Source organism: Oryzias latipes, chromosome 15 (assembly GCF_002234675.1).
Source record: "Oryzias latipes chromosome 15, ASM223467v1".
Lineage (NCBI taxonomy): Eukaryota > Metazoa > Chordata > Actinopteri > Beloniformes > Adrianichthyidae > Oryzias > Oryzias latipes.
This window is the reverse complement of record NC_019873.2, coordinates 5011256-5299613: the sequence shown is the minus strand read 5'-3', so window position 1 is coordinate 5299613 and position 288358 is coordinate 5011256. Positions and strand designations below refer to the sequence as shown.

The following is a 288358-nucleotide window of genomic DNA, read 5'->3' as shown; positions in this document are numbered from 1 at the left end:
GATTTTAGTGTTTTTTCCAAGGTTGACCACAAATTGCAAGTTAATTGATTTCTTGTATATTTAAATATAAAAGAAAAAAAATTGGGAAAATATAAAGGTGGCTCAGAACACTTACAGAGTTTCATAGTCTACAACATAAGGCAAATCTATTGTATAGAAAGCTGCTGTGATGTTGTAACTCTCACCTGTTAAGCTGAGACAGCTCACCCCACTGCGCACTGACCCTCTGTGGCGTCTGACTGTTCATGGTCAGAGATTTTAAGACATCAAGTGTGATGACGTAAAAGTTTAGTTTTAACTGAACCCACCCCGCTCCAAAAAGGGAAAACAATTGGTTGTCAAAACTACAGCATGCTCATGGAGAAAGAAACAGGATCTGGTGCATGACTCCTGGAAAGACATAGTTGCCAGCACAGACCTCCGTCTCCTCACGTATCAAACAATATTTTTACAGGCATTTTCTCCATTTACTAACACATACCAGGACTAAAATGAAAACCATTTTCCCAAAGCCATCCATCCTTCTTCCAGTTCTGCTTATCCCTGTGTAGGGTTGTAGTTAAAGCTACTTGAGGGCAAAGGCATGGTACACCTTGTACAAACAACCAGTCCACCATGGAGCCACACACTCATATTCACTCCTAAGCAATAAAATACAATCACCAATCAACCTCTACGGTTGGGCTGTGACAGGAAGTTGGAGTACTCAATAACAGAAAAACAATGGTTAAAAAAACAACAACTTCTTATTGCATGGGGAGAACAAAGAAAATCCACACAGACCAGGATTTGAACCTAGGCCTTCTCACTGTGAGATGTGTCAACCACCCCACATGTTTTGTGCCTTTAAATTAATACCTGGTGCACAAGGTAATAAAAACAACAGGATGTTGAAATTCAACACAAAATTGTCCCAATATAACATTCTCACAGTGGTTATTGAAGCAAATGTGAACATCTACTGGGGACTGTAAGCGCTCTTAGAGGACTCTGTATGGATATCAGCATGACCTAAAGCACATGTGTCTGCTAACTGGTAGGGCAGCTTGTTTGTTGGTAAATCTATTCAATTTCAATTTTATTTGTAGAGCCCAAATTCACAACAACAGTGGGCTGTCAGTGGGCTTCGTACCGGTAATTATAAAGTAAACATGCAATCAAAAGGATCATAAATGCATAGAATTCAATAGGAGAATCCTAAAATGTAACTAAACAGACTAAACTGAACTGGGCATCAAAACAATAAACAAAATAATAAATTACTCACAAATCCTTCTTAGATTTAGCACAAGACATATTTTACACTTTCAATGTAAACGTACTGGTACCGGGTGGGGATGCAATGATCCACTTATGCCATGGTTCAGTTCAATGGTACAACACATGGTTTGGTTGAGAGTAAAAATAGAAAATGTTCTCAAAGTTACGTTTAAAAATATTGCATGAGACCAATAATGTATTTCATATGTAATCCATGTGTTGTTGGAAAACAATTTAACGCAGCAAAACTACAAGGAGTGTGGTGATGAAGGCAGTGAAGTGAGATTTCAAAGACCCACGGGGTGCTTGAGAGTCGAGATGGAGGTCAATTTCACCCAGCCGTATCCAATTGGCACGCTCAGTCAGATTAAATCTATTCCTTTAACAGCTGCTTCAAAATATTTCAGACATTGGTGTATGCACGCATGCAAACTTTATTCCTTCAGGAAACATTGTCAGGAGTTTGAAGAAGTATTTGCAGACAACGCTACATGTACCTGCTTTGTTGTCAGCGAGGGAAATGAGAATTTTCATCATGCTGTTGTCCTATCCTGCTTTAAAATGATATCAGGATGTCATTAAGAGCCCACCAGATATATTCTGTTCTATTCTAATGCTCCCAGTCCCCCAAACGTTGGAGAGATTGATGGGGCAAGCATTTCATCGCCTCTCTTCCAAATTCAAATTACACTTGAGTTAAAGCAAAGGCAATGGGGTCAGCTTGTAATCTGCTGAGGCATAATCACTGTCATGCATAACATAACCGTCCTGCCAAGTAATAATAATGCAGATAGGTCGTTGCTTGGGCAATCGGTTATTTGGAAGAGGCATTTCCATTGAATGTTTCCACTTTTTCACAGGTGATTTTATGCAGAACTTTAAACTTTAAGAGTTCAGGTAAAAATGAAAAAAGAAGTAGTTTTTTCTGGTCTTACTTTAACAACTACCTAACAACTACAACCAGCTGGTTGATTAATTTTCTAAATTTAAGAAAATTTTAGCTATAAAAACAAAGCAAAAGGACAATTAGAATAAAAAATACAGAGACATATCAAAGTATTTAAGCAATCTCATAAATTCATTAGAAAACAGGTTAAAGAAAATTTTGCAATCTTGACATTGTAATTGCTCCTAATAAAAAAAAGGCATATTTGCCCTTATACATACAGCACACACACACAGACAATGGGGTTTTAATGGAAATTTTGGATCGCGCTAATGAGATAGAAGTCTCAGAAATGTGTCTTTCAAATATGACATGAATAGTTTTTGGGGTAAATATGCTGCTTGTAAAAACAGAGTTTGGTTAATTCCTGGTAGTTAATGAATTTCTATAATCCCAACAGCTAATACCAAGGGGTGCAAAGTGGCGCAGTGCCTGTACTGGTAACGTGTCCGAACTCGTTACGTGTCCAGGGTGTACCCTACCTGTGCACGACAGTAGCCAGGTTACACTCACACCCTTTTAGCCTTGTGACCCATGTAAGGGATATAGCAGGTTGAGAAAATGGATGGGTGGTGTTGGTGTTGGTCCTGCTATCATGCCTTCAACTAATAATGATACAAAAGTCCTACACCCTGGTTGTTGTGTAGAAGTACAGCAGTCAACCTCTGATCTGAAAATTGCAGGTTTAGTTCCTGTTATGCCCGCCCATGTGTTAGAGTGCCAAGAAACCCACTTTGCTCCTGGTGGTTACAGGTTGGCGCCAGTGTAAGGCAGCAGAGCCACCATCAGTGTGTGAATGTGTGTGTAACTGTAAAGCGCTTTGGGCCTTAGAGCAAGGTAGAAATCGAATTTTTTCACTTTTTTGAATAAATGTCTTGTTCAGATAACTCGATTATTTTCTGTCAGTATTGCCAAGACATTATTTGCCCTTCAAATCTCAGAAAAACTCCCATTTCTAATCCTTCAACAGCTGCTTGTAACGTCAAGGATGGATGAGATATTGATTTAAAGCATCTTCTATGGTTTCCTGGTAAATCCAGAATCAAATGCTGTTTAAAGTCAATGCAGGGATTTATCCAAGTTTTATGTTTGAAAAGGAAGATTTCAAAAAACGGATGCATATAGAGCTATGTGATTACACTATTAACTGAGGTTCTTGACGGTCCGATTACATTTCGACAGTGTTAAACACTTTACACCGGCAACGTTTTTAATATTTGTAATAATTTTTATCACATTTAAAGATCTTAACAGCTTAGCCTTTTCCTTTTTTTCTACATAAAAGATTATGCAAATTATATGTAAAAAAGAGACAAAAATAGATGACATCAGACCTCTTCCGTCTTTTCTAAAGAAATCTTTAAAAGCATGCTTGATATACCGTTTGCATAAAAATGAAAGCTTTATTTTTCATGTGACCTGTTTGTTTTGTTTCTCTGATCTCTCATTTGCTTTCCTCAGGATTCTGTCACAAATATTAGTCTTTTATCATTTCTTCTTTGTCACTTCAAAATCCTTTAAAATACTTTCAGTTTCAATAATCTCTCTAGACAGGAGTGTATATTCGCAGACCCACACTCACTTTCTCCCTAGCCAAGGTTAGGATCAAAAGGCCAGTTTCTACCTGTCTTTTTTGTGTCTCTTTCATGTAGAAAGGCCAGAAAAAAAAAATCCACACTCATACTTTTACTTAGAAACACACACTTGTGCACACAAGTGGCAGTCAGATCAAACGTCTGATGTGCAGGTCCTTCTTTTTGTCAGATCTGGCTTCAAACAGTCCCGTGTTGACAGAACAAGGCTGGGTTAGCATGTTAATCTGGTATTAGAGAGTGGTAACATTTTTAAAAATTATAAAAAGGTTGGATGTATTTTCAATGTTTTTAATGCAAAATACATGAGCTGTCTGGGCAACTACTTCCAGATGTCAAAAAAATATGTCATGCTTTTATGGTTTTGATTGATTTTTTAGACAATAATAATAATATATTTATATATATATTTATATGTGTATTACTTGTTTTAGTGTTTATTTTTTTGAAAGGCAACACATGATAACATATGATTTGTTTGGTCATACCACATAGGTGTAGAAAAATACGTGAAATTATGCCATTTGGTCATGTAGGCAATAATAAGATTTATAAACTAATGTTTTGTTGTAGTAGTTGAAGTTAAAAAAGGTGATTGAAAAATCATGAATTAAAGCCACAAGTAGTGTATTATGGTGTAGGTACCATGACCATTCAGCCTGCAACAACCGTTCGGGGTCCTTCGACTAGTGCTGACTTCACTCTATGTGATTGGCTGTCCATTGGGCCGATGACATGTCAGATAGTGATTGGTCTGGGCAAATTACGACACTACCATAGAAAAAGATATTATGCAGTCCATTGTAAACAAACAGAGCTCCGACATGGAGCGAGATTATCTTCTGAATGTGCTTTTATTATTGTTATGATTATTATTAAGTGCATTTGCAGCCGAATGGACTGCAGTCCGAACCCTTCTCCGGACCGCACACTATAACAAAGCACCTTCCCTGCCTCTAAACACGAAGCTACGAGACTCCAGCTGCTCTGATCAGAGACACGGTTCGCTTATGCGGAGCAGCAGGTTCATTAAAACAGCCACAGATCTTTTTACAAAGTGGGTTGTGGCAAAATCTCTTTATAAACACTACAAAGAATAATGTCCGACACAACTTGTTTTAGCTTACAATTACCGTTACGAAGCCCATTGAGACATTGTGAATTTGGGCAACATGAAAAAAATTGAATTAAACTTAGGAGGGAAAAAAACTTTAACTAGCTTACAAAAGGAACCGCCCGAGCAGCCCGACGTTATCCTCAGTCGAAAGGATCCCGAACGGTTATTGCAGGCCGAATGGTTATCGTACCTACACAGGCACGCAGGCGCTACCCACCACTGCCCTTCTTTACACTCACCGTCACTGTCAGAGCAGCTGCTAATTGAATCTTTGTCAAAGTCCACGTGTAAGCCTCACTGACTGCCCCCCTTCTGCCTCTGCCTGCCTGCTCAGAGCTGCATGTGACTAATTTGCCCAAAAAAATAAATAAATTGCACTTTTTCCTAAACGGCGGCTTGTCTGTTGGTTTTATCTCCATAGCAACCATTTGATGTTTTGGTCATCTGAGGCTGACAAACAGGTCTATGTACATATTTAAGGAGATAAAAAAAAGGATGAAATAGGCAATAGTGGGTGTGGTTTTTGCTAAAGACATTTACATTTTGTCTTTGTAAGTGGCAATGGTTTGAGGTTTGTTTCTCCGGTTTTTTGACTTTTTAAGTGTAAAACTAGACAAGAAGATGCCTGAACAATGAGGCTCTGATTTGACTTTTTTTTTAGATAACCAACTTCACCATTACATGATTGGTCTTATAAACATAGCCAGTAATCTTTGTATTCTGCATCTCGTTTTTTTAAGGCTTTTATGCAACTTTTAGATTACACTGTGATCAGTGTGTTTGGATCGCCCACATGATGGACAGTCAGCGAGGCTCTGGGGAAACTATTCAGTCCTAGGTTACTGTGAAACATTTGCTTTTTTCAAGCGCTGACAGCTGACCGTGTAAAAGTAATACGTTTAACAGCAATTAAGCCGCAAAACATCCCCAATAACTGTTCGTGTGTGACAGGGTGGATAGATTCCCCGCTGTCAGGATGGCTCTGTCCACCAGAGCCTGGTGTCCCCATTCTCCAGTCTCATTTTAGGGACAGCTTGATAATTTGGCAGGTAATAGAAGAGCAGCCCTTTGCTAATGGATTGCTGCCCAGAAAATGTGACTTTGGAACCACAATGACAAAATGATTGACAACTAGATTAGAGTTCAGACAGCGGGAAGATAGCGGGGAGACAGAGATGGGTATGCAAATGAAGAGCAAAGGGAAGGAAAACAACGACAAAGTTGACCAAAGAGGATGGAGATATAGAATAGATATATATAATGTAAAAATAGATTAAAGATAAGAAAATACCTGATAAAAATATGACATTTGGCCCTATAAATGCAATTTCTGCAAGAATAGTCAGACATTGACATTTTTTTATTAAAAGGCTATAATTTATGTTTTTACCTTTCCTTTGATAGTAAGGAGAACTAGGTAAGATGCTAATAACACATACAGAATACTCTTAAGGTATGGGGTCCCATTTTTAAGACCCTGGACCTTGAGGGCAAGACCTTTTTACAGATGAGAGGAGCTGAAACAGTTCAAGCATGCTCCATGGGATATACCATATTTTTTGGAGTTGCAACAAAAAAAAAAGGTTGACAAACTATACTGTGTGTATATATATATATATATATATATATATATATATATATATATATATATATATATATATATATATATATATATATATATATATATATATATATATATATATATATATATATACTTATCATACACATATATGTCAAAATTTTGAGAGAAATTTATTTAACAAAACATGGGAGAAAGAATGGACATTTGATCTTGAAAGGCAAATCATAATAACAGAATAGAAAACATTAAAAGACTTAATATTTACATGCTACACTACTGTAACTCATTGATGATTATTTAGATTCATGAAAAAAAGAAGGAATCTAGTATATTTGTCATGACTAGCAGGCTTAGCAGACCCAAGTGCTGGAACCCGGAAGGAGACTCGATAGGCACTGAGGTAGGTAGAAAATAGATTTAATTTGGCAGCAGGAATAGTATTGAGTCCCAGGTTCTTCTGTGAAGGCCAGTGGTGGAGGTTGGAGGGTCTTGACGGCGACAACCGTGTGATCCGTGATGGGAGCCAGAGGAGCAATGGAGCGAGACGAGCGAGAAGTGGACAGCAACCAGAGGAGTTCCTCGTGAAGGCGAGATCCTGGAGTGGCACAAAGACAAGGTAATTAGTCGAGGGGCAAAAGGCATGAACGAGAATCAAGGTGAGGCCAGGAGATGCACCGTAGGAGTACAATGAACTAGCGTCGATTACAGGTCCGTGGTCTCCTTAAAAGTCTGCAGGCTGACGAGGATGAGGAGGCGCAGCTGGTGGTACCAGGTGTAGCTGATGAGGGGGACGAGTCTGCCAGAGGCACCGTAACAGTATCCCCCCCCCCCCCCCCCCCCCCACAACGACCACCTCCAGGCGGTCCAGGGTGACGATCAGGATGGGCGAGAAAAAAGTCATCAATGAGATGGCGCTCCAGTATCAGGGAGCGGGAGATCCACGTCCGCTCCTCCGGGCCGTAACCCTCCCAATCAACCAGATACTGGAAACCGCGGCCCCTGCGCCGCACGTCCAAAACCCGACTGACCGTAAAGGCCAGGGCCCCGTCGATGAGCCGGGCGGGTGGTGGGGAAGCAGATGGTGGGCAAAGGGAGCTTTGGCGGACAGGCTTGATTTGGGAAACATGAAAGGAAGGATGCACTTTGAGGGCGGCCAGCAACTTGAGGCGGACACAGGTGGGGTTAATAACTCGCTCAATGATATAGGGTCCAATGTAGCGAGGAGCCAACTTACGGGAAGTGGCCTGTAAGGAAATGTTCCTAGAGGAAAGCCACACCTGTTGACCAGATTGATAGGAGGGTCTCACCACCCTGTGACGGTTGGCGATCTGGCAGTTGCTCTCCTTGGTGCGGAGGAGAGCCGCCCTTGCCTGGTGCCATACGTCCTGGCACCGCTGAAGATGGAGTTGGACAGAGGGCACTGCCAGATCGAGCTCCTGAAAAGGAAACAAGGGTGGTGAGTATCCTAATGAGGCTTCAAAAGGTGACATACCCGTAGCAGCAGATGGGTGATTGTTATGGGCGTATTTAATCCAGATGAGGTAGTCCGACCAGTCACCCTGGTTTTGGGCCACCAAACAGCGCAGAGCGGCTTCGAGCTCCTGATTGGCCCTTTCGGCCTGGCCGTTAGATTGGGGGTGATGACAGGTCCGTGGTCTCCTTAAGAGTCTGAAGGCTGACGAGGATGAGGAGGCGCAGCTAGTGGTACCAGGTGTAGCTGATGAGGGGGAGGAGTCTGCCAGAGGCACCAAAACAATATTTACATGACATATGAATGTTGGGTTTAAACAATCTGCAACATCATAACAATTCAAAAAACACAAGCTGCAAATTCAGCGATTTTCTAAAGACAACAACAACAAAACACAGCAACAAGAAACAAACAGCAAATACGGCGATTTGCACACAAAATCACATTAACATTCACACACTCTTTACTTTACTTATTTATAAATGCCGGCTTTTTAATTATCTTTAATTCCTACATCTGAAAGTTATGGTACTGGGATTTTTTATATCATATCTATTCATACATATATGTATTCTTTTCATTATTTTATTTAACACGGAATTTCACGGACTCCGCCGTCCAACCAAATGGTTCGGGATTTCCAGGACCCCGGCGTCCTTGCCTGATAGTGTCTAGAATTCTCAGGGCTTTACTTCTTTTTAAACACGGAATCTCACAGACTCCGCCATCCAACCAAATAGTGCGTCGTCCGTACTTACGGAATTTTACAGGACTCTGCCGTTTTTTCAGTTGTCTTTCTCCTTTGGTATACTGTCAACCTTTTGGACTCTAGCCAACGGGATGGGCACCAGCTCCAACAAAGGGTTGACTCACCTAGGAGTCAGCTGTGGCCACAGTCTCCTGGGGCCCACCACGCTTGCTGAAATTCTCGGGTATGTTGGTATCCGGCTCGAAGGACCAAATTAATGTTGGATTAAAACAACCTGCAACATCATAACAATTCAAAAAGGAAGGAAAGACCAACATACAAAGGTGCCTTTACGAGGAGAGCAGACAGAGATCTACCCAGTAAACAATCTCTCTCCACTCTGGCGCAAATTCTGCTGCAGTCCTCTTTTAATAAGTTGTTTTGGGTTGACCCTCAGTTACACATGCGCTGAGCTTTAAGGAGGGGAAACAGATAAAAACACAGCTGCAGCGCTATCAGAAAGCATTTATTACAACATGTCCATCCTTCCACAGTCTTCTCAAATCATCTCTGGACCTGCAAAGCCGTTTCTCACAGATAAACTAACACAGAGTGTCCTTCAATTCATTTTAGACACAGGTTCTCAGGAGAATGCTAAAAAGACGCAAAGATAAATATTTTCTCCCAAGGGTGTCACCTCCACCTTCCTGTGAAACAGATTTGGACACACACAAACACTTCTGCAAACATGATTAAATCACCTATATATATAGCTAGGTGATGCATAAAATAAGCAAATATGAGATAACCTATATACATTATTCCAACAATGAACAATTATTCAGATAACCATAGATAAAAATAAGAGATGAGGTTAGCATTGCAGATGGAAATAATAAATCAGGAAAAATATGTACTGTTCAAAAAGAAGAAAAAAAATGCAATGGAGACAGAAAAAAAGCATAAAATACTTTTAAAGTAACTACAGCATAGAGTAGGGTGACTGAAACAACAAATTAACAAGTTTTCATTGGGTCCACTGGAAACTGCTCTGATTATAAAGTCTCATGGCAGCAGGTAGAAACGATCTACGATGCCGCTCCTTCAGACACATAGGGTGTAACAGTCTGTCCCTGAAAGAGCTGCTTAGAGCCAACACTGTGTCACACAGGTGGTAGTCGTCGTTCTCCATCAAGAATTATGGGAAAAAGGAGGCTACCATCCTCCTTTTTCCCACCCCCTGCAGTGAGTCAAGAGGCAGCCCCAGAAGAGCGCTGGCCTTCCCGACTAGCTATTTCTTCCTGTCTGCTGCTGAGATGCTGCTGCACCAGCAGAACACTCCATAAATAACAGCTGATGCAGCCACAGAGTCATAAAAGGTCTTAAGGGTTGATCCCCGGACTCCAAAAGACCTCATTCTTCTCAACAAAAAGAGTCTGCTCTCTCCTTTTTTTTATACAGTGCGTCTGTTTAACAGGACGAATCCAGGTTATTGTTGAGATGAACACCAAAGTACTTGTAGGAGTCCACTTTCTCAATGTCCCCTCCATGAATGTTCACTTGTGTTAATGCAGAGTGTGAGAGTCTGTGAAAGTCCACCACCAGCTCTTTTGCTTTTCCTTCCATAAATCTGCTGGCACCAAGCTTCAAAGTTCTGGATCAGTTCTCTGTAATCTCTGTCATTGTCATCTGTGATCAAGAAGATGATGGCAGAATCATCAGAGAACGTCTGTGGTGACACGATCCTGTGTTAAACATGACATCTACGGTGTAAACAGTGAACATAAACTTAGCAAAAACTGTTCCCCGTATTGCAGACAACCATTTCAGACTCACAGTAGCAAGCCCTTACCTACTGGAGTCGGTGTGAGAGGTAGTCCAGTATCCATGTGCACAGATGTTGGTCCGCCACCCATTTTCACCAGCTATACCCCAGGAGTGACGGTTTCAATGGTGTTGAAAGCACTGGCAAAGTCAAAAAGCATGAATCTCACAGTGCTCCCAGCCTTGTCCAGGTCTGACTGAGGACCCGCTTCACGGAGCACCGCTGGAGAACTTCCACCACGCCAACCGCGTTCGTACCTCCAGCCACGCCACCAACCACAGACGCTGGTCACCCTCGGACCAGCGGACCTCCTTGGAGAAAATAATAAATAACCTTCTTACCTGTCACTTACCTGTCTCGTTCTCTGGGTTCCAGCACTTGGGTCCGCCACGCTAAGGAAATCATGACAGAAACTGAGAATAAGTGGAACCCCAGCCATAGTATACAAAAAACTGGATCATTTAGGAGACGTTGAACTGCTATACATTACTTGACCCAACTTGCACATGTTATGCGTGTGGAAAGCATGCTAACATGAGAAATGAAAAACAAATGGTAGTTGGTACTGTAAACATTAAGCAAAGGAATGCCGGAATATCAGCGTCGGGTTACTTCCCACCCACAACCTATAGGTGAATTTCTAATATGTCCTAAAATACAAAATAGGCTTTTTGATTTTTGCTAAAATCATGATTAAAAGATCACTAGGAAGGATTTTACAGTAGATTACAATATAGTTGGAGTGAGTCTTTAACTGGTTCTTTTCCTCACCATGGATTGGACTGAAAATCCTTCAGTTTAATCTGCTGATAACACTGAAGTCTTAGGTCATCAGTACACAAAACAATCTGGCTATAATGGAATTATCTAGAATGAACTGGATTATGATAAAGCTTGATGTTTGTGTTTTTTGCTTTTTGTGTAGCATCTTTACATAACTTTGCTTGTGAGCTGATGGATATAAATAAACTGGATATTATTAATCTTTTGTACGGATAAAAAATTATGTCAGAGGGTAGAGCAGTCGTTTGTTCTTACATACGTTATTGGTTTGAATTTGTACCTTAGTGTTGGTGTGCCCTTGAGAAAGCCTCTAAATCCTATGTTTCCTTAGTTAATCAAGGGTAAAAGCAGTTTAAAGCCTCAAACATGCTACAAGTCTGTTACGTTGATAAATGCTTTATAACAGCAGGCATAGACACACTGCAATACTATTAGTTCACCTCATAGGTTGGCAAATCTGCGATCTATTTGTCATTTTTTTTGTTTGAATGATTTCGATGTCACTCCTCATGTAATGCCTGGATAGTCCTTGTTTCCACCCTGAAGGAATTATCCAAATATTATAACAAAAGGAGATTTTCTTGAGATTGCATCAGCAAGCCGACATTATTACTGCTGGACCATCATTTTAGACAGCAGCAGAGGGAACATGTATTACTGTAAGACGGGACAACTAGGGCTGACTGATGTAGGTGGGTTGTAACAATGATTGAGGTTTGATTGCTTTTATTCCAGGGCAATGGAGGAAATGACAGCTAAAAGCAGTGGCGCATCTCACAGAGAGCCCAAAGATGGTTGCCTTTGAGATGAAATCCGCCATGCACACCCGATTCTTTCCTTCAGAATTCTAAAGGCGAACATTATAATGCTCAGACTAACCGTCACCTAATTTGTAACCTGAATCGCTTTGCCAAATAAGCAACCTTCAGTGTAAAAACTGAAAAGAAAATAATCCTTCTTTAACCTTTCCCTTGTCTTCTTTAAACAGACATGTGACCTGGATGTCCCCTTTCGCCCACAAGTGGCCAGGATAGGCTCCGGCAGCCCCATGAACCCGAAAGGGAAAAACAGGTTAGAAGATGAATGAATGAATGAATGAATGAATGAATGAATGAATGAATGAATGAATGAATGAATGAATGAATGAATGAATGACCATTCCCTTGATTGTTTTGTTTTCACTTTTTTCACCTTATCTTGCTTTTCCTCTCTCTGTCATACACCTACTTGGAATACCATGAGAAAATATTAAAACATTGATTATAACCTGAACCCTGAAGCTACGTTCAAACTGCCCTCGGCAAAATACGTTCAAGACACTTCCTTTTCATTTTCTTTTTTCTTTTTTAACTTGTTCTGTCCAACAGCTGAGCAAACAGATTAGAGCTGAAGGCCATTTGTGTTGGACAGGTTTTACCATCACAAAAAGAGGTTATAGAACTTCAAGAAACCAGAGTGTAGATTTGTATAAACCCCTTTTTTGTTGTATTATTCTTTTATTTATTAGTTACATTTAGTGTGCGTGGGGAGGGAGAGAGGAAGAATGTGTGTGTGTGTGTGGGGGGGGGGGGGTGGAAGAGAGTAAAGGGAAGAGAGGTGAAAAAGTGGGGGATACAAGTACTGATTTGAATAAGTTATTATTTTAAGCTGTAACAATTATACCAGATCTGCTGGAAAGACAAATATTACATCAAAGATGAAATTCTGACACGAAGATGAGTGGAAAATGTCTGTCCATTAATACACTGTGGGTTAGGAGGAGGGATGAAGCAGACAGGGAGCAGTGTGGCAGTGTGCACGTGGGGTTGGAGTTACATGCATGCTGCCGAAGTTAACCGTGTGTTCATAAGGGGAACCAGATCCTCGCCAGCCCGACCAGCCAGACCAGGAGGGGGGGGGAGACCTCCAGGCCAGGAGCGCCCCCGGCATCGGGACCCAAGCAGCCCGGGAGGGGGGAGGAGGGAACCGCCCACCCACCCAGCCAGGCGCAGAGAAGGCCCCCCCGGTGCCCAGAGGCATAGGCGAACACGGCATCCGGGCCCCCAGGCCACAGGACAGGAGCGCTTAGCTCTGCGGCAGCCATGGGGGCTACCAGGTGCCGGACACCGAGACAAAGGCCAAGGACGAGGCCAGGGCCCCGAGAACCCATGAGCCGTCCACCACCCAACCGACGCCCCGTCTCCGCAAGCCAGCCCCGGCACCCGACCCAAGCAACCCAGTGATCTCCGCGCACCCACAGCTCCACCCCCCCCCCCATAACCCTGCCCTCTACAACCCTCCCAACCCGCTATATTATCTGACCTCCCAAACCCCCCCAATGCCCTCCCCACTCTGTGATGGTGAGGGGGAGCCCCAGAGGATCCCAGCAAGCCAGCCCCCAGGTCCGTCCCACCCATGCACTCTCGCACACATACTTGCAATCTTGTGGTTGCCCCCCGTCACCACGCAGTAACCCCCTCCGGCCGACGACCCACCAGCACCGCACGCCCGACCACCACCGCAGCCGACAGGATACCCACAAGCCCCGAGAGGACCAGGCGGGAGAAGACCGGCCGCCCATCCCCGACCCCATCAATGCATGATGGTGTGGGTGTGATGTGTGTGTGCTGCAGGTAAAATAGGAGGTCTCCAGTGTGGCAGGCACCCCGCTGCCAAGCCACAGAGCCCCCCCACTCCGGGGTGTTTAAGACACTTTCAATGAAGAGTCTATAAACACATGCAAAGACGTGAATAAAAAAAATTAAACTTAAAATTGCATTTCAAAGTACTCTATTTTTCAGAGTGTGTTGCAGGTTTTTTTAAAATTATTCTTTACTTCAGGAGTGGGCAAACTGTGACAGAAGGGTCAGACCAGGAGCAACCTGGAGTGTTCTGGTAATTTACCTCAAAAAGAAATGACAGAATCTGCACAAAACATGCTTTCGTTTTGATTGAAAATTAATATGAGTATTTCGATGCAGAACATTTTGAAGTTTTCATTTCAAATCTGTGACTTCTCTTCTCATTTCAGTGCCAATTGCACCATCGGGTTGATGTCCCTCAGGGAAAAGCACAAACTTAAAGAATTATTGCGTTCATGTGGCATTGGAAAAATCTGAAAAATGACTGTCCAACTCGGAAAACACACATGAACACCAGAAGAACCACAAAATCTTCTGCACCTAAACAAGACTCAATGTAATTTGTAGTGCGCCAACCATTGGGAGACACTACAAATTACAGGGAAATCAAACATTAATAGGGGTTATTAAAATCATTTATTCCAGTTTGGTGGGCCAGATTAAATAGTTTATGACCCCCAGGCTTTAGTTTGCCCACCCCTGCTCTAGTGCAACCACATGTGATTTTTAAAAAGTAAACAGCAAAAACTACCACTAGAGGGCACTGTAGATGTGTGCATGAATGTTTTTCTTCTGACAGCAATGCAGAAGAAGAAGCACCACTCAGTCTTAGGCTGTGTCCGAATTACCGCCCTAACCACTATATAGTGCACTATATAGTGCGGTCGCCATTTTGTAGTGCTGTCCGAATCTACACTTCAAAAATCATGTGCACTAGAAATTTCCCAGAATTCTCTACGAAAAACCAGTGTGGATCGATGCTCACTCGATCGGCGAATATTGCCCAGAATGCACTGCGTTCATACCAGAATGCATTGCGTGTGACCCACAATACACTGCGCTTGAATTATTCGAAGATGGCGGACGGTTGCGCGAGAAAGAGGACTTAAAAATGTAAGTATATTTAAAAGTATCAAGTATCTGTTGTAAAATATATTTGTAAATACGTAAGATGATGTGTTTAATGTGTTATATTCCTCAATCGACTATCTACATTGTTTGGAAGCTCATCAATTTCGGTAATGCTAAAGCTAACGCTAGCGCGAATTAGCGCCGAATGCTAAAAACAAACGCTGTTGATATTACATAAAAAAACGAGTGAGTTCTAACCGTAGTCATAAGTTATTAACACATTTTTTAAATGTGTTTATATATGTAGGAACTGACGAGGATAAAGAAAATCTGATCCATCTGTGGATTGAGAAAGATAGCCTGTTTGTTATCAGTCAAGCTCGTGCCGGATGGGAGTAGAGACACTTGATCAGATTTGTATTTATTTATCATTAAACTGTAATCGTTGTCATGTTGGGGAAAAGGTTGTTGAAAGAGGAGAGAGCACGAAGGGACAAAGAGTGACAGGAGAGTCTGTTAAGCTTACCTGAGTTTAAAATATTGTTCACAAAATGTAACATCGTCGTTGTTTTTGCAATTTGTTTAATAAATGCAGTAACAAAAATGAATTATTTACATGCATTATTTAAATCTGAGCCATTTTTAACAATCTCAAAAGAATTTTCATATAAATATCAAATGTACATATTTACATTTTCGTTTTATGTTAACATTTATTTTTATACATCTTAACAATAATCCTGGTCTTCTAGAGTCATGTGTGTCACAGTTGGAGCTAAAAGGAAAGCAGAGATTTGTCCTCGCAGACGGACGCCACTTTACCCGTCCTACTGGTTCCTGGTGTGGCTCAACATCTGTGGCTCCAAGCAGTCCCCTTCCCTGATGCACAGATTGTGCAGAACTGAAATGCAGGCAATGATTTTCATTGCAAAGGTTGGTTTTACTTCCAGTGACGCCAGAAGTATTGCTCTCCTCCTCATCTTCATAATGCCAAATCCTCTCTCCACCACAGAGCGTGCCTTGGCGTGGTGCTGGTTGTAACGGGCCTGAAACGCATTCCTCGTGTGTTCCCTGTAGGGTGTCAGCAGCGTGATGGGATGTGCAATGAGGGATACCCACCATCACCAAAAAGGATCCTTCAGGTGGGTAATGTTTGATTTACATAAATTGGGCTTTTTACGTAGAACCTGTGAACTGAGGACTGATCCTTGATTCCCAACAAAAATATCTCTAAATTTGGCATTAGTCACGTACAGCCTGCAGTTGAATGGAATAAAAAAGCTTCCTGTTAAAATAACAAGCTGCATTTTCTTTTAGGGCCTTTATTCTTATGTGGCAGCCATCAATGCTCCCTACGACCTTTTGGAAGGTGGAAGACCAAGCGAGCTGCTAAAAAACCAGAGGTGACTTATGGTAGTTCATTCCCACTGGATGCTGGGTGACCCTGCTCATCAGCTGGAGGATGCGGTCTGCCGTCCTGTGGACAACGTCGCTCACAGTGGACCGTGGCATGTCAAAGGCCCTGGTTACCACACCGTAAGATGTGCCACACGCCAGCCAGAAAAGAAACACCAGGACCTCAGTCTCCTGTACACCCCCCAGAGTGTGAGGAACCCAAAGCTGCTCCACCAGATGCTCAATGGTCCTGCGGGTCAACCGATCTGCGGGTCTGCCGGTCTGGTCTTGTGTCGGACTGAGCGTCAGCGTGAAGGGCCACGACAGACACCTTTATGTTGGCAAAGCAGTAGAGAAATGGAAGACCCTGTAAAATAGAAAAATAATTATTTCATTGAGAAAATTAAATCTGATTTTTTTGAATGTTACATTTTATTCTAATGTCTTACATTTTAGTTTATGACGTATTTATAAATGCTGGAAAATCTCGTGGGTTTTTTTTTGGCTGGGTTTTTGGATTTTTATATAAATATTTAAAAATTAAGTATTTTTGTTTTAAACAAGTGATATGGATTGACTCTGAATAAAAAATACTAAACTTTGATCTCACAAGTGTTTCATGTAGTTAGACTATACAGTTCATAGTCCAGTGTTGAAAAAGAATGTTAAACTCTTACCCAGCAGACTGTGTAACCTTGAGCACAATTAGTAACAAATGCTTAAATTGAACTAATAAAAAAACTTTAAGTTTAACTCACAGGTTGTTCATGTCTGGTCAGGGGCATCCAGAGGAAATCTTCTGAGACGTCTGCTTCTCCTCCTTGCTGTCCTGTGATGCTGCATATCTGCTCGTTTCTGGTTTGATCTCACAAAAACGGTTGAGTCATTGCCAGGAACACGGACAGATTCATATATAAAGCTATTTTCAGTAACGTAGAAGATAAAACTACAGAAAAAAAATGCTTCCTCGCAAGAGCCCGTAAATCGTTCAGCGGCACAAAAATAAATATTGCCATGGACTAATGACTTGAGGGTTTATTTATCAACTAATACATAAAAGCTACACCAATGTGTTTGTAATTTTATTATTTATAAATCAGCCACGTTTTCTATGATCAGAACACGGCAGATTCATAAATAGTCATCATAAAATGTTTATATTTATTATATTTTTACTTTGACAAATGGGTGGCATTCTCGGCGTTAAATAGAAGTAGTTCCCCTCCAGACCAGGTGGTGGCGGTAATGCGCCACTTTGTTTTCGTGCGGAGCGCCATTTGAAAACACCCGAAAGAGAAAACTAGTGAGCACGGGTGTCCGAATTGCTTTGAAAATTCAGAGAACTATATAGAGAACTATATAGTGCCGTACTATATAGGGTTTTAGTAGTTAGGGGTTAGGGCGGTAATTCGGACACAGCCTAACTAACTTCACACCACACTCTGCAAAGGATGTTCAAGTGACCGCTTTCAATGAAGTCTATGTAAACATTTATGTGGGTTTAGATTTATGTACATTTATGCACGTTTAGGGCTTCCATATTTAAAAGTCTACCGATGAAAGTTCCTATGTATTTGGGCACTATGTACAAAATATGCAGGTGTTGAACGCGCAGTGAAAGTTAAGCTAGTAGAACTTTGACCAATCAAAACCTCTAATTCAGTAGTGACATATTAGTAGTGTTCTTTTTAATTCATGAGAGTGGCAGCTTTTGAAAAGGGACCATGGATTCATAACTGCAGTTAATGTCCGACTGGAATTCTATGATGCCAAGTCTTCAATTTATCGAAGTAGATGTGTGGGGAAAAAAAGCCTAAAGGAAGATTTATGAGATGGTGGAGACACGCCAGTAAAAAGTAGAAAAAGAACATGCCCCACCCTGCTTGTCTAGTGTGAACACCATGGGCTAGGGCTGCATGATATGAGGAAAACCCGTGATATGCGATATTAGAGATTAATATCGCGATAACGATATAATTTGTGGTATATAAACAAATTGTAAAATAACCAAAATTACCATTCCAATTTCAATGCAACAGTTTAAAAAAATATACTCCAAATGACCCTCGTTGACATAGGTGACAAACATCTAACATTAAAGGGTTCCATCCGATTGGTCAACAACGTGAAGCCATCCATCCGATTGGTCAACAACCTGAAGCCGTCCATCCAATTGGTCAAATGCATAAAAGGATTTATCTGATTTATTAAATACCTCAAGCTGCCAAAATATTGTTTTAAAGCATTTAAGGTTTACGATTTACTGCGATTCTCGCCATCTTTTGGGATATGTATATTGCAGAGCTGGATATTGCGATAACGATACATTTGCGGTATATTGTGCAGGCCTACCATGGGCTAAATATGCATTCAAGAATCACGTTCTTGAACATGCGACATTTGCCTGATGTGTCGGTAGCTTCACACTTAAATATAAAACTTATAATATTTCTGTAGTATCCATTAAACTGTTTTCCTTTTTTTCTGAAAAATAAATAAAATAACAGTCTGAAATTGTACAACTAAATTAAGTCAACCAAATTAAGGAGGCGCTTTTAATTTAGGATGTGTTACAGTACCAAAACGTACTCAATTCATTCAACAGTTTTGCGATGACAAAAGTTAATATTTTACTATGCTATTAGTTCATATGCTTAACAAATCTAGACACTCCAAAATCATTATTATCTTTTTCAATCTTAGAAGTCACCATTTTAATTTGTCACCAAACTGTTTTCCTTGGTCTTACAATACCCCTTTTCAAATTTCACATTTGCAGCAAGCCCCATCTAAAAGCATTAATCACTATCCTTCATTTTTGCATTATTTTAAAAGTTTTCCATAAAATCGGTGCTCTAAAGGGAAGAAAAGACACACAAATGCTTTCAGACATAAATGTGACTTCAACAGACGTAAACCTGTCTAAAGCTGAGTGCTAAAATACATCAATTTCCATGACTGTGTAAACAATATGGACATGATAACAGCAGCTGCTGGGCCAGTGTGAAAATACCACTGGAACACAAAAAACCTTCCCCCATATTTTTTGACCATAAGATAATAACAGATATATAATTGTTTTGGACTTTTACCCTCATAGCAGTGGTCAGAAAAATCAAATTACCATTTTGTCTGGTTTGGGCCATGGAGTGCCTCGGAGGATCAGTTTAATTTTGAGGCTTCGATATTTCTATCAATTGAACACATTTTCATTCATCAGACAGGAAACAATAAAGCTATTTACATAAAAGTAGTGAACTATAAGCAAACCTCAAGGGTGCAGTCCCATTTTTGCAATACTTTTGTTTTGAAATCCTTATTCTGCTAATATATCACCTGAGCCATGAACTATTGCCCCCTGCATATTGAGTAGAAAGGAACTATCCCAGTTTCTCTCATGAAAACTCTAATCTGTTTTACATTTGAAATGTTTACCATTATAAATGATGAGGAACCGTGGATCTGAACCAATGATGCAGAACAGTGCTGCACCTTTTTCCCCACAGCCCTATGACATCTTCCATTTCCCTCCAGAAGAAAATGAGGAAGAGTAATACAAGTGCCCTCCATTCACTCTCACTGGATTAACTGATCATTTATTGTGTATAAACACTTGGTTGTTGCTGTTTTCTTTGGGGCTGCATGGTTGTTTAGCGGTTAGCAATTTCGCATCGTAGTGAAAAGTGCTTGGTTCAAATCCTGGCTGGGTCCTTTCTTCGTGGAGCATGCATGTTCTTTTTGTGCATGTGTGGGTTTTCTACACTCCAGTTTCCTCCCACAGTCCAAAACGATGCTTCATAGGTTTGTCCCGAGATGTAAAAGTATGATTATGTGGCCCTTCAACAGACTGGCGACCTGTCAAGGTGTACGCTGCCTTCACTCAACAGTAGCTAGGATAGGCTCCAGCAACCCTGTGATCCCAAAATGAATTCAGTGGATTAGGAAAATGGATGGGATGGATGTTTTTCTTTAGTACCCTTGTCCTGACATCTGTTTGTTTTGTCCAAAACTGACCTCCAAAGGATGTCTACTTGGGTGCACACAAAGACCTGGGGCTTACTTTTTTTTTCTGATTGCAACATCATAAAAGGTTTTTCTGTCATTTTGCCTTCAACGGCTTTTTGGATCAGATCCATGCCTTCCTAGATTAGATTAGATTAGATTAGATTAGATTAGATTAGATTAGATTAGATTAGATTAGATTAGATTAGATTAGATAGGCTTCTTTGAGACGAGCATAGACTATTGGCAGGATTAGGCAAGTATCCCCAAAACGGCGGTGGATCCCTGCTGCCCACTTGAGCTTTCTAATGGGTTATGTAAGTGGTGGGTGAGCGGTGGCTGTGGCGGCGGTGCTTCTGGACAACACTGCCGCCTGAATGAGCTCGGATCCCCCAGGCAGGACAGCGACGTTGCAGCAGTGGCCTACGGCGACACAGCTGGCTCAGTGTCCCTGTCTCACTTCCCATCGAGGAGGCATATGGGCCGGCCCCGTGCCTAATAATAATAATTGCTCCAGCGGACCGGACTGGTCCTCAAAAGCTGTCCAATGGAAGACAGACTGCGCTTGGTGTAGTCAAGCAGGCATTTGCAGTGACGGATGGATCAGAGGTTCTTCGATTGGCCGTTCTGCATGTCAATCAAGTGACGTAGTTCACAACGAGGATGATGGTTGGCTGAGGGCATTTTTTTAAAGGTATTCTTAGTTATTGTTTATTTATTTTTGATGGCCCAGGATCTAGGCCGATTGCAATCAACGTAATGAGTACCGCTGGACTAAACAACTGGCCTGGGGAACTAACTTTGATAGCTTGTTCTATATGACTTATTTTTACAGTAACTTATCTGTTGTTGTTTTTTTCATTGAAACAATGGTCATGGAAAAGCTGAAAAATCACGTGGTCCTAAGTATTCAGAGCCTTTAGTCAGTATTGATTAGAAGCACCTGGCGAAAGCAGCCATGTCATTGATTTATAGACTCTGAGGCGGAACATGAGACAGCAGAGATGAAGATGTTAACGTTCCCTTTGGGAGTGACCAGGATGGAAAGGATCAGGACTGCATGCATCAGAGGAACAGATCATGGGAGATGTTCTGGAGATGAATGCATGGAAGCAGATGGAGATGGTTTGGACACGTTGAGAGGAGGATGCTGAGAAACAGGTCTACAGGAAGACCCAAGAGGAGGATAATGAATGTAGAGAGGTAAGACATGAGGGTGGTTGGTGTGAAGGAGGACATTGTGGAGGATGGGCAAATAATTTGTAGTGAAACCCCCTAAAAGGAGCAGCCAAAAGGTTGAAAGGTCAATAGAGAATTGTCCCCCACTGCCTACGATGGTTTCAAAACTACAACAATCTCCTTAGATAACTTCTAAGTAAATAAAAGCACAGGTTGAATTTAAGGTGAGATTTTAGTCCAAGGCTTTTTGTTTGAAAAATATTGGAGCCGTCTTTGTTATAACAGATATTTTTGTGCTCTTTCTTCATCTATCACAAATACATCTTTCTAGTCAGTTTTTCCCTGTCCCTAGTCTCTCTCTTTTGTTAAGATGAAAAGATCACTCTTGTCAGCTATTTGTTGTTTTTCCTCTGGATTTTTCCTCTGATTCCCTGCCACATGCTGTTAGTCTGACGGCTTGGGTCAAACATGCTGGCCTGCAATGCATTGGTAATGTGCTTCAGGGGAATCAGTTAAATTATACCCGCTGCAGGGGTGCAGACATACATAACTCCAACTTCAAACTCCTCAAGGTTACACAGTATTTAGCCCTACAGCTTCCAGCTGTTCGCAAAAGATGCTGTGCTAAACTGGCAGTCAGACACAGACGAACCACAGGAGGTGTAGATGAGGTCAGGTTTCACGCTTGATGGCCTTCTCTGGCCTCCAGAAGTCTGAGGAATAATAGGATGAAGGGTTTGCTACTAAAAGAAGACATAAAATATTTCTCTTGTAACACATAGCTGTGTTATACACCTATTTTTAACAGTTTGTATAGTATACTTCAGCTGGAAACACAGCTCAGTCATTAGAATTTTGAAGTCTACACATTTAAAGAAAAGTTGTATTTGATTATAAGTTTTAAATTAATATAAGAACTTTCTTTGCTTTAGCATTAGCAGAAATTGAGACACTCAGACTTTGTATAGACTTTTTTTACAAAACAGCTGAAAGTGTAGTTATGTTAACTCTGAGTGCGATTTCTGTATCAGTGGTATCCAGAAAGAGACTGATACAAAGGTGTGTTAAAAAGATGGGGCTTGAGGCTGCTGTTAAAAGTTTTTAAGGTTTCCCCAGCCTTGATACTTTCCAGCAGGCTGACATGAGGCATTCTCCTTCGTCTTTGCCAAATTTAGATCTAAAAAGCAAATCTGACAGACATAAAAGAAAGCAAAGAGCAATTGACAATGATTGAAATCTTTCTTAAAACTCCCAGAGAGTACACATTTTTACGGAACTGACCCAAAGGTCTCCGAACCGGAGGGTACCAAAAGGTGTCACAAGACAGACTGGTTTTCATTTTCTGCATTATCGTTCAACCTCAAAACAATCACATCAACTGCAAAAAAAAAAAGATCATAATTTCTGCACAATTTATGAAGCTCAAATTTTGTCTATATAGCTAAAGTTGTTGTGCGTGAAATTTAAGAACAAAATGAGAAACAAAGGGCAGTGCTGTTCATCAAGCAGCCTGTTGAAATGAACCTGACAGCTCTTCACACCTGCAACAATGCTGGAGGGTCCTATGGAGTTAGCAGAACTTGGTTTTTCTTTTTGGACTTGGGGAAGTTTACTTCCCTTGGGGAGGTTCTCCCCAAGTTTGCGGTATCAGGAAAATTCCACTAAACGTTACCTATAATGTCAAATCCTGCATCAAAATATGACAGAAAGTCATTCATACTCAAATAACATAAATGTGTAAACCTGGTCGAATAAAACTTGACCAGTAAAGTAAACCTGACCAACACCAGTGGCAGATTTATTCTGTCCTATGGCAGAAAACAGCCAATGCCTTGACTCCTGTTTGGAATTCCAACTTTTCACCTTCCAGATGCTATAAACACACAAACATGAGGACACAAGGTGGAACAGAAATGAATCAACAACCTAACAGAAGAGAGGAGACATGTGAAGCTCCAGGGAGATGTGTCCAGGTGAGGTTTTACAATGTGGAACATCACAACACATACATATCAAACATCAAAAGCATCTCTGCAACATCTCTCCTGTGATTTCTCTCACTTTTCCATTTTCCAGTGACTCTTCAGAAATCTTTCTCTGTAGCCCTTTCCTGTCCGCCACCTTCAGCTTCTTTTTCACAACTGTTCCCTTTGATTACTGAGAGGCAGGTAAGTGCTTTTCTGTGTATTTTGATGGTGAAGTGTTGTTTTCCTGGGAGCTTAAACATCCACTTTTCAGTGAAAGTTTAGGTATCTTGTAAAATTTAAATAGGACAGACTTCAGCTGGAAACACTAGACCATACTTCCTTCAAAAGACTTGAAACCACGAAACACACGTTAATTGAAAAAAAAAATAAGACTAAGCTCTAAATGTTAAACTAAATTGTTTTAAAATTAGATTGTGACTGTTGACGGTTACTCCAAGTCATTACATAAATGGAAATTAGAGATTTGCATTGCTCTAAATAGAAAAAATCCTTAAATTCCCACTCCAATAATCTTTTCATCTACTGTCAAAGCGTTATCAGTGGTCTTATAACTATACAGTTTCAGCCAAAATTTTAGAAAAACAAATGTCATTTTATAAGACATAGTTTCTGCAGAGCAGCAGTAGCTCATTACAAATGTATTTCTGAGTTGTGGGTAAGACTGTTGGCGCAAAGTAAGCCCATACTCCCTACTCTTACAGCCCCTCTCACACCCAACCAAACATTAACATTAACATTGAACAAAAATGGTGAGCAATATTGGAGCTAAAGCCACACATTTTGAGTCAAACGAGGAAAACAAAGATGTTTATGGATCTATTTGTCTGCAAGTGGATGTATTAGAGTAGAGCAGAGCAGGGAGACTGTGACCCAGCATAATTTCTGTGTAACAAATACAGTATTTTTCCAAAAGCAATTTTTTCATCCTGATTTGAATAAAGAATTCCTCAGAAATGCTAAGAAAAACCTCAGTGTGCTGTGCTGACTGGCACACTGAGGTTTGTGTTCCTCTTTCAAACAGCAGAAAAAAAGGCAAAAGGGTGTTGGGGGGTTCTGGCTGCCGCTACTGCTGTGGCGGGGGTCTTGGTGTGGGGATGGCTGGGCACTCTCCCTCCCTATTTTTACATTCCATCATCCATTTTAGAAGAACCTATACCATGGTCCGGTTGAATACTCGATTCTGATTGGCTGCTGGGTGGATTAAAACCTGATAACTGCACGGTGAAAAAAGAAGTTCCAGTCAATTAGCTTAAATGTTTTGTATCACTGCGCCCACTTCTTTAAAACAACCTTTTGCTTCATCATCTGGACAAAAACAAGAAGTTAGAGGTGAACTTTCTCTCTGAACTGATGCTTTTTTCAACCCATCGGAAAGATCAGCATATATATATCGCCAAATCTTGACTGCAGCAGTGGTCCATTGCGCCGCATCATGTTAATATATAGTCCGCTTTTTGTGAGAAGAGTGATCCAAATCAAAAAAAAACAAGAATTAAGGACTAAAACTGGTTAATATGTATTGCTTTTGTAAGTGAACCAAGACAAGCAACACAATCGGCCATTGACCCTTACATAAACACTCACTTGAGCGCAGGTGTACGCTCACCTTTGCACAAATATTTTGGGTGATTGAATGAAATATTTCACACTACTTGGTTTGAATGTATAAGTATGCGTGTGTGAACATTATTTTTATTGTGTACATGTTGACATCTGAACATTTTTGGAGCCAACAGATATGTTTATAACATTTGAGTGTGTGTGTGGACAGACCCCGCCCTTATAGACTTGTATTACATCTGAACCTCACTGCAATGATTATAAATATCCAGAAATTTGTTGCTTTATGCTGCTTCATGGTTTTAACCCCCCCCCCCCATAATCACCCTCCTATCCCCCACTCTCTAATATCTCTCTCTCTTCTTCCCTCCTACCATCCGGTCCAACACAAAAGATTTTCAAATATGATTAAATTAAATAAAGTTTGGCCTCGATTACAAAGGTGGTTTATTCATACATACCTCTGGTTTGTCAGAAGATCCATAACCCCTGTTGTTAAAGTAAAATATGTCCAACACAAGAGGCCCTCAGTTCTCATCCGTTTGCCCAGCTGTTGGACAGGACAAGTTAAAAAAAAAAGAAAATGGAAAAAGGTAAATATGCACACAAACAAGCACACACAGGTGTCACCAATATCACATGTCACGTTGTGTCTTCTTGTGTTATTTGACAAGTTTCTTTCTAAATGTTCTCCATCATTAGAAAATGCCACAAGAACATGTTAAAACACTGAAAACACTTTTCATTGAAGTGAGTCTTTACTATAAGGAGCAGAAAATAAAAATTTTAATTGGCAAAAGTAAATGACACTTTATTTAAATAACATGATGTCTTTTTGGCATGATGTTCAAATATTAAGACATACAAATTTGCTTTTAAAAATTTCATCCAGGAAACAAAATTTATAACGTCTACTAAAATTAAATGACCTTAAATGCTATATAAAATTATTTTTCTTAATACTTTTACATGTTTGTAACACTTTAATGGCCCACATCATCAACCAAATGCCATGTAGGTGAGCAAGTAAATACAGCAGTTTTACATTTTAAATCTAAATCTGCTTTTCACTGCCTGGATATCATTTTTAACCCTTTAGAACATTTGATGAAAATATTTGTTGGACTCATCCTGATCTGACTCCTAACCGACCAAATGAACAGAAAAATCCTTTTAGCAAGAGTTTGTCTGACAAGGTGAAAAAACTGAAAAAACATTAAAGGTTTTCAAGAAGAGAGGAGAAAACAAAATCACTGACATGTTTCAATCTGAAAGAGCTATAAAGACACAGTTGGAAATCATAATCCAAAGGAATGGAATAGCAGAAAAAGAATGTGATCGGCTATCTAAAACGATTTCAAGAACACAAAAAGAGCTCATCTATGAGGTCATAAAAGAAGCACATCTTAAAAGGTCAAAGTTCATGAATTAACAAGAAGAAAGAGAGCGAACAAAATGAATACATTGAACACGTTAAGGAGAACAAATTACAGCCGTAAAAGAACACCTCACACATTTGACAAAAACATCCGGATTACCATTTAAACTTTTGGATAAATATTCTACGGACTGTTTGCGCCCCATTATCGGTGGCCCTGAAGAGCAAATCACATCAACAAATCACTCGACACAAAACATTTCAAAGGTCCCAACGACAATTTAAAAACAGACAAAAAAACGTCAGAAAACCTAAATGTAAAAAGGAAAAAGAATTTTGGAAGACAAAATTAATTTCCAGAAAGCTAAACAAATTGTTGAAAAAACGAAACACACTGAGAAACCGGAAAAGGAAGGTACTGAAGGGACATTGCTGATTGGATGATGTGTCGCTTCAAGCTAAATAACTTTCAGTTTAAATGATGGACAAACGTCATCATCCAAGGCAAGTTTATTTGTATAGCACAAGTCGTACACAAAGTAATTTAAAGTGCTTCACAAAACAGGAAAATGCCTTAAAATCACAATACATAACAGTGCAAAGATTAAAAACATAAACATTCATCTTAAAATTTACTTTAAAAGAAAGGAAAAGATTCGACGTGCTGAACATGGTGGTGGTAGTGTGATGGTCTGAGGCTGCTCTGTTGCTTCAGGACGTAGAAAACACAGATAGTTCCATTGATTCTGTCTTCAATGTAAACCCACTTAAAGAGGATCTTCTCCATCAGGTCTGACTCCATGAGTACTTGGAGAAGAAAACCGACTGACGAAGACGAAGATGTGGGGGCTCAGGCTATTTATGTTGGTAAAATCGAATTCAAATAATTCTGATAAGCAAAGTAAAACTAAATGTGATCAAAGCTGATATTTGCTCTAATGGAGTCTGGATCTGAAGGATGTTTCTTCCTGGCCCTCTCTTCAGAGGGAGTTTAGGTCTCTACTGTCATCTTTGCTCGCTCAGTACAGGGATTACACCTAAACCCTTCAATGTGATCTGATGGTTACTCTAACAGGCAACTGTTAGAGGTTTTTTTTTTTTTTGGAATGAGCTGGACTAAATTGGATCACAACATCCGTAGCTAAACCGGAGCTTTTAAAAATGAAAGGATTTTTTTAAAGTAATTTTATTTTAAAACAGGCTATTTTAGAGTTATTATAAAATGAGTTTGATCATCTAAATGATCAAAGTGACTTATTTGCAGAAGAAAGAGAAAAGGGGAAAGGTTTTTTTCCCTGCACTGTATATTCTACTGTACAAAGATTGTGTTGCTTGTCTTGCTTCAATCACAGAGCACTTTACCAATGGATTGAATGTAATTTTAAGGAAGAAATTGAAATTTTACAAATTAAACCAAAAGCTGTGATCTGTGAAACTATTTTATTTTTTACCTAAAGAATATCTGCTGAATTTTTATAGAAATCGAGCAGTTTAGAGCAGGATCTTAGACAAAATGAAGGGGCTAATGAGCAGAGTGGGAAAGAAAACCAGGAAGTGTGTGTGTTGTGTTGACTGAAAGAGAAACACAAACCTCAGTGTGCCAAACAGCAGGAAAAAGGCAAATACTGACACACACACACACACAAACAAGCACACACAGTTGTCAGCCATGTCAAATGGCTTCTTATGTTATACTGCCCTCTAGTGATAAAATTAATTCTCCAGTCTAGATATTCTGTTGAAGATCGCTTGTATTCTGCCTCTCTGTTCTGGTGAAGCTTTTTTTATGTCATACAGATGCTTCTTTCATTTTGACTTTGAATACATTGATCAATATTTCAACACTGGTCTTGTTTTCAGTTTTTTTAGGCTAAATACCACTGTTTCCATGGACTGTGGAACCCAGTTTCATCCCACACCTTGAAACATTTTGGTTTACTTTTATTGACTGCACTCTCATGAAGAAACCGAGAGCTGAAGTGGACTGAACCATCTGGAAAAATCAACAGCTGCTTGTCTGTAAAGCCTGAAACAAGACTTGATCAGGAAATAAAAGGGACAAAAGAAGGAAAGCAACTGCTGGACAATCCATATATAGATCTGAGTCATTTTTGGGGTCATGGGTTGCTGGAGCCTATCCCAGCTACTGTTGGGCAAAGGCAGGGTACACCCATAACAGGTAACCAGTTTGTAGCAGGACCAAACACTCACATTCACATCTAGGGACAATTTAAAGACACCCATGAAGCTAAAAAGAATGTTTTTGGAGAAAAACCCACACATACATGAGGAGAACATGCAAAGTACACACAGAAAAGTCCCAAGGGTGTGATTTGAACCAGGACCTTCTGGCTGTGAGCCATCGTACTGTATATTAATGAGCATGTCACCTCTTTCTGTACCCCATCCTGCTATCTCCTGGTGCTTTTATGGGCCACAAGTCTAACCTGACGGAAAAGAAACCCGTTAAAAAGTAGTTTGAGAGGAGGAACGGGCTCTTTGATACCTGCATGGGGTATCATGCATTTTTTTACAATAACATATTTTTCAGTTTGACAAGATTTTAAAAACGCGAAATCATTCCATCCTTTCCCAGAGGTTGGTGGATGGTCAATTGTTCGGTCTGAATGAGCTTGGTGGGGTTCCAGTCATGCTGAGCATGCCAGTTTGTGTGTGTTTTGGTGTCAGCAGCATGTGTGGGCATGCCTCTCATTTCATCAATTCCAGCTCTCAGCTGTCCCCGGTCTTCTCCTTTTCCCTTTGTGCGTCATTTTGCTTCACTGATAGACGACAAAAGCCTCGCTGGAGCCTCTCTCTTAAAAAAAAAAAAAATGCTTTCCATCAATACAAGCAACTTGACTGTGTCAAACTGGGTATCTTCAACACACACACACACACTCTTACCAGCTGTCTTTTTGGCTTGAAGTGAGTTGGGAGGTAGGGATGCTGTTGGGTGGGGGAGGAAGTGACTCATTTGTCATGAGAAACCAGAGCTCTTATGCTTGTTGAGCCTCTGTCCCACCACCAGCCTCCACTCTGAAGTGGCCACTCCAGCTTCAAATCAAAGTGTATTTCTGGGTAAACTCAGCTAAACAAGTACGCTCTGACCCCTGGAGAAGTTTTAAACAGATGCTGTGGATTTCCGAGCGGAAGAGATGAAGCTTCCCATAGTGCAGGTCCTGCTGGCATGGATCTTCTGTCTGTTCACTGGTAAGTGCTCCTTTGTTTGTGTGAGGGTCGCGCTCACTCAACCTCTTCATGTTTTTTTTCCTTGAAAGCTCATTTTCCTGGTAATTGAAACTTTCAAGTTAAGATTTTTCTAGAGAGTCATGTTAGTGGCATGTTCAGAAAGAGGAGCCAGCTTCCGGATACATGACCTGGTAACAGAAACTGAGCATCAGTACACTGTTACTTACTGTTCAACTTGCAACTGTATTTTCTGCACTGTAGGAAGCACCAGATTTTAAGGCGCACCGTCAATGAATGGTCTATTCTTAAACTTATGCCATACATAAACACAGAAACACCGAACTATAAGTACCTGTAAGTGAGACAAAAGAGTCACAGATAATTCTGTCAGTCAGTCTGACTTGAACTGCATTCACAACATTGGAACTTGTTTATAACACACGACACATTTGTCACGTTAGCGTATTCACAATATCTGTATCTCCCAACACGTAAAAAAACAGACTGATAGGCTAAAAGAAATACTACTGTGACCTTGGCAACTCCCAAACTTGTTAGTAATACAAAACAACACAGTCCGACACTGCGGTTTATTTCAAACAATCAAAACTAAATAAAACTAAAAAACACAAACAACAGAATAAGTCTATACAAATATATATCAAACTCAAGAGAATTAGTGATGAATTGATTGGAAAATATACTTAGCCATACATCCAAATACATGTAAATAATTCAATTCAACACTTGATTTTCTTTTCCGTTCCAAATCTTTGGCTTGTTTTTTGTTTGTTTTTTGGTAAAATGTATCTCATTGGGGTAAAAAGGCTAGAGCCATCTAACCTTTTACACAATTTATGGAGGGTTAATCACTCTGATGCAAAATTGGATCAACTGCATTCACTTTTTATCACCTCCTCCCCAGAAAATTGGAAATAATTCTTGCACCACACATTACAAATTAGGTTAGCAGGACATGAAAACAGGAAGTCTGTCAGTTAGGGATGAGTCTGCTTAGAAATACATTTCTGCTTTTGAGATTCAGAAAAAAAAATTTATGGTAAAACTTGACTTTATCAATCCATTAGTGACATTTAATATTGTTTATAGCTTTTTTCTTAGTCTGATTATTTTTACAGCCTTTAGTGTGTCTTTGTAAACAAAAAACACTTTAAGTACATTTTTCTTTGATACAAGAACTTTTAGAGTTTGGACAAATGTCTTTTCTTGGGATATTTTAATTCAAATGGGAAAATATTGTTACAACCCAGAGTTGGGATGGAGCTGCGGGGGCCGGCGCCCCCCTCTTTCTGCCAGTTGCTGGACCATGCTAGCAGTGGGCTGGTGTCTGGTGGGATAGAGGGGGCAGGGTCTACCTGTGTGTGCGTTGGGTGAGCATTCTCCCCCAGCAGAATGTAAGAGCTAGCTGCGTCATTTTGTTCATGCTGTAACCGTTCTGACGTACAAGGTTAATAAAGAGATGCTGAGCACCGCCCGCCTAAGGAGCTTCTTTGCGGCCATTACACTGGTGTCAGAAGTGATTTCGGAGTGTCAGACTGGTTCACCGCGGCTCTCGGATTAGCCGTGCTAGCTGGAGCTAGCTTGGAAGCATGGCGGTGCGGCGGAAGACTAAAGTAAAAGACGAGGTGAGCGGAGAAGCGGGGTAAGACGGCGCATGTAGCTGGTTGGATGACGCAGTCAGGGAGTTCACTAAAGCTACATGTGAAACGAGAGACCGTGTGAGAGAGGCCGCAATAAGAATGGCTGACGCAGTGGGACTGACTCCATCGGCGCGCACCACTTCTACCTGCCCCGGAATCGACGGCCATGATGTAGCCTTGAGCAGGAACATCGGCTCTGGAACGCCAGTGGTTGTCTCGACCACCAAGATCCCCAAGTACACCGGTAGGTCGGATTGGGAAGCGTTTCTGGCGCAATTTGTTGGCGGAAGCTGAAGGATGGACTGTCGAAAAGAAGGCTCTAAACCTGGCACTTTCCCTCACCGATGAGGCATTGACCTGTCTTTTGCTGCTGAATCCTGCTGACAGACGTGATTATGGAGCACTAATGGGTGTTCTACAGAGACAATTTGGACAATGCTAGCAACCTGAACTCCTGTGCAATGAACTAAGTAACCGGGTCAGGAAGTCTGGTGAGCCACTACGGTTGTTGGCCAACAATGTGGAAAATCGGACCCGGTGGGCCTATGCACACATGTCCCCTGGCGTACAGAGCGAGTTGGCGCGGGAGCAGTTCATTAGAGCTCTTACACCCTTAGAGCTTTGCATTCAGGTACAGCTGCTGCACCCTCAGACCCTGCAGGCAGCCCTGGAGATGGCAGTGGAGAGGGAGAATGTGTGGGGTGTGTCGGTGACTGGTGGGCCCTGTTCTTATTGAGACTGTCCTGTCAGGGGAGCTGCAGTAGAGAGTCATGCAGTGGAGAATCTGGCCTGGGTGAGTGAAATGACTGAACTGTTGAGAGCCATATCATTACAGACAGACAACCTCACCCAGGTCCCAAAGCCTGCTGGGGATGTGGCCAGCCTGGACATTCGGTCAGACAGTGTCCCAACTCAAACAGACGGCAAGAAAACGACTCGGGGTCTGCATAACTGGGGATATGCAGACCCAGACTTCAGCTTCGCCTGTGCCACCCCAGCTAATTCTCTCGCTACCACCAGGAGGCGCCCAACAACACAGCCGAGGAGGCATGGCGCAGCCTTCCCCAGAAGCAGGTGACACTGGGAGCCAATCGTCGCGGTGGGACGTGCTGGCACTGGAGACTCTTGCTATGTTCCTGTTACAGTTGAAGGGGTACCCTGTTCAGAGGTAGTTGATACAGGGTCAACAGTGACTGTAGTGAGACCTGACGTGGTTCCAGAGGGGACAGTGCTGGAGCCCACTTTGGTACGTCTACGCACTGTCACAGGTGTGCTGGCTCCAATGAATGGAAAAGGTGTACTCTCTTTGACTGTTGGGGGGAGAACACTTCGCCACACCGCTTGGACAGGGGCAGTGCAGGACCCGTGTATTCTGGGCACTGTGAGCTGTGAGCTTCTTCATGGGGCCGGTTGTCACCTTGTGTCCCAGGTGTAGTTAAGAGGGGCACCCGGACCGGCTAACAACTAAGCAGTTGCCAACAACTAAGCTCCAAGCAGACATCTCTGCACATCAACCTCTCCAGCTGGAGCTCAAAGGGAGAGAGATGGAGTGGTGGATATGATAAGAGATATGGTAAAAATACATGAGAGCCTTGAGAGGTCTTGAACCACAACAACGGGACCGGTTGTGGGAGCTGCTGGTGGAGTTTCAGGACTGTTTTGCCATGAATAATGAAGACGTGGGGAGGACTGAGCTTGTGCAACATGAGATTGACACGGGTGATGCACAGCCTATTAAGTGCCGCCCACGTCCACTCCCACTGGCTCGCCAACAGGCATGTGATGAGGCTGTGAAAAAAATGCTGCTCTGACTGCAGGCCACTGAACTCTGTGACAAAGAAGAAATCGTACCTGCGTCCGCGCATTAATGAGTTGCTAGATCTGGTTTCAGGGTCCTCCTGGTTTTCTTCCTTAGACCTCTGCAGTGGGTATTACCCGGTGCCTCTTGCCCCCGAGGCTAGACCTCAAACAGCGTTCTGAACTGGGCGAGGCTTGTGGCAGTTCAAGGTCCTTTGTTTTGGACTCTGTAATGCTCCGGCCACTTTTGCCAGACTGATGGACAAGGTTCTGGCCGGTGTACCCCACCAACAATGTCTAGTCTATCTGGAGGACATACTTGTGCATGGCAGCTCCTTGGGGCAGCCTTGGGTTCCTTGCGGCTGGTGCTGTCAAGAATCAGGACGGCTGGCCTGAAGTTACATCAAGACAAATGCCACATCATGTAGCGAGAGTTGTTCTTTCTGGGACATAAGGTGGGAGGAGCAGGGATTGGCACCATGAAGGAAAAGGTGCAGGCTGTTATTGACTGGCCCACTCCAACTACTCAGAAACAACTCAAGAGTTTTTTAGGCTTGGCGTCATACTACCGTAGGTTCGTACAGGGTTTTGCATGCCTTTGTTTCAGCTCATGCAAAAGGACAGAGACTATGTATGGACTGAGGCATGCCAGGAAGTTTTCAGTTGTCTACAGCGTGCCCTGAGTAATGCTCCGGTGTTGGCTCTGGCTGATCCCTCTTTACCCTTCATCTTAGACACAGATGCTAGCAGTATTGGGGTGAGCGGTGTCCCAGGTGGGGCCAGAAGGTGAGTGGGTGGTCGCTTATTTCAGCCAGGCGTTTAACAAGTACGAAAAGCGGTATTGTGTCACCCGCAGAGAACTGCTAGTAGTGGTGCTGTCAATCAGACATTTCAAACCCGTGTAAATTGAAATTCGAATTGAGGACTGATCACTCTGCCCTGCAGTGGGTCATGACATTCAAAGAGCCCGAACGGCAGGTAGCCAGGTGGATTGAAGAGCTCCAAGCTTTAGACTTTAAGGTGGAGCATAGGGCTGGGGCACGCCACGCTAATGCAGATGCTCTCTCTCGCCGCCCATGTGCAGCAGATGATTGTCGGTTTTGTAAGAAGATGGTGCTAATAGCATGTCCATCAGCTGTGCAGGAATCCACATCCTGTACACCTGCTCTTCTCATGTTGGGAAGAGAGCTCCGTACACTGGCCATGATGGCCAGTGGCCATGACGGCCACCCGATTCTGAAGACACGAGTCTGGGGCCTGAGTATGCCCGGAAACTACAGGAGCGTCTGGACTCTGCACATACTTTTGCTCGGGAACAGCAGCGAAGTGCCGGACAGAGACAAAAGCGTCATTATGATGTGAAAACTAAAGGGAGACAGCTGGAGAGCCAGTGTGGGTTTACAGCCCCCAACGCAAGAAGGGACGATGTCCACAGCTTGACAACCAGTGGATTGGGTCTTGCAGGGTCCCAGAGAGGCTAAGAGAAGTCGTTTACAGGGTGCGGTTTCCACACAGGGGGAGAAAGGTGATTCTCCACAGAGACAGACTGCTCCCTATCGGGGTACCTCTGCGGCGCCAGCTATCCCATCCTCGCCGGTTTCTACACCACATCCCCTCTCTGCCCCTCCTCCTTCTCCAGATCCATCTCCAGCGACAACAACACCAACCCTCTTAACCCCATTGCCTCCGCGGCGTAGGCCACAGCGACAGAGGAAAGTTCCAAGCTGATTCAGAGACTTTGTTGCTCCCTTTTAGCAGGGAAAGTTGTTAATGGTGGGACAGTCTGTTTTAGAGGGCAAGAATGCGCCCTGGTCCCACCGGAAGGTTTGGTGGTCTACACAAACCTTCCTCAAAAAAAAAGTGAAGTTAATTGATGATCAATCAATCAATCAAAATTTATTTATAAAGCACTTTTCATATAAAAATATAACACAAAGTGCTTTACATTAAAACACAACAAAATATAAAAACAAGTATTGACGAATTAAAAATAAAATAAAAATAAATAAATAAATAAATAAATAGGGCCCCCCTCCCCGTACCTAGCCCCCCACTCCTTTCACACCTCCCACCCCTTAAGTGATGGCAAGGACAATGAGAAATAGGCTGAGCACAAAAACAGGATGCTGGAAACGCTAATAATTGGAACCTCCCCCTCCGTGAACAGCCGCATAGACAGCCAAATGCAGCATCACAGGCGGGGACCGCTCCACCACAGCTAAGCGGTGATGCAGGTCCCCATCCAGAGCTGCAGTGGCTGAACAGCAGCCGACCCAGAGGGAGAGGATCCAACTGAGGAAGCACCGGAAATAAAATTGAATAAAAATGAGAATAAACAAGTAAACATATTGATAAAAACAATAAAACATTAAAATAAAGTTAATGATGATTATGGTTCTGTCTGAAGATGTTTTCCAGTACGTTTTCCTGGTGTGTAATGTTGTGGGTCAGGTAATATGTGTCCCTCTTGGGCGAGGGACTTGGCGTGGGGGGGGGGGGGGGGTGTAGTGTAACGACACAGAGTGAGGACAGAGCTGTAGGCGGCCGGCGCCCCCCTCTTTCTGCCAATTGCTGGACCACAGCATATGTCAATCAGCAGTGGGCTGGTGTCTGGTGGGATAGAGGGGGCGGGGTTTACCTGTGTGTGTGTTGGGTGAGCGTTCTCCCCCAGCAGAATGTAAGAGCTGGCTGCGCCATTTTGTTCATGCTGTAACCGTTCTGACGTTCAAGGTTAATAAAGAGCTGTTGACCACCACCCGCCTAAGGAGCTTCTTTGCGGCCATTACAATATTTATTTTTGTAATATAATTATTAAAGCATTTAAAGATAAAACCTGCACAAACATTTAGTCTGCTTTTTAAGACTTTTCTACAAATCTTGTATTTAAACGTTATATATTCTTGGCTTTGTTTAACTGTTCTCTTCAGGGGCCGTTTCTATTCACCTACTGCAGTTATGGACATGACTGTTTTGTCTGAGAACACATATATGTTGATGCACATCAGGTCTCTTTAAGGAAAACTAAACGATGACCTTTAAATTCAGGGACAATCTGCAGTTTGGCTTTATATAATATGGCAGCAATAATGAGCTGTAGATAAGGAAGAACAGCTCAATCTGTTCCATAAAACAGCTGATGGATTCTAAAGTTCATTTTTTTCGTTTGGAGAGAATCTGTTTCAAATTTAGTTGCCCAATGGTTCAACCGCTTCATTATTCAGTCTGCTTTTCTGTTCAGATCTGAATTGAGCCACATTATTTCCTCATTATTTAATTAGCCAGTATTAATCGCTGGCTTAATGAATGCACTGATTGAAATGATGATCTAGAAATAATATGGCTTCAATTGCTTGAAAATGAGGAAATAATAGTTTAAAGTCCCACTCAGATCATCTTTTGATATATTTTCAGATGATTTCCAGTGGTCTTTTTAATATTATTATGTCGTTTTTAGCCAAAATGAAAAAATCTGTGTTGTTTTCTAGGACATAGTTCCTGCAGAGCTGCAAGGGTCCATCAGAAATTCACCTATGAGTTGTGGTGTTGTTGTGGAACTACTCACCCCTCCTTTCCCTCTCCATTGCTGTTTAAGCAGAGTAGGGAGCGTGTGGCCAGCCCAGCGCATTTTCTATCGTAGACAATCTTTTTCAAACAAAATATTTTCGTCTGTTCTAGATTCATAACAATTTTAATGAAAAAGTACTCAGAAATATAATTTGGAGCTCAATTTATTTTATATATGAATCGGTTAGTTCAAAAGGGGCCCAAGTCCACAGTTTTTCAAAATAGAGATATTACAATATATGTTCTATGGTCTTCAAGGGAAAAGCTATCTGATTATGTGCAAAAAAAGTCCCAATTCCGTTGTAATGTATTGACTATGCTTGACATTTAAAATGCATTAAGTGCAAAATTCCTGGACTTGGGCCTCTCTTGCATGGGTTTAGCTTTATCCCTTAGATGGCAGCACTAGTTATCCAATATGGCAGCACCCCTGTTTAATTCAATAAGGGCCCAAGTCCAGAGACTTTAGTTTGCAAGTCCTCTGAAATGATAAAAGTGAGGTGCTTCATACTATAGCATTTGTAAGCTATGAACTGGTGCTAAATCTAGGTTTATTAGATTAGAGCAAGAACGAAGCATGGGATAAAGTTACTGAGCATAACTTGGACCAGGGTTAGTCACCATAAGGGGTAACGAACTGGCGTTGAACTGATGAGTGAGGTCTCCTTTAGGCAGCATGGCAGATGAGGTGAGTGAAGTCAGCTGGTGGCAATCAGGAAGCTGAGCAGGCAGAGCTGGAGGGGGAGGAGTCTGACAGGAACCGTGACACAATACACTTTATAAAAAAATATTAAGGGACATTTTTTTAAAAGTGGAAAAAATAGAAAAGTTAAAGTAGTGGAAATTTGATCTGCTTTCTATCACTGTCACTGATCTTCCTCCATCCTTCATCCTTTTCATTCATACCAACCACCCTGCATCCAAAAACCTTTTCTTTGCTCTTCCAGGTAGCTCCTGCCTCAGTGCGCTTTTACCGTTATTTGTATCAATCTTCTGTTTCATAAATGGTTCCTTCCTGCATTCACACAGAAGACGTTTAAATGACAGAAAGACAGAGACCGCTTTAACCAATGAAGCTGCTTTTCTGCTTAAAAATAAAGAAATGTGTCAATGACACAAGTGGGCTGTGGATCGTCAAAGTCTGTTCCAAACTTTTTGTTAACACCCGTTTATCTTTTGCCTTATCGGTGTGCAGATGGACACTTTGTCAGCTGCTCAAATGTTTTTTTATGAGAGTATTGATTCAGATGTGATGAAAGACTAAAGGTCAGACTGTTTTATTTATTTGTAAAATCAGCTCATTAAACACAGCACATGAAATTCAATGTTTAGAATTTTGAATCTTAATTCAAACCATTAACCATTGAATATATATGAAAACTGGAATGAGTGACTCCTTCCCCCTGGCAGTCCAAACAGGAAGTATCTGCTGGCCCCATATGAAGCCAAAATCCCATAGACGTCTATACAGAAATAAACAGCTATTACTCCGTCATTCTATTGGTCAAAAGAACCATTCTTGATCTGGTAACTTTTTTAATGTGTTAATGCTAATCCAATTTTTTTCCATATTTATTTTCTTGATTTTCTTTATTGCAAGTTTAAGTTATAAACGGAACAATCAGATGCATAAATAAAGGTATGTGGTATCACGTTGAACGTTCAAAACTTTTGATTGACAGATTCTCCCAAGCCTGCTTTCAATTGGAAGGGGTGTGACCATCTGACAAGCTCCCTCCTCATATGCCAGAGTGGTTGCCATAGAGACATTGACTCAGAGCAATCGCTGTCTACTGACGTTGTAAGGTTCCAACATCGCAGAGTCCATATTGCGAAAAAATGGCGACTTCATTTAATTTATGTGGTTGGAAGAAAGCCATTTTCTCTAGGTGACGTCACACTCACTGAGTCGAGTTCTCATACAATGATAAACAAAGGGCTTTCATTTATTAAATCAAATATTGTTTTGATCAGTCCTTAAGGTTTCAAGTTATTGTAGCCTGAATCTTCCTAATAGGAGGTTTCAGAAAATCTTTTCCATTTTGCAAATGTAGATCTTTCAGTGTGATCAGAGTAAATATATATGCTCTAGTGCTGAAATGTAAGCCCTAGAGCATACAAGTATTCCATACTTGTGGACATTTTGAGTGTTTTAACGTAGTTTAAAAGATTTTGCCAGGGCGGCTCAAATCTGGCGTAACCCTTGTGCTATCCTTAGCACTTTAACATTTGGAGTTGGGTCATCTAGACCCACTAGACAGTACTCTGAACCTTTTTCTTTAATGATTTGTGATCTTCACTGGTGTCCATGGATTACATGAAATCTTTCCACCTTTATCCACCTTTGTCATGGTAGGGAGAACACCTCAATGGAAGGGGGGGTCATCTAAGATAGCACAAGGGTTAAAAGTGCTTAATGACTGACAACACCAAGTGTGTCTGCTGCCCTCACCCTATTTTTGTACATGTAGAGATCAAAGCATTCTAGCAGGACAACAGACAAGTAGACTGCAAAGAAGGCAGCCAGAGTAATACACGTCAGCACTGCACACAACAGAATCACATTCTATGAGATCCCAGAAAAATACCCAATCAGACAGCTGCCACGTGTTTGTGTGCATCCAAATGAAACCAGATCCTCAGATCAGACCAGGAAGCTCGCCAGTATGTTCCCAGAATAACATGCAAAGGAAGTAACAGCTTGCTTCACATCATGCAACATTATCCAGTTCATGACTGGATAATGTGATAGAAGAGTGATGACTATGCAGTGGGGAAGCAAAGTTAAACACATTACAGTACCTAAATTTGAGTTTCTTTAAAATTGTCACATCTACATTTACTTTCCTTTTTTGGCAAAAAAATGTTAAGACTTAATTTTTTCAGTTTGTGTTTCACCACACGGAAGTCATCGATTATCAGATGACATAAAGACTAGAAAGAAATTATGTAATATCAACATAGGTACTAATAAAAACAGACTTTTGTTTGGAAGAATATTTCTTTCCTGTAAATGAAATGAAAATATGCAATATAAAGCATGTTTTCCTTTAAAACGGTGCAGCTTTCGTAGAGATTGAACACCTGTAGGATATAAATTGTTCAGAAAAAAAAATCAAATGCCCAAAAGAGGTTTTTGCACTTGATTTTGGACAAAATGTCCAGGAACAGTTAAGTCAATTTTGACTGGCTCTTACTGAAATATTGGTCGTATAAGTTTAGTGAAAATCTTAGGGTGGCACACTGAACTGGTCTTCTCAGAGGTGAATCTGATTCAGTTCAGACCATTATATGTATATGAGAAACTGGACAGAGCGAGTGTGATGTCACCCTCAGAAAACGACTTGCAAGACTCCAATCAAATAAGGTCAATTCAGCCACAATTGTTTGTGGTGTGAACGCCACCATGATGGAGCCAGATGACATCAGTAAGCAGTGATTGGTCCGAGTTGGACTGAGACAACATTTCTTTGGCAACCAATCACCAGTCAAGGGTGAGCATGTTGGAATTCCACTCCCCTATACGTGAAAGAGGACTACACAAAATCTGCAAATCAAACGTTTTGAATATTTGACGTGAGACCAATCTGATTGGTCTATTTACAGGCTGAAAAACTTGCAATAAAGTAAAAAAAAGAGGATTAGAAAGAACATGTTAAAAAACATATCAGATCAAGAATGGTTATTCTGACAAATAGAATGACTGAGAAACAGCTGTTTATTTCTCTATAGATTTCTATGGAATTTTGGCTTCTTAAAGCCAGCAGATCACTCAGTCCAGTTTTCATTTAGGTTGTTAGTAGTTTACCAAGGACAAACCAAGTAGGGCACATGCAGGATGGGGTCAGTGTTTGTGAGTTTGGGAGGAGGCTAATTTGCCACCAGATGCGCAAGTCAGACAAGCAAAGACTCAATATTAATCTTGATTTTAGATCCAAGGTGCAAGATGATAGCTTACGCAGGGAGCTCCCTGGCACAGAGGCTGGAGAATAATCCGGCACGATGCAGCACAGGATGGCAGACGTCACAGAGTCAGCAGAGGATTCCTCTGAGGTGGGGCTGGAATACTCCTGACAGGTGATGGACGGCACTTCTCAGCAGAATAGCAAGACAAAGAACCCAAACACGCCGCAATTTCCTAGTTCGGAGCAGAGGAGGAAAACAGCAAGAACTTCCAAAAGGGGCAGGCAAAACTCTTAACCTGAACCAGAAATAGGGTCATAAACATGAAAGGCTTGATAAATTAGGAAGTGCGAGAAAGTGAACAGAGTCAACATAGTGGTAGTGAAGGAGTGAACCTGAGTCTCTTAAATATTATGGGACACTGCTGGAGCGACTGGTTAATCACCCAGCACACGTGAGTGAAATCAGTGTAGAGGGAAAAAGGAGGGTGACAGAGAAGGGGCAGGACAAAATGACAGTGCTTCCCCCATCCCCTGTATCGAGACCGAGACTGGAGAAGGGCTTTAACTGTGTAGGCAGGGCAACCATCAATAAACCGGGCAGGTAGAATGGGTGTAGTAGGCGGAACCAGGTCAGAGTCCAAGGCAGGCTTGAGTTTGGACACACAGAAAGGTGGGTGAACACACAGGGGCCTGGGCAACCAATGTCACACAGTAAAAGGATTGACAAGTCTTGTGACAGGGAAAGACCCAACAATTCGTGGTGCTAGTTTGTTATTATCCACACTGAGGGGGATGTTGGAGGTGGATAGCCATACTTTATGACCAGGCCCATAAGTGGGAGCAGGTCTGCGGCTTTTGTTGGCATGGCACTTATAACTCTCCACAGTCTTGAGCACAACTCGACGAGCCCTTCTCCAAGTCCAATGGATCCTGCTCACTGATGCACGAGCAGAAGGAACAGATTAAGTACTCTCCAGACAAGTAAACACAGGAGTAGGGATGGGTACCGAGCCCATGTATTGATCTATTCCCGGGGCAACATTCTTCAAGACCGCAGTATCTTTAAGGATCTGACCTCAACGATTCTGCTATCGGTACTGGAGAAGTCGCATTTTTTTCTCATATAAACTAGAGCTGTGACAGTGTGGGATTTTTGATCACTGCGGTGATGAAGCAGCAGGAGTCGTGGTGCATTTAACGCTCAGGCCCATAACCTCCTGAACTTTCAGAAACAGAATCCCAAATGACAGCAACATTTTACATTACCACTAATGAGTATTTATTTTACAAGTGAAAAACTCAAGGATGCAGCTGGATGTCCAGCTCCACAAAATGATTAATGAAAACAACTTCATCTGTTAAATGAGAGAACTTTTTTAGAGGAGGTGTTAAACAGGCGTTAAGTGTTTTGGCTTTCCCAAACAGCTGTTTAGCTCCAGGATTAGTTTGACATGTGACGAGTTGGAAACAGATTTGCACGGCGTGCTTGGAAGCTTGCGGTTGATCAAGTCTGGAGGCTTTTCACTGATGTGGAATGTGGATCACTCCTGAAGAAGATTCCAGTTCTGGTTTGGGGTTAGGAAAATGTTTGCTGCTCGAATCAAATTAAAAACTCTGATCACTCAGGCAATGACTCTAGTTGAGGTGTGAAATATTTCTCGTGCAACAGATTTTACTTCAGTCAAAGTTCATAGTTTTCTTGTAGCTGGAAACAAGGATTGTGTCATCTGTGTCTGCCTCATACTCTTTGTGGGTTAAATTTAAAATTTAAATTTTAAAAAAGTCTTAAATAAAATAAAAAAACACACTGAATTTGATTAACTTTATATATTTCAAGCAATTACAAAAATTAAGGGGAAAAGACAATAAAATATGTAGACATTGTATATCAAATCTAACGGTATTTAAGATTTTAATTCATAAATTAATTAGAAAATAAATAAAAGTAAATGATGTAATCTTCTTGACATTATAATTGATCCTGATCACAAGTAGACATTTATGCATTTATACATACAGGTCATACACAGCACATTATATCCTTTAATTGCTTAAAAGAGAGAAGAAACAAATTTATATACTTCCACCCATTAGGTTTTACTATGTATAAATATATATTGAAGGTATTAATACTTTTTTCCGATTGCTGCTCAAATAAAACAGATAAAGTTCTTCTTGATTTTCATAAAATGGTAATATTACTGTCTTGCAGAAATAATTATATTTTTATCATGTAATAGCAACATATCACGTATCTATTTCACTTTTCCAGAAATACTTATCACACATCATGTAACAAAAAATTAATTGCTTATTGATTATGATCAGAAGGCTTTTTTTTTTATCATCGAGGCCTCTCATCTCCATACTGTGAAACAAATGTTTCTTGAAGTTATGGATATTTAAACATTGTTTGAACTCATTACTTAACCTGTTCCAGAGCTTAGTGAATCACACAGACACATAGAAACTTTTCTTTCTATTTTGAAGACTGCATGGTCGTGTTTTCCTACTGGCTGTGTATAGAAGTTGCACAGTGTAAAAATCAAAAAGGTCACACAGTTTCATAAAATAAAGTGTTTGTATGATCAAGATAAGAGGCTTTCTGTATGATTCTGACGGCTTGCTTTTTTTGAAGTGAAAAGAAAGAATGTAGTGAACTCTAATAATAATTAGCCCAAATTTTTATACAGTAGGTAAAGTCTGGTAATATCTGATGGTATTACTTGTGTTTTTGACTGTGTGCTGCAGGGTCAGTCTTGGGCTCAGAGTATGAGACTCGGCTGGTGAAAACTCTTTTCACTGGTTACAACAAGGTCGTTCGTCCCGTTACCCACTTCAGTCAAGCTGTCGAGGTCACAGTGGGCCTGCAGCTGATCCAGCTGATCAGCGTGGTAAGACAACAATACCCAGACCCCACATGAGTGACATTCATTCAGTGTTGTACACCAGTAATTGATGCGACACTAAGAAGATTTGATGAACAATTCCCAGCTTCAGCAAATACTTAAAATATAGCTGGTTAAATTAGTTTAAGAACGTGATAAATATTTTCCAACTTTTACTTTTCATATTCTGATTAAAAATGTTAAGCCAGCACAGAAAACATTTAGAATAATATAAATGAAAATACTCCTGTTTTGTTACACTATAAGTAATGCAGTGAAAGCAGCAGAGGATAAAATATGTGATGAAAATAAAAGATGAAAAGAATATGACCAGAACATTTGCCTCAGAAAAAGGTCTAGTCTACCAAACCAGATTATAATCAAGTATCAAGTGACAATATTTGAGACCTACAACTGCTAGTGTGCATTCAACCATTTCATGTTTGCATGTATCATATTTAAATGGCCTGCTGTGTTTTGATATTATAGAAATCTACCTTTTTTTAGAACAGACCAATAAAAAAAATTATTGTCTTTATCTTTTTCCTGTGTTTTTTCCAGGATGAAGTTAATCAAATTGTGACAAGTAATGTCCGTGTAAAACAGGTAAGAACAGAAAACTGATATAAGACATTTTAATTTTGATTAAATTGCTATTGAATTCGGATGAATTCTTTTTTATGTACAGTACTAGTCCAATAGTAGTTCAACTTCTCAGAAGGTACGCTGACAGGTGTTTATGACATATAGATTGTTGGAAAAAACAGTGAGTGTGAATTCGCACCACGTTTCAATGAGTTGATGTGTCTCCTCTTGTGGTGTTAAAGCATTGTTTTAAAGAGAATTCTGTTAAGCAACCACAAGGTAGCTTTTAAAGTGACGTCACAGCAGTGCCTGTCGTCTTCAGCTGTGCTAAAATAAACGTTCTAACAAGTAAACAGTTGGACCTTTTTTCTGTTTGATAGCACAACAATAGTTGCTTTACATTTGTCTGAGGTTTATCAGTTGCTTTATTCCTACTCTGTTTACGTCGACTATGTTGGCCGTTTTTGGTTCAGTTGCTCTGCTCCGGGAACGGAGCCTATTCAAACTGAGGAATCTCAGAGCGCCACGAAGCTTCGTCCGATAAAAAACAAACCGAGACCACCTCCAAAGATGGGTCCGAGAGCGGTTTCTGGTCCCATACCAGGGTCCACTTGGGTGTATTCAGACTGGAAACATTTGGTTAGCTTAAAGTGAACCAGAGTTAGTTTTCCCTGATAATCCGGACCAAAGTTTCAGTCTGAGTACACTTAAGTGGACTCTGGTCCAGGACCAGAAACCACTCTGTGACTCCTCAGTCTGAATACAATGCATCCTCGGAGCGGAACAACTGGACCGAAACGGCCACAGTAGGCGACATAAACAGAGTAGGAATGAAGGAACCGATGAGCCTCAGACAAATATAAAGCAACGATTGTCGTGTTGTCAAACAGAAAAAGTGTCCAACTTTGTATTTGTCAGAGCTTTTATTGTAACACAGCTGAAAACGCTTCTTACATGTTTTTCTGTCTCATGAGGCAAATGTGCTGCAGTGACGTCATCCTAAAAGCTACCTTGTAGTTCCTTAACAGAATTCTCTCAAAATAACACCACAACGATGAGACACAGCAATTCATTGAATGCAGCCTTATGAAAACAATTTTTAACGTGACACACATTTGCTTCTCACTGTTTTCCCGATGATCTATATGTCATAAACACTTATCAGCGTGCCTTTATACCAGACGCGTCCCCATCTCTGCAGCTGTTAGCATCCTCTGAGTTAAAGCACACACGGCACGTCTCCTTGACAGTAACCGCACCACTCCAGCGTACCAAAGTAACAAGTAAATAGTGTTGTTCTCAACGTTTAAAACTATCGACAAATAAAGTTTGAATTAGTCAACTGTCCTGATAAGGATTTTAAATCACAGCACGTTTGTCTTTTTCTTATTGTTTTGAACTGCGCTTGTGGTTCCTGACCAATGACTGAGGGACATTTATTCACATGGTTTTGTTTACAAGCTTTGGTCCCTAACAGAATGGACTGCTCAATCCCAGTCTGACTACAGACCAAATGCATGGTTAAGGACTCTCTCCGGACCAAATTAAGCAGACTCAATCCAGAACAAAGGATTTTTCCAGTCTGAACACATCCTAAAACTAAAACATGTGTTACGAATTATCAAGAAAAACAAACTCTGGTTCACTTTAACCCTTGTACTATCTTAGATGACCCCACCCTTACATTGACGTGTTCTCCCTACCATGACAAAGGTGGATAAAGGTGGAAAGATTTCATGTAATCCATGGACACCAGTGAAGATCACAAATCATTGAAGAAAAAAAGTTCAGAGCGCTGTCTAGTGGGTCTAGATCAGTGGTCCCCAACCTTTTTGTTGGACACATTAACCGCGGACCGGTGGGGGGGGGGGGGGTTGAGGTGCAACGCAAGGCACGTTTAGCGCTGCCTATTAAAGGCAGATTTCCCTTTTTTAGCGGCTCCAGGTTCCTCTTCTGTCCCTTCATTGGACCGTTTCCCCTTGTCAAAGCAACTTTCTAAAGATGTTTGTTTTTCGTTTATCATGTATCACGTGATGTTTGGTGTCGCGACTTTGACGTGCGTTAAGTGTGACAGATGTAACAGAGATTCCGGTCACTTTTCAAAATAAAACGTTTTTTTCGAAAAAAAATAATAACATGGAAATTATTTTTCTTTCTGTGCGTCCCGGTGCCAAAATTTCCCACGGACCGGTACCAAGTGTCCCGCGGCCCGACCCGGTGCCAGTCCGCGGCCCGGTGGTTGGGGACCACTGGACTAGATGACCCAAATCCCAATGTTAAAGCACCTAGGATAGCACAAGGGTTACGTCAACCAAATATGTCCAGCATGAATACACCCTTAGACTTAACTGAAGTTTTAAGACATTTTGATATTTTCTGGCAGCAATGGACAGATGTGAACCTGAAGTGGAATCCGGATGACTACGGAGGCATAAAAAAAATCCGGGTTCCCTCCACCGACATCTGGAAACCCGACTTGGTTTTATACAACAAGTAAACTGTGTGACATTGACTTATCATCTAAATTTTGAGAAGCTTTTCTAAAATGTATTTCTCACCTGTAGTGCTGACGGAGACTTTGCTATCATCCATGAAACTAAAGTGCTATTGGAGTACTCTGGCAAGATTACGTGGAACCCTCCAGCCATCTTCAAGAGTTACTGTGAAATCATTGTCCTCCACTTCCCGTTTGACCTCCAGAACTGCAGCATGAAACTTGGGATCTGGTCGTACGACGGCCTGCTTGTCGTCATCAACCCAGTTAGTGTAACCCTGTATTTCTACTCAGGGATTTTTCCATAAGGTTAATGAGATAAGCTGGACATAATGTGTGGCAATCTTTCTCCATGTTAGGAGAGTGATAAGCCAGACCTGAGTAACTTCATGGAGTCGGGTGAATGGGTGTTAAAGGACTCCCGGTGCTGGAAACACTGGGTTCAATACACCTGTTGTCAGGACACCCCTTACTTGGATATTACCTACCACTTCCTGATGTTGCGGCTGCCACTCTACTTCATTGTTAACGTCATCATTCCCTGCCTGCTGTTCTCCTTTCTCACTGCACTGGTCTTCTATCTGCCCACAGATTCAGGTACATTGATACTGTTGGGCCCCTCTTCTCAGAAAGTTTTGACAAAAGGCAACTCTCCCTGCCTGCCTGCCTGTCTGTCTGTCGGTCAGTCTGTTGGTCTGTTTGTCAGTTGGTTGATTGGTCGGTCCGTCCATCCATCCATCCACCCATCCATCCATCCATCCATCCATTCAATTATATTCAATTCAATTTTATTTGTATAGCCCAAATCACAGCAACAGTCGTCTCAATGGGCTTCGTACCAGTAATTGTACGGTAAAAATAAACTCAAAAGGATCATGAATACCCAGAATTCAACAGGAGGATACTAAACTTAACTAACTAAACAGACCTAAACTAAACTGGGCATCCATCCATCCATCTCTCTGTTTGTTTATCTGGCAAGTAAAATTCAACAAAGTAGTAAAGTCCAGTGATCAGTTTGAAATGAGATAATTGTAAGTTGTTTACACTTATTCGTCAGTTGTTTTATTTTTGAGGCCGTGTTCCTCAAACCCAAAGAAATTCTGCTCATGTGAAACAACACTTTATTAAACAGTTATCTGAAATATACTATTCAAAACCAGTTTGAATTCATTGTGCTTGTCTACATCCTCATATGACAGTCGGCAAGGTGTGGATGGCTGACAGGAAAGACATGAAAATAGAGCTCAGAAAAAAAAATCAAATAAAAAAAAGAAGATGTGAAAAAGAGAAAGATGAAAGCAGATCAGAACAAACAGTGGCTAGACGATGATGTCATGGTGTAACAGTCAAATACCTGCAAAAGCATCATTTGTTTGTTTTTAAAGCAAACAAACATGAACAGATATCACCATACCACGTCCCATCCTGATTAAATGTTTATTTTGAATGTAATGAAAGAAACAGCCGTGTGCAGTATCAGTACCTGGATGGCTCAGTTGGCTGCGTGTAGGATTGGTGCATGGGGAAACCAGCATTCGATTCCCAGGGAGCGCGATGAGCTTCATCCAGTGTGGGTACTTGGGCTTCCTTGTGGCTACATGGTTAGGCAGTAGACTTGCCCAAGTCTGGGTCCCCCTGTGCCGGTCCCCAGCCCATGTAAAATACAGGAAGAGCATCATATGATTACCGGTATATCCAAAATGTCTGCCAAACCACCTGTGTGGATCAGTGAAAGCTGATTCATTGTGGTGACTCTTGAGGATATTTGCTGAAAAGTGAAGAGACTGTTGTGTGCAGTTTTGTTTGCCCATTCACATAAACAACTGTGCATTTGGGACGTCTTTTCTTACCCTAGAACACTTTCGCTATTAAAAGTTACACCATCTCTTTTGCTGGCTAATTTTTACCCGATACAGTATACCCAACAAAAAGTACCCGTCATAAAAAAAGTCGATCAAAAAATGACAACACATGATAAATTAGAGGGATTTTCTCTTATTTTTAACTGTGGTATGTGTAAAAAAAGTGATAAAGAAAAACATAGGAAGTCCGTAAAAACATGCTCAAAAATCACTGAAAAATTAGGAATTTGAGAACAAAGAATTCCTAAAAATATATTAAAATGATACTAGAAACTTGGTCTTTGGTCCACCTATTCCTGGGACATGTGAGACTTCCCTGATGAAGGCACAGACTCCACGACATGCGACTTGTTGAAATTCATGTAAATAGTTTTGCTCGGGTGAAAATCACCCGGCGTTAGTCCTCTGGGGTTAAATGTGGATTTTTCAACTTTGTGCATTTTCTATTTTTTTGTTATGTCATCCAAAATACTTTTGATCTTTGTTTTGTTTTTTCTATAGTTTTCTTGAGGTACATTTTACTCACGTATTATTATCATTATATTTATTTATTTTTTACATTTTTCTTTCATTTTCGAATATACTGTGTTTCCCACACATTTGTTGTTGTTGTTGCAGATTTTAAGTTTCAAACATGTTGATTCTATGCCTGTGTTATGTGTTTTATTACATTTCCGTGGTTTTTTTTCCATCACCAAATTTTCCTGAAAGCTGCATCTCTTGCCTGACGTGTTTTGTTTTCGGTCTTCTCTGGTCTGAAGGGGAGAAGATGACTCTCTCCATCTCTGTCCTGCTGTCCCTGACCGTCTTCCTGCTGGTCATTGTGGAGCTGATCCCCTCCACCTCCAGTGCCGTTCCGCTCATAGGAAAATACATGCTTTTCACCATGGTGTTTGTCATCGCCTCCATCATCATCACAGTCATCGTCATCAACGTCCATCACCGCTCACCCAGCACGCACACCATGCCCCAGTGGATCCGCAAGGTTTGGTTTTTACTCTAGAAACTCAAATTCGTGCTCAAAGAACTGGAGGTGAACATGTAGGTTAAGGTAAGGAATCTCTTTAGGTCTTTATCGAAACCATTCCCAACATGATGGTCTTCTCAACGATGAAGCGTCCAGGCCAGGAGATTCGCCAAAGGAGATTCTTCCCCACCGACATGGACATCTCTGACATCTCAGGTGAGAGCAGCCATGACAATCCAAAGCAGGCATTCCAAATACGCCGGGAAGCAGGTTTGTCCTCAGACTGCGCTCTTCTCCACAGGCAACCTCCCCCCCACCAGCATTACCTACCAGTCCCCCATCATCAAAAACCCTGATGTTCGCAGTGCAATAGAAGGCGTGAAGCACATCGCTGAAACCATGAAGTTAGACGAGGAGTCCAACAATGTGAGGTCACAGCTGCAGTCCAGAAAACTGTTCAGAAACAAACGTCTGCTTATCAGTTTACGATGATGGCAGCCAGGTTTGCTGCATTGTTAAAAACCGTTTGTCTGCAGACTTGAAGCTGATTTAAAGACCCACTCCGATCTATTGTAAAAGTGTTTCCAGTGGTCTTTTCATTATGATTATCACTGTTTTAGTCCTGACTAGCCCTTGTGCTATCCTATGACCCCCCCTTACTTTGACGTGTTCTCCCTACCATGACAAAGGTGGATAAAGGTGGAAAGATTTCATGTAATCCATGGACACCAGTGAAGATCACAAATCATTGAAGAAAAAAGGTTCAGAGCACTGTCTAGTGGGTCTAGATGACCCAACTCCAAATGTGAAAGTGCCTAGGATATCACAAGGGTTAAGTTGTGGGCGGGACTGTTGGCAGTGAGCAACCCCCCCCCCCCCCCTGCTTCCCATTGCTAAGACCTCTAAGAGCTGTTTGCATTATCTCCTAAAACCCCCAACCTAACACCAATGGCAATAAATTCATAAATTCTCTTAATGTTTTTTTCAAAATCACAATCTTTTTCAAACTGCCTTTTTTTTACCTGCTCCTGTACTCAGAAAAGCAATTTTAAGCTTAATTTTCTTTATCAATGTGCTCCCTCGTGAGAAAAATGCAGGAAGGACACGTTAAACACATTAAAAACACAATTTTCGTAGGAGTGGGTCTTTACGGTTCAAATATTCATCTGATTTCTTCTAATGTCCAAAACAGCTTACAGATCTGACTTCTACATTTGACTTCAGGCTGCAGAGGAGTGGAAGTTCGTTGCCATGGTTTTGGACCACATCCTGCTGTGCGTGTTCATGGGCGTTTGCATCATCGGGACGGTGGCCGTCTTTGCTGGACGACTCATTGAACTCAACATGTTGTAGAAGATCCTCGACACGACGCTTCAGTATCACCAGCTCTGCATGGAAGCAGCCTTTCTAGCAAAGACCTTTTCCTCATGGAACATATTTTTTACAAGTTGTCGAATAACATTTTGAAAAAGGACAGGTTGACGTCCTTAAGTGCAGACAAGTTTTCCTACTGGAAGTTTGACTTCTTTCTGCCCGACACATTGGAGAAAAAACCTTTATTGATTTGTGTAAATGATGTATTCTGTCAGATAATCAAGAGTTGTTTTGTTTCAGAAAACTCAGTGAGAACTAAGCTTAACTTGAGACAATTATTTAAATTACTAAAAAGTTCATTTTGTAGGAAAAAACATCCAAATTGCAAAAAAATAAATCTGACTGTTTCTGCAGCTGGGATGTGTTCAAGTGAAAACGCACTTTTGTGGATTTTTTCTATCTGAAACTTTTTACCTTGAGGTGGAGTTGATGGAAAATAAAAGTTGTTACAAGTTGTATTGATTTTTTTTTTTAAAGCATCAATAATACACAACATGGGCCTGCTCATGAGTGAAACCTTTATTAAACATGCGACTCTTTACGACAAAATGTGGCAGAAAGGCAAAGAACAAATTTGACTTAAAGGAAATAAACACGTTGAAAATCAGACGTTTTAATACATTTAAAAGCTCACATTTTGTAGTTTGTGTGAGCCAAGGAAAACATTAGGAGTTACATGTTTGGAGGTGAACACTTGATCAAAAACGTACGTTTTCCTTTGTTTTTTATACAAATGTTTCACTAAAACTAAGTGGCATAAAAAAATCGGACTCGACTGTCCGCTTTTGCATAGACACTAAAGACTAAATAAAGCTATTCTTTAGCAGACAAACATCTTAAACTGTAAACAGATGAGCGTACCAGCAGTAAACAAGGCACGTGTAACCATGGCAACACATTAAATACATTTAAAAAAAGGGTTCTAAATGCTAGTGGGCCTAATGAACGCCTCCGTCTGTGTTTAAGAGCAATTCCTGAAGTGAACTTCACCCAAAATGGCCAAATAAATAAATAAATAAGAGAAATGGCAGAAAAAGCAGCAAAACGTTTGTTAAAGGACCGGCAGTTTTCAGCTGAAGTTTGTGCCGTTCTTCAGTTCAACCTGCTTCCAAAAGACAAAAGATTCTGCCGTTTTCTCTTTCAGAGCTTCAGTGTGTTCGCGTCATGAAAAGCAGACAGAAAAACAAACCGTCTGCAGTTTCAGAGGAAAAATAAAAGCAGCTCTCCACTCATATTTTAGACAGGAGCTTTGTAGCTGCACAACCTTCAGAATGACGAAATGCTCACATGCATCAGGGAAAAACTCTCCTCCGAAAGGAAGGGAGACAAAAGCTGCAGTACCAACTGTCTGCTCAAATCCTTAAAAGCTCCAGACCTGAAGGTTTTCCTGCTGCAGAGGACTAAGCAGCTATTCTGCCTAAACCTAAAGCAACAAAACCTTCAAGCTTCTTTAAACTAAAAGGAGCTAAACAGGAAACTGTCAGCATCAAGAAAAAGCCTTAAGATGCGACGGACATATTCCAAGTCACGCTCTCCTCCTCATCATCAGCACACTGCAGCAGATCAAGCACTAATGTGAACATTTATTATCAAACCTTTATTGTCAGAGATGCTTTTCTCTGACACCCCCCATCAAAGCACTAGCAGAACGCTGACACCTTCATCTTCATCCAGACTCTGACACTACAACTCTCCACTTTCCGTCTCTGGTGCTTCATAGCGACGTTCTTCCTCTTCCTGACCCCGACCCTCATCTTCCTCCTCCTCGTCATGCGGCTGCTGCTGCTCCGGTTGACCCTCGGATTGGCTCTCAGTCTCTGTGGGCGTTTTCTGTCCTTCCTCTTCTTCCATTTCCTTCTCATCTGGAGACAAAAGGTAACATCTCTGAACACTGATGCATCATTTCAGTCCAGACACATGATGTCATTGCTAGATCAAGAGAAGCAACATTAGTGTTTGATAATGATTTTCCTAAAGAACAGAGAAACACCAGCAGGGCCCGATCCCGGTTCAGGTTCAGGTGTCGGACCGAGCCAGGCAGCGACCAGAGCAAACGTAAAGCTGCTGTGATCTCTGGGAGCTGAAGTTCTTCATTTGATCTGAAGGACATCCAAATGTCGTGAATTCAGTTTATTTGAGTTTAAAACTTCAATGTGGGACAAAAACGGGCTTGATGGCATTTGAAGCCTGTAGTGACTGAAGACGGCAGATATTTGGATGTTCAAACAGACCCCAGTGTTTGAGGTAACCATGACGACTTCCATGGATGGCAGTCATTTTCTTCTTACGGTCATGAAGTTTGTGCCAAACCGGATGATTATATTTGGCGTTTAGACAATTTCTGGCTGTGTTTACAGTAAGAAAAACAACGCTAATTGGAAAAATAACAAATAGTTTTGACAATTAAGAACTTTAGAAATAAAAATGCATTATAATATAATGTAATAAAGTGTTAACATTGAACCTTATTTTTGTTTTTTTAACACTAGAGAGGATAAAATTTAAGTAAAAAACGAAGACGTATTACGGCAAACAAATCTTAATATAATAAGAAAACGGTCGCTGACGACAGCAGAGGGGAGATGAATGCATCCATGTGGTTCATCATAAATCCAACTAGAGTTCAGTCTGCCTGATCTGGTTCTGACCCGAGGCCTGCTGGTGTCTCAGACAGGTATGATTACAGACACACACACAAAAATGATAGGAGTTTGGTTTGTGTTGGGCAGCCACCAGAATCGACCCAAATCAGCAGAAATTAACCCAAAACAGGCCGTGCAGTGGGAGAGGGGAACCTGGACTCTGCAGGACTCTGCAGGACTCTGCTCTGAGAATTCTTTGCCCTCTGCTGGATCTGGAAACTGTGGACCAGACTCCATGGAGCCGGAGCTTTGGCTAGAGGCAAAACCAAACGGTTAAAGCTAATGCAACGCTCAGGCGGTGTGCAGCAGGACTGCTTTCTAGAGAACACGGTTGTGAAACACGTTTAGTAATATTCTGACGAGGCATTCAATGTTCATGACAGAGAGCTCACTGGAACAGACTCAGGTGGGAGAGATAAACAAAGAACTCCTTAGGTTTAAAAGCAGAAAAGGTTGAAACAGAATGACAAAAACACAAATGTCCTGCCTCTGACAGTTTATTTTAACATCCTGTGATGAAGGAAAATGTCTCTCTACCTCCAGAAGGGGGCGCGCTATCCTCCGGTTCTGTCCCAGGGCGCTGAACAGGTCCTGGAGAGCGCAGCTCTGCTCTGAGCTTCCTCTCATAACTGAACTCTGGGAGTCTGGGAGCCTGAGGCCGAGTCTTCCTCGCCGGGTTCATGAAGTAGCAATACGCACAACGGAAAGCTGCAAGGAGGAAGAACGAGAGGAGAAGCTCGGGTTCTGATCCATTGGTCTGCACTGAAGCCGCTTCGTAAGAAAACCCGAGTAGCGTTCTTACCAACATACTCAAACTCTTCCTTTAGAGCCATGCCGTTGTGAGAAAAACACTGCTGACAGATCAGAGCGTATCTGCAGGAAACACAGGAAGGGTTGGGGGGTCAGGGGACGCCGTCACTGATTTCTCTGGATTCAGCTCGTCTGATCTGAAGGATGTTTACAAACCTTTTTGGACACTTTGTTTCATTTGTTTTGCATGAAAAAACAGAGTAAAATAGCAAACAAGCTACTTGCTGATCTGTGGATCTTAAGACCGTCACCTGTTCTGTGGTCCATCTCCTACCAAGAACTCCAGAACTCTATCCAGAGTTCCTCTGTCTTTGGGAAGGATGGGTCTGGCTAAGGGAGGACCTGGGGGGTGCATGCCTACAAACAGAGTCCACACATGAAGTTCAATTCAGATGGTTTGGTTGTTTCCATTCTCTGATCCGAGAACCTTTTCAACTTGGATTTGGATTTGCTGAAGTGCAAGGCTTTGATACCGACCTACTCCTGGAACGGGGGAGCAGGCGGTCCTCAGCACCGCTCCGTGGTGGATGGAGGTGGAGGGGGTGCATTTCTCCGGCGGTCCTCCTGGAGCTGAGAGAGGAAGACGTTCTGTTTGACGAGCAACACCAAGTGAAGAAGCAGCCGGATTTCTGAAGTCAGAGGCATCCTGACCTGCAGCTTCCCTGAACTCTGCCCTTCACCAGAGAAACGCAGATTCTTCCTCATTTTGCTGATTAGTACAGAGATGATCTCCCATCTTTACATAAAGTGGCAGCTAAAGGCCGTTTGGACCAGGAGTCTGTGTGCTGGACTTGGTTTAATGAGGTGGTGGACAGGTGACTTCACTCTACAGAGCATTTCTGAGGAGCAAACTAAGCCGCCTAGAAATGTCATGCAGTTTCTAACTTCTGCCCATTTGGGGGCGCTGTTGCAGAAAAAGCTCTGACCAAAGACCTCTACTGAAAACTGAATGAAACAGAGAAGCTGTTAGTCCTTCTCATCCTCTGACTGCAGCCCAAGAAGAGTATCCACCAACCGCAGGTTCAATTCCTTCTAGCAGGTAGATAGGACTGTGTTTTGTTCCGTGTTATCTTTAGCTTTATCAAGCAACCACTACATTTCCCATGAACACTAGCTGACAAGAGCCGACTTTCTCGTAGTGTAGACCAAAGCTCATGCCGTTGTTCCCTCGCTATTTTGCGGTTGACCTTTTGTGGTCTCTGCTGTTTTGTGGATGTTCTTTTAGCACAGTGCTTTTTTTTAAAATATATTTCATACAGCGCACTGTGTACTGCATGATGATTGGCCGCTGGTGTTGTCAATCAGTCTCTTCTGTGCAGAGATTCCCCGCGATAAACAAAGGAACACTGTACGTCATTTCAAAATGCGAAAAATGAGAAGTGAAGGAATCCAGTAACAATAAGGACAGACATTAATGGTGTAAAACAAGGAGGAAAAAGGAGGTGAGAGGAGTAAAAAAAGACCTTTTCTTCATGAAGCTGGTTATGAGTGGCTGCCGTTTGATTTACTGCACAATAAAAAAAAACTGGAAAAAGAGGCCCAGAGGCTCTGATTAAAGATCCAGACAAATATGAATGTTTGTCATTCTACTTTAACTCAGTTTAAATCTTTGAAATGTTTCAAGTTCAGCTTTTAAAATGTAAGTGGCGAGGCTGTGAAAAGCCTCATAAATCAAATGTCTTAAAAGAATCATTTCTAATTTGTGTAGTAAGTAAAAAGGAGTCTGTCCTTCAATAGAACAGACACCACTGAGTTGTTGTTTTGGTTGTCTGGGTGCAATAAGATCAACTATAGAAAGTAGTGCATGAAGAACAGAAATGTTTTGAAATGATGAAATCAGATTTTGTCAGTTCTAAGTTAAGTTTCAGCAGAGCAGCAGCTCCAGGAAATGTTGAACCCTCTCAGCTCCTCCCAGCACAAACGTTATGCCTGAGAGGTTTTCAGCAACTCAGCTGATTTCTGCTTTTTCACTTTGCTAGTCCACCTTTGCTAAGCAGCCGCCTCCTTTTTCATCAGGGTTCAGTTGATCAGTTTGAACTCTAGACCAAATTGGTTCTATCACTTCAAGTGTAAAATGAACTGTTCAAGAAGCAAGGAAACCAGCTGTGGTCCAGCACAGTGAAAGCGCTCCAAGTTACCCTGAAGCCGCTGGGGCTGGCTGAGAAATCTCATCTGGTGGAGCTTTAAACAAGCGCAGAAACACTGGTGAGGATCCTGACAACTATGATGAGAACAACACCAACCTCTCTGGCATCAGCATTGGGTTTGGAGGATGAAACACGTCTTCTTTAGGGGAGTTTAATTCAACTAAAGGGACAGGAAAACTAACCAGCTTTAAAGAACTGCTGGGCGTGACTTTGGACCATCAAATCTCTGGCTTTAATCTCTTCTGTGATAATGACGGATGTCAACGGATGGCAGGAATGATTCCTTAAAGAAGTGGGAGGGGCTAAAGAGTAGCTTGAGAAGAAGCACATCAAGCTCCTGGAGAGGTTAAGACAGCTTCCAGACAAAAATCCTACAAACGTGTAGAGGTAGGAGACATGAACAATGTCAGCCCAAAAGACTGAAGCAAAATCCTTTTCCAACCTGGCAACTATCTCCATCTAACACCTGATCTCCATTTTATTGCCAATAAGGGATTTTCCCCCCAAAACTAGGCTGTGCTTTGAATAAACACTGTTCAAATCCTTATTTACTCTTTAAAAAAGAGGGGGGGGTATTTTCACTGTTCTAGTAAATCAGAGGCCGACAAACTTTTTCCCACTAAAGGTCCAGATGAAGCTTTGATGTCAAAGCTGTGACAGAAGCAGCAAAAGCCCCCACCCATAATCCTTCAGTGTGGAGCCGTTCTGTCTGCTTACCCACAGGTGTTCCTCCTGGTCCCAGTGGGGGCCGTGCTCCAGGTGGGGGGGTCATGGCCATTGAAACGGGGGTGCCCATCGGTGTTGGTCTCATTGGAACCCCCCTCTGTCGGATCTCTGCTCGAAACATCTGATCTTTTAGAAAAGTCGTCAGGCCTTCGCTTGGGGTTAGAACATTGGGGGGGGGGTTACCTTGACCGGGTCTGGGAGTCATTTGAGGACGCACCGGAGTCGACTCCAGTTCCTGCAACACAACAGGAAGTGAGTCCAAACAGGACTGAAGGACCACGGGTCAGAGGAAGCGCGGACTCACAGCTTTCTTCTTAGCGTCAGGGTCAAAGCGCTCCAGGATCAGTTTGGCGTTTTTGTACGTCTCCGTTTCCATCACGTCCTCCAGCTGGAAACACACCAAAAGAATATTAAATCAGAGCATGGCTCCTCTCCATGCGCCGCGGCCTGAACGTTTGAGGAATAAAAACAGCTTCTACGGGGAACAGCAGGAGATGAGAAACTTACGATCTTCTTCCTAGCAGCTTTCAAGTCTTCCAGTTTATCATCTGAAAGAGGAGCAACAGTGGCGTCAGCCATTTCTCATTCCAGCTGGAGCGTGGCTGACCCTTAGAGGGTCTTAGACGTGATGAATCTACGCTCAACAGAGGATAAAAGTTTCACTTCAAACTTCTCTTGGACCTCATCCTCCTGGTTAAAAAAGACTAGGGCTAGCTAGATCCAGACAAACCTGAAATACAGGTATAATGATGTTTCAAAGTCAATGAAGAACAAATAAAGGCTTACTGTTCCTCTCTGTGCGTTTGGAGAAGAGGAAAATCAAAAACTTCCTTATCGCCCAGACTCTGAGAAAGAAAGAGGATGATAGGAGAGAAGCAAATGCTTAAAGTCTCACTGCAATCATCTGTTGAAATATTATCAAAGTGTTCCTGGAGGTCTTTTAGTTATGATTCTGCAGTTTATAGAAAACATTTTTAAAAGCAATGGCTCTGTCTGAATTCCCACCCTACTCCCTAAGCACTTCGGGGAACTATGTAGTGCCCTGAATTAAAAAAAAAATTTGGACGCCACGCTCCCTCGTTTTTTCGTTGTTTTTTTTAACGGCGGATGTGTCGTCATCAATTTCACGAAGTGAAAATCTCATTGGCTAAGTTTGAATTCCTTCACTGCTCACAACATAGTGCACTATATGGGGCATTCCCCATTTTGTTGAGCTGTCTGAATCTACAATTCCAAAATCCAGTGCCCTAGAAATTTCCCAGAAGTCTCTGCGAAAGATCAGTGTGCATCGATGCTCACTAGCTTGGCGAATATAGACCACAATGCATTGCGTTTGAACCATTTTTGAAAAGACAATGTATTTAAATGTCATTTTGAATAAACCATCAACATTGTCATCTTCAGAACAGAGAGGACTCATAAATAGTTGATGCTAAGTCTCATAAGGGAGTAGAGTGGGAATTGGGACACAGCCTGTGAGATGAGCTTTTTGCGACAATCATTTATGAATCCACTGAGTTCTGAAGAGGAAAATGATGATGGTTTACCAAAAATTACATTTAAATACATCTCTGCTAAAATTGTTCAGACGCAACGCATTGTGGTTATACTCACGATCTAGTGAGCATCGATGCAGAGACTTCTGGGAGATTTCTAGGGCACTGCATTTTGGAACTGTAGATTCGGACAGCCCTACAAATTGCGAACGCACAGAATAGTGCACTATGCAGCCTGTGTCGTTTTCTAGGACATCGTCTCTGCAGACCAGCAGGAGTTCATTAGAAATTCCCCTCTGAGTTTTGGGTGGGACCACTGGCACAGAGCAACCCCGCCCCCCCTTCCCGTTGCGGAGTGCTCCTTGTTTGAGCGGAGAGCGAATTTTTTATGACATAAATCCGCTTTTAGTCGTCTGTTCCTGATTCACAACAACTTGAATTAATAAAAACTCAGAAATGCAATTTGAGGCTTAATTTTCTCAATAGATGTCCTCCATCATCAGGAAAATGCCAAAAGAAAATGTAAAAACACGATTTTCATGAACAAATGAAAACTAAAAGGCAGATATTTTTGGAATAAAGTTGTAACAGTGACTCACAGCACAGGATAAACAAAGAAGGGCAGGGTCATGGCTACTCTCTGTGACCATTCTTCAGGAAAGTAGAGGAAATAGACGAGCAGAGAGGTGAGGAGGTAGAGGACGGACGAGTACAGAAGCAGCCGTCCGACCCACAGCTGCAGACAAAGAAGGATGAGGACGACTGAGGAGCTCAAATATCTGTGGGGATTTCATTTTCTTCCACCTTTTGCAAACGCTGGTTTTTGGCTCTGAACTCTTCCAGCTCTTTGATCTCCTGCAGAAAAAAAGAAAGGAAGCTAAACACTGAACAAAAACACAAAAAAACACCACTGACATTGACGTCAAATGATACAAATGAGGTTTGCGCTAAATTAGATTTGTTTCCAAACTTCCATCCTCTTTCAAACAAACAGGGTTCATTAAATCATGTTTTCCCTGATGTTCAGCCCAGGTCAAACCAATAAAGGGGCTGTGGGGGCACATGTTCTAATGTTGTGTGGAAAAAGCCAAATGCGTTGGAAATCTTTACCTTGTCCAGATTCTCCAGTTGCTCAACTGTGGTTGGTTTAGTCTGCATTCAAGAGAAAGATCAGAAAATAAAAATCAGCTTCAGGGTCGACTTTGTGCTTCTCATTTGTGACGTAAAGATCTGCCTTCATGTTCCTGGAAGTCAAAGCTACTGAGAAAAACAACAGAGAGGACGATTCTTCCTCATTTTCATGAGTCTGTCAGCTCCTCCATCCCGCTGGAGTCTCCTCTGGGTTTCAAAATAAAATACAAACGTCATCAGAACAGAAGATCAGAGCTTAGAAAAAAAATCAGCACTGAGAGGAAATACAACATAAAACAAACAAAAGGATGAAGTGAAATAAGAGCCGAGTCTAAAAAGCTGTGGAAAAAGATAATCCAAATGATCCAAACAAAGTTTAATTTCAAACTAAGTGCGGTTGAATCAATACATCACCTTAAGAGTCTGTCTGACAGAAGAAAGTAGATGAAAGATTCACAAACTACAGCAACAAAGTCGCGTTTTAGGTTGTAAATCAATTTTTGATATGTTGGGATTCCCAAAGAACTTCCCTTTGATTCAGAGTTTGTGCTTTAACAAGAAGAGAGAGATGGACAACAGGAGGGATGTTTGGTTCTGTGACAGGAGTCCTTTTCTAAATGCTTTAGAATCTAAATGGAGGTTCTGGACTGTTTTAGACAAATGTTTTCCAACCCTGGTCCTCAGGACACACCTGATGATGAGCTGAATCAGGTGTGCAAAGGTAGGGTAACATTGAAATCTCTGTCTGACTAGGATTTTGTTTGATCTCCTTTCAGTGGTGGTGAAACGAGTGGTGTTGGCAAAACCAGACATTAGGGGTGTGTCCGAATTCCTACCCTTACCCCTACATAGTGCGCTATATAGAGCGTTCGCCATTTTGTAGGGCTGTCCGAATCTACAATTCCAAAATTGAGTGCCCTGGAAATTTCCCAGAAGTCTCTGTGAAAAACCAGTGTGCATCGATGCTCACTGAATCAGCGAATATAGACCACAATGCATTGCGTCGGAACATTTATTACCAAAAATAATGTATTTAAATGCATTTTTTTGATAAACCATCAACGTTTTTATCTTCATAAGACAGTGGAATCATAAATAAGTATCCCAATAATTGAATCAATAATTGTATCAATTAGATTTTAACTTCGTGAAATCGATGACGTCATATCCGCCGTTAAAAAAAAAAAAGTAGCGTAGAGTCCGAATTGCTTTTAAAATTCCACTATATAGTTTTTTTAGTAGTTAGGGGTCAGGGTGGGAATTCAGACACAACTAAGGTTTAGAAGACAGACGCCGCCATGTTGGAGCCAGATGATGTTAGTAAGCACTGATTTGTCCGAATCGTTCTGAGTTGGCGTTTCTACGGCAACTTCGCGCTCCAATCAGGGGTGAGCTTGTTGGAGGTCCACAGCCCTACCACTGAAAGTGGGCTAATCGAAATCTGTCAAACACTTTGCACGCTGTCAAACACACGTGTTCTGTCAAACACATGAAACCACATATTTTTATCGAGGTATTTGATTGGTCAGTTTAAACCTTAAAAAATATCACGAAGAATTTAACATTCGCAAGAAGACGTAAAAAAAAAAGTTTTTACATCCAGAATGGTTCCTCTGATCAATAGATTGCCTGACAGCTGTTTATTTCCCTATAGAAGTCTATGGGATTTTAGCTTCTAGAAACCAGCGGGTACTTCCTGTTTGGAACGCCAAGGAGGCGGAGGCACTCAGTCCAGTTCTCATATAGCTCAACAGACATGCATGACTGAACTGTAGCAAACAGGAATTGGAAATAGTAGAAACAGAAAAGGGGTAAACATCAAATTCTTTTTCGTTTAGTTTCACATTTCCAGATGCAGTTTAGAAGTCATTTGTTCACTCGTTTTTTCTGCATACAGCAGGATGGTATTTGTGGTGTAGATCTAGTGAAAAGCCTGGTTTACTAACCTTCCATCGGGATAGCAAAGCCCCCATGTCTGACCTGTTGGGTTTCCTGTCAAACAGAAGGCTTGTCAACAAAAAACACTGTCAATAAAGTTACACTGAACACATTTGAAATGTCATTTAGAATCTGTATTAATTCACCGAGGAGCTCTAAACACATACACACAGTCACACGTTTATTCTTATCTTTTTAAGTATTTTGAATAGGTCCCGGTTCTTCACAGTGAGAACAGTATCAGCTCTCTGTTTATAACGAGGAATTATCGGCTTGCGGTTTGCATGAACGAAGGCAAAGAACGAAGGAAGGCTCTAGTTTGTTAAGCTTCGCTAAAGTTTCGTCTGAGTTTATCCATAGCAAAACTCTCAAAATATTCAAGTTTTAAGTTTCAGTAAACGTCTCTTTGGTCATTTCCCGAAGGAAAACTGCACATTCATTACCTCTATTAATAGAATTAGAAACGATGCCAGATGTGGCTAATGTTAGCTGGTTGACCAAACCGTTTCCAGTTCCCGCCGCTTCTACAAAACAACGGCGCTGCAGTTTCTTTACAGGACTCAGGAGTTACCACTCCGTGAATGTTTACGTTTAAACGTAGCAACTGAAGGACAGAAGTCAAAACCTAAAGTGTGTCGGCAACTCCCGGAGCAACTAAGCTAACGCGACCTCTGCTCCACTCCTTCGCGGGCGTCCACGGATCGAGCAGAGCTCCGTGGTTCGTCCCCCTAGCAACAGTAGGTAACCGTACTCACGTCCGGTCGCGGTGTGGAGCTCTTTTTCGTGTTCGGAATAGATAACAACACAAAGACGTCAAGAAAACACTGGCAGAAATTCACGCGCACCAGAAAGCAGATTGGCGCGGCGCGGCGCAACGAAACGTAACCAACGTCACCCGTGACGTAACCCGAGGGTAAAGCTGCATTTTTCCCAGAAGTCTTTGCGATGTAGTTCAAATCTAATCATTTGTGGCAGAATAGGCCCAAAACCTTTAAAAACTGAAAATAAAATCCGTAAAATATATAAAAACACATATGTGGGAAATATTACATATAACAGACATTTGAATACAATTTAGATCTATTTTATCCTGACAGCACCACACAAGTTCATTTCAAAATAAAATACAACCTGTATCAAAAAAGATCCTCCTGATGCAGCAGATTTACTTCCAGTTACCATTATAATGCATTTCTACACTTTAAGAACTTTGCTTCTGACCATAGACTAGGTTCTGCTTAGCAGCAGATGATATTTATTTGTGCTATATACTTTTTCTGTTAGTGAACGGTTCTGCCAGTTAACCATTATTTTTACTTACTCATCTGACATGTGTATATTTTGGAGGATTTGTAAAGCACACAACGCCTCCTAATTTACTGTAAAGTGTAATATCATGAGTGGTTAAAAAGGTGTATTTAACTGTTATAAGGCTGGATTACTTTTTGTTTACAGTATGTCCTAAAAGTTCCTTAAAAAAGTCTCCAGCTTGTTCAGAATGCAGAAGCAAGATTGTTAAAAGGAACTAGCAGAAGAGATCACATCACTCCTGTGTTAGTTTCACTTCACTGGTTCCCAGTTGATCTTATATCAAAGACCTCATAGTGCCTTACCACCCAAACAGAACACTTCGCTCCCTAAATGCAGGACTTCAGAGTTTCATCTGTAAAATAAGGAGCTCAGAGACACGTTTGGGTGTAGAGGACCTCTGCAGTCTTTATTCTCCTTTTCATTCACACCCTGAAGTACATTTGTCACCTTATGTCATGAACCCCTCCTCCAGATGAAACGTCCCGTTTCAACATAAAACAAAGAGGAATGAAAATAGTCTGTTATATTAGTATTACAACGTTGAAAATGCCAAAAGGTGCTTCTTCTCAGACGGAAGCGCCACGCATGCAGACGTAGAGATCTTGTCTTTGGTGGAGGAAGAAAGGAAGGAAGTGGACAGCTGCAGGGTTACGCGGAACTTCATCAACGGTTGCAGAGATCCTGCAAACCAACCATCAATAATTAAAACATTAATAAATCGTAAATCAAACAAATGAGCTTCCAAACATTTGGAACGTTATCAATAAACATTTAGCTTACCTGTTCCATTGTGTTTTGTCAGTCTGCTCTGCTGTTGCGTGGCGTTCACTTGCTGCTGCAGTGTATGCTCACTTCATTGTTAATCTTGTAAAATTACGAGTTTTTTTTGCATAAATTTACGACTTAAAATCTCGCAATTTTACTTTTTTTTGTTGTTGGTGGCCCTAAAACTCCGTCGTATTTCCTTACCGAGAAGGAGGGTCAGAAATAATAATAATGTGTAATAATAGGCTATAAATAAAATATAACTGAACTGAATTAATGAAAAAATGTAAACTTAAATTACAAATCTTGCCTAACAATCTCAAATCATTAGCATTTTTTCTTCAAAGCCAAAGAGCCAAAATAGAGGGCTAAAAGAGTGTGGTTCTGGAGCCTCAGGTTGCAGACCACTTTAGTAGCAACACTATGATGTTTCTTTCATTTGCACTAAATCTCTTTTAACAATTAATCCATTGATTATTAATCATATTTTGCAAGGACTAGGGTCCATAAAAATATGAAAACATTTCTACAGATCTTTCATCTGTTGTTTGAGCAGATGAGCATTACCATTTCTTTCATGACTGTCCTCCATTGTTCCAGATAGCCAGTTATTTTTGCATAAACCTGTGTGCACGGAGAAAGTTTTGTGTTAAATAATAATACAACTAGGAATATGATGCAGATAAAACACATCGGCTCCAATCGTTACCATACATCATTTTAAAAAATTATATGTAAGCAAAAGTTCAGGTTCTTGCATTAGAATAATTCTCTACAGTAATTCCATTTTTGTCCACTAGATGTCAGCATTGTTTCAGCTACTGTTAAACGGGCTTCCGCTGCGGTGTGTGTAGAGGACAACGTCGGAGCTGTGCTCTGCACATAATATACAAAATCATATTTGTATTAGAATTGAAATGCAAAGTCCACTCCTCAAAACTGCTTTAGCGACCTCCGTGCGCGTGCGATGCTAGATCCCTCGTGCTGAGATTAGACTGCAGCAGAGGAAAGTTGGCCTTCAGTCTGAAGTGTGAGGAGTTATGGGCCCAATAAAGCCCGTCTGCCTCCAACAGGCCTTGGCTGTTGATAAATATATTAAGGATGAAGGTTCACTCCGATGATAATGCTGTCCCCGTTTCATTAAGCCAAAATAAATTATACAACCGAGAGAAGGAGAACGGCACGGATCGATTTCCCCCGCATCTTTAGGGGTTGTTTGTGTCAAAATAAAACCAAAAGAGTCAAATACATAAATTTGCCATTCAAAAATGTTGTTTGTTGCCAAAGAAAGATGTCAGCTTCAACGACATCCATCAATAATTAAATCTCGTGAAGAAGGCCGGCCTGTCGCTTTTTGCGCGTGAATATGGAGGATGAGAGAAGCTTTAAGGCCTCTTGACTAGTGATATTTGCTCTCTTGCATTTCCTCTCGGACATTTTGTGGGAAGCGCGTCAGTAACGGTTTTTTAACAGCAAACAGTAACAAAAACATAGAGAGAAAATGAGATTCAACGAAAGGAGAGAAGGACCGAGGCTGACTGCCTGCGCTCCGTTCCTGCGCAGCTCTTCGTTCAAGCATCCTTTAAAACCAGGACTAGAATCCGACCACGAATTACACAAAACTCTGAAATACAGCCTCATTATTTACAGAACTCATTCCATTTTTTTAGGTTTTTCCGCAGGTTTGTGGATGCTTTCACTGACAGCCGCAGTTCCTTTGTGCGTTTCAGCCATTTCTGTTGTTCTTGGATGGTTCAATGTTGAGGCGCTTAACGAAAACGCTGCGTTCTACAGTCAGACTGATATGTTATAAGGGAAAAAGATAATTATCCATTTGATTAAACAAAAAAATCTATCTATCTATCTATCTATCTATCTATCTATCTATCTATCTATCTATCTATCTATCTATCTATCTATCTATCTATCTATCTATCTATCTATCTATCTATCTATCTATCTATCTATCTATCTATCTATCTATCTATCTATCTATCTATCTATTTTAATTCTCATGTTTCAATCAGCCTATCAAATCCCTTAAATCCTAATTCAGTTTCGTTTTTTTTTTTCTAGTTTATATGTTTATACTCTCATTCATGATGGTAGATTCCATAGTAGTAGGTTTAAAGGTTATCACCTGGACTTGGTTTTTAAAGTTTCACGTTTCACCTCTTATCCAAAAGGCTTTGTCAATTCAATTTTCTAGTTTATGTTTCAAACCAACAAATTGTCAAGTCGTCCAGCGGCTGTCACCGAAGAAAAATAATAAATAAATTAAAATTCCCAAGAAGAGATGAAAAAAATACACAAAATGTACAAATAAATAAATAAAAAACTAAAAGAAATCGCAACAAAAGTAAATCTTCGTCTGTGTTTTTCTTCATGTTTGCCCACATGCGTCGCGCGCTTTAACAGAATAATTTGTTTAATCCGCTCTTAAACACTGGGATTATATTTTTCTGCCTTTTTTTTTTATTCCATTTGCTTCCTTTCGTGCGCAATGCAGTGCGTGCACAAACAGAATTGAAGAACATCATTTTCTCCATCTGATCCTGAACGGAGCGCTTTGGGCAGCAAAGCGCATGAAAACATCCAGACTGTTTTTACGAAGCAGACGCAGTCTGTTAGTGTGCTTTATTTTATGATCTGTAAAGGAAAACCAAACTATTTTTGTGTTCTCCATGGGTTCTGCTTGTCCTTTTTTTTTACTTTTGTTTTGTCACGTGAACATTTTTAAATTACGAAGAAATTGATCTGATTAAGTCACTTAAACACATTTCTTTGTCTGATGCCAATTAAAGTTATTTTTTAAAATAGCATAACTATCAAATCTTTTTTTTTTTTGGACTCATGTGATTGATCTGAAATTTGAAACACATTTTAGAAACGACAGTTCCTTTTCTGTGGTAAATAAAGACGCAGAGGCGTAGCTGCAGGGTGGACCTGCAGGGCACCAACCTCCACTTTACAATCAGACCCCCTTACTAACATAGGTTGCTACCATTTATTCATTGTAATAACCAATAATACACTGCAAGCAGAATTGATTTAATCAGAAATGTTAAAATAACCAGTGGAAGACATCCCCCTCATATTTTAATGTTATTTTACTTCATTTACTATAATGATTTTTAAGATGAATTTTTAATAAATGGGTTCATTTGTCAATAAAGCTCACGTTTACAGGTTGTATTTTTTTTCTGCAGCTTGAGCTGGAGACAGAAACGTTTATTACAGCTCTGCCTTTCAGGATTTATTTATTTATTTCCTTTTTGCTTCAAGTGTTTATTACCTGGAAGCATCCGATGACACACAAAAGTCTGTTAGAAGATGAGCACCATTCTATGGAGTGTAATTAGTTCCTGTAAGGTGGCAAAAGGTGGAAAAAGTGAAATGTATCTTTTCTGATAGGAATTTTAAAAGGATGGCTGTGGTCTCTGCCTGTTATAGGGACCTTCCATTAGGACAGCTTCTGCATGATGTCTTGTCTGATATTGATTTTGTACATATATCTAAAGGCAATAAATGTAAAACCCTCCCTACACCACCAGGTCCTCCTTTTACACGGCCCTTTATGTGGGTTACGGCGGCAGTTACTGCCAAACACATTATTCAGGTGGAACTGGTAATGACCAATTACAACATTTCATAGTTACTGTTACAGTCTCAGGTCATTTGTTGACAAAATCTGAAAGAGGACAGGCAGTTTTCAGCAGAAAAGGTATAGAATTTATCACTGAGCCAACGTAAAAGCAGACTTAAAATTCTCCATTGTATTCCAGGGTTTCATTTAAGCGAATAGAGAGCAGAAATAGAGCAGTAAAAAGAGAAGGAAAGTGATCTTACAAGTTAAAGTACTTGATTTATTTTAAAACATATTTTAAGGACATATTTAAGGACTGTTGTTTTGCAAGTTATGGTCGGATTCAAGGAATAAACAACAAAAAAAAGTGAGAAAAGATGTTTAAGCACTTGTGCTCTGATCCTAAACCTGTTAATTATTGAATTCCTGAAATGTTTATCTCATTTTTAACTCATCATGTTGGTGCTTTTATGTTTTAATTTTTTTATTCCTGGTCTGTTTTTCATCTAGCTGCTTTAATCCCATACTTAAATCTTTCGTGGTTCATTTAATATTCAAATCTCTTTATTTTGTTGTCTCTGCCTTGTTTCCTGGTTTTGAACTTTAAATGTTCTTGTGGCATTTTCCTGATTATGGATGACATCTATGAAGAAAATTAGGCTCAAAATTGTATTTCTGACAATTTCAGTACTGAAATTGTTGTGATTCAGGAGCCGACGACAAATTGCCTTTTGAAAAATATTGTATTTTTGATGTAGAAAATACCTCAGGCGGGCTCGGTGAGGGGAAGGGGGGCGGGGCAGCCCTGCAGCAGCAGTCCCGCCCACAAGTCAAAGGTAAATTTATGGTGAACTACTGCCGCTCTCCTAGAAAACGACACACGTTTTTGATTTTGGCTGAAAAAAATGTCATAATCAGAATTAAAAGACTCTGGGAACACTTTTTCAGTAGATCAGAAGAGGATCGGGGTGGAACTTCAATGTTTCACCTCTGACACTCAGCCTGATGTCTTGGATTTTGGATCTACCTGCACCTTTCCCTGACAAAAGACCATCTTTTCACCCAAACTGCTCCGTCTGCTGCTAAGCAAGATTACAAGATTTGATGATTGAATTTTTTCAGATTTTTTTCAGTTTCCGGATCCTCCAGATGCTGACTGCCCCTCATGGGGGGAGGGGGTTCTGGTGACTGCAGGGTTCAGTCACATGCTGTGGACATCCGTGGCCTGCAGCTCCAGACAGTGTGCCATCACGTCTCAGTGAGATTTCTTCAAACACCGACAAACTTCATTTGTTTCATACGTCCACCTATCTTAAGTTTGATACATCTTTGTATACATCCATGACTGTTGATTGTTTTGTGCATTATTCTTATTTAATTGCTTGAAATAAACCATTTCAAATCAAAAAATCAAAACCTAAAGATGGTCTTCTCTGCATTTTCTCTAACCAGCTCTACTTTAGCAGTAAACATTCCCAAAGCAGACAGCTAACGAGCCAAAAGCAGGGCCCGCCTCACAGCTGGATGCCCTTCATGAAGGATCACTTTGAAACATTTTAGTGCAGACTGTTTGTCCACATCGAAAGCCCCACTCTGATCATTTTTTTGATCTATTTTCAAAGTGTTCCCAGTGGTCTTTTTAAATATAATTATGCCGTTATTATGCAAAATAAATGAAAAACGTGTCATTTTCTAGGACATAGTTTCTGCAGAGCAGCAGAAATTCCCCTCTGATTTGTGGGCGGACCGTTTGAATGAAGCAACCCCGCCCCCTTTTCCTCTCCCCGTTGGTGAAATGAGGAGCCTGTTGCCTGCCCAGCGTATTTTCTTCGTCTTTTTCAACAACATTTTTTCATCTTCTCCCGATTCACAACAATTTGAATAAAGAAGTACTCAGAATTGCAATTTTTAAGTTTAGTTTTCTTCATATATGTCCTCCATCATCAAAAAGATGCCACAAGAACATGTTAAAAACTCCACTTTCACCCTTTGGACTGAATTACGTAAGGCTGTATCATGTCGACTTTTTAATTTCATTGTTTATGTTTGTTTTCTCTGTGGTTCATGAGAAAACCTATTGGACTTTTTAAAACAAAAACTCTATCTTTCTCCACAAGGAAAATCCAGAATGTTAAGAAAGTAAAAAAGATGCTTGTTTCAAGTAAATTGTCTTGTTAGAATAATAATCTCATCAAGAAAGTTTTTCAAAAACAAAAGAATCTTATTTTAAGAAAATGTATTTTATTAGGCCGGGACTGTTGGCACGTGGAGCATGATGGGATTTTTTTTCCGTCTGCTCCTGATTCACAACAATTTGAATAAAGAAATATTCAGAAATGCCATTATGAGCTTAATTTTATTCATTTATATCCTCCATCATCAGCAAAAGGCCACAAGAACATGTAAAAACTCCAAAAAGCACTATTTTCATCAGAGTGGGTCTTTAACAGTTGATATTTACTCAAATGGAGCCCTTGCTAAAATGTCTTCAAGGTCTTTAAATTGCCAGAAAAAAAGTTTAAATAGTTGCTCAAACTATTTTAACAATTAGTGTATTTGCAAATAAAGGGCAGCATGAATTTGTCCCTGATATGACACAAACTTTAAAAGAAACCTTAAAATTCAGAGTTCAGTATGTTCAAAATGTACCTCATTTGGGTTTAAAATTTAGAAGCTTTCAGGTTTTTAACATAAACACACAACAGGTTGAAGAACGCTTCTATTTGAATGATTTCTCCTATTTGAAGGATTTAGATGTTAGACTGCAGATAGAGTATCAGAGGAGAGTCGATGTCATGCAAAGTTGCTCTTGCAGAAAACTGAGTGCACCCAGAGGCGGCGTTAAAGAGGCTGTAAAGTAAAAAGCGTGTTATCCAGCAGCTCTTTATGACCTCAGAGTCGGCATTCCAAAGCAGAGAGCAGAGCCGCCACACCGCTGTATAGCACGGAAGGTGAAAAGCTGCAGAGGAGCATCTCTGGTCCGGATTGTCTTCCCTTTTTCTGCTTTTTGGTGTTCTGACTTTGAACAACAGGGGTCCAGACAGCAGAAACACACAATGAGTCCAAGGCTGCTAATAAACCTTGAACCGCAAACAAATCACAACACACCCCGCAGTCACAACCACCATTTCCTCCACTTGATGACTTTTATTGGGGCAATCCTGAGAGTCTGCCGTCTCTCTCTTTGTCTCGCACATTTAGCCAGCCTGCGTCAAAGGGAGAATGTGCTTGCCTGTGTGTGTGTGTGCACGCTTGAGTGTGTCTGTACACTTGTTTGTGTTGTAGTGTGTAGGTGTGTGAAGGTGTGTAACGTTAAGGAGATGAAAGGAAAGGTTGTGTGTCCGTGTGTGTGTGTCTGTGTGAGTATGTGGGGGGTGTCTGGTGCATGTTTGTGCATGGAGGTGTGTGTGTGTGCATGTACCTAAAGACCCGTTCCAATGAAAACTGTATTTTTTGTTTTTTAACGTGTTCTTGTGATATTTTTCTCATGATGGAGGACATCTATAAAGACAATTAAGCTTAGAGTTGAATTTTTGAGTATTTCACTGTCAGACAAACGGATCCATGAACGTCTTTGTTTTCCTGGTCTGAGCTGGACTCTGGATCAGAACTGTACGGCTGGATAGATCTGATGTTGCTCCCCGTTTTTGTTGCTTTGTTTTGGGTTGGGGTAGTGAGGGGCTGTAAGCTAGCGGGAGAGAATGTAAACAAAGGGACCATCAGATATCAGCAGAGGGTTACTTCCAAGCAATCAGTCTCGCCCACAACTCAGTGGCAAATTTCTGATGAACTCCTGCTGCTCTGCAGGAAATGTCTTTAAAAAATGACACACGTGTGTGTGTGTGTGTGCATGCTTGTTTGTGTAGTAGTGTGTGTGATGTTAGGGGGATGAAAGGAGAGATTGTGTCTGTCTAAATGTGAAGGAATTCAACCTCATGACAAACAAGAAACAAACAACTGTGTAAAGATCCGATTTCTTGATCTTTTTATAGACTGTATGTGTTCTTTGGTCAGTTTGTGTTTTATTTTTCACACTTTTTCTTATTTGTTTTTGGGGAATTGTAATGTCTGGTGAATTTTAGACCAGAATATTTCATCAGAACAGCTGAAAAGAGCTAAAGGAGATAAAGAATATTTAGTAACCTCTGATGAAGATATGAAGTCAAACACAAAAACGCACTTTATTTACGATAGAAGAGATAATAACTGTGTAACTCAGGAACAGTTTGATGCAAAAGCAGCAACATGAGTGAATGAGTACAGAAAGGTTCTCCTGAGACTTAAAAAATGTGTTGCTTTTAGACTGGATTTAGCATGAAATGCATTTTAAAGTTAAGGAAGGAAGGAAGAAAAAAAATTTCCTAAAGCAAACAAAGAAGGTCCCAAACAGAGGCAATAAGCAAAAAAGATACATGGGTGATAAATTCTTTACATTGAGAAAAAATGTATGTTTAGAATGCCGGGCTGCTTTTTTTATGTTGAGATTTTTCTTTGACCTTTCCGTGCTTTCTAATGTTCAATTAGACCTATTTATAAAAATAAGTCAAATAAAATTCTGATCTTTATTTTATCTTAATTTAAAAAAAAAGGAACATAGATTGCTATTGATAAATTAAGAAATGTCTTTTGTTTGCAGTTTGTATTTTGTTTAACAGAGGAATAAATACAATTATAACACTAACAGCGCAACATGCGCACGCGCTTGAGTTTGTTACCTGCAGACCATCCTGCTTCTTCTCCCTAATCTCGTTGCTGTTCTGCGGGTTTTGTTTAAGGTTTCCCGCTCCAAGAGTGTAAAATAAATCCACACCGCCGACCCGGTCACTTTTACTCAAGAAAGCTCCTCACGTTTCCCACCGCAGCCCCGGCGTCACCCACGTCTCCACGCAGCACACTTTGTTGTACTGCTGCCCCCTACAGGCGGATGCGGAGCATTTCAGCCCTCAAACCCCCCATAACATCGCTGGGCTCTGGCCTGAGCCAGAGGGGTGCAGCCAAATTAAATAGTAAACGCCGATTCGTGGGTTGGTTCTAGTTATTACTAAAAGCTGCTGTCAGCCGTGGCAATTATGGGCCAAATAAAAAGGCAATAAAGATCCTTGAATGCTGATATAGAACAGTAGCTTTCAGAGTTGACAGCTCAGTATGAATTCATTTATGTGGAAGCTGCTCATGGAACAAGTTGGTGGGGAGTAATAAAATATAGAGGGGTAAAAACTACACTGCAAAAAAAAAAAATTCTGTAACACTGTTCTAGAATTATTTATCACCTGTTCTTGAACTCTGCATCTGGTGCCGCTTGAAACTTTTGCGTAAAACTTTCCCTGCATTCCGCTCTGGTGCAGTACCTCATACCACCAACAGGTGGTACACAACAGTTCTGTATTGATGGCACGAGGCCTGCAACAAAGCAGGGATTTTATTTTGTTACACAAGCATTAAAACAAACAACTTTAAAGAAGTAGACACATTTATTTATTTTACAGTAGTTTTTAAAGTTACAAAAATAAACCAATTTTTCTTGTTTAATATCAAGTAAATGCAGAAGAGAAGGTGATTTTTGCATGACGTGTTTTTGTTTTATTTATAAGGAATATAAAAGGATTATTGTCAGTTTTATGTTTTAAATATGTTTAAATAATTATGAATTAGCAAAATTATTGTTTTTATTGATTAAGTTAAACATTTTATTATAAAAGATTTTCGATTTTTTACAGGTCAAAGTCAAATTTCCACATTTAATTGACTGTTTTCAGTCAATTTTGCGTGTTTTTATATTTATATAAAAAGATGCAACCAGGAAAGATTGTATTTCTATTTAATGTTGTCAAAACTGTATATTTTTCCTAAAAAATAAAAAAGTCAAATAAAAGCAAAAGATTAGCAGAAAAAAAATCGTCAAAGTTGCGAAAAACTTCAGAGTTGCCAAAAACAAATAAATTAGTTTAAATTTCCAGGAAAAGGCTGGTTGAATGGGGTTTCTTTCCTTATTTAAGCTTGTAAAATGACTCCAGAGTTATACATGTGTGCATTCAGGCCCATCTGCAGCATTTTTCCACACAAAAGAACGATGTGATTTATTCCCGGCACGGGCTGAGTCCAGTCCAGTCACGTGACCCGGTCTGTAACCAATCGGCAGCCGGGAAGGAGGTGAAGGCAGGAAAAAAATTACTACCATTTTAGGGGAGGATGGAGCCACTATACCAGCCCATCTAACGTTTTACAGTCCTTCCTAACTTCCTTTTTATTGAAATAATAAAATAAGCATGTCGCTAACGAATTATTATTCCATGATGGGTCTCGGGGCCGAGGAGCCGTACGGCGCGCACTTCATCCCGGGAGGCTTGCAGAGTTCGACGGGCGCCTGCTCAAAGCCAGCCCGGGGAGCGGAGGAGGAAGAGGAGGGGAGCTCCCACATCCCGGATTTTTCCCATTTTTCCAACAAAGTCAGCCTGAACGGCTTCTCTCCGTGGACGGGCACCTCCGCGTCCTCCTCGCCGTCCTCCCCGCAGCTGCAGTCCGCCCACGGGGGCTCCCTCCCGGGCCTCTTCCATCCACATCACCTCCTCGGCCATCACCACGCCTACTACGGTCCGCAGGCTCCGGGCCACGCCGAGCATCACCACCTCTCCGCCTCCGACGGCAGGTTCGTCCGCGGCTGGGAGGGGGTGACGACCCCCGCCTCGGAGACGACGGCGCTGCCGCCGCCGCCGGGTCCAGCCTCCTTCCCCGCGTGCGTGCCGGAGCCGAGCCCGACGTACGACGCAATAAAACCCGAAACAAGTTCGCCGCCGCCGTCGCTCGGCGCTAGCGACGGTCCGAGCTTCACAAGCCGGACCGAGGTGGTCCTGGAGCGGCTGGGCACCGCGGAGGAGCTGGGGAGGACGGCCGAGCCCAAGAAGGAGGACGAGGACAGGGAGAGCCAGCAGCAGCAGCAGCAGCAGCAGCAGGCGCCGCCGCCAGACCCGGGTAAAGACTGCTCACCCGCCTACGGAGGCCGGGCGGTGCTGGAGAGTGTGTGCGACTTTTATTGCCCTATAAATGTCTTGTAAACGGTAAAATATAAAACTTTATTGTCCATTAAAATAATTAAGGCGCTATTGTTATTTAGTAATTTGTCAGTAAAGAGGAGCAGCAGACGGGCGCAGTTTTCCTTAGTTCAGCCTAATCAGAGAGGGAAGACTTAAAACACGTTTAAAATAAGAGAAAATACTATTTTTTTTTAGCAATTAAGACTTTTTATAATTTAAGCTTCTGTGCCACGCAAAGATTTATTAGTATTATTAGAACAGCACACATTTCCTCATAAACCCCTTAAAGAAAAGGGAAAAAACCATTTAAATGAAAATAATGAAACCATCCAACTAATATATAATTTGTCTTTCATCGTTTTTCCCGTTTTCTGGCGTTAATGTTCTTTTTCAATTAATAAAGTCAGAATATAAACAAGTTTTTGCACGAAAACTAGACTGTAAAAATGCCTATTTTCAATAATAATAAGATCGAGGGGCTTTTCATAGTATGTTATTAATTTCAGACATATAAAAGGGGGAAAATTAGCAGCTTTTTTACATTGTTCTAAGTGATGGACTGGTTTTCAAACACAAAATAAAACACTCCAGTAAATATGATAAACAGAAAAGTGCTTGAAAAGGAGTGAATAGAAGACAAATCCTATTAATTCCCACCCAAAGCGTATTATAGTTTATTCATGCATTTTTACACATTAAACAAAGTAATTAAAGATTAAAGCATCAAGGTGTCAAAGCAACGCCATGGTTGTCCAGACATTGTCCCATTGGGTTTCTCATTTTGTAATTTCAGTTAGTATTTTTTTTTTTAATTGTGTAACATTTTTCATCATTTCCTCCACATTATTCTTCACCACACAGACGGAAATGCTCAGACTTTGTCTTTGATGACGGACGGTATTCAGGAGACGTTAACTCAGTTTGGGATGGTTTAAATTCAGATTCCATCAACAAAAGACGTCTAGCTTGTTCTCTCACATTCACTCGTCTCTTTTGAATGTTGTTAGAAGTAGCAGCATACTTTATTCTTGACAAATAGACTGGCTTTTTGCAAGTTCAGTCTGCATGCTTTTATTTTGAAAATTCCTCAGCGTTTACTTTTGTTCTTCTTTAATGCTATGATGCGTGATACTATTAAGCAATTGATAATAGGCAGTTTATATCCTCTCTTAATGTCTCACTCTGCTGCTTTCAAAGAACAAACGAGAAACAAAGACATGACTCACAGGTTTCCGTCTGAAGGCCCCTATAAGAGATTTCTGCAGCTTTGGGTCTCCAGAACCACAGTGAGAGCCAAATGTGGAAGTCTTGGAAAAGGGAAAAACCTTCCCAAGTGACCGACCAACCAACCTGACTCTATGAACACAACGAGAACGACTCATCCAGCAGGTCATAAAAGAAGCACAGCAACACGTGAAGAACTGCAGGCCTCTTTTCACTCAGTTCAGGTCAGAGTTCATGCTCCAACAAGAAGAAGGAGACAAAATGGATCCATGGGAGAGTTCAAGGAGAAAGACGCCGCTGGGCAACAAGAACACGAAGAAACATTTTACCCAGAAAGCGTTTGGATGAATATTTTATGGACTAATGGCACAAAAAAGGAACTTTCTGGAGGCTTTGCGTCCCATTATGTCCAGAGTCAAACTGATACTCTAGAAACGTAACCTCAACCAGAAAAAGCTTCTTTTAAAGTCACTCTGCTTATCTTTAGATTTATTCCCAAAGTGTTCCCAGTGGTTCTTTTAGTTTTATACCATGGTCCGTTTGAATACTCGATTCTGATTGGCTGCTGGGTGTGCATTAAAACCTGATAACCGCACAGTGAAAAAAGAAGTTCCGGTCAGCTAGCTTAAATGTTTGGTATCACTGCGCTGGCTTCTTTTAAACAACCTTTTGCTTCATCATCTGGACAAAAACAAACGGTAACTTTCTCTCTGAACTGATGCTTTATTCAACCCATCGGAAAGATCAGCATATATATATCGCAGAATCTTGACTGCAGCGGTAGTGCTGCACGACACGGACTATTTGTTATGCAACAAATAGTCTGCTTTATGTGAGAAAAGCAATTTAAATTGGAAAAAAACAAGAATTAAGGACTAAAACCTGTTTAATATGTATTGCTTTTGTAAGTGACCATGGTATGAGCGGGTTAATGGCCTTCGAAGTGTGCGTTATTACTTTTTAACGCACTTCGCGTCAGACGGTTCAGGCTTCCACGGCGTGCGTTAAAAAGTAATAACGCACACTTTGTCAGCCATTAACCCTTACATAATTATGCCGTTTTTATGCAAAATCTGAAAATTAGTGTTGTTTTTCTAGGACATAGTTTCTGCAGAGCATAGAAGGCAACGGCAGGAGTTCATTAGAAATTCACTTCTCAGTTGTGGGCGGGACCTTTGGCACAGAGTAAGCCCGCCTCCTTCCCATCATTCAGTTGTTTCCACTCTCTCCCGCTAGCTTACAGCCCCTCACACCCCTGATCTAACATAACGGCTGTAACAAAAAGGCTGAGCAGTATCAGAGCTATTCAATCAAACAGTTTGGATCCAGATTCCAGCTCAGACGAGGAAAATGGAAGACGTACATGGATTTATTTGTCAGGAAGTGGATGCATCAGAATGGAGAGAGACTGTGGCTTAGAGCCCTGTGCGGGACTATTTTCTTCATTCGCTCCCGCCCACGCCAGCTGAATTTCTGACCAATCCCGCCCACTCTAGCAACGTATGCGTTACACTCCCGCCCGCACCCGCAATATGTATGTCCAATCCCGCCCGCACCCGCAAAACTCATAGAATTTAGTCCCGCTAAGTAATAGAGATGCATTGATTTTGTATCGTCTCCCGTCCCGCAGAAAAAAAACACATATTTTTATTGATATTATTAAAGAGATTCATATCCCTCCTCCAGCCTCATCTTTTCATGCATTCCTCTTTTGTGTAATTTGCAACTTAAGTATTAAATATATTTTCCCAAATCCTGTTTGGTTAAAAGTGTGCGTGTGTTCGCGCGCAGACAGACGGCCTGAAGCACGCTCTTAGTAAGAGGAGGGGCGGGGCGTTGCACACCCCCAACAACAGGTTAGATGAGAGAGGCCATTGGGCGTCTCTACCTGGTGCCTTCACGGAGCTTCAGTACATAAGAATCCAACAGCCGCACAGCCTAATGTAGTCCGCTAATATATATTCATGAGATATTCATGGCAGCACTGATCCCGCAGGGTTTTCTTTTGCCGCCCGCTCCCGCCCGCAGCACAATTCAAACCACCCAATCCCGCGAGATTTGGGTTGGGTCCCGCAGGACCCAATCCCAATGCAGCCCTCTACTGTGGTTCACCGTAGCTGTTACGTCACACATACAAGCTTTATTTCATCTGCTCCTCATTTGTAACAATTTGAATAAAGAAATACTCAGAACTGAAGCATTAATCTGACATTTCTCTATATATGTCCTCCATTATCAGAAATATGCCACAAAACATGTTAAAAACACCCGGGATGCCCGGAACTCCTGGGTGGTGGTGGGGTGCTCCTCTGGGGCTGTGGGCGTCCTTCTTCGGTGGGGCCCTGCGTTGGGCTCTTCCGGCGCGGCGGGGGGCTGCTTTCCTGGCTGGGCTGGGGCGGAGCTCTCTTTCCCTCCGTGCCTCCCTGCTCTCTGGCTCTGGGGGCCTCGCGGCGGTCCTGCTGGCCCTGGCCTGGGTGGCGGTCTTGGTCGCCCGGGGGGCAGTTGTTCCCTGCCTGTTCCCGTGTGGCGTTGGGGGAATTCCGGCTGCCGCTGCCGCTGCTGCTGGGGCGGGGATCTGGGTGTGGGGGTGGCTGGGCGCTCCTCCTCCTTGAAGAACATAAACACTCACCTGAGCACAGGTGTTAGCTCACCTTTGCACTAATAGTTTGCATGATTGAATGAAAGATTTCACACTAGTTGGTTTAAAGGCATAGGTATGCGTGTGAACACTATCTGTTTTGTGTACATGTTGACATGTGGACATTTTTGCGGCTAGCAGGTGTGTTGATAACATTTGAGTGTGTGTGTGGACAGGCCCCGCCCTTTTTGTACTACATTTGAACCTTACTGTAATGATAAACAACCAGTAAACCTGTCTGCTCTATGCTGCTTCATGGTCTTACCCCCCCCTCTCACTATCACCCCCCCCCCCCCCTCTGACATCCCTCCCTCTTCTTCCCTTCTTTCCTTTTCCGTCCGGTCCAACAACAAAGATTTTCAATCATGGTTGAAATGAATAAAGTTTGGCCTCAATTACAAAAGGGGTTTATTCAGACATACCTTTGGTTTGTCTGAAGATTAATAACCCCTCTTGTTAAAGTAAAATATGTCCAACACAAGAGGCCATCAGCTCTCATCTGTCTGCCCAGCTGTTGGACAGGACAAGTTTAAAAAAAAAGAAAAAAAACACCCAAAACACTGATGTACGATCAGCAGAAAGTCCACTTTTGAATGGATCAAAGAAGCTAAATGAAGGTTTTCTTCACATTTGGTTTTATATCTCAGAGTCTGTTTCATGCCATTTAACAGACCTTTAACAAGCACCTTTTCACAGCTTTTACGCCTAATAATTGCAATTAATATCCAAAAATGTCTTTACTTGGGTCATCTCTTTGTAGTTTTGGGTTTTATGAACTAAAAAATAAAAATTAGACTAAATGTTTTTTATCAGCACAGCAGTAGTAAACCCATCTAAGTAAATAAAAGCTTCAAAGGGAAACTTTGTAACCTTTGAATTTATGAAGAGTTCTGTTGTGCTGTTGGAGCCGGACGCTGCAGGCTCATAAAGTTTTTACAGCACAGACTCACTGCAGCTTCAGCAAACTGTGAACAGTAAGAATCTCTTCCTTCACAGAAAACCCGTCCGCCAGTTGGATCCACGCCAAGTCCACGCGGAAAAAGAGATGTCCGTACACCAAGCACCAAACCCTGGAGCTGGAGAAGGAGTTCCTCTACAACATGTACTTGACCCGGGATCGGCGCCTGGAGGTGGCAGGACTTCTGAACCTGACGGAGCGACAGGTGAAGATCTGGTTCCAGAACCGGAGGATGAAGATGAAGAAGCTGATGATCCGAGAAAGGAGGAGTATGAACGAATGAGTCGCGCTGCTTTGTAGGTGAGGTGATTAGTGCAGCTCTGCAAGACCGACTGCCATGATCAGCTGAGCCACGGAGGTGGAGCTGGACCACTCGTCCACCTGCATGTTTCAAAGCAGGAAGGGTCTGGAGTTTTTTGTTTTTTTTTGTAAATAGTAAAAGGCTGAGAGCAGCAGGAATCGTCGACATGCTCATCTCTTTTCCGTGGGGTTCGGTAATATCCAAATGCTTGAGGCATTCTAAATGTCAAAGGAAGCAGAGAACTTTTCTTTAGAAATGTACAAAGTATGAAGGTGCAGCTGCTCACTCGGTTTTTAAAACTTATGTTGAAATGTCACATTTTCCTGACAGCTTTTTCAATGAGTACATGTTTTTATTTGGTTCACATAAATCCCTCAGCAGTCCCATGGAGCAGATACATAGGCTGGGTCCAAACTTCTTCTACATCTTCTAGTCTGTTTGTTCTCTTTCGGGGTCACGGGGCGGCTGGAGCCTATCCCGTCCCTTGTGGGTGAAGCCTGGACAGGTCGCCAGTCTGTCGCAGGGCCCCAATCACACACCCAGACTAACATTCACACCTATGTACAATTTAGAGTAACCTATGAATCTATGAAGCACGTTTTTGGACGGTGGGAGGAAGGCGGAGTTCCTGGAGAAAACCTACGCATGCACGGCGAGAACATGCAACCTCCACACAGAAAGGTCCCCCATTGGTGTTCTGGTTCAGGTCCCCCAACCAGGACTTCTTATTGTGAGGCGAGAGCGCTAACCACTGCCCAGCCATGTAGTGCGTTTGCCATGTTGTCGGGGGCTCCGAATCTACAATTCCAAAATCCTGTGCCATGGAAATGTCCCCTGGTGTGCATCAATGCTCACTAGATTGCTGAATATAGACTACAATGCATTGTATCTGAACATTTTGAGACGTGTAAAAAAATGACTTTAATTTATTTTTTACAAATCATCCAAGTTTTCATCATTAGGATTCATAAATAGTCTTTAAAATGTTGATATTTGATTTTTACTGCAGCATTGAAAGACGTCACAACGAGAATTTTTTTTTTAAAGTAGTGACCATATGTTGGAACTGCATTACAATCCAGCCTGTTAAGGGTCATGGACTAGTGAGGGAATTTAAACACAGCCTTAAGGCCCGTACACACCGGGACGAATATTCGCCAGGCGTTATTCGCCAGCGTTTTTCGCCACGTTTTTTGTGTTCACACCCAGACGATTTTCGCTGACGATGAGCCGAGCGAACATGCAATTTCCTTCCCTGACATTAGATGGTGCTTAATGTAAACAGAAATACTCCTGTACACAAGGTGGCGCTGCGCAACTTTACGCTTCTTGAAGTCGCTTTTCACTCAGAAGAAGAGAGCAAGTATTTACACGCTTGTCAGAATCAAACAGAGAAAACATGAATATTTCAAGCACCAGTAGCTCCAACTGGTGCTTGGTTCGGGGATATTTTAGAATGTCCGTCATTATTTCTTCGCGGCAGTGTAGACGCTACTTGGCGTCTATCTTCTTCGCTGGTATGTGTGCAAGGCAGTTCTGTGTTTGAGCGCCCCCAAGTTGTGTTTTACTGTAACTTCAGAAGCTCCAGACACGTGTGCAAAAGCGCCGTTCTCATTGGTCGAATAGATTTCGACGCGAGGCGTCAAAAAAAAAAACGAACCCGAGGCGTTTTGTTTTTTTTTGACGCTTTGACGCGTGGCATTTTTTCGCGTCGGTGTGCACACTCTCATTGGGGCCCTTTGTTTAGTCACGAGGCGTTAAACGTCGGCGAAAATCGCCGGCGAAATTCGTCCCGGTGTGAACGGGCCTTTATGCTACGTTCACACCGGTCATTCAAAACGATGCTGTACGCGGGGTCGTGAACGCGCTTTACCGTACGCTGTTCTTACTGGACTGTCGCTACCCAACACTAGCACAGCTGGAAGAGACTTGCAGGGAAAAAGTTAAGTGGTGCAAATCTCATGAATGTTGCTCCAGGCTTTAGTTTCACAGCTCTGTTCCAAACATATGAAAGACTTGATGTCATAGAAAACCAGCCGGGAAAACTGCAGTTAGTGATTTCTCCTTCACGATCAACATTTTAACCCTTGTGCTATCTTAGATGAACCCACCCTTACTTTGACGTGTTCTCCCTACCATGACAAAGGTGGATAAAGGTGGAAAGATTTCATGTAATCCATGGACACCAGTGAAGATCACAAATCATTGAAGAAAAAAGGTTCAGAGCACTGTCTAGTGGGTCTAGATCAGTGTTTGTCAACACTGGTGTGCCGTGGGAGATGGTCAGGTGTGCCGTGGGAAATTGCCCTCATTAACTGATCTAAAAACATTTTTCATCTCTAGGATTTCAGCTCTGTGTTCATCCAAACAGGCCATGATAAAACACTGAGTAGTTAGGAATATGAAAGATCATAAAATACTTTTTTCTTTGTGTTTATTTGATTCTATTAAAGACATTTTGATAAGAATGACGGTACCACGATTTAGCCGTAGCTTCAGCTGTTTTAGGAAAAGTCCCGCCCCTTTAACTGTCTCCACCAATCATTCTTGAAGGCTCAATCACACGTCATCAGTCTGACCAATCAGAAGTGGTTAAAGTCTTCACTTCCTTGTTCTGATTTAGCTCAAACATTCACTCAGTTCTAACAAAAATACCAGCTAAAGCTCGTCTTTAGCGGTGTAGCTTTCCACAGAATCTGGGATCAGACCTTGGAACAAGTGAACAAAACAATGCAGCTCTGAAAAGCGATCTCCGGCCGTTTTATGCACTACATCTCCCATGATGCAATGGGTTAAAGTGACAGCACTTAAGCGTTCAATGAGCCATCCTTGTTAAACGTCTTGAAATAGCAAGGAACACAGTTTGTAAATTTTCGAACTTAACTCTTATTACATCTTTTAGAAAAAAAACAGCTGCAACTTCCAGCTTTTTCTGACACAATTATCACAAAGATTCACATGAGATTGCGGCCGGGGGGGGGGGGCTGTAGATCAATACAGACTATGAGTTTCTGCTTTCTTTTTGGATGCTGGTGTGCCGCGGGATTTTTGTCAAGGTTAAAGTGTGCCGTGGCTCAGAAAAGGTTGAAAAACACTGATCTAGATGACCCAACTCCCAATGTTAAAGTGCCTAGGATAGCACAAGGGTTACACAGTTGGTACTTTTTGTTTTGAAAAGGACGTTACTCATACATCACTACAAAACCGAAGCCTCTGATTGGCCAAGTTCAATCGTCCAATGGATGCATGTTTTGTACGTAGAGCCTGCAGGGAGACGTAAAAATGTGCGCAGCAAAGTGCGATCACAAGAATTCTGAACGTGGAAGTCCGAAATGCGAAGATACGCATGTTTATCAAGACTTTTCCTTGAAAACTGTCACTTGAGTGCGCGGGGCTGAGGCCGGTGTGTACACAGCATTAGATGTGAAAACATGCACAAACATTCACAGATTTGAACGCTGAATTTGTAAGAAGTCCTAGATTCTTTATAAAAGTTTCTCATATGAAAACAAAAGAACACGGCTGGAGGACATCATTTTGCTTAGGAGAATATCTTAATTGCAACAATGCCTTTTTACGTTTTCTACCTCCTCTGAACTCCTGCATCGAAGGCTGGGAAACCCCAAAAGTCAGTCGAAAGGTTCATTTTTGGATCACATTCTGCTTTTACCCCTAAAGACCCACCCCGATCATCTTTTGATCTATTTTCAAAGCCTTCCTAGGGGTCTGCCTGTGGGCCTCCTTGTCATCACCCAGAACTGAGAGCTGTCTGTTTACACACTCTCTCCCGTTAACGTACAGCCACTCCCACCTTGAGCCTAACATTAGCGGTGCAACAAAAATGGCGAGCAATATCAGAGCTATCCATCTTTACAGTTTAGATCCAGATTCCAGCTCGGACGAGGAAAACAAAGACGTACGTGGATCTATTTGTCTGACAGTGGATGATCAGAATGGAGCGGAGCAGAGAGACTGCAGTATTTTCTATGTCACAAATATGATATTTTTCAAACAGCCTTTTCTTTAAGTGAATGTGGACCTTAGTCCTATAGTGTGATAACAAATGTCTTCTATCATGTCTTGCTAAAAAGTACAATGAGAGAAATACCCACCGCTGGATCCTCTTTCTTTCTAAATTCACTTAAAATAAATGTAAAAAATCTTCTGGAAAACAAACAAGAAAGGCAAACATGTTTAGTTTTTTGTTTTATTTTGAAATCTGATGTTTTCAGTGATTTGAAACCTTCAGGGATCAAAGTACAAAAAGATGCTGGTGGGAAGTTCTCCATGCCAAAGTATGCAGGACATCTGAGTTGAGCATGTGAAACATTTGCACAAACATGCGGGAAGACAGTTTTTCTGAAAACTCCTTTCTAGAATTGAATTTAAAAGCAGAGACAATAGGAAAAAGCATCCCATCAATTTGTTACCAGCCTTTGAAAGAGCCAGACTAGTGAGGAAAATTCATCTGGGAAAGATTTTAGTGAAGAAGAGCAAACTCTTCATCAGCTTCATTTAGTCTTTTTTGTTTCATCTTAATTCTCTTTACTGAAGAAGACAACCAGCATCAAATTCTATTTCACTGATGTCTCCAAACAGTTCAGGAGCAGAAGTTAATCATCTCAGCTTCTTGCAGCTGAAGCTTCTACAGGTTTTGGTTTTCCTGCGAGCTGGGACACTTTCAGCCTGCGAGGATCTGGACTCAAAGAGTTTCTAAACCCTTGCAATTTTCCTGAAAACCTTCTTGAAGGTTTCTAAAGTTGAAGTTTCTGCATGGAGCTTCCTCCTGACGGCTGATGTGGAACCTCAAAGAGCAGAACGTCTGGCGAACATCTCAGTGAGGCGATCAGCCGACCCAACAAGGTTCTGTGTATAAACTTGTAAATGTGGGTTTCAGGCGTCTTAAAGACGACTTTGCCTTCTGTTCCTGCACCTGCAGAGAAAAGGACCTCCTGTTTTTGTAAAGTTTGCATGTTCTCTTAATATTTGTTGTCGTAGTTGTTGTTGTTACTCTGTATATATGGTAGATATGCATATATATTTGTTGTGTTCATGCAGATGCTTCATCACACACACCAGTCATGTCTAAGCTGCAGTGACATCCGTCTGCTGCTCGTTCTTCTCTATACCTCATGTCCAAACCGACGCCGGCGCCCCAGCGGCGGGGAACTCACCAAACAACGCACAAAGCTGCTGTCATTGTAAACGTACAGCTCATCACAAACATGAAACCGTTGTGTGCTTATGTGTGTTTTATGTTTTTTTAAATCCAGAAGATTGGATGGATTCAAACTCTGGAGGAGAAAGGGAATGAAATCCTGAGCTTTCATTCAACTTCCATTCAAATGCTGCTCATGGTGGCTCATTATGAAGAAAATAAAAAATGAGGACCACAATATTGCTCATCATCCACCACCTGGGCTGTTTTTTTATCTTTTGCATTGTTCATTTTTCAGACACATTAGACCCAAGCTTTTAAGATTTTAAAAGATTTCTCTCCCTCAATAAATTAGAAGTGTGAGTAAAAATGGTTCAAAAGATAGTTTCTAGTACAAACAATCAGGAAAACTTTTCTTTTTTACTTTACAGTATTTTTCTATGACATCTGAAAGCTGCAGGATCTTGAGATACTTAAAATAATTTTCTCCTGCCAAGTTGAATAAATAAATAACATGTCACAATTTACAATAAACTATGCATTGTTAAAACATAAAATACAGGTGTGTAAGTTAAGTAAAAGGACTTCTAACCCCCCAAACATCAGAAATGGATCATTCCAGAATTGGAGAACATTTAGGCCTCCAAATTCATGAAAAGTAAATCTTCACTTTTCAAATGATCTACTGCATATTCATCAAACAATAAACTGTCAAAAGCTTGATTAGCTTACAGATCAATTGTACATTTTTTTTATTACATTATATTACATTAGGGGATTATAAACCTTGGTGCAACCCTTCTGCAAGTTGAAATCTGCACTAATTTTAGCATCTGACATTATTTCTCTCATTGTTTAGCTGTTACTGATGACAAAGAGGACAAACTTACTTGTGCTTAGTAAAAAATAAATAATACTAAAAATAATCTTAGTCTGATTGTACGCATAACAGTGATGCATGTAAAGAACATTCAATCCAGGACAACTATGTTGTAAAAAAGACAAATAGCAGAGCGGAGATCAATTGGTTTTGGGAAACTGATGATGTTAAGTCCAGCAGATCATATGATTCTAGAGTCTTCTATGCCGTGATAAAAAGATTATGGTTGCGTGCATGTTGTGTGACAAGTAGATAATTATTATTGGAAATATTTAGCTCGTTAAAACCATTGTTACTGTAGTTACAAGAGACACAATTGAAACAAATGGTAAAAAAAAAAAATTCTAATTTATTTTATTTTTATGGTTTTAATTTGGACATAAGGCACAAAGGGAAAATGGCATTTTAAGGAGTACTCCAGTTATTTAGTATTTTAAAAACAAATTTCAAGCTGTCTTTTTTTCTTAGTTTTTTTAGATTTGGTCTCAAAACGAGTGCATTTAATCAGAAATTACATATTTTAGAGTTTTAGATATTTGTAGAATATTTTAAATAGAAAGGGGGGGATGTAAAGTGATTTTGGAAAGACCCAGAACACGGAAACTAGCATTTTATACTATTTAAAAAAATAAAATGAACTATTTATGCATTACTAGTTACACAAAAACAAAAAATCTATGTGTAAGCTATTGTTTCCAGATCATAAATTCAATGGAGAGGTTTTAGATTTTATTTTCAAAATAAAATGATCCACTAACCGGCCGCAAAAATGAGAAATAACAATTACATTCCAACATATAATTTGCTGACAATTGTTTTTAGGACTTTCTTGTTTCTTCTTGGATGTTCAGGTCTGCGCGCGCGGCTTGCACATGCGCGCTGTTTTCAAAGTTAGTTTCATTGCAAATAAAGCCCGCGCGCATCCTCCTGCAGGGTCATTAAGCAACTCCGTGCAGTTGAAGAATAACCCTGACTTTCCACCTAACTCTCAACGTACGCGCACGCGCGCGCGGACACGTGAGGTCTGTAAAGTCATTTAGCGCAGACAGTCATCGCGGCTGAATGGATTTATTGCAGTCTAAACTGGACACAAAACGCAGGAAATCCAACTGGGCTGGCATTGTCTCCGCAGCTTCAGACTCTGCTTTAAACTCTGCGGAGAGGTGATCATAGATTTCAGTAAGTCTGCACTTTTCTAAATCTGAGAGAATCGGACCGAAATACCGCGTGGAGGCCTCAGTTTGATTCAATGACATCAACTGAATCCATTTGAGTGTCTCAAAATATGACATTAAGGACAAAAATGTTTTCACGGGAACATTTTCTGGATTCAAACAATCATAAGCAGTGAGGTAACTGGCCTATATTTAGTTAGAGTAAATGGATTTTGATGGGTAAAGCTAGAGAGGAGAGTTTTTTTAAAAAATATTTGTGTTTTCTGTCACTCTTTTTATTTCTTTTTCTCCAAAGGTGTTTCCTTTTTGCAGGCCAATATGATTTTGTTTCTTTATCTGTCTTTTGTCTTGCTGGATAAATAAACCTCTAATAAATACACAAAATGCTAAATTTTGCTGTTAAACGTTTGAAATTTGGCTCAATTTTACTGCAGGCCCACGTGCTTTCCTCAGAGAGAGTTTTAAAATCTAGCAATTAGGATGAACATAAAACTGTTGTTAAATGATCAGTGATAATGCGTGAGAAGAAATGCAAAACCTTATGCAGATTCTGTTCACTTACAGCCCTGAAACATTTGGAAAAGGCACCGCAAATAACGCTCTGTCTTTGCATTCTTGTGCCCACTGGGTGGCGCTGTTGTCCGTCATTGTTTGTTCAGCGGTTTGGTTCTGACAGGAGAAATAGTTTGATCCAATAATGCATTACCCTGCATGTAATGCATAAACAGACTTTTTTTATTCAAATTTTCATTTATATTATGTAGTTTGACAGTTGTGTGGATTTCCGAAGGTCACTTTTGTATTTCATTTTGTTCTTTAATGAAAGAAAGTGTTTTATGAATTTAACAGTTTGTTTTCTCTTTGACAGACAAACAGACAGATTCTTTGGTTTGTTCCTTTGTTTTTAATTCTCCTATCATTTGTAATTTTTTTTGTTGCTTATATTCTATTCATCACTTTGGTTAGAATTATTACCATGCCAAGGAACTGTGATTAAATTAAATTATAAAAATATTCTATGGCTGTAAAATAGTTATTAATGAACAGTTTAATATACTATGGGGGGGGGGGGGGGTGTCAAGTCAGGCCTTCTATTTGCAGAAACATCAACCTGACTGAAACCAGTCAACACACAGAAAGGGCAGCCATGCTTATTCTAGTGTCTGTTTAAACATTTTTCTGATTTCCATAAATGCAGAAACAGAAGTGACTTTGCTGTGACGGTCAGAGGTCATGTGAAGCACACCTTCCAGAAACAAATGAGCCTTTTTTAATGTTTTGTCAAACTTGGGACATGTCTTTGTGTTTTTTTTTATTGCTCAGAAATACCTTCATGGACCAGTTTCTCCTTCTGTGGTGATTTCTTTCAGAATCATGATCTCTGTTGTCTCCATCCCCTTCTGGATGAGTTCCTGTTGTGTTCTTGGAGTCCGTCGTTTGAAGGCTGCACGCTTTCACAAGTCTTTGTCACGCGCGGCGGATCATGAGTCTTTCTGCAGATTTCTGGAGTCAGCTGCAGAAATGTCTTAAAAGCTGTCGGTGACTTTGTTTCTGATCTGTTCTTTGAGGCCTTTGGATGTAGAAGAAACGTTTGAAATATTTCACCTTCAGTTTATCACACAGTTATGTCTACTCAGTAGCTCTGGCTAATATTGTACTCTATAATTATTATTATTGTTTACATCATTTTAAGGAAGCTTTGGACAAGGTTTTAAAAAATGCCAAATTTTCCTTCATGCTGTGAAACACTGGAGAGAAAGGATTTGGGACACATTTGAAAGACAGACTTCCTTTCTTTATTCTAATGTATTTGAATGGATTGAATATTATTTTTCACATTATTTGGGCTGTCCAGACAAAAAAAGCGTCACTTCTGCAGGTTGTTGGTCCCTAAATATGTTCTGAAAAATGGTTAGAAGAGGAGTGAAGATGATGTGAAATTTGAGAAGAGGAGCCTGTCTGTCAGAAATAAAGACAGGGAGGGAATTCTGGTTTGAAAGCCTGAGTCTGCAGAGTCTGCTTCTGGTTTTGAAACGGCTTCAGGCTTCAGGGCGAGACCGTCGTGTATCCATGACATAATCATGTTAAAAAAGATACCGTCCTTAAAAATCAAGGAAGCACAACAACCATCGGACAGACAAGACTTTGATTGTGCTGAAAGTTCATCTTGTTTGTGACTGTAACAGGTGCAAGGACACTTCCGCTTTACAGTGCCTCTTCAAAATAAAGGTCAGTTTGATCTCAGATCAGAATGCCTTTTAACAACTTTAGGTCAAAAGTATCAGACAAAGAAAATGAAGTATACATTATAATTTATAAATGTAAGTATTTATGTATAAATTTGGAAGAGATCTTTTTAAATTATGGAATCAAAGAATTCTCCAAATGTGTCTAACAAAAAATAATAAAATATTAAAAAGAAAAGAAAAAGATTTCAGAATGGATTCTTTTATTTCTCACGTTTCTCCTCTACAGGAAATAAGAAAAAAACATTTTTTTGCACAGAAAAAATTGTCTATATATTTGCATATGTGTACGTCTGGATATATGGTTCACAGGCGACAACAAACAAAAGAACTCAACATTTAAAAAAAGTACTTTCAAAACCTGCTAGCAAACAAATAAGAAAAACGTTTAGATTGAACTGTCTAACCATAATATGCAGAGATGCAATTATATATATAAATATATATCTATATCTATCTCTCTCTCTCTCTCTCTCTCTCTCTCTCTCTCTCTCTCTCTCTCTCTCTCTCTCTCTCTCTCTCTCTCTATATATATATATATATATACACACATATATATATATATACACACATATATCTATATCTATCTTTTTATCTATCTATCTATATATATATATATATATATATATATATATATATATATATATATAAGTATGTATATATATGCATGTATATTTATCATTGCACTTTTCTTTTAATGTGAAGTTATTTTATTTGTTGTGGCCTTCGAGCCAAAACACAACCATGAGTCAGGCGTTTGAACCGAATCCAGTAGAAACGGTATCGTTGCATATTAAATATATCTTGAAGGTTAATTGAAAGCAGCCTAATCAGTTTTTTAAATAATAAAGGACCATATTGCGTTTCTTACACGCTCATTCTTGGCCTTTATTTTTATTTTTTTAGCCTTTATTTTACTCAAATAGTTTTGATTTTTTGTATCCGTTTTTTATTTGGTCATCGTAAACCGTTCAGTCCAAACGGAATCTCATCGATGAGCAAAGTAACGTCATTTGGTCAGAAACGTGGAGGAGACATGTATGTTCTGAGCAGCATGCTAAACATGTGAAGCTCACAGAGAGGGGAGTTGTGTGAGTGTGTGCTGCAGCTTTCTCTTAGATGTCTTCTCACAAACACACAAGCAAGCCCATAAAATGTTTTTACGAGCCAACACTCCGCGCAATTGGCCGCGAGCGGTCATGTGTGCGCGCGGGCTGCGTATCCTGCAGCTTCAGCCGCGCGCGCTCACAGAACTGCGACTCGGCAGCTGCGCGCCTCCATGTTCGGTAAACAAGCAAAAAAAAAAAAAGTATAAGCTTTTTTTCGCTTCTTAATTTTTAATTTTATTCGAAATTTATTATTTTCGATTTTGCATTAAAAATATTTTAAGATGTTTCGTTTTTTTAAATTATAATTATTAAAAATAATTCCCGTGATGCTGCAGATGAAGACGAAATCAGATCAGCCTCTCAGGTAAAGCATCCTCACACAAAGTCCGATCAAATATTGCCGTTTTGTTTGTTCTTATGATGCATTTTCCATTATCTGTTTCCTCGTAGCAGAATTGTTTGCGTCATCCCGATGAAACTCTGTGCATGTGTGCGGTAAACAGGCCTACAGCAGTACTTTTGCTCACATTTGTGCAGTGAACAGATCTCAGAGTTGGTTCCAGTGCTCTTTTTCCTGGTTCAGCCTCTGTAAATGCATGAAAATGTGTTTCTGCAGGCAGGTACGCGTTTGTTGGACTCTGAAAAAAGACGAGTTTGAGCAGAATTGAACAGAATCTTGCATTTGCAAAGGTGGTCAAAGATGCAACAGCAGGATGTTTTTCTGATTCTTCCTCGAGAAACAGAAATCGTTTTTTGAAAACAAAAACTTTGAAACAAAACAGGAGCAGGAATCTTTCTACTTTTTTAATGCCAAGTCTTTTCTCTTCCCTTCTTTCTTCTTCTTTTCCCATGTTGGGTTTCTTTCTGTTTTTCATCAGGGCGGGTGTGAGAGATGCAGAGAGACAAAGACAGTATTTCACTGGTGCTCCTCAGCCAGCCTCAGCTGGCACCCAGTATTTACAACCTACTGCAATGCGGCAGAGGATCCGTGCGTGAGCGTGTGCGTGAGCGCGTGAGATGGAAACAAAGAGACAAAAGGGGGGTCTGGTCTGGACACACCGAGGCAAACGCTGAAGTCTGACGCCAAAGATGCGCACGCATGCATGGTTTTGTCCAACAGGCCTGACCCGCAGGAGAATGAGCTCAGAGCCGCAGCTGGACATCAGGGACGCTGCTGACTCAATGCCACAGGTATGTCTTCTGAACAATCACAAGTCTCCTGTCCACGGCGCGTGAGTAATGACACTTTCATTATGTGAAACGTGTTCTGCAGACGTCACACCTCTGTAGGCAGCTGGATGGCATCACCTGCAGGTAAAACTCACCATGCAATATATAACAGTGTCGTATCTGAAAGAGGATTTTTTTTCTTAAAGGTGAAACAGAACTTTGATTTAAAATTTAAATTAAGAAACCGTTTTTTTTAAACTTTTCTTATTTAAAGTGGCTCTAAAATATAGGGAATGTAGTTTTACATATTTACCGCTAGAGGGCGGCAGTGCACAGAGAATGAAGGGAGAGGCGCCAGCTTTTTTTCTGAATTAAAAAAAACAAAACCTCTTTTTTTTACTAATAATGAGGGTGGGGCTTTGAGTTTGTGTAATTTATACATTTTAAACAGATAGTTTTATTTATTCGTTATTTATTGACAAATACATTTATTTTACAATTCAAAAAATCCTCACATTTACATGTAGTGCAGAAGCTTAAAATTGTAATAAAAACTGTAAAAATATGATGGTTTTATTCCTCAGACACACAGTATTTTTAATGGAATTATTTAGAACTAAAATCTAAGCACCAAAGTGCAAAAAAAATATTTTAAGAAAACCAACAGCACTACATTGTGAAAAACACAGAAAAACAATTATAAAAAGGTAAATATAAATAACAACTACTCTGGATTTGATTTCAAGCACTAAAAACAACAAATAATAAAGAAGACAAGGAGATACACATCTATACATGTCTGATCAATTGTGACGTGATTGGAAAATTAAACATTTAAAAGTAAGAGATACATATAAAAAATGATACAGATCCATATGTCAGTGATGTCATTAGGATTACTCGTGATGATTAATAGATATGCTGTACATACACATAAAATAAATGACAATGATTTTATTATTATTTTCTTACAAAGGAAAAAAGTAGTAACATCATAGTATGTGGTATGATATGGTATATTACAATGGTATAGTGTAGTATAAATGAGTTATCTACTTTTGAATCAACTAATATATTAGAAACATCGGTTTAGAACTTCAGCCAGTAACAGCTCAGAATTTGTCTTAGACATTTAAAAGAGCATCGACCAATAGAAATTCAGGTATTATCTGTTGTTTTTATTGTCTGTTTTATTTAATTATTTAATTACCTATTTGTTTGTTTGTTTGTTTGAGCTACAAACAATTCAAATTCCACGTCGTGAGATCAAATCAAGTCATACTTTTCCTAGAAGTTGTTTGGACTGCGCTTGCAGTTCGTTTTACGACCACTAGGTGGCGATAAAAACTCACCAATGATCAGAATCTCTGGGCCTTTCTTTTTTTCTTTCATTATTTTTAAGTGACCAAAAGCTTCCACCTCCATCCTCCTTTGCCTGGATGCGTTTTTAAAACTCTAACAACTCACTATCTAAAAATTAAAAAACTGTAAATCAAAAGGCGTCAGAAGCTGAGATGAAATTTGTGAAGACAAACAATATTTGGTCATATTTGTTATCTAAAATGAATTACTTTTAATTGTTTTAATTGACAGGAAACATCTGGAGTACATGAATTATTGTCTTACACAGATCGTCCATACTGATCTAAATGACACATTATTTAAAATAGCTTCAGGTCAATGAACAGTAGTTGGTGAAAACTCCTGGCGGGACTTTAAAGTCTTGTTTGGACTCAAAGCGTTCCCTCTGTAGCCTGTGAGCTGCTTAAACACGCACGCCTTGACACGGTGACACGCACAGACGCGCAGCGTGTTTTCACAGGGTCGCTTTATGGCTTTATTGCTCCCCATGTACGGAAATCAAAGCAGGAAACAAATGCTCCAAACAGCATTCCAGACACATCCGGAAAAATGCAAACAGCGCTTGGCCTCAGCTCCGTTTTCAGGAAAAACCCCGCAGTGCAAAAACACACGAGCGGAGTGCGCATTCTCTGCGCGTCCTGTGCAATATTCTCTAAACGATGCCAAACGGCGCAAAGAAACGGCGATCGGTGTAGTGTCCTCCAGCTCAGCCCTCCTGTGATTAAAGGCCCTTTTTTTCCTTTGGCGCCATCATCAAGCAAAGCGGCTCTCTGAACACGGCCTAATAATTTATGAACCCTTGTGGGAGTGGGGGGGGGGGGGGGTCAGAACACGTGACAGTAATAAAGCGTATTTTATTGCCGCCGTTTGACAAGCCCCAAAATATAACTCAGACAGAAAAGCCGACAGGCAGCCAGATGGGATCCGCGCTGGATATTTGTCCCGAATCAGGAGGAGCGGGAGCGGAGGAGCCGCTCAGGAGGAGCCGCAGCCGGAGCCCCCAGACCGAGAACAGCCCCGGCTAACGCGAGATCACAGCAGCCAGGGCCCACGCGCGCGTGAGTTTTGGTTTCATATTTGACGCAGATTTGACAGTAAATGGTGGTGGTGGTGGGGGGTGTATGATGAAGACAGTGCGTGAGGTAGGTGTGCGTGAGTCAGCGTGTGCGTGCGTGCAGAGGTGTTCCCCGCAGGACCTCACATGGAGGCAGAAATCCACCTGATACTGTGCGCAGACCACGTTCAGGTGTCAGACTTCACAGCGCGCGCGCCATGTTTTCACCTAATGAAAGAATGTTCGCTGACGTGTGTGTGACTGAAGATTTTCTGTTTCAATAATAATTTAGTTGCTAATCTTTACCGATTTACCTCAAAACGTGTCTTCTAATCCGTGCAAGCTTTCATCTTTGTTTTTGTTTTTTGGGGTTTGTTTTTTAGCTCGGGCATTTTTTTAAACATTTTTTTTATTGTTTATCCATGCAATACGGATTGTTATCCGAGTGGCCTTAGATTTAATGTATGCCTGTGATATAGTAGTAAAATATTAATTATGTAAGAAATAGCAAAAAAACTGGCTACAATTTTCTTTGCCAAAAATAAATAATTAAATAAAATAAATAACGCATTTTCTTTGAAGGATTCGTATAGTGCGTGTCTTCTTGTGTGTGGTGCGTGTGTGTGTGTGTGTGTGTGTGTGTGTGTGTACTCGTACTTTGCTATTTATTTAATTTTTAAATCTAAATAGGAAACTTAAATAGCTAAATAAATTACCTGCTCCAGATTTTTCCTTATTTTTTGGGTGAATTGCTCTTAGATTTACGTAAATGTTATCAGACAAAAACACGTATTAGTTTTACGCAAATGTAGATACATTTAAGATACATTTTTATAATGACAATACAATTGTGTTAAAAAATGCGGGGGTGAAGACAAGATTTTTTACTTTAGGAATAAAATGAGTATTAAAGTTTTAAATTATTTACGTGATTATTTTTACCATTGATATTTAATTTTAAATAACACATAATTTAGGAGAACATTTGTCACCGTTTTAACAGTGCTGTTGTTTTCATTTGAAAACATTTGATTGTGAAAATCTTATGGATTTTTATGTATCAAATTCTTTAAAACAAAATAAAAACTAAAACCTGATATCAATATAAAGGACCTAAAGTCAGATTTTTCTTTCAAAACTTTTTCTTTTTTTAATTTGTCTACGTTCAGACTTGCGCAGGTCCTGAAATGTTTCATTTACGTCCGTTTTAATGACAACAGCAGTGCTGTCTGTCGTAATTTATGGCCCCAGTCTGAATTCATCTGTAATTTAGTTTGTGCGTTCCCTTTAGCACGAGCAAAGTCAAAGCATGAAAAGATTATTCTGGGTTGTCGTCATTTTTGCATAGAAATTTGAATTGTTATCCATCTACATTTAATGTTTTCCCTGATCGAATTTGAAATATTTACGTTTCTGTGAGATTTTTTTTTAATAAAACAAGTGCTCTTGTTTTCTGGTGATGTTTCAGTAAAGTGAGGTGTGTCTCCCCTTTACGCGCGGTTCCCAAGAAGGGCTGGAGGTCGCAGTTAATGTCTAAACCGGGTTAAAGCAGCACCCAGCTCGGCTTTGACCCGGCAGAGGGCCGGGGGTGGAGGGGTGAGCCTGCGGTCAGCCTGTCTAAGATGAAAAAGTGAAACGACCCCCGAAAGAAAAGCCACTACTGAATGGCTTTATATCGGCGAACCTGGGAGGAGAGGCCACTTTTATACCTGCTGTGCTGCGCGCGCACGGCGTTGGATCGTGCACGCGCAGATATGAAGACTGCAGGTTTAAAAAAAAAAAAAGACCAACTGGGATTCTTTCTAAAACTCGCGAACAGAAGCTCTCCGAGAAGTTACTGCGCTCGAACACATGGTTCCCCCGCAAGAGCCCCCGCGTGGTCCTGTCCAGCGCGGGGACTAATGAAACGGTGAAGCAGCGGTCAACGATTCTGACTGACCCTGCGGCGACCTGCGGCAGCTAGGCTACCCGGCCCAAGAAGAATGCCCTTTGAGGAGAAGCGAAACATCGCTCGTTGTTGTCGAGGTCTCCAAAAAAAAAGTTCAAAAGGTGCAAACGGCCTGCTGCCCCCCCCCCCCCCCCCCTCCCATTTCAATTCTTGGGAGAGTCTGAGCTGGAATAGTTGTGAATAATTTCAGTTTTCATCTCACTTTTATTTTTAACAGTTGGACGTGAGGGGGGCTTTCATGCGCTTTTGCGCACCAGGTGCGCAAAAGCGCATGAAAGCCCCCCTCACGTCCAACTCATCTGCGGAAAGGTTCAGTCCGTTTGCAGCCAGAGCGGATCCTGTGTCTTTGGCACAAAGTTTGCAGGCCCTCCATGCTAGAAGCAAATGGTCTTGACAGTCTGCAGCAGGCATCCACCCAGGCAGCCATGGGAATTTAGCAGGACGAATAAACAGCAAAAAAAGAAAAAACGAACCAAAAGAATATAAACTTGCAATTTTAATCAAAAAGTGCAACAATGTCTGTAACATTCACCATCATTTATGTCTGTGAAGAAGCGTGGATTTATTGTTTTATTCATCCACAATAGTCTGTTTCATTAAATTCAGTTCACACAGTCCAGCTTAAATGCTGCTGGCAGCTCCAGCTGAGGCAGATGTTGAACGGTAAACATTTATAAGGCTGAGAACCATCATGAACAGCAGCATCTAAATGAGAAGTTTAGTTTCACCCTCAGGGCCAGATTCTTTCAGGCATTGGGATCCTAATTGGAGTCCAATTTGAGGCACAAGAAGGCCAGAAAGGACCACCAACTGATGCTGCAGCACTTTTTGCCACACATTGAGCAACATCCGCACATGCTGCAAAGCTAAAATTGGAATGAAAGCTGAAGAATTTTCTAAAATAAAACTCTTTCTGGACAAACTAAGCATTCTTTTAAACTCAGACAACAAAAGCCTGAAGCTTAATGCTCTTGGACATGCTCAATTATATATTTATTTTCCCTGCTCTGTTTAGTTCTTGACAAATGTGTCATTTTGCAGTTCCAAAATGCATGCGAACAGGCAGCACAGCTTGAAATGTTCCAATCAGGCTGAATAATTTGTACAACTTTCTCTGTTTTATTGGAGTCCAGCAATAATTTCGTGCATGGAAAGGCTTGTGTGTGTACATCAATTTAGCTGGTTGTTACTAGCAGCTCTGGCACGTGACCAACTGCAATCTGGCCCTGACTCATCAAATGAGGGGGAGGAAACAGCACTCTCATCATCTTAAATAAATGTACCACACTCATCTGTCTATTGTTTACGATAGATATGCTCAGCAGGAATCCAAAGAGAAGCAGTCAGACCCTGAAAAAGGTGAAATGTCATCTGTGCCAAAGCAAAAATCCCTCCGTCCTGCATGCACCACCTCCCATGATGCATCATGACTCTAAAAAAGATCCTCTCTCTGATCTGCATTTCTACACGCATAATTAATGTGGAGTAGCTGATGTTAAACATTGTATGGAACAGGAGCAGTAATTGCTTCTGAACAACAGGGACATACAGGCCTCCCAAATGAACGGCTGCAGCTTGCAGTGATTTTCAGGAGCTGATCTAGTCAATAAAATCTCTGACAAATGAGTTCACCGCCCAACAAAAGAAGTCATCAGCGGCCGGCCGTGACGGGAACCTTCGCCCATACATACCCTGTAGAACCGAATGTGTGTGGAGCTGCCTCAGTCACAGATTGGGTTCTAGGGGAGTCTATGGGCGATGACTAACCATCTATCAAAACCCAAGAGAGAGGGGGACGAGGCGAACAGCCTCGTTCTTTCAAAATCAAGCTCGATACTTGTTTCTCATCACAGTGGACCCAAGCATGAGGAGGAAAGCTTCAGGTGGTGACAGGACCTATTCCTTTTTCTGCCAAACAAAAACCTGGTGCTTTGATTTGGTTCATCAAACAGCAGCATTGTGTTATGACTGTTGAGCTTCTAAAGGGTTTTGATGAAATATTGATGTAAAAGTGAGAACATCAGATTTTTTTTTTACTCAATAAAGCACAGAGACTCCGAACATGACTATTTCTTCTGTTGTGCATGCAGGAAGAGAAAAGAACAAGGGATTTTGGTTATTTGTGTTTAAATGGGCGTAAAGCTAAGAACCTTTTCATCAATCCGGCCACTAAAACCTTAAACCTCCTCTTCTCTTATAGGCCCTATAATACCAGGAGATTTTAAATCAGGTAAAAGGTAAAAAAATGACACCTTAACTACCAACCAGCTTTATTTTAATCCATTTAAATTGATCTCTTGGACCTGAGATGCGCGCCTCAGCATTAGCAAACATATTCGCTCAGGCACCCTCATTGTGCGCCTCCCTCTTCGTGTGGGGGCTCTGCGTCTGTGCATTTATCTCTTTCGCCGTATTTCGATTTTACGCGCAGAATCATTAAGCTTCATTTTTCTGCAAAACGCTGTCAGTCTTTTTCTCCGCATCAGCTCGCCTCGGTATCATTTTTTACGCAGAGCCCCCCCCCCCCCCCCCCCCCCTCCCATCCACCTCGTCCTTTAACAGTGGAGTTGGTGAGCGGCAGACCCCCGGCCTGACCCCGGCCTAACAAAGCCAACTACTAGTCACTGTCTGGCATGCTTTTATCCCTTTGTTTTCCGCGTGGCCTCGCTGACCGGCCGTGGTTTTTGTTGTCCGTCCTTTGAGTGACCACAAGGCCAAATATGGCTCCACGGTTTTTCAATATGGACCAGATTAATTTTTCAGCTCGCGCCATCTGTGGGAGTCGAAAAAACCCAGGCAGCTCCAAGTGATAAATCAACGGCTGCTGTGCGTAAAAGAGGATGAACAGACATGCGGACAGATTAATGATTTACTGCGTTTTCTTCATAGCTTTTTGTCAGCGTCCACAAACGTTCAATTACGGCCATTTTCCCAGCAAGCAGATCTCCATTAGTTCCCTGATGAACATTTTTTGTCCTCCAAATTATCCCATTACATCTGACATAAACAGCCCAACGTGCTGCCTCTCATTGGCTGGCCGCAGGGTCACATGACCCACACGACCGTCCGTCTATTTGACAGCCGCAGGATGGCTTGATGCCAGAGGGGGAAAAGGGACAGAGAGAGGGGAGAGAAAGAAAAATTAGTATTCTCCTACAAGCCTCTCTATAAATCAATCATGGAGTCCTACGTGGTGAGCTGTAAATACGCAGAGCCGCAGTTCCCGCCATGTGAAGAAGATTACAGTAATTTTAGTGACCAAGGGGGGTATTACAACAGCCCGCAGGACAGTGGTAATTACGGAGGGGGCTACCAGCCGATGCAGCCCCCTCCACCTCCGTACACACCACAACAAACCGGCTACTCTCTGCAGGGGCATCGCGGGCAGGATGGAGAGGAGCTGCCGCGGCTCCCAGGTGCCTCCTACCCCGGCTACAGGGATGCGGGCGCGCCCGAGAAGGAGACGTTCCCCGCCGCTGATCTGCAGTGCCAGGCCTGGATGACCTGCGCCAAGAGCGCTCAGGTGCAGAGGAAAGCGGCCTGCCAGGGCAAAGACAAGCCGCCTATTGTGGTGTACCCGTGGATGAAGAAAGTGCACGTCGCCCACGGTAAATGAGCTGTAGCTCAAATTCACTCCTTAATTCTGCCTTTTGTTTGTTTGCTTAAATCTGCCAGGCGCACCTCTTTCTTCCCTTCTTTCTGTCTCTGCTCCATTTGCGAGCATCCCCCCTTTTTTTGTTGTGGAGTTATTTACGAGCTCACTGCAGAGAGCCGCGAGAATTACAGCTTCCATAAAGTTTTATGACCCTGCCACTGTGTGTGCGCGCGCCCCAACACACACATGTGCGCGCACACATACACAAAACGGTGTGTGTTGTGTGTACAAAGAAAAGACTGAACGTTTTAAAGAAATAAATTGCTTCTTGAATCTTGTCCAGCTCAACCACAGATGGAGCAAAGATAACGCTTCAATTCTGCAGAAATCAGCTGAACTTTACAGCCTGGATCATGTGAGTCTAAATATATAATATGTTCATTCAATTTCTTTTGGTTTTCTTCACAGTCAATCCAAATCACGTTGGTCCGGAGCCTAAGCGCCTGCGGACGGCCTACACGCGCCAGCAGGTTCTGGAGCTGGAGAAGGAATTCCACTTCAGCCGCTACCTCACGCGCCGCCGCCGCGTGGAGGTGGCTCACGCGCTCTGTCTGTCCGAACGGCAAGTAAAAGTGTGGTTCCAAAATCGGCGCATGCGCTGGAAGAAGGACAACAAGCTACCGAACACGAAAGGAAGGAGCAAAAACAAGAAAACATCGGACAACAACAACAACAGTAGCGGCGGCGAGCACGTGAAGGCCGTGATCACCGCGTGAGCGCCTCTTCCAGAGCGCGCCGCCGAGTGGATCCAGGTCCCGAAACAATCTGTTATTATTTTGAGACATGTCGATGCTCTAAATCCAGTTCCAGAGGTCACAGACGCGCCTGCATCCAGGTTCCGAACAGGTCTCACATCCAAACACACCACAGCCGCTGCGCACAGCTCGGTGCCGGCGCGCGCCGCGCCGCGCTCTTCACCGGCTATGGCTGTCTTCTGGACTAAACAGGGTTTTGTTTCTACAGGGTAAACAGAATGCAGGGTTTTAGTGTAGCCATGTAAAGGGTTGATTTAGCCGTAGCCTATTTATGAATGTGCACGTTACCAAAATGCTTTACAAACTGGCGTTTGGGGGTCAAAAAAGTAACAGAATCGCCGTTTCTTTCCAGCCAGACCTGCAAAATATTTTATGAAAGATGTTATGGCTTTTTTATAGGAAAGTAGCCATATTGTGCACATTTTTTTCTTCCTTTTTTTAAATTTTGATTTGCAATAAATAAATCCTAAGAGTCAAACAGAGGTTTGTTACGCACAGCACTGCCTGTACATTCAGCTAATTTTCTCAGGGTCACAGGGTTTTATGAAAACATCTTCCTAAAATGTTCATGGAAAGGATACCCCCCTCTCCCTTTCTCCACGTACCCCATTTCATTCCAATTTATAATGCTACCATGCGCCAGTACTTATTTTAATATTTAGAATCCCATTTTATTCTTTTTGTAGCGGCCTGTCGGTCTTTCTGTCTGTTCTCTTTATATATTTTAAATTTGGGAAAGCTGTAACTCTCACTGTAAGAGTTTTATATGTGTCAATGTTTTGATAAAATAGAATAAACTTGTTTCAAACCAGAAAAGTGTTGATTGATGAGACGGACGTGACGTCATCACATTTTTTTAAAGCCGGGGAGACTGCTATTGATAATAATTTAAAAAATGATATTAATATTAATACGTTGATAATCTTTGCTCAGAAGAACCAGAACCCTCTGATTCCGTTTGAAACGGTCCAACCCGGTCCATTTCTGATGTTTCTATAATTCACATGTAGAGTTTGTCATAAAACAAGAACATGTGGATTTCACTTGGATGGTCTTTCACAACTTCTAAATCTTTAAAATATATACAGGAAACAGTAAAACATTACCACATTTCTGTTGGAGTATTTACAGCAGTTTTTCTTGGATTTGACATAAAAAATCTGCGGCCGCAGAAAGCCATTCAGTGTGCAGTAAACTGCCCCACCAAGCCGCGTGCGTTCATATGAAAGCAAATGGAGCAATAATTGCCCTCTTCCTGTCCAGACGCGGTGAGAAAAATGCGTGGAAGGAACCATTTGTACGACAGCAGATTCCCTAGAAAGTCCAGAATTATAAATGTTTATCAAGTTACAGCATGAGAAAATATCTTAAATCAATAGCTAGAAGCCTTTTATTTATTTGCATTTTCATATTACAGGAAAGGAAACTCAAAATTCCATGAAACATCTCTGCAATAAGGCATTTAAATACACAGAAAACCCCTTAATGTGGGTGTAAATGTGCGCCTCCCCGTCTGATAGTCTCATAAAGAAGGATTAGGATTACTCCAATGAAACACTGCTGCCCCCGCCTGGCAATACTGCGCACTGCAGGAGGACGGATGATGAGAATTTATACAAATTGGGATGAAGAAAAAAATCTTTTAAGGGTAATAATGCACACGTATGTTTTTGGAATATTATTAATAGACACTTATGACATCAAAAGCAAATACTAGAGGAATATGGCCATCAGCAACCTACTACGCAACAGTGACATGGTGATTTTTAGCTCATCTGCTGGGCGCCAGATGATGAAGATCTGTTCTTTAGACTACATATGTTTGGACCTCAAGTTTATCTCAAGAGGGATTTTATAACAGAACAAAGCAGAAACAATGAGGGGGATCTGACTCTAGATTATTTGGCATGACTCTTTTTAGGTGTAGACAATTAAAAAAATCATAAATTGAACATGTGCTTTGAACCAGGAACGTTTCTCAGCTCAGCTGTGGTCCAGACAAGAAGGAGCAGTTTACGAAAGTTATTTGTGACTTATAATATTGTCATCAGACTTTTGCTAAAAGGATTATTGTCAGCTGTGCACACTGCAAAAACAGGCCCCTTAGAAATAAGTCAGAATAATCTTTAAATAAGCAAAAAAAGAAGCTGCCAATGGGTTAAGAAAGATGTGCTTACCAGGAATTCCTATTTTAAGAAAAAAATTCTAGTCACCATGTATTCTTAAATTAAGATGATTTTAACATTGAAAAAAAATTCTTGATAAGATTATTTTTCTTGCAAGAAGGAAAATAAAATATTTTCTCTTGAGACAAATGATGTTACTATTTCCTTAAGGTTTGGTTTTTTTCAGTGCACAACGTCTGGTGTGCCGTCTGATGTCATAGTGTAACGGCTGATCCGGGTTCATTGGACATGCTATGTACTGCAGGTGACAGCTCTTTAGCTCAACAAGCTCATCAACTTGTTCAGAAATTAAGCTAACCAAAACAAAAGTTGAATTACTTCCTGGTGGGAAGTCCATCAAAATACGAAACGGGGCGGCTGCAAAGTAAACCAAGAGATGTCTACTGTCCAATCATGAACACATGGGACATCTTTTAAGGTACATTCCTTCCTTGATAACAATTACAAGCACAGCATTAACAGAAAATGTTTAGAAAGTCAAACTTTGTACTCATTATTATAGCCTATATAGTTATACATCAAAGTGTCTTGAATAGGAATCAAAAAATACAAATAGGTATTTTATGATCTTTCAACTTTCTGCCTTCTGGGCCTGTTTGGATAAACACAGAGATGATATCCTAGCAATGGCAATTATTTGAAGACCCATTAGGGGAAATTGAGCAATTTCCCACAGTACACCTGATTATCTCTTAGTGGCGTACAGAGGTAAGCTGATTTAAATATTTATTTAATATTATTTGCCATTCACTTCAAGACACCAATTCAAATTTTATCCAGCATGTAATAATGATGGAGGATTTCAATGCCAACTGGGAAGATTCAAATATCAGCCAAAAAAAACAAGAAAAAAAACTCCAATCGAGTAGATTTGATGTAACATAAAAAGGTGAGAAATAGAGTAACAGAACAGAACATAGACTGACTTAGTGTTCAAGAACAGACTATAAAATGTTTTCAATAATAATAATACATTTTATTTGTTAGGCGCCTTTCTAGGAACCCAAGGTCGCCGTACATAAAAGTGAAAATAAAAATAAAAGCAATCAAATGTACAATAAAATAAACATTTTAAAATAGCCCAGGACTAACACGTTATGGGGGGAAATAGCAAGTTGGAAAAGGTGAGTTTTTAGTTTTTTGGTGAATTGTAGGAGAAAGCCAATGTTTCCGAGGTCAGGAGGTAGTGAGTTCCAGAGCTGGGGGGCAGAGCAGCTGAAAGCTCTGCTCCCCATGGTGACAAGGCAAGCAGGGGGGACATCCAGATGAAGGGAGGAGGAGGATCTGAGGGTACGGGTGGGTGAGACGACATGAACAAGATCTGATAGATATGAGCGGGCAGGGTTGTGGATGGATTTAAAAGTCAGGAGAAGTATTTTGTGTGTAATTCGGTGTGTGATTGGCAGCCAATGGAGCTGCTGCAGAACAGGTGTGAAGTGTTGGATGGAAGGTGTTTGAGAGATAATTGTAGCAGCTGAGTTTTGAACTTATTGTAGTTTTCGTAGAGTTTTTTTGTGGTAAACCAAAAAGAAGGAAGTTGCAGTAATCCAGGCGGGAAGTGACAAAGGAATGAGGACTGAGGGAAGGTGGAAATGTAGAGCTGAGTGTCGTCTGCATAGCAATGGAAGTGAATCTTGTATTTACGGAGGATTTGACCAAACATGTAATTTGTTAACCAGCCTTCAGTCTAGTGGCCCAGGTTCAGGTTTTTCCTGTCGAGAAGCAGGAATTCTGAGGATTATTTTGTGTAAAATCAAGAACTTAAAAAATTTCACTTAGAGTTTTAACTGGAATGATTTTCTATTTGAAACAGTCATTAAAGAATGATGTTGAATATTCTAACACAATTGAGCAACAAGTTTAAATCCAGAAACTAAAGGATGCCTTTCAGTCATTAATGCAAACATTCTGAAAGAACGATTTTGCACTTAAAAAGCTATTATGGTGCTAAAATATCTGTCCTTTTAAAAATGTTTCACAAACGAAGACCAGAGCAATTATTTGACTGGAATGAGCCATTAAAGCTAAAGACATCTTTGTGATGGACACTACAATGTAACAAGCTGAGAATGACAAACTATGAATAAACCAATTTCTCAAGGAGAGTTTCAGCACACAGGTCCATCCAGCAATTGTTTCTCTTCACTCTTCAAATTAAGACATTACACACCAGTTAGTATCGTGTCAGCAAATCTCATGTTCCTTGAAAGGTAGATCTCAGCAAATCAAGGATCACTAAATAACTCAATTTCCTTCCATCTGTTGTGGTTTTTGGTTTAGATCCGACCATTCTACAGACTCACTTACTTGCTTATTGCAAAAACCAAACATTTACTTGACAGCAGAGTTTAGAAGAGCATTTGACAATGTCAATCACCACTGCACTCTTAAATTCTCTGATCTTTCTCTTAAATGGATTACATCATAATGTCATAATATCAAACTCTGTGTACATCATTTTTATTCTGAATTTAAACCTCTTTATCTTTCCACCAGTGTGCAGCAGGGATCCGTACAGGGTTCATTTTTTCCCCATGTCTATTGATATCCTCATACATCCAATGCTGTGCATTTATTTATGCCGATGATGCAGCCATGTAGCAGCCAAACAGGTGAATGCCAAGGAAAAAGTAACTACATGGTTAAATTAAAGCTGTCTGTAACTGAGGTATTTGACCCAAATCCACACTCTATTGTTGGTGGAAAAGCTATAAATGATTTAAGAATTGAAATACCTATGCAGTACAATCTCATCTTGGAGTCAAACAGAAAACAAAAACTATAAAAGAGTGAAGTTCAATTTTACACATTTTAGACAATCAGACATTTTTATGTCTATACATGTCACAAAAATGTAAATTCAGATGTGTGCAATCTGGTTTTATTTGTGTGGTTGTGTACGTTTGTCTTGGCTTTTCAGGATTGTTTTTTTACTATGCCCTGATCTCTGAACTATAACTTCCCTCAGGAAAAAGTAGTCTATTTCAGTTTACTACAAGTATACTTAGTCTATGCTAAAAGAGAGGAAGTATACTTGAAGTTTACTTTTTATGTACCATCTATATATTGTCAACTTAAAACATTCCAATTTAGTCTAAAGAAGTATTCCATATGCTTCCTACTCTACACACTAAAGTATCCTTGCTATTTTTCTTATGCTCAAGTATATTTAACAAAATGAATGTCAAGTGTATTTCTTTTTTGCTAAGGAGTAACTGCAATTCTTTTTAGAATTGGCTGTTGCATCTTTTTTATTTTTTTAAATATTTTTTTGACTATAGTGATGTTTTTTGTATTAACTATTGAGGTATTTTTGTGCATCTGGCAAAGACCTAGAAATGAAAACGAGCCTTTTGGACAGCTATGAAATATTTACCCAGCTACTCCATATGTTGTTTTTTTTTGTTTGTTTGTTTGTTTGTTTTTACATTTTACATGTCCTTAAGTAATAATATATTAAACAAAAATTGATAAATAAATGACTAAATGTTACATGTAAAAAGTTGAAAGGTTAGTATAAACATCAACATGTTAAGGTATACATGTCATGTTAAACATTTGCCTAACTCGGGGGTCTGCAATCTGATGCCATGGAGCTACATGTGGCTATTTTATCCCTCCAGTGTGACTCTTTGAATTCAGAGAAAAAACTTTCTTGCATTTTCAATTCATGTAAAACAGCTGCAGTGGGATTTTATTTGATACAGGGTGCATTTTATTTTGAAAGGAGCTTGTATCTGCTGCTGTCAGAAGTGGTGTGATTCAAATATTGTAAATGTTTAAAAGCTGTGTCATAAATGAATGGTTTAGTGGCCACATACCTCTTTTTAACTGGCTTATTGCTTTTGCGCGTTGCGAATGCGGAACCACATTTTTTTTAATTGAAAAACAATTAAGGTTTAGAGTATTGTGGCCGTTGTAAAAAGAATTCAACAAGTTACAATCACAACAAGTATAGAAAAATGTAAACAACATTAAAAAAGTTAAATAAAAAAAATACAATAATACAGAAAAATACAAACTTAAATAGAAAAGATTAAAACAAAATAAAATAAAGGGGTTACATGGGCATTATATTCATCATTAACTTAGGGGTTATCAAAAAGCTGCAAGTTACATATGATATTTTGAAGTTCCATAGCAAGTTTATTTTCCATGAAGTTTACGGAAGAAAAAAAAGAGCAGAATTATTTATGAAATGTAAAAAAATATGGTTTGATTTTGATTGCATATAGAATCTACTCAAAAATAATTATATCATTTAAAATAAAATCTGTTTTTGTTTTCTAAAATAAACCCAAAAATTATATCCTTAATAGAAAAGTCTGCTAAACATGGAATCTTGGGGGAAAGCCAATAATGTATATTATCCCAAAACATGTTAGAGTGAAAACATTCAAAGTCGTTTCAATGTCATCATTATAAAAAAAGAACAACAATTTTTAGGAAATCCAAACCGTTTTCCATGCAATTCCTTGGAAGGGTAAATACCTGAAAAGCTTTTAAATGGACTTCCTTGGAGGAATGGGAAGTTTTGAATATTTAGTTCGTAATTGTTTTTTTTTCTGAATTATTAAAATACTGGTTAAAATCATTTGGATTTGAGATGTAGGGAAAGGACGTTTCGTTAAAAGATTCTCTGATTTGATGGTTGGGGAGTATGCGGAACCACATATGTAGAGAGCACTTTTTCTGGGGGGATGACTATTGACGGCGGACTGCTCCATGACTGCACATCAACATTTGTCCTTAATGTGACATGAAACGCCTCTGAACCGGCCCGTTTCCGTGGAAGTTGAATTAAAGAGCTAATCTGCTCGTCATGTCTCTTGCTGCAGAGGCCTTCGTGTCGCAGATGGCGGGTAATGTTTACGTTCTGCCTTTTCTGATTCTATGCTGTTTATTTAGCTGCTTCTTTTTAGCCGGTTAGCGGCTAAAGTTAGTAGTTCACCTGACCAGAGGGATGAAAACACACCCGTGTTTGATTTTCACCTCGTTCAAATATCCCGAAGTGTGTCCAGGACGACACAGTACAGTGACAGAGATGTCAGCTGACTATTGAATGACTTCTTATAGTTCTCACAAAGATGTCAACATCAAAGAATAATAAATGATACGAGTTAATGAGCGCGTGCTCTTGTGTTTGTCGTTGACAGCTGCTGAACCCTGGCCTGAAAATGCCACCTTGTACCAGCCACTGAAGGGTGAGGGGTTGAAACGCCCTGAACTGTCTGTCTGCATGTTTGCCAGCTTTACATTTGTTCCTGTTTTTTCCTCACAGAGGATCAGATTTTGCTGTCAGACTCCGCCTCCTCTCTGGCAGTTCAGGTAAGTCATCTTTGAAACTTATTGCAATGAAATGAACCTTTTTTTTACTTTCCTGCTTGGAATCCAGAAAATGAAATAAATGTTTTGGTGTTTTTTTTCTTCAAATTTACAGTAAATGCATCATATATCTTCTACACTCAGATATTTTCACCACATCTCAGACATTTTATGAATGAATGAATGAAGGTTGCAGCTTTTTTTCCTCCAGCTGTTCTTTGTATCATCTGCAGACTTACCTCCGGATGTGTGGGCTTCCAGTGCAGGTGGTCTGCAGGCCAAACGCTGAATACATGTCCCCTTCTGGTCAGTACACGCTTGTTGTTGTCTGATCTTTGGAGAACGTAACTGATGTTAACGTACGGTGAGAGCTGAAGGGATAAACTCTGTGTTTGCTCTTCCTTTAGGTAAAATACCTTTTATTCATGTGGGGAACCAGGTTGTGTCAGAACTTGGGCCGATTGTGCAGTTTAGCAAAGCTAAGGTGAATCAATCAACACAACTTCTGCTGTTTCATACTTGATTCTTGATTCATTTTTTAATGATTTGGTTTGTTTCAAACACTTTTAGCAATAAAAACAAATGAAAAAGATACAAAACTAAATAAAATCCATAGATATATCAAGTCTGTTTAAGCTATTAACTAATTAATTTATTAGATAATAAATAAGAATGTGATGGAGGTGCAGTGGTTAGCGCTCTTGCATGTTCTCCCCGTGCATGCGTGGGTTTTCTCCGGGGACTCTGGCTTCCTCCCACCTGCTTCATAGGTTCATAGGTTACTCTAAATTGTCCCCAGGTGTGAATGTGAGTCTGGGTGTGTGAATGTGACCCTGCGACAGACTGGCGACCTGTCCAGGTGTCCCCCGCCTTCACCCACAAGTGGCCGGGATAGGCTCCAGCAGCCCTGTGACCCCGAAAGGGATTAAACGGGTTTAGAAGATGGAAGAAACGGAATGAATGGATCCATCTATTTACTGGCGCCACTGAATCCCTTTCAGGGTCACAGTGCTGCCGGAGCCCAGTTCAACTACGGTTGTGTGAAGGCGGGCAACACAACCACACACACACACATACACACACACTCACACACTCACACACACACCCATAGGGGCAATTTAGACTGATCAGTGAACCTGTGAAGCATGTTTTTAGGAGAGTGGGAGGAAAGCGAAGTCCCCAGGAAAAACCCACGCGTGCACGGGCAGAACATGCTAACTCCACACAGAACCCAGCAGGAATTGGTTTTTACATTTTACACAGAACTTTCAAACTTGGGCTGTGAGGTCAACTGCAGCTTAATGTCAGTGTTTCATTTTGAAGGGGATTTATACTTTGGCTCCAACATATTCCTTAGTTTCCACAGTAGGTGGAGCAGAAAATTATTAACATGCATTTTCATTTCATTTTTTCTTATTTCTTTACATTCTTAATGCTGCTTGATTCTTCTAGTTTTTTTTTTTTTAATGTTTTGTTCATTTATTTCGGTGTCATGACATTTTGTTTAAAGGAACAGTAGTCAGTTAATTACTTTACTAACCCACACTAATAATTATTATTAACCCACAGATAAGATTCAGATATTCACACACTCACTAAAGTAAATACGTCAGTTTTTATTTACATTTTTTATGACTTCAATAACAATTGTTTTTTATTTTTATTTTACATCTTAATGTCTTTCTGCAAGTTAAATTAAATAAATACGCATTCATACATTTTGTTATTTAATTAAAATTCTGCCATTATTTGGGTTGCATTTTTTTATGGTGTTGAATTTTTCTGTTATATTTTATCTTCAGGTGTCTTCTTTTTATCAACACTTTGTGTTTTTAAAAACCTATTTGATTTCTTTTTTTTACTCTTTTGGTTTATGAATCATTGAATTTGGCTTTTCCGTTTCTTTTATTCAACTTTTTTTTAAATGTTTTCACAGCTCACACATCATTTCAACTCGGTTTTTTAATGATACATTTAACAATTTCCTCAAATCTTTCCTATACTTTTAAGCGATCATAGCACTAAGCTTACAATTGACTATGTTTAGGGTAATTCACTTTGGTGCTTTTTAGTTTTTCTAGTCTCTTTTTTTTTCCAAAAATTGGTCATTTGGAATATGGAAAATGGCTGTAGTCAACACTTACTTCCAGAAGAGAGAGGAACATAGAGTGACATACAGAAGTGGAGGTAGGAGTACTCAGGTGGACTACATCCTATGCAGACGAGGTCATTTGAGAGAGGTTATTGACTGCAAAGTGGTGGTAGGAGAGAGTGTAGCCAGACAGCACCGCATGGTGGTGTGTAAGATGACTCTGGAGGTCAGGAAGAAGAAGAGAGGGAAAACAGAAAAGAAGACCAAGTGGTGGAAGCTACAGAATGAAGAAACTTGTGAGGAATTTAGGCAGAAGTTGAGACAGGTCCTGGGTGGTCAGGATGAGCTTCCAGATGACTGGGAAACTACAGCAGAGATTATCAGGGAAACAGGTAGGAAGGTGCTTGGTGTGTCATCTGGAAAGAGGAAAGACGGTAAAGAGACTTGGTGGTGGAATGAGGAAGTACAGGAATGCGTCCAGAGGAAGAGGTTGGCTAAAAAGAAGTGGGATGTAGAAAGGACTGAGGAAGGTAGACAGGAGTACAAGGAAGCGCAGCGTAGAGTGAAGAGAGAGGTGGCAAAGGCCAAACAGAAAGCTTACGATGAGCTATATGACAGGTTAGACACAAAGGAAGGAGAAAAGGACTTGTTCAGGCTAGCCAGACAGAGAGACAGAGATGGGAAGGACGTGCAACAGATAAGGGTGATTAAGGACAGAGGTGGAAAGGTGCTAACAACCCAGGAGAGTGTACAAAAAAGATGGAAGGAGTATTTTGAGGAGCTGATGAACGTGGAAAATGACAGGGAAAGAAGGGAGGAAGATGTGGTTGTTGTGGAGCAGGAAGTAGCAGAGATTGGAAAGGATGAGGTTAGGAAGGCTCTGAAAAGGATGAAGAGCGGAAAGGCCGTTGGTCCTGATGACGTACCTGTGGAGGTATGGAAGTGCCTAGGAGAGACAGCAGTGGATTTCTAACAAGGTTGTTCAATAGGATTTTAGAGAGTGAGAAGATGCCTGAGGAATGGAGGAGAAGCGTTCTGGTTCCGATCTTTAAGAACAAGGGTGACACGCAGAACTGCAGCAACTATAGAGGAATAAAGTTGATGAGCCACACAATGAAGCTGTGGGAAAGAGTAGTGGAAGCCAGGCTTAGGAAGAAGGTGGAGATCTGTGAGCAGCAGTATGGTTTCATGCCCCGTAAGAGCACCACTGATGCCATTTTTGCTTTGAGAATGTTGATGGAAAAGTACAGAGATGGTCAGAAGGAGCTGCATTGTGTGTTCGTAGATTTAGAGAAGGCGTATGACAGGGTGCCGAGGGAGGAGCTGTGGTACTGTATGAGATTGTCTGGAGTGGCAGAGAAGTATGTCAGAGTAGTTCAGGACATGTATGAGAGAAGTATGACGGTGGTGAGATGTGCTGTAGGTCAGACAGAGGAGTTCAAGGTGGAGGTGGGACTACACCAAGGATCAGCTTTGAGTCCTTTTTTGTTTGCTATGCTGATGGACAGGCTGACAGACGAGGTAAGACAGGAATCTCCCTGGACAATGATGTTTGCAGATGACATTGTAATTTGCAGTGAGAGTAGAGAGCAGGTGGAGGAACAGCTAGAGAGGTGGAGGTTTGCTCTGGAAAGAAGAGGCATGAAGGTCAGTCATAGTAAGACAGAATACATGTGTCTGAACGAGAGGGATCAAGGTAGAAGCGTTAGGTTACAGGGGGCTGAGGTGAAGAAGGTGCAGGAGTTTAAGTACTTGGGGTCAACAGTTCAGTGTGATGGGGAGTGTGGAAAAGAGGTGAAGAGGCGAGTGCAGGCAGGTTGGAGCGGTTGGAGGAAAGTGTCAGGAGTGTTGTGTGACAGAAGAGTGCCAGCAAGACTCAAAGGAAAGGTGTACAAGACAGTGGTGAGACCAGCTCTGCTCTATGGGTTAGAGACGGTAGCAGTGAGACAGAGACAAGAGGCTGAGATGGAGGTAGCAGAGATGAAGATGTTGAGGTTCTCTTTAGGAGTGACCAGGTTAGACAGGATAAGGAACGAGTACATCAGAGGGACGGCTCATGTTGCCTGTGTTAGCGACAAAGTCAGAGAAGCCAGACTGAGATGGTTTGGACATGTTCAGAGGAGGGACAGTGGATATATTGGTAGAAGGATGTTGGAGATGGAGCTGCCTGGCAGGAGGGCAAGAGGACGGCCAAAGAGGAGATACATGGATGTCTTAACAGAGGACATGAAGTTGGCTAATGTTAGGGTAGAAGATGTTCATGATAGAGTGAGGTGGAAAAGGATGATTCGCTGTGGCGACCCCTGATGGGAAAAGCCGAAAGAGAAAGAAAAAGAAGGTCATTTGGAATAAAAATCAACATTTTAAAATGGTATTCTTAGAATTATCTTTTCAATATTCAGTTTATAACCAAGGATTTTTTTTTTGCCTGTAATTGTGACCATTTTATCTTCATTACTAGTTTTTTTTTTTACAAGTTCTGGTGTGTAAAAAAACAAATAATTTTTTATGGGATTGTGCTCCAAGTGACACTAAACTACAGAACTGAAGGCACAACATTTGGAAGTATCTTTCTAAAATGCTACAAACTCCTGGGAAGAGTTTTCATGTGACACCGATGCTTTCCGTTAGTGAAAGGTTATCAATGTGTGGAGAAGCAGAGGAGGTGAGGTAAATGACTGGATGTTCTTCTGATTGTGGTCGTCAGGGTCACTCGCTGAGCGACGGCTTGGACGATGTGCAGAGAGCCGAGATGAAAGCGTACATGGAGCTGGTCAACAACATGCTGCTCACTGCTGAGGTGCACACACACACACACACACACACTCAGAACAGAGCTCCCGTCCATGTCATCTTCATGAAGCCTGTCTGTCTGTCCCCCACAGCTGTTCATCCAGTGGTGCGATGAAACCACGGTCTCTCAGGTGGGTTCCTCCTGTCTGCATCTGTGTCTCTGGCCTGGTCCCGCTCTCATGGTGGCACGTCTGGACTTTTTGTAGATCACTCGTCACAGATACGGCACGCCGTACTCCTGGCCTCTCAATTTGATCCTGGCTTATCAGAAGCAGTGGGAGGTGCGCAGGAAGATGAACGCCGTCGGCTGGGGAGGGAAAACGGTCGACCAGGTTAGCATCAACTCCACAACGAGCAGCGGTTGTCCTGCATTTCTCCACTGCAAAACAATGAGCTGAAAGGCTGCTTTCCTTCCTAACACAATGTTTTTTTCCCCTAAACTCCCCCCAAATAATCAAATGTTTATCCCCAAACTTTAGCTCCAGTCCCCAGTCTCTCTGCATAAGGTCCCCCTCTGCTCCTCAAAGACCCACTCCCATTAAAATTGTGTTTTTAACACGGTCTTGTGCCATTTGCCTGATGATGGAGGAGCTATATTAAGGAAATTCAGCTTAAAATTGCATGTCTCGGTATTTCTATACTCAGACCATTGTGACTCAGGAACAGACAAAAAAAAATCTCCCTGCGCCGCACTATTCTGATACGTCAACCTGTAGACGAATAGATTCAGAGACGTCTTTGTTTTCCTTGTCTGAGCTGGCAGGTGATCAGAGGGAGACTCTAAGGCCTCAATCTAAGACCTGAACAAATTTATTTGCGTTTTTTTTCCTTCTATTTTTATGTTTCCATTTTTAATTGAAATGTGTCTTCCTTGTGTTTTGTACACAATTCCATCACTATTATTATTCAATTATCTACACAATGACTCTTCCTTGTCTTAAACGGTCTCACAGCAGGACTTTGCTTGTTTCCCTGTGTGTTTTCCGGATGTTTGTTGTAGGTTTATGAGGATGTGAGTCAGTGCTGTCAGGCGCTGTCTCAGAGGCTGGGGACGCAACCGTACTTCTTTAAAATGTAGGTATTCTACCTGGTATTTTGGTGACTGATCATGTGATCTGCAGCTTGCTCTTTACTCACCCCTGTGGTTAAATATCACAACAAAATCCTAACTTTTATTTTAACAAAAAAAAAATCTCCCCAAAATACAATTCAAAGTGGAATTGTAAAAGTGCTGACCCGTTTTCAGGAATGGTCACTTTTTGGGGCTTTCTTTTTTTTTTCTAACATTTTCTTTTGTGTCGCAGACCAACGGAACTGGACGCGCTCGTGTTTGGTCACCTCTTCACCATACTGACCACCCAGCTGACCAACACAGAGCTGCTGGAGAGGGTCAGGAGCTACAGCAACCTGCTGTCCTTCTGCAGGCGGATCGAGCAGACCTACTTTGAGAGCAAGGACTCCTGAAGAACGGAACAGACCCTTTCTGTCGGTTTCATAGCCCATTTTCTTCACTTCTGTCTCTCATTCCCTGTTTTCGTTGCACAAATAAGCTAAAAAGACAAAAATTCACACATCTGAGGATTGTCCTCCTTGTTTCAAATTGATTCATGCGACTTCTGGGAAACCAGGGCAGCCAGATCCTTTAGGATCAGTCAGCAGAACTTCATTACATGTGGCAAAATTAGAACTTTAATTCTAAATTCAGTCTTTAAAAACTTTAGTGTTCATCTAGATTAGAAGTGGGCCGGTGACAGGAACTCCCATAACGTTACCCTTCATCTTCATATTCACTCTGATCTTCTGAATTGACGCTGCTCTGGAAGACGGCCTCCTCCTAATTCAAGCCACTGAGCCTTTCCAGTTCACATTGACGGTGGGAGGTGTCCTCAACATGACCGCCTCTCTGGAGGCACAACTCCACTTGACCCAGGTTGGAGGTCAAAAAGCAGGCGGTGCTCTTCCTCCATGAGAGTTAAAGGAATGCAGAAAGCGCAGAGGGATCGGTTCTTGTGTACAGACTAAAGCAGAAGATGCAGATTTTGTTTTTGTGTGTATGTGAATGTGAAGTGCCTCCATGACATTTTTCCCCAATAAAGTGTTGTCTAAACATCTGTTTGTTATTTAATTGCAAACCACACATAGAAAATCATTGAACAATTGCAAATCTACCTTTTAATACCTAGAGGTCAAAGCCTGTGTTTGGGGCTCCAGGTCTGCCCCTCCTCTGGTGACGGCTGTTGCCCCCTGGCTCTGGCTGGCCTGCCGTTGATCGGGTGGTGTTTGTGTGGCAAACCGGGCCAGCGTCTGTCTCCCAGGTTTCCTTCAGAGGTCAGGGTTTGACCCGTGAACTTCCAGGAGCTGTGGCATCATGAGTGATGGGCTGCAGTGACCGAAAGCTGCTCGACTGGAGGTCATCAGCAGAACGGCAGACAGAGAAATAAACAGAGAACTGTGTCTCACTGAGGAAGAGGAGCGGTGCAGAGTGTGCAGGCATGTGAGCACCTAACTTACAAACCAAGAAAAATGTGGAGAATCGCAAAAAAACTCAAATTTTAATGAGATTTTCCATTGCGACAAATCATCCTCATAAATGTTTCATTTACTAGATTCAAGACGGTTTTGGAAGTTTTCCTAAATACAACAAACATGCAGGAAAAAGGTGGCTGCTTCAACACTGTGGCTCTTCCAGCAACACATTCCTGGTTAAAGAAACAAAACAAAAAAGAATGCCCTAATTCCAAAAGGGGCTGCACACTAACATGTTTAATCCTTATGCTATCTTAGATGACCCCACCCTTACATTGACGTGTTCTCCCTACCATGACAAAGGTGGATAAAGGTGGAAAGATTTCATGTTATCCATGGACACCAGTGAGGATCACAAATCATTGAAGAAAAAAGGTTCAGAGCACTGTCTAGTGGGTCTAGATGACCCAACTCCCAATGTTAAGGTGCCTAGGATAGCACAAGGGTTAACGCTGAAACAGAGGCAGCTGCTAGATAATGTCAACAAGCACAATAAAGGTGGAACCTTTTGTTTCCATTCCATTTGTGACCCTGCAGAAAAGAAATATGATTGTTATATTGTAGCGACCCGGGGGTTAGCGCTGCCTTCAGCCCCAAAGGCTCATGGGAAGTGGGGAGCTTAAGGGTGAAACCTTGAGTCATGGGGCTGGAAGCTGAAGTGACTCTCCATGCTGTTTGGGCTGTATGTGTGCTGAAATAAACAGGCTTGTTGCTTAAAAGCTAATATTGCCTCTCTCTACGTTTCTTGCAACCTGAGACTGTCCGGGGTCGTGCGGTGTATGGGGCACGAACAGCTCTCCATTAGAACCTCTTCATTAACATTTGGCTTTCGTTACCCCACTAAAGTGACGGTCCGCCTGGATCGTTACATTGGTGTCAGAAGTGGGATCCTTTGCCCCTGCTACTTCAGAGAGCCACACCATGGAGAGCTACGCCGCGGGGACTGACGCCATTCTGGAGGCAGTTCGGCACAAGGGAGGAGAAAGGGCGACATCAACTCCCTGATGGATCGAGCACCCACCGTCATCTGCAGCCTGGCCTTGCCCGACGCCAGCGCTAGACCATCTGGACCAGACTGTGATGACGGTGCGCAGCCCAGCTGAACCTTCACGACGCAATGGCTCAACAACACTGGAACCACACCTGGCTCAGGTCAACCTGGCGACCGGCCATGAGGGCTAGACGCCGAAGGGGACTTCTCACACACCCAGGCCTGGCATTAGAGGGCGCTACACTGCTGGACCTCCCACCTGCGGAGCTGCGAGACCTGTCAGCCGGACAGCAGAGCTTCGCTTTGGGGAGGAGGGTTTGACGAAGCAGACCCTACAGCAGCCGTAGTGATGAAGACGATCGCCTGGGATGCCTGGGGACCTTCTGCTGCTGTTGTGCAGCTCTTCACTTGGAGAGAGTCTGCTCCCCCATGGTGACGTGCACCCTGATGGTGGTGCTTCCACAGAGGCGGGGACTGGTTCTCCTGGCTGGGCACATACTGGCATGGAACTGTGTCAGTTACAGATGTGCTAACCCAGCCAGTTAAGAGGAGGACTGTACACGGTGGCGGTCGAAACCCAGGATTGTGCGAAGGAGTCTCCAGCCAGTGTGTTCCTGTGTTTTGCTAATTGTGTTGTGTTATTCAGTTATGCAGTTATGTGAGGGTTGTTGGGACACTAACCCTCTTAGGTGGGGGCAGTGTAGCGACCCGGGGGTTAGCGCTGCCTTCAGCCCCAAAGGCTCATGGGAAGTGGGGAGCTTAAGGGTGAAACCTTGAGTCAGAGGGCTGGAAGCTGAAGTGACTCTCCATGCTGTTTAGGCTGTATGTGTGCTGAAATAAACAAGCTTGTTGCTTAAAAGCTAATATTGCCTCTCTCTACGTTTCTTGCAACCTGAGACTGTCCGGGGTCGTGCGGTGTATGGGGCACGGACAGCTCTCCATTAAAACCTCTTCATGAGCAGTTGGCTTTCGCTACCCCACTAAAGTGACGGTCCGGCCGGATCGTTACAATATTTTCCTACAAAAACATTTGTTTAAAATATCTCACTGTTGGAAAGAAAACTTTCTATGTAAAGTCGAAGTCATCTGATCATATGAATTCCATATAAACAGACTGATTTAGTGTCTTCATATGAATTGAAGCATGATTAATTCTTTATTCTTTTGTCAACATGACTGTGGCTCAAAATTACTCTTTGCAAAAGCTAGTGCCCTTGAGTATGTTTAAATACATTTGAAGCACGTTTGAGTATAAGTGGCAAATAAACTATAAATCAGGAGTCTTCAACCTGAGGATCTGTAGCCACATTTGGCTTTTTTTACCCCTCCATACTGACTCTCTGGTTGATGAGAAATACAATAATAATAATTTTACAAGTAGGGGTTGTTGGTTGATTTACTGTAGATCAGTTATGTCTAGAAATTCATGGCTGAGATGCACCTAAGTAAGAAACTGTGTAAAGGTTTTTACATTCCTGCTGACATCAAGAGGCCTTGCTCACTCCACACTTCCTGGACGGACGGACGGACGGATAGGTAGCTTGGTCTTTTACTGTCAAAGGTTGCAGACTACTGCACGTATAGTGTATGCAAACTGAATACATCTTCAAACTAAATTGGAACATTTTAAGTTTACAATATAGTATATAAAGAGTAAACTAAAAGTATATTACCTCATTTTTGTAAGTATACTTGTAGAACACTTAGATAACATTTGTTAAGAAAAGAATCGTCTTGATCTGGCAAAACATTAAAGTCAACATTTTATTCTCTAAAAAAAATTCTGTTTACTCCCAGAAATGTAAAATTCTACATGTTTAAACGTTCCCATGTTTACTGAACTCAAACAATTTCATTCTTTTTTGTATTAAAGTCCCACTCTGATCATTTTTTAAATGTATTCTCAAAATGTTCCCAGTGGTCTTTCCATTTTTTGTGCCTTTTTAGACAAAATCATGCAATAATGGAGCTTGATCCAGAGTCCAGCTCAGACGAGCAAAGCAATGACACACATGGATCTATTTGTCTGCAAGTGAATGTATCAGAATAGAGCAGAGCAGGAAGCTTTTGCCCCACCAGCGTATTTTCTATTTTACAAATAGAATCTTTGTTCAAACAGTATTTTTTCGTCTGCTCCTGATTCACAACAATTTGAGTGAAGAAAAACTTAGAAAATGCAACTTCAAGATTCAATTTATAATAATAATACATTTTATTTAAAAGCGCCTTTCAGAATACCCAAGGAGACTGTACAGATTCAAAAGAAAAAAAATAAAATCACAACACATTTTCCTCTCATATGTTCTCCATAAGAACAATGCTACAACAACATGTTAAAAGCAGTTTTTATTGGATTGGGTCTTGAAAGCAACAACCTTCGGCAAAACATGTGGAAGTAGCTGCTGCCATCTAGCGGTGGTAATCCCTTAAATGTCCTTTGTTCATTCATGTGAGGCCTTAAAATCAATTCTTTTCAATCAATGTAATTATCATTTTTTTTAAATTGATACTGTTTGAAAGAGGAATCTTATTTTTTGTTCACGCAAAAAAATAAAATAAAATAAAAAAGTGGCTGAATGGGAATGTGGTCTCACTGTGACGTCTGTTGTGATTCCACCAATCACAAAAGGCTGTCGGTGTTTTCCTCGACAGTGATTGGATGTTTCATCTGTCAATCTCTCACGGGGCGTCTCCAGTCTCAGCAGCTGTCAGAAAGAGCCTTAAATGCAGCGGAGAAGAAGAAAAGGGTCACGTCAGACTGGTAGAGCTGCTCTGTTGTGTTTAGCTTCGTAATGAGGATCGTCTGAGGAGCAGAGGTGAGGATTTGGAGTGGATGTCTGGAGCTTCACGAGGCGCTTTCCGGGGTTACCGCGCCCTCCCGTTTGTTTTCAGCACGCAGCGCTAGAGTTAACGGTCAGCTGACAGCGTGACAAAAAAACTAAACAAAAACATATCCTGATGCTATTTGCCTCTCTCATATGTGTATGTATCTTTTTACATTCTGAAATTTAGTAACAGTCGGCATTCCAGATGATGCAATAAAGAAATCTTAATGGAACAGAAAAATATTCCCCCTCTCTCAAATTAAATATTTGTATGTTTTATCCTTTTCATTCACTTCATTCTTGTTCATGTTAACAGAATCCTCTTTGTCCCCATGCAGATAGCTGCCTCTCCTCTCCTCTCCTCACCTGGATCCATCGCCATGGAGACCGTCAGCAGCTATGTGTTGATCCATGGGAAGAACATCTCCCACGACGGCCCGTCAGACCCTGCCGCCTCGCCCCACATGTCCATCGATAAGCTTTTCCCGGCTCTGCTGGAGTGCTTCGGCATCATTCTGTGCGGATACGTCGCTGGCAGGTGCTTGTGTCCAGCTCACCCATGCAGTCGCCTGTTGTGTTTTCCTTTTGTTTCCATGCTTCACACGTGTCTTCTTTAAGGGCCGACATCATCACAGAGAGCCAGGCGAAAGGTTTGGGGAACTTTGTGTCCAAGTTTGCTCTGCCCGCCCTGCTCTTTAAAAACATGGTGCTCCTGGACTTTGGGGACGTCATCTGGGCGTTCCTCTGGAGCGTCCTGGTTGCAAAGGTTCGTCAAATCCGCGGTTCGTCTAGCAGAAGCTGTTCTGAATCGACGCTTCACGAGGCGCTGTGATGTCACGCTGGGTGCAGGTGGCGGTGTTCCTGCTGGTGTGTGTGCTCACACTGATGGTGGCCAGTCCAGACAGCAGGTACAGCAAGGCGGGGCTGTACGCCATCTTGGCCACTCAGAGCAATGATTTTGCTTTAGGATACCCTATAGGTGAGGCAAACGCTCCATGTCGGTGTTGTCAGTGGAGAAAGGTGCTGAACATTTCCCCGTCTGTCTGTCTGTCTGTCTCCACTCCTGCAGTTGACGCTTTGTATCGAAGCACATATCCGGAGTACCTGCAGTACATCTACCTGGTGGCTCCAGTCTCCCTCATGCTTCTGAACCCCATCGGTTTTGCTCTGTGTGAGGTGCAGAGGTGGAAGCAGACCCTCCAGCCGCAGCGCAGCAGGCTGCTCATCCTGGGAGTTGTAGTGTTACAGGTGCACACAGGTGTCTTTGCCAGAGGTTTTTTTTATTTTTATTTTTATTTTTTTGAACTTGTGTAAAACTTTAATGCAACCCTTGGTGTTTTTGTCTGTGAAGCTTATGAAGAACCCTATAGTGTTCATGGTGATGGTGGGAATCATCTCTCACTTTGCTCTGGGTCAGAGGATTCCCGCCGTCTTGTCAGAGTTCATCGACGGTCTGGCCAATTCTTTCGGTGGGGCGGCGTTGTTTTACCTCGGCCTGACGATGGTGAGCCGCAGCTGAATGTGTTTAGATGCTTTACAGAGAAAACCATTTGATCTTGTGTGTGTGTGTGTGTGTGTGTGTGTGTGGCTGGCAGGTCGGACAGCTTAGGAAGCTAACCAGAGATACCGGAGTGGCCTTGATCCTTCTGATCACAGCCAAACTGTAAGTTCTTCACTTGAATAATACAAACTCCTTAAAGACCCACTCCTATGTAAATGTTGTTTTTAACATGTTCCTGTGGTATTTTTCTGGTGATGGAGGGTATGCATAAAGAAATTCAGCTTTAAATCGCTTTCCTTTTGAGAGCAGACAAAAAAATTGCTGGTTGAAAAAGATTGTAGTTGTGTTGTAGAAAATACGCTGGGCTTAGTCCCCGCTCCGCTTCATTCTGATGCATCCACCTGCAGACAAATAGATCCCTGAACATCTTTGTTTTCCTCGTCTGAGCTGGAATCTGGATGTAAACTGGACAGCTGGGTAAAAAAAAAAAAGTGAAATCGTTTCCACAAATTAGGATTTCTTCACCACAGAAAAAGTATTTTGTTCCCACAGAGTAATATTAGTTCCTGTGGTATAGTAATATTCAAATTTCTGTCTGTGTATATCTCATTACAATGGAACGGAGACATGGAGGATGTCAGTCAGAGAGTCTCTTCCAGTACGGTGAGGTTCACTCCCTCCTGCTGCAAAAGCCGCTTTTCGCTGCTATTTCCGTGACCCACATTAGTTCGAGAAGGGAAAAATAAAAACTAGAATCAAACTAGGGGATTTATTTATTATTGTCTCAATGAAAATAAGAAAAATATGATAAGATTCAGGAGGCCCGAGCTGGCTGCTTCCCCATCCCACAGCGGCTCCCATCTACCGGCCAGCTGCCTGGCGTAGCGATCACCTCGATAAAGCCAATCGGAATCATCAATGATGCGACGGCAAAATATATTTTATTATAGCTTTAAACCAGTTATCCTGTTTTCAATAAAGACGTAACCGGAAGCATTTAAGTTTATTTGTGGTTGAAAATACGGGGTGTGTAAAAGGTCAGAGTTATTTCATAGGAATGAATTAGTATTTTACATCCATGTCAGGTCACAGGCTCTGTAGGATCGCTCCAAAATTGCTCAGCATGTAATGTTGCCCCCTGTAATGTTTAGGTGGGGGCTGTAAGGGTGAGAATGGAAACTAAGGAATGATGGGAAATGGGGGGGAGGCTTACTTTGCGCCAACAGAAACTTCTGATAAACTCTTGCCACAGAAAACTATACAGTTTTTTTTTCATTTTTGGCTAATAACAAGACATTGAAAACCCCTGGAAAGGCTATCAGAATAGATCAAAAGAGGATTAGAGTGGATCTGTAAAGGAAAATAAGTCGCAGCGATCAGACTGTATGTTCAAAAATGATCATTGATCTGGAATGAACCATACTCTTTAGGGATTCAGTTGTTTTGCCACGCTGAGACCTGTTGGAATTGGTTCTTTTATTAATAACAAATAAAAAAATAGTGAATTTATTTTAAAAGTTGTGAAATATAAAAAAATAATTGAACTTTCCGTTCTAGTTTTTTAAACACCAGTCTTTCTAAATGTGGCAGATGTTCAAAAAAATATATCAAAATCAAAATGTTTAAACAACCCTTTGATATAAATTGAGATTAAGAATTACATTGAAAATGTAAAAACTGGACTTCACAGTCAGAAAACACACATCAGGGGAAGAATTTTCCATCCTAAATTCTAAAAGATAAAGAAAACTCAAATAAAGTTTGTAAAAATATGTGAGTTTGTGGATTTCTGTTTTGTCACTCAATGTCGTTCCCCAGCCTGGTGATGCCGCTGGTCTGCAAAGACCTGGTGGACATTCTGGACGTCGGAGCGAACAAGACGAGCGCCAACCACACGAGTTTGTCCAACTTTGCTTTTCTGTACGGAGCCTTCCCGACTGCACCAAGTGTGGCCATTTACGCCGGACACTACAACATGGAATTAGAGGTGGTGAGTTCATGAAGGTGTTTTAGCGCTGTGGAGACCAAGCAGGCAGATGGCAGGACGACAGAGACACTGTGGAAGAAAAAAAAGACGACGACTTCATCATTCTCCCTTTCAGCTTCTCCCTTCACCTCCATCTAATCCTTTCCTCACCCACACCAACCTCCCCTCATCTCCTCCTCTTTAGGCATCTTTCCTGGAAGATCTGACCTCTGCATCTTTTTACTGATCTTCTCATTCAGGGGCACAACTACCTCATTTCATAGGGGTATGCGGCCACATTACCCCCCCCCCCACACACACACACACACACAAACACAGGTATAAATGCGCATAATAAAACGGCCCATCCACCCCTCCTAAAGCTATCTAAACACCCACACAACACTTTTATTGTTCGACCTAGCAGAACATTTTTGTGACCCGTTTTCAACCGTGTTTTGACTCATTGATTCTCCAAATTTGTGAAGTGAAGGCCATTCAGAGGAATCTTCAGAGTGATGCCTTGCCCCAGCCCCCCTCTCTGTTCTTCTCCCTCTTCATCATCAGCTGATCGTCTCTCTTTCTCTCTATCATCATCATCATCATCTGAACCTCTCTCCTCATTCTTCTCTGTTGGGACTGACTTGTCATGTATGTCTGCACTTGTTTTTCCAAAATACGTGAACAGTTGGTCAGCAGAAGTTTAAACCAAAAAGCGCCTCTAGGTTATTGTGACTTTAATAGTTTAATTATTCCTACCTGAAGTCATCTCTGCTCTCTTTTCTATCAGATCAGCATCACCAACCTCATGTCTGTCTGCTTCTCCTCTTGTCTGTGTTGTTCTTCAAGCAACAATTATTTCATGTTTTAAAAACAGTAAATTAAACATCTTGCTAATGCATTATTTTAAATTAAGAATACTATTCAAAAATGCCGGACTTGTTATGGACTGACTTTGCCCTGAACGTCCACCATCAGACCAGCCTGTTTCTTTCCTCCATCTGTCCTGATACTTTTTCTCTCTTCTCGTCTTTCTCTCCCTCCTCACAGCTGTGTGATATAAACTTTGTGTTAGGAAGACTTAAAAAGAATACAGTGCCTAAACTATATGTAAAATAGAGACATTTTTTATTTTAAATTATATTTGTGTTGGATATCACTAGTGGTGTAATAGAATTTCTTTATTTTTCCTTAAAATCTCCAAATGTTCAACTAAAATCCAAAGTGTTGTTCAGCCAAAGTGATATTAAAAGCAAAAGGCTGCAAACTAAATAGTCACTCACAAAAAATAATTATCCAAACTTTTAACAATATAAAAAGAAACAAAAACAGCATCTAACCCACCATCACACATACTTCTCCCTTCTGCCCAAAGGAGCAGCTTTTATCATCATTTAGTGCTTTTTCAATCAAAGGATAAAACCTTTTCAGTGTTTTGGTACATCTAGTTAAAGAAATTATTTAAAACAAAATCAGCACAAACAAATGGCGTATACTTATATAGCGCCTTTCTTCCTATAAGGACAAAGCGCTTTACAGTCACAGACACATTCACTCAGTCACACACACATTCACTCACACATTCACACACTGGTGGCCGCTCCGCTGCCAAACACAGGCGCCCGCCTACCACCAGAGGCAAGGTGGGGTTCAGTGTCTTGCCCAAGGACACTTCGACTCATGGGCGTGCAAGGCGGGAATCGAACTTGCAATCTTACGATCATGGGTCGACCGCCCTACCGCTGCGCCCAACAAGCTCCTTTTTTCTCTCTTTCTGATTATTGATGCTGTAAATCCTGCTCAGTGCAGCTGTAAGACACTTTTGTGGCCATTCTACTATAGTAGCTTTAACCTAAATGTTTTTATCACGGCTATAACGTACCTGCTGTCTCTCAACCATTTAGAGAAACTTTTCTTCATTCTACATCTTTGTCCCTTTTGCGTTTTTTGTTTTGAGCCCCCCGGTTCTTTTTTACTTTTGCCTTTCCATTTAATCCTGTCATCAGATGATCACACAATTTTAAATAAAAACAATCAACAGAGCGTCTCAGCCAGAGCGCGCTCCAGCGCGTTCTCGCGGACACGTGCTGGAGCGCGCTGTCTGTAAAAGACCCGAGTGAGGGAGGAGCGGCTGCGGCGGGGGCGCCTGATCAGTCACGATGGGCTTCTGTTACTGATCATATCATGTAAATATATGTGCACAAACAGCTGTGACATTAAAAAATACGAACTATAAATAATTTTTACAACTTTGGGATGGCGCCCCCTTTGGCCGGCGCCCCTAAGCGACGCCTACGTTACATTTTTGCGCCACTGTTCTCATTGCCCCTCCTCTGAACATCAGGATACAAAATTTAATTAAACCAAAAAAAACCTTAGTCTTCCCCAGAGGAAAATGATAAATTTTGTAAATAAATAAAGGAAGTCAATACATACAGGATAATGCCAGACTTTATGGACGACAAAGAGGTTTTGTTAATCACTTTTGAATGGAGATCCTGCAGCCAATCAGAATCCAGTATTCAGTATCCATGGTATACAACTAAAGAAACTCCAACACTAAACCTCTACTTCATTGTAAAACCAGCCAAAGATACGTGGAACCTGTTCCAGCTGCCTTTAGGTGATGGTGGGGTCAACCAGGTCAGCAGTCCATCTCAGAGATAATTACTAACAGCCATCCTCACTATTCATTTCCTGTTGAGCCTCATTCTTCTGCTTAACTTTGGGAAACCACCAAAACATAACATGAAAGTGCTGTTTCCTGACTCTTACATTCTTTGTCCTTCAGGTAACGTCTGGGATGGTGATCAGCACGTTTTTGTCCGCCCCCATCATGTACGTGTCTGCCTGGTTGTTGACCATCCCTTTGATGGACCCCGCCCCGCTGATGGCCGAGCTGGAAAACGTCAGCTTCAACAGCAGCGTCGTCAGCCTGGTGGCACTGGTGGCGTATCTTTTAACCGTTCCTCACGGATGTGTGTGAAGCATGAGAGGACGGCAGAGGAGAACTTTCATCTGTTTGGCCCTCAGGTTTGGACGATAGGCGTGATGCTGCTCAGCAGAAAGTTTACCAGACTCCCTCACATCTTTGCCTTGAACCTGTTCCTGGCTCAGGTCAGTGCTTGTTTGCCGGCGTGAAGCGGCATGTCCCTCCGTGACACGTGGACGGCTGCCTCAGCGCTGTGCCCTCTGCTCTGCAGTTTCTGGTCTGCATTGGTATGATCTTGTGGAACTTCTTGGTGAAACAAGAAGACGTCCTACTGGGCCAAATTCTCACGTTCACCTTGTTGTACGGCTCTCTGTACAGCACGTACATTTGGACAGGTGCGCTGACAGGTTTGGGAGGGTTTCAGCTCTCTGTGTCAGTTTCTTTTGGTTTCCATTTGTGTTTTTTTTTTCCAGGTTTGATTCCTCTCTGCATGGCTCTGACCAACAGAGATGATCTGCTGAGACTTCGACCTGGGGTCTTCATGGTTTTGGGATGGGGGTACGTTTCCACACCGCAAACCAGAACAAGAAAGTGGAAATTCGACTTGTTTCTTTATTTATTGTGTATAAATAATTTTTGCAGTAATTAAAAATTCTTGTCTGAGTAATTTTGATCCAAATTCCGTTTGTGTTTTTGCAGAATTCCCTTCCTGATGGCTGGAATTCTGCTGCTCTTAGGAGAGAGGACGAACACCATCGACTCTGCCTTCTTCTACGGCAGAGCTCAGGTCGGAACGAACTTCTTCCGCCGCAGAAGGTCTAACTCCCAGAATGCGTCTTGTTCCTATGCCTGTGTGCGTCCACAGATCATCACCTCTGCCGTGGTTCTTGCTGTGAGTCTGGCACTCGGGGCGGTGTCTCTGATGGGCCTCAGCCAGGGAGGCCGGGCGCAAAGCGGCTATCAGGCTCTGAGCAGAGCTGCTGCGACAGTCATCAACGAGGAGCCGAGGGCCCCTGGTGGAGCGGATGACTCGTTACGTCAGACAAATCTAAATTCACCTGCCTGCAGCATCAATCCAGGTTTCTGAAGGTTTTTGTCCACATCTGTTTTGGGACTTTTTGGGACTTTGTTGCTTTCACAATAAACTTCTTTTAGGATTTTAAAATACTTTACAAAACTATCAGAAAACAAAAAGGGTCTAGCTAAAAGGTGTTTTTAAAACTCCTAACATTAAATGTTAACCTTAGTTTACTGTTATTTGTTTGCATGTCACACTGTTGTTGTTTGCAGGCCAGAGACAGAACCCTTATTTTGAAAGGTATGTCGCCATCATAAAGTTGTCTGAAGTTCTCTAAAACTTTTCAAATTATTTGCCAAATTACGTGAAAAGATGCATTCAAAATTGTAACTTATTAAATATAAAGTACCTTTTTGTTGCAATTAAAATATAAAGTATTCATGCAAATAATAATTAAACATTCATTCTAGTTATAATTAGAAATGAATCAAAATGGGATTTTATGTTTTTACAACGCCCTTTGGTCCTTAGAGACCCCAAACTTTTGAAAAGAATCGTTGATTTTTGTTTGTTTTACACTGGACTCTGTTCATCTTATAACTGCTCCCAAAACAATGAGAAACATAAAACCCTATTGTAAGAAGAAAGATGTTTACCTTTAACCAAACCTGTAAAAAGACAAACTAAGTCAAACTGACTTTAACCTGCATTTCTGGTCCATATTTAATTTTTTATTCTTTATTTTTTGTGTTCTTTTTCAAAGTTTTATATAAACAGTTTTCAATATAAACTGTGTTTTATCTTAACTGTTATTGTAACGTATTGATGAGATGCTCGTCTTCACTGCTGTGCAGGTCTCCACAGTGTTTCTCCTCTTCAGACGGTGCCTGACATGATAGCCAGCACGCAGAGAGAGCACGCAAACAGCACAGGTGACGGACACAGACGGCATAGGAGCTGGAGTTTAACCTGCTCCTGGCATGCAGTTGTTTGTGAATGCAGCGGTGGCAGACACTCAAAAAAAATACAGCTTTTTGTCTAAATCATGTTCAAATAGCTCAAAGTTCATCATAACATTGTTAATCGAAATCCCTTTAATAAAATAGTTGCCAGTAGTTCCAGAAAATGAATGAATGTTTTGAAGTCGGATTTGTAACTATGAGTTCCACTGCAGGCCACAGGGGGGCGCTCCACGACGAGCAGAGTTCTTCAGCATCAGAGCAGCCTCTGAATCTGCCTCCTCCTGGACTTCAGAGCTCAGATGAACGGCAGACCGTGAGGCACGTTCTGCTCTGTCTGCTGCTCAACGTCTGCCTGCTGGCGGTGAGTTAGTCACTGGAAAAAAACAAAAAACGCCATTTTTCATAGAACAGCATTTGGACTAAATGATTACTGAGAACTTCATTCACTCCTGTTCTTTCTCTTTTGAAGTTTTCAAACCTCTGCACAGCCTCCCATTTACCTCAGGGGTTGATTTTTTTAAGAACAGTTTTTTAGTTTAGCTGAAAGTTTATCCAATTTATTTAACTGGCTAAATCTCCAGCTCCAGTGTTTCCTCCATGAATGTCAGTGTTCATGAGAGTCTGGATTCGGGTGTCTGTTATGTTAAACCCTTTACTTTATATATTTTTCTGAAAAACATTACCGCCATCTTAGATTTTTACATTTTTTTAAGTTGTTTTTATGCGACATTTCTCTGTATCAGATAAAGAACTGCTCATGCCTCCACAAACTACAATAAAGAAAGCCTCTATATAGAGCAGGGGTGGGCTAATGTTTTGACTCGCGGGCCACATTGGGTTCTAAAATTGGATAGAAGGGCCGGACCAGGAGCAGATGAGTGGAGTGAGAAAGAAATAACATGGAATCTGGATGAAAACATTTGGATTGAAATTATTTTTTAAAACGGAACATTCTAGAGTTTTTAGGTTAAAACTTTTGCTCTCATTTTAGAGCCAATTGCACCAATTGTGCTTTGTGTAAAACTTAGAGAAATGCTGCGTTCATGTGGTGTTTGAATGATCGTAAGAATGAAAAACAGCAAATCCAGACATTTTCTTGTGAGGGCCACAAGAAGTCTTTTTCTTTAAAACTTTAAACTTCTTTTATCTTTCTTTTATTGTAAAGCCATATAATAAAGCTTTATTAATTCATGATCCTTTTAATAAAATAAATAACATGATTTATGAAATAAAAAATAATAACTCTCTCTGTGATTTTCAAAGACAACAAGTCAGGAAGAAATATTCTGAAAAAGCAAAAAAAAGCAAATTTCTCTGTCTTCTGCTGCAGCTAAGCATATATCTGTGTTACCTTCTTACCAGAACGGAGTTCCTCGTTTATTGCAGGAGTTATGTTCTAAAAATAACCGGGATCGGTGAAATCCACGGAGTCTGATTACAGACGTTTATGGCAGTAAAACTCCTCACTGCACACTTTCTACACTTTTCTCACACAGACATGAACATTTTCACCTTTTTCTCTTGTCTAAATTCTCAAACAAAAATAGAAATTAGGTCCAGGATCTTGGAATGAAAACAAAGATATCATGAGCTCCGCGTTTCTGTTCAGGAGACACGGCACAGAAGAGATTGATTGACAGGGTCTCCAGCCAATCAGGACAGGGTGTGCTGTTTAAAAAAAGTAGCAAATCGCTCTAAAAGAATGAGCTAAACCGGGAAAGATGAACTTCTACGTAGAAAGGAAAGACTGTTTTCTGAGATTTTAGAGGGTTTCAGGTTGGAGCTCAGACTGTAGAATAAACATGGGTCTCTGATATCGTTCAGTGGGCCGGAGGCGGGCCGGATCCAGCCCGCGGGCCGCACTTTGCCCACCCGTGATGTAGAGGAATTCCTGTAAATAGCGGTGTCTTTTTTGTCCTTAAAGTGAGCTTTTGTGTTGTTTGTGGTTTATAATGTCACAAATCTTCAGCTGCTTTCAAAACTGGTCCAGATTGTGCGAGAACGTGACTTCATGTCCCACAGAAGGAGCTCATGCCTGTAGCACTGATGAGGTACAGATCCTTCAGGGTTTGCTTCATGTGTCTGCAGAACCTGTCCAGCTGTCTGTGGTGGTTGTTCAACGAGGATCCAGGACGACTTTACCTGGAGCTGCAGTTCTTCTGCGCCGTGGCAAACTACGCACAGGTGATCCGTTGTGCGTTTGTGTGTGCGTTCACGTACTATAGCTCAGACTTAGTATGCATTTCCTGTATTTCTGGTCCAGGGTTTCCTGTCTTTTGGAATTTTTGGCCTGGACAGAAACCTCGTCCTCTTGCCATTTAAGAAGAGGTGAGACTGGCCTCGTAGCTTTTGCAATGATTTGTGCGCTGACACGTGGAGTAACTGTGTGTTTCTCAGGCTGCTCAGCATGTGGCGTGGCAGGGAGGATGAGGATCTGAGTCCAGCAGGTGTACCTGAGGAGGTCAGACTCACCTGTACCCAGTTTGTCCGCTACCACAAAGACCAGTGTGTGCAGGACATCGTGCTCACGCGCAGGTAGATACAAGCTCCTCCCCTCACCTGTCTGGGGAAAACTCACCTGTGACTGGTTTGGGTTTCTATCGGCACGATCTGTTCTCACCTGTGAACTTTCACATTGCTTTCTCTAAAGACCCACTCAGACGAAAATGGGGATCCATGGACATCGCCATTTTTGTTGCACCGGCAATGTTAGGTTACAGATGTGAGGGGTTGTAAGCTAGCCAGAGAGCTCTCAGCAATGGGACGGGAAGAGGGGGCGGGGTTGCTCTGTGCCAAAAGTCCCACCCACAACTCAGAAATTAATTTTTGATAAACTCCTGCCGGTCTGGAGAAATATTGTCCGAGAAAACAGCCCAGGTTTTTTTATTTTGGCCAAAATAGCATAATCCTTTTACAACAGATCACAAGATGATCCGAGTGGCTCTTTAGGAATAAGCTTTGACTCTGTGCTTTTCTTCTAACAAATTCCTTTTTCTGACTGATTCCTTTCCGTCCTTTTCCTCAACCTGCTCCTCCCGGCTCGCCTCTCTGCCTTCTCACTGCTCCTCTTTAGTGGATCAGGGGAGAGTGTCAACCCTCCGACAGGTGAATCCTTCCTCTGATTGCCGCAGGTTTGAAGGGGGGCCGCAGCAGGAGGATGCAGCGGGACTCTCCCCGTCCCATCACACTCACTCACACACAGATCTCCAGGAGCAGCCACAGGGTCCAGTCCAGAACCACAGCACGGACGCTCAGCGGCCTGAACAACTCAGCGACCCCGCCAACCGTCAGCACCAACTCGATACCAGTCCAAGCCCCCCCATGTCCCAACCCCAACAGCTTTTTCAGAGCAGTGATTTGGTCAACTGGCTGGTGGAGCGAGGCCTGTGCAGCGGACGGACCGAAGGTGAACTTTACGGCATCCGCCTGCAGCGGGGAGGAGTGCTACGGCGTTTAACGGGCCAGCAGAGCTTCAGGGACGAACTCGGCCTGCTGTACCATTTCACACAGGAGGGGGGTGGAGCTGAGGAAGCTCCACTATGTTTTCCAGCTGTGACCTGTTGACCTTTAAGGACACCATGAAGCATCAAAAGTTCAGACTTTTCCAAAAGAACTGAAGTTCTTTCCTAAAATGTGAGTCTGGTTATTGCTGCTGCTAACCAGGCTTTTTTCTCACATTTTTCCATATACTATTAAATTTCTGAACCTTTAAAATGTCCACCTTTCAGTTCATTTTTAATGAAGTGGCATTCAAGTGCTACATTGGAAGGGCCAAAAAGCTTGTTGTTCTGAATGGATGAAACCAACTGGTGGGTTTTCCATTTGCAGGCCGCTTCTGGAGCCCCTCAGTCTTTGCCTGCTGCCTGCACGATTCAGCTGCGCAGACGTTTCTGCACTGAACTGTTTACGCTGTCCGTTCTGCACATCTCTCAATTATGCGAACCAGCGGATTGTTTTAATGCAGAAAGGTGTTGTGCCACATGGGTCACCTCAATGCTGCCGTTGATTTGCTGAAGCTGACGTTTGAAGACAAAAGCATGTCGTTACTGTGAAACTATATTTGTTACAGCCACATGGCAGCCAAAGCAGCTCCTAAAATATTTCCTGTTTATTAAAACTGTTTACAAATGTGAGGCGGGCTGCTGCTTTTATGTTTACTGTTGGTTTCTAGAAATTTGATAATGATGATTATATGCATTTAGAAGGTGAAACACATGATTATGATGGACTGATGTTGCTGTAAACATGAAAATGAAGCAATTTATTAAGTCTCCGAAGGTAGAAGCCTAAATGCATTCAGAAAAATGTGAGCGTGTGTGTGCATGCATGTTTAGCAGCTGCAGTCTGTGTGTGTATGAAAAGGACGATTTTTTGTGTTTTAAAAAATGTTTTGTTTTTTCCAGAGTCGATGAAGAGCACAAATAAAACACTACCTGCATCCAAATGTTCCACAGATGACTTTTTTTTTCTCTCCAATCATTTAATTGATCAAGTTTGTAAGTTTATAATCATAATAAAATAATGATGAAGCATCTTTCTTGTTTGAGGTCATGTATGACAACAGAAAAAAGCAATAAAAGCAAATAAATATATAGACTCTTTCCAAAAAAAAAATCATTTACATAATTCCATTCAAAAAATTAAACTTTCATAAAGTATAGATTTAGGAACCACAACCTGTTTAGCTGATTTAAAGTGGTTTTTATTTTTTACATAAATTGGGTTTCCAGCTAAAAAAAAATCTATGAAAACAGGATTCTAAAAAATTTGAAAATTGAAGAACTCTGTCTAAATATTTTAGGGCATGAATGTTTCAAAGGGAGTTTCACTGACTAATCATAAACTCAAAGCACGGGTTTCCCAGAATTCATGAACCCTTGTGCTATCTTAGATGACCCCACCCTTACATTGACGTCTTCTCCCTACCATGACAAAGGTGGATAAAGGTGGCACTTTAACATTGGGAGTTGGGTCATCTAGACCCACTAGACAGTGCTCTGAACCTTTTTTCTTCAATGATTTGTGATCTTCACTGGTGTCCATGGATTACATGAAATCTTTCCACCTTCATCCACCTTTGTCATGGTAGGGAGAACACGTCAATGTAAGGGGGGGGGGGGGGGGGTCATAGGATAGCACAAGGGTTAAACAGACTGTGTATGTGTGTATATAGTATATAGATTTTTTTCATTTGGGAAATTATTAAGGGTTTTTGTGGAAAGATTTCCAGCAAATTTCCAGCATTTGTGTTCTTGGTGTTTGCCGTCAACTTTTTTAAACCACAATTTCTCAAAAGAACTTCAGTAAGTCCTTTTCTCTTTTACCTTTAGCATACCTGTTCAAAAAAAGACAGCAGGTAAGTGTTCTAGACTTCTGTTGCACAATATATGCCTGACAGACTCCTAAAGTGAAACGGAAGGGTTTGGTGAGAACAGAAAAAAACAAAAGATCAGTTTTCCTTTTTTTTTCCTTTTTAACACTTGAGCAAAAATCACAACAACCGATCAGAAATGCACCAGCTTGTTGTAACTATACAAAGATCCCACTTTTACTTGGCTGCAGCAGCATTAAGACATGAAAATGACTTTAACCCTTGTGCTATCTTAGATGACCCCACCCTTACATTGACGTGTTCTCCCTACCATGACAAAGGTGGATAAAGGTGGAAAGATTTCATGTAATCCATGGACACCAGTGAAGATCACAAATCATTGAAGAAAAAAGGTTCAACACACTGTCTAGTGGGTCTAGATGACCCAACTCCCAACGTTAAAGTGCCTAGGATAGCACAAGGGTTAAGGAAAGAGGCAAACACTTTTATGCACAGAAACATCTGTTCTCTTGACCAGATTCAAACAGTTGTTTGATTCTCAATGGAATAAAACACAGGCAGGATGAATTTTTAACAATTAAATGAATATAGTTACTAATTACTCCACATAACGAAAGTACACTGCCATTAAAACTAAAAATATTCTTTACAAAAAATCAGAATGTAAAAGAATAAGAAACTCCTTAACATCTTTGTGCTTCAGAGAAAAAAGGGTAAAATGAAAATCAAAAAAAGGAAATCGTGAACCAGACGATCAGAAGCTCAACTGACATCACATTTATGTAATGATAATAAATGGACATAAAATTACATGTTGAAAATTAAAAAGTAAAATGAAAAAAAAAGTTAAAGCATGACGATCTACATTTCAGTCAAAAGAGATTGAATCAAGACACTGTGTCAGTCAGCAGCACCTTTAAATGACTCAGAAATGACTTCAGTTAGTTTGATTAACCGATGCAACAAAAGCACCTAAAGGCCTTCAGCGGTTCTGTCAGCACAGTAAACAAATACTCTTTTTCAAAATAGGTAGAAAATCACCTTAAAGTTTAGAAAATGTTTCTTTTGGGGAGGATCTGGTAAAAAAAAAATGCTAAACTTCGACATCATAGTCATTGTGCTTTGGGGTCATTATTTAATGTTTAACCCCTTATTGTCTTAATTTATTTCCAAATATGGCGTTAAAAGGGTTGACATAAATACCAAATGTTTTGGTTGTCTTGGTCATAAAAAATATGATTATTCTGTCATAAATCAGTGAGATTAAATAATTTAAAAGCATAGTCTATGTGTTAATAATTCCAGACAATAACAATTTAAACATATTTTAAACGAAACATTTAATGTACCTCCATAAAGATCTAAAGCACATTTTCCGTTGACTAAATCTGTAAACAAATGAGGTTTAAAAAATGCAATTTTATTGCTTTTACACAAATTCTAAATACAAAATTTCTTTGGGGTTTAGTAAAATGTTCTTTCAGATAAAATATATAGAATATCAGGAATTTTCTTTTAAAATGTCTAAAACAAATTTAGAGTCAGAAAACTGTAAAACGTGTCTGCGGTAAAGTTTTGCGACTTAAATGTCTTTAGAAAATTGCAGAACGCTTCCTCACAGAAATCCCATGGCTGCAAAGGTATGAAGTTCAGAGCTATGCAGAGTTTTGCTCTCCACCTTCCTTCTTCTGACATAAAGTTCCAGCGTTTCAGACCAAAGTTATCGTCTCTTGCGGTCGATTTCCCCCGGACCCGCTCCATTGCTGTCCAGGCCGTCTACCTTCAGGTGAGTTTTGCTGTAGTGCTTAATCATTGCTCCAGGGACAAGGGCCACCAGGGCGATGGCCAGGAGTTGAGCCAGCGTCCCCCAAGAGAAAATGTCATCCAGAGAAGAGATCTGGGACAGGATTGAGCCCGTCCGAACACAGATGAAGTTGTAGGGGATCAAACCTGAAAGCACAGAGCAGCGTGTGAGGGATCAGAGTCTGGGCTCCATTTGTGCTTTAGAACTGTGTTTGGGAGCTCACCTATCAACACAGAGAAGAAGAAAATGGAGATGGGGATGTTGAGGACAGGACAGGTGATGTTAAGGAACCAGTTAGGAGTCATGGGGAAGAAACGAAGGAAAAGGAGGAGGAAAAACAAGCTGCTACGATTCTCTTCCACCTGACAGAGGAGGTGAAAAAGAAGCAAAGGAGTGGTTGGAGGGAGGAGGGTTTAGATTTAATCTCATGCAGGGCAGGAATGATTAAAGTCTGTGAGTGTAAAGGACCAAAAGTGAATACTGCATCTGTTAGTTGCTCCTACATGTTCCATTTAGCAAAAGATCCAAACTGAGTTAGGAAAACTGCTTTATTTTTCTTTGTTGACAGCCTGAACGCAACAGTCATGTTTTATTTGCCTTTGAGAATAAAAAAGGTTAGGTGTAAGTAACTTTCAGTTCATTGGTTAACACTACGGGTGTAGGAAGAAAAATCAATGTGGGGATATATCGCAAACCGACATATGTTGCTGCCAGTACCATATAATTCGCGGATTGCTATTTTCTTCGTTTGAGCTGGAATCTGGACCTACACTGTACGGCTGGATAGCTCTGACATTGGTTGCCATTTTTGTTGTACCTGTAAAGTTAGATAGGGGTTGTGAAGGGCTATAAGCTAGCAGAAGACCATATAAACAAAGAGATGATGGGAAATGAGCACAGGCTTACTACGTGTCAACAGTCCCGCCCAAAACTCAGAGATGAATTTCTATTCTGCATAAACTATGTCCTAGAACAGTGTTTTTCAACCTTTTTTGAGCCACGGCACACTTTAACCTTGACAAAAATCCCGTGGCACACCAGCATCCAAAAAAATAAAATAAAAGGAGACACTCATAGTCTGTATTGATCTACAGCCCCTCTCCAATCTCACGTGCCTTTTTGTGATAATTGTGGCAGAAAAAGCTGGAAGCTGCAGCTGTTTTTTCTAAAAGATCTAAAAAAAGTTAAGTTAGAAGATTTAAAACTGTTTGAGGTGTGACGTTGTGGTTTCAAGACCTTAAGAGGAGAGATTCATTGTGCGCCGAGACGTTGTCACTTTAACCCAATGCATCATGGGAGATGTAGTGGAAACAGCCTCCGAACCCAGAAAGACAAGCGTCTCTGAGCTTCATTGTTTTGTTCACTTGTTCCACGGTCTGACACCGGATTCTGTGGAAAGCTACACCGCTAAAGACGAGCTTTAGCTGGTATTTTTGTTGGAACTGAGAGACTTTATGAGCAGAATCGAAACAAAGAAGTGAAGACTTTAACCACTTCTGATTGATCAGACTGATGACGTGTGATTAAGCCTCCAAGAATGATTGGTGGAGACAGTTAAAGGGGCGGGACTTTGAAGCTACGGCTAAATCGCGGTACCGTCATTCTTATCAAAATGTCTTTAATAGAATCAAATAAACACAAAGAAAAATAGTTTTTTTTATCTTTCATATTCCTAACTACTCAGTGTTTTATCAGGGCCTGTTTGGATGAACAAAGAGCTGATATCCTGGAGATGGGAAATGTTTTTAGATCAGTTAATGAGGGCAATTTCCCACGGCACACCTGACCATCTCCCACGGCACACTGGTTGAAAAACACTGACCTAGAAAACGACACATGCTTTTTGATTTTGGCTAATCTGCATAGTCATCACTGAAAGATCACCAGGATGACTTTAGAATAGATCCAAAGATGATCGAAGTGGGACTTTAAATCATGTCAGCTTCTGTTAGATAAAAGTGTTAGAGTGTACTGAAGTGTTGAGAACTGAATTGCATAAAAATGAACTGCTTCAACTAATGAAAACGTTTAAAAATGTAAAATAATTTGGATTTGCACTGTCTGTTGTGTATCTAAACTGACAATAAGTGTTTGCCTTTTGGATAAAAGATGAAACATTTTCAACTTTAAAATCAAGCCCAGATGACAACATTTAAACCTACTACTGTGATGTTTGCCTTTTGCTTGTTTCAGTGGTTGCATCGTATTTTGAGATGAATGTAAACTGATATGAGCAGACCTACCTTCCTCTGCAACAGGGCGACCTTCTCAGGAAATAAGTGAACCACGTACTGCTTTCCAAACACTGACGACAGGAGGAAGCAGAATGTCGAGCCTGAAGTGGCGAGCAGGCAGGCCAACAACAGACCCTCCCAGGGCCCAAAGATTGCTCCTGCTAGCATGTTCTAGGGCAGATTACCGGAAAATTGTACTTAGAAAGACATTTTTTTTAGAAATCATTGAGAGGGAAATTCATGAAAAACAACTCTAGATAAAAAGAAAACCATTTTCACATGTGGTAGGTCATGATACCTGAACACATGTTATTTGCTTCTGTGTGGAACTGACCAGGAAGGAGGAGCCAGGTATGGCAAAGGACTGCTTATACAGGTAAGCACTGCAGAACAGCAGCAGAACGTAGCCATAGTTTTCTCTTTTGTAGAACTTGAGCGTATCTGCGAGCTCCCGTAGGGACTCCAGGTCTGACGGGAACTTCAGCCTGGATGGGGGGGAAACAGGACACTAAATAAGACATTTTTTTGGCTGAATGAGAGCCTCAGCATGCAGGTCCTGCACTCGTTCCATCGTAATGTCTTCACAGGATTTCTCTGTTGGGTCAGCCGCTCTATGGACAGCACTCTAGCGGTAACAGCAGAAAAGGTGGAACACCCTGTTATAAAGACCTGATTAGGGCCGCACAAAATGAGGAACACTTGCAATATGATTTGTCATGAAGTAACTAATACATCATTTTTGATTCACTGTAACAGTTTTATTTAAATAAAAATCAACATAATTTATACTGCAAATGGCCCACCTTTGTACAGAAGGCAGGAATTTAACATCAAAAAGGCTCCATTAAATGGGTCAATGGCGTGAAGGGGGCCATCGGATCGGTCAAGTGCGTAAAAGGTTCTATTTTATTTGTTAAATACTTCAACCTAAATTTGTGCGTAAACATTTAAGGCAGGCATGTCCAAAGTCCGGCTCATGGCCCAAATTGGGTTCAAATTTCAACCGACCCGTAGGCACCTTTCAATAACAGTCAATAGCATTTTCTCAAAACTGTGTCTAGATTGTAGTTGGCTAAATTTCTTTTTTTTTTCTAGGTCATTTCTAAAATCTCAACTGTAAATAAAAAAGTTGAGAGTCTCTAATGTAAAATATTTTTGGGTTATTTGATTCTCGTTTAAGACACTTGGATTCAAATGACTATATCTTTAATACAGACTAAAGTGTCTTTTTTACAGTTTTGGTTAATGGTCTGCCTTGTGATTTTTATCAAGGAACAAGTGGTCCTTGGCTCCCAAAAGGTTGGAAAAACACTGTCACACTGTAGGGAAATGAAAGCGTCATCTATAGCGAATTGTGTCCCACTTAGCTAATTGTTGTAGCCTCTAAGAGATTCCAAAGTGTCTCAAAAAGCTTGTAGTTCTCACCGGAGCCACATAACTTTGCCCTAATGTTGCTGAAATGTTCACAGTGTGCACAATCTTGAACCTGAGCAGCATGTGTAACTCTTTTAAGCTGGGCAGAGTGAAGCATTTTGTTACCACTGAGGAAGACGTTGTTCCTCAGTCTAGTGTCATTGATGTTTTGCTCCTTCTGTCCTAAGTTCTGGATGACAAACGCTCCACATCTAAAGTTTACTCTTAGTCATCCTGTGTGCAGCATTCTTAAAGTCCAGTTCCGATCAACTTTTGATCTATCTTCAAAGCGTTCCCAGTGGTTTTTTAATTATAATTATGCCTTTTTTAGACTACCGGTAAATTAATTTTCTTTATAAATGTTCTCCATCATCGGAAAAATGCCACAAAAACATGTTATAAACAACGAAAACACCATTTTCAAGGTCTTTAACCACTTTGTAAGGAAAAAGCTTTCCCTTCTCTTGGAAGACTTTTATATCATTTTTAGGAGGTTTTGTTACAAAACATGGCAATGGGGACACCAACTTCATGGTACAGCTAAAGCTGACATTTTTTCACACCATGTTGCCAAAAATATGAACTTACTCATCTCTCTTTTGGTTTTGGAATAACTACAGCCTGTAAGCCAGTGTGCCTGTGGGGTTCTTTAAAAGCAGTTCAATGTGCAGAGATGATCCTTCTATTGGTCTGAGCGTGAAAAATCAAGTGTAACTAGATGCATTTGATTGACGGCCAGAAATAGACGTAGGCAGATGGTGGAAATACAAGTCATCAAAAACTCAACATGCTTGCTCTGTCCCCCCAACTTCAACTTCAAGGGTGCTCGGTTTGATTGGTCATAGGTCAGATCTTCTGCTCCGTCATTGGTCAGCATGCTGCTGATGTGTAAGGACGCAGACATGTGAACCTGTGTGCATGTATGTACTGTATGTGTCCAGATTATTTAATGTTGCGTAGCTTCACAAAACAGTTTAGATCTGGAGGGAACACAAGCTGGCATCAGAACACCAAATGTTTCCTGTTGACCAGAATAGACGCTGTCACTAGAAAGTGACTTCAGAACTGAGGTTGTGTTCAGTCTGGTTACATGCCATTAAACATGACATGAGTGAACACAGTGGAATGATACAGTATCCGTGCACCATGAGTAATCTCTGTATCATGGGTGCAGACACACATGTCTGGCCTCGGAGTGTTGAGCTCAGTGTTATTCTATCGTCCTCCAGCAACCGCACGAGTCCTCACGCTCACGCTGAGGAGTAACGTGATCAGCTCAAGAAGTGCTTCAGGGTGGAAAGATGAGACGTTTCTGTCCTTTTTATCTGATATTCAGTGCCACAATAACAGCAACACAACATTATTATTGTCGAAAGTGAAAAGTAACCCATGGGTTTCTGAACTCAAAGAGACCATTTCTGTAAGTGGTTTTGTGCTGTTACTCAAAGATCAACACAAACTAATGAAGTACAAATGAGTTATGTTGTGTATTTGATGACTGACTCCGACTGTTTACCACGCAGATTACATCTTGTTTTTCAGGACAGTGATCTGGGGGGTTTTGTGCTTTGGGGAATCCCCACTGGCTTTCAAAATAGATTTATAGAACGATCAGCTGCAAAAAGTTAAGATTTACCTCATTACATTTTCTCTTTTCATTTTTTCTTTACCACCTTTTGAAAAAAAAGTTGCTTATTTAAGTGTACTACAAGTGTACTTAGTGCCAAAAGTGAGGCAGTACACTTGTTTACTGAAATTTAATATCTATACATAGTATATAAAATAGACAGTATACTATTTATATAGTATCTAAACTTAAAATGTTCCAATTTAGTCTGAAGAAGTATTCCGTTATAATACTTCCTACAGGTACATGGTCTATAGTATACTCACTATACTTCAGATATACTTATTAAAATAAACTTCAAGTGTACTACGTCTTGCTAAAGCCTGCTACAAGGTGCATACACAAGTTGGCATATTTAAAATAAAGTAAAATATCTTTGAGTACATAATGTAAAGGTATATTAAATACCACTTATCAAGATTATTATTTCAAGCCATTCTACACTGGCAAACTTTATAAAATCATCTCTCTCTCTCTGTCTATCAGATAGATAGATAGATAGATAGATAGATAGATAGATAGATAGATAGATAGATAGATAGATAGATAGATAGATAGATAGATAGATAGATAGATAGATAGATAGATAGATAGATAGATAGATAGATAGATTTCTACTGAAATGTTCAATTTATTATTTTCAGTTCTTAAAAAAAATCATTGGCTGTAGACTAAACATTTGATTGATTGATTGATTGATTATCAAATTTTTCACAGGAGTTTTAGTTCCATCTGGGTAAACCTAGCCCTCGGTGTTACCTGAAGTCCAGCTCCTGCGCGTCCGCCCCCTCAGTGTCCGGCGGGAGCTGCTTGGGTCCCGGTGGAAGGTGCGTGGACAGCACGTACAGGTAGACGCTCGCCGCCGCCACGATGGCAGCCAGTCCGGCTAAGGAGCGCATGCCGTCCCGCTGAGAAGCCTCCTCCTCACCGCTGACTTTGCTCCAACCTCTCTCGGGCTTAATTTAAGCGCAGCGGAAAGACCTCCGGGGGGCTAAAGTTGACGTGTTGTGGCTCCGTTGGACGGCACCGAGGGAAAAGGGGTGTCGCTTACCGGGATCCGGGCTCCAGATGACGGCGGACATTCCTGCAGGGGCTCGGAACGCGGATCAGATGGCAACTGGAGGCGTGACAGCTTTATTCAAACTCAAAGACTCTTTAAAGAAACTCACTGTGCTTTTCACATCAGTTGCCGTATACATGTTTCTACACCCGCTCCTTCTAAAGCCGGATTTCTATCATTTAGTCCAAAGCTCGCTTTGAAATTTGGACGTTTATTCATTCACGTACAACTCTAGGCCACTAGAGGGCGACAGAGAGGAATCTTTTGGTCGAAACTCACTCATAATTCCGGGGGGTGAAATAATTAATCTATTCATTTCCTTAACCGGATTAGAAAACGAATAAATGAATGAATCTTCTTAACCGTTTAATTTTTCGGGGTCACAGGGCTGCTGGAGCCTATCCCGACCACTCGTGGGCGAAGGCAGGGGACACCCTGCACAGGTTGGTTGGCAGTCTGTCGCAGGTAGAAATAATATTTCTGTATTTTCAACTCTGTGGATAAATGAAAGATTTTTTTGCCGACTATAGATTTAATTGGAACCTACGTTACATTTTTAATGGATAATTTGAATATTTTTTCTTTTTTACAAATGTTTTTTGTAAATAAAAAACAGTATTCTTTCTACTTAAAATTTGATGTCTTTTCCTAGATTAACCCCAACATTAAAAACAATTAGATATGCTGCGTTATTCATATTTCTCTGTAGGCGGTACAAAAAAAATTACAAATATTGTATTCAGGTCAAAATGGTCGGACAGTCATTCATTCATTCATTCATTCATTCATTCATCTTCTAAACCCATTATTGTTCCATTTGGGGGTGCTGGAGCCTATCCCGGCCACTCGTGGGTGAAGGCAGGGGACATCCAAGTCGCCAGTCTGTCGCAGACCGGACGATCAATTGAACTGAAATCCCAGTCACGAACTGCAAGAACGGTTTAGAATGGTCTCAGATCAATCAGTAGCAGAAAAAACAAGTGGTTTTCTCACAGACTGCTCTGCCAGTAACCTGATCTCACCCAAATCTGACAATATTGCTCCTTTTTGTGGACTTCCAGAGGCTATAAGGGTGCAGATAACAGTACCTGGTAATGGTTCTAGAGCTGATTTCAGTCAGCAAGAAAACTTTGATTCAGAAGAGGATGTGGAGGACATATCATGGAAGATGGGGAGGAAGACAACCCAGAGTAGAAAAAATCATCTTCAGAATAATAATAAGAAATCTCTAAAGCTGAAAAAAAGACTTTCCTTTCAAAAATCAGCGAAATAACCTTGTCCTCGGCTGCGTGGGACAAACACAGAACAACATGTCATGAGGATGACCCCTGGACCCACAAGACATGCTGTTTTTCAAATCATTGTCTCAACATTTTACCTATTTGTCACACCAGCAATTAAAAATAAAATCCTGGAGATGACTAATCTGGATCCTTTTTGCAAATACTAAAAGATTTGGAAAATGATGGATGAGACTGACTTGTATGACTACTTGGACTGCTATGTAAGGCAGCAGTGTATAGGATGCAGAGAGTGGAAGGCCAATTTTCTGTGCCACATTGCCACTCAAACTCGCTCACATCTACTCAAGACTGCTTCACTTTGATAACCAGGAGTTCAGACGTGTGACAAACATACTTGTAGCCATGACAGAGATAGAATCCCCTAAACAACCTGAGCATCCAGCTGCCCCAGTAAGAGGAAGAGATGTCAGTCTTGCCTGCCAAATGACTGTGAAACGCATACTGTGTGTAGAAACATATCTGCAAAGGCAGATTAGTACCTTTGTTGTTCACCTTTCGTCTTATCCCTTCAGGGGTCGCCATGGCAAATCAGCTTTTACTGATTCACACAGGGTTTGGTAGAGAATTTTACGCCGGGTGCCCTTCCTGACACAACCCTGTATTTTATCCGGGCTGGGGAGCGGCACAGGGAGACCCAGAACTTGGGCCGCCTTTTGGCTACATAATTAGGAAGTAGCGTGAAGGGTCCTGCCCACACTGGATAAAGCTAGATTTACATACTATCCTACAAGAGCTAATTAGTTGACAGGTTTATGTTTTTTGGTTCACATTTTGTATTAAATACTTTCTCACTTTGTTCACCAGCAGAAAAAAAGGGCTCATTGCTTTGACTAAAAATTCATTTAAAAATTATTTTTGCCCATTTGTATTCATTCTTAAGCTATCAAAATACTAACAAATATTACTTATCTCCCATGCAGTAAACAATAACACAATTGACAATATCATAGCAACGAGTGGTTTCTTGAATAGATGCAATCATTCTTCCAGGTGAAGAGGATTAGGGGTTTAATGAGGATGGGTCATTTTGACCAAGAGGACCAAAAGGTGTAAACAAATTATGAACAGGGGGGCTAAAGACCCACTCCAATGAAAATTATATTTCTAACATATTCTTATGGCACTTTTCCCAGAATCTTGGAAATGTATATATGTATATCTATATATCTATATATCTATATATCCAGCTGGGTAGCTCGGTTGGTAAGGTGCAGGACTGTCATGCAGGAAACCCGGGTTCGATTCCCAGGGCGGAATGAACAATTAATGGCAATGAAAAATGGGGCAATTACCATGACAATGGAAATGGGGCAATTACCATAACAATGACGGGCAATTAACATCACCTAGTGAGGGTCCTTGGGCAAGACCCTTAACGCTACCGCCTACCTCACAACATGAGAGACAATGAACCACATGTCATGCCGGCTCAGACTTCGCCCGGCCAAACAAGGTCTGCGTCAGGTGCTGAGGGACCAGAGCACCCTGATGGAAAGTGGGCTACTGGAACAAAACGGAAATGGACTAGATTTGAGAACAAGGTTCTGTTAGAATGCTACTACTCAAGTAATCCCACCCAGAAGGGTTACATGCAGAGAATGTGGAAACCCACAATCAGGGCTAACTGCCAAACAACTGGTAGCCCAGTGCTCTAACATCCACAAACGGCAACTCCTATCACAACTTGAGATTGAAGCAATACAATACAATGCCACGGGAGAGCCAGAACAACAGGTCAGAGAGGAAGTTATACCACACTCCCACCCTGAAATTGGGTACACAGCCCCAACAACCACAATTACACTGAGCGAGGCAGCAACTGACCTGAAAGAGAAGATCATGTCTACAATGAACACTATGCAGCCCCGACACCAGCTACAACGGTTAAGTGATGTACCGCCTGAAAGTCTACTGGAAACTGTGAATGAAGCATTGAGGGCAATTCCTACCACAACCATCACAGAAACCAATGAACTGGTTTACACTTCAGCAGCAGTGATCCTTGAGATGCTTGGCTATAAGAGCAACCATGGAAGAAAACAATACCCACCATGGAAGCAACGGTTAGAGGCCAAAATCAAGGCAACTCGGAAGGATGTGAGTAAGCTGACAGAGGCTCAAAGAGGTACAATGAGAAAGCAAGTACCTAAGAGATACAGCCAGATGTCCATACCTGAAGCACTGGAAACTGCCAAACAAAGGCTCCTAGCCTTGAGCAGCCGCCTAAAGACGTACACAAGAGACAATGAAGCCAGACGAATAAACAGGCTCTTCGCAACTCAACCTGCAAAAGTGTACGCTCAGTGGCAGGGTCAAAACAGCCGAGCAGACCCACCAAGGCTGGAAACGGAACAGTACTGGAAAAGCATATGGGAGAAAGAGACAGCACATAACAGCAATGCCCAGTGGCTGGTCTCTCTGAGAAAAGAACATAGCAACCTCCCTGAACAGAATCCAGTAACCATCACAGTGGCTGACATCCAAGAAAGAGTCTCAGGTATGAAGAACTGGACAGCACCGGGCCCTGACATGATACATGCCTACTGGCTAAAGAAGCTTACCACACTCCACGAGCGCCTGGCAGCACAATGAACCAGCTGCTTAGAGATGGGACTCACCCCGAATGGCTAACGGAAGGGCGAACGATCCTGATCCAGAAGGATCCCTCAAAGGGTGCAATCCCATCCAACTACCGGCCAATAACCTGTCTGTCCACAACATGGAAGCTCATGTCAGGCATCATTGCAACCAAGATAAACAGGCACATGGATCAATTCATGAGTAACACACAGAAGGGCATTGGTAGAGACTCCAGAGGAGCCAAACACCAACTCCTGGTCGACAGAACAGTCGCCCAAGACTGCAAGTCACGACACACCAACCTGTGCACAGCCTGGATTGATTACAAGAAGGCCTATGACTCAATGCCACACACATGGATCACTGAATGCTTGGAGCTGTACAACATCAACAGGACTCTAAGAGCCTTCATAGGAAACTCGATGAAGCTGTGGAAAACCACCCTTGAAGCCAATGGGAAGCCACTTGCACAAGTGTCCATCAAATGTGGGATATACCAAGGTGATGCTCTGTCCCCACTGCTGTTCTGCATAGGTCTGAACCCCCTCAGCCAAATAATCAACAAGACTGGCTATGGATACCGACTCAGAAATGGGGCCAACATCAGTCACCTCCTCTACATGGATGACATCAAGCTATATGCTAAGAGCGAGCGTGACATTGACTCCCCTGATCCACACCACCAGGATCTACAGTACTGACATTGGAATGTCATTCGGGCTTGAGAAATGCAGCCGGATGGTGACAAAGAGAGGCAAGGTAGTCCACACAGGAGGGGTCTCACTCCCAGAAGGAACAATAACAGACATCGAGGACAGTTACAAGTGCAAATGGCAACCTGAAGCAGGCAACAAGGAAAGCTGCAACAGCTAAATACCTCCAACGAGTAAGGCAAGTCCTGAGAAGCCAGCTCAATGGCAAAAATAAGACACGGGCAATAAACAGCTACGCACTGCCAGTTATCAGATACCCTGCAGGAATAATAAGATGGCCAAAGGAAGAGATACAGACCACGGATGTTAAAACACGAAAGCTCCTCACCATGCATGGAGGGTTCCATCCCAAATCCAGCACGCTGAGACTGTATGCTAGCCGCAAGGAAGAAGGCTGAGGACTAGTGAGTGTAGAAGCCACTATCCAGGATGAAACATCCAAGATGCATGAGTACATTAAGCTCAAGGCCTCAAATGACAGTGTGCTCAGTGAATGTCTCAAGCAATGGAGAACAAAGGATACAGTGCTGGAGGACAGATCCTCATGGGAGGACAAACCCCTGCATGGGATGTACCACCGGACCATAACTGAAGTGGCTGATATCAAGAAGTCCTACCAATGGCTAGAAAGGGCTGGCCTACAGGACAGTACTGAAGCGCTCATCCTGGCAGCTCAGGAACAAGCCCTGAGCACCAGAGCGATAGAGGCTCAGATCTACCACACCAGACAAGACCCAAGGTGTAGGCTGTGCAAAGAGGCCCCTGAAACAATCCAGCACATAACTGCAGGATGTAAGATGCTGGCAGGTAAAGCATACATGGAGCGCCACAATCAAGTGGCTGGAATAATATACAGGAACATGTGTGCAGAATATGAACTGGAAACCCCAAGGTCAAAATGGGAAACACCTCCGAAGGTGGTAGAGAATGAGAGGGCAAAGATCCTGTGGGACTTCCAGATCCAGACTGATAGGATGGTAATGGCGAACCAACCAGACATTGTAGTGGTGGATAAAGAACAGAGGAAAGCCGTTGTGGTGGATGTGGCAGTGCCATGCGATGGAAACATCAGGAAGAAGGAACATGAGAAACTGGAGAAATACCAGGGACTCAGAGAAGAACTGGAGAAAGCCTGGAAAGTGAAGGTGACATAGGTGCCTGTGGTAATTGGAGCACTCGGGGCAGTAACCCCCAAGCTGGAGGAGTGGCTACAACAGATACCTGGAAAGACCTCAGACCTCTCAGTCCAGAAAAGCGCAGTGCTAGGAACAGCTAAGATACTGCAGGACCCTCAAGCTCCCAGGCCTCTGGTAGAGGACCCGAGCTTGGAGGAGAAACCACCCGCGGAGGGTGAGAGGGGCGTTTTTTTGTTTTTATATATATATATATATATATATACATACATACATAAAGAAAACTAAGATTTCTGAGTATTTCTTTATTTAATCATTGTAAAAAAAAAAAAGGAGCAGACAAAAAAAGCCATTCAAAATAGACAGTAGTTTCTACAAGCAAAAAACAATCAGCAGGCCACAAGCTCCGTGCTCTGCTCCATTTTGATGCATCCACTGTCAGACAAATAGAACGTCTTTGTTTTCCTCGTCTGAGCTGGAATCTGGATCAAAACTGTACGGCTGGACAGCTACAATATTGCTCACAATTTTTGTTGCCCCGCTAATGTTAGGTTGGGGTTGTGAGGGGCTGTAAGCATGTAAACAAAGGGATGATGGAAATTGAATGCAGGCTCTCACCATGCCAACAGTCCTGCCCACACGTGAATTTCTGATCAACTGCAGAAAATATGTCCTCAAACACAACACAGGTTTTTGGATTTTTCCCCAAAACGATTCCTGGAAAAACCTTTACAATAAATCAATAGATGATTGGAGTGGGACTTTTAGATTAGACTCAATATTAAATTTTGAAATTCACATTTTTATCTGTTGTCAGGGAGAGGGATCCCTGAGTTCTCTGGCAAGACCAAGAGCCAGGGACCACATTATATCTGAGCCTGGGGGTTTCCTTGTCCCTGTGGTGGGGGTTTGGTCCTTGCCCCTGAGCACTGGGCGTCGCCAAATTTTCAAGTGTGGGCGAGTCTGGTCAGGCCATGTTTACATTACTTCTTGTGGACCCTCTTTTCTCCTGGGTGCCCTCCTCCTGGGCAGGGAATGGACCGGCCCCTGCCTTGCTCTCTCCTGGACTCGCACCTGGGGTTGGGGTAGGGGGATGGACAGGCCCCGCCCTTATAGACTTGTATTACATCTGAACCTCACCGTAATGATTGGTGTTTGTCCAGCTGGACAGGACAAGTTAAAAAAAGAAGAAAAAAAAAGAAAATGTGGAACAACTTTGAATCAAGTTTAAAAAAAAAACAACACAAATTGAAGTTAATGAAGTGAATCTGAAATTTTATTAATATTATAATTGAATATTTATAATATTATCAATCTTACTATTAATATTAGATTTATGTTAATTTTTAAAACTGTTTGTGATTTGTTGACATTTGATTACGTTAGAGTGACATTCATCTAATGTTGATGGATCCATCCATCCATCCCACCATCCATCCATCCATCCATCCATCCATCCATCCATCCATCCATCCATCCATCCATCCATCCATCCATCCATCCATCCATCCATCTTCCTCCACTTATCCGGGACCGGGTCACGGTGGCAGCAGTTTAAGCAAGATGCCCAGACTTCCCTCGCCCCGTCACTTCCTCCAGTTCCTCTGGAGGGACCTCGAGGCGTTCCCAGGCCAGCCGACAGACATAGTCTCTCCAGCGTGTCCTGGGTCTTCCCCAGGGCCTCCACCCAGTGGTACATGCCCAGAACACCTCCCCATGGAGACGTCCAGGAGGTATCCGAACCAGATGCCTGAGCCACCTCAGCTGGCTCCTCTGGATGTGGAGGAGAAGGGGTTCTACTCCGTGCTCTTCGCGGGTGACCGAGCTACTTTCCCTATCTCTAAGGAAGCGCCCAGCCACCCTACGGAGGAAGGGTCAATGGAGTCCACTTGAATTTTTTTTTCCAGGTTGTGCATTTTTCTACAGTTTTGCATCTTTTTCACTCATAATCCGGGGGGGGTGGGGGGTGGGGGGGGGTGAAGCATGAATCCACTGCTTCTAAATCGCACAAAGTTGTAAACTCTGACTTGCCTTCACGCGTCCTTGGACATTTTTCAACTGTTGCCTTGAGATCTGTACAAACCAGACACAGCACAAAAATCTCTTCTTTACAAAAACAAAAATAACTTTAAAACTGTCCTGATCAGAAAATACACAAATTAAATAATTTTAAATATTTAGTATAAAAGTATTTATAGTTTGAACCATGTGTGATAAATATCATGCATGCTTCTTGGGTCAGCGTTTTCCTAAAAGCAGTCTCTCAGAGATTTAAAAATGTCAGATTTATTTAGTCTTCCCTACAGAAGAAAGTCTTTAACAAAACCTCTAATGCACAACCTAATGAAACACAATTTAAGTGGTCTTAACAGAACAAGAGGGGACACATGTGGTGGTATTTACATACAATTACAGATGGTGCATCTATCAAAATTCGTGCTAGCTCCAAAAAAAGAAACCATATGATGCATCAAAGTGCTAGGCTGCAGAAAAACACTATTTAGTGTCTAAACTGAATACTGACAGCTGTGAAAAACTATGCAGGTATAGTCTGCTATGGTCAAATAAAGCATCAACACACTTCTCATTCTATACAAACACGGATAAGCACAGTCAGGATACATTTGTCTGTTAAGTGTTTTGACAAACTTAAAGGTCTTCTTTGTAGCTCTATAGCACTCTCTGGTGGTGAGTGATGATCAGACTGGTTTCTGGGCAGGATTTTTACAGTTTTCCCTTTTTGGGATAATAAAACCATTGACTGTATATGAAAACTGGACAAAGTGACCCCTCCCCTTTTGTGTTCCAGACAGGAAGTACCATCAGGTTCCAAGAAGCCAAAATCCCTTCTATTGAGAAATAAACAGCCATTATTCAGTCATTCTATTGGTCAGAGTCAACATATTCCTAGAGATCCTATTGCTTTTTTGTTTTTCATGATATTTTTTTTCTATAGTGCAAGTTATTCAAGTTATAAACTAACACAGTAGATGCTTTTATAAAAATAGCTGGTGTCTGCTGGCCCCCAACATTTGAATTGTGTAATTGAAAGATTTTGTGTCAAGTGGTAGGGATGTGGACTTTTCAAAAACCTCGCGTCTGAGTGGAGAGAGTGGTTGTCATAGAATCGTTGGCTTAGACCGCCTCGGACCAATCACTGCTTACTGACGTCATCTGACTCCAACATGGTGGTGTTCATACCCCAAAAAAGGAAATCATCGACTGAATTGATTCATTTGGTTGGGGCCGGAAGTCAACAATTCTCTATTGGTGACATCACAATCGCTTGGTCAAGTTCCTATTCACAGTCAATGGTTAAAAACCAAATAATGAGCGAAATCTGCTCAAAAAGCAGTATTGAAAAAGTATTCTTACTTGTAACCCTTGTGCTATCCTAGGCACTTTAACATTCGGAGTGGGGTCATCTAGACCCACTAGACAGTGCTCTGAACCATTTTTCTTCAATGATTTGTGATCTTCACTGGTGTCCATGGATTACATGAAATCTTTCCATCTTTATCCACCTTTGTCATGGTAGGGAGAACACGTCAATGTAAGGGTGGGGTCATAGGATAGCACAAGGGCTAAATTATAATTCAATTAGGCTTCATGAAACACTAGAATGAACCAATATTTGACCCATTCACCACCTTTTTAAACAAATATAATTAATAAAGAAATAGCCCGAACTCAGCTAGGAGAGGGTCATAAACCAAAATACAGAGAAAAGTGTGTGTTTTTTCTTCAAGAACAAAGAACAGATGAAAAAAATATCTCATGAGGCAAAACTCTTCGGAAACAGCAATAATCAGAAACCAACTTGTCCACAGTAAGCTCATTATGGCTACAGTATTCAAGCTAACAGTCAAGGAAGAAGGAGCAAAATTATCTAGGCACATCATTAAAGCTTAAATTTGACAAACACAATTTGTTCAATAACAACATAACATATGCAAACAAACAAGCATTACAAACATTAAGATTGTTACCAAAGCTCAGGCTGAAGGGGCGCCCTGCTTTAATAACTGTTGATGAATGATGTCTACAGGTCATGTGTCTCCAGAATGTCCAAAGCTTTTTCTCCACCTCAGCTCTTCTTTGTTTCTGTCTTTGTAAAAATCTGGTAAATTATACAGAAATGCAAACAATTCTGATCAGGTAGGAAGCTGTGATACTGATCCCAGGTACTTCAATTGGTCGACAGAATACGCAGTTTTGAAGAAAAGCATGCATAATATATGTTCATCACATAGTTCCTTTGTCTGTTTTCCAGAAAACACAATCTGACATGTTGGAGAGACAAAAAACAAAACAAAACAAAACATTAAACAAATAAAATGAGCATGTCTGTTTAATGGAGAGCAAAAATGTACAGAAAATATTTTAACCAGCTCCTATTAGGTTATTCCACACCCGGTACATAAATAAAATGCAAATTCCGAATGCTTATCTGGGGTTTCCTGCCAGCAAGAAACAACTACCAGTAACTGAAAATTTCTACTGTACTTTAATGGTTGAGCTGAGCTGTGATGTGCAACTCAACATCACAGGCTGAGTTTTAGCAGGCCTAAAAAATGGCTGGTTAACACTTAGTGAACTTGGTGAAACATTTATCAGCGGGTTTGACGCGCTAATGCGCTGCTGGGAGTGGGCCCAATGAAGAGTTTGAAGGAGTCCTGCATTTTAGCATCCCATGAAAAATGAAGAAACACTGGACCTTTCACTCTCTACCAAACATGGACAAACGGGACAGTATGCTAGAATGCATTAGTGCGCACCGGAGAACCTCAAAGAACTCTATCAGCACTTCCTTTCACTGAATTTCTGCTTTCTGCAGAAATGTGGAAAATAGGAAGCTCTTCTTCTCTCTTCATGTGCAAAACTGATCTTTTGAGACAGTTGTATTGCAATTTTCAGATTCTGGAAGAACCTGAAATCTATGAACCAACTAAGGATATACCCACAGTGGTCACTTTAGTTTCTTCTAATCTGAGGGCTTTTCTCATATGTTTAAGGATACCATAACACTAGACACTACTGATGTGACCATCACTGTACATGAAGGCTTTCCAGGCCTGGTCCTGCCAGCTAACTTAGCTCTACTATCATTGTCTTTATGGTGGTTATTGGTGGGGGAGGAGCTATTTAGCCAGTCACAGGTGGGGCCACCAAGGAACCCATGGACAAACCCATTTGGTCCATTAGTGAGGCCCACATTTAAACAATCCAAGATGCTGGCTGGGCTTCATCAGGCAATCAAGTGACTCCAGGTTCTGAATGAACAAACAGACTTGATCCAGGGACCCAGCAAATAGAGTGGGGCTAGCTGAAAAAAGCACTGTGGTAGATCTTGAGGACCAGGTAGGGTTTATCTGCCTTCAACGGTGCCATGATGACTTTAAAGTCAGAGTAAGGTAAATAAAACAACATTTAGAAGCTTCAAAAATCAGTTTCTAAAGTGACTTTCCATTGAATATATGATATAAGTTCCGTTTACCTCGTCTTTGGCTTGTGAGGAAAAAGCTGGTTAAATAATTGAGGAAATTTTAGCAAAAAGACATTTAGTTTTGGAGGATTCTTCTCTAAGACTCAATTACAATGGCTTAAGAAGAGTTTAAAGTACAATCTAATGACACTGAAGCTCTTGAATTTGGACTAAGCACACATTCTGTAACTATAGTAGACAAGTTTCCTAAATTGTATTAGTAACCTTTCAGTTAGTGTTTTGTTCACAGATCACCGAGCATCAATCATGGACAGTTTATTCAAATACATAATAATTTATGTTTCACCTTAAAAGCCAGTCATATATCATATAGGACAATAGGACAATTGCAGGATTTACTCTGACTTGAAAAATACCCATCCAGTGTTGGTGTGAAAAGTCCAAACTATACAATAAAATATTACATTGATGTTGTCTACTCTAGTTTTGTTCACTTTTTGACCCACTAATGTCTGCATGTGAAGCACAACTCTTAAATCCATCCTAATTTAAGCAACAATAACAATGAAAACACGCTGAAAACGGAACCGGGTGATTTCAGAGTCTTTTTTCCATGGGAGTCTTCATGAGAAACTGTCATTTCCAGCCTAAATGCTTTGCAGTATTAACCCTATTAGCAGTGTTCACAACTGTGCGGAAGTTGTGAATCTGTTTTAATGTCCTCAGCTTGGTGCCACATCTGCTACTAACAGAAATTTCTCCCCCAGTGTTTGTTTAATTCATCTGGGGACAGCAGGGAGGTGATGAAAACACAATCCTACGAGATGTGACCTGTGGAGAGCTGCTGGGAGTTCCCCTCTTCTCGACTCTCTGATTGGTGTTTATAAAGATCACATGGCATGAGAGGGAGCTGTTGTCCCTGTTCCGCCACCACTGAGTCATAAGGGGGCGCTGCCTCCATTGGGAAGGAGATGGATGTGATGTGTTGATGCTCCTGTCCCGGCAGTCCCAGGGGGTAATGCGAGGGGGAGAACCAGGCTGCGCTGGCTGAGCTCTCGCCACAGTTCGGAGAAGCGCTTGGGCTGGTGAGGATGGGCTGCTCCTGTGACTCCACCCTGCGCTGACAGGGGTCCAGCAGAGAGTAAGGAGGTGGGTCTTCTGTTGGTATCTGAAGCTGAGAGGAACCTGGACCAACGCACTCATCGTAGCTATGGAGATAAGGATACATCGTTAGCATTGTGGAGAAGAAGAATAGAATCCTGATAAAGTTTTTGACTTCCTGCTATGAAATTATATACATTTAAATATCCACTCGGATGAGAATGGTGGCATTTTTCTGATGATGGAGGACATATATGAAGAAAATTAAGCTTAAAATTCCATCTCTGGGTATTCCTTCATTCAAATCTTTGTGAATCAGGAGCAGACAAAATAATACAGGTTGAAAAAAACTGTTTTGTGACTTAGTTGGGTTGGCCACTCAAATGGCTGTCTGCTCCACTCCATTCTGATCATCCACTGTCAGACAAACAGATCCATGTGTGTCTTTGTTTTCCTAGTCCAGGCTGGAATCTGGATTTAAACTCTACCACTGGATAGCTACAATATTGCTCCCGATATTTGTTACACCTGTAATATTAGGCTGGGAGTGTGAGGGGCTGTTAGTCAGCGGGAGAGCCTGTAAAAAAATTATGGCTGTTGGGGTATGTGGAAGTGGGGGTGGAGTTGCTCCATAATCACAGTCCTGCCCGCAACTCGGAGGCCAATTTCTAATTACCGTAACTTCCTGCTGCTCTGTAGAAACTATGTCCTAGAAAATGACACAGGTTTTTTTTTTTTTTTTCCGGCTAAAAACGGCATAATCATAATTAAAAGACCACTGGGACTGCTTTAAAAATAGATCAAAAGATGATCGTGGGACTTAAATTCTGGTTTTGTCTTCGTAACAGCTGTGAGTCTAAGCACAGATAGTCACCCTGAATTAACATTAAGGTCAAATATGCTCCAATGAAAACTGGAAATGTCAGGCAAATCAGTGCCAAACCATGAAAAGCTTTTTAAAAGCAGTTTGGTTCCAATTACCCACAGCAATTCAGAAACAATTGATTTCCCAATTGAATTATATAGCTTTATTATTCTTTCATGGTCACTGGTAGTTCATTGTTCTTGTTGGCATGTAAGGGAGGTTTATTTGAGCTACATCATGGAAATGTTCTGAACGATTCCCAAAAATGTCCCTGATGAACTCTTCCAACTCGGGTTTCATCCACGTCAAGTAAAGAGAGCAGAGCTCGTAAAATGGAATAAACTGAAGAGAAAACAGAATTATAAAGTCTGTGTGTGTGGCTAATGGTAGATGAGGATGAGCTGATAGGAGGAAGTCATTCCCTGTAATTCAATCATCCAGTGGTTGATTGTATCAACTGGGCTGTGACCATTACATCTTCTTTCAGCTTGATGTCCACTCTTCAGGAGCTACATTCAGCCTGTACAGAAACCTCACCCAAACCCTTACATTAATCTGAACTTATCCCATCTCATGCTAAATTCATATTTAATATCTGTTCACCCCTTACATTTCTGTTTGTTTTGTCAAAAATGAATTCAAACACTCCTTTCTCTGACCATCCATTCATTTAGATGATGAAAATTCAAAAGCATCACTATAAATGAACCTAAAACCTCCCATGTTGATCTGGGGGCAATACTTTTCCTGCTTCAAGGACACAAATTAAAAACCACTTTTGACACTCTTTTTTTGACTTACAAGAAGTTTAACAATTTGGATGGTCAAACCTATATGATCAGTCAACTGCTGTTAATACTAAACTTGCTTTTTAAAGGAAAATCTCATCCCTAAAAACAACGTATATAATAACTGATTTGCAATAATTGTGCTTAAAATCAAAATCAGTGTTTGTGGGTATAATTTTGAGACAGTCCCCCCCTCCCCCCCACACACATCTTCCCCCACTTTCTTTTGATGGCGTTTTTTAGTTCTGTCAAGTTTTTTTTGGAGAACATTTTGAACTTTAAGTGTTAAAAGCCAATTAGTAGATTAGACATTAGACATAACTTTTGTGTACTGATTTGTGTTAAGTTAAGCATGATTAAGAACAGATACCCTTAAACCACACAAAATGACCTTCAAAAGAATAAAGCCTGTCTATTCCATCGTACTTAAGCCCTTGTCACATGAAATCTTACAGGTCAACCTATATTCGAGTGCTGCAGGTTCTTGGGTTGTCTGGGATGTAGAGAGGAGCTGCTGCATCTTAAGGAGAGCGCAGCTGTGTCTCGCAGATGTCGTGGAAGTACAGGTGATGCTGTTGTATGGTGTCCTTTATGCAGCACTCCAGTCACTAGTAAGGTGCGCGCACTGGCTCCTTACTGACTGGCTACAAATGCTCTACCCATGGGGAGTGCACGTAATATGTAAGTACCCGTAGGACGCCAACTCAAACTATGCTCTGATTGTCTAATTTCCTAATATCTAACAATCAGGCTGCACGCAGAGCAGCACTGTCGGACTCCTTGTGCAGTCCGGAGGATTTGGGGGGGGGTTCAACCCTACTTAGCCTTACATATTGTTCACTACGAGCTGTCACTTGCAGCATGTCTGTAGAAAAAAGATGTGCATAAACATGGTTGCTCTATAGGCTTACCGAGTGTTCTCCCTCCTTATCTTTTGTGTGTTTCATTTACGTGTTGTACATGTTTTCCCATTTTGGGCCAGCAGGTAGGCCGTAACCACCCGTAAGGGCACAAAGGCATTAATAAACAAGTTGAAATTAACATTAATTTTGCCACACTCACAGCTGACACTGACATTTTCAGCTAAAAGGTTTACAAATGCATTCCTGAAGCTGTGAGATTATTGAGAGAATCACAGTGAGAAGCATTATTCACACACAGAGAAGATTTGAAACACTGAAGAACCTGATCGACCGAAATGACTCTTCGGACAACAAGGAGGTAATAAAAGCAGAACAAAAAGAATTGCAGCCGAACTTGACTTTATGATTCAACATGAAGAAAGAGACCGAAATCACATCATATATAAAACACCTGAATTATCATGAAGAATTTTCGCCAAATAGTCTCTGGACAAACGATTCCCAAACCAGGTTTTGAGGTCAGGTTTTTTTCACGCTGATCTAGGTTAAGGCTATTGGCAAATGGAATACATGTATTATAAATATGAAATTGTTTTTGTGTTGTTACTCTTTTGGCTTTTCCCATCAGGGGTCGCCACAGCGAACGAGTCGCATGGTAAACTTGGCAATGTTTTACGCCGGATGCCCTTCCTGACGCAACCCTCTCAAAGCAACCGGGCTTGGAACCGGCACAGAAGTAGAGAAGGGAACAGGGAGCAGCCCGGAGTCGAACCCTGGTTTCACGGACGTAAGGCGCCGGAAACCAGCACGAGCTAAACCGGCTCCCTATGAAATTGTTTCTGTGTATTCTGGAAAAAAACAACAACTGCGATTTTAAAAGGCTTTGAAAGCAAATTCATGGCAGCTGCATTTGAGGAAAAAAGTCAACCTGGAACATTTGATCTATCAGGGCACACTGAGGTGAAAATTGAGGATGGTGGAAAATTAGCTGCAGCTGTAATGAGGTGTAAACACACACTTTGCTCCCATGAGCGTCACGCTGCTCTGCTCCTGCTGTGGATTCTCATACTGGGTAATGAACGAGCTGTTTTACACTTTAGTATGTTCTGCACTCGTGTGTTAGTCAGGTGGAGCCAGACTACACCCCGTTCCAAAAGATGAATGGGGAGGGGAGGTGAAGGTAGACAGCCAAACAGCTGGTTTCTAGCTCTGCTGCCTTTCCTTTAGCCTAATTTTTAAAGCCATCATCTAAATAATGCAACAAAAAGGAAAAGATATTATGTCGATTGTTTTCACTCTGCTGAAAATGCTGTTGCTGTCTCTCCTTTCTTCTGTTCTCTCTGTCTGCTCCTGCATTTGTCTTCATTTCAGCGCTGACTGTGCCCTCCAGCTGTGATTCCGTTTTATGAGCTTCATCTGTTGTGACTAATGAGACACATGTGAGCCTTTACCTGTCAAGTCGGGAACAAGATCACTTTAAAAAACAGCAATGGAAGTGAGACGAATGGAAGCAGAAGGGTTATTTCAAAGACAACGAAAGCACACTGCAAAGGCAAGCGTGAAGATTCTGTGCTTCAGTTTGGTCTTTAAGTGGTGTTTTTGGTCATGTTTTGAGTTGTCCCCCTCTCCATGTTCAGGTTAATCATTCACAGCTGTCTTCATTTCTGTTAATTATCCTCAGTCTATTTGAGTGTCTGGTTTTCAGTTCCTTCTTGTTGGGTCATCTGCTTTGTCACTCCTTTGTTGCTCTTCACCTTCTGGTTAACTCATTAAATGTTTACATTTCTGCCACAAAACCTGCCCTCCTGCATATTGGGTCCTTAGCCACCAGTTTGTGACAGCAAGAACATCCACAAAAGGTAATAAGCAACTATAACAGAGAGGGGGTAGGATATGTCTACTGCACCTATACTGGGGTCAACCCGTATGGGTTGCATAAAGGGTCGTAGAGAGGAGCGGACTTAAGAGGAGTGCAAATGTCTTTAAGTTCACTTGAGGCTTGTGTAGTCCCCTCAAGGAACTCTTGACAATGGAACGTACCATTGTTGTGTTTGGTAAAGGTGTGAAGTGAAGTATTTATAAGGTTAATATACTTTAAATCACACGCACTTATCACATATGGATGATGGTTTTGTACTTTGCCCTTGTGCCACACTCGTCATTAGTCTTCTTTCTCTTTCGGCTTTTCCCATCAGGGGTCGCCACAGCGAATCATCCTTTTCCACCTCACTCTATCATGGACATCTTCTACCCTAACATTAGCCAACTTCATGTCCTCTGTTAAGACATCCATGTATCTCCTCTTTGGCCGTCCTCTTGCCCTCCTGCCAGGCAGCTCCATCTCCAACATCCTTCTACCAATATATCCACTATCCCTCCTCTGAACATGTCCAAACCATCTCAGTCTGGCTTCTCTGACTTTGTCGCTAACACAGGCAACATGAGCCGTCCCTCTGATGTACTCGTTCCTTATCCTGTCTAACCTGGTCACTCCTAAGGAGAACCTCAACATCTTCATCTCCGCTACCTCCATCTCAGCCTCTTGTCTCTGTCTCACTGCTACCGTCTCTAACCCATAGAGCAGAGCTGGTCTCACCACTGTCTTGTACACCTTTCCTTTGAGTCTTGCTGACACTCTTCTGTCACACAACACTCCTGACACTTTCCTCCACCCGCTCCAACCTGCCTGCACTCGCCTCCTCACCTCTTTTCCACACTCCCCATCACACTGAACTGTTGACCCCAAGTACTTAAACTCCTGCACCTTCTTCACATCAGCCCCCTGTAACCTAACGCTTCTACCTTGATCCCTCTCGTTCAGACACATGTATTCTGTCTTACTACGACTGACCTTCATGCCTCTTCTTTCCAGAGCAAACCTCCACCTCTCTAGCTGTTCCTCCACCTGCTCTCTACTCTCACTGCAAATTACAATGTCATCCGCAAACATCATTGTCCAGGGAGATTCCTGTCTTACCTCGTCTGTCAGCCTGTCCATCAGCATAGCAAACAAAAAAGGACTCAAAGCTGATCCTTGGTGTAGTCCCACCTCCACCTTGAACTCCTCTGTCTGACCTACAGCACATCTCACCACCGTCATACTTCTCTTATACATGTCCTGAACTACTCTGACATATTTTTCTGCCACTCCAGACGACCTCATTCAGTACCACAGCTCCTCCCTCGGCACCCTGTCATACGCCTTCTCTAAATCTACGAACACACAATGCAGCTCCTTCTGACCATCTCTGTACTTTTCCATCAACATTCTCAAAGCAAAAATGGCATCAGTGGTGTTCTTACGGGGCATGAAACCATACTGCTGCTCACAAATCTCCACCTTCTTCCTAAGCCTGGCTTCCACTACTCTTTCCCACAGCTTCATTGTGTGGCTCATCAACTTTATTCCTCTATAGTTGCTGCAGTTCTGCGTGTCACCCTTGTTCTTAAAGATCGGAACCAGAACGCTTCTCCTCCATTCCTCAGGCATCTTCTCACTCTCTAAAATCCTATTGAACAACCTCGTTAGAAATTCCACTGCTGTCTCTCCTAAGCACTTCCATACCTCCACAGGTACGTCATCAGGACCAACGGCCTTTCCGCTCTTCATCCTTTTCAGAGCCTTCCTAACCTCATCCTTTCCAATCTCTGCTACTTCCTGCTCCACAACAACCACATCTTCCTCCCTTCTTTCCCTGTCATTTTCCACGTTCATCAGCTCCTCAAAATACTCCTTCCATCTTTTCTGTACACTCTCCTGAGTTGTTAGCACCTTTCCATCTCTGTCCTTAATCACCCTTATCTGTTGCACGTCCTTCCCATCTCTGTCTCTCTGTCTGGCTAGCCTGTACAAGTCCTTCTCTCCTTCCTTTGTGTCTAACCTGTCATATAGCTCATCGTAAGCTTTCTGTTTGGCCTTTGCCACCTCTCTCTTCACTCTACGCTGCGCTTCCTTGTACTCCTGTCTACATTCCTCAGTCCTTTCTACATCCCACTTCCTTTTAGCCAACCTCTTCCTCTGGACGCATTCCTGTACTTCCTCATTCCACCACCAAGTCTCTTTACCGTCTTTCCTCTTTCCAGATGACACACCTAGCACCTTCCTACCTGTTTCCCTGATAATCTCTGCTGTAGTTTCCCAGTCATCTGGAAGCTCATCCTGACCACCCAGGACCTGTCTCAACTTCTGCCTAAATTCCTCACAAGTTTCTTCATTCTGTAGCTTCCACCACTTGGTCTTCTTTTCTGTTTTCCCTCTCTTCTTCTTCCTGACCTCCAGAGTCATCTTACACACCACCATGCGGTGCTGTCTGGCTACACTCTCTCCTACCACCACTTTGCAGTCATTAACCTCTCTCAAATGACCTCGTCTACATAGGATGTAGTCCACCTGAGTACTCCTACCTCCACTCGTCATTAGTAACGTGCAAGTATTAGCCTCTTACTGGCAGCCCACACATGCTACATGAACAGAGTGTGGAGATAATATGTAAGGGCCCACACAAAATAAAAGCCTGTCTAATTTATTAAGTTCTAACGGTCTGGCTGCAAGCAAAGGAGCACACACTTATCACTTTAACAGCACTAACCTTCTCCTTGTGGATTTGTGGGAATGGAAAAATGAATAATCTGTACGACACGCCTGCGTCTCACCCTTACCCTTGAGTGTGTATAAGTCTACGCCACAATCTGTCGCCCACAGCAGGCCTAAAAAAACGTGCTTGAGAATATTAAGCTCTATGGGTTCACTGAATGGTTAATAGTTCAAGCGGGTCACCTGTGTGCCCCTTACTGGTTTTCACCAACAGACTGCCCGTATCCACCAGCCTGGTTGTGACATAAGGCTTAAATGAACTATTGAACTAAGGGGGATCACTTACAGATGGAAAAATGAATGAAGGGCCTTTTGGCTCTTCACACAGCATGGACGACATCACTTGTGGTGTTCCACAAGAGTACAAATTTGAGTCCAGAACTTATATTTTTCAAGTGCCCAATATGCTAAAACAAATTTTGTCTGTACATAAAGCAAATATTTATTTTAGTGAGTAAAATTTACTGATGCTCAAAAAGTGTATATAAAATGATTAAAAAAATACAAATATGATACAAATTATAATCAAACTTCAGTAAAGCATATTTTGTAAGTGGAAGAAAAAAAACGGTAAAGAAACAAGTGAAATCATACAAAACAATGGGAGCTATACTACTAAATGTATAGTTTAATTATTGATTATACTGCAAGAGGTATACAAATAATTGACATCTGTTAATATGTATCATTCCAATTATTCCTTTCAGAAATATAAACATTAAAAAAAAACTTAAATTTTAAGTTTTGCAGATAAAACACAATAAACAACTCTCTTCCATTCTGCTTTCAACAGAAATCTTAAGGTGGAGGTGAGGAATTAAAGATAGAGGCTATTTCAAATACATTCATTCATTTTCTATACCGTTTATTCCCTTTCGGGGTCACGGGGCTGCCGAAGCCTATCCCGGCCACTTGGGCGAAGGCAGGGGATTCCCTGGACAGGTCGCCAGTCTATCGCAAATATTTATAATACAACATAACTTTTTAAAATGTGTTAAAGCTGTGAAAATGGTAAAGAATGTTCTGGCCTGAACCAGAAGCTATCAAAGAAAGATTTTTTAATGTGCAACATTGATTTTGGGTTTTTAAGCAAGTTAGACTACCGCTGTAAACATATGTTTAAGTGAAAAATGATTGTTGAGGAAGGAATATGAACATTTGTGTCTCATTGTTTGGCATAGGTTTTTAGTTGTGTTGTTGGTTTTGGCCATGTTCTGTTTGTTTTTTCCCTCTATCATTCCCACCAGGTTTAGAGCGTCAATCATCCACAGGTGTCTTAATTTGTGGTAATGATTCTCAGTGTATTTGGGATTCTGGCTTTAAGTTCTTCCTTGTTGAGTCACCTGCTTTGTCACTCTTTTGTTGCTCCCTTGATTTTTTTTTTATTAACCCTTGTGCTATCTTAGATGACCCCACCCTTACTTTGACGTGTTCTCCCTACCATGACAAAGGTGGATAAAGGAGGAAAGATTTCATGTAATCCATGGACACCAGTGAAGATCACAAATCATTGAAGAAAAAAGGTTCAGAGCACTGTCTAGTGGGTCTAGATGACCCAAATCCCAATGTTAAAGTGCCTAGGATAGCACAAGGGTTAAAATGTATTTATTAATAGTTTACCTTTCAGTTTACCACAAACCTTGGTCTCCACCATTTTGGGTCCTACACCACCAGTTCCTGACCAAAAATGTCTTAATTTGTTTAGGAAACGCAGTCATTACAAAATCTCAGCCTACATCTAAATCTTATCCCTTATGTCATTTATCTTTGGAGAATGTACTTAATGTACGTAATAAAATAAACCACTGCAAAAAACCTTTTAAAAACTGTTCTTTGTCAATGACAGTTGTTATATTGTAATTGAGAAAAACAGAGGGGACTTGCTCTTCCTGCAATGGTTCAAACGGTTAACAAAGCTGAGGTGCAGTCAACTGTGGCAGCGGCCGATAGCATATTGTGTGTCTGTGTGTGTGTTCCTGTTTGCGTAGAAGAACAGGCATGGCTCTGCTCGTTCACTGCTGTGAGAGGACCTTTCCTGCGGACGAAGAGCATCACAAGATGAGTGTGTGTTTGTGCTGCTATGTTTGATTTAGGTCTTCATTTTGTGTGGAACATCAGCAGTGCCTTTACTAGCACTTCAGTGATGATGGAGGATTCATGGAAGATAGTGGTGATGTCAAACTGAAGGACACATGAAACTGAGAATGTTTGTAGCCACAGAAATTCTTTGATAAGACATGAAAGTGAGCAAAGCATACCATGCACATACCATCTGACAGCCCCACAGGTATTTCAGTAACTGAGTATTACTATACCATGTGGTATGAGCTAGTTTGCAATGCAGCTAAAAGGCCTCTTGTCACAAAGACCCAGCCTAAAGACACAGAAATGTACAAGGAAAACAGGATTTTATTCAATCTGTTCTGAAAAGTTTATTTCTCAGCCAGATGCTTCCATTAATTAGATTATTCATAGTTGAAATATCTTCTTAAAACCATGTTTAGTAATTTAATATTAAATTTGCTCCTGCTTTCAATATACCCACACAGATTAAAGTTTCAATCTTCCACATTTTTTTTAGTTCTGTTCATTACATTTCAGTACATAAGTCACTGTTTTTATTCCTCATAGTCAGCTTTTGTTTTTTCATGTAATATTAAAAGGAATTTATTAGATGTCTAAAATATCTGCCATTCTGTTACTACAGCACATTCCAGTACCAAAAGGTGGCTACTTTGAAGAACCTACAATATGATACATTTTCAGTTGTTTCACACTTTTTTGTTATGTATATAATTCCACGTGTTAATTCATAGTTTTGATGCCATCAGTGTGAATCTACAATTTTAATTGTCATTAAAATAAAGAAAACTCTTTGTATGAGAAGGTGTGTCCAAAGTTTTGGTACTGTACTGCAGTTCTTCACAACAAACGTGCCTGACATATTCAGATCCTGCAAGCACTAAGGGGTGGCTGATTATTGACGGTTATTGAGGAGACGACGGCTAAGAAGGTATGCTGATAAGTGTTTATGACTATGTGTATCTAGGTAAAAGTTGTTTTGATGAGCCGGCATTCATCCAACCATATTTCAGTGAGTTGCTGTCTCATTGTTGTGCCACGTTTCTCTGCAGCTCATCGGTTTCTACATTTCTACTTTCTTTACATCCTGTAATGCCCGGCTTTGCTGGCTGTTTTGGTCTAGTTGTTCGACTCCAAGCCCAAACCCTATTCAGACTGAGGTACCTTAGAGCGAAACAGAGTTCAGTCCGATTAGAACCAAACCAGGACCACTTCGAAAAATGGGTAAAAGAGCGGTTCCTGGTCCAGGACCAGGGTCCGCTTGAGTGCATTCAGACTGTAAATTTCTTCCGAATAATCGGGGGAAAAGTACTCTGGTTCACTTGTTCCAGTCTGAATACACCCAGGATCAACTTTAAGTGAAAAATATTTGTGTCAGTTAGCGAGTACAGTTTTTTACTTTTGATTGTCACACATGCAGGGCTCAGGAAGTATGCGTTTGCATGTGTGAACACACACACACGGCTTCTCTCTGAGAGGAAGCAGAAGCTTTCAGTCTCCACAGGTGAGCAGCTGATCCCTGAGTGTGACTCTGTGCTAGTAGGCTGCACTTGCGATGTTCCTGTGTTAGTGCAGGTGAGTGTGTGTGTTTGTGTCCGAAGCGTTCACAGTCTCAGCAGGTGAGCTGTTGATCTGAGATTTCCCACAACCATCTGTGATCTGTGCACACACACGGCAGGGGCATCACACTGACTGCAGCTACCTGCTTGTTGACAGTACACTACACAACAATCTGCCAACATTACTGTAAAGAAAACATAAGGTTCGTTGGACTGCGTGGATCTGTGTGTGCGTTGGCTTCCATTCCCTGTCATCCAGGCCAAAAAAAACCTCCCGTTCTCTCAGGCGGTTCAGAACACTCAGATTTCCTGCCACAACAGTGACGTCGTTTCCCTGCTCTCTTTTATGTGTTTGCATGCTTTTCTGTGTTTCTGTTTTGGGCTGAAATGAGAACAGACACTATATATTTATTATTTTCACTGGCTAGATTTACCAGAAATCCCACAGCAGCTCTGTCTCCATTAGAAAGCAGCACCCCTGGAGCTACCAGGTGTTTTCCTTCACAAATGATGTATTTGTCCTGCAGGGTAACGGACTTGTGTGTTGCTGCAAGACAATAACACATTAAACTAAAAGATACTTTGGCTCCAAAGTATGCCAAATCCTTTGCCTCGGATAAAAAATGATGAATGCTTGGTCAGAATCGTGTGATGCTGTTAAATCAGCATGAATGAAAAACCATATGGAGTGCTACTGACACCGCTGAGTCAGCTGAAACCTCTCAGAGCAGAAGCTGTGTGGAAGATCTTGTGGAAATGAAAGAAAAATGTCACTCTCAGTTCAAGTTAAAGAAAGTTGTAAGCACACTTGTGCACAAACCTTGGGTCTACATATTGTGTGAATCCTTACACCTTGTTTTCCTGTCCAACCCTTTATCACCAGCACTTTATCTCCAGTGTTTACATTATCGGTGTAAACCCTATTTACAAAAGTCACTTCAGAATCAGCTGATTCATGTTGATCACGTAAATTGACGAAGAGTTACAGGTCAAAAATGTTGTTTATTCTAACAGAAGACACTTTACTAAAGGCTGACAAATATGAGTTATATAATTGTCTGCACTTCATTATAGTAGTATGCAGGGTTTTAAACAGGTTGGGGTTTTTCTCTCTAAAAGATGGTGCAATAAAGAGTTCTAACTATAATAATAAATCCAGAAATAATTGTTTTTGTTCAAATATCTGCCAATACATTTATTTAAAAAATGTGATTTTAGCATAGGATTGTAGAAAGGCATAAACATAGATCAAAAGAAAAATACAATTTTCTCATTAAAATCAATGCAGATATGATTTATTCAAAATTAATACCCAGGAATTCTAAGAGACATTTGTGATGTTAAAAAGAATAAGAATAGAGTTCAAATAGCAGATTGTCATGGAACAGATCCATTTCATGTCTCAATGTTGAAAGGTCAGACTTGACCAAACTAGACAAAGAAATAAAAGATAAATGCTGAAAGTTGGGGTTAAATCTAACTCTTATTCAGAATGATACATGTATTTTATCAAACAATAGAAAAAAATAAAACAATGTGCATTCAGCAGAAAGATATGATAATTTACTAAAAGCACGCAATAAAAAAATAGTAAGAAATCAAATAAATTATCTTATTAAGAATGTAAACTGTTCAATCCAACCACAAAATGTGTAATCTGGATTACGGCAGTTACTTTAAGTGAGTGTCCAGATGAGAAGGTATGCACCGCAGGGAGAAATTCCTGTGAATTATTAACGTTGCCAATTAGACCGGCTGACATTTGGATCAAAAGCAGTGCCTTTTCTAAAGCTCCTCTTTGCCTCCCCATTCCACTCACACAAAGTGCACTAACAATCCTTTTTGCTCCTGTTAAAAGGCCAACAAAGATAGAACTAGTCTCTAATAAATGGATTTCTACGGTAGAAGGGTCAAACCAAGTCAAAGGAGAACAATGAGAAGACCGGAAGGATGGACAGTCAAGTTTTATGTTTGACATTTGACATAATTGGCAAAACAGGCATACAGTCAGGACCATAAATATTTGGACAGAGACACATTTTTTCTAATTTTGTTTCTGTACATTACCACAGTGAATTTAAAAAAAAACAACTTAGATGCCATTGAAGTGCAGACTTTCAGCTTTCATTCCATAGGTTGAACAAAAGATATACCCACATGTTGTGGCAACATGTAGTGGGTTTATGGGTTATGGCTTAGTATTGAGTTTACTCACCTATAAGATCATGACCTATAGTAAAAAGTATATGTTTGCTTTTCAATGACTTATACGCTTTTTGGTATCCTGATCCTGATTTGGTTTCCTGATCAATCGTGTGTAAAATTTCCACTAGCAAAATGAACATAGGTTGGGTCAAGTCGTATTCTACAACCTCATTCCTTACCGTGGCGGTGAGTCAGGGTACAGGTTGTTGACATGCGACAGATTCTCTCTTAGCAAGTCAAAGTCCAGAGCAGGAGGAAAGTCTTCTAGGCAGCTAGACCTCAGTTCCCCTGCTGAACCACCAAAGGAAAAACCATCTGGTCCTGGAGAAAGGGGCAGATGAAGACACTTAAAGATCTGTTTTTCAGGCATTGGTAATGATGTGCATGTTCAAACAGATACCGACCATAGCTAGCTCGAAGGTGTGGGTTTCGGAATCGACTGTCTTTGCGTAGACTTCCGATGATGATGGTTATGCAGGAGAGGAAGAGGACAAGGCCTATAACAATCCCAGCCACCACCAGCGGAGACACGAGGAGAGATGCCTCCCCTCCTGACTCCCTCTCGCTGTGACAGTCTGGGTACTCCCCATGGCTCTGGTTGGAGCTCACTGCAGGAAGATAGACAGAGACGCATAGAGAAGGTCACGCTTCTTTTGCAAGCATGTATTTGAAATGAGCTCAATTTTAATTTTGACAGCTCAAGGATGGTTGTGACTGAGCACAGGAAAATGGGAAAAAATGGCAGAGACCAGCTGAGAGGCCTGATTTCTAATTCAGGAGAGGGGGAGGTTGGCCCCTCCTGTCCAGAAAGTGACGATGATGAGTGTGAATCATGAATCAGAAATGTAATTTGGTTGTTATTTTATTCCTTTCTTAAGAGCACCACAAACACAACCAAAAACTATGAATCATGTGCATCCTTCTATAAGCTATACAAATTCCAAAACTACCCAAAATGCATTTATCACAAATTGTTAAGCATGCATGACCAGAAAGAAGAAGACGAAAGAAGACAAATCATATTTCTCATGTTACATCTGAGATGGGGAGGGGAGGCATGTGTTGGCTTAAGGCACCATTTCCTTGGTGACTACAACCTTGTCATTCCTGGTTTACCATTCTTACTTCCAGTTGGGGGTCTTCACCTCCTGTCAGTGTCTTTCTCTTGGGGGAGGCAGGCTCTTGCCTCTACTCAAAGCTGAATCAGTGAGGGCACAGTGTGGGCACAGTGTGGGCACCTTCAGAGTGTCCATGGACTGCTTGGAAGCCAGTGATCGGCGCTGCTGTGGACTTGTAGGTGGGCCTGGGATCCCAAAGCACAATCTGAATTCCCCCCTACCCTTCTGGCTCCTCCCTATTGCCCCAATTGTTGGGGCATTTGGAGCTGTAGCGGAGTCAGAAATTGTTTTTTTAAGGAGGAGCCTTAGCAACTTAGGAGTGGGTATATCCCTACTTATAGGGTGATTGAGAATGCCGGCAGCTACCCGCTTACATAGATTGATGACATCATTGAGTGGTAGTAATGTCTGAATTGAAGACAGTATTTTTCCACATCTCTTTACTTGGAGCGCTAAATATAGGGATAAGGAGAAGCCAGAGGGGTATAGGGGAAGAATTCGGACACGGCCCAAGTTTCTCTTAGTGGGTTAAATAAAGTCTTAGCTATCTCTATGCACCTACACCCTCTGGTTCACCTGTGGAGAGGCCTCCTGAGGTGAGGTCCTGTGAGGGGGCCTGGTAGTGGGTTGTCCAGGAGGTGGATGTGTTTGGGCTCAGTCTCCATTGCATTTCTACAGAATTACCTGACACAATATAACGTATTTTTCTGTGTTGGTTATACGGATGTATGTGTGTGCATGTACCAGTATGTTTGCGTTACCTTATATTTGTAATGTGTAAAGCTTTCTGTGTGTTTGTGTAAATGTGTGCTTCTTTGTGTGTGGATTTTTGTGTGGTTGTGCACAACAATGCAGTCATCCTGTAAACAGGCTGTTATGACACTGATGAAGCAACTTTAGTTGACTATTTTGATTTGTTTTCTTTTTATGTCTAACGTTGGATGTTTTGTAATCAGTACAATTTACACTGGTCTTTTAATGATGATTTTGCTGTTTTTAAGCAAAATCAATTACATCCTCTCTATATCGTTCAATCTAGGACTCAACAAAATATCTTCAAAAACTTGTCACATAAAAACATCCTGCCACGCTTGTTTTGATTCCTCTTGCTTCTTCTCTTTTCACCATGTCTATTCATCCTGTCTCTCTCCGCCTTAGGTTCCTTAAGGTCTTCTTCCATTTCAGTGTCTGACAGATAATTACAGCTAGAGCGTGCACATACAGTCTTCATCATCATTAGATATCAAAACATCTCTGATCTTTGTACATTTCTGATAAATATCTCGTCTGTTTACACTGCCTGTTTGTCTGACTACATCCTGTACTGTTCTCTCTACAAAGCTTTAATGTTGATAAATAAAATAAAGTTTTTTGATTTTATCAAGCCTATACTTAGATGCATTCTCACTTTTTGTGACAAAAGGGTCGAACTAGTCTGAAGGCAAAGTTAAATGTTTGCTATTGCAATTTGGATGATCATGACAATCAAAGGGGGCCACATGCCAAAATGCATCCAAAACTTGCAGATATAATCCAAAAATTGGGACATTTTTAGCTCTCAAGAATGTCGCTTGAATACCAGATATTGTCAAAACAAAATGAAACTACATCCTAGTGTTAAAGATAAGTTGTTAAAGTCCAACTCCGATATTCTTTTGATCCATTTTAAAAGTGTTCTGAGTGCTCTTTTAATAATGATTATGATTACTTCTATCCCAAAAAAATGGGACATAGTTTCTGCACAGTGACAGTAGATCATTAGATATATCCACCTCTGGGTTTTGGGCGGGACCGCTGGTACGGAGCAACCCCGCCCCCCGGAATCTGGATCACAACTTTATGGATGGATAGCTCGAACATTTTTTTTAAACCATTTTTGTTGCATCAGTAATGTTAGTTTGGTGGTGTGAGGGGCTAAAAGCTAGCATTATAGGGTGTAAACATACCTTAGGTATAGGTGACAGCAAAGGGGGTTGGGTTTTTATATGCGCCAATGGTCCCACCCACAACATAGAAGTTAATTTCTGATAAACTACTGCCACTCTGCAGAAACAATGTCCTAGAACACAACACAGGTTTTTTGATATTGCCTAAAAACAACAAAATCGTCATTAAAAGACCAGAGGGAACACTTAAAAACAGATGATCGGAGTGAGACTTTAAATACAGGGACTAATATGCTCGGTTTAAAACTATTGTGTGCAGAGCAGAAGATGGAGATACAAGAATGTTAGAAAAAAAACTTCAAATACTGGTTGGAAGCATGTCAAAAATGGTAAAATAGGATTTCATTTAGAAAGTTGACATGGGACAACTCACAATTTATGCAATTTGTAGGCAACATTTGTTCCATTGAAAATCCTGTAACATGTTTTTACATATATGCCTTAACACTTGTGTTATCCTAGGCACTTTAACATTGGGAGTTGGGTCATCTAGACCCACTAGACAGTGCACTGAACCTTTTTTCTTCAATGATTTGTGATCTTCACTGGTTTTTCATATATTACACGAAATCCTCTCCCCCTTTATCCACCTTTGTCATGATAGGGAGAACACGTCAATGGTCATCTTAACCCCATAGGATTGCACAAGGGTTACGACTTATCAATACTACATTGCAAACTGCTTCTAATTCCATTTTGGCAGACATCCATAGGCTTTCCTGTAATAAGTCATCTTGTCAAACTCTTTGTTAATCTTAGACCTGCTAAGATGTTCTCAATCTCTCCACTGTCTCCTGACTTCTCTCAGTGGAGCATGTAAGGATCAGTTCCACCGAAAGGTGTCACAAGACATTCTGACATGTTAATGCTTATATACTGTAATACTTATGCTTTACTTTCTTTTTTGAAGGTCCAAACCGCGTTAAAGTCACATTCACCCATGTACACACACATTCACGCACTGATGGCAGCTTCGCTGCTAAACACACGGGCCAACCAATAACAACCAGGTGGGGGGTTTTGGGGTTCAGTGGACACTTTGTCACATGGGTGGGCAAAGCCGGAACTGAACTTATCAGAGGTGGACCACTCTACCTCTGCAACACGGCTGCCCTGACATCGACTGAATCTTCTGCACCATTTTATCTCCATTCATCGAAAACCTAATATGAAGCCCCTCCTGGATATCTGAAACATTTATTGTGTTCTCATAGGTTTGCTAGACCACCAGCCTTTTTTAACTGGATCTATTTCTGTCAGTCACTATTCAAAGCTAATGGCCATTGTTGAAAGCTAGAATGCTGATCAGCTGGGAAACTGACAGCTTAGCCTTGAAGCTCTCTTTACTGTCAGTTCAGTACAATATTCACCTCACTGACCACTGCCCCAAGCTACCTTTAGATTTTCATGTATAACCTATTTTCTAACCCACATTGCTTCCACTGGCTTCATTTTTTTTTCTATTCTAGACAGCAAATTAGTTTGGGATTTAACCCTACAGAGAGATAAAAAACCAGAATAAGCAATTTCGGCACAGATGTTTCTTCAACAGCACAGTAAATAATATCAATGTGCAGTACTTCACACAATTCACAATTTTTTTAGGTTAACCTCTTAACAACCACTTCTGCTCCAAAATTATTTTAATTAACTTGAAAACAAAAACAAACAGGATTTTTTTTCATAGCGGGAAATAATTCAGCTGTCAAGGTGTTAAACAAACAAGAGATTTAAAAAAAAAATCACTGTTTATTTTAGTAAAATGAAAAAAATAAAAATCAGGTGCTAAAGTGATGTGCCACAGACTGACTCGGATGTCCACACTATGTCACGATGGGGGAAGGTTGAAGCACCCAGGCGCAGAGAGGAGAGGAGGCAGGAGTTCCAGGAACAAGGGCTTTTAATAACACAAACCAAAACCACTGCTAAAGCAGGCAAACCAAAACTTGAAACATTCATTATACTCAAAAACCGGGGAAGAGCAGAATATGGACCAGCGCAGGAGGAAGGGAAAGACGAGACTTAAATACAGACAAGGCAACAAGACACAGGTGGAAACACTCAGGACTGATGGGAAAAGGTAAAACTCGAAACCAACAACAAAACAGGAAATATTACAAAATAAAACAGGAAATCAAGGAACCAAACCAAAAGAAACTGAAACCGTTACACACTACTTAATTCTCACTGTGATATAAACTCATGCACCCTTCCCAGATATGACGTGCTCAGTTAGCTCCTCACTTCTTTTCTCACTTATGTTTCTAATCTGAATGTCTTTGGTAATCTGATTTCACACAGATTTTCCAGAGAAGTTAAATGACTTCCCACTGAAGGCTCTTAGTCTGACCTCTTCCTTTTCTTCATAACAAGATTTTCAATAAATTTCATGTCTACATTGATCCTCAAATTCATTTTTCCTTTGCTATTCTTAGAAAGAACTCAATAAGAATGTGTCATTGTAACGATTCAACCTCTAAACCTAAATGCACAGACCCGTCAAGTCTTTTATAGACACATGGTTGGAATTACTCTGCTTAACTGCCTTAAAAAATATAGCAAATAGCAATTTTACTATAAATATGTATGAATGTTCATCCACAAAAGATCAGATTGACTTGTGAGGTACCTCAAGGTTCTGTCCTGGGTTCTTCACCCTTCAATAAGTTGGAGATGTCAAAAGAAGACATAATGCATAATGTTTCATAGCTTTACATCTTACATCTAATTACTTGGAACCCATTGACAAGCTTTTTAATTGCATTGTAGTTATAGATGTGGATGGTAGAAAACTCAATGCAGAAACCAGGACAAAAATTTGGCTTTAAAGTCCCACTCCGATCCTCTTTTGATCTATTCCAAAAGTGTTCCCAGTGCTCCTTTAATTACGTACATGCATCACAGCAACAAGGACTTATTTGTATGATCAGACTTCCTTTTGAGACTCTAACGCACAGGGAATTCTCTCTGAGCTGCACACTGCTGAGGTCCTGCTGCTGCTGCTGCTGCTGTGTAGGGGACGGCATCTGGTTATGTATAATGAAACAGCAACAAAGCTAATTCATTTTGACAGCTTGTCACTAAAGTTTATTGTTGAACTTGTGCCCACCTCCAGAATAGCGCACAGCTGTATCACAGAAAAGCCATTTCCTGATCGCTGGTCGACACACCCCTGAACTCGGCTGCAGCCTGAGGCATATTTGTTTTTAAAGGAAGGCTCAAGAACTACCTTTTTATTCTGGCTTGTATTTCAAATTTGGCAAAATAATTATTTCTCTAGATTTTTTTAAAAGGTTTTATTCATTGGCTCTCTATGTTTAAAATTTGATTTTTACATTTCCATTAAGGTCTACTCGTCTATATATTTATTTGGTTAGCAGGGCAGATTTCTTCCCCTACCCCTACATTTAACCCTCCAAACAGTGAGTTATCAATAGTCGCCGGTCATCTACGATAGTGCACAGCTGCAACATTGCTTTTGTAACTTTAAAAAGTCATGCTAAAACAAAAAGTCATTACTCACATTTAAATGTAAACTTCTGTGCTTCAGAGCACACCCACATGCAGAAAAGGGGTTCTCCTCGATTGAAGTGGAGGGTTCTGCGTCCCTTCCTTGCAAGGTTTAGCTCTTTAAGAACTATTTTAGACAACCCTACCCCTCCAAATGCCCCTACAATTTGAAGGGGAAGAGCTGGGATTCTGCCTCAGCTGTTCCTTTCACTCGATTTACATTTTCTGTAAATCCAGTGTGTTCTACGGGAGGACCCTCCACACACTGAGCAACCCTTCTTATGGAATGGGGTAGTTGTAGTGGCACCTCCCGTATCTGGCTGCTTGCTTTGATCAGGGGATGTCTCATGGTGGCGTCCTCTGTGATCTTGACTGGGTTGGTCGCCGGCATAGACAGATCCCAAAAATATATTTTTCTGAAATCAGCACTGAGCCAGGATTCCACTTTAGTTTCCATTACTATTTATACTTTGGAATTTATTCTTGTGTTATTTCATGTTCCATTATGTTGGCTGCGAGTGTCAGGAGGGTTCAGGGCATTCTGTGTGTTTTGTGATATAGTTTTTTGTCGTTTTAAGCATGTATTGTTGTTGAATGAAAAGTGCTTTATGAATAAAGTTTGGTTTTATTTATTTACTTAAATATAAACTTCGATCTGCCATCATTTTCTGTCCTTGAAGCAGCCAGATGCCTGTTTTCAAAAAATCAGGCAAATTGATAATTTTTTTTTCTTTTCTTTTTTTAAACTGGAATTGATCACTTCTCAAGCATTATAGTGGCTGTAAGACAGATTTATTGGTTTTATTAAACTATCTAAGCTAAATTAATTTTTACAGTAACAAATGTTTTGTCTTTAAGAATCCCTGATTTGAATGGACGCTTTTGCATTGAGCCTCAAACATCCTGAATATACAAAGTTACACCAAACACCTAATCTGCCAAATCTGTCTACTGTTAATTCCAAGCTGCTTCGTAACCCTTGTGCTATCCTAGGCACTTTAACATTGGGAGTTGGGTCATCCAGACCCACTAGACAGTGCACTGAACCTTTTTCTTCAATGATTTGTGATCTTCACTGGTGTCCATGGATCACATGAAATCTTTCCACCTTTATCCACCTTTGTCATGGTAGGGAGAACACGTCAATGTAAGGGGGGGGGTCATCTAAGATAGCACAAGGGTTTTAAAAGTTGCACTTTTTTAAAATTTTAAGCAAAAATAATTATTTTTAAATCTTGTAATACAATATGATAAAATAGTAAAACAAATGATTAATCAATTATTGAAAATGGTTACATTGATTGACTTTTAATTATATTACTTCACTTGCTCCAAAAATTGATAAATAATTGATTCATTCTTTTTTCCTAATGTAACATAATTTTGCACATATTTTTAACTTTTGATACTTGATTAAATTTTGCCATGAAAATCTCTGAAACAGTGTTATGTCTATTTTACTGATATAGTATTATTTTTTAATCATATCAATGACTTTTATGAGTAACATAATCTGCATATATTTTGGATAACTGATCTGCATTTGCCATGTTGACATTCTGAAAGTTATCTTCAGTTATTTTTTTACATAATAATTAAGAAATTCATCTTTGTCATGTGCTTTATTGATTCACTATGATTCTTAATTCTGACTGATAAAAGCTAGGAACCGGATATTGATAACTCATGTAATAAAATGGTTATAGTATAACCGAGTTCGCTTCCTTCCACTCCCTTTCAAGCAATATTTATTAATATGTCTAATTATCCTAAGTCTGATTCGTCATTGTATGAATGTATAACTGATGATTGTATTGCTTTTGAATATTCTAATTTGATTGCTTATAATAAACCATTTCAAATCAATTCAAATCAAATATGATAAAGCCTGCAACCAGTTTTAGTGTGTTCTGGCGTGCCGGAATGTGTGGGTTTGACTTTGTAAAGTCTTCAGTAATGTCTTATTGACTTCTCTTGAATACTTTGCATGGTTTTAAACAATACTGCAAGTAATAAACACAAATATGACACAACGTCTGTCAGAGTGATCCTTTCATTATGAGTTTCAGCCACCTCCTTTATGACATTGCTAGAGATCCAACAGCACTTTCTGGCACTCAAAGAGCAGCTCCTGTCACGATGTTTCACAGAATTAGAAATTCAACTTAACCCAACAGCGGCATCAAGGTTTTTTTTAAGGATGCAAAAAATTCAAAGTAAAATGTCACTGTGCTTGATTTGAGGCCTTTTTTAAACTATTTTTTAAACACAAATGACACAAAATGACAGTAAGCTGATGGATTTCTAAAATTTGCAAAAACTCACTCCTATGTTTTGTGTTAGTAAACCTAAAGTAATAATATGAAATAAATGAGAAATAATGACAAAACTTTACTTACATATCTAGGTCACAGAAATAAAACTTCCAACACTTTCCATCCAAAACATAAGATTTCACCGCAGGTGAAAATTAAATGTGTTCAAAAACAAAAAAAAAGATCATTCAAAAAGATAACTCGAAATTATAACTTATTAATTATGGCCAACACCTTGCTGTGTGAACACATATCTAGGTGTTAGGGGTCTTTTCAAGGTGATACACGAGGATGATAGAAAACTGATTTTTGTTTTATTAAATTAGTTGATATCTCTGTAAAATGGGTTTAGATGGATTCTCCAATCGATGTTGTCTTTAAAAAATAATATACTGTTTACATTTTCTGAAAGTCACATTGGGCTATTTTCTGCTGGTCAAAAAGGTAAAAAAGCAACCATTACCAAACCATTCACCTCCAGTTTTGACAGATTCAGCCAAAAGAGGAGAGAAATGATCAGAGACATGTCACAGACGAGTAGTTATGAAGGAGCCAAATGCAGAGCAAGCCTGGGATGATGACAGAAAAAGAATTTATGAATGAACTGAAACATAAATCAAACAGTACAGCCATGAATAAAATATGGGTTGTGCATTAGCATCCTGCAAATAGCATTGGAGCACTGGTTGCTTCGCCTTTATGAAAGTTTTTGTAAACACGGCTATTAATATTGTGGCTGGGAAATTTAAAAACTATTTAAAAAAATCTTTGGGAAAATCCTAATTCGGACCCCTACCAAAACCACAAGCCATGCAGCGATGACACTTACAAACTATATTGCTCTGTGCACAAAGACCTGGTCATTTAAGAAAAGCAAGAAACATATATCAGAGAAAACAAACATCAATGAAAAAAAGCAGTCAATTTTAGCAGAATGACCTAAAAGAAAAAACTAAGTTAAATCTACAGACTGACAAAAGGTTTACCAGCATCAGTTCAGAAATATATGCAAAATCATCAACTGAAACCAGACTTTGTGAATACATTCATGCAGCACAGTAAATATTTTATTCATATTTAATTTTTTTATATACTTCCTTTATTTTAGTTAAAATATTTATCTAAAATTTAATCAAACTAATTCCAGGAACATTTTTTGATAAAACGTGAAAAAGAAATGTATTTTTCTCCCTGAAACGTTCTATGCTCTGCTTTTTCTTCCACATCTTTAGACAGAATACCAGATTCTTAAGCCGTCTTGGCTCTCAGCTGCTGCAGCCTCACTGAATACAGCATCACAGACAGATGTGACGGGGGATTGTGTGGGTTGGAGAGAGATCTAATGGTATTCACTGACCTTCAATAACTGTTGTCTCTCTTTATGCAACTTAAATATGGAACAGTCTTCCAGATGATGTGAGACAAACTTCTACTCGAGCATTATTTAAGTCCAGGCTAAAAGCTAATTTGTAGATTAGAGAGCAACACCTGAAAGTCTTTTATCTGCACTTTTCTCTTGATTTTAATAAGGCTAGAACCTAGAACCCCCCTCCCCATTTAAAAAAGTAATTTTTTTGTTCCTATATTTGCTGAAAAACAGAGTAAATAAAAGTCATTTACAGCAGGTTTTTATGTTAGGTAACAGACAAATGAACTTCTTGTGGTTCTGGAGATTTTCAGCAGCTGGTAGATCCACTACTGCACTCCATCCTCTTTCAAACATAAGCAGGTTTGTGACCAGAAATATCCCTTTTGAAGAAGTAGGAAAGTAGATGTGCGCTTGCATTAATCTGAAACTCAGAATGTGCAAATATTTGTCCGGCTTTTAGAGCATTTGTGATGCAGTAAAAAGGAAACAGGACCACATTAACCCTTGTGCTATCTTAGATGACCCCACCCTTGCATTGAGGTGTTCTCCCTACCAAGACAAAGGTGGATAAAGGTGGAAAGATTTCATGTAATCCATGGACACCAGTGAAGATCAGAAACCATTGAAGAAAAAAGGTTCAGAGCACTGTCTAGTGGGTCCAGATGACCCAACTCCCAACGTTAAAGTGCCTAGGATATCACAAGGGTTACAATCTCAAATGTTTGACAGCCAAATAAGCAAATTAGCACGATAAGATTAGCATAATAAAATTAAAATAAACACATTTGACCTTGTAAAATGCTGTAAAAATTTGAAATTATTTGTAGTTTCTAAACAACAAAAAAGTCAACTATGTCAAAATGTTACAAGCCAATTTGTCTACATGTTTTATAGTGAGATTGTCATATTTTGGACATTATACGTTATCTTGTTGAGATTGTTAAAACCACCTGACTGTATTTCCTTTTCAAGCCGATAACAGGCATCATAAAGAAAAACCACTGGGAGTTTGTCATATGTCCATACCAACTAACAAAGACTGTGGATTTGTAGAAAATACCTTTTTGGCAATGTTTTCTGGGATGATATCAAATGTGTGGCAGCCCATCTTCAAGTCGTACCGCAGAGCCTGTTTGAACTCAGCGGCTCTCAACCACACAGCATCAGTCTGATTAGTGGAAAGTCTTCCAGTTGTGGTTCTGGAGATTTTCAGCAGCTGGTAGATCCACTATTGCACTCCATCCTCTTTCAGAAATAAGCAGGTTTGTGACCAGAAATATCCCTTTCAGAGAAAAAACACGAGTAGTTCTATTAACTATGCAGTGGTAAGTAAAAACGAAGCATCTGAATGCACAGGAACTGAGGCCTCAGCTGTGTCAGTGCACTATGCACGGCACACGCTGGTCTAGGGACGCTGCAGGCTTGACGTCTTGTTTGGATGACTGACGGCTGCAGCAGCAGGAACCAAGCAATGAGCGTGTGCTTCATTCAAGACAATAGAACAACTGAAAAAAGTCCCCCATTTAACGAGAGTATAAAAAAACAAAAATCAAAGTATCAAAGCTGCCCTTAATGGTGCAGGTTAACCAGAAGCCTAATATTACATTACAGGAGCACAACTGACATGGTGTTTGTTCTCCAACAACTTCAAGAAAAGTTTCGTGAGCAGAACAAGGCACTCTATGTAACCTTTGGCGTTTGACACTGTGAGCTGAAAAGGCATGTGGCAGATCATGGAACGTCTTGGCTGCCCGCCCAAATTCCTCAACATGGTTGTTCAGCTGCATGAAGACTAGCACAGGCAGATCAGGCTCAATAGCGACCTTTCAGACACTTTCCCCATCATCAACGGCGTAAAACAGGGCTGTGTCTTGACACATCCGCTACCGCCTCGATGGCAGCTTGTTCAACCTGAGAGGACTGAAGGCACCAAGATCCGTTAGCAATTGATCAGTGACCTCCTCTTTGCCGATGACGCAGCTCTCCTAGCTCACACTCAGAAAGCACTTCAGCGATTAACTTCCTGCTTTGCAGATGCTACCAAGCTCTTCGGACTTGAAGTTAGTCTAAAGAAGACAGAGGTCCTCCACCAGCCAGCACCTCGGGAAGCGTACCAGCTTCCCCATGTCTATCTCGGAGAGACAGAACTGAAAGCAATCCAGCAGTTTACCTACTTGGGGTGCACAATTACCTCAGATGCCAGGATCGACAAAGAGTTTGACAACAGGCTCACCATGGCAAATAGTGCCTTTGGCAGACTCCACAGTCGGGTGTGGAACAACAAGCACCTGAAGAGACCCACCAAGATCAGTGTTTACAGGGCACTTGTGGTGACCACCCTTCTTTACGGCTCTGAGTCTTGGGACATCTACCAGCACCACCTGCGAGTCCTCGAACATTTCCACCAGCGCTGTCTACGCACCATTCTTGGCATCCATTCGAGCGACTATGTCACCAATGTCGAAGTCCTCGAGAGGGAAGACATCCAAAGCATAGAGGCCATGCTTCTTAAGTTGCTACTGCGGTGGGCTTGACATGTACACAGGATGGAGGACCACCGACTGCCAAAGATCACTCTGTATGGTGAACTTGCATCAGGCCAGAGAGATAGAGGGGCACCGAAAAAAAGATACAAAGACTCTCTCAAGAAATCCCTTGGTGCTTGCAACATCGACCATCATCAGTGGTCCACTCTGCCAAAAGATCGTGACACCTGGCGCCAGTACATCAAAGACGCTGTCTCCTCTTTTGAAGAAAATCGGCGGACTAGTCTAAAAGACAAACGGCAGAGGAGAATAGCCAGCCACACGACTGCACCGAATCCAGAACAGACTTTCACCTGCAGCCTCTGCTGCAGGGCCTGCCTTTCCCGTATTGGATTGCTCAGCCACGAGCGAGCTTGTAGAAGACGTGGACAGCCCCCTTCATAATCCTCGTTTACGAAGCCTCACCATGAATATTACGTTCATTCTTAAAAATCCAGATTTTAGCCTCCACCTCCCCCATTATAAATTATTATTTAATGTTATATTGAAACGAGATAGAATGTGGGTCACAACACATGACTGTTAACATGAATGTGGGTCAGAATATATTATATTCTCCCTTAATCTCCCCCCGTGCATCCCTCCCTCATGGGATAGTTTGGAAAGAGACGGATTATCACACCTAACCGGCCCATATTCCTGCCTTTCTCTTGTTTAATCATCTGCCTCTTCCTAACTCATTCATTTGTTAGGTGGCTGTGACGATTTATGGCTGCTGCTTTAGTTTCTTTTCCTTGGGGTCCCAGTCATGTCTCACGACACGTCGAGGGCCGCCGTTCAATCAACTCTTCTAATCTGAAGTCAGAAAAAAAGGTGTGTTCAAAACGAATACACACGTTTGAATTTCTACTTTAGGATTTATTGTAAAATTATTTTGAGTGAACGTCAGGGTTTAAAACACCTGAGCAGATGGAAACAAACACTCTAGAGTGTTGGTGGATGTTTGATGTTCAGAGGTTTTACCACGCAGTGATATTTTGATGAGTCAGTGGAAAATGAAGAACTTGACTGAGTTTTACTGAGTTCTACACTCCAATGCTCCAATGTTACTGTGGCTCTTCACAACAGTGGTTTAACCTCCTGACTTTGGGAAAACACTAATTTTGAATTTAGATTGCATGAAAATCATGTCAAAGTAACAGAGAAAAAGGTTTGTGAATAAGAAAAACAAAGAAAAAGGATGTTTAACTACATTCAAACAGAGTGCCTCAACTTTCCTCTCAGGAGAAAAGGTCCAACCAGTGGTTTCAGCTCTGGACTCTCAAGCAGAATCATGAAGAGCAAAAAGAAAGTGTTATCTAACCCTGCAATGTGTACACTGGCTAAGAAAGGACGAGTGTCTTCTCCTTTTTCTACTGTTAATTAACGCATGTCTGCCACCTACAACGGGAAAAGGCTTAGGCCAAATCAGAATTCTTCCGCTACCCCTACAGCTTCTCCCTACCCCTACATTCAGTCCTTAAAACGGAGCGTTATAAAAAAATACTGTCTTCTAATTCGGACGTCACTCCCACTCAATGACGTCATCAAAAGTCGCCGGTCATCCACGATGGCCTGTAGATGCCAGCACTCGGAAATACACAATATCAGTTTTAAAACTTTAAAAAGTCATGCTAAAACAGAAAGTCATTACTTAAATTTACATATAAACCTCTGTGCTTCAGAGCACACCCACGTGAAGAAATGCATTTCTCCTCCGACGCGGAACACCCGCACCGCCGAGGGCTCTGTATCCCCCTACCACGAGCGTCTTCCCTTCAAAAAACTATTTCAAACGCCCCTATCCCTCCAAATGCCTTTACAATTTGAGGGATAGAGAGAAGCCAGAGAGGTAGGGGAAGAATTTGGATTTGGCCTTAGTTTGAATGTCAAAGAGGTGTAAATCTTGTGAATCTTGCTCCATGCTATTTTTATCACAGCTCTAAGCTGATATATGAAAGAACTGGTGTCATAGAATTCCGATCGGGCACAAACTGCAATTATTCATTTCTACTCTGTGATCTATTTTCAAACTTTTGGCACTTGTGTAAATTAAAGGGGACACCATTCATACGTCTCTACCAAATCCAAGTCTCTGATTGATCAAACTTTGATCAATCAGGTATGACCAATCAACACGCATTTGATGGCTGTGGGTTTTGTGTCCAAAAACGGTCACATAAACTGCGTGAATTCAAGAGTTTTGAGCGTGGAAGCCCGACACACACATACATGCATTTACATAGACTTTTCATTGGAAGTGGTCGCTTAAACTCGAGTTGTTGAGGGCAGTGTAAACATAAAAATCAAAGTAAGCAAGCTCTCTGGTGTAACAACCCAATAATGTATCTTTACCGTGTGTGACACACCTACAGATATTTGTTCTTTCTCAAGAAACAGAGATAAGTTGTCTCCTTGTATAAACTTGCAATACATCTGTGCTACAATTCATTACATGTTGCTGCTTCACAAGAAATCACAGAAAGGAATTGAAGAAATAGGAAAGTAGATGTACGCTTGCATTAATCTGAAACTCAGAATGTGCAAGTATTTGTCCGGCTTTTGTTTCAGAACTTTTAGAGCATTTGTGATGCAGTAAAAAGGAAATAGGACCACATTAACCCTTGTGCTATCTTAGATGACCCTACCCTTACTTTGACGTGTTCTCCCTACCATGACAAAGGTGGATAAAGGTGGAAAGATTTCATGTAATCCATGGACACCAGTGAAGATCACAAATCATTGAAAAAAAAAGGTTCAGCGCACTGTCTAGTGGGTCTAGATGACCCAACTCCCAACGTTAAAGTGCCTAGGATAGCACAAGGTTTACAATCTCAAATGTTTGACAGCCAAATAAGCAAATTAGCACGATACGATTAGCATAATAAAATAAAAAATAAACACATTTGACCTTGTAAAATGCTTTAAGAGCTTTTAACAGAGACCAGTTGAGTTGAATGACCAAGTTGTTGCAACAGACAGAAAAAAATACAAGTACTGTAGCTGACTCGTTTAGACATTTTGAAATTATTTGTAGTTTCTAAACAACAAAAAAGCCAACTATGTCAAAATGTTACAAGCCAATTTGTCTACATGTTTTATAGTGAAGTTGTCATATTTTGGACATTATACGTTATCTTGTTGAGATTGTTAAAACCACCTGACTGTATTTCCTTTTCAAGCCGATAACAGGCATCATAAAGAAAGACCACAGGGAGTTTGTCATATGTCATACCAACTAACAAAGACTGTGGATTTGTAGAAAATACCTTTTTGGCAATGTTTTCTGGGATGATATCAAATGTGTGGCAGCCTATCTTCAAGTCGTACCGCAGAGCCTGTTTGAACTCAGCGGCTCTCAACCACACAGCATCAGTCTGATTAGTGGAAAGTCTTCCAGTTTCTGACAGATCTATGAGATAATCTGCAGAGAAAGTGCCTCTATCTATTTTCTATCCAGCCTCTGAAGGAAGATTACAGCCAATCCAGTCACCCCCACTGGAACAGCCACATATATTAAAAAAAAAGTAGTCATATCATCACATCGTGAAAACCCATTTCAGACAGATGTCTTATCTTTGAATGAGAGGCCTGACCTCTTCTTCCTTCAACCTCCACTCATTTTGTCTCTGTTTCTTTACCTTTGATTGTACAGACCTCTCCTTAGCCTCCCTCCTCACTCTTTTGTCACAAGTGGAATGTAGGGAGGATTAAGGTGTTGGAGCAATGCTGTGGAGTAGCATGAGGAAAAGGAAAAAAAAGGAGGTGGTGTTCAATCACTTCAAAAGAGCTCCTGTGCTTAACCTGCCATGTCGCTCAAGACTTGTGGACAAACACCTTCACACAATAACTTTTATGGATAGTGAGGCTGCAAAAACATGAACGTCTCTCCTTCCTCTTTTTATTTTTACATCAATTTTTGGCTTTAAAACAAATCCTTAATTCACCTATAAATGAATTTAGACAAAACACTGTTTTGGATTCCCTTGCTATTTACAGTTATTGTTTTTTAAAGCATTACAAAGTGTTCGATTCTGACCAAAACTGAAAAGCTTTTTCAGTCAGCCCCCAAAAGCAGCACATATAATCATCCTTCACTACCCTTCCACATTCTCTTAATTGAATCTTTTGGTTTTCTTTAATTCAGCGGGCCACATTCCTCTCAGATGGATAGGTAGATCAATAGATGATGGATGGAGAGATGGACAAAGCCTGGGTCTTTGATGTTCTCTTTCATCCCACATTCGGCCCTCTCAGGGTCAAACTTGCCCACCTGTGTGGTGATTTTAATTGTCAGCAGGCCCTGATCTAGGGTAAGTGAGGTGGAACAGCCTTGGTATTTGCTGACCCGTTGGCCCATGAAATCTGCCACCACACTGCTCATATCTATTAAAATAGATTTAAATAAGCGACTACAGTGTGATGAGATTGCATGGTGGATGCATGGACAGTCAAAGACAGATAGGAGGAAGGGATAAAGGGTAAAATGCCACTAAATGCAGTTTTCCTCCCCGATTTCCATAAAACATGGGAATGTGATGATTGATGTGTCAGCGTTGGGGAGGCGAGGCTTTGTGCAGCACTGATAGATGGATGGATGATGTGTGCAGCGAGCAGGAACAGAAGGAGATTCCATTTCAGATCCTGCCTCATCTGATGCGCACACGTGCCACCGCTCAGATATGCAGATAATGTTTAGCCTTTATTTTCAGCAGAGATGTCATATGTGTGACATTGGCATAGACAGACAAATGTGGCAATCTTTAGACACAAAACTGCTGCCAAGTGATGTATGCCGAAATGATTGTAATCATTATAACCTTTTGGTTATTCAAATAACATGTAGGCATTTTGTACAGCAGAAACACCATTTTATTCACCTTTTGGGGTTCATCCATGCTATCTCATGTCCAACATTGTCAGGTAAGTCAAACAAACACTTGGCCCCAGATGGAACAAGCAAAATCTATCATTTTACACTTAAATTGGATACACTAACAGAAAATAGCAACATTTTCATGCTAAACTGTTTCAATTTGTTTATTTTATTGGAATCTGCAGTAAATAGTTAAAAGAAGAGGGAATTTGCTTCCAGCTGCAGTTGCAACTGCATGCATGAGTCTTCTTAAGAGGACTGTGGGAGGGGTTAAGCCACCAGCTCAAACGTCAGCTTGTTGTTAACTAGGAAAAAAGGCTTTAAATCCACCTTGGTAAAAAATAAATCATAGTCTGAAATTGGTGACAATGTATTGTTAAATTTAAAAAGTGTTAAACTGCTTGAAAAAAGTGGCATATTTTATGCGCTTGAAAGCCTTCATTAAAAAACAACAACAAAAAACAAACAACAATATATATAATATATTGTATAATCTGTATAATCTGAAGCACTTTACATATGGATTGATTCTGGTTGTGCTGTTACAAACACAGTCGAGTGTTATTGTGAATATGCTAACATGGGAAACCTGTAGTCGTCTCCACCTGTTTTTTTCACGTGTTTCAAACAATGTTGGGAGTTACAGGTAGTGTGACTACACTAACACTTCTAACGTGGCTAACATGTAGCGGCGTCGAACTGTGTGTTCGTGTGTGTTCACGGTAACGTTTGTTTTAGCAATTAGTGTGTTTTTTTATGTGTTGCAAACAAGGGTGAGTGTCATTGTGAATACGTAAACGTGGCTAATGTGTAGCCCTATCAGTATGTTGGGAATTACAGATATTGTTACGGATATGGTGGAGTTACAGGTGTTGTAGATACGCTAACATGGCTAACCTATTTAACGTGGCTGACGTGTAGCATGTCACAAACAAGTTGTAGTTACTGTGAACGCATTTAATAAAAACTAACTGACCGACAGACACATCTCTGACTCTTTTGTCTCTCTCTTAATGCGCCTTATAGTCCGGTACGCCTTATATATGACATAAATTGGAAAATAAGCCATTCATTGACGGTGTGCCTTATAATGTGGTGAGTCCTATACAAGTATAATACGAAAGTATAGGTATTTTGGCAGTGCTCTTTTCTCACAGAGAATTTTTCGTTGCGCATCTAGATGTGAATCACGTGGACACAGAAATGTTGCTTTTTTTGAAAATAGACTCAGAAATGCAGAAATTATGGGTATAGATTTGCCCAAGTGTTGCTTTACTGCACGGGTGCTCATTACGTCGATCGCGATCGACGAAAAAAAAATGTAATTCTAAAAAATCCTCTGAAACATACGTCACTGCACATGCGTGTTTAAATTCACTCAGCGGAAATTCTCATTCTCATCAGAAAGTCGCTACCTGCCCCGCGGGACGTCAAATCCCTGGCAGAAGACCACTCCAGACAAATGGAGTGTTTACTGAAGCTGCCTCCTGCTATTGCCTCTGCAGTTCTCGCCCGATAAATATGAGCTCATTTAGGAAGCTGTTTTTTTCCGTGGCACACGCTTCGTACAGAGTCAGCAGCGCCTTTTAAATGCCAGGCTCCCCGCATATATATATATATATATATATATATATATATATAAACGCACACATGTGGATCTTCAAGACATTGTCGACTCAAAAGTAGCTCACATGCCAAAAAAGTGTCAGCACCCATGCTTTACTGCTTTATGCACACTGACTGTAGCTGGCATAATCTTACACAGTCTCATAATCTGGAATCAAAGTCTTAACGTGCATCTTCAACCAAGACTGTGTTTTTCTTTTCTTTTTTTTTCTTTTCCCATCTTATCTACAGACATTATCCTCTAACATTTAAAGGTAAAGGTAAAGTCTGGCTAGCTGTCTCTTTGGAAAGCTGTCTTTAAAGGACAAGGTTATTTCAGTTATTTTCCCAACTGCATTGTTTTAGCCAGAAACAGTCCTTAGCTTCAGTTTTCCTCAAGTAGCAATCAAAGAGCATAATCAGTGGGGAAGTTGGGAATTAGCTGACTGGCAACACAACTGCTGAGATGATTGCAAACAAATTGAAGACATAAACTGTTAGGATGAGCACAGCGGCAATCACAACATTACACAACACTCATCCACCCTATTACCACTTAAGAGACTGCAGCAGTCACCTAATTATGTTGTAAACCTAGAAGTAGATTAGAAAATGATGCTTCTTCTCTACGTGTCTCAACATGTTTCTAAAAATATAGTAGAAGTTTATCCTCCGTCTTCTTGTTAGTGAAAATCCTCATGAAGTTTCATTTTTGGGATTGTGATGTTATCTGGATTTATTTCCTTTACATTTTGGAACTGTATAGTTTTTGGTCAATAAGTCAAATAATCAACACTAGATTATTTTAATAAACACACACACACAAACACAATTTGATGACATCCTTTTGGTTGCCCTATTTTCATTTGGCCATTTTCCTCAAAAAAAAAGCATGAATTTTCTAGACTCGTATTACAGGGGGGGTCAAACTCAGTTGCAGAGGGGGCCTAAATCCAAAACACACTTTAGGTCACGGGCCGAACAAGATAAACATTTATTGAACACACTAAAGGCCCGTACACACCGGGATGAATATTCGCCAGGCGTTATTCGCCAGCGTTTTTCGCCACGTTTTTTGTGTTCACACCCAGGCGATTTTCGCTGACGATGAGCCGAGCGAACATGCAATTTCATTCCCTGACATTAGATGGCGCTTAATGTAAACAGAAATACTCCTGTACATAAGGTGGCGCTGCGCAACTTTACGCTTCTTAAAGTCGCTTTTCACTCAGAAGAAGAGAGCAAGTATTTACGCGCTTGTCAGAATCATACAAAGAAAACATGAATATTTCAAGCACCAGTAGCTCCAACTGGTGCATCGTTCGGGGATATTTTAGAATGTCCGTCATTATTTCTTCGCGGCAGTGTAGACGCTACTCGGCGTCTATCTTCTTCGCTGGTATGTGTGCTCAGCAAGGCAGTTTTGTATTTGAGCGCCCCCAATTGGTGTTTTACTGTAACTTCAGAAGCTCCAGACACATGTGCAAAAGCGCCATTCTCATTGGTCGAATAGATTTCGACGCGAGGCGTCAAAAAAGAAAACGAACCCGAGGCGTTTTTTTTTTGACGCTTTGATGCATGGCGTTTTTTCGCGTCGGTGTGCACACTCTCATTGGTGCCCTTTGTTTAGTCACGAGGCGTTAAACGTCGGCGAAAATCGCCGGCGAAATTCATCCTGGTGTGAACGGGCCTTAAAGCTAAACTTTTAAACCTTTAAAACTCTAACTTAACTTTAACTTTTTAAACATAAATATGATTAAAAACAGACAGGAATGTTAATCCAAAATAATAAAATATATTCTGTCAAAATTATGCAAATATGAACAAACAAAGCCAGGAAATATTAATAATTAAAAACAATAAATCAAATTATTGGGTTTTCTTTGCTCTTTTGTCATTTTTTTTTAAGAGCTGCACTCCTGACATCATTTTTAGCAATAAATTCATTTATGCTTGGTGTGTGATGTTCTTTGAGAGTCTTTGGTCCTGTGTGTGTCTCTGGTCCCGTGTGTGTCTCTGGTCCCGTGTGTGTCTCTGGTCCCGTGTGTGTCTCTGGTCCAGTGTGTGTCTATGGTCCCGTGTGTGTCTCTGGTCCTTTTTGTGTCTTTGGCCCCGTGTGTGTCTATGGTCCTTTTTGTGTCTTTGGTCCTGTGTGTGTCTCTGGTCATTTGTGTGTCTCTGTTCCTGTGTGTGTCTCTGGTCTTGTGTGTAATGTCCTGTGTGTGTCTCTGTTCCTGTTCCAAAAACACAACAACATAACTTTTTCTGGATGGATGTGCATATTGTGGATATAAAAGGAAAGTATTTTGACGATCGCAGCCTTCTCAGTGGAGAAAGTGTGTTTGTGTTAGCCTGGGGCAGCAAAGACTCTTCCTGGAAGGGGCTGTTCTCGCTACATCACAATGTGAGAACCCAATTGTTTTCATGGATTGGGAGGGGCAGGTGCTCAGAGCCCAGGTTTTTAGAGGAATACTCAAATCAAAATATCGCTTTGGGATCGTTTATAGTAAAAAATGAACATTATGGTAAACTCAAAGGCCCAAGAAGTTGGTTTGAATGATATAGACCCTTTAATATTTATGTGGCAAAGAGTTATGTGGAACATGGTCAAAGCAGAAAATTAAGGCCAGAAGCTGCGTTCACAGCGCCCTCTGAAACACATATTCAAGCGACCACTTTCCGAGAAAAGTCTCTGTAAATGTGCAATTATGCGCATCTTGGGCTTCCACGTTCAAAACTCTCACGTTCATGCTTTGCTTCGCAAGTTTCTACCTGCAGTTTTCGGACTCTTCATATCAAATGCGGGGCTATTGAATGGTGTAGAAAGTTAAACTCTGTTGAACTCTGACCAACGGATGGCATCCTTTTAATTCCCGGAAGTAACCGTTTAAAAATTAATCATGAACGAGGAATAAGGTTGAGGTTTCAGACCCCGTGTGTATGTAGAATTACTGTGTCATTTTAGTTGACTTCCAAAAGGGCCATGATACCAACATGTAAAACAACACCAAAATAGTAAAGGCTTTTTCATTTTTTGTAACTAACTCTGGCAGAAATAGAGAAACAAAATGTCCATTTTGAACCATGTTTCTTCACAACAGTCCATTTTTCTATATTAGAAGATGTGTTAATTTCTTATTTAAAAAGTTTTAATATTGGGATTATATTGGTTTTGTTTGTACTTTAAAAGGTCCTCCTTCAATCTTATATCATTGCTGCAGAAACATTTTAAAAAATAAAATATCACCTTTAATATTGAGCATAAAAACATAGCAGGTGGGAGCAAGTGATTGCCTTTCTTTAAATCTAAAACTTTTTATGCTAACTAAACCTGAAAATATATTGATGTATAGTCAATAATTCATTAGGAAGATGGTGGTCACTCTTTCTTCACAAATTCACCTCACATCTGCCACCTCAGCCCCTCACAAATGTGCTCTGGATCCTCCACAGCTGTGTGAAATGTCAAACTGCTCCATGCAGAGCATGAAGAAGCGCCTCAACACATCCAAGCAGCCCCAGATTTTTATCTGTCCCCTCACTCTATTCTTTTATTCAGTTCCTTTTCCTGAAAAGGAAACTGTTGGCGAACGTCTAAATGCCCTGCAGGTAGAGGAGAGATTTCAAGTGTTGGCGAGGGGGAAGATTAGCAGCCAGAAAGGGGTGTGAATAATAGATCAGAGGAGAAGAGAGGAAGAAAGAGAAGCAGATATAAAGGAGGTGTCAAGGTGACAGAAAGTCAGATAGCACAGAAGTCCAAGTGATTCACAAGAGTGGAAAAAGGAAAGAGGGGTGTGCAGAAAATTAAGTTGAAGGGCAAAGAAACGAGCATCTGTCCATCATTCCCTTATCCATCTGTTCTGCCTGTGGTGTGGTCAGGAACTGTTGCATAAGGTAGTGATTTATCTTTAAATGAGAAGATAAGCGTCCATAAATTTAAGTTTAAAGGTCTTGTCCAGTTACAACTACAGGCAGGATCTCCACAACAGCTAATCTGATTATCCAGAAAAAGCACACCACTGAATGACTGGATTAAAAATGACTTGCATGGCAAATCAAGAAAAAATGTGGGATTATTTCAGCTCATGTGGTCTCTGCTCATACGTTTGTATTTAACTCTGACAGACTATAACTAAACTACATAACATTTTTTTAAAAGTTAGCTGTTTTCTTCTGTCAGTTATGGTACGAGGGAAAACCCACCTTTTGTGCCCAATCTTTCAGAGACAAATCAATTTATACCCAACAATGAGGTAACAATTACTGTCATGAGGATATCTACCCCCAATCCACTGGTGTCAGTACAACAACCCACCTTTACTGTCAACACTTATTGTTACAGGATTAAAAAAAAACACTGCAGGCACTAAAAACCTGTGTGAGAGGGGAGACAAGTAGAGGACTGGGGTCTTACCTGAGCAGATCAATTTCATCAGCATGAACCCCCCTTTCGCTGTGGTTCCTATTGCTGCATCTCAACAGGCAGGAAGCCAACTCGAACTGCTCTATACACCACAGAGCTGCAGAGAGACGGAGGTATCAGTGAGAAGAAACCTTCCTGAAGAACCACAAACAGCAGGCGGCTGGGTGACGAATGACAGAAACAAACGCAAGAAAAAGTGGAAGAAGCTGTTGTTCCACAGAGAAGACGGGGGAGTGGGGAGACTGATGTGCGTGTCACAACCTCCCAGCCCGGCTGTTTATAAAGCCCCAGGCAGTGTGTCTGTGTGTGTGTCGCTGTTTTTGTCTGTGTCTAGGTGTGTGTTGATATATGTGCTCAATTGCTCTTTCCAGAACATGACCACAGGGTGGAAATGTTCCAATCAATACACACACACAGGTCACACAAACACACAATTACCATTAAAACCTGCTAAAAAAAGTCACAATCAAACGTAAGATGCTGTTCACTCTCAGGAGGTCACACCGAGGAGGAGGAAGTCATTTCAAGTTTGCTGGATTTTTTTTCTACACAGTAGTCACACAGAGTAAATACAGACATCAGGTTTTAAACAACGAGTTGATCTATTGAGAGGAAAATCCTGTTTAGACCTATCCATTTGACTTCAGAATAGCATGTGCAGCCCTAAGTATCAAATTTTATGTGATAACTATCAGTCCACGCTTTCCCATCTTTGAAGAATTTTAACTCAATTTTTCTTTGTATAATTGTTTGATTATAGAAATGAGGTTTTTCCAGCTGTTCACAAAACTTTCTCTAAGTCAAATTTATGCTAGAATCTTCCTCTAAAGGTCAACTCACAGTACAGAATTTTGTCTGTTCCCAAGTAAGTCATCTGATCCCAAAACACAGTCAGTTTGGCTGCTGTAATTCCATTCATTCCACTCTTAAGCCATAGGTGGTTGGTCTGTGTTGTTGACTGTATACATTTGGGTAAAAAGGCATTAGGTCAGCCACCAATTGTCCAGTTCTCCCACATAAAAAGAGGAGAGAGGCCTTTAATTTTCATCATAGGTATACCTCAACTATGAGAGAAAATGAGAAAAGAAATCCAGAAAATCACATTGTCTAATTTTTAAAGAATTTATTTGTAAATTCTGGTGGAAAATAAGTATTTGGTCACCTACAAACAGACTAGATTTCTGGCTCTCAAAGACCTGTGACTTCTTCTGTAAGAGGATCCTCTGTCCTTCACTCATTACATGTTTTAATCACACCTGTTTGAACTCGTTATCAATAAAAAAGACACCTGTCCACAACCTCAAACAGTCACATTCCATACTCCACTATGGCCGAAACCAAAGAGCTGTCTAAGGACACCAGGAACCAAATTGCTGACCTGCACCAGGCTGTGAAGACTGAATCTGCAACAGGTAAGCAGCTTGGTGTGAAGAAATCAACTGTGGCAGCAATTATTAGGAAATGGAAGACATACAAGACCACTGATAATCTCCCTCCATCTGGGGCTCCCTGCAAGTTCTCCACCCGTGGGGTAAAAATGATCACAAGAACGGTGAGGAAAAAGAAAATGTGCATGACTATTTTTGCATTACGGGCTCATCAAGTGGGCAATGACCTTGATATTTCAGAAAAGCACCCTGCGTGTCCCATACAGATTTCCCATTTTTCACTTAAAGACGGCTTGTATCCACCCATAAGGGCAGTTATGACTAAGACTTTTCTAACGACTAGTGTTGCATCATCGTAGTGTTGCACCATACGACAGCATCATCCTTACGTCATAAGTGCGTGCAACTTTAGTTAGCCTTAGAAACACTTCTTGGTACATCTACCACACGCACAAAAATGGCACATTCCATTTTCATGAAGTCACTTGTTGTGGCCTCAAGAGAACATCATGACACACCTGTCCTCCCCTTAAGATCAAGGTCGCTCCTCTCTACTACCCTCCACGACAACTCAAAAACCCCCAGTGACTGTGTAGGTCAACCCTCATAATGGTGCATGTAAATGAGGCTTTGACTCTTCAATTGATCCATTTTTGTTCTCTTCCCTTTTTTTTTTTTTTGGAATCATGAACTCTGACCTTGACTTAGTCAAGTGGGGTCTGCTACTCTTTCTCATGAAGTTCTGCTTCTTTTGTGACCTTCTGGATGAATCCTTGCTTTCCTAATGAGCTCAAATAATTGGATTGGTTGGCGATTACTGGGAAGATTCACCACTGTTCCTGCTCTTCCCATTAATAGATAATAGTCGTTCTGTAGAATCAAAAACTCTACAAATGTTTTTTTCAATTGTTATTATCATTGTTTAAAAACCTACACATCTAACTGTCTTGTTGAAACAAACACACTTTAAAGACAACACACTGTCTGCTTCACTAACACACACATGCACACACGCAAAAGACTGTTGTCACCCCAGCTTTTGTACAATGGAGCATTTGTTCGTCACCGAAAAGGAGAGAACTCACAGAATTAGTGTCAAGTTTACACTTTGAAGGAAGGAAACAGTGGACTCAAGCCCCCACTCCCCATCACCCAGAGTATGAACAAGACTTTAAACATCACTTTTTCTAGAGAAAATTATCCGGAAATATAATAAATAGAGAATGCTCTGTGTTAGCGTAGAATTTGGATATTTATTACACAAGATACACAATCTCAAAGCTAGAGGAAGTCAAAAAGAGGCACTGCTATGTTATATATATGTTATATATTCTCATCTGTGCTAAATTTCAGTGCAATAATCATAGGACTTTGCAATAATCATAGGAACAGAGCAATACTTCATGGGAATCGTAATATAACACATCGATACGTCTCTTACTTCCTGTCATAATCGCTCGGTAAACGGCTTGCCTGAGACCAGAGACACAAATTTCGTTTATCCCTGTGATGAAATGAAAATGAAGATATTCTGAATCTTTCAAAAAGAGGAGCAAAGAGAAGATGTACTTTTAAAAAGTTGACCTTTTTTTAATATGCTATATATTGTGGTAAACTGGATTTGGCAAACACAGTTCTCCCTTGCTATATTGCCATTTACGTTTCGCTGATTTTTTCTGTTTAATTTTGCATGCTCTTTTTTTAAACAGCCCACAGTGTTCTGCATGCTGATTGGCTGTTGACCTTGTAGATCAATTTCCTTTGACACATACAGTACAATACATATAATACAGAATATTTACAACAAAAACACTGGTAAAAATAAAAATACAAAAGTTTGGGGCCATGTGTCATTGAATAGATGAATTTGACGACATTTAAAAAGTTAGTAAGCTGATATTGACTGATTGTGTCGTTTATTCCGTTGTCACTTTTCTACTTCCAGAGTTCACATGACAACAGCTCGATCAAGTATGCATGTGCTTGTGAATGTGAACAGTGGTAATTACAAGTGATTGAGCCTTATTATTCATGACACAGCAGAGGTCTGAGAATTAAAAAAAAAGAACCTGGAAAGTAAAAAAAAGACTCAGGTCATTGTGATTTCAGATCCCTCCTCTACCACTTGGTTTCACAGTAATTTGACAGGCGGAGCATGCCATTAAAGGCTTAGTCAAACCGCAGTTATGGTTGAATATGGGCTGTCTTTAGGCAAGAAATGGGCAAACCTGTACAGGGTACACAGGTGTCTGACACAAAGGTCTTCAATCGCTGTGTGAGCCTGTAGAGCAAAAATGTCAGTAAACATTTTTGCATGCTGTGAGCAACCGGTCGAAGTGAACACTTAAATAACAAGTATGGCTATGTAAGGGTTAACTAGGTGGGACACAGGTGTTTTGAATGAACATGTTAGTTTTTTCAAGCCCCCCCAAACCTTGCCCACCACTCAAGAAGCCCATTAGTGCTGTTCATGTGATAAGTGTGTGCTCCTGTCTCCTCCTGACTGTTAGGAATTAAGAAATTGGCAAATAGCGTAGTCAGTGTGGGCATCCCTACGGGAAAGTATGTAACGTGCAAACCCTGTGCATACTGCATTTGTGCGCGGTCAGTAAGGGGGCCAGGACTTGAACCTTTCTAACAGCTAGAAGTGGTGTTAGGGCAATGTATGGTCCATCATAAATAAAAAAAATATCCTCACTGATACTTTAAAAAACATTTACCTAAGGAATGATAATTGTACATTCTATTTACATACCTTACAAACCTCAAGGGAACTGCATGACACACCTGCAATCCTCTTAAGGTTCCATGATTCAAGTCCCGTATATGGTCTTCAACAGTCACGGACTGCTGCTGCTTTTCTCCTTGTCAGAATCAGCTGATTTATGTTGGTCCCGTAAACGGTTGACCGGTTATGGTGTGTCAAAGAGTGTGTGTTATTTTGATGTCACTTGTAAAATCTCTGGTGTTAAAGGGTTAAGTAGCATTCATTTTTCTGTTAACTTTGATTGGGTTGTTTAGAGAAAAAGCATTTCCATCCTGATCTGAAGTAATAACACTGTCACATATTGTTTGCTAATATTTTATAGATATTTTTTCCATGATGTTTTAAGCAAGAATAAAACATTTTGTGTTAATATAAATGTGGATCTGTAATGTATTAGACTGTTCATGTCCAGATTTTCAAATAGAATTGTAATAAATGTCCATAGAGTTCATAAAGAAAACTGAGGAGGTTATGAACCCTATCAACTAATGGAAGAAAAAAGTGAGAAATTCGAGAGAGCTCCCATAATTTCCAGAGCTTGCTATTGTAAATAAAATATATGCTAGAACATTTTAGCCAAAATAAAAATATCCTACCTGTCTTCACTCCAAAAAAAAGCTGATGAAAATTTTGCTTTTTCGTCTTCATTTTTTTGGGGTGATAACTAGGGATGCAACGATACAATTTACTCACAGTTACTCACGTGTACCAAAGAAGAAGAAAAAACACTTTTCTGTTTTTGACAAATTCATTTTTAAAAGGCTAATCAGGCCTGCTCATTCCTGGTTCTCAAAATCTACCACCCTGCCTGTTTTCCAGCTCTCCCTGCACTGCCTGCTGCTGATTACCTGGACCAGGTGTGTTCATTCAATCAAATTGTGGAGGCATCTGATTGAGCTAATCAACAGCTAGCAGGGCTTGGAGATCTGGAAAACAGTCAGGGTGGTAAATCTCAAGGACCAGGATAAAGCAGCACTGGGCTAAGTAAACCAACACATTCAAATAAATTCATGTATAACTCTTACCAAACACTAAAGAAAGCATTTAAACAAAACATTTGTACTTACTGTAAACATTAACATTTCAATGTTAAAGTACTTCATACAGAATTCAATACTTGTAAAACACGAGTGTAATGAAGATAACAATCAAACTCTATGGCAATAAACATCCCAATAGTGTTGAACTTTTTTGTGTTTCAAGGAGGCAACAATTAAAAGGCCTCTTTAAGAGACCTCTGAGTTATGTTTGCTACTATTTTCTACTCAGCTGTCCCACTTTCACACAGCGTCACAACTGAATGGTGATGCTGGAGATGATGATCATGCTGGATGTGTTCCAAAGCTGCCGATAACGCACTTTTTTTGTTGTTTTTTTCCCCCCGGTCACTGTGTTTAACAGCAAACATCTCCTCACTGCAGACATGTATCTAGGTGACAAATCTTCTAACATTTCCCTCTAAGCTACAAAGTTATTGCTTTCAACTAGCCTCAATGGCTTTCTCTAATATTTTTAGTAGTAGCCAACTAGCACTAGTTCTGCTGCTAGTATCCTCTGGGGTGGGGGTGGGGTGTGGTGGGGTGGTGGGGTGGGGGCAGCAGGCTCTGTTAACCTGTGTGAGGCTAACAGAGCCATGGAAAACGGTACACAACTGTGGAGAAGCACAGATTTATTGTACTGGGAAAAATATTGGTAAATATTTTTAACCCTTGTGGTATCTTAGATGACCCCACCCTTACATTGACGTGTTCTCCCTACCATGACAAAGGTGGATAAAGGTGCAATGTCATGTAATCTATGGACAGCAGTGAAGATCACAAATCATTGAAGAAAAAAGGTTCAGAGCTCTGTCTAGTGCAGAGGTGGGCACTGAGGGCCGCAGTCCTGCATGTTTTCCAGCATACCCTGCTCTGGCATGTTCTGATTGGCTGGACACACCTGAACCAGGTAATCAGCCATGAGTAGGGCAAGAGTATCTGGAAATCATGCAGACACACCGGCCCTCGAGGCCTGGAATTGCCCACCCCTGGTCTAGTGGGTCTAGATGACCCAACTCCCAATGTTAAAGGGCCTAGGATAGCACAAGGGTTACGGCGTATTGAACCTGTAAGGAACGGATGGTAAGGGGCTGAATATGCAGGAGACCAAAAACAAGACAGAACCCAGAGAGCAACAAAACTGCTGGCAGAGCAGATGACCTCACAATGATGCACTGAAACCCAGACACTTCAAAACACTGAGGGTATTTCAACTGAAATGAAGCCAGCTGTGAATCATTATAAACCTGAAACTGGTGTGACTGACAAAAGGGACCATTCAAAACAGAACAAGACCAAAACCATGACAGAACTGTAAAAACCAAAACCAAAGTTCACAGTTCTCACAGAACCGAGAAGAACATTTATGATTTGTTTTTACTGTGCACTGTTCCATCCCTAGTGATAACACACAAATTTGAATGCTCCAGTTCAGCAAATTCCAACAAAGACTGTGGCGATATTGATGGTGGGTTAAGTTTTAGTATAATTTTTCACATTGTGCATTTATTTATTTATTTATCATTATTATTTTAAAATAAACCAAGTCATTGATTAAACATGCTGTTTTTATTTTTGGTTTGTGATATACATTAGCCTCTTTATCTGGAAGACCTGGTTCCGTATTTTTCGGAGAATGTCACAGGAGCCCCCCCAAAAAAAAATCCAAATAAAGAAGAAAATCTTATATGAGTTGCACTTTTGGGCGAAAAGTGCAATGCTTCTTAACAAATCCGTCAAGCCTGGTGTAATGCTGCTTTCCCCCTCAACATGATTGACATATCAAATTTGCGTCTGCTGCCCCTTTATTGACGGACGTCAAATTTGATGCTCAGTTCTTGTCCAAAAAATTTTTTATACACTAGATGCTCCCGTCATGGGTGGTAGGAGCTACTGTCAAGTGTTTAGCCTCATCATTACATATGAGGATTGTATATCTCAGTTACCACGAACGACCGATCAGGGTTATTTATTTTGAAGAGGATCATAATCATGTCTTCATGTCTGGGTTCTTGAGATCATTCAGTCTTTTTTTTTTTACGGCTATGTTTACCTTTTGCAGTAGCTTTCAGCTGTACTGCCGTCTCTCTGTGACCCTGTTTGATGGTCTGATGTCCCGTATTAGTCCAAGGCAGGAAAAAATGAGAACAAGAATAATAATGTCTTGATGCAAATAAGGAAAATATCATGAAGTTCAGAAGAACAATCAGATTCTCCTCCATGTTTGTTTTGGACGGCATTTCTTCTAGCAAAATAACAAATGTGTGAGACAAAGTATTTTTTTTGGGTTTAAATTACATATAAGTCCCTCCTGAGGATAAGTTGCACTTTTGGCCAAAGTGCAATGAACACAACTTATACTCCAAACAATACTGTATTTTTTTAAAATGTACATGAAACTTGTCACATTTGAGACCCGTTCAACTCGTTTTCAAACTGTTTTTCATTATGTATTTGAACTGTATCGCCTATAGGAAGTAAGTTCATTAGCAAACAGGCGGAAGCAGCTCAGAGTTGAAAGTGATAAGAGTTGTTTTTTCTTGTAGCTGCCAGCCTGAGAAATCTGCCAATCTCTAAATTGTGAGCAAATGTCCTGGGAGAGTGTCGGCTGGAGCTGAAATGTTTGTGAAACCTTCACGTGAACAAACAGAGCAGAGAGTTAGACTTGAAGCAGACAGAAAAAAAACTTTGCTCAACATTTGGCACGCCTCTCCCTTGTCTTTTGAAGCTGATCACTTTTCTTATTTTATCGGATAAACTCTGGGAGAAATGGTTGTTTTCCTTTTGGTAGTTGGTGTTATACAACAGCACTTTCACATTTTTAAAGTCAGATCTTACAGGCAGAGCTTTGTTCTTATTAGAAATGAGGAAATGATGATGAGAGACAAGGAGAGTGATCGACAGGACCACTTAGAGAAAGAGAAGCTGGGAGCATCAGGTATCGCCTGTAAAACTGCAGCAGCACGCCATCATTTCTTCATCTTGCCGTCCTGATATTCCCTCTCTTTCCGATGCTCTCAATGTCCCTCTCTCCCTCCCCTCATCCATCTCCTCCTAGCTCACTCTGACAGTCCATTTGGCCCATGAAGCCCCGTCATCCATTCAGCCTGTCAGTCCTGGCCAACATTCTCACAGTTTGTAGCCCAGCAGGCAGGAACTGAGGTCAGGGCAGAAACGTCGTCACAGAACACCCGTGAGGTCAGTTAGTGTGACGGCCGAGTCACACTAACTGACCTCACTTTAGAAAGATTAGAGGGCGGGCCGCAGCAGATCTATCTGGTAGATCTATAAATCTTGCAGATCTATCCTCACATATCTGGAGATATGTGAGGAATATTCTTCCTGGCAAGACAAAGATATTTATCTTCCCCAGATTAAGGACAACCAATTTGTATCCCAAAGATCATCTAACTATGTCCAAAGAGCCAAAATCATCACGGACAGGAAAAGTGATTATTGGCTTCTAACACAATTTCTATGGTTTGACAATAACATTGTCAGATTATTTTTTCCTAAAAATACATTTTCTATTTCAGGACACCCAAGGTGACAGGACCAAATATTGGCACAAAAACACAAAGGCAAAAACAAAACAGTGTAAACGGGAAGGAAAAACCTGGGGAATAAAAGTGTTTGGTTTTAAAAAAAAAGGAAAAGAAAATTTCTGGATGTTTTTGATTTTTGCTGCAAAGTGACGAGAATTAGGAAACCTCCATTTCTGTTTTTTTAAATGCCTTGGCAGGTTTTAACAGCTTTTCTCCATCACCCATTAATTTCGCTGATTCAAAATTGTGTTTAATCTTTATTTTATAATAAAACTAAAAAATAAAGGTTATAAAGTCAAAAACAAACGAATAAATATTACACCTCAAAATGAGGTGTAATATTTTGAGTAATACCCAAATAGAACTCAAAATATTTAGTTATTTAAAGATTTACAAACAAAAGAATCTTAAAACGAACTCTAAAATTCACAGGCAGCCAGTGAAGGGTAGTAGGATGGGGGTGATGGTGTCCCTCTTACGCGCTGAGACCAGAACCCAAACAGCCATAAACTGCCATAAATGGAAGAAGCTCAATTTTACCACTGAGGTCATTTGACAGTCAAGTTTAAAATCGCTGTCCATTTTAAAACCCAGGTTTGAAACAGATTGTTTTAAATGTGGAGTCAAGGGACACAAGTCCACTGAGTAGGGGTCACAGGAGCTACAAACACCATCCCTATCGTTTTGTTGTCATTAAAATTCAAAAAGTTTAGGGCCGTCCAGTCTTTGATGTCTTTTAGACAAGACAGTAGTGATGTAATGGTGCAACCTTTCTTTATTGGTAAAAAGATTTGACAATCGTCAGTGTGACAAAATAAGGAAGCTCTGTGTTTTCACAGGAGGGAGCCCAGAGTGAGGAAGTACAAAGAGAATAAAAGTGGTCCTACAATAGAGCCCTGTGGAACCCTAAACAACAGTGAAGCAGTTACAGAATAGTATCCAGGGATGCACACAGGGATTCAGTGGGGTCTGAATGGCTTTGAGGGTCATGGGACTGCTGGAGCCTATCCTATGGCTCCTAATGGATGGATGGATGGATGGATGGATGGATGGATGGATGGATGGATGGATGGATGGATTTATGGATGGATGGATGGATTTATGGATGGATGGATGGATGGATGGATTTATGGATGGATGGATGGATGGATTTATGGATGGATGGATGGATGGATGGATTTATGGATGGATGGATGGATGGATGGATGGATGGATGGATGGATGGATGGATGGATGGATGGATGGATGGATGGATGGATGGATGGATGGATGGATGGATGGATGGATGGGGGCTATTGGTCTCATTTAAATACAGGAAAAAAGATGAAGAAACAAATACTGTGAAAATAAATGAAATACGGTGGTATGGAAAAATGCAGGAATATAAAAAAGCTAAATAAACTGCTGAAATACAGCAACACAAATAAAAAAGAACTATAAATCCATGAATAAATCAAACGGTACCTATCTATGCAATATGCTGCTTCATGGTTTTAACCCCCCCCCCCCCCCACTCACACACACACCTTTTATAATCACCCTCTTACCCCCCCTCTCTCTAACATCCCTCTCTCTTCTTCGCTCCTTCCTTTTCCATCTGGTCCAACACAAAAGATTTTCAAATATGATTAAAATGAATAAAGTTTGGCCTCAATTACAAAAGGGGTTTATTCAGACATACTTCTGGTTTGTCAGAAGATTAATAACCCCTGTTGTTAAAGTAAAAATGTCCAACACAAGAGGTCTTCAGCTCTCATCTGCCTGCCCAGCTGTTAGACAAAACACGTTTAAAAAAGAACAAACAAACAAAAAAAACATGTGTACCTACATTAATACCTTTAGGTAGGGGATTTTGACCAAAAAAATAGCATGTTTTAATTTTTGGTGGTATGGCATGTATTTGTCCCAGCTGGGGGACCTGCAACAGAACAGAATCTGTGTGGAGTTTGCATGTTCCCCGTGCATGCGTGGGTTTTCTCCGGGGCTTCCTCCCACCGTCCAAAAAGATACTTGATAGGTTCATTGGTTCCTCTAAATGGTGAGTGTGCATGGGTGTGTGATTGAGGCGACAGACTGGCGACATGTCCTTTGACCACAAGTGGCTCCGGCAGCCCCGGGAACAAACTGTTTAGAAGATGACTGCTGCAACAGAAAACAGGTTTATATGCCTCCAGCACTGACTGTGATGTCCAAATGGGTAAAATGCTTTAAATTTCCAATGGAAGAACTGACGTCGTCGTATCATGACTGTCATGAGTTTTCTCTGTTTGCGGTTCGTCATGACACCATCAGAGCTTCGCTGTAGTTGAAATAGCACCAATAGCACTAAAATCAAGAGCTGAGGTTTCAAGGGATGAAGGAAGTTAGGTTTCCAACAGATCCAGTGCTGCTGGAATCTGAGCATCAGCTTGGCCTGAAGCCGAAGGGCTTTTCACTGCATTGACCTTCACAGCTGGCTGGGGGGGGGGGGGGGGGGGGGGGGCTCTAAAATAACCCTTTAATACTCTCCAGGGAACCTGGAACTAAAAATTGCATCCAGTCAATTTCCATCAAAACTTTCCAAAAAACAAGTCTCACTGTTAAGAGCAGGTTAATCCACAGCTTTGTCCACATACAAAAATGCTATTTTTTAAATGCAGAAACATTGTTGACATGAATGTTAGTCATTAATGGATGGTAACAAAGATAAAAGCGTTTGACCGGCAGCCCTGCTGCTGTGAGTGCAGGGTTGTAAAGGCTGCTGTACTTCACTGCTGAAACAAAGGAGTCAAAGTGTGTGGGAGGAAAGCTGAGCAGGAGAAGGATGAATCTATCCAAAAATCACTGTAACACGCCTACAACACGCCTGCAGGGACCTCCAGAGTGTTTGCACGCAGTGCCCACCAGAACATCCACCTTATATTTAATTGCTTCCAACACTGTCAGTATATCTTTGTGTATAGAGATTTTTCATTCCAAGTAAAAACCTTTATTACTACATTTTCAAAATTTATTTTGCGGTAACTTGCGGTTCTGTGCAGGGACTCGTTATGTAGCCATGAGCTGTATAAGTACTGGGTTTGCAAGGAAAATAAGCATTTATAGGGTTGTTATCCTGGAGAGTAGCTTGTTCCACCATGTTGGACTGATTCAAGATGTTTGCTTACCTCTCCTAACACCACTACGCCATGGATTGTGGTGTTTGTTTCTATTTGCGTATTCGTTAGGCACACATTTTTCTACTATTAAAATGGTGATACATTAACCAACATGTGTAGAGATGACCCACGCCGATCATCATTTGATGTATTTTGAAGTGTTCCCAGTGCTCTTTTAATTATATGTATATATATATATATATATATATATATATATATGAGCCATGTGTTATATATAACTTAAAAAGAGGACAAAGATCCTTATGTGCTAAACTGAGAGCAGGAGTGCTCCCCCTACAGGTGGAAGTAGGGCGCTTTAAAGGCATTGCTGAGGAGGAAAGACTCTGTGAGGTCTGTGAGCTGCAAGTGGTGGAGGATGAATTTCATTTTTTGTTTTATTGTCCTTTGTATGAAAAACAGAGACTTTGTATGTATGAGGTAATAGAAAATAAATGTCCTGATTAGTTTTAGTTATCTGAAGACAAAATTTTACGTTGGCTTTTTGAAAATGAAATCTTTTGTTTGGCAAATTTTGTGTCAAAGGCATGGACAATAAGAATGCACACTTTGTATTCTGTTAGACTCTGATTAGGGGGATTATTGTATTTTTGTGATGGGGATGTATCTTTATGTATTGTGTATTTTGTCTTTCAGTGTCATATAAGCCCGTGTGGGCTGGGCATATTAGTGCATGACACTTAAATAAATCAAATCAATCAATCAATCAATTATAAATATGTTGTTTTTAGCCAAAATAAAATAAGCTGTATTTTGCAACTCTGCCCCCCCTTTCCATCATCCAAAACTTAGCCCTTTTTTTACACTCTCTCTCGCTAGCTTACAGCCCCTCAAACCCTCTAACCTAACATTACCGGGGAAACAAAAATGGGCATATTGAAGCTATCCAGTTTGAGCCAGATGCCAGCTCAGACATTCACAACAATTTGAACAAAGAAATACTCAAAAATGCAATTTTCAGCTCAGTTTTCTTTATTTATGTCCTCAATCATGGGAAAAAATGTCACAATAACACGTTTAAAACACCAAAAAGAACATTTATATCAGAGTGGGTCTTTAACAGCACTGAATTTTGGCAACAATAATTTGCACTATAAATCCCTGTTGTCTATTCAAATTTCAATTTTCATATTTCCACAGCATTATATCCCTGAGGGGTATGATTTGAGATCAGAGTGATTGATGGAATCATTGTAGAACAAAGGATTTAATCAGAATCTAAAGTATACATAGACTGAAAGGGCATAAAAAATAAAGCCAAAAACATTCAAAGCCTCAAGGCCTCAGTCACCTATGACGGCAAAGAATGGGAACGTCAGAAGGCCATCTGAAGGCAGTTTTATCCGATTTTTTTTTTACTGCTTTGTGTGTTTTCCCATCTGTCTTTTGCAATGCCCAACAATTATTGTGGAACTGAGCCTCTAAAGAGTTCGTCTGACGCACTTCCTCTCGGCCCTTTCATGTAGCTCTCACATTCCTGCTGCCTCACCGTGCCGCTTCAGACAGCCTACTTCTGCAATGCCATCCTTTCTGCTTCCGTCCCTGAACCACCTCCAGAGGTAGTCACAGAGCTGACTCACAGTTTGACAGGACAGAACAGCAGAACATCTGCTTGAGGTTGCAGCGACGGATGAGGCGGCTATAATGTTCTGATCTAAAGGGTCGTATGTTTAAATCTTATTGACCTGATTTTAGACAGATAGATGATGACTTTATTAATCCCACAATGGGGAAATTTCATATATCTGTGGCAGCAAAAAACGACATTCAGAAATAATCTATATAACATCAAAAAAGGACATAAAAAATGACATTCATATTAAATTATTAAGAATATTAAATTATTAAAAATTATAATTACAATTATTATTGAAATTATTATCGAAAATGAGATTCATAATAAATAAATAATAAATAATACTACTACTAATAACAATAATAATAATAATAATAATAATAATTATCACAATGATAAAAATAAAATATATCCAAAAATATGTGGTCAACTGCAAATGCTCGATTCATTTCTCAATTCATTCGATTCGATTTCTTGATTCAAAAAACTATATTTTCTGCTTTATTTCCTACTGTGACTTTAAGACGGGCTTTTTACAGATGAAACACTAAGCGACTGTTCTTTATTCAGCATTTAAAGAGATTTTAAAGTTAAAACAGCTCATTGGAAGCAAAATAAAATATCAATAGAAGTTAAGGATCACACTTGTTTTTTTTTTCTCACTCACAACAAACTGTCATTCAGGTCAGCCTTGCTTAACCATTACTCTATACCCGGCAGTGACCCCACCTGCTTATCACTGCTTATCGTTACTAAAAGTGCTTCATCATCAGACTGCAGGCAACCCATCCCACCTTTGTCTGTGTCTTCAGTATTAAACAGATATAAACCCAACATCAAACTGTAAAGTTGCTTTTGTTTGTGACAGAATCATCTGGTTCGTGTTGATTATATAAACCCTTCACTACTGCAAAGTGTTGTATATCAGTACAAGGCTGCTTTTCTCTGCTTCAGAATCCACTGGAATCACATTAACGGCATAAGCAGTTGAAGAGTTAGTCAAACAAAGCTCCGCTGGTAAAGGGTTAAACCATGTTTGTCAGAAAACGTACTATAGTGCAGTATACTGCTTACCTCAACAACAGGAACATTTGTTCTATTATAATTTTCAACAGGAAACTTTGCATTTGTACAGCCACGTAAATCAAACATTGTCATCATTTCATCAAATCATTTCACCCTGTTTCAGTTAGTTTTGTTTGGAAAAGGCCCATTTATTAATTTTTTTCTCTTGCAGCCTCTCTTCATGCATTGAGGCAGAGAATCTGTAATATTTCTTGATTTGGTTTGTAGCCTGCCTTTGGGATCGATCCGTCAATCAGCTGATGAAAAGTTTAAAGAGCAATACAGTTATTTCTTCACCTCACCCTCTAGGTTCCTAGTGAAATATTACGATAAAGATTATACACAAATGAGCCTGAAATCCCAACCCTCAACAGCTCTGGATTTACTTCATCAGCAATATTGGAGCTATCCAGATGCACATTTTGCAGCCAGATTCCAGCTCAGACGATGAAAACAAAGACGTACGTGGATCTATTTGTCTGCAAGTGGATGTTTAGAATGGAGAGGAGCAGGGAGCTTGTAGCTTGCCATTGTGACTTCCACAATACTCCTACAAAACACCTTTATCAAACGCCTTCTTTTGTCTGCTACTGACTTCCAACGATTTCAATGAAGAAATACTCAGAAATAGAAATACTCCTGTAGAATTGTCCTCCATCATTAGAAAATGCTAAAAGATCATGTTAAAAACATGCAAAACACCATTTTCACTGGAGTGAGTCTTTAATTTAAGACATGACAAAGGAAATCCTGAACTAGGACAAAGCTAAAACCCAAACATGATGCAAAACAGGACAAGGTGATCTGAGAGTATTTAAGGAGGGATCAGTAACAAAGCATTTAAAACTGAGACATGGTGCTAACATGAGAAAAAACCACACAACCTTAACAAAAAACAAAGGATGACTTAAAGCCCCCCCCACCCACACACACACACACACACACAAACAAACACACAAGATCTAATAAAAAAAATATATATATATTATTCTCCACCTGGAAAGTCCTCATCTTCAGAAAAATCAAGCTAACAGTCACAAGTAAAGTCTTTTTAGATGTGGGACTGAATATCACCTTCAACCATGCAACCATTCTGAGTCAAAATATGTTTTTTTTTTAAATAGGCTGTGGTTCAACAGCATCAATGGGAATGTGTAGTACAATGTTCAGCAGATTCAATTAAACTTTATATAATATATAGAACATTGATTCATAATTCAGGGTGTTTCAAGATAAGAAGCCAAATACACCAAACCAATCTAATTCAGGTAGGATCCAATTTATTGCATTAAGATTTTTACAGTTAAACTTAGTCCAGATCATGAAGATCATATTTTACAAAAGCCTGTTTTAGCTCAAAAACTTTAGCTTTCTGACTTTTTTGACTTTGAAAAATGTCTCCAACTCAGAGCAAAATCTCTGTAAGGAAAACCGCCAACTGCATCAGAGAGCAGCAGGCTTTCGATCCTCTGCTGTTTACCTCCTGTGCTGCAGGACAGTGACAACTACAGGAGAGCTCCTGTGCAGAATCTGCCTCTGGAAGTTCAAACCTCAACCGCACTAACTTGGTCAAGCAGACACGGAGACAATGGTAGTTCAGAGACTCCTGCAGTGCCTGCTGATGGAGGCAAGCCTCCAACTCTCTGATCCAACCTTACTTTGGCAGCCGCCGCCATATCTGTTCCCGGACGGAGGAGCAGCCGTTCGTGGATCAGGGCTTACCTGCAGCGCTTCAGAGGATGTGTCAGAGTCCTCTGATCCGCTCCGATGTCGCCTCGCATCAGGACCAGCAGCATCCCACCAGCTGGCCTTCCCCCCCTCCGTTCTCCCCCCTCCTCTCCCTCTCTTGGGACTTGGCCCACCTCCTCAGAATAGCGCTCCGTTAAACTCTCGGTGCTGCTCGTGATCTCAGCTCAGAAATGGAGAATCTGTCCGAACCCAGCGTCCTCCTCTGCGCGCTCCCGTCCTTCGCATCCTCGTCCTTCCTCTTCCTCCATCTTCTTCATCCTCTGTCTACGCGACGCGTTTCGACCCACATCCTCGTGACTGTATAAGTCTGTCCCTAGGCGTGTTTCGGTTGGGTTCGGCTCGTGTCTGCAGCTCGGTGTGTTTTGCGGACTGGGTAACTTGCCAACAGATACAGTCACGCGCTTTGCTCCGCACACTCTGGAAAAGATGTGTCCTTTATTCAAAGCATCTTTCATGAGAACATCAGTCACAACTCATTTACTTCCGCTCAGCACGTAACTGCTGTTAATGGCTCTTCTAATGAACGAGCAAACGTTAATGAAGCCAGACATTATTCAAACATCAACTTGATTTAAAACTTCAAAGATTTAGGCCACCAAAAGAGCGCGCAGGTGAACGTCTGCACACATGTTTAAGAAAAACTCTGCATCCATCATTTCATTAAACATCTTTGAAGCAAGTTTTTATCTTGTTTCAATATTTACTTTTCTCACTTTGTCCACATGTTGTCCACTGTTGCCTAATAGCTCCCCTTAGTGGCAGAATCTGTTTTTCCCCTTCATCTCCAAATCGACATTTTGTTTACTCCTCTTTTCCAATGGGTCAGAATTTACCCACCAAACCCCCAAAATAAAGCAACCTTATTAAATTTTAAATCTAAAGTCTATCGTGCATGATAAAACATCATATTACTCATGAACTCTATTTAATTGCATTTATTTTTATCTGTTTTTTACTACAAAATGCAAAAAAGGCAATATTATTACACCTTTGTTTTCCAAACCAAACCAACTATCATAATAGTTTACTTTTACACACCAAACTTTTATTATTGCTATTTTCTATATATGAAATAATGATAATGTATTATAAAAACAGAGAAGCTGTTAACAACCTTAAACTTATTTGTCTTCTGTTTATTCTTATGTTTTTTTTTTTAGGAAGTGAATTCTAAAAGTACTTTCTCATAACGCAACAAATGTGAGAATGGGCTTTCTGGCATACAGCTTTTGTCTTGTGGTCCTGGAATATTTTACCTTTGACTTACCGGGCAGCAGCCTTGAGTAGATCTGGTGTGTGTAACTGTGTGTGTGAGAGTGTAGTTGTTAGTATCTGTGAATTATAGAACGTTTGTGTGTGACCTTTGAACGTTTTTTGGTGTTCAGATGCTTGTTAGTCACGGGTCAAAATGACCAATAAGACAAACGTAAGACCCTAGTGGTGTACATGTAAGCCTGAACAAAGACAAGACCTTTTAAAGGAAAAGTCATAAAATGTCAGGTTTGAAAAGAATAGGTATTTTTTTTACAACTCAACTTGGTATGGGTCAGTTTTTCCCTCAAAACAACACAAGGGTCAAACAGGCCCAGGTCTATTTTTAGTAATAGTCAGTCACTTTACTCTAAACATATCTGAAGCTTGACCAAAATGACTGAGGTATATTACCTGTTGATCCTAGACCTGCACACCTTCATTTTATTTTGTATTCTTTGCGTGTCTCGTCCTGTAGTGTAATAAAGACAATAGCATGACTATGTGCCCCATCGGCAGTGGTGGACTAAGCAGTTAGGGGGCCACAGGAGAACAATACCATGGGGCCCTCTGCAGTGACTGAATCATTATTATTACTTTTTTTTTTTTTTACAAATCCTGACCTGGGCTGAAATGTCCATGGAATAACTTCTCCACTGGTCCACTTTTAGACAGCATCAATATCAAGAATCTAAATGATTTGATAAAAATCTAAAAACTGAAATCACATTAAAATGAGAAACAAATATATTTTTTCAACTGCTTAGAAACTTTTTTTAAATGTGCTAATAATGATGGTCTACAGCAGCCAAAAGAAACCAAAACGAAACACTTTCAAATGAGCAGTGGAACGCCATTTCGGTGACTTGCGTTTTTTGTGTAAGTTCATCCCTTCTCAAGAGGGAAGTCTTCAGGTGACACAGTAATACTGTGAGCTCCTCCTGTATGGCAGAGAGTTGTCACCTGTCTCAAAGGGAAATCCAAGACACCCTGTTAGTTTGATTGAAGAGTAAAAAAAAGACTCATAGAATCTCTGGCGACTTATAGGATTGAGCTTGTTAGAAAACGAAAGAAAATAAGCTTGTCTATCTATTCATCCTATGCAGTACTGTCATATTGTCTTGCTTTGTGTTTCTGCACTTGCAATGCCCCTCTGGCCTCATTAAGCCCAAAATGAAGAATCCTGAAACAAAGGTGTTATTATACAGATGACAACACTTAGACCACATGTGTCTAACTCAGGCCTGCGGGCCAAAGTTGGCCCGGAGTGTCATTATAATTGGCCCGCGAGATCATATCAAATGTGCATTAGAGCTGGCCCGTGGTATATACTGTACCGCTAAAACCACAAATCCCACAATGCTTTGCTAGTATGTTGGCCTGCAGTCAAAACCGGCAAGTGCTCCTTTTTTCTGTTGACAGTCCTTGACTATGGAATCCTATACTGTTCATAATTAAATAAATAAATATTTGATTAAATAAATAAATGTGACCCCATGCAAATACACAACCAACCAATAAATCTCTCATAAATATATAAAAAGATCATGAAAAGGTGAAAAACCTGCACACTGATTTTAAATTAGGCATTATATTATTCAATATATTTCATTTTGCTTTAAAAACCTGTTTATTATTTTAAAACAGCATTTTAAAATATTCATTTTTAATCATGTGTAATATTATTATAATTCTACTTCTTTTTTCAGAACCTTAGATTTCAAAATCAATATTTTCCAAAGTAGCTTTTTTTTATTTCATGTTGCTGTTTTTCACAATGGCGTATTTATTTCATGAAGAGCTTTTTCAGCAGAATGGGTCTATCCGTCAATCAGTGAAGGTGGGCGGGATCTAAACGCTCATTGGCTCATCCATGGAAATCGACTCTTATTCCTCGATACCCGCTCTGACTGCGGTGTTCCAGTCAGAGAGATGACATATTTCAGCGATATCCGCGCGGCTTTATTGACATTAGAGATCAAATAGAGACAAACAATCTGTCTACTGCAGAAGATGCAAACATCTACGGCTCTGTTTTTGTAATTTGAGGGTTTGTGTGGACCAAAGGAGCTCCGGTCGTCCACGTCTCGAATTCCACGTGAAACACTCCTGACTCTTAAGCAATTCACTCAGCTCTCGTTTGCTCTGCAGCTAACAGCTCTGCTGTCTGAGCTCACAGATCCAGTCTGACGTCATCGTGCCTTATGTCGGCTCGCAGGAGGCGAGCTGGCGGACCGATAGAGAGTCGGACCAGACAGCAGTGGATAGCGGAACAAGCCTGCTCGGGCCTCCTGAACCTTATGATATTTTTTCTATTTTCATTGAGACAATGAAAATGATTATAAATCAGGTCCTCTGGGGACCTCTTGGGGAAAATGTTGAACCTTTCCTGCGAAAGTTTCTCTTTCTGGTTGTAAACGCAGCGGAGATCCGGGGTTTGGTTTGGGATCACTTCCCCGTTCAGACCTCTCAGAGCGGGTTATTAAAAGATTCAGTCTCTATACTTTGGATATACTTTTTTATTATTACTTTTCCGGCGAACTGAACAACAGACCCTTAACTTAACTTGCGGTCACACACACACACACTTTTTGCGCTGGGCGCTCTGATTTATACGTAACAGACATAGTTTGACTGCAGGAGCTGAAGACTCTCTGGGATGATCTCATGAACTCAAACATGGAAACATTGTTGTGGAACTATTCCAAATAAATAAACCTGATCTTTTACCACTCCATGTGCATTGTGCATCCATGCATTTTTACTGAGATAAGCACAGGCAACCGCTCCATGTGGCTATCAGGCTAAAAACATTAGCGGTAGCCCCTCCCACACGCGGCATGGTGCGTTGTTGGAACTCCAGTTCATAGAAGCTTGGTGGAACTCCAACAACCACCCAGCCTAACTTAGACCACTACTAGATGTTCATGAGAAGATGAAAATTGCAGAACCGACCTCAAAACCACCTGAATTATGCACATTCGCCCAAAACCACTTTTATCCGCAAATTTAGAACCAAAACTGCCCAATATCTGGTAACACTGTGGATGTGTTGAGGTGCATACTCCCCCTAGTGTTGAGGAGTGGGCATCGCGCCGTCACGTTTGCTGAAGCATCTTCGATCGATGTAGTCGGGGTGCTGCTGCTTATGTCTGAGTAAAGGAGTAGCCAATCACAAAAGTGTCTCCGCCTTGTCTGGTTTGATTGACAGATAGACCCATTCTGCTGAAAAAGCTCATTATGAAATAAATACGCCATTGTGAAAAACAGCAACATGAAATAAAAAAAAGCTACTTTGGAAAATATTGATTTTGAAATCCAAGGTTCTGAAAAAAGAAGTAGAATTATAATAATATTCAACATGAATAAAATGAATATTTTAAAATGCTTTTTTAAAATAATGAACAGGTTTTTAACGCAAAATGAAATATATTGAATAATATAATGGCTAATTTAAAATCAGTGTGCAGGTTTTTTTACCATTTCATGGTCTTTTTATATATTTATCAGAGATTTATTGGTTGACTGTGTATTTGCATGAGGTCACATTTATTTATTTAATCAAATATTTATTTATTTAATTATGAACAGTATAGGACTCCATACTTGACAGCCGTGCTCCAGTCATATCGGACTAATTAATTTCCTCCTCCACAAAAATGGCCAAACGAAAGATGAACAGGAGCTTTCAAGACAGGTGGGAGGCAGGTTATCTGTTCACGAATAGTAAGGACAGACCTGTTTGTCTTGTGTACGGAGCTAACATGGCTGTAACAAAAGAATATAACATAAGAAGACACTGACTATATGAAAAGGTTAAACTTTACATATCAGTTGCAGTTAATTTTTCAATAAATATTGAGTTTGGACTGTGACTTTACTTCACTGCTTAATTTTGGCCCACTGTGAATTTGAGCTTGACACCCCTGACTTAGATGAACATACTGGTCTTCTCTACTAAACTATGCAATTGTTATCTTTGTGTGTTATAGACTGTATGTTTGCTAATTTTTCTTTAGAAATAAGTCAATTGCACTTCTAACTTATCTCTGTGAACTTATCTGGTCTTTGATCTATTATATTTCTATATATTTTGTGTTGTTAAAATGGTTTAGGTAGTTTAAAGATTGTTTCATATTTTAATGTATTTTATTTTTTATTTTTAGTTGAGCTGTTTTAATTTTTTTACCCACTTATTTATTTATATTTATACAATAATAGTTATAGTAAATTTGTAAATGATATAACAAATGAAAAAGATATCATTAAAAATATGTTAGAAATCTTAACACACAAAATATGATATTTATAAATTCATTTCATAGAAATATTGACATCCATATCAATAGCAAAAGTATTATGAATCATAATCATTGTAATAAATATATATATACTTTAAATGCTCCAACAAACTTGTCTGAGCTGACAGACAGGAGCTGAAGGCCTCTTGTGTTGGACATGTTTTACTTTTACAACATGGGGTTATGAATCTTCTGACACATTGGGTTTGTATTTGGAACCCCTTTTGTAATTTAGGCTAAACTTTATTTAAATTGATTACAATTGTCTCCTTTTTCTTTTTTTGTTGGACCGGATGGAAAAGAAGAAGAGGAAAGAAGGGAGGGATGTTGGAGGGAAAAAGGGCATAGAAGAGAGGGGGAGTTAATGAAATCTGGAGGATGATTACAGAGGTGGTGGTGTGGGGGGGTTCAATCATTAAACAGCAGGATGTTGGCAGATTATTATCATTACTGTCTGCTGTAAATGTTAGTCAAAAGGGGCGGGGCCTGTCAACACACATACTCAAGTATTAAAAGCGTACCTGTTGGCTCCAAAAATACAATCATGTTAACATGAACTGAACACAACTTCAGTTCACACACACATACGACTTTTGACAAACCAACACATGTAAAGTATTTTGTTCTGTCGCACACACTATTGTGCAAAGGTGAGCTGACACCTGTGCTCAGGTGGGTGTTTTTGCTCTGCTGAGGTGGATGATGGACTGTCAAAAGGGGGAGAGTGCTCGACCCTACATTTCTGACACTAGAAATCACATGTAGCTTGTATGGCGATAAGTTGCTATTTAAGGAGGGGTCTAACTTTGAGATACAAAATTTAATGTGACTTTGATAGATTTAATTCCATTGATTCAGGTTTTTTTGCTCTAAAAGGATTTATGGTGAAAATTGATTTTCTTTTCTTTCTCCACATTTCAGGTTTTTTTCTCTTTGCTTCCCTCTACCGTCTGTTCCGACAGCTTTCTGACAGTTAATTCTCTTACTCACATCTTGGTGAATTCCTTTTGTGTCACAGGGTTGCTGGAGCCTATCTCAACCAGCAACTGTTTGCCAAGGCGGGGTACACCCTAAACCAGCCCATCGCAGGGCCACACAATCACACACCCCCACAATTTCACTTAGGGGCAATTTAGTCTTCAATTAACCTATGAATAATGTTTTTGGACTGTGGGAGGAAGCATTAATACCTAGACACATGCATGCTCCACACAGAAAAGACCCAGCCTGTGAGGCAGCAGTGCTAACCACTGCAACAACATGCAGCCTTCTCTAACTTACAGATGCACTGGATTTTGTGTGGGGAAAGAGGAACTGACAGTTTTACATTGTAATGGTAGCTTCATTTGAGCAATGAGAGATAGAAAATCATGAAGAAAATCAAGAAATCTACTTAATTTATATACATTTATTTGCATTTCATTGAGGGAAATAAGTTTTTGAAACCTCTTGCTGGAAAGACTTGGTACTTTGTGGCAAATCTCTAATTAGGAGTACAGAGATCAGACATCTCTTGTAGTTGATTACCTCAATTTTGTTCTGTAAATCTTGTATTTTGGCAGAATTGCACCAACAGCTTCTTGCTGATGGTTTTGTAATCGATTCTGGTCTTGTGCAAGTCTACAATCTTCCCCTTTAAATCCACTAAAAGCTCTTTAGTCTTTTCCATGTTGGAGAGTTTGAAGTGGGCATGTGTCTTTTCCACAGGTGATATGTTCAAACAGGTGTCTTCTATTCAGGTGACAGGTTAATTAGGAGCACTGTCAGCACCTTACTCGGTCAGTGTTCAGCACTGTTCCACCTATGTTTGGGATCTTGCAGTAATCATTGTCATGACCTGGGGGGTTCCAGGAAGCATGTTTAAACTACCCTGACTTTAAACCTGAACTCTGGCTTATATCCGGCTGAACTTGCTTATTCTGGGTTTGTCGGTTCCAAAAGACTGGATATGAGTTAGCGTAGATAAGCTCGATTTGGTAACCCTGGGTTAATGCACGTGCACAGCAGGTACATAAAGACATTCTCAATGGATCGCAGATTTCCAGAGTCACCATGGAAACGCGTGGAGAAAAAAAGAGAGCGCTGTACTTCAGTTAGACGGACTCTGAGATTTTAATGACGGCGTATGAAGATTACACGTCCATCAAGAAAGTCATACGGCTGCATCATCAAAAGTACGAGTTTCTGCTTACACCTACTTGATTGAATTGATTTAAATGAAAGTAAAATAACTGTCTGATAACTACTGGTACATGTTATTTTTAAGCTGACTTAACTAAAAAAAGGATTTATCTTAACTGAAGCAAATAATTAAGTTAGATCAAATGTAAAAAGTTTATCTTTTCAACATCCATACGTGGTCTTATCATGGAAAAAGTATATTTGAGCTTCTTCATCCACTACATCATCTTCAAATGGACACGCCATGCTGCTTCATCTCTCTGAAAACAAACTAACCTTCAACTAAACCTGCTCCAGACCAGGTTATGTTCAGAGCATGAGTTGCTATGGGAACTAAGCATACCCTGAAACATACCTCCATTTCTGGAACCGAAAGCTGAGGTTATCAACTTCCTTAACCTCAACTTACCATGGAAGCTAGCATAACCTGCTTTTTGGAATACTCCCCTGTTGTTGGATGTTTTGCCAAAAGGTTGCTCGAAAGGGGGGTGAGCCAAAAGCAAGAACAACATCAGTCCTTGCAAATTGCAAAATGAACCCAGGTTTTTAAGAGTGTTTAATTTTTCTGTTTTATAAGACATAGAATCCTGAAAGGCTCAAAAGTAGCAAAGAATTTACGATTCTCCTTTAGCAACTTGGTCAAGGTAGCACTAGTGATTATAAGTGACCTATCATGTAAATACTTGTTAAATCTTCCCTGAACAAATTATGACAACAGTTTTTCCCCAATAATCACCAATTATTGTTGTTCTCTAACCCTTTATTGTTGATCTAAATGTTCTAAAACATCCTTTAAAAAAAGACTGCACTTCATACATTCAGCCACAGAGCGGAGACATAATACTTCTTTCCTAAACATTCCATCCACATTTTGACTTGTGACAACATTTGTTTGGTCATGAAAAAGAGTAAACATATCTAATCTGTCAGATATAGCATTTAAAAAACAGATCTGTTGCATTTAAGTTATTGATAAACTGTTACTTAACAATCGGTTTAAAATTTGTACATTTTCATGTGTCTCATCTGTTTAAAAATTGCCACCAGATTTGTCAGTTGTGGGTCCGACTTGTGTTCAATGTAACTCTTCTTAAGAACTTAGAACTTGCTTGTGACACATTGGCCATGTTAGAAGGTTAGCCACATTAGCTGTGTAGTGTGACAATACCTGTAATTCCTTACCTTGTTAGTAGAACGTAAAAACTGATACCACTAAAACAAACGTTACCGTGACTGTGTTAAAACGTAACCATTTTAGCAACATTTAAAAAAAACTGTTCAACATTGCTACATGTTAGCATTTTTACAATAAAATCCAACCTTGTTTGCAACTTGGTAAAAAACAGAGTGTAGTTAAGACAGAGCGCTTTTATGTAAACACAACAGGAATTAATCCATATAGTAGGCGCTCTGGATTATAAGGCACCTTGTCGTTTAAAAAAAAAAAGGCTTTTAAGTGTGCCTAATAATGCAGAAAATATGAGAAGTCATTATTTACATAAATTCCGCTGTGAAAGCTTGATGCATTTGGGGGAGACTCCTATGGTTCAAGGTGACTTGTATACTTTTTCCTACATTTTTCAGGAGTTATTTAAAATCTAGAGATCAAGTTGTGGTTTCCAGGGTTTGAACGTTGCCCGAGTGCATAAGCAGCATCTGCAGTGAATGACCGAAGGGGCTTGAAGCAGTACCAGTGCATGACTTGATTCATCTGCTCACTAGTGACAACATCTGTCTGTCTATTGCCCTCTGGGTTTATTTTGGTGGAGCTACATCTGTTAGCCAAAGAGGTTTCATTGCCAAAGGTTGATATTTCCTTTGAATCCAGCAAGCTTAAGAATGTGTAGCTTAGTTTTTGAAATCTGCAATGTTTGTACTCAAGCATGGCTAAATGTAGTAAGTAATGAAGACTGCTGTCACGAGTCATGCGGAATTTCATTTTTGAATCAAAACATTTACTAAACTGAGTGTGCACAGTATGTTGTGCCACTTTCTCACAAACATCCATGCTGTTTATCCTCGGAACACATTATCCTAAGAGCTCATATCAAGACACATTATTTTGTAACAGGATTATATGCTGAAGTCATGTAAACAGCAGCTCATTTTGCGTGTAAATGCACAAGCAGCCCACTTCAGACTTTCTTTGATCAAGCTTCAAAGGATTATCCACTAGCAGTCTGCATGTAATCGCATTCATGGCTTCAGCACGCCTAACTTTAGTCTGGTTTGTGTCGTTTGAGCATATTTCAGTGTTTAGTACGCGGCTGCCGGCTGGTCACCAGCACCATCACGAGTAAAGTAAAGTTAGCAGAGGAGAACAAGGAAGATGAGGAGAGAAGATAGAAGTATGTCTGTTCTCTCTGAACATTATCCATCCTTCCTTCCTTTTAGCCTCCCTACTTCTTTCAAGCATGCATCACATCTCCCAGCTATCCTGGAAAATTCACGCCAAGATAATTTGTTCCTCTTTCATGCACCTTTGAAGCTTTTTAAACAAGCTTTTCTTTTCAACATAGAGAATGACTTTAAAAATCTAATAAAACCAATGAGCTTCACTGGCTCAAATGATATATGTATTTCTTTAACAAAAAAGAAAAAACACTTTTGTTTTTTCAAAATAGAAACTTGAAACAAAGTGAAGCAGAAATCTTGGTGGCCATGCATTGCTTCAGTCTCAAGAAAATATGTAAAATAACAGTAGACAAACGGCATTCAAGTAGAGGAGTCTTCATAGTTTGGACTGGAGTTTGAGAGGATACTCACCGTATATAGCAGCATGAGGTTCCATTTGTGCCAAAAATATGAAAATACTTTTTTGCGTCCACTGTCTATGTTTTTGGGTCCATTGTCTATGTCTCTTAAACGGGTTCATTGACCATTGGTTCATGTCTATGTACTACTAAGCAATATCTTCTGCATGCTCAAGCTTCTTTGATTATTACTTTGTATTTGCTTTGTGATGTAAATGCTTGCTTAATGCTTAAAACTTTGCACTTGTCTTTATTAATATTATTATCATCCCCATGTCGTCTCATTATTACGGCGTCAGAAAGGTCCTTAGCAACCGTGTGTCGTTTCCTACATCGTTTACCCGTGTCGTCAAGAAATTCCTTAGCAACCATAGCTAGTGTCGTTAGCTACGTCGTTTCCCTAAGAAGAGATGTAAAATAACAGTAGAGAAACGGCATTCAATTAGAGGAGTTTTCATAGTTTGGACTGGAGTTATCTAACATTAGCCTTCAGGATCATATTTTCACTAGTCATACACGTTGATATCATTGACTGTATCTGAAAACTGGACTGAGTTACTCCTCCCCGCTGGCATTTTAAACAGGAAGTACCTGCTAAATCCAATAAGCTAAAATCCCATAGACTTCTATAGAGAAATAAACAGCTAATAGTCAGTCATTCTATTTGCCAGATAACATCAAACATTCGAAATGTTTGATTGACAGATTCTACCCCCATTTTCAAGTGGTAGGGGTGTGACCTTCCAACAAGCTCATTCCTGATTGGTGGGAGTGGTTGCCATAGAAACGTTTACTCAGACTGACTCAGACCTATCACTGCTTAATGAGGTCGCTGGCTCCAACATGGCGCCATCTGTATCGCGAAAAAAATGACGACTGAATTCACCTAATTTTTTGGAGCTCTCCAAATGTTTTAATTCCCTGTCTCATGCATCAGAAACACCCACATTACCCTTACTCAGCCAATAACCAGCCATAGAACATTAGAGGAACAATAATATATTTGTCATTTTTACGCAATCAGCAGCAAAACAATGCATTTCTGTTGAACACCAAAAGGACTGATCAATTTATAATTGATTACTTTATTCGTAGTCTAACTCAGGCAGAGACTGTGCTGATGTTGTCGGTCATAAACAATGTCTAACTCCATCGTCGTCATTTAAAGAGAAGGTTGGCCCAGCTGCGGCTGCGCAGGCAGCTGTGGTTCCATGATCCTGTGGTGGTGAGAGTGTGATTAGTGACAAAATGAAGGAATCAAGCAGACCTGGTTAAAGAACGATGCATGAGAGGGGCAAGATGGAAGGACTACGTGTCACTCGGGATGAGAAAAAAAAACTTGTTTTCCCATAATCACAAGACAGTAGGTGTCGTTATCATGAGAAAACAGACAAAAAAAAGTACGGTAGGTTGGAGGTCACAGAGTAATCACATGAAGAGAGGTTCTATTGTGTCCAGACATGTCTACTTTATGAATAAAATCAATATAAAACAACATTCCTGGACCTTGATGTGATGTTAGATAAATTAAAATAACCAAAAACACATTTTTATTAAAAATGTTTTTAAAGAAACCAGAAAAACAGTCATGCAATTTGTTATAAGAAATTCATTATGTTTCAGTGATTTGTTTACTAATAATCATAATGGGGTTCTTAAAAGAACGATAGAAACAATGGCCTAATGTAATTAATGATTCAAGAAAAGCAGTAGCACCTCCCTGTTCATTTTTTCCTGTCACCAAATATGAATTTAAATGCAGATGGTGTAGCCTCTGATAATGGAATCACTGCTCCCAAGTCTCTGTAAAGAACAGGTCATCTACTGTATCTTGTTATCCGAGTTGAGGGTGTGAAGACTTCTTTTTTTACATTTGTGAAATGATTTGACAGTAAACAGGGATCTAAAAATGCCAAAGTTGACCTCTGGGTTTGGATTGTTATGAGGCTACAATAATTCCAAGTGGATTGCTTGGAATAAATACTGAACTTGTGTGGGCTATCTGACTGCACATGGAAAGTATTATCCTGCTGGAGATTTGGGAAATGAATGGTTTTGCTGGGCTGGAGGGGGGGCGAGAGGTTTTCTGTGATCCAGATACATGTTTAAATGAAAGAAAGTTAAACCCAACACCACAGATTTCTGCTTCCCTGACAAATGAGGAAAAGTCTATTCTGTGTTAAAAAAGAGGTGGGATTTCAAAACTGTTTCAAATGATCAATAAAGCAAATATTCCATAAGTGGGAAGTGAACAAAGTTCAGGTATTGAGGGTATGATTCTGCTGGATTGTGCAGATCAATGAGAGTTGTAATGGGCCCAAGCATATTTGTAGAATGGTGGATAAAAACAAACAGAAAAGCATAGTAATATTTTCTGTGGTTAGATTGGTGAAGGGTGGAGTCATTTTCTCTCATATAATCAGTGATGGAGGGTATGGAGTTTAGTGTCGTAGGGCAGAGTTTTGTTTATTTTTATTTTTTTAAGTTTTAAGTGCATGGGTTTTTGTTTTTTCTATGGTGTTTTAATGGTTTCATATTGAATTGTGCTTGCTCTTAGCTGAGCCTCACATTCTTAATGTTCATCAGTCACAGTCACTAAGACTGCTAATCGTGCACAAGAAAATGGCATCAGCAAAGAACACAGCAGTTGGGGGGGGGGGGGGGGGGTCACCTGGACTGTTGCTCCTGGTAACATTTAAGACTTTTACAGGCAGCAGTTTTTAAAGATATGTATTTTTATATTTTACTAGTGATAGGTGTTAGATTACGCCAACATGGGTAGCATGAAGAATTATTTGTGAGGCCAAAGAACACCCAACAGGGGGTCTCCTATTTCTGCCTGCAGTTTTAATGATGGCTCTACATTAGAGCCTACGGTGCCATGAAGTGAAACCTACTTTCCCCCAGCTGTGCTCCTCAATTCACTTCAGGTTTCATGTTAACCACATACAGTATGTGCTTGGATCATATGCGAATAGTTTACCTCATTTTCTTTTTATTAGACGTGGGCTACTTCATTATAATCCTGATTCTTAATTGTGATTTATTAAGTCTTGTAAAAATGGTTGAAAATTAAATATCCTACTTTATTGCCTCGTATAAAAAAACAAAACCAGCTCATTTTACACACGCATGCAAACGAACACAAAATAAATGAGTTTGTGTATCCTTGTTGCGTTGTCAGCATTAGGGGTCGACACAGCGAGTCAGCTTTCACTGATTCACAGGTGGTTTGGCATAGATTTTCCCACCAGATGCCCTTCCTGGCCCTGTATTTTATCTGGGTTGGGGACCTTCCCAGGTTGACCTAGACTCGGGCGCCCTTGTGTTTTCATAGCAAGGCAGTAGCATGAAGGGTCTTGGCTGAGGACCCACATTGGATGAAGCTCATTGGGCCCCATGGGACAGGAATCGCAGGTTCACATGTGCGAATCCTACACGCAGACAACCAAGCCATTCATTGAATTTCCCTACGAGGATTAGTAAAATTGATCTTAATCTTAATCCAGCCACTAGAATTTTCCTTGTTTTTACTAAACTTAATTGGATGGCACATTTATAACTTGCTTCAAACTTCAAACTTCAAGTTTATGGATTTCAGAAAACAGAATCAATATTAAGGTGGCATTGCTTTATTCTTGTGTAAAAGCAAGCAGTAGTTACTTTCATACTGTCAATGTGAAGCAAAATTCAATCTGGAAAATGGGGCAAATGATGATGTTTTGGAGAACAATCTCCAATCTTTTATTCTGTCTGCTGTGTTAGTTCTTCTCCATTACTCTGATTACCATGGGCAACACTGTCACCTTCCAAGCGTTCTCCAATTCCTCCCTGAGTTTCTGTAGTTTTCATGCTCCTTCCTCCCTATGTTGCCCCCATTTGGTATTACCACGTCCACCACACTGGCTTTCCTTTTCTTTATCCACCACTGCAATGTCTGGTTGGTTTGCCATTACCGTACTGTTTGTTTGTATCCCACATGAACTTTGCTCTCTCATTCTCTAGCACAAATGGGAAAGACTTTGGAAAAAAACTTTTGACTTTGGTGTTTTCAGTCCATATTCTGTACACTATTCCAACCACATGGTTGTGGCGTTCCATGTATGCTTTAAGGCCAGGTGTTGTATTAAGAATATTCCATTGCTTTGGTTGAGGGAATCTGGTTGTACCTCTGTAGTCAGTTCATTGATTTCAGGGATCACTCTTAATGCCTCATTTACAGTTTCTTGGAGACTTTCTGGTGGTACTTCACTTAACCATTGGTGTCAAGATTGCCTGCGGTTCACTTTGGTACAACCTCCGCTCTGACCTGGTGCTCTGCTTCTCTGGTGCCATATTATCTGTGCTATACTTCTCAAATTTCAAATTGTGATAGCAGCCTTCGTGAGTGTTGAACGTTGTGCTACTAGTTGCTTTGTGGTAAGCCCCGATTGTGGGTTTCTAATCACTCCATACCTTTTGCATGTACATGTAACCTCCATGAGTAGAATTACCTGAGTAGCAGCGTTCCAACAGTGCCTTGTTCTCCATTTGTTTGACTGGGCAACATTGGAATGAGGTAGGCAGCACAGGGGTGGCGAACAAGTTTGACACCAAGAGCCAAAGTTTTTAACTGTGAGAGTCAAAGAGCCACACCACGCACTGGCCTGCCAAGACGTACACACACAAACGCCCAATTAAAGCCATATTATTTTCCATAAAACACTCCTCTCCCTATACAACAGCAAGTATTGTATTTATTTCAAGGAAAGTGTCCACCCTCAATACTCACATCAAATGCAGCTTAGCCAGAGTTAACACAGTGACTACCCTGGAGGTCAGAATCGCCCTCCACACACGCTGGCCCCTCTCTCACTCACACACACACACACACACACACACACACACACACACACACAGTGACGGGTGGTGAGGTTATGGCTGGTGAGGCACTGATTCCTCTGATGTGAGATTTACGATGATAAAAACTGAATCTTTCACTATTTATCCAACAGCATTTCACTGGTGATTCTCAACATTCCTCTTTCAATGACCCTTACACCAACAAGTACACAAACATCTGGACAGAGCATCCTTCTAGTGTCTAAGTAATTCTTATTCACAATAAACACATTAAATACATTACATTTCAGGTGTGTGTAGCAAAATTTTAATTTTCAGTAAAAAAAAAGTCACTACTTTTTTTTATGATTAAAAACTAATGATTAACTTTTTGCATGAAAAACTGATAATTGATGGAATATTGAAATATTCACACCAGCATGCTCAGTCAGGTGTGTTTTCCAAACTACATCTCAGAATTTCTTACCTTGCTGGAGTGATGGGATGATGATCTCAATGGGATTTCTCTTGTTTCTTGTAATCCTCTGCAGATCAGGTTTATATTCAGTCGTAGCCCCTCTGATCAGTTACTTTATGTGAGTGTCGGTCAGAACGGACAAATGCCTTGATTTCACGTGTTTCAAGGTAATAAACAGGGACTCGCAGACATATATTGAGCAGAACGTCAACAGATACAAAAGTAAGAATCTTCCCATTCTTCCAGAAACGTCTTTATTCCCTGAATTTCACAATTATGACCATGACGGTAACGGTCTGCACACACATCCAATGTTTACTTATTTTTCCCGGCATTGGGCATAACCCGCACAAATGATTGGCGGTCACTTATGTGTCGGGAGCAGCATCAAAACACACACATTGCCAAATTACTTTTATTATTATTTATTATTTATTTTTAATACCCTCTGATGGATTTGAGTGGGGTTTAGGAGGGAAAAAACTATGAAATGAGGCACAGTATATAGAAAATATGATGAGACGCAAAGAGCCGCATGCTTATTGGCCGAGAGCTGCATGCTGCTCGAGAGCCATGTGTTCGCCACCCCTGCACTGGCATGAAGGTTTATGCCCAATAAGGACTCACACTGGATGTTGTTGATTGCTTGATTGCTCATTAAGCCCTACAGGAATTGAACCCTTGTCCCTAACTTAATTCAGGAAATTACATGCTGTTTTTAAAATTTGGTGCACTGAGGCAACATAGGACATAAATATATTTTACTTACTCCATGGCAAAGATCTGTGGAAGAAACAGGTGCTGGTTTATTGTTGAAACGGATGTTTCGGGACCTGGTGGTTGTCTAGATCTGCTGCTTCCATTCCAGCATTAAAAACAGAAAGTTTAGGGTTTGGCTGCCCAACAGACTGGTTGGCAGCTCTGCTTTTAAGCTGCAAAGGAAAAGGTTGCAGACTTATTTTGTATTCAGTTGAGTTTCAAATTGAATCACGCACTTTTCACTTTCTCATAATGCTTCTTTGTTTGTAGAAGGTTTGTTTAAAAATCACAGAATTATTGCATGGATATGAGTTTTCCTTTTCATTTTTCCCACACTTCATTGCAGCTTTCTCAGTGATGCTTAATAGCCTGTGGAATACAGTAAGGTTTTCCCTCAATGTGCATTTCAGTGTACAGTATGGCATAGTGCAACATAAATAAAACAGAATACTTTACATATTTCATTGTAAAATTACATCAAAGCTTATACTCTACCCCAGGTGTGACCACACTTTTTTGGTATGTGATCTACTTTTGAGACAACAATGTCTCAAAGATCTACTGATCTATATAGTAGTTTTTCATGTATTGTATTGTTTTATGTATTGTATTTATGTATTTTTAGTTTTATGTAGTGTTTTAGTATTATGAATTATAAGTACATAAAATTATTAATGTACTTATAATTCAAAAATTACACAGTAAAAGTACACAAAAATATGCAAGCATATACTTTAGTATTAACAGATGAGGCTAGGGCTGCACAAAATGCGATATTAGTAATTAATATTGCGATAACAATATAATTTGGGGTATATGAACAAATAGCAAAATAACCATTCCCATTTCATTGCAACAGTTTAAAAATTATACTCCAAATGACCCTCGTCGACAAATGAGGTGAACATCTAACATAATAGGCCTCCATCTGATTGGTCAACAACGTAAAAGGGTCTGTCCGAATGGTCAAACGCATAAAGGGATTTATTTGATTCGTTAAATGGTTCAAGTTGCCATTAGATTGTTTAAGCACATTTAAGGTAACCATTTATTGCAATTTTTGCTGTCTTGTGCGATATGCATATTGCAAAGCTTGATATCGTGATAACGATAAATTTGCGCTACTTGTGCAGGCCTAGATGAGGCGTTTTATTACAAAATCGGAAAGCAGTGACTGTCGTATTTCAGGCTCTGCTGTAAACTGTGCAATGGGGGCAGCATGGCATTTCTAAAGTGCTGTTGGCTCTGTGGGCAGTGCTCGAGATGCGCGTACTACAGGAAAACACTGCTCGGATCCATCGGGCCGGAACCGCAGAGGCACAGGGGGCGATCCGGGCCTGATAAACACTCCAGTGGGCCGGAGTGGTCTTCTGTCGTGGACCTGATGTGCTGTGAGGCAAGTAGCGACTTTCTGATGACGGACAGAATTTGCGCTCAGTGTATTCAAACATTTTTTTGCAGTGACGTATGCATCAGAGGATGTTTGATTGGCCGTTCTGTACGTCAATCAAGTCCCGTACTTCTTGGTGAGAATTGTGATTTGCTGGAGGATTTTTGGAAATATATTTTCATTTTTTTGGTTATTTATCTTTGCAGGCCTGCGATCTACCCTCATGTCCGTGAAGATCGACCGGTCGATCGCGATCGACGTAATGAGCACCCCTGCTCTACCCTGATTCTTTTACTGCAGGGGGTTGTTCACTTAGTTTTTCCCGTACAACTGTGCCTTTTATCTTTTAAGGCAATTAAAAACACAGTCAGAGAAGAAAAGACGCTTCCGGGATGCTTCAACACAGCTTCAGAATTGCTTTAGCTCCCTGTAAAAAAAATATAGCATATAAATACTGAATCAAGAAAACAATCCAGATGTGCAAAATATTAAGGGTCATAAGTGAATATTAAGTGTTTCTATATTGGTATCAAACAAAAAATTTAACTTTCATAGTTCATGACAATTTCCATTTTAGATGCATTATTCTGCAGCCCAAATGCTCTGACCTTTTTTGTTTGTTTTTCAGATTTTTTTTTCAATATCTAAATTTCAAAAGCACCGCTAAATGTCTAGAACAGTGTTTTTCAACCGGCACACTAGTGTGTCGTGGGAAATTGACCTCATTCACTGATCTAAAAACGTTTCCCATCTCCAGGATATCAGCTCTTTGTTCATCCAAACAGGCCCTGATAAAACACTGAGTAGTTAGGAATATGAAAGATTGTAAAATACTTTTTTCTTTGTGTTTATTTGATTCTATTAAAGACATATTGATAAGAACAACGGTACCGCGATTTAGCCGTAGCTATAACTGTTTTCTGAAAAGTCCAGGCCCTTCAACTGTCTCTGCCAATCATTCTTGGAGGCTTAATCACACGTCATCAATCAATCAAATCTTTATTTATATAGCACTTTCACATCTGACAGACATCCAAAGTGCAGCACAAGTATAACTACACTAAAACCATAGGTAAAATTCAAAGAAGCACAGTAAAACGATAATAAAATCATCAATAAAAGAAAACACTAAAAAAGCTGTCTAATTATCATTCTCTCTGGTGTTAAAAGCCAATGTAAAAAGATGAGTTTTTAGCAGAGATTTAAAATCATTTAAGGATCTGGCAGATCTCACTGACAGGGGAAGACGATTCCACAGTTTAGGAGCAGCCTCTGAAAATGCTCTGTCCCCCTTGGTCACCAGTCGAGTCCTTGGAACCACTATGAGCATCTGGTCTACAAATCGCAGAGCTCCACGAGGACAATGGCTCTGCAGGAGTTCAGAAAGATAAGGAGGTGCCAGACCATTTAAACATTTAAAAACCAAGAGTAAGAATTTAAAATCAATTCTAAAAGAAACAGGCAGCCAGTGCAGAGAGCGCAGTATTGGTGTGATGTGATCATGTGTCATCAGTCTGACCAATCAGAAGTGGTTAAAGTCTTCACTTCCTTGTTCCGAGTCTGCTCATAAGTCTCTCAGTTCCAACAAAAATACCAGCTAAAGCTCGTCTTTAGCGGTGTAGCTTTCCACAGAATCCGGTATCAGACCGTGGAACAAGTGAACAAAACAATGAAGCGCAGAGACGCTAGTCTGTCTGGGTTCAGCGGCTGCACTACATCTCCCATGATGCATTGGGTTAAAGCAACAGCGTCTCAGCGCACAATGAGCCTTTCTTTGTTAAACGTCTTGAAACCACAACGAACACACATCAAACAGTTTTAACACCTTTAACTTTTATTACATCTTTTCGAAAAAAACAGCTGCAAATTCCAGCTTTTTCTGCCACAATTATCCCAAAAATGAATGTGAGATTGTGGAGGGGCTGTAGATCAATACAGGCTATGAGTTTTTTTTTTTTTTTGGATGCTGGTGTGCCGCACGATTTTTGTCAAGGTTAAAGTGTGCCGTGGCTCAAAAAAGGTTGAAAAACACTGCTCTAGAATAATTGTGCTCCTAAAGATAGTTTTAAGGATGTCAGGTTGAATGGTCAGCCCTCAAAAAGTTTCACCTCCCCGAATTTGGCTCTTTGCAAAACGTTTAGACACCCCTGTCCTGAGTGAAATGTTGTAGAAGCTAAGTATTTTCTTCTGTCATCAAAAAATACGCCCTGGATTTCACACTAATTACAACTTTAATAAAATCAAAACAATTCTTTGAAGAATATTCAACCCCCTCCCTCACAATTACTTTGAAAATAAAAGACAATGAAAATCTAAAACGCTTTTGCTACCAAGTTGTACACAAACCTAGTTTTGCTGTAAAATGAAACTTTAACAAGGCAGTTGTTAAAAATAAATACTGTCATATCAGTTTCAACGTTCTTTAGTAGAGCAGTATTTTGTGTATACAAAGTGTTAAACTGAGAAGTGCTGACACTTATTTAAATCTACAAATCTACATCTATTTAAACAGGTTTTATCCACATTAGGGTGAATCTCTAAAAATGTCCCGATCTCCAGGAGAAAAGAGACAGTTTAAGTGTGACATGTGGATGTTTGCATTGATTTTTTCCTTGCCACAAAGAACTAATGTCAGTCAGAGTTTTACCTATAGGTTGTTTGCTTTTCTGCCCTCCTGAAAATCAGCAATAGCAGACATAGACACATGGAGGTCTGGCCCCCCCAAACTCCCATCCCCAACTGTGCTTTGTGTTAAGAAAGAGGAAAACACAGGATGTCCTCTGGGTCACACGTGATCTCATGTCAAAGAATTGAGGTTTCCATACATGGCCTCATGTGCGTGACATTTGGCACAGAAGGTGATCTCACTGTGTATGAGAACAATCTGTTAACCATTTTTGCCTTCCGCTCCATGCCTTCACCTCTACAATCGAAGTCTTCCAGGGATCTGATGGCTAACCTGAAACATTTGTTGGGTTTGATAAGACTAATAATGTTTTTACATGCAGACACACAATGGATGAGCTCTTGTTTTTAAAACCCCAAATAGAAATTCATCTGTTAGCACCAGACCAGTAGTTTTTTAAAAGGCAGATGATTTTTATAACAGACGACACCAACAGAGGTCTAAATTTACATTTACAATAATCTACTTACAGCAGGACATGATTACTGAAAGTTCTTATATCTGGTTGCCCAAAGTCATGATTAGTATCAAGGATTTGTACAAAAAGTATTTCATGCCACCATTTGTTCACTTAGAGAAGAAATATTAATTTAAAGTTTCGCCAAACTGGAATGATCTAAAGATAGTTGGAGTAAAATAATCTAGCAGAGTTAAAGTATATTCACTGTATATAGCAATATGAGGTTCCATTTTTGCCAAAAAAATAAAAGTATGTTTTTGCATCCACTGTCTATGTCTTTTGTCCATTGTCTATGTCTACTGAACGTGTTTGTGCGTCCACTGTCTATGTCTTTGGTCCATTGTCTATGTCTACTGAACGTGTTTGTGCGTCCACTGTCTATGTTTTTGGGTCCATTGTCTATGTCTGTTAAACGGGTTCATTGAACATTGGTTCATGTCTATGTACTACTAAGCAATATCTTCTGCATGCCCATGCTTTTTTCACTATTACTTTGCATTTGCTTTGTGATGTATATGCTTGCTTTATGCTTACAACTTTGCATTTGTCTTTATTATTGTTTTTTCCCCATGTCGTCTCATTATTACAGCTTCAGAAAAGTCCTTAGCAACCATTGCTAGTGTCGTTTCTTACATCGTTTCCCCGTGTTGTCAGGAAAATCCTTAGCAACCGTTGCTAGTGTAGTTTCTTACGTCGTTTCCCCGTGTCGTCCTGAAAATCCTTAGCAACCTTTGCTAGTGTCGTTTTCCCATGTCGTCAGGAAATTCCTCAGGAACCGTTGCTTGTGTCGTTTCCCCGTGGCATCAGGAAATTCCTCACCAAACGTTGCTAGTGTTGTTAGCTAAGTCGTTTCCCCATGTCGTGTCCTTAGATCTTGTTGTGTTTCAAATTTTGCCATAGTTGTCAGAAAAGTCCTTTGTACGGCCGGTAATTTTTTTCCTGTACTACCACGGAACAAAAAAACGTAAAAAAAATAAATAAATAAAAACTTTATTGATATTCCTGCAAACACGCATTGGCAGAAAGGGGGGGGGGGGTGTGCATGCGCATTACGGTTACACATTCCCGTTTTAAGTTATTTAGAGTATGGCTTCAATTAAATCTGGTGATGAAACTATTATTTAAAAGTCTTTTGAAAAATAATTAGATTAGGAGCAGACGGGCCAAAATCTTTCACTGAGGACCCTCTGCTCATCGTTTATCACCCCGATTTGTGACCACATGTTTAATAAAGATCAGTTATTTTTTAAAAGACCTAAATAATAGTTTCAATTTTTAGTTTTAATTAAAGCCATACTCTAAATAACTTGAAACAATTGGCAAGAGTCGCTTCAGGAACATGAAAGCGCATGTGCCCCCCCCCCCCCTTTCTGGCAATGCGCATTTGCGGGAATATCAATAAAGTTCATTATAAAAAGCGTGTTTGTCATGGTTATCGCTAGCACCGTCTTTAATAAAATTTACTGGCCGTACAAAGGACTTGTCTGACAAGTTTGGCCAAATTTGAAACAGACAAGATCTAACGACACGTCGTAGATAACGTCGTAGATAACGTCGTAGATAACGACACTAGCAACGGTTGCTAAGGACTTTCCTGACGACAAAGTGAGACGACAGGGGGTAACGACAATAACAAAGACAAATGCAAAGTTTTAAACATAACGATGAACCAATGTTCAATGAACTCGTTCAGTAGACTTAGACAATGGACCAAAGACATAGACAGTGGACACAAAAACATATTTTTGGCACAAATGGAACCTCATATAGCAGTACTGGTGTTTTCTTTGTTTAACACTTCTAAATGTGCTCTTTGTGTAATCTCTTGTGTTGACCTTGGCTAAATAAACAGAAATAATAATAATAGATAATACTATTTTTTTAAACATTTTTTTCTTCTGCTTCTGATTCACAACTATTTGAGCAGAGAAAATTTTAGAAATTGAGTTTCAAGTTTTCTTTATATATGTCCTCCATCATGACAAAAACACCAAAAACAGTATTTTCATTGGAGTGGGTCATTAAGTTCTTGTTGTACTAAAGCCTAGATAGTCTTCAACAATAAGAAATCTAAGAAATACCTGGCTGTTGGGAAGAAATGACTTTTGTGAAACCCTTGTTCTATAGATGACCCCACCCTTCCATTGACGTGTTCTCCCTACCATGACAAAGGTGGATAAAGGTGGAAAGATTTCATGTAATCCATGGACACCAGTGAAGATCACAAATCATTGAAGAAAAAAAGTCTCAGAGCACTGTCTAGTGGGTCTAGATGACCCAACTCCCAATGTTAAAGTGCCTAGGATAGCACAAGGGTTAATTAAGTTGTTTTTTTCCCCTCAAATTTGGAAAACAAAATTTTGGGAAATGCAATTAATTGAAATTCGTTTGAAATGAGTTCGGCTCCCTGATTGTTTCCCTTTAGCCCATTTCATACTTTATTTACTTTGAATCGAAATTGATGTGAAAGTTTAAAATGAAGCTCAGAGCAACACTTTGAAAACATTGGCATGTTTATTATGATTCTACAATTCCAAATGTCAGATAATTCAAAGTAGCTATACAGCATAAAAAAACAACATTAAAAAAACATTGTGTTCCCCATTTGAAAAACACAAATTACAGTATTTTTTTTTCAAGAATAAAGGCACATGTTGCTCCCTCAACGACCCGACTGTATTTACATTGTGTTTTTTTTTTTTTTTTGTTGTTGCCATTTTTTAAATTGGACACTCACGTGTGTGCGCTGGTACAGTCACTAGTCACTAACACAAGTGGACACACAAGCGGGAAACCTCACATATATCTGGGTATCCATTTATGCCCAAAACACTTTTTTGTTATTCAAAAAAAAATCCTCCCTTTTTACATTGAAAAACACAAATATAAAAAAAGACAGCAAAAAATAACAGAAATTAGGCAAAAAAAGAAATTTTGCAATCAGGCACGACTTTTTCTACATACAAGTCATACCAAGTAAAATACACATATAAAAGACAATGTCAGCATTCTTTCATTTTGATCTGAACCACCACTGTTTTTGGTTTTAAAGAGGGAAAAGCAAGAACTGCATGTAAAATCTAATTTGTTGTATGATGATTACTGTTCATATGGTTTGTTTTCTTATTTGTAGGTTATTTGTAGGTTGAAAATCTTTTGATGCGCTTCATGGATGCATTAAAGTTTAAAATGTGATTCAATAGTAAAGCAATAAAGAAGCTCATTTTGAAACTTGACTTGATTAACTCTCTCTGACTCAAACAAAGGTGGTTGCCAAAAAAAAGAAAACTATTCCAAAAATCTTTTGTTTTCCCAGGATCTTAAAATGATGTGGACCCTTAATAACCAGATTATTCAACACACTTAAAAATTAAGTTTGCAACCAGAAATGTAGAAATTTCTCTTCTCATCAGATTTAAAAAAAAAAAAAATCCACAATTTTCCTCCCATTCAGCTCCCTCCAACTCCATGCCAGGCCTCTCCTTGCCCCAACCCTTCTTGCTCCGCACAGTGATTGTTTCTCAGGCTGCACACAGGAAGTGAACACAATGTGCTGGGTAATGGGAGCGATAACGGACGGGAAGGGGAGGGCACAGTCCCAGATGGACGGGAAGTTTGGTGAGCTGTTTAGTTTAGCTGATTAAAGGACAAAGACGGACGGGAGGAGATGTAATGTGAGGCAGACCATTAGGCTGAGAGGGAGGTGCAGGAATGTGGATCCTCTGTTTATCAAATGACATTTTTAGCTAGATTTTTAGGGAAACAAGTCCTAACCAAACCTGTGTGCCCCCCGAAGCACACTGACCCTTAATGAGTTTCAAATTATCATTAATGTGATGGAAAAACACAACGAGTGACCTTTTATAGCTGATCACAGATACACTGTCAGAAAAAAGGGTACGGTTGGGGTACGTTTGCGAACACTTAGGGTACAAATGGTGAATTTGTACCCTAAGTGAGTCATAATTACACCTTAGGGTACTCATATGTACCATTTAAGGATAAAAAAGGTACAAATATGTTTCCAACCATCAGAGGGCCCATATTTGGACCCTTTATTCCACAAACAAAGGTACAATCACTTGTGTGACAAAAGTAATAATTCAAAGTGTATGAAACGTCACCCAAAATCATTTAATACGTTGTTGGTTATTTGGAAAAGATGCACAAAATAACCAAATATATTTAAGAGACCACACATCTTTTATGACTAGTTCTGAACAGTACACAAGCACATATTTTATTGATTGTGCAGAGCATCAAGATAATAACTTTTAAACATGTATTAGTGTGAGCCTGTTTTTTTTTTTTTTTACTTGTATAAGAGCTGTTTTAAGTTTTGCCTTTAATTTAGAGCAAAAGCACAATGTAGACAAAATTATTTGATGTTTTTAACCTTATATGGTGTACTTTAACTTGGCCTAAGTTCAATTTAAATTTCTAGTCTTTGAGCTGTTAATTTAAGTTATTTTTTTTCTAATCATACATTTTCATAAAAAAGTAAATTTCTCTGTTACTACGTTACATTATGTGTACATATTAGTACCTTTAAGCTTTTGTACCTACACAGGAAAAATGAGAGAGTACTGTTTTCGGAGTTACCTTCAGTAATTTTTATTTAAGTAGGTGTAAAAACGTAGAGGAAATATGTTGGAGTAAACCAGCGAGACCACGCCCACTCTACTTTCTTAATTTTCGTTTCTTCCGCCATTTTGTTATCCCGCAGCGGCCGGAGGAAGATAGAGGCTGTGACTGAGGTAAGTCTGCTAATTGCTCAAAAATAAGTTGTAAACTTGTTTTAAGCGGGTTCGCTTATTTTATCTGTAAGGAATAACTTTTGTGTAGTGGAATGCTGCTGTTCCACCGTGTATGTGCCTGTGAGGAGATGGAAAACTACGAGCGGGAGTTTGCTAGTAACTGTTAGCCTCAGCCGTTGAAGTTCAGCTAAATGCAGCCATTAAATAAATTGAGCTGTTGTTTTTATTGGTGTTGTACCGCGTTCCGTTAAATACATTGAAATATATACATTTTTTCACTAGATAATTCTGTCGCCGTTTACCGATGTACGCTGGCGTTGATGCACCGGTTGTTGTTGCCTACCCCCCCTCCCCCCCTCTTTTTTCTTTCTGTCTTTCTTAGTAAGGAAGCCAGCTACTTTTGAAACGACCAGCTCTATAATTCCTACTGATATTTATCAGGTCCGTCGAATTCAATGCGTTAATCATTTTCATCTGTAATGTGTAGAAGTCCAATAACGTTTTTTTTTTTTTTTACACCGCAGTATGGCGGTCTTTCCCATTTATATGTCAGCCTGCCGTAGCTGCTGTGCGCGCGCAGCCACCATTTCTCGAATGCAAGACAGTGACAGACTGTTTAGGTTGTCATGATCGCTCATTGTTGGTCAAGCGAAGTTTACACTGTGTTGTTGATTTTGATCATTCTCTTGCAGAGATTTTTTTTTAAATGGAGGTCCGTGATTCCAGATACTCGTCACGATTTCCCATACCAAAAATCTATAAACCAGGAAAAAATAATTTTTTTAAATGAACTTCCAAGAAATAAATCTGTAGGCCCTTAGAAGCCAGTGCATTTTCGTCAGTGTTTTTTTTTAGCAGTTCTGCAAATTCTGCAACATTGCTGTGGCAGCTAGTGTGAACTGTATATTTCCCATTACGATTTTAAAATGTATTAATTTATTTGGAACAGGGCTTGGATCTTAATAAATGCTGTGTTGGTACCTTTTGGTGTTGTAATGTTTTTTCTTTTTTGTAATTATTTTTTTTCCCACCAGGAAAGATGCAAGCTGTGCGTGAACATGTCGAACGCCAAAAAAAAAAAGTTTTGAAGTTCAGCTGACCTTCAAATCCTTTTGGGAATGCGGTGAGTGGAAACATCACAATTTCCAGCATTTTTCTTTACAGGAATCAGTCAACTTTGTGGATAAACTGTCAGCTGTGATGCAAACAGATTTTTTTAATTGCTTTTTAATTTAAAGATAATTTCTTTGCTGTATTCTAAACATAATTTTGCTGTGTTCACAGCTGCCAAAAAGTTCAACATCCCAACCTTGGACTTAAAAAGACAGAAGTTGATGAGCAGGTTTTTGATCTCCTGGTGAAAAACCCAAACCTTGGTGTGTTGGAAATTTGTCTGGCCGAAGATACAAATCCAGAAGGTGAAGTTTTTATTTTAAATTGTAATTTATCTATTTTGTTTTGAATGGTTTTGGGTAAATTCCCCTTTGATGCCTGAATTTATTTCCAAGGGAAATAATCTGTGTTTTTGCTTTCAAGTACATGCTAAATTAAGAACATTTTTGAGCTGAAGAGTTTTGATTGTATATTTGCATCAATAGGAGTCTGAGGGTTAATGATTTATTTGACAGGATAGTGTGGGGAACAAAACACGGGCAAATAAGTGAGTTTTTTATCCTATTGCTGTCTTAGACAAGATAATAAATCTGCCAAACTGTTAAGTCGGTCAGTATTTAAAAATCGTTGTTTTTACTTTTTTGTTTTTGCTATCATACTAATTTAAATATTACAGTAACTGAAGGCTTTAATACTTTGACAGATCAGCCGAGTTGTCCTGCAAAGAGCTGCAATACCAGTTCAAGTGGAGATACTGAAGTGGACTCAGATGACACAATAATATTACAACACAGTCCTACAACCAGACGAAGAGTTGAAGACACCTCTCTTGCCAAAGTAAGTAAATAATCTTTTCACAGTCATTTTAAGCATTCAAAGTCAGGCTGTCTTTATTGGAGCTATCCAGCCTTATAGATGTGAGCCAGATGCCAACTCAGACGAGGAGAATGAAGACAAGCGGAGCAGGGAGCTTGTGGCCTGCCAAATGTAGCTTGTACGTAACAACTACAAGCTTTCTCAAATGACATCTTTTCATCTGCTCCTGATTCATCCCAATTTGAGAAAATAAATATTCAGAAACACAGTTTTATTCTTAAATCTTATAACAATATGTCATCATAAAAATGCTACATTTTAAAAAAAAACTTTCATTTGAGTGGGTCCCCCATTTTTAACATGTCGCAGTATTTTTCTCATGATGGGCACGTTTAAAAGAACACTGCACATCTGAGTATTCACTCAAATTGGGATGAATCAGGAACAGACAAAATAAATGCAGTTTGAGGAAGGTCTCTATTGTGACGTACCACATGAAATGAAGTGGGTCCGAGTCCCTCTGCTCTGCTCTATTCTGATGCGTCCACTTGCAGACAAACAGATCCATTAACATCTTCATCATACTTGTCTGAGCTTGATCTAAACTATGGCTGGAAAGCTTCAATATTGCTCACCATTTTGGTTTCACCACTAATGTTAGTTTTAGGTTGGAAGGACTGTAAGCTAGAGGGAGAGGGCGTAAACAAAGGGATGATCGGACATCAGCAGAGGGTAACTACTGTGTCAATAGCCCCGCCTACAACTCAGAAGTTAATTTCTGATCAACTCCAAACCACTCTGCACAAACTGTCTTTAAACATCATCTCATCTTTATTACCCCAGTAATCAGTGCTTGCAGTTGTATTTTTTATTATTAATATGGACTTTTAAATTTGATCCAATAGGTGGTTGCTGTCATTGGTGAGGATGCATCATCCGTTGACGGTCATGTGAACGTCCTGCATATCCAGTACAGCAAGGTGCGAGAGGATATACTAAAGAAGTACCCTTTCTTGAAGACAACCTCAGGGGTCAGTGACATTTTAAATCAGTTCTCAGCTTAAAATACATTTAGAATGTCAATATAAGCTGAGACATCTGCTAAAATGATCATTAACAGCTTTAACTCAATTGTAAAAACATTGTAATTTTCTAAACCCATATATAAATATATAGTCATTCAAGCCAAGTAATATTTATACAATGAGATCACTAAAGGGAAATGGCAATGAAAGAGGCAACAAAGAATATTAGAATGTTGTCTTTTGTTTTTTTTTTTGAAGTGAATAATTAATTTTCTAATTTTTTTCAATTTTCAGTTGTTTGATGAAGTTGACCGAATGCATCCATCACCTGTCAGTTTAAGCCAGCGCTTCAAGGACGACGTTTACCAGTATTGTGCCAAAGTTGCTTGAGCTTGTTCAAAGAAAAGCTCCATTAGCCAAAGTCTCCAAAGAAGCAAGAGAAGAGATGCTTGCAGAGGATCTACTAGGTATTGACATAAAACGTAATCCTTGGTAATCTTTAGTGTGTTTTATAGTTCTTCTTTTTAGAATTCGTATCAATATTATCTTATCACATTTATGCATTTTATTATTTAAATTATGCATTTAAACTTGGTTATAAGTTTACTTTTTTACTATTTTTAGAAAATGTAGAATGCAGTTGAAAGATGTACTTAAAATGAGGTCTAATGCTTCTTTTGTTAATGTCACAAGTTTTATTTCATGGTTTAAAAATGGTAACTGAAGTGCTATGTGCTGTTTACAATTGATCAAATGTTAAGGTTATAGTTACAATGAATGCAATGTGAACTGAAGGAAAAATATAGATTTTTCATTATTGTAAAATTGCTAATAATTGTAAATATATGCATCCTGTTGTGACACTGTGGAGCTTAAAACATTCATACTGTGAAATGTCAGAATTGTAATTGTTTTGAATGTTTAATAAATGTGATAAACAGTATACTGGTCTTTTAATGTGCTGTATCTGGTACAAATTTGCCATCAAAGGGTACAAAAGGCTTGTCACTGGGGCAGTACCCTTAAAAGATCAAATTTGTACCTTTTTTAAAGGTACATTATGGTACCATAGCACTATAAGGTACAATTTTGTCCACAGAGGTACATATTTGCCTTTGAAAGGTACATACTGAAAGGGTACAGATACGCACCTATATGAAAGGGTACAACATTTGTACCCTTGAGGGTACTGCCCCAGTGACAAGCCATTGTACCTCTAAAGGTACAAATTTTGCACATTTTTTCTGACAGTGTATAGTGAGACCATTAACATGCACAAAGGCCAACAGTTTTTATTAAAACACTAGCAAATTGTTTCTCAGTGCAGGATGAATGCAGGGAAAACCAAACGAAAGAGGAGGGATGTTTGACCACTGTGTTCAATCAAAGCTGCTTTGCTTCTTTTTGAAAAACTGAATTCATTTCTGTTTGTTGTAAATGTTTTCTTCTCCTTTGAACAGACTGAATTGTTGCGTTGGGTTTTTTGTGTCATTCTGAGCTGCCGTGGTTTTCCCCACTGAAAGCTGAGGTGGAGCAGACACAAAAGAGAAACTTCACAGGAACTAGTGTGGGACTATATAGAAGGACCACCCATGTTTTTGTTTAATAAGAACGATTACTGACAGAGTTTTAACATATTTCATGAAATTGGTTTAGTAGAATAAATATGTACTGTGATATAATAAAAAGAGAAATGCTCTGCTTGCTCCAAACTCGTTTTTTTTTTCAACGTGAACATTGTTCTGCCAGTTTAGAGCCTCGCACGATCTCCAGCTTTATTCTTGATACTAGAACCATTCAGCATCAGATCCACTTTGTTGGTTTTAGCTGAAGCTTTACAGGTTTTCACATTTAAGGTTAGTAGTGCTTAGGTGAGCCATACGTAAAAGATTTGCTTAGTTTTAAAAGTGGAAGTTATACATTAAATCTATATACTTGCTAGGTCTGAAAAAAAAGGACAGTAAAAGCAAAGCGGTCTAAACAAATACATTACAAATACATTTCTGTAAAGAGTTTTTAAAAGTAGTACAGTAGTATTTGACTTATTTTGAACAGCTTTAGAGGACAGTTCTAAAATGTGAACAGGGATTCATTTGTTTTAACTGAGTTGTGTCTCACATGTTTTTATGTGCAACACTGGCGGTTGTTGAGTTAGGATGAAAACTGGATACAAATGTAAAATTTCAGTTTCACTTGACATGTTTCTGCTCAGAAACACCCAACAGAAGCCAGAAAGGATGAGAGGTTAAACTTATCCAAGCCTCATCAGAGTCTCTGCAGCAACTCAACAAGTCAGAGCTTCCTGATTCTTGTGAATTACTTTTGTTTGAATGGGCCTCTCAGGACACAGCTTTCAACGCAGTAATAATGGTCGTGACAGTTTCTGTCAAATAAAAGCTGGGAGCAGACTGTAATTCTGTCAGAGCAGCAGAGGAGTCTTTTCCGCCTGTCTATTGTTTGTTCTGCTGTCAGAACGGTAGATGACTTAAAATGGACAAAACCGCACAAGTTGTTTGACTCTATTACAGAAATAGAGGTCACTGTTACATCTTTCTTTTTCCTTTTAATTCATGTTAAATTTATAATTATTTGTTAGTCACAAAACATGGATGACTGCCCAACATGTTGGCCTTCCTGAGCTTAAACTACCCTAAGATTGTTCCTTTGTACTGTTCCTTACTGTTCCTTAATAGTGTTTTAAAATACAAAATACATTAAAACCTTTGGAGCTTTGGGCTGTGAAGCTGCCCAGATGTTTACCAAACCTCAAAATCCTGAAAATCTAGATATTTGTCATTGAAAGCAAACACACAAAAGTACGAAAAGAGCACAAGACTTCTCATGATAAAGATTCAAGTTCCAGTAATTTTCAAACAATCATAAGCAAAACTCAAACTTTGATTGTCATCATTTTACCAATGAAATAAGTGTCTGGTTCTGTTATCTACTGACAAAGTACGTCTGAAAAAACTTCCCTTCTATTCAGTGCTGTGAAGACATAAATGCAGGAAAAGCAGAGATAACGGGGCAACATCGCTGGCCAGCAGCCGTCTAATTCACCTGTCATAGGGCCAAAGAAAGTTCTCTTGCTGCAAAACCTGTGCGACGTTGGCAGAATAGATGAAGTTTCTCCACTTCCCATTGTTCTTCTTAAAACATTGTAGTGTAAACAGAGATTGATGTGATCGTGGAAGTTCTTCTGTGATTAGGAACTAAAGGATTTTGAACCAGAGTCACAACATGTTGATGGATTCACTTAGTTACAGGTGAGTACTGAAGCAGAAGAAGTCTCTAGAGAACATGGACGTGAATATATATAGATGTATGCGTATATTTCCCACCTGATGACTGTTGGTCAGTGTGAGGATGTTTTTTATGGCTTTTTTCGATCATGTTTTGGCGCTCCATCAGTACTGATGGTAGTAGTCGGAGCTGTCTACTCCGTACAACTCAGCCAAGGCCTTGAACCTTGGACCCCAGTCGTTGAGGAAGTCATAATCCAAGTTTGAGCCGGACGAAGAGCTTTCCAGAGAGCTAAGACTTCCAGCTAAAGACTCGGGTCCCTCGTAGCCGTAGATGTGGAGAGTATCGTACGGAAATCCGTCTCTGTCGTGATCTGCTTCGTCTTTCTTCACCTCGATCATGGCTGCCATGTCGCCCTTACAAGCAGGGGCTTGTGGGCGATGCTGGGATTTCTGGACCATTGCGTACAGAGAGGGGTGGGCGTGGTGGTCCGAGTGGCGCAGTAGTGAGCCATCCTGACAGGCAGACGAAAGGATCGAGACGTCGTAGCTGAAAGAGAGTTGAACCAATCCTTAAAATGATGGAACAGAAATGTCTACTCCAGACATCACAGAGCATTTTTATGGCTAAATGTTAAGGAAACTTTTACCAACTTAGTATACTTAGTTGTTACAAAGCAAAGCAAAAAAGCGATGTCAATTTAACTCGCATAGTGTCAATTGTCACACTTTGCCAGTGTTTATATAATTCTCACCAGTCCAGTGTTAAAATTACACTCTAAGTGTTACTGTTTTAACTCCACAATGGTGTTACATAACTGACATCCTCAGTTTTGTTTTCTCTTTGCAAACCATTTTTTATCTTATGTTCATTTTAATTTTATAAGGAGTCAAAAACATAACGTAATATCAGGTAAATATGTTTATGTCAATGTGTACAAACAAACAACTGACGATTTTGACATTTAAGAAAGATTTTTCAACTTTTTATTAAGAGTAACAAATCATCCAAGCACCATAATATTTTGGGCACAAGAGAACCTTGATCATTGTTATAACAAAACAAAAGTACAATGTAAATGTTGTCATCTTTACTGTAGGCACTTCGTAAGTCGAATGGCAAGATGGATGCTTTAATGGAATCCTTTCCATTAAGGCCCGTACACACCGGGACGAATATTCGCCAGGCGTTATTCGCCAGCGTTTTTCGCCACGTTTTTTGTGTTCACACCCAGGCGATTTTCGCTGACGATGAGTGGAGTGAACATGCAATTTCATTCCCTGACATTAGATGGCGCTTAATGTAAAACAGAAATACTCCTGTACACAAGGTGGCGCTGCGCAACTTTACGCTTCTTAAAGTCGCTTTTCACTCAGAAGAAGAGAGCAAGTATTTACACGCTTGTCAGAATCAAACAAAGAAAACATGAATATTTCAAGCACCAGTAGCTCCAACTGGTGCTTGGTTCGGGGATGTTTTAGAATGTCCGTCATTATTGCTTCGCGGCTGTGTAGACGCTACTTGGCGTCTATCTTCTTCGCTGGTATGTGTGCTCAGCAAGGCAGTTTTGTGTTTGAGCGCCCCCAAGTTGTGTTTTACTGTAACTTCAGAAGCTCCAGACACGTGAGCAAAAGCGCCGTTCTCATTGGTCGAGTAGATTTCGACGCGACGCGTCGAAAAAAAAAAACGAACCCGAGGCGTTTTTTTTTTTTGACGCTTTAACGGCTGGCGTTTTTTCGCGTCGGTGTGCACACTCTCGTTGGTGCCCTTTGTTTAGTCACGAGGCGTTAAACGTCGGCGAAAATCGCCGGCGAAATTCGTCCCGGTGTGAACAGGCCTTTAGTAACGAACACTCTGCACGCATGAAAATGCTCGTTAAAAAGTTCTACCACAAGCTTGTCTACAAGGAAGTAGATCCTTGTGTTCATTAAAAGGATCTTTTGCATCCTAACAGACTCAGAAATCTCAGTGGTTGATTTCCTTAAGACTTCACAGCTTGTTCCATCTCTGACATTGGGAATCCCTAGCTCTCTAAGGAAGTCAGTCACTGTAACCCTTGTGCTATCCTAGGCACTTTAACATTGGGAGTTGGGTCATCTAGACCCACTAAGACCGTGTGCTGAACCTTTCTTCTTTAATGGTTTGTGATCTTCACTGGTGTCCATGGATTACATGGAATCTTTCCACCTTTATCCACCTTTGTCATGGTAGGGAGAACATGTCAATGTAAGGGTGGGGTCATCTGGACCCCATACGATAGCACAAGGGCTAAGCGTGACTGACTGGTCTTCAGTGAGGATGAATGGACTTGAACGTCTAAAGGAGAGAAAAAGAAAAACATGTAAAAATGTGTACAAGAGCTGTTGATAATTAGTGATGTACAAAGATTTCATGGTAAAAGTTACTATCTGATATGCTGTCAAGAACAGTCAGACACAGGTCAGGAATGCTTTCTATCAGTTCAAGAAGAACATCTTCCTCCTTAAATTGCTCTTAGGGATGTTTAGGCATAGATAAACATCTTTCTTTGATGAACACAGTTCACATCAGTAACACCTTAAAAATGTGTATTGTGCAAAGTCAACTTTTTCTAGCTTTCTTCCACGAAACTACAGTATTGCTTCATCAAAAAGGTGTCTGAAGGGATTTTCTATTTCATTGAGGCACATGCACAAACACTTAAGCAGAATCCCGCTAGCGCAACATTTGTGTTTTGTAATAAATAAGTAGTAATAGCAAAAAGCTCATAAAACTACTCAGTGTATGTTTTTTTTTGTCTCAAAACATTTTATTCCACTAACCCCCCACCCTGTGCGCTCCTATCAAGCATCCAACATTCATCTTCATCCTCCTCCTCCGCATCTTATTCATCTTCGTCCTTTTCCTCCCATCATTTTCATCTTCGTCCTCCTCCTCCTCCCCAACATATTTTCTCTTATCAATGCTAAAATCCCTTTCAATTTAAAAATGTGCTTTTGATTTGTTCACACCTGTTTTCAGAAAGAGTACGCCCTCAAACCCCAGTTTGATTCGGATGTTTAAAATCCCACTCCAACTATATTTTGATCTATTGTAAAAGTGCTCTCAGTGGTCTTTTAATTATGATTTCGTCAATTTTTAGTTTGATTAAAAAAAATAAACCTGTGTCGTTTAAGGACAAAGCTTCTACTAAGCGGCAGGAGTTCATCAGACGTGATGGATCTATTTGTCTGCAGGTGGATGCATCGGAGGGGGCACAGCAGGGACACTCGCCCATTTTAGTTGCTGCATCACAAATTTGAGTTGTTTATAATGGCGCATTTTATCTAATACGATTTGAATAAAGGTATACTAAGAAACACAGTGTTAAATACCAGTAATACATTATTTTATATATATTTCCACCTTTATCAGAAAAAGGCTATAAGAATATGTTAAAAACACCAAAAAATGTGATTTTCGTTGCAGTCGTGTAAGGCCATGTAACACTAAACGGCAAAGCTAAAGGAAATAGTGCATTACTTCACATTAAGAGCAATAAATCTAAGCAAACTGATGTCCATCACATTACAAACATCCTTTATGTTTTTAAAAGTGAATAAATATGTTTTCGTGCTTACCCTTTTGGAACGAATGGGGCAGACGGACTTTTCTCCTCCGCTCTCCGAGAAAAAACGCCAACAGATTTTGAAATAACTCTGTAAGCCATTGCAGCACAAAGCTCCGCCCCCAATGCTGTTTTTTTTTTTTTTTTTTTCTAACTTGTCCTGTCCAACAGCTAGGCAGACAGATGAGAGCTGAGGGCCTCTTGGGTTGGACATATTTTACTTTAACAAGAGGGGTTATTAATCTTCAGACAAACCAGAGGTATGTCTGAATAAACCCCTTTTGTAATTGAGGCCAAACTTTATTAATTTCAAACATGTCTGAAAATCTTTGGTGTTGGACCGGACGGAAAAGGAAAGAGGGGAAGAAGAGAGAGGGACGTTAGAGAGAGGGGGGGTAGGGGGTGATAATAGGAGGGGAAGGGGGATAAGACCATGAAGCAGCATAAAGCAGCAAGTTTACTGGTTGTTAATCATTATGGTAAGGTTCAAATGAAAAAAAAAACAAAAAAAAAGGGCGGAGCCTGTCCACACACACACTCAAATGTTATAAACACACCTGTTAGTTGCAAAAATGTCCACCTGTCGACATGTACACAAAACAGATAGTGTTCACACGCATACTTATGCCTTAAAACCAACTAGTGTGAAATATTTCAGTCATTCAGTCTGTTGAGCTAACACCTGTGCTCAGGTGAGTGTTTATGTTCTTCTAAAATGGATGGTGGAACGTGAAAAGAAGGAGGGAGAGTGCCCAGCCATCCCCACCCCAAGACCCCCACCGCACCAGCAGCGGCAGCCGGAATCCCCCCAACGCCACACGGGAACCGGCAGGGAACAACCGCCGCCCGGGCGACCAAGCCCGCCACCCAGGCCAGGGCCAGCAGGGCCGCCGCAAGGCCCCCAGAGCCAGAGAGCAGGGAGGCACGGAGGGAAAGAGGGCGCCGCCCCAGCCCAACCAGGAGAGCAGCCCCCCCGCCGCGCCGGGAGAACCCAACGCAGGGCCCCACCGGAGAAGGACGCCCACAGCCCCAGACGAGCACCCCACCACCACCCAGGAGTTCCGGGCATCCCCCCGCCCCAACCCCAGGTACGAGCCAGGACCCCCCAAGGGAGACCCACTCCGCACTCCAGGCAGCCACCCGCCCGGCCCACGGTTGGTCCAGGGAGGAGCGAGGCAGGGGCCCGCCGCCCCCGCCCAGAAGGGGGGAACCCCGGGGAAAAAAGAGGGCCCACAAGGGGTGTTGTAAATATGGCCCGACCAGGCTCGGCCACAGTTGGAAATTTGGCGGGGCCCAGCACTCAGGAGCAAGGACCAGAACCCACCCCCCAGGGACACGAACACCCCCGGCTCAGATGTAATGTGAACCCCCCCACCGCGCGGAGAGAGCACCGCCGGGCCCAGGAGGCCAGCACCCCGGGGACACAGCCGCCGTTGCAAAGGGGCCCGTACCCCCCACCAGGGAAGAGGCAGGGGACAGAAGGTCCTAGGTCCCACCTTCCTTGCAAAATGTGTGTGCGTGTATGTGTGTTTGAGAGAGTGTGTGTGTGCATGTGTGTGTGTTTATGTTGGGATGTATATATTGAGGGGGGAGGGGTGTGTGTACTAAGGGGGGTGCGGTTAAAATTGGCGGGTAGGGCACTAAGGGGACGTCTCCTGATTACTCACAGTGACGTCCCCTCACCCTCCCCACCAAGGGGCCCTAAATGTCTAAGGTGCGGTTAAAATTGGCGGGTAGGGTGCTAGGAGGACATCCGCTGCTTGCTGGCAGTGATGTCCAAGCACCCCCCCTACCAAGGGCCCTACATGTCTAAGGTGCAAATAAAACCGAAAGAGGGGGGGCCCACTCCATACGGCAACCACAGGAGGGGGGTCACTGCCTAGTAAACCCCCCCCCCAAGGCTCATCGCAGGCTAAGCCCCCCACCCCCTCACCCTATTATGAGGTTATATGAGGAAGGGGGTAAGTTGGGGACAGATGATAGACTGTCCCCCGGTGGTCAAACAGCTGTCCCCCGCCCCCCCCCCCCCCCCCCCCAGCAAGGGGGCCAGGCCCACCCAGCCCCGGGGCCCCACCCCCGGAGGCGCAGACACCCCAGGCCCAGCACCACCACCCCCACACAGAGAGAGGGGAGCCAGAAAGCGCCGGCCCCCCCCGGAGCAAGCCCAGGCCCCCACCCCCAAACGCCGGCCCTAGAAGAGCTCTGGTCAGGCCTCGACGGGACCGAGGCAGCCAACCGGCCGGGGAAACCGCCGATGGCCTCAGCGGAGACCCCGACCCGTCAACCCCCCCTGCCCCGTACCAACCCTAACCCCAATGCTGTTTTAACACTGGATGTGCTCAAAACAACACTAAAATCAAGACTTATCAACTCAAAATATTTAACATTGGTGAAATCGACACATTAACATTAAAGATTTTGCTGTATAGTGGGTTGAGAACGCAAGTGAAGGAATTTTCTCAAAACGAAGAAGAAAAAAGTCACAAACTGTACCAGGCAAAAAGTAAAAATGCCAACGGAAAGATAAAATGCTGGTGAAAGACCAGTGTTTATTCTTCCAGGTGACAAAAAATAAAAAGTGGTGTTATAAAGTGTGTTCCCTCTCTTGGTTTTTGTGTGGCCCTCAGTGAGCCCCACATGCGTATTTACGATCTATTTATTTATACATGTTCACTAACATCCATGAATAGGCAAAATCATCAAATTAATTCATTCATTTATTCATCTTCTAATCCATTTTTCCCTTTCGGGGTCATGGGGCTGCCGGAGCCTTTCATTATAATAATTCAAATCAATGTTGCACACAATACATGCAGTTCACAGGTGTGAATGAAACAGAGATTTTTTTTAAAAGAAACAACTAGGACATGTTTTACTAAATGAAAGCACAGTGTTTTTTATATATATCACATTTTCCACAATACAAGGTGCACTTAAATCTTTATTTTTCCGAAACTGACAGAGCGTCTTATCAATAGATTAATTCTTGTGTGTCCTTTTTTGGGTAATTCTGAGAGGAATATAGTGCTCTGTCAAAATATATATATATTTTTTACAAGATGCAAACAAGTTTGTGTGTTATTAAAATTAGGCTAATGCTGCTATTGTGTGACATTGTTGCACAGTGTGTTTTTTGTGTGTGTGTTGTAAACAAGGTTGGGAGTTAAAAGTGTAACGCAAACATGGGTTGTTCACATGTGTATCTGTTTTAGATTGTAGTTTACTACTTCGATTGTTTCTGTGCCCTTTTAACGCCAACCATCCCATAATATTTTCTCTCTGCCATCTTATCTGCAGCTGGATTTACCATTCTTCCCTCTTCCCCTTCATTTTTACATTCATGCGTCCGTGAAAATAAACTATGAATGATATGAACAACTCCTTAAATAAGAGTGGCATGTGTGTGCATCGATTGAGGTCCCATCATTGTTCCGGCTGGACGATCTGAGGAGATTGGGGACTACCAACGCCTAAGTTTTCAGTCCTTTGAGGTCTCAAGTTAGGGAGCAACTCACCAACAGCTCCTTTACACGACTTTCCAAGAACTAGAGTTCGTGTGAACACAGTTCTGAAGTCTAAGTGACTGATGGACAGATTTGTCTCGCTTGATGTGTCAAATAGACTATTTATTAATGGTGCGCCTTACAACCCAGTGCGCCCTATAGTGCCGACATACACAAAGTCAAATGGCGTTTGCTCAATTTTAAAGGAAACTTTTTCCAGTATAAAACACAAATCTGGTTTGAATAATAACAGGTAAATGGTACCCGTTGGTGTCCATCTCTCCTCCTCCTTCCTCGTCGTACGTGACCAGCTGCTCGTGTATCTCCCCGCTGTTCTTCATGCTGGCCAGAGAATCCTTCTGGTAGCGTTTCCTCACCGCAAACAGGATCACTATGACTAAATAGAGCAAAGGTGAAAAAACATCATGACACAATTTTTTCCTCATTTTTATGGCATGTTCACTAAAAAATGGTTTGTTATGTTTTACCTCCTAAAGGAAAAATGAATCAGGGACTCTACTATCAAGTTAACCTTTTGAACTTGCCCTAGAGATAAAAGGAGGTGATGAGAGAACATCTCCATTTGGAAAAGTCAGTCATCTGACCTGAATGAAACCTCCCCAACATTTGGTTTTCTGGAAGTTCTTTAGTGTTTGGATGGAAACTTTCATAAGAAGACCTCCCTGAGTGAGACGCTGAAGGCTCAAATGAGAACATTTCGAAATGGAAGGGATAAAAATGCTCAAGAAAACACAAAGATAAATATATTTTTGTTACATGGATGTATTAATGTGATAGTAAAACTAAACCACAATTGATCTTTCAGTTTTTCATTATTATTTACAAAAAAGGATTACGTTTATCATTTGTAGAAAGATTTTTGTGTGTACTGATGAGAATTATGCAAAAGTGTATGAATTATAGGAAAAAAATGCAACATTTTAATTTCTCAAAAAAAAAAAACCATACCATGTTTTTAATGGAAAACCACACAAGTTTAGTTTTTGCTGTTAGGCGTTAGGAAGAGAAATCCCTTTCTCTAAACATTATCAATCACATTAATTTCTTGATCTGCTCTATTTGTTAAATGAAATCTTATACAGTTTGATTTAAAAGGATTTAATTCTTTATGTGTGAATTCTGACTTAGATTTTTTCATATTGGATGTTATTTTCCAGACGCAGCTTTTGCTCTGACACTAATCAGTGGTTGTCATTTCCTCCGTCTGTATCTTTTGGGTTTTGTGACGCCCCCTCTTTAGGTGTGAGCTCTTCTGTGGATTTCTCTCTGGTTGCATCAAACATTAATGTTATGTCCAATTTGGATCATTTTGATGCTTTCCAAACCACAGTTTCCGTTTTTATGGGATGGTTCACCACTGTCTCCTATGGTTTGAATAATGTGCTTGGACAGAAAACCAACGCAGCAATTGAACTTAGAAAATCTCAGCACTGTGAGAACAAGAAGAGAATTCATAAAAAAGACAAAGTCTGTTTCTGCAATCATGGTAGCTTGTAATGACCTTCCTCAACCTGGGTCGAGAAGAAGCAGGAAGGAACAAACAAAAGCAGGGAAGTTGAAATACGCAGAGGAAAACAAGGTGACTTAAAAAAAACACGAGAACTGTACCGAGCCAATGCAGGATAAACAGCAGCCAGACAGAGGAACGGAGGTCAGGGGAGGTCAAACGAGAAGAAGGAAGTGTGAGAATAAAGACTGAAAGGAAACAATGGGAGACTTCACAGACTAAGCTAATTAACACAGAAGGAGTCAAACTGACTTTTTTTTTAATTGAGCTGAACTGAAAATGTGTCAAAAGTCTCAAAGAGCAAAGTTTGAAACTGATAAACGATCAAACATACATCTCATTTCATGATTGAAGCAAAAGTTTAAATTAAACCAAACCAGTGGAGCTTGATATCATCTGTTACAAACAATGTTACAAAACACAATTTGGGCTAAATTTATGAAATGAATAGAAAGTGTGAAGTTTTTGTTTTTTTAAAGTTCAGTTTGTGTCCGATTTCCCTTCACTACTCCTCTACTTGGTGCAATATGCGGGGGATTTCCCATTTTGGATGTCCAAATTTCTGTAATGAGTTTGATAAATATGTGTAAATTCTTTCTTGCTTTGACTACAATGCTTGAAATAAATCAATAAATCAATCATATCTACAATTCCAAAGTCACGTTCCCTCACTGGAAATTTCCCAGAACAAGCATCAATACTCACTAGCCTATTCCATACGGCAACCATGGCAGAGGGACCACTGCCAAGTAGCTCCTCCCCCCAAAGTGCATCACAGACTGAAACCCCCCTCCGCCCCCATCACCCTTACAAGAGATTATATGAGGAAGAGGATAAGACGGGGACAGGTATACAAAGAGTTATGAAAATGATAGATACTAATCCTCCTTCTACATCGATGGCACTCATGTCACCAAGCACACAAAGTGACGGTGAAGCCGTGATTGAAACCTTAAGCCAGATTGATAGATCGGCACATACATGCTGCCAGAGAGCCTGGACAGGTGTGCAGAACCACAATGCCTGGATGTAACTGTCGGGTAGATTACTGTCACAGTGCTCACAAATGTCTGAGTTACTGAGACCCATCTTGGACATCGTCTGTCCAGTGTAGTAAATCCTGTGAGGAGTTTTGAATTGGCTTAGCTGCAAATTTGGACTTTTTGTCAGTTTGAAGGTGTTTAAGACAAATTTCTGACCAGAAGCTTTCATCTGTGCTGATGCTCAAATGCTCTGCAACCCATTTTGTTGACTCTGTGCTAGTGCTTTGCAAATATGTCTGCATTGATTAAAGAAACGGGCCAATAGCTTGAAGGACTTATGGGATATTTGTCTGGATTGTGTTGGCTGAGTTCATGTTAGGTGGTAGTGATTGGCTTTCCTTGATGAATGTCAGTGTTTTATAAAACGTTGGTGTCAGCTGTTCCCAAAATTCTCGTTAAATCAGCAGGAAAGCCGTCAGGCCCTGGGGCTTTGCCATTTAACATTTACCGTTTAACCGTAAACCTCAAGAAATATGGTGTATGGCATCCACTTGTTGGCTAGGGCCATAGGGACAGTTCTTTATTTTTATGGTTTATGGTCAATTGCATTGTGGGAAAACCACCTGTCAATTATACTTTAGTGGTCAAATACAACCACAAAAGTATTCTCGTGTTCACATTTGGACTTGTTGGTTAAATGACCACATTCTTAATTTAGAACAATATTTTACACTCACCTAGGGATGATTTAGAGACACACCAATTATTCTATGAAGCATGTTTTTTTGGGCTGTGGGAACAAATCCTCGCACCGTTTTCTCCGGAGGGTCTGGAGAAAACCCATACATGCGTGAGGAGAACATGCAAACTCCACACAGAAAGGTCCCAGCTAGGATTGGAACCAGCAAGAGCGCTAACTAAGACACCACTGTGCCGCCTTGACATAGACCGGAAAAATAAAAAGTCTAAAAACATTCATTTTTGGAGAGAGATTCTTCTCAGTCAAGGAGATGAAGAAGAATAGGATTTTTGAAATCAAGATGACAAAAACACAATTTTTCATTTGGGTGGAATGTATTTGTAATCTTTGGACTGTGTAGAAAGAAAAGGTTTTTCATTTAGAAGGAATGGAATATAACATATTTTCACATAAATATATTTTTAAAATAATTCTCTGTAATAGTTTTTACAGCACAAACAAGTCTGTTAAAGTTCGCACAGAAAAGTTTAGGCTTGCTACTTTTTGCACATTTAGAATTTGCATGACGTTTTGTGTTTTTCTGCATATGTTTTGTGTGAATTTTCAGTTTCCTGTATACTTTTTGGGCATTCAGAGCAGACAGCAAAGTAAGAATTTCATTGTGCAGGGAAACCCGTTTCTTACTGTGCATATGACAATAAACCCTTTGAATCTTGAATCTTTTGCTTAAAATCAGAATTGTTTGCATTGGGTTCTTCATGCAGAGGACTGAAGCGGTAACTGGATCTGATCTGAACACAAAAAGCTGAAGATAAACTTTGTGCCATTAGGCTTTTAAAGCTTGTATCAGAGTATCTGTGACATGGCCAAGTTTGCTTCTTCCTACTCTCTCCTAAGCAACAAATCAAACTCCACTTGACTTCAATTGATAATCAGTATATTTAATGAATCTTGTGTGACGCAGGAGTGTACTGCTTCATTGCAAACAAGTCCACTTTTACAACTTAATTTCTCTGCACTGTCAAGAAGATGGCATCATCTTCTATCATTTGTTCATTTTATTACTTTAGATCTGCGCTGGGTTGGATGTATCTGTGTTTTGTCTTTTTTAATTGCAGTGTTTAATTATTTTTTTTTTTTTTTTTTTTTTTTTTTTAACTTGTCCTGTCCAACAGCTAGGCAAACAGATGAGAGCTGAGGGCCTCTTGTGTTGGACATATTTTATTTTAACAAGAGGGGTTATTCATCTTCAGACAAACCAGAGGTATGTCTGAATAAACCCCTTTTGTAATTGAGGCCAAAATTTATTAATTTCAATCATGTTTGAAAATCTTTGGTGTTGGACCGGACGGAAAAGGAAAGAGGGGAAGAAGAGAGAGGGATGTTAGAGAGAGGGGGGGGGTAGGAGGGTGATAATAGGAGGGGAAGGGGGGTAAGACCATGAAGCAGCATAGAGCAGACAGGTCTACTGGTTGTTTATCGTTACGGTACGGTTCAAATGTAGTACAAAAAGGGCGGGGCCTGTTCACACACACTCAAATATTATCAACACACCTGCTAGCCGCAAAAATGTCCACATGTCAACATGCACACAAAACAGATAGTGTTCACGAACGCATACCGTGTTTAATTATTTTTAATGCTTGAAATAAATCAAATCAGATCCTCCACAATAATTTTCATAACAAAGTCAAACAATTTGTCTTGATTTTTCTTTAAATCATCTAGACTTTCATGATAGTTAATGTTTTATTTTCCTTTTTTTCAGGTAGTCATTGTGCAGTTAGCTTATGTATCTCCTAACATTAATACATGTCTAAAATTCTGTATTTTTTCTTGCATTTTTTTGTGCTCTTTCTGTCTCACAATATGTAGAACTTGTCAGTTCCAGTTTCAGTAATTTGCTCACCTCTGTATTTAATTGTGGACCTTTTCTTCTGTTTTATTCTGTCAGTGGCACAAACAGCATGACTAAAGGAAAACACACGTGATGAATTTTTGATCACATTATGCCATGTGAGCCGCGTTTTTTAAAGAGAAAATGTGAAGTTAAGTTATTTATTTTTGCCTATGTCTCAAGGAAATGGTTTGGGTTAGAGAGGGGGGGAAAAACTCAAGAAAAAGATTGTATGAAGTGCTAATTGGAAGACGAGTAGAAGGCGAAGGGAAGAGGAAATCAGGACAGATGAGGAGAGGAAGGGTATATGTGCGTCCAGATTAGGCCCGGAGCTCGGGCTCTTGTTCGTCTCAGTGGACGCCCAGCATTAGCCATGCTTTTTAGCTGATCTGGAAGGGGACTAATTTAAGTTTTCATGGGAAACTAACAGATTAATTTTTTACAACACATGCTCTGCAGTTTAACAAGCTCTGGAGATATCAGACCTAAAGGAAGAGAGAAGGGGAGAAAAGGAAAGTTCTTTCTTTTTTGAAGACCACTGAGAACATTTTTTTTTTTTTTTTTTTGGCAAACCTGATTTCATGTGAGAAAATGTGCCAGAGAATGGAAAGCTAAATCACTTTGGGCTCTGACTGATAATGACAAGTGCATTAAATAGTTAATCCAGCCTGCTTTGGGGTGTTTGATAAAGACAGGGGGAGATGGAGGGTGAGACAGAGAGACCCTTAAGGGAAAAGAGAAGAAGGAAAGAAAAAAAAGGAATAAAGGGAAATGAAAGGCCGAAGGAACGATAGTGAAGGAGTGTATTAGGGGTTGATAGGTTGAGTGTTTGCTGGCGTTTGATAAGCAGCCGACATTTAAAGAGCTGATAAACTCCTCATTACCACCGCTATTTATCTGCTGCTTTCCCACAATTCTCCTCTTCATCTTGTCTCCTGTTTAACCTTCTTCAATCTGTATGTCGCTCATTTCCCCCCTTCATGCCTCTTCACTTCCTGTATCTGCGCCGGGGTAAATCTATTTTTCCACGTCCCTCCTTCCATCTCCTTCATCTTGGATCCCTCATGTTCTACCAACTTTCTCTGGTGCTGCTCTGATCCAACATGACATGTGTCTCTTTTTCCCCCACCAAAAAAAAGAAAAAAAGAAAAAGGAGAAAAGGGTGAAGGTATCAAAGAGAATATTGAGCTCACAACCACAGGCATTATTTCTACATCCGCCTCTGCATTATTCATAAAACCAACAACACCAGGAGTGGAGACAGTTCCCCGCAAATCATAAATCTGAATCACAGCAAAGCCCACATGTTCTATTGCAGCTCTGATGCTACTTTTATAAGTTGACAAAACCAACTTCTTAAGAGTTTCTTCAGCAAAATCAGGCTTCAGTGTCCCGAGCTGCTCTAAAGCCAACAGACCGCACCCTGAGAAAGAGACAGGTTCACTCTTTTATTCAAGAGGATACAGAAAAAAAACAGCCGTGCCAAAAGATTAGAAGCAGCTTTCTGCAGAGCGGAAACATTTCATAATTGGGCAGAAAAGACAACAAGCTGTCAATCTAATATTTTATCTGCAAGACAACAAGAAACTACTAACAATCTCCGGCTTTTTTTACATTTATCACAATCAGTCAATAGGGATTGGGCAACAATGTGGGTGGAGTCACATTAGCACATCAATTAAAGATCTTGTCAAAGACTCGCTCCAATTAATATTGAGTTTTTAACACGTTCTTGGCATTTTCTCATGCATGATGGAGGATATATATATAGAGAGATAATTATCTACAACTCAGAGGGGATTTTCTAATGAACTCCTGCAGCTCTGCAGAAACTATGTCCTAGAAAAGTTTTTTTTTTTGTTTGTCTAAAAATGTCAGAATCATAATTAAAAGACCACTGGGAACACTGAAAATAGATCACAGGATGACTGAAGTGGAATTTTAAAGAGTAGAGGTTGTTTATAACTGTAACCGAAAAGTGTTTCTAAAATGGTCAAATCTGCTTAGGTAAAAAGCAACTTTCACTTTTAAAACTGTCAAAAAAATGTTTCAAACTGTGAAGTTTCCTTTGACATCTAGAAAAAGGTGTGAAAACCTTAATAATCTAGATAACGTTTCATATATTTGCTTTAAATTGGATTAAAAAAGGGATTTCAAAAGTTAAAATTGTTTGTTCAGAAAAATCTGAAGATAAGCTACAGAAACTTTTGCTTCTATGAATGAAAATGAGCTTTCCGTTGAAATTAAATTCATTTTTTTGTTTGTTATTTAAAATTCCACATCTAAATACTTTTTAAAATAAGATTTAAGGTAAGATTTCTACTATTGTAAAAAGTATGATCAAACCTATTTCAGTATATTATTGATGTCAAACATGAACAGGGCGGAAGATCCTGAATCACTGTGGAAAAGATCCTGTTCACGGTGGATTTTGTGAGAAGCTCTGTAACACAGTCATGAGCAGCAGACTCATGTGGAAGCCCCACCTCTTTAAGATTCATTCATTCATCTTCTTAACCGTTTATTCCCTTTCGGGGTCACGGGGTTGCCGGAGCCTATCCCGGCCACTTGGGCGTAGGCAAGGGATGCCCTGGACAGGTCGCCAGTCTGTCGCAGGGTAGAATATCCTCAATCACACATCCATACACTCTCACACTCACACCTATGGACAATTTAGAGTTGCCAATCAACCTATGAAGCATGTTTTTGGACGGTGGGAGGAAGCCGGAGATCCCGGAGAAAACCCACACATGCACGGGGAGAACATGCAAACTCCACACAGAAAGGTCCCCCATTGATGTGTTTTTCATGTCCCCCAGCCGGGACTTGAAACGGGGGCCTTCTTGCTGTGAGGCAAGAGCGCTAACCACTGCGCCACCATGCAGTTTTTTAGCCTGTATGCCGTTTTATGAGACTCTGTCATTATGGGGAATGTATTTGCAAGCTTATTCAAGTGCCTTTTTGGCAAAAAAGAGATGAGATCTTTAAGATGTTTCAGTGTTTTTCTACTGTGACTGTCATGGTTTCAGTTTGTTGTGTCTTGTGTTTCGCTTTAGTTCTTGTCCTGTCTTGTTTGGTTCTGTTTCCTGTTTTATTTTGAAAGGTTTCCTGTCTTGTCTTGTTTCTTGAGTTTTACTTCCTTTGGTCCCCATCTGTCCTGATCGTGTTCACCTGTGTCTTGTCTGCCCTGTCTGTATATAAGTCTTGTCTCTGCCTTCCTCCTGTGCTGGTCCATTATCCCTGTCTGGTGTTCATGTCATGCCATGTTCCTCGTTTCTTGTCCCTCGCCACGCCACAGTGAGTTTTGTTTTGTTTTTGTCATCCTGCTCTGCAGCGCCTTTTGTTTGTTCGCATTAAACCCCTTGCCCTTGAACCGTGTGCCTCCGCCTCTGCATTCTGGGTCCTACCGGCTCTCAAGCCACCCCCGCACATGACAGTGACACGCTCTCAGAAAATGGTCCGATGTTTTTGGAACTCTGTTTGATGTCAGTAATAACTTCTCCACATTTCCATTGATGCTCATCGGAATAGATTTTTAAGAGATGTAAACAAGTGGAATTCTAGTTTAAAAAAATGAAGGAAGAAGAGGCTACACAGCAGAAAAAGTGATTAACAAGGCGACTTACCCAGGATGGTGATGATGCAGAGCAGAATGGCTATGAGGGCATGAAAACTGACTCCCATCCTGCGAGCTCCTGGTTTACAGTACTTAGTAATCCTCCCAGCATCACAGCGGCAGGACTAAAGCAAGTCAAAGTGAGAAACATTGGTCAAGGCTGAAAGACACGATCTATACAAGGTCTCAAATCAACCATACAGACCTTGATGGCCAGCTTGGTGACGCTGGTCTTGACGGGCTGCCCTCCATCACTGATTCGCACATCCACGCTGTATTCTTTGGGGTCATCCACACTGAAGGGTCCCTGCTTCACCAGGATGACCGCTGAGCTGTCTGCACAAACACAAACACAAACACGCTCATCTGTCAGGTCCTTCCTGCAAACTTCTTCCATTCTTTCAGTCACCAGAAAAATATGCTCTTGTGTTTTATAACGGGGAATTCAGAGTTTTGAGATACTTAGGATGATGCTCAGATTTATGCCTCATTATGCTTTGTTGCAACAAAATTGGCTTAACAGACACAAAAGCTGTGAAAAAAAATGCGTGGAAGAGTAAAGCAACATTTCTCCAACAAGCAGCAGCAACAATAGAACCATTAGAGGAATTCCTGGCAGGCAGAAGTTTCCTGCTGAGACGCTGGGGGGGACGGAGCCTGCAGAATTCCAGGAGTGGAGGAATTTCAGCGAACACAATGGCAGGAAAGGCCCCTCACACAAAGAAACTGGAGATTCAGTTTGAAGAAAAACAGGCAGAGAGCTGCTGACATTTGGACCTTAGACTGGTTCTGAACAACAGAGGTCAGATTTCAGAAACACTTAAAGCGGCCATCATTTGTGGGACCTCAGGATGAACAAGATTATCGTGCTAATTACCGGCTGTGGTGGAGAGGTACATCACTCCTGGTGGTTATAGGTTTGTTAGAGGTGTGTGAATGTGTACGTGGGTGAATGGGACTGTGACTGTGAAGCACTTTAACCCTTGTGCTATCTTAGATGACCCCACCCTTACATTGACGTGTTCTCCCTACCATGACAAAAGTGGATAAAGGTGGAAAGATTTCAGAGCACTGTCTAGTGGGTCTAGATGATCCAACTCCCAATGTTTAAGTGCCTAGGAAAGCACAAGAGTTAATGCTTGTAAGCATAGTAAAGCGCTATGTACTTTATCATAGGCATTGGCTTTATAAGACAAATAAAGCGAAGGTCGCCTGTCTGTTCCAGGGCCATAAAGACGCACACATACGTATTCACACCTATAGGACAATTTTGTACCAGGAAACTCCAGCAGGTAAACTGAGCCAGAACTGCAGAAAAGTCACTCACCTGCTTTTTTCCTATTAGTTATCACACAGCTTGGGTGTGAAATTTGGTCTCCACATTTGACCCATCCCCTGGTGTAGCAGTGAGCTCCAGACACAAACCCACTTGGGACCATTTACTTGCTTGACCACACAATTCAACCCCTTAATGCTGAATAAGAAGGGAATCATTGGGTCCCAACTGGCAGAACTTGACTGTGGATTTGAACTGCAGTGTTCTAGTGAACACTCTTCCACATGGCCTCTGAGTTGATCATTTTGTATCAAAACTCTTGCTTATTTGAGACAAAAGCTTCATAAGTCCTCAGACCGAAATGTTTCCAACCACGTGTGTGTGAAAACATCCAGAGGTGAATGTACGGACGTCTACAACAAACATCTAAAGGAAGACTTGAGGAGCCTGAAAACAGTTATGAGGAAGAGAGCAGCAGAAGGCACGGGTCAGCCTCAAAGACTGTTCATCTGTCAGTTTGAGACGTGATGGAAAGATGAGAACGGCTGAGGTGGCAAGCGCCTGAATAAAAGATAAAATCACATCTGTCTGCTCTTCATGCCATTGCTCTCCTTTGTCCCATTTTCTGCTCTTCCTTTGTTTGATGTCTTTGTCCAGCCTGTCTGTTTGAATGTCAGGAGATTTTTTTACTGTTCTTGTTCCTTTAATGTCTCTTTTTACTCTTGACTATTGTCTTTCTTCTTTATTAATTTGCCAAAACCTGTTAAATTCACACGAGGGGCCTGGTCTAGTTAAACACAGACTGTCTGCACTGAAAATCCTCTTCTTTTTTGGTTCATCCTTCCATTTTCAACCTTTTCTAATGTCACACTGAAGGATTTGGAGCTTCTGAAGGCTTTGTTTCTTCCAGCCTTTCTGCCTTCTTTATGGGGATTTCTTCTTTAATACCACAGTCTCTGTTTTTCTTTTCCTCTATTGTCTTTTTTCTTTTTCTTGTCATCTTTTTAACCCAGGCTCTCATCTTTCATCCTCCGTCTTGTTTTGAATTTTTCATTTAGGCAATTGTTCCCTGAACCTCTCTCCCCCACTAAGAATCCCACTCAGTCTCTTTCCTTCCTGTTTGTGTTCTTCATCCTTTTTCTCTTTGTGCCTCATCCCCACATTTAATGGTGCCACTTTAATATCACCCTTCTCCCTCAATCCAGATTTCCCGCTCTTGCCTCCTTTCATCTCCTCTCCCACCTTTACCTCATCTTTTTCCTTTTCCGTTAGCTCAACATATCAACCCCTGTGGGTGTAAGGAAAGCAGACATTTGTGAGGGAGCGCACACTTTCTTTTTTTTCTTTTCATCTTCCTTTCTGTGCACTTTTGATTGGATAAAATACCAAAACTTGAACTAAACCTTTCTTTTATCACTGACTTTTGTCTTTTCAGTCGTATAAAATTTGACTCCAACAGCTGGTAGAAGTACATCTGACGGTTAAGAAGGATGTGAGCTTGTAAGTTGTTTTTTTTTCTTTTCATTTTCATCAATGTTCCGACTAAATTTCAGGTGCGTTTCGTCTGACCTTGGCCGCGTTTCAAAACATTTCCATCATTTGATGAAGCTCAGTGAGACACGGATGTCTCAGATCTCTGAACAGGCCTTGATCTTCACCGCTCCGGGGCGGATAAGTGAACTCTTTCACAAGTTCGATTTCTTCTGTGCTTATCTTAACTGTCTTTGCGTTTTTTCCCCCCACTTTTTTCTGATTGGATGTTTTTTTTTATATCTTTGATTTCAATAGATTAACCCCAAAGAAATAGGTTAAAAGGAAGTTTTTAAATGTTAAAGCAGATTATCTTTACAAAAAGCTGACATTAAATATCTAACAGGATCTGCAGATTTTGTTGAAAATAAATGTCTTTCAGAGAAAATACATTTCTAGTAATTAAAAATAAATAAAACATAAACATGCATAATTAGACATAAAAAACCTACTCCAATAAAAATTGTGTTTTTAACATGTTCTTGTGGCTTTTTTCCCTTGATGGTGGACATATATTAAAAAAATAAGCTTGAAATAGAATTTTTAGGATTTTTTCATTTTAAATATTGTAAATATAGCCAACGAAAACAATGTTCTTCGAAAATAGCTTAAACTGTGGAAAAACCTCCGGGCGGGCAACAAGCTTCCTGCTCTGCTCCATTCTGATCATCCACTGTCAGACAAACAGATCCATGAACCTCTTTGTTTTTATCTCATCTGAGCTGGAATCTGGATCTAAACTGCACGGCTGAAAAGCTCTGATATTGCTGCCATTTATGTTGGACCACTAATGTTAGGCAGGGGCTGTAAGCTAGCAGGAGAGAGTGTAAACAGATGGTTGACGGGAAGTGGGGGTGGGGTTGTTCCACACAAACAGTCTCGCCCACAACTCAAGGTAAATTTCTAATGAACTTCTGTCGAACTGCATAAATTATTTCCTAGAAAACGACACAGATTTTCTTTTTTTCTCGCCAAAAAACGGCTCCATAATCATATTTCAAAGACCACCACTTTTGCAATAGAACAAAAAATGATCGGAGTGGGACTATAAGAACAGAGAACACTAGAAAAATCATTAACGCTATATGTTGTATGCAAATTCCAGATTGTTTGAAAAACAATATGACAGAATTCAAATGTGGAACTGTGAAACTCTGCATGTCACAGGACATTTTCCATCCAGAGATCCCCTGGCTGCTGCATGCGGCACCTTTTTATAAGCACCTTGTGCATGAACTAAAACAGCAGCAATAAACTGCACAGAGTTTATTTCAGTGATCAACTGTTTAGCTAAAGTTATTGAAATATGGTAAAGGTGACTTTTTTACAGCAGGAATGTTTTACCGATTATCAGCAAATTGCAAATAATCTAAAATCTTGAAATAATATATTTTATAAAGCCTTTCTACATGAAAGGGAGATATTTTATTTCCTATTAAGATTTTATAATGACATGGTCTGCACTGATCTGTCAATCGCAGCACCTTTTGTTCTTAGTAAGGAGGAAGAGAAGGGAAGCTTTGTTCACAGCATGAACCTGTAGACACTTTAATTAGCTGTTGATAAGCATGGATGGCAGTAACCAGCATGTAATGAAATGAAAGTGCTCACTGTTCTTTCACATCATCTGTGATGCAGCTCTTCTCATCATCATCTGAAGACGAGTGAGTGTCCTGCTAAACTTGAGTTCCACGTTGGTTCAATCTGCTGTCTGGAACAAGCCTCTGCTCTGTGTGCAGCATCCCTTTGAAATTAATCTGTGTGCCACATTCCTCAGTTCACTTTCATTTTCCTCACAATTGATCACGCCAGGATTCCTTTGTTCAGGCCAGGATCCTTGTAAATATTTCCTATGACTTTCTTCCATAATCCCAGTGAGATCTGTTGTCATTGATCTGAAAAACTTAGGGAGAAAATGCTCTGAGCAGGAACTTACTGCCGAAGTCTTTGATGGAGAAGTTTGAACTTGGACTGGCTAAGCTGAAGGTAAAAGTAGCTGGTTGGTCGTCTTCGTCATTAGCTTTCAAAGTTCCAATGACCTAAAAAAGACCAAACAGAAAATAAAACATCATCAAGAAACTTTTTGTGGTAAACTTGAAATATAAATGTGAATTAATAGAAAACGATCAAATTCACTAAAATGTTAGACAGGAAAGCCTAAAGAGAAAAAGATGAATTTTCCATAAAAACAGTCTTTACCGTATTGGTGGTGTCGTTCTCGCAGACAAAGGCGTCGACATCGTCCAGTTCAGGCTCGTGATCATTGTAGTCCTGCACATCGATGTGAACTCTTACAACTGACTCCAAACCTTCAGAGGAGAGACACAGGAACAAGGACAATGAGGAATTTGTCTCTGGTCAACACGATAAAAGAAAACATGCCTATGCATGTAACCTTTTTAAACTAGTTTAAACTAATGCTTCAGCTACGGACACACCGGGCCTATGACGCATACGAGAAAGCGCGTACTTGAACATGCTTTCAGCATATACTGAGGCAGCTCTGTTTCACCTATAAGGGTAATGCTACGTACAATCCGGGCTTCCAATCGCAAGTCTATGTAAATGTGTGTATATGTGCAATTTGGGTTCCTGTGGTCGTATGTCGCTACGCAGGTTTTTAAGTCTGATTTTGGATTCTGGGTACAAAATAAATGTCCATTGAAAGTGGGTTGAGTTAAGTTTAACCATTTGAACCAATCAGAGACTCTGGTTATGTAGTGACATATGAATGGTGTTCATTTTGATTCACAGAAGGATCAACCATTTGAAAATTAAACATGGTGGAGAAATTAATTACTGCTGTTTGTGCAGTTTGTGCAAAATGATATGACTTTCATATATCAGAATAGAGATGTGGAAGAAAAAGTCTGGAGAAAGATTCACGAGATTTTTGCCGCTTTGACATTTCACACCAAACCTCTTCCAACTGGAGGTACCTGCACCAGTGTCGGGTAGCAGCAGTCCGGTGTGAACCCTGCATGTTAAAAGAGTGTGCTAGAATATCCATTTAGTATTTTCTTTAACATGCGATGTTGTATGTAGAATTAGAAAAAAGTTGTAAAAATATGTTTTCAAAACTAGACCTTCTTCTTTTCCTAAGCCTTTTTGCAAATGTCCAAAAGCTCTCCTAGAGTTTATTCTCAGACAAACAGCTTAGCTTTGTTATGAGTCGTGGCATTTAAATGTCGTCTGTTGAACTGATTGTGGTCAAGTGTTTGACATTCACTTTTTTGGTGCTAAAGCATGTATTTTTCTATCTCTAAAGCTCCTTTTGAAAATGTCTTTTCTCTGTGCTGTCTGTTGCACAGAGATGTTGAAGCTATATTTAGTAAAGTACAAGTAATGTACATTCAGGACCTTGTCAGGCTCAGGGGGGCATTGTGCTCCTTAAACATTGTGACGAACCACAAAAATAGATCTTTGGATTTCATTCACCGCTGATCTAAAAATACAGAGTTCTGCTTGAAAGCTGCAAGTGAACAAAAGGACACACTAATGTGATTTTCCTGCTTGCGCTCTCCTTCCCACAAGGATCCGCCAGGTGTTACTGCGGAGTGATAAATGTGTAGAACCCAGTTCGTGTTTGACACTCCTGTTCTTGGACAAGCCCAGAAAACAAGAGAACAATGTCTTTCTTGAGAGTCCACAGTGCTAAAACGAACATATGGTTTCCATTTTCTAGGCAAGGTTTCCAATTGTTTAAAACGAACAGGATGCATAAGGGAATGCAGCCCTCACCATCTGGCTCCTCCCGCGCTTTAACATGAAACACGTGTGTCGCCTGCAGCTCTCTGTCCAGCCTCCTCACTGTGGACAGTTGACCCTTGATTGGGTGTACGCTGATCGGACAGCCCTCTTCTTCAATGCTGTACCTAAACCGAGACACCACACGTCAGTGCCATGCTGCAACACAAACTGTTCCAGGTATGTGCACAGTACCACACCGTATACTCTTGTTGGCTCTGTCAGGATCACTGGCTTTGATTATCCCAATTTGGTCCACAATGTGTTCTTCCAGCACCTTAAAGGTGTAGACGGTCTCTGAGAAAACAGGCGGCTCGTCCACATCTGTCACCTCCACAGTTACCTGAAAATTTGACATTGTTTTGAAAAAATGGAGACTTTGCAATAACAAACAGCATATCTGCACTACTGTTTAGGTCTTTTATATTTCGGATAGTGCTTTACTGCCTTCTTAACCCTTGTGCTATCCTAGACACTTTAACATTGGGAGTTGGGTCATCTAGACCAACTACACAGTGTGTTGAACCTTTTTTCTTCAATGATTTGTGATCTTCACTGGTGTCCATGGATTACATGAAATCTTTCCACCTTTATCCACCTTTGTCATGGTAGGAAGAACACGTCAATGCAAGGGTGGGGTCATCTAAGATAGCACAAGGGTTAAAAGGCCCGAAGCGCTTTACAGTCACAGTTCCAATCACCCACACACATTCACACACTGATTGCAGCTCTGGTGCCAAACACTAGTGCCAACCATACAGCCACCAGGAGGAATGTGCTGTTCAGTGTCTTACCCAAAGACACTTCATCACATAAAGGATGACATACATGTAGATACTTGCCTGTGCACTGGTGATTGCAGTGTTCAGATTGTCTGCAGGGAACTCTAGATCTTCTTTCACCTGGACGGTGAAAGTGTATCTCTGTGTTTTCTCGTAGTCTAAAGCCTAGAAAGAGCACAGGGAGTGACAAGTCAGTGTTGTAAAGTATAAATCCCCTGCTCTCATGTCAGATGGAAGTTACAGTTTTTCACTGCCAGATTAATCCTCATGAGTTTAACTGTCTTCTCTGGGAATGCATTACATTTTCACCTCAGGTTTTTGACAAAAACGCACCACTTATTTCAGTCCTCAGTGACATCCATTGCACTAAGGACCATTGAGGACAAACTGATGATTGCAGGTGTGAAAAGGCTATAAATGTTGTATAACACCATAGTCTGTTCATTTTCTGGTTACACAGTACCACAGCAGTGTGGGAAATTGTCACCAAACACACTCCATTGATTTGTTTCCTTCTTGTCCTGTTAAGTTGAGAAAGTTCTTCAACTAGAGACTCCACTAACGAAATGGTTGAATTTAGTAGATGAGCACAGATTCTAATACCACTCAAATTAATTTAAATAGAAGAAGAAAGAAATGTAGCAAATTTAATAAAGATTTAACAATAAAAACATTTACCTGTGACATGAATTTCAAGCATTTAACTGTGTTTTTTAGTTTACACAAAATCTAACAAACCTCAACACTTGCAATGCAGCAGACTTGGATTTGGGTGCAGAAATGTTCTCTTATTGGTTTGCTCTTTTCTTACACTGAACTCTTGAGAGTGAATCAAACCATTCAGACATGTATCACGAAAGACCTACATATTTATATGTGGACAATGTCCAAGATGTATTTAGTGGCTGTGTGACACGGTCTAATATGCTGAATAGTCAGTGTTCATAGACACCGTTGCTGAACAGCACCAGCATTCACTTCAAGCAAATCTTCTGTTCAAGTGGACTATCAGTGTAACAGCCCCTTAAGTCTGTTCTTATGCAGAAGCCACTAGAAAGTCAAAAAATGAAGTTAGAAGTTCAGACTTTACATGAAATACTGTTTTAAAAAAAGCATGAAACCAAATCTTAGGACTGTGGAACCAATTAAACTTCTCTTGATTCGGGACCAAAGACTAGAATCCTACATAAGACATGCAAAGCTAGAACCTTCTTCCAATGCATGTTTACCCACTGCTGCCTTTCTCCCTCAAGCACTGGTTTGGATTCTGGGTGGGTCATTTAGGTAATTTTTGGTTTTTGTTGTTGAAGACAAAGAAAAAAAAAATCTTGGTTAGTTTGATGGGCCAACAACATTTTGGTTTTCTCAAAGTATTTCTTTAAACATTGATTTTCGTCATAAAAGCATTCTGCAGATTTCCAAGATGACAGCTTTCCCCACATCAACAGACAAACTGTGTGTTTTCTTTAGCTCTTTTGATTGTCTTTCCCCAAAATACAGAAGAGTTACTGTCACCATTTTCTTAGGTTGTTTTATGGTGATGTTAAAAGCAGAACACTGCTCCACTGCACTGGTTTTCTGGATTAAAGACCACAGGTAGACTGGAACATTCCACTAACTGGATTATTCCTGGTAACAAGGATCCTCAGCGACATGGTATCAAAAGTATTTGTAAACAGCTTAGCAAGAATAAGACCTTTAACTGCAGTGTGGTCGATAGCCGGCTTACTCGCTAAACCTAAACACGGCTGGTGAGAAAAGGCGAGAGGGACTGTACAGTTGGGTGGGGGAGACTGTTTTGATTCAGCGCCAGCAAGAGTGCAAGTTAGTACAGAACTCATTTCATCTAAATACACGGTCAGCTCTCTGATGTCCTAAATTCCTTAGAAATAAAATCCACAAAGTAAAGTTTCACAAAATCCAGCAGGCGTAAACATTCAACCACACAAAGGCCTTTTCCCACATGGAGGTAAATCATCAGCATCCTGCAATAATCCCCCTTCATTTTAGGACTTTTCCCCTCATGCAGGGACACCACAAGGGTGCTGCCTTAGTCCAAAGCTCTTCTCACTGTACACCTAGGACTCCCCGGATACCAACAACATCATCATTAAGTATCCAGACGACACAACGGTCTTTGGTCTAATCGGAGCAGGGGACGAGTCCACATACAGAGACCAGGTGCACAAGATCACCATCTATGGTGAGAACAAAAAATGGTAAAGATAATGTTAGGTTGGGGTTGTGAGGGGCTGTAAGCAAGCGGGAGAGGCGATGGGTGACAGGAAGTGGGGGCGGGCTTGCTCCATGCCAACAGTCCCACCCACAACTCAGAGGTGAGTTTCAAATGAACACCTGCTGCTCTGCAGAAACTATGACCTAGAAAAGGACAGATTTTCTTTGCAAGCTAAAAACACCATGATCATAATTAAAAGACCACTGGGGAGGCTTTGAAAATAGATCAAAAAATGATTGGAGTGGGACTTTTAATTGATCATTTAATTTTAAACATTGATATGTGATAAACAGCTTCTAAAGAACCCTGCGACAGATTGGCGACCCTACCTGGGTGCTCCCACAAGTATCCAGGACAGGCTCCGGCAGCCCCGTGACCCCGAAAGGGAATAAACGGAAGAAGATGAATGAAAAGCTTCTAAAGATGATTTCTTTTTGAAGGAAAAAAAATATCCACACCTGTTACATATGATACCAAACAACGGCTTGAGGGATTTTTCTAGGTGGCTGTGAAAACTGCCAGTGAGTCTTTCTTATGTCATCTTTCTGTTGAGATAATTCTTGTGTAATGTTACAATTATTATAATAATTTGACATCTTGTAAACGGGGCAAATTTGTCATATGAACAGGTAGGGGGAAGATAATTCCCTAAAACACTTTTATGTGTCTTCAAATGAAGTCAGTTTTTGTTTTAAGGAGTTATTCATGACAAAGCGGAGAAAGGCTTTCTTCTAATTGAAAATATATCCGTTCAAAGCAGTTTTCTGGCACACCAGCCTCTCACCTGTTTGAGCACAAGGTTGCCATTCTTGTTTGAATCAAGCTGGATGCCAAAAACTTTATTGTATTCTTCTTTCAGAATCCTGAACACAGGCTTCTTGTTCTTTAGCTCATCTCTGTCGTCCACCAGCAGAGTGTCGATCACCTCATTCAGCTTGTGGTTCTCCGGAGCCTTCATTTCATATTTTGCTGTGGAAAAAAACAACACAAGAATTGTGTAACAGAGCAACACACTTTCAAAGCCCGGTGTTCATGTTTTTCTCACGTTTTCTGAAAGACGGCGTGTTGTCGTTGGCGTCGGTGATGGTAATGGTGACTGAAGTGGTGGCCGTTATGCCGGAGGCCAGACCTCTCAAGTCCTGAGCTTTAACCACTACAGTGTACTGGCTCCTGCTCTCTCGGTCCAGAGTGTTTACCTTGCAGCTGATCTCACCTGCAGAGGAATAGAGAGGGTGTTATCTCTCTGACTCATGACCATGTAAAAATAGCATGCCCATGAGCAGTTCACCTCAGTCCTCTACCCAAGAAGAACCGGGTTAGACACTGTGCTTCAGTGGGTTGGGTGCTGCCTACCTGTGGTTTCACTTATGCTGAAGGCAGAAACATCTCCCCCTTTGGCCAAGGAGTACTTGAGGACTCCGTTGGCAGTGGAGGGGTCGTCTGCATCAGTCGCTGTCACCTTGGTAACAAAAGTTCCTTTAGAAAAAGCCAGAACAAAGAGAAATATTATGTTGTGTTTTATAAACGAATAACAAACTCAACAGAGAAAGGTTCCAAAATGAATCTAGAGTTCATTGTTGTCTTTACATACCAATTTTAGACCTCTCCATGATGTATCCGTTGAATGTTTGTGAAAAAACAGGGCTGTTGTCATTGATGTCAGTCACGTGAATCACAAAGTGTCCAGCATCCTCTACCAGGTTGTTGTCCTTATCATACATTCTAGCAGTCAGATTGTATGAAGCCTTCTTCTCTCTGTCCAGAGATGTGGTGACAAACAGGTCTCCACCCCGATCCACGGTGAAGATGCTGTTTGCTCCTTCGCCTTCTATTTCAAAATTCATTGTTGAATCCTTCTTACTTGACTTGAGCTGTGGAGGAAGAACAGGAAGGAATGTGGTAGCTTCCAAACGCAGTGACGAATTAACAGCCATCAAACTGGTTTCTAAGAACATACTCTGGCAAACTCAAACAATTGTTTAGTCCTTTTTGGATACTTTTCCTTTGATTCATTTTGAAGCCATTTAACAGAACTGCAGCAAAGTCTACAAAAAAGCCCAAATGACAGCAATCAAAATCTTCAAACTGCATCGTGAAGCTTTGGCGCCATTTCAGGAAGATCAACCTCATTTCTGGGTACGCTGGGTTTTTACATCACTCGCTCTACATGCCACTGATCAATTAAGCCATCACTCTAAGCCAATAGCTAAACTCCCTGCCTCTTCTGGTCAGCCATTCACAATCAAATTTTTGCTTTCAAATTCATAGACGTTTATCTCTCTATATTTAGATGGTTTTCCCGGCTCTCCTCCACCCACCTTGTTCTCTACCTGGGACCAATGCTTTGTCATGGACTGGCCCTCATCCACCATCAGCGTTTAGCCTCTGGGGTTTATTTCATCTATGGTCCAAGCTTGTCACATCAGAATAAGGATGTCATTGGCTGAGAGCCTGAACGGCAAATGACTATGAACTATTTAATGCACAGTTTATATCAAAAGTAAGTGTTTATTCCCATTCCTAAGAACTCTCCTTATTAAAATATATTCAAGATGTTTCAGTGAATAACTGAAACTTAAGTTTGAGTCATCCCCTCTTAGATGTTTGCAGATGGTAAATGACCTCTAGGTTGAGTATTTTTACACATTTTCACATATCCACACCAGTGTGCATTTCTTGGTGGTTCGGATTTTAATTGTTGCAATGGCAACATCATGTGAGGGACATGAAGGGACAAAATCTCACAATTTTGTAAAAATACCCAACCTGAAAGAGTGTGCCAGAGTTAGATGATGTTTCAAATGGAAATCGAAACCTACCTGTCCAATCTTGTAGGGGACGGGAGCTGGTTTCTCCTCTTCCACATACAGAAAGTTCCATTGCCATTCTCTCTTCTGTCTGGTCAGTACCACATGTGATTCTTTGTTCACCCCATCAGCATGATCTAGTCTGTGAGCCACCACCCTTGGAAGTCCAGATTCATGCATAGTTACAATAAAAAAGGCCAAAGTGGTCATGAGTCCTGCAGTCCAAACCTGAAGACACTCCATCACCTAAAAGTAATGTGACAGCAGAAGGAGGGAGGAAACAGGACAGAGGGCAAGGCAGGAATAAGGAGTGAGGAAAGGAAAATTGAGGGTGAAGAAAGAGGAGAGGAAGCAAAACAGAAGAGTGGAGATCACATTAAAACCACTTATCAGCTTTGGACAGACAGCTTCACTGGGCTGAAGTGAGAATTAGAGTGAAGGCCAAGGACAGCACTGAGCTCGAGGTCTAGCTATCATTCAGCACCAGGGCTCTTAAGCCTTTGCAGCTCGGGACCCAAATGAATCATTTAGCTCACCATCATGGGACCTGCACTGAGAACATAAGTACTGAGGTCACATGGGAATCCATGAAGCACAGGCCCGTGACCCAATTTAGGTCTTGACCCGTTGATATTGCATGAGAGAGAGACTGATGACATTAAAACTGCGTCAGATGTCTGTCTTTATCAGTCTTTAGAAAGGCCACTTTCCAAAAAGGGACTTCTTGACATTTTAAATTTTTTGTGATTGGTACCCCCTCCTGCTTCTAATATGGCAAAACCAGCTAATGTTTGGGTTTTACACAGTCAACGCTTGAAGGCAGCTGTTGACTGCAAAGATCGGTGGGTTTGAAATGACTAAATAAGCTTCATCCCTTTGTTATCAACAGGGACAAACACATCCCAAACCAGGGAACCCAAAGTACTATCTATCTATCTATCTATCTATCTATCTATCTATCTATCTATCTATCTATCTATCTATCTATCTATCTATCTATCTATCTATCTATCTATCTATCTATCTATCTATCTATCTATCTATCTATCCATCTATCCATCTATCCATCTATCCATCTATCCATCATCCATCCATCCATCCATCCATCCATCCATCCATCCTTTCATCTATCTACATCACAATAACACGGTTATGGTTCAGTATTTGGAGAAGTGACGATGATCACAAATCTCGCAATTTAGGCACAGAATAGAAATGGTTAGGTTTATAACTAGTGTTCTTGCAATGGTAGATATCCATCCATATGAGAAGAGACGAGACGAACACAGACGTTATCAGACTTGTCTCCAAGTCTGGCTGGAGGGAAACATGCTGCCATGGGACAGAAAGGTTGGACTCCGCTACAGGCTTTAAATCCACTAAAAAACACAAACAGCAACACAACAGACTATTCTGAAGTGGCCTTTGAGTCCTGAGCATTTTTGGAGGGAGTTGAAACCCGCCCCATGGCCGCCTCAAACCTGAGACAATCAGGGCAGTTTACTCCCAAGGAGAGCACCAAAAACACCTGTTCACAGGTGGAGAGGTCTCACTGACAGTTGCAGAAATCATTCTATTGCAGTTTTTGACCTTAAATAGTAGGACTGCATAATTTAAAATTCAGAGTACCGTCCTTTTTACTCAGGGTTGTTAGATTATTTGTTTTATTTGTGTGAGTTTTTACCAACAATTTCAAAAAGCAAAGTCTAATAATTAGTGGCTTTTTGAAATGACTGTTTTAACATTTATTTATGTTTTTTTTTCATTTTTAAGAAAAAATATTGACAAATGTTAAACATAGCATAACAATATGTTAACTATGACTTAAAGGGCTCAGTTTTATTTATTTACATGTGATTCTATACCACGTTGAAGCCTTCGAATTGAACATTTAGTGGAATTCCTTTCCTTTAAACCTAACTTCCAACTCCTTTGACATGTATATATTCAACTACAGGTTTATAAAAACTGCTTTAATAAAAGTTTGAAGGCATTTCTGCTTCTTAAATCCTCTTTTTGCCCTGTGAGTTATTTATTACCATCTTCAAAAAATACATTTTGTTCAAAGTCAGCTGTTAGTGAAGACTGTTTACTTCCTCTGTGCCATTCTTGTACCATTTCCTCCTCTGTTTCTCAAAGTTTTACCAACAACATGGGTTCTGTCTAATGTAACAGAAATGCCGGGGAGATAATTTCCAAAACACCGTAGCCACCGTGCTCTGTACTCTAGCCATTATCTTAGTGCAACCCTGCGCCTCCCCGGTAGCCAGATTAGTGCATCTTATTGTTTTCCAGCCATTAGCAGAAGGGAGGGAGAAAAAAAGATTATAATGACGGGATTATACTGGCACAGTTCTTCTCTCTCTGATGGCATAATCTCATACTGTGCTGACCTCCCCTGACCTCTTCGCACAGCTCCATAGAAATCAGAACTGAAAGACTCAGCGGTGGAGTTTGGCCTCTGCTTACACCCTTTTGTTAGTTTTTGTGTTTTCTTTCTTTGCTCTCCTTTGATAACTCTGTTAAACAAAAGAGCTGAAGAGTAAAGAGGCATTTAGTGTAAACACCTGCTGTGAGTCACCAGCAACTGTTCCCGGACGAGACCCAATCAAAGAGAACCCATCTACTGTCTTACAGCCTGGATCTCGCTTGCTGCTGACATCACCTCAATTCATGACTTTGATTAGAAACTGAAACAAAAAAATTCCTATTCTGACACATCCGGACCTTCAATGACTTTTGTACATTAGGAATAAAATGTTTCATCAGCTGGAATTCTTTAAAAATGTGCTTTTATAATGTTTAGGTTCAAAGAAAAGCTAATTGATGATGTGCTCTTTAAACAAGTTTCTTGGGTGACGGTGAATTCGGTGGCAGTGTCACTGCAGACTTAGAAATGGGACATTGACTCTGGACATTTGGAGCTGATCAAAAACATGGGATAGAGAAGAAAAAATGTTGAAAATATCTCTCTAGCTAAGGTGGAGTTGACTGAGTAACAGAGTTTTAATGGTGTAGGAGGGTCAGAGAGGTAGAAAACAGCCAGGTTAACTTCATACTTCTATGGGGCGGCAATGGTGAAGAGTCAGAGCGGGTGACCTCTGATTGGAAGGTCATAGGCTGGGTTCCCGCCCTGCCTACCCATGTGCCCAACCAATAACCATTGCTCCTAATGGTAATTGGTTGGCTCCGGTGTTAGGCAGCAGTGACTCCATCAGCAAGTGATTGTGTGTGCATGCTTGGATGAGATTGTGACTGCAAAGCGCCTCGGGCCTTAAAGCAAGGTCAACAAGCGCTATAAAATTATAAACCATTCTATTCTGCGGGTTTAGTGCCCATTCAATTACACCCACTAACAGATGGCTATTCTAACTTGGCAATATTTCCCAACACTCTAAAATGTGCAAAGGGAAACCATCCATCTATATTCAAAACCTGCTCAATCTTATTCAGTGTCAGAGCCTATCCCATTTACTATTGGGCAAAGGCAGGGTACACCCTTAACAGGTCATCAGTCCATCACAGGACCACACAATCACACACTCTCACCTAGGGACAATTTAGAGTCACCAATTAACCTATGCAGCATGTTTTCAGACTGTGGAAGGGAAAAGCCACGCATGCACAAGAACATACAAACTACACACCGAAGGACTCAGCTCGCAAAGTGAAACGAAAGCCAGCAAAGAAATGACACTGTCACCCTCTTAATCCACTCAGACTGAGTCTCCTGGTCTCTTCTAACTGGAAAGTGTCTTTAAATTGAGAAGAAACAAACGGATCTGGTTCTGCTGTGGGTTATCTGCCCCCAAGGATCAAGATCAGGGGTTGGACAACAGAAACAACACCACAGAGGAAATAACACATACAGAGGAATAACATGGACTGAGCCTTGACGGTATTTCAGGATTTTCAATTCAGTAGTATGACAGCTGCATGCAGTATTTTATGCACAAAGGTGACCTAGTGGTTGGACCTCCCACTGGAGGGTTTCTGGTTTAACTTGTATTTGGCAACAACCTGTATTTGGCAACAACTTGCCTAGTGAGGCAGGTTGTTGAAATAAAAGTGCATTTTGTGGAACAAGCACCAAATGTGGCATGGATGTATCTCAGGATGCCTATTTTCAGAAAAGCACATTAGACAAGAGAAAATCCAAGATTTTAAATAATATATGTATAATATTCATATCATAGTCTTCTGTCGGTACCCTTCAAATTTAAAGAGTGTGTTTTGTGCATGAACAACCCATATTGGCGAGACTATGAAAAATATAATTTTTGTAATAGTGTATGGCTGCCATCTTTACAAATAGCTGCCATTTGGGTTTTTTTTCGTGGCTAACATGCTTTTCTGAAAAAGGGGATCCTGACGTACATCCATGCCAAAGTTGGTGCTTGTACCACAAAACGCACAATTTCTCTGGTATATATACACCTGACTGGCTCTACTACAGGTATAAGAGGGTTTGCTCTAGGAAAAGCAGTCGTTCCTGGACCTGGACACTTCAGGGATTTGCTCAATAACAGTACAGTCACACTGGATGTCACTAATTTGGTCTCCAGTCAGACTGTGAGAATCCTTGGAGTCATTTTTAATGAGAACTTGGCTTTTAACTCTCACAGAAATCAACTTTCCTCAAACTGCTTTCTTTCATCTACCAATATTTCTGAAATCAGGAACAACATACCTCAAGGTGACACAGTAAAAAATATTTGTAGTTTGAGATAAGACGGCAGAAGTTCTGTGATACCCGGCTATGCTCGAGCTTTTCTAAAAAGTCTTCAGCTGATCCAAAATACTGACTTCTGATGAAAACTGTTAGAAGAGATTCTATTACAACCATTTAGTCTCTATTCATTGGCTGCCTGGAGCAGAAGTAGAATAATTCGTATAAATTAAATAGAGAAGATTTCTAAACTCTTTTATTATCAGAAAGAAAACTTCAAACAGAAAAACTCATGATCCAAAGGAGCTCATAGTTTGTTTTTTGCTCCTATTTCATTGACCTTCTAAATCTAGAATGGGTGCAAAGCCTTCAGCTGTTTGGCTCCTCTTTTGTGCAACTATATCCATATTTAAATTTGGGTATGCAGACCCCATCTCTGCTTTTCAAGGGTTCAAATCTTAACTTTTGAATTAGCCAATGGGTTGGCATGAGCGACTCCGAACAGTATTTTCCTTTAACCCCACACCCATGATGGTTCTTTTAAGGTTTCTTAAATCGTAACAGTAGCTACCAGTTATAAAATTACATTTCTGATTCAGACTTACTTTAGTGTCACTGGTGGGAAATTTTTTAAAAGTAAAAGTAAAAGCCATCCTCTGAATAGTCAAGGTAATGAGTTACTTTTTCTGACATTTATTTAGAAAGACTTTTTTTTCTTTTTGAACATATGATCTGTGAACTTCTAAACAGAGGCGGATAACGTTTCCAAAAATTGTATTCAAAGTAAATCAAAGTAGCTTTACTTTAGAATGATGTTTCTCAAGTACAAATAAAATGTAGTCTTTGAGTAAGCACTTTAGTATAAGTAAATAAGCAAAGTCAAGTGTAACAGCTTAACTGTATGCTTTAAAAACGTAAAAAGTTAAGTAATGTTTGCCTTCTAGCACTTTCATATATTGAAATCAAAATGAGCATCATTTTAGTAAAAAGTAACACCCCTTAGCCTACAGTGTATTTGGTAACAACAAGAGGGTAAAATCAGCATCAGCTTAAAGCGAATGAAAAATGGGACTGTAAAGTTAATAAAAGAAAACTGAACACGTGAAAACAGTTTTAACCTTTACACTTCATATTGTAATCTTAAAGAAAATATTGACAATTTGAAAACGTTTTTTTCAATTGAAAAAATTAAACTCGAAAGAAATATTGAAAATTTGAAGACAAGAATTTTGTAAATGTTTTGTATTCTCATTTTATTTATTTATTTTTCTCTCTCCATCTTTGCCTTTAGTCTTCCATTTACAGTATAGATTCTGACTTTTTCTTTTCAGTATTGAGTGTAATTTCATGTGGGGGTGGGGCTTTGAACCCATTGGCTGACGTGACATGATTGACACCACCCAATAGAAGTTTTGATGACATCATTTCTGTTCAAAAACAGCATCTGCTGTTTGCTCCGCCGCTCCCTCTCCTGATGTGAGGTGATAATGCTCTTTTGGATGTATTATGGGAATGTTCTAGTCTGACTGGACTCGTGTCTCTGGAGTCCAATCAGTCTTTATCTCTCTCTCTCTCTCTCTCATGTGTTTCAAACAGTCCAGACTCATTTCCTTTCTTCCATCTTCAATTCTTTAATGTATTTTTGCCCAGTCCTGATTACACCTGCCCCACACCAGCAATAAACCTCTGATGCGTCCCCTCCTCGAAGCCACACCCACATTCCACCAGGTAACATTAGCCAACTGTCCTGACAGCCACTGGATTGTTGATTTTTAAATCTGATTCCATGACATTTACAAAAAAGGAAATTCAGTTGGATTTGAGATTTTATTCTTTGAGGTGAAGTGATTCGTTCAATACAGCCCAAACCTCTTTCTATCAAGACCTTTTCCTAAAGTCAGGGGTTGAACCCAAAAAAAACCTTGTTTAGAGCCATTTGTTGTCATAGAAACCATGCAGATACAACAGAAACATCCAGACTATCCAGACTAAATATGCAGATGAGATAACAGAGAGTCTTTCTTCAAGATGTGGGTCCTTTTGCGTCACCTGATCAACCAAGACAGCGTTTCAGAAAGAGAAATTGGATTAAATCTGACAGTAATCACTAACACCTGACCACACTTGTCGCTGATTAAAGCCTTCTCACAAAGGGCCAGCCCAATAAACAACGCTTTTGGCTCTTTTTGATCACAGAATTCATGGACATTTTGGAATTACATTTTGTTTTGTTGTGTGATATTAAAGTCTACCTATTGATTTGAATTTATTCAGTGTAACAAAGAAAAAAAAGGGTACAATAACTGTTCCAACTGTATCACACTTCATTCATTTGTGGTATCACGGGTGGCTGCGGTGCAGAGGTAGAGCGGTCAACCTTAAAGCAAGAAGAGCTAAATAAGTATATGCCATCTACTATGTAATCAGAGGATTTATGAAACTGAGATTAAAACAAAAGCAAGATGAAGAAACAAAGAAGCTCGTCTAATTTCAAACAAAAATCTCTAAACTTCATTTCCAAATTGTCAAAAACTTTTCTCTGAGATCCTCGGGTGTCAGTGACAGTTAGCAAACTTTACTCAGCTGGTCTTTTCTTCAGAAATCTTTCCGTAAAAGGGCTTTTTTTTTTCCGGCAGTATTTCCTTCTTTCAGAAGCGGCATCCCCTCCCTCTCTTTTATCAGGTTCGGGAAGTATAAACACAATGCCCTCTGGGAAATGTCGCTGACGCTGTTAATTGACGGTCATTAGTGACTTGAAACACCCTTCCTGGGGTTCACTGCTGCTGACCGCACGTCTGTCCAAGCTGAGTCCATCACTCATTCTCTTCCAGACTTTCTAATCACCTCCTGGGTCTGCAGTGAAATGTTGCTGACTCCTTTTTTCTTTGTTCTCACTTTAACTTTTATTTCATGTGATGCTAATCTTAGGCTCTCTTTTGTTCGTTCTCTCAAAGCAGACCTGTTTTTTTTACTTGTGCTATTTCTGTTTCACGTCAGTCATTTTTTCTGCCTCCTTTTCTCACCTCCAACCCCATCTTTAACACCCTCCCACCCTCTACAGCCCTCGGTAAAAGCAGGTTCTGTCAAGTTGTGGAAAGGTGAAACACTTGGTTAACAAGTTCTTGGTCCACTTTAAATCAGTGAACACATGAATAATGGAGAAAGTGAGCCGATGTATGTAAATGAAGAGATCCAGAGTCTGAGTTTATCCTGGACTGTCTGCCTTACATAATGACGGCTTTTTAAAATGCAGGTCTAAGGCGCAGAAAGCTCTCTGGAGGATTATTCGGATATTTACAGAATCGTGTATCAAAGTGATCTTTCGGAGCAGTGAAGAATAAATAAGATCCAGGAATATCTGTAATTGCATCTGTGCATTGTCTGCAGGCAACAGCAGTGAGTGTGATGGAGGTGCAGAAGCACACACACAGTTGTCAGTGATGTCTGTGATGTTTGGTGACTGACAGACAGGTCTGACCTACTTTCAGTCGACCAAAGGCGAAAGGAAACCAACAACAGTTTTTAATCTTTCAGTAAAGTGCATTTAATGTTTGTTTCTTGTTGTGGTTTTGAAAATGAGATTTGATTTTGACTTCAAGGATGAAATAAGTCAAAATCAGGCTTTCTTTTAATCCATCACTCACTGTGTCCTGACACCTGAAGGTGAAGGTTTTTTTTTGTTTTAGACAGCATTTCAGATGGCTTCACCTTCTCCTCTGACACTGTTTGACACTTTTCACCAGCATAATGAATAAACTACGAGGAGGAGGATTCAGACATCTGACACCATCTATCCATCTTCAGAACCCCCTGAATCCCTTTTGGGGTTCTGAGGTTGCTGGAGCCTATCCCAGCTGCAAAGGTGGGGTGCACCCCGGACAGTTTACAAGTCCGTGAGACCCCCCTTCAACAGATTCACTGTATGTATTTGTGAAAGATTTATGATGTAAAGGTTATTGTAAAGGTTAGACACTGATAACATGAGAAGGGAAAAAAATAATTTTAAAATGCTCTCAATAGCTTGGGTAAAAGTAATTTAAAATCGGACACATCTCAGTCTATGAAAGTGAAAAAGATAGTTCTGGAGCTTTTGCATTCCAAAAAGAATTTAAAAAAAATCATGTGACAGCAGAGAAACTCACAGATTGATCATAGAGTCACTAGGACACACAGGACTGCTCTCAGAGGTTTAATAAGAAGCACAACTGCAGACCTTAGCCCTTGTGCTGTCTTAGATGACCCCCCCCCCTTACATTGACGTGTTCTCCCTACCATGACAAAGGTGGATAAAGGTGGAAAGATTTCATGTAATCCATGGACACCAGTGAAGATCACAAATCATTGAAGAAAAAAGGTTCAGAGCACTGTCTAGTGCAGGGGTGGGCAATTCCAGGCCTCGAGGACCGGTGTGTCTGCATGATTTCCAGATAGTCTTGCCCTACTCATGGCTGATTACCTGGTTCAGGTGTGTCCAGCCAATCAGAACATGCCAGAGCAGGGTATGCTGGAAAACATGCAGGAATGCGGCCCTCAGTGCCCACCCCTGGTCTAGTGGGTCTAGATGACCCAACCCCCAATGTTAAAGGGCCTAGGATAGCACAAGGGTTACAGGCCGTGTCACACAGCCACTATGTACATTTTGCAAATATTTCAGAGATGAAAATTGGTCATACGTGAATAAACGTGAAAAAGTGAGAAAAGTTTTGATCTTTACATAAAGATTTTCACACATGTATCATGAATGAACCGTGTTTAAATCACTGGAAAAGTACGAAAAAAACACGCAAAGAACACTTGAATCAACATAGAACATGAACCGTGGATGTTTTTTTACGCTGCTTACTATGTAATTCTATCGTGATATGTGTGCCGTGTACGCGGTGTGAAAGTTGTACATCGGTGGTACATTGGTGAAAAGTCTGTTAGACGTACGTGGAACGTTTGTCGAAACCACAAATTCGCGTTTGAATCTTGCAAAAACCACACACAGTTGTGCAATATTTATGTTACAATGGCATATGAATGCGAATCAATTGTCAGATTTAGATTACACAAAAAAATTGGAATTTTTCCAACAAAGGTTCAAAATGAAAGACTCGTCTCACAGTAACATCTGGATTATCCCCAAAACCCCTGGACTAATAATCTGTGGACTGATGAGACAAAAGGACCATTTGGAAAGTGTCCACCCTGTTACATCTCATGTCAAACTAGGACAGCATAAAAAAAAAATAAACAAACACGCCCATGGTAGAGTAATGGTATGGGCCTGTTTGTAGTCTCATTGATAGAAACCAGGAGTTTTACTTTAAACAGAAAATCCTGAGGGGGACTTTTGTTTTTCTTTCTAATTTCTTTCTCTTTTCATGAGCTCAGCAGATGGAAAAATTGAGTTATGGGACAGAACTATGATCCAAACACAGCAGCAAGTATCTGTACACAGACCGGATCCAAACATTTTTCAGTTCTGTTAAAAGTCTTATTCCTAATAAATGATCAGTTCATTACAATTGTTACTACTGCAGTAACAACAAAAATCATAGGTTCAATAGATCATTTTTTTTATTTGCAACACACAAAAAAAGAACGAAAATATTTTGTAGTAAAAACAATCAGAACTGCTCCAGAAAAATCTGCTAAATGAACTAAAGAATGTTAAAAATAAATACTTCACATAAAATACAGTGAGGTGCACTTTATAGAAACTTTATAGAAAATGTAGATCAAAAAAAGATTTGTCTGTTTAAGCAGACAGAAAAAACAAATGAAACTCGTATGATTCATCAGCAAAGTTATACATGAAATCAAAAAAGACAAACTTCTGTAGGTTTTTTTATTTTTATTTTTCTGCATCATCCATCCTGTAGGTTTTCTTTTAGAACTGTTGATTGCAGTTTGATCCTGAAGTCTTCCTTTTCAGAAAATTTGTTTTACAACAATTTAAATCTGACATATATTATTCATAAATTCATGTTCCCATTTTGTCTGCTACTCTGGAACTGCGACTGTTTTTTAGACTTATTTTGTGTTGTTTTGACCTTTCCTTTGCTTTGTTTGTAGATTTATACATTTATGTTTTGTCTCTACACCTTGAATCTTTGTTTACATCGTTTGATCTAATTTTTTTTTTTGATTGTTGCATCATAAAATTACAACATTTACCACTCAGAATTTAGTTTTTTGATAGTTTCAGGTTCATTCTGGTATTTATGTATGATGTAATTAAAAATATTTGCATAAAAAAGCAAAGATTGTACCAAAAAGGATTGATATCAAGCATTGCCACAAAAAAAACCAAGATAGATTGATGGAGCATATTGTAAGGTGGAAAAAACTGCTCAAAAAGGGCCCAGACTTCTAAACCACAGCTCCACTCACATCTGGATTCAGAACAGATTCTTCCCCCTTTCACATTAGTTCTTGGTGTTATTTGCCTTCTTTCAGACTTGTTCCCGTGGGATCTAAGTAAGTGGGTTGTTTACCTGTTTGTGTTCAAAGCTGCGTGTCTGTGGCAGAGATTTAAAGAGGCTAATTACGCCAAGCTAGTCGGCCTTTGACACTCAGCACTGACAGGGAGGAACATCAAACCACTTCAACACGCTGAACTGCTTATAAAGTACGCTGCTCAACCTCGTTTTGGTTTTAATCAGTTTACGTCTTTTTGAATGAATGTTTTGGAACTGGACGCTGAAATCAATTTGAAAATGCTTGTAGGAATGAAAAAAAAACATTTTAATGCGAGATTAGCATTCTTCTAAAGTCTGTAAAATGAGGAATACAGGTCAGCCGCCAAGAATGAAACCTAAACTGGGTCTTTGGGCTGTAATCACTGACTTCAGCTGAACTAACATCACCACAGCTGGACTGCTTGTCAACCCAACTGACATCTATCTGAATGAATGGCTCTAATCAGGCTTGTGTGTACGTGTGTGTGTGTGTTTGTGTGTGTGTTTCGTTTCCCAGATGGCACCCAGAGGATTTTCCCTGATACTTCTCTCTTCAGGAATTAGACCGCTGGCTTTAAGCATCAACAGCTTTCGAAGTAACATCCAAATCAAATCACTTTCATCAATCTGGGCCATCGGAGAAAAACCTCCACCTCTGAGTATCCATCACTCACTGTCTGCTACCACTGGATGATACATTAAAAAATCTTTCAGTTTCTAGAGACAAACTGATGAAACCCCTCTATTCTTTAAGCTTTGGATTTTTTTTTTCATCATCATATTTTTTATATGAAAAAAGAACAAACCAGGAAGTCCTCCTGGATTTAGCTGTATATCATTGCTGTAATGACCACAACAGTCTGTCTCCGACAGCGATAGCGAAGCCTCCGGGGAAAAAAGAGCAGCGCTCAATTACGACGCTCAAATCCACAGCAAGCTGTCACAGATTCAAGCATATGTGAACGATGACGGACAGGCTGCTCTGAAAGCTCTTCTCACTGTCATCCATCTCTTGTTTCTACGCCACCATCCCTGAGAGTTTCTCCCTGGAGTGAGAGGAAAAGTGTCTCCGAGCGTTTTCAAGGGATCTGGGTTACATTTTCTGGCAGCGCTGCCATAAGTCGCCTTTCAATCAGAGGGGAATGTGTCTTCCCAATCCCACTTACTGAACATGGAAGCTCTGGCAGCAGCTCCAACACTCAAGCAGAAACCAGCTTTTCAACTTAGGAGGAAACTTTTCAGGATTGAAGGATTTCACCACAGGGTGAAAAGAATTCTGTGACCCGAGTCAGACAATTACAGAGCAAACATGTGAAGAACATTTCAATGTGATAAATACGTTGAACTGAAAACAGTTCAAAATGGACAAAAACAACAATATGTCCATGAGGAGGAAATGTCAGCAGAAAATGAAAAAGGGGAAGGGGGGGCAGTGGACTACACGGATCCTCCAGAGTTCAGCAACACGACAAAAACTTACCACAAAGATGAAGCCAATGAGGCTGGATCCTTTATTCTGGCAGTGATCAGATTTCTGAAAAACCCCTCCTGGTCCAGCCACTGAGCTTCTCCTGACTTTTGATGTTTTAGTTTTGAGCAGAAATGACAGCAACAGGTGCTGGTTTATCCTGTTCTTTGTGTCAATCCTTTTCTTCAGAGAGGATGAAGATGTCCGGTTTCTGAAGACCTTCCGAGTCTAAAAGTTGTCTAATATTCCAGGAGGATTTTCTTGTAAGGTTGATTCAAAAGATCAGAAACTTCTGTTTCTCCCCAGATTCTCTCTGTATCTCGATCTGCCTCCAGCAGTCTTCCTCCTCCTGATGTGCGTTTCCCACCCAGAAGTCCAGAGCGCCGGGCCACAGCTGTCCGGACCAATGTCCACTCTCACAGGCGGGTCAGGGCCTTCATCCTCTTCCTGTTATTGTTGCTGGATTTCTCCCTGCTACTACTCCTTTTCCTGTCCTGGCCGGGGAGGCAGAAAGAATAGAGAGGACTTGGACAGAAGAAAGGATGCAGCGGCTCCTGAAGCAGATGGAGAGAGTGTGAGACAGACGAGAAGGGAGGGAGGAGGATGGAGAGCAAGGTGAGGGAGGCGTTACTCCTCAGTCCATCCCAGCGAGAGGGAGATGAGTGGGGAGGATTTATTATTCATGTGTGTGAGATAGGGATTAAGTTAAACAGGTTATTGGGGATAATCCTCAGAGATTTCCCCACATGAGGCTAGTAAATATTTCAGAGGGCTGGGGTTTGTGTGTGTGAGCGTTTATGACAAAGAGATCTTGTCTAATCTGGCAAATGAGATGAGCTGGACGCCTCGCCACACACATGGAGATCCCCTCCCCTCTTTCAAAAGGGGCTGTTCTCCATAACCATACCTCCTCTCTTTGTGACTCCCATCTTCACCTCCTCTCTTATTTGCAGATTCAGTTAAGCCCCTGCGAATTAAATGCAATCATTCTTTATTTACCCCTGAAGGGACGTTACGTTGCAACTGCATGAATTATTTAGGATGTATAGTAAATAAATAAAAATGTGGCACAGAGTGGAGTGTCGCTAATTGCAGTGTGGTTGTGGTTTTTGTTGCCTGGATACAGCTGATGCCATCACACACAGTACTAGAGCTGTGAGGCACAATGTCACCAATCACAACCAGAATTATGTTTATCCTGAATGAAATAAAATAAAATAAAACTCTGTGGTTCTGCAAATGACCATCCATCCATCTTCTTCCGCTCATCCGGGACCGGGGTGCAGGGGCAGCAGTCTGACCAAAGATGCCCAGACTTCTCTCTCCCCGGCCACTTCCTCCAGCTCCTCTGGGGGGACCGTGAGATGTTCCCAGACCAACCGAGAGACGTAGTCTCTCTAGTGCAGTGTTCAACCTTTTTTGACCCATGGCACACTTTAACTTTGACAAAAATCCCGCGGCACACGAGCATTAAAAAAAATATATAAAAGGGAGAAACACATATTCTGTATTGATCTACAGTCCCTCCAAAATCTCACATACATTTTTGTGATAATTGTGGAAGAAAAGCTGGAAGCTGCACCTGTTTTTTCTAAAATATGTAATAAAAGTTAAGTCAGAAGATTTAAAAACTGATTGTGTGTTCGTTGTGGTTTCAAGACATCAAAGGAAGACTCATTGTGCGCCGAAATGCTGTCACTTTAACCCAATGCATCATGGGAGATGTAACGCAAAAATCGGCCGAAAGCAGAAAGACTAGCATCTCTGATCTTCATTGTTTTGTTCACTTGTTCCACGGTCTGACACCAGATTCTGTGGAAAGCTACACCTCTAAAGATGAGCTTTAGCTGGTATTTTTGTTAGAACTGAGAGACTTTATCAACAGAATCAGAACAAGGAAGTGAAGACTTTAACCACTTCTGATTGGTCAGACTGATGACGTGTGATTAAGTCTTCAAGAATGATTGGAGGAGACAGTTAAAGGGGCGGGACTTTGAAGCTACGGCTAAATCGCGGTACCGTCATTCTTATGAAAGTGTCTTTAATAGAATCAAATAAACACAAAGAAAAAAGTATTTTACGATCTTTCATATTCCCAACTACTCAGTGTTTTATCAGGGCCTGTTTGAATGAACGCAGAGCTGATATCCTGGAGATGGAAAATGTTTTTAGATCAGTTAATGAGGGCAATTTCCCACGGCACACCTGACCATCTCCCACTAGTCCAGTGCTTCTCAATTATTTTTTGCCAGGCCCCCCCTAGGAAAAGAAAATGTTTCGCGCCCCCCCTGACCCCCCCCCCCCCCCCATAACCCCCCCCCCCCACACACACACACACAGACACACTCGCGCGGTGACAATACATCAGGTCAGTATCTATAAAATTTGTATACCTAAAATTGTATCTTTTAACACTAACAAAAGAAAAAAGCAAAATAAATCCACTTTCAACAAATATTAACTTTATTTAGCCACAGAAACCCTGTTCTAGTCTAAAACAGAAAAGAAGCTGAAAGTACCTGAAATAAAAAAAATCTGTCATTCCTTATTTAAACTAGAAACATTTTGACCAACTGAACCATTTGATGCTGAAAAAAATAATTCAATCAATAAATAATATTAAATCTAAATTGATCTGAAACATTAACACAGCAGCACCAATATATTTAACGTTTTTAGTCTGAAGAAATAGGTAAAAACGTGCTGATTTTTTTTTCTAAATGACGGATTGTTTATTTCTGATCTCATAAAAGTGCAGCTGTTTTCCTGCATTACCTGCTGTCTTTCTGTCTGTCTGACACTAACTAAACCACAGGCAGACAAAGAAAACATGGATGGAAAATAAAGACACGTCATCAAAATGTCTACAATAGTTCATAAAGAATGACATTGTTAGCATGAGCTTAGGAATCTAAGGGCAGCGGTGATCTTGGGCAACAGGCAGCGGTAGCAGTGGTCCGCGTGCCCCGATTCCCCTGGCAGACAGGGCCCACACCACCCCTCCCCTTTCGTTCTCACTCGCGCAGCCGCGGACAGACAGAACAGACAATAGGAACCGAATAGTGGACCAGATTATTTTCCAAGCACTGAGCCGCTGTCACCGCTGCCCCCACGTTAAATTTGCGCACCGGACAAACCTGTGCCTAAAACCGCCACCACCGCGCGCCCCCCCTGGCATCGCTTCGTGCCCCCCCCTGGGGGCGCGCCCCACTATTTGAGAAGCACTGCACTAGTCTCACACTAGTGTGCCGCGCAACACTGGTTGAAACACACTTCTCTAGCGTGTCCTTTTTCTCTGGCTTTTGCTATGATTCCTTTTTTTACACCCGCTAGTTTACAGCTCCTCTAAGCCGTAGATATATCCGTTTTAATCCAAATTACAGCCCAGACGAGGAAAACAAAGACATAAGGATCTCTTTGTCTGACAGCGGATGATCATGGAGCGGAGCAGGGAGTTTGTGGCCCGCTGTAGGAGTGTCTACGTCACACTGCATTTTTTTGTCTGTTACTGATTAACAAGAATTTGATTAAAGAAATACTCAGAAATGAAATGTAATCATGATAAGAATCATCAGAAAAATACCACAAGAACATGTTAAAACACAATGTTGAATGGAGTTGGTTTTAAAAACCGTTTTCTGACTCGGCTTTTCTGTCAAAATAGTCTTAAAAGGTTAAAGGTGTCTAAAACTGTGCTTGCTGTTGGGGTTACTGCAGCTCAATGAATTGAACAGCCTGTCTGGCACTTAGTTGATCAAGGCATTTACTCCTGTCATTTCGTCCTACCAAAAACTTGACCAGATTTGTAAACTGCTTTCTATACAATGTTTTATCAGACGAACCTTTGTTTAACATGTCAAAAAACTTTTACATAGTTGCCTTTTTTTTTTTGCTCCCTTTCGGAGTCACATAAATTAAAATCGGAAACTGTCATGTCTCGTCAGTCTTATCTTATGTCTTGAGTTGTGCACTTTTGGTCTATGTCTGTTACCTGTGTTGTCTCTTGTTGCACTTCCTGTTTTATTTTGAAACACTAACTCTCCTCTCGTTTCAGGCCTTGTTACTTCCTGCCCTTGTCTGTTCCCTCCAGGTGTGACGGTTTAATCTTCCCTGATTGTTTCCACCTGTGTTTCCCTTCCGTCTCCTTTTGTCCTTTGTCAGTTTGTTTGGTTGTATCTTGTGCCATAGCCTTAGCAATCAGATTAAAACTCTTAACACGTGCTATCTTAGATGACCCCACTCTTACATTGACGTGTTCTCCCTACCATGACAAAGGTGGATAAAGGTGGAAAGATTTCATGTAATCCATGGACACCAGTGAAGATCACAAATCATTGAAGAAAAAAGGTTCAGCGCACTGTCTAGTGGGTCTAGATGACCCAACTCCCAATGGTAAAGTACCTAGGATAGGACAAGGGTTACATGCTGCATCTGAGTCCAGGCCTGAGTTCTAAAAGATTTCAGGTGTGGTTCAAAAGTCTTGTCTTTGGTGAAAAGTTTAGTTTTTTTTGTTGAACATGTCAGCTTTATGTTTAAGCCATGAGTAGGGGATTTTTTTGGCTTTCAGTTTAGCATTATTGCAGAAAATATCTTATTTGTCCCCTAAATATATTAAAGCTGGATGAATCCAGTGGTCACATGACATTGTAAGACTAATAAACCCAACTACTCACATGACCGCATATTTGTCCATGATAAATGCCATATACAGTACTTACTTAGCACTTTACTACTTTCTAAAACTTCACTACTTTGAAAACACTTTACAAAGTCCACTTCACCATTCCACACACACATTTACACACTAATGGCAGCTCTGCTGCTGAAAACTGGCGCCAACCTGTAACTGCCAGGAGCGATGTGGGGTTCAGTGTCTTGCCCAAGGACGCTTTGACACCTTAGAGGGGAAGGCAGGAACCAAACCTGCGACCTTTTGATCAGAAGTCAACAGCTCTTTCTCAGCACCACAGTTGCCTCCATCTTTTACATGCCGTCTCTGGTTCGCTGATTTGAAGCATTTTCTTTTTAGCACTGCTAAAAATCTCTATCTTGGCCAGATATGGCATCAATAAACTCCTACGTCTACAAAAACTGGATAAATAGATGTATAAAAAACAAAAAAACAAGGCAGAGAGTAAAAAATGCACTCTATAACCTGGAACAATAAAAAAGCCATGGCAGCGTTTTAGCACTATTTTGATCTCAAGTGTAAAAGAGAACAAAATTCATTCAAATTCACAGACAGTTTTCATGGACATTAACCACAAGGGTGACAAAAAGTGCTGGAGCTACAGTGTTTTTTAATCTGTTGTGAAGGTGAGCTGGGGGTGAATGGGGTCTGACTTGACTGTCCCTCACTATCAGTTGATGATTTGTTGGTAGTATGGTGGTATGATTGGCAAGATTGACTAAACATAAACCAGACCTGAGTTTTCTCTAGACGTTAACACGGGGTGGCCAATGGGAATTCATAGACCCACTCTGATGAAAAAAGGGTTTTAAGTTTTTTTTAACATGTTTTTGTACCATTTTTCGGAAGATGGAGGACAGCTAGAGAAAATTAAGCTTCAAAATTGCATTTCTGAGTATTTCTTTATGTAACTCGTCGTGAATCAGGAGCAGACAAAAGTTGAAGCTCCCTGCTCTGCTTCATTCTGATGGATCCTATTACAGACAAATAGATCCATGGAAGTCTTTGTTTTCCTCGTCTGAGGTGGAATCTGGATACCGAATAGCTCCAATATTGCCCACCATTTTTGTTGCACTGATAATGGCTAGCAGGAGAGAGTGTAAACAGAGAGCTCTCAGTAGTGAATGACAAGAAGGGGGGGGGGGGGGGGGGGGGCACCTCAGCTTAAACAGTCCCGCCCACAACTCAGACATAAATTTTTGATGAACTTTTTGATGAAACTATATCCAAAGAAACGACACAGGTGTACTTGTGTATTTTTTATTTGGTCTAAAACGGCGTACACATTTTTTATATATATATATATATATATATATATATATATATATATATATATATATATATATATATATATATATATTGCACTGGAGTATAAGTTGCACTTTTGGGATACAAGTGCAGGGCTTCTGAACAAATCTGCCAAGCCTGGCTTAATGTTGCATTCACACCGAATGTTGCATGTCAAATTCTTGCTTGATGCCTCTTTTTCATTCATTCATTCATTCATTCATCTTCTTTACCGTTTATTCCCTTTCGGGGTCACGGGGTCGCCGGAGCCTATCCCGGCCACTTGGGCATAGGCAAGGGATGCCCTGGACTGGTCGCCAGTCTGTCGCAGGGTAGAATATCCTCAATCACACATCCATACACTCTCACACTCACACCTATGGACAATTTAGAGTTGCCAATTAACCTATGAAGCATGTTTTTGGACGGTGGGAGGAAGCCGGAGATCCCGGAGAGAACCCACGCATGCACGGGGAGAACATGCAAACTCCGCACAGAAAGGTCCCCCATTGATGTTGTGTTTTTCATGTCCCCCAGCCGGGACTTGAACCGGGGGCCTTCTTGCTGTGAGGCAAGAGCGCTATAACCACTGCGCCACCGCGCAGCCTCTTTTTCAATGTTTGTGAAAGTTGTCAAAAACTTAACGTTCCTGATGTGAGTGGGAGAAGCTACTGTGAAAGTTTTTTTTACTAGTTAGGCCTATATATTGAATGTAAAGTGACCATTAGTGGAGGAACACGGATGGTATTTTGGCTGCATTTTGAGCGGAACCGGTTTGGGGTCAACAGATAATTCTTTGAAGTTCCAGGTGTTTAAAAATTGATCACGGAGGAGAAAATTGCTGTTTGTGCCAGAATTATATGACACCACGTCTTTCATGTATTGGAATAGTAAAAAGAAAAAGCCTGGAGGGAGATTCATGAGATTTGCACCACTTTAACGCTTCGCACCAAGCCTCTCCCAACTGTATGGGGTGGACATGCGCTAGTACCAGGTAGCAACAGCCCAGTGTGAACACCATGGGCTTAACATGCATTCAAGAATGCGCATTTAGCGTGATCTTGAACGCACGCCACATGCCCGGTTTGTGCGAAGCATAAGGAGAAACAAAGGACAGTGGTGTAAATGAGCCAACACAAAAAGGTTGCCAAAAGAAAAGTATTGATGTACAATATTGGATCAAACCAATTGATGAATGTTGCTGATAATTTACTTTGCAGTGTGTACATCATTTTTCAGCATCATTTAGCTTCCACATCAGAGTGGAAATTGAAGGTACAGGACCAGTAACTAATTCCACCTTACGTGGCCCTTGCTGTTATGAAAACATCATGGAGTCTGTGAGGTGTCACAGAACTTTTTTTTTGCACTCTTCCCATTGAGCCATGCTCTCTTAAATACATTCTTGCTACTGACAAAGAAATACCATCCGACTTCAGGGAAAATCCTTCACCCTGTTCCCGCCTGGTTTGCCTGAAAATGAGAGTGCGTATGTGACGTGTGCAAAAGAGACGCTTCAGACAGATAAAAGACTTCTGGATGACAGTTTGTCACCTGGGAAAAAAAAAAAACCTGAAGGACACAAAATCAATCCCTTTTTTTTTTTTTTTTTAAAGAGAGCAGCTCTCTCTGTTCCTCAATATTATATTTATATTCCATCCTCAGACACATTCAATGCATTTAAAGGGTTTTAAATTCCTTAAAAAAACCTTTAAATCCAAGCTGCCCTAAATAAATGTCTTGACTACGGGGTGAATGGAAATGGAAGTGTAGAGTAATTCAGAGCAGGCTGTCGTCTTGTTGGTTATCAGACGTTCTGCTGTAATTGAGGCAACAACGTGCTTGAGTGACAGTTGCCTCTTTAATAAACAGAATGTCAAACAGATGATGGGAACTCTCTTGTTTACTCCTTCTGTGCACTTCTCCTTATCTGTCTGTTTAAAAAATATCCTCGTGCTTCTGGCCTACTTTCTTCAAAAACTCCTTGGCACTAAAAATTGCATCGTGGCACACAAAGGAGACGGGCGATATTCCCTCACTGGTGGTTTGACTGGAGGAAGATCACGGGAGCCGAACTTCAAGGAGCGGAGGACCAAGAGGGAAGAAAGTGACGGGGAGATGGAAAAATGTTAAACATGACATATCTTTTAAAGCTCTGTCTTCGCGCCTGGAGGGTCCACTTTCATCGTTAACACCTGCAGTGCATCAGTCTTAAACATTTTCAGAGAGCAGGGAAAAAAATCAGGACTGGAAAATGCAAAACAAATGTAGGTCAGACACGGTTAAGGCTGTAGTGGTTGGCTGCTGGTCGCCAAAAGCCGAAATTAATTTAAACACGTGAAGCCCAGGTCTTAGTGGGATGCTCAAAAGAACAAGTTTTGCTGTTGACTTTTTCTCTTTTGACTTTTAGTGCTTTTTTCTGCTGGGAAATGCTGACACAGGTTATATCAATGACCTAAGTGCTCCAGAGTTTTGACGTCACCTTCTAATGCACTGAAATAGTGACCTCTGATAAAACCAAGCTTTTAAAGGTACATCTCGGCTGTGAAGTGGGAACGTTTTTATTTTGACAAGATGTTTCTTATCAGATGTTGAATCCTGAAAGCGTTGACTCTAGAGATTCCTCTTGCATACTTTATGCTTTAAAAACATTCCAGTGTCAAAAAGTTTACATTTTTTATGGACCTTTAGTGTTTTCACCTTTGATTTTTAACAGCTCTTGTCCTTGTTGAGATTTTTCTTTCTTTGTTTTGATTCCATCTCAGTTACTGAGGAAACCTTTGGATTCTTAGAAAACTTTGACAATAAAGACTGTCATTGTAGCTCTGATTTCTACCACATTCCTTTCCTGGTCCTAGTTTTTCCTCATGCAGCCTTAATGCCATGCCCCAACACACAACTCCATTTTAATAGTTTTTATTAAGCTCCTCCAACCATCCACTTTTTTTCACTTTCCCTTGAGTGCACCTTATCTATGGAATAATTCTGGTTGTGTTTATTGATGTTAAAACAATTTCGAGTGCACACGGCTCTCTGTCAAAGTATTTGGCTGGGTGTTATTATAAGTATGCTAACACGGCTAAGGTGTAGCAGTGCTGGACTGTGTTTCTTTTGTTGCTGACGAGGTTAGCAACACAAAAGTTGATAAATAATTAGTTATTTAACATTATTGAGTAGGTACATTTATTTTTCATTGCATTTATATAATTATATAAGTTATATCTGGCCCTTTGAGGACAACCACTATGCTGATGTGGCCCTTGGTGAAAACAGGTTTGACACCCTTGTTCTTGGGGATCAGTTGTGCTGTTTAGTTGCTGACACCCCGGCCAATCGGAGGACAGGGCAGACAACGCCTTCTGGCTTCTCTCTTCTTTAGCTTTTTAGAATCATTTCTCATTTATTTGCATTTGTTTTTGTGTATTTTATTATGAGGGACTTATTATAGTATTATATAAGGTGTTTTTGCGTTCCTGTTTGTTTTTATACACAGCACCTTGAGCTGTTTTTTGTCATGACAGGTCCTTTAGAAATAAAATTAATTTGAATTTGAATTAATATCATCCAAAATAAAAACCTAATTCCACACAGACAAACAATTTGAAGAAAACCTGCCTTCATTTGAAGTTAAACTAATTTCTCTTTGATCTAATAGGATCGCTGTAAAACCCATTTGCATGATGTTTGCCTGATGGCTAACTTGGCACATCACACACCAAGAAAAGAGCTACAGCGGTTACAGACTGCTGTGAAACATTCCCGGACAAATGTTGGCTCTGACTGACACACAATTTTTAGTGCTGGGCTCTGGGTTCAATGAC

General features: G+C 40.7%; 8 protein-coding genes, 1 long non-coding RNA gene and 1 other non-coding gene across 17 annotated transcripts; 6 read left to right on the top strand and 4 right to left on the bottom strand.

Annotated features, from left to right (window-relative positions):
* Positions 1-29118: 29118 nt before the first annotated feature.
* On the top strand, positions 29119-51194 carry LOC101168231 (acetylcholine receptor subunit alpha-like). The gene is made up of 10 exons (XM_004076923.4): positions 29119-29668; positions 43326-43468; positions 44024-44068; positions 46431-46540; positions 46612-46807; positions 46901-47138; positions 49168-49391; positions 49475-49589; positions 49675-49799; positions 50598-51194. Exons 1-10 carry the CDS (start codon positions 29614-29616, stop codon positions 50724-50726), a joined length of 1380 nt encoding a protein of 459 aa, XP_004076971.2. The 5' UTR covers positions 29119-29613; the 3' UTR covers positions 50727-51194.
* Positions 51195-51247: 53 nt separating this feature from the next.
* LOC101167978 (endoplasmic reticulum junction formation protein lunapark-B) lies at positions 51248-62539 on the bottom strand. Of its 6 annotated transcripts, none has more exons than XM_004076922.4 (15): positions 62393-62536; positions 61646-61691; positions 59679-59720; positions 59373-59423; positions 59168-59304; positions 57859-57917; positions 57580-57620; positions 57377-57460; positions 57256-57307; positions 57064-57180; positions 54677-54769; positions 54451-54556; positions 54192-54262; positions 53927-54097; positions 52340-52609 (listed from the first exon to the last, which is right to left on the bottom strand). In XM_004076922.4, the coding sequence occupies exons 2-15, from the start codon at positions 61670-61672 to the stop codon at positions 52431-52433; spliced, it is 1230 nt and encodes a 409-aa protein (XP_004076970.1). In that variant the 5' UTR covers positions 61673-61691; positions 62393-62536; the 3' UTR covers positions 52340-52430. The 6 variants fall into 6 exon arrangements, with proteins under 6 accessions (XP_011482380.1, XP_004076970.1, XP_020564948.1 ...); XM_023963340.1 differs by adding an exon at positions 53543-53642 and having other exon boundaries at positions 52563-52609; positions 57064-57307; positions 62393-62539; XM_011484078.3 differs by having other exon boundaries at positions 51248-52609; positions 57064-57307; positions 62393-62538.
* A 10405-nt stretch (positions 62540-72944) lies between these two features.
* Positions 72945-80640, top strand: LOC101175260 (homeobox protein Hox-D9b). The gene is made up of 2 exons (XM_020709290.2): positions 72945-74268; positions 79189-80640. The coding sequence occupies exons 1-2, from the start codon at positions 73566-73568 to the stop codon at positions 79431-79433; spliced, it is 948 nt and encodes a 315-aa protein (XP_020564949.2). The 5' UTR covers positions 72945-73565; the 3' UTR covers positions 79434-80640.
* Positions 80641-90275: 9635 nt separating this feature from the next.
* On the top strand, positions 90276-93336 carry LOC111948815. Its single transcript, XR_002874802.1, has 3 exons — positions 90276-90383; positions 90898-91210; positions 91293-93336. It is a non-coding gene; the product is annotated as an uncharacterized LOC111948815 (long non-coding RNA).
* Positions 93337-97219: 3883 nt separating this feature from the next.
* Positions 97220-97324, top strand: mir10d (microRNA 10d). The gene has a single exon (NR_107177.1). It is a non-coding gene; the product is annotated as a microRNA 10d (primary transcript).
* Positions 97325-106851: 9527 nt separating this feature from the next.
* mtx2 (metaxin 2) lies at positions 106852-114468 on the top strand. Its single transcript, XM_004076920.4, has 10 exons — positions 106852-107011; positions 107306-107353; positions 107431-107477; positions 107708-107780; positions 107882-107958; positions 112274-112366; positions 112452-112490; positions 112566-112691; positions 113360-113433; positions 113664-114468. Exons 1-10 carry the CDS (start codon positions 106972-106974, stop codon positions 113821-113823), a joined length of 777 nt encoding a protein of 258 aa, XP_004076968.1. The 5' UTR covers positions 106852-106971; the 3' UTR covers positions 113824-114468.
* A 4069-nt stretch (positions 114469-118537) lies between these two features.
* LOC101175018 (integral membrane protein GPR155) lies at positions 118538-131524 on the top strand. 3 transcript variants are annotated; one of them, XM_020709288.2, is made up of 20 exons: positions 118538-118692; positions 119040-119239; positions 119320-119467; positions 119551-119680; positions 119771-119949; positions 120053-120205; positions 120297-120364; positions 122021-122192; positions 124960-125115; positions 125202-125285; positions 125372-125495; positions 125574-125658; positions 125800-125887; positions 125966-126179; positions 126973-127050; positions 127293-127441; positions 129169-129264; positions 129344-129408; positions 129478-129615; positions 130154-130330. In XM_020709288.2, exons 2-20 carry the CDS (start codon positions 119082-119084, stop codon positions 130200-130202), a joined length of 2334 nt encoding a protein of 777 aa, XP_020564947.1. In that variant the 5' UTR covers positions 118538-118692; positions 119040-119081; the 3' UTR covers positions 130203-130330. The 3 variants fall into 3 exon arrangements, with proteins under 3 accessions (XP_020564947.1, XP_011482377.1, XP_020564946.1); XM_011484075.3 differs by having other exon boundaries at positions 118539-118692; positions 130212-131524; XM_020709287.2 differs by lacking the exon at positions 118538-118692 and adding an exon at positions 118713-118789 and having other exon boundaries at positions 130212-131524.
* A 2287-nt stretch (positions 131525-133811) lies between these two features.
* LOC101174769 (transmembrane protein 41A-B) lies at positions 133812-140912 on the bottom strand. Its single transcript, XM_023963601.1, has 5 exons — positions 140250-140912; positions 136785-136935; positions 136460-136621; positions 134440-134578; positions 133812-134362 (listed from the first exon to the last, which is right to left on the bottom strand). The coding sequence occupies exons 1-5, from the start codon at positions 140387-140389 to the stop codon at positions 134133-134135; spliced, it is 822 nt and encodes a 273-aa protein (XP_023819369.1). The 5' UTR covers positions 140390-140912; the 3' UTR covers positions 133812-134132.
* A 9701-nt stretch (positions 140913-150613) lies between these two features.
* On the bottom strand, positions 150614-206140 carry bean1 (brain expressed associated with NEDD4 1). The gene is made up of 5 exons (XM_020709286.2): positions 205726-206140; positions 189462-189567; positions 166188-166391; positions 165963-166104; positions 150614-152934 (listed from the first exon to the last, which is right to left on the bottom strand). Exons 2-5 carry the CDS (start codon positions 189484-189486, stop codon positions 152544-152546), a joined length of 762 nt encoding a protein of 253 aa, XP_020564945.1. The 5' UTR covers positions 189487-189567; positions 205726-206140; the 3' UTR covers positions 150614-152543.
* Positions 206141-235994: 29854 nt separating this feature from the next.
* On the bottom strand, positions 235995-279209 carry LOC101174288 (cadherin-5). The gene is made up of 15 exons (XM_004076947.4): positions 278573-279209; positions 265990-266223; positions 264762-265041; positions 264524-264646; positions 264216-264383; positions 263955-264139; positions 260995-261099; positions 260353-260495; positions 260147-260280; positions 258605-258714; positions 258342-258444; positions 253805-253935; positions 253610-253724; positions 245140-245272; positions 235995-238335 (listed from the first exon to the last, which is right to left on the bottom strand). The coding sequence occupies exons 2-15, from the start codon at positions 266218-266220 to the stop codon at positions 237951-237953; spliced, it is 2346 nt and encodes a 781-aa protein (XP_004076995.2). The 5' UTR covers positions 266221-266223; positions 278573-279209; the 3' UTR covers positions 235995-237950.
* Between the last annotated feature and the right edge of the window lie 9149 nt (positions 279210-288358).

Bases quoted from the DNA above. Each gene is read 5' to 3' on its own strand.
- mtx2 (XM_004076920.4), top strand. From the start codon at position 106,972: ATGTCTCTTGCTGCAGAGGCCTTCGTGTCGCAGATGGCGG. The intron at 107,781-107,881 runs GTCAGTACACGC...CTCTTCCTTTAG, and splicing joins TGAATACATGTCCCCTTCTG to GTAAAATACCTTTTATTCAT. The intron at 107,959-112,273 runs GTGAATCAATCA...TGTGGTCGTCAG, and splicing joins TGCAGTTTAGCAAAGCTAAG to GGTCACTCGCTGAGCGACGG.
- bean1 (XM_020709286.2), bottom strand. From the start codon at position 189,486: ATGCTGATGAAATTGATCTGCTCAG. The intron at 166,392-189,461 runs GTAAGACCCCAG...ATCTTCCTGCAG, and splicing joins GATGAAATTGATCTGCTCAG to TGAGCTCCAACCAGAGCCAT. The intron at 152,935-165,962 runs GTAAGGAATGAG...TTATCTCCATAG, and splicing joins TACCCTGACTCACCGCCACG to CTACGATGAGTGCGTTGGTC.
- LOC101174288 (XM_004076947.4), bottom strand. From the start codon at position 266,220: ATGGAGTGTCTTCAGGTTTGGACTGCAGGACTCATGACCACTTTGGCC. The intron at 264,384-264,523 runs GTAGGCAGCACC...ATTCCTCTGCAG, and splicing joins CAGCATAAGTGAAACCACAG to GTGAGATCAGCTGCAAGGTA. The intron at 261,100-263,954 runs GTGAGAGGCTGG...TGCTCTTTCTAG, and splicing joins GCAACCTTGTGCTCAAACAG to GCTTTAGACTACGAGAAAAC.
- LOC101167978 (XM_011484078.3), bottom strand. From the start codon at position 61,672: ATGGGGGCTTTGCTATCCCGATGGAAG. The intron at 59,305-59,372 runs GTGGAAGAAAAT...CTTTGTCTGCAG, and splicing joins AAAACCAGCGTTTGCAAAAG to CTGTGGGTCGGACGGCTGCT. The intron at 57,308-57,376 runs GTGAGTCCGCGC...GTTGTGTTGCAG, and splicing joins CTGACGCTAAGAAGAAAGCT to GAACTGGAGTCGACTCCGGT.
- LOC101168231 (XM_004076923.4), top strand. From the start codon at position 29,614: ATGAAGCTTCCCATAGTGCAGGTCCTGCTGGCATGGATCTTCTGTCTG. The intron at 46,541-46,611 runs GTAAACTGTGTG...TCTCACCTGTAG, and splicing joins GACTTGGTTTTATACAACAA to TGCTGACGGAGACTTTGCTA. The intron at 46,808-46,900 runs GTTAGTGTAACC...TCTCCATGTTAG, and splicing joins TGCTTGTCGTCATCAACCCA to GAGAGTGATAAGCCAGACCT.
- LOC101174769 (XM_023963601.1), bottom strand. From the start codon at position 140,389: ATGCGCTCCTTAGCCGGACTGGCTGCCATCGTGGCGGCGGCGAGCGTC. The intron at 136,622-136,784 runs GTCAGTTCCACA...AATCTGCCCTAG, and splicing joins TACCTGGCTCCTCCTTCCTG to AACATGCTAGCAGGAGCAAT. The intron at 134,579-136,459 runs GTAGGTCTGCTC...CTCCTCTGTCAG, and splicing joins TCGCCCTGTTGCAGAGGAAG to GTGGAAGAGAATCGTAGCAG.
- LOC101175018 (XM_011484075.3), top strand. From the start codon at position 119,082: ATGGAGACCGTCAGCAGCTATGTGTTGATCCATGGGAAGAACATCTCC. The intron at 125,496-125,573 runs GTGCGCTGACAG...TTTTTTTTCCAG, and splicing joins CAGCACGTACATTTGGACAG to GTTTGATTCCTCTCTGCATG. The intron at 125,888-125,965 runs GTCGGAACGAAC...GTGCGTCCACAG, and splicing joins TCTTCTACGGCAGAGCTCAG to ATCATCACCTCTGCCGTGGT.
- LOC101175260 (XM_020709290.2), top strand. From the start codon at position 73,566: ATGTCGCTAACGAATTATTATTCCATGATGGGTCTCGGGGCCGAGGAG. The intron at 74,269-79,188 runs GTAAAGACTGCT...CTTCCTTCACAG, and splicing joins GGCGCCGCCGCCAGACCCGG to AAAACCCGTCCGCCAGTTGG.